Source organism: Suillus discolor, assembly GCF_016758755.1.
Source record: "Suillus discolor strain FC423 chromosome Unknown F5147scaffold_49, whole genome shotgun sequence".
NCBI classification, from domain to species: Eukaryota; Fungi; Basidiomycota; class Agaricomycetes; order Boletales; family Suillaceae; genus Suillus; species Suillus discolor.
The window spans coordinates 9,786-272,473 of record NW_024541296.1 but is presented as its reverse complement, the minus strand read 5'-3'; the positions used below and the strand labels follow the sequence as shown (position 1 = coordinate 272,473).

At 47.3% G+C, this 262,688-nt stretch overlaps 74 protein-coding genes across 74 annotated transcripts; 46 read left to right on the top strand and 28 right to left on the bottom strand.

Annotated features, from left to right (window-relative positions):
- Window positions 1–1,174: 1,174 nt before the first annotated feature.
- Window positions 1,175–2,861, top strand: F5147DRAFT_655190 (uncharacterized protein; the record flags this gene model as incomplete). Its single annotated transcript, XM_041433944.1, has 8 exons — window positions 1,175–1,271; window positions 1,385–1,456; window positions 1,518–1,532; window positions 1,587–1,717; window positions 2,011–2,169; window positions 2,391–2,513; window positions 2,586–2,712; window positions 2,800–2,861. 8 exons carry the CDS (start codon window positions 1,175–1,177, stop codon window positions 2,859–2,861), a joined length of 786 nt encoding a protein of 261 aa, XP_041290042.1.
- A 7,106-nt stretch (window positions 2,862–9,967) lies between these two features.
- Window positions 9,968–10,904, bottom strand: F5147DRAFT_776530 (uncharacterized protein; the record flags this gene model as incomplete). Its single annotated transcript, XM_041441865.1, has 2 exons — window positions 9,968–10,778; window positions 10,831–10,904. 2 exons carry the CDS (start codon window positions 10,902–10,904, stop codon window positions 9,968–9,970), a joined length of 885 nt encoding a protein of 294 aa, XP_041290041.1.
- A 1,498-nt stretch (window positions 10,905–12,402) lies between these two features.
- On the bottom strand, window positions 12,403–13,234 carry F5147DRAFT_708406 (uncharacterized protein). Its single transcript, XM_041438137.1, has 4 exons — window positions 13,031–13,234; window positions 12,849–12,976; window positions 12,622–12,800; window positions 12,403–12,565 (listed from the first exon to the last, which is right to left on the bottom strand). The coding sequence occupies exons 1-3, from the start codon at window positions 13,169–13,171 to the stop codon at window positions 12,674–12,676; spliced, it is 396 nt and encodes a 131-aa protein (XP_041290040.1). The 5' UTR covers window positions 13,172–13,234; the 3' UTR covers window positions 12,403–12,565; window positions 12,622–12,673.
- A 32-nt stretch (window positions 13,235–13,266) lies between these two features.
- On the top strand, window positions 13,267–14,964 carry F5147DRAFT_708401 (P-loop containing nucleoside triphosphate hydrolase protein). The gene is made up of 6 exons (XM_041438136.1): window positions 13,267–13,306; window positions 13,359–13,470; window positions 13,526–14,021; window positions 14,074–14,436; window positions 14,490–14,791; window positions 14,849–14,964. The coding sequence occupies exons 1-6, from the start codon at window positions 13,283–13,285 to the stop codon at window positions 14,863–14,865; spliced, it is 1,314 nt and encodes a 437-aa protein (XP_041290039.1). The 5' UTR covers window positions 13,267–13,282; the 3' UTR covers window positions 14,866–14,964.
- Window positions 14,893–17,117, bottom strand: F5147DRAFT_297378 (Pkinase-domain-containing protein). Its single transcript, XM_041429093.1, has 4 exons — window positions 16,236–17,117; window positions 15,826–16,158; window positions 15,661–15,778; window positions 14,893–15,583 (listed from the first exon to the last, which is right to left on the bottom strand). The coding sequence occupies exons 1-4, from the start codon at window positions 16,914–16,916 to the stop codon at window positions 15,207–15,209; spliced, it is 1,509 nt and encodes a 502-aa protein (XP_041290038.1). The 5' UTR covers window positions 16,917–17,117; the 3' UTR covers window positions 14,893–15,206.
- Window positions 17,118–18,633: 1,516 nt separating this feature from the next.
- Window positions 18,634–19,729, top strand: F5147DRAFT_708396 (60S ribosomal protein L19). Its single transcript, XM_041438135.1, has 4 exons — window positions 18,634–18,776; window positions 18,832–19,195; window positions 19,258–19,402; window positions 19,450–19,729. Exons 2-4 carry the CDS (start codon window positions 18,840–18,842, stop codon window positions 19,534–19,536), a joined length of 588 nt encoding a protein of 195 aa, XP_041290037.1. The 5' UTR covers window positions 18,634–18,776; window positions 18,832–18,839; the 3' UTR covers window positions 19,537–19,729.
- On the bottom strand, window positions 19,730–21,857 carry F5147DRAFT_708394 (acyl-CoA N-acyltransferase). The gene is made up of 10 exons (XM_041438134.1): window positions 21,707–21,857; window positions 21,361–21,646; window positions 21,063–21,309; window positions 20,921–21,010; window positions 20,797–20,872; window positions 20,681–20,745; window positions 20,532–20,625; window positions 20,362–20,476; window positions 20,128–20,312; window positions 19,730–20,073 (listed from the first exon to the last, which is right to left on the bottom strand). The coding sequence occupies exons 1-10, from the start codon at window positions 21,777–21,779 to the stop codon at window positions 19,802–19,804; spliced, it is 1,503 nt and encodes a 500-aa protein (XP_041290036.1). The 5' UTR covers window positions 21,780–21,857; the 3' UTR covers window positions 19,730–19,801.
- An 87-nt stretch (window positions 21,858–21,944) lies between these two features.
- Window positions 21,945–23,571, top strand: F5147DRAFT_708392 (uncharacterized protein). Its single transcript, XM_041438133.1, has 4 exons — window positions 21,945–22,067; window positions 22,118–22,434; window positions 22,488–22,552; window positions 22,600–23,571. The coding sequence occupies exons 2-4, from the start codon at window positions 22,334–22,336 to the stop codon at window positions 23,166–23,168; spliced, it is 735 nt and encodes a 244-aa protein (XP_041290035.1). The 5' UTR covers window positions 21,945–22,067; window positions 22,118–22,333; the 3' UTR covers window positions 23,169–23,571.
- Window positions 23,572–23,635: 64 nt separating this feature from the next.
- Window positions 23,636–26,641, top strand: F5147DRAFT_838915 (kinase-like domain-containing protein; the record flags this gene model as incomplete). The annotated part of the gene is made up of 11 exons (XM_041444185.1): window positions 23,636–23,767; window positions 23,825–23,938; window positions 23,991–24,041; window positions 24,101–24,463; window positions 24,514–24,603; window positions 24,655–24,760; window positions 24,843–24,913; window positions 24,958–25,083; window positions 25,141–25,211; window positions 25,261–25,295; window positions 25,348–26,641. 11 exons carry the CDS (start codon window positions 23,636–23,638, stop codon window positions 26,436–26,438), a joined length of 2,250 nt encoding a protein of 749 aa, XP_041290034.1. The 3' UTR covers window positions 26,439–26,641.
- Window positions 26,642–26,886: 245 nt separating this feature from the next.
- F5147DRAFT_297232 (uncharacterized protein) lies at window positions 26,887–27,822 on the top strand. Its single transcript, XM_041429092.1, has 4 exons — window positions 26,887–26,992; window positions 27,043–27,272; window positions 27,328–27,417; window positions 27,476–27,822. Exons 2-4 carry the CDS (start codon window positions 27,102–27,104, stop codon window positions 27,602–27,604), a joined length of 390 nt encoding a protein of 129 aa, XP_041290033.1. The 5' UTR covers window positions 26,887–26,992; window positions 27,043–27,101; the 3' UTR covers window positions 27,605–27,822.
- Window position 27,823: 1 nt separating this feature from the next.
- F5147DRAFT_297164 (armadillo-type protein) lies at window positions 27,824–32,648 on the top strand. The gene is made up of 16 exons (XM_041429091.1): window positions 27,824–27,924; window positions 27,988–28,013; window positions 28,067–28,216; window positions 28,284–28,396; window positions 28,449–28,546; window positions 28,598–29,008; window positions 29,067–29,162; window positions 29,213–29,298; window positions 29,350–30,396; window positions 30,443–30,869; window positions 30,922–30,998; window positions 31,047–31,141; window positions 31,190–31,293; window positions 31,343–31,657; window positions 31,708–31,923; window positions 31,972–32,648. Exons 1-16 carry the CDS (start codon window positions 27,886–27,888, stop codon window positions 32,362–32,364), a joined length of 3,693 nt encoding a protein of 1,230 aa, XP_041290032.1. The 5' UTR covers window positions 27,824–27,885; the 3' UTR covers window positions 32,365–32,648.
- On the bottom strand, window positions 32,466–34,932 carry F5147DRAFT_297090 (FAD-linked oxidoreductase-like protein). The gene is made up of 7 exons (XM_041429090.1): window positions 34,363–34,932; window positions 34,045–34,308; window positions 33,732–33,991; window positions 33,478–33,666; window positions 32,958–33,424; window positions 32,807–32,901; window positions 32,466–32,695 (listed from the first exon to the last, which is right to left on the bottom strand). The coding sequence occupies exons 1-7, from the start codon at window positions 34,708–34,710 to the stop codon at window positions 32,567–32,569; spliced, it is 1,752 nt and encodes a 583-aa protein (XP_041290031.1). The 5' UTR covers window positions 34,711–34,932; the 3' UTR covers window positions 32,466–32,566.
- A 93-nt stretch (window positions 34,933–35,025) lies between these two features.
- On the top strand, window positions 35,026–39,304 carry F5147DRAFT_708353 (muts domain V-domain-containing protein). The gene is made up of 28 exons (XM_041438132.1): window positions 35,026–35,127; window positions 35,181–35,384; window positions 35,435–35,660; window positions 35,711–35,783; window positions 35,836–36,030; window positions 36,078–36,148; window positions 36,205–36,243; window positions 36,296–36,384; window positions 36,434–36,589; window positions 36,648–36,725; window positions 36,775–36,816; window positions 36,864–37,100; window positions 37,149–37,207; window positions 37,259–37,325; window positions 37,373–37,418; window positions 37,471–37,482; window positions 37,533–37,674; window positions 37,732–37,739; window positions 37,793–37,880; window positions 37,934–38,034; window positions 38,082–38,194; window positions 38,242–38,261; window positions 38,310–38,360; window positions 38,410–38,428; window positions 38,479–38,525; window positions 38,579–38,616; window positions 38,671–38,819; window positions 38,877–39,304. The coding sequence occupies exons 1-28, from the start codon at window positions 35,119–35,121 to the stop codon at window positions 38,991–38,993; spliced, it is 2,496 nt and encodes an 831-aa protein (XP_041290030.1). The 5' UTR covers window positions 35,026–35,118; the 3' UTR covers window positions 38,994–39,304.
- A 768-nt stretch (window positions 39,305–40,072) lies between these two features.
- F5147DRAFT_639565 (FAD dependent oxidoreductase-domain-containing protein) lies at window positions 40,073–42,413 on the top strand. The gene is made up of 6 exons (XM_041433008.1): window positions 40,073–40,170; window positions 40,228–40,636; window positions 40,690–40,807; window positions 40,867–41,167; window positions 41,214–41,329; window positions 41,390–42,413. Exons 2-6 carry the CDS (start codon window positions 40,441–40,443, stop codon window positions 42,279–42,281), a joined length of 1,623 nt encoding a protein of 540 aa, XP_041290029.1. The 5' UTR covers window positions 40,073–40,170; window positions 40,228–40,440; the 3' UTR covers window positions 42,282–42,413.
- A 194-nt stretch (window positions 42,414–42,607) lies between these two features.
- On the bottom strand, window positions 42,608–45,238 carry F5147DRAFT_708336 (uncharacterized protein). The gene is made up of 6 exons (XM_041438131.1): window positions 45,128–45,238; window positions 44,910–45,076; window positions 44,638–44,857; window positions 44,317–44,587; window positions 43,669–44,264; window positions 42,608–43,618 (listed from the first exon to the last, which is right to left on the bottom strand). Exons 1-6 carry the CDS (start codon window positions 45,180–45,182, stop codon window positions 42,786–42,788), a joined length of 2,142 nt encoding a protein of 713 aa, XP_041290028.1. The 5' UTR covers window positions 45,183–45,238; the 3' UTR covers window positions 42,608–42,785.
- A 311-nt stretch (window positions 45,239–45,549) lies between these two features.
- On the top strand, window positions 45,550–52,560 carry F5147DRAFT_708329 (DNA-directed RNA polymerase II subunit RPB1). Its single transcript, XM_041438130.1, has 15 exons — window positions 45,550–45,998; window positions 46,057–46,255; window positions 46,309–46,379; window positions 46,870–47,115; window positions 47,164–47,487; window positions 47,540–47,786; window positions 47,835–48,012; window positions 48,068–48,147; window positions 48,196–48,265; window positions 48,313–48,373; window positions 48,424–51,853; window positions 52,040–52,114; window positions 52,162–52,191; window positions 52,251–52,262; window positions 52,314–52,560. Exons 1-15 carry the CDS (start codon window positions 45,912–45,914, stop codon window positions 52,418–52,420), a joined length of 5,217 nt encoding a protein of 1,738 aa, XP_041290027.1. The 5' UTR covers window positions 45,550–45,911; the 3' UTR covers window positions 52,421–52,560.
- A 648-nt stretch (window positions 52,561–53,208) lies between these two features.
- On the bottom strand, window positions 53,209–55,731 carry F5147DRAFT_776514 (uncharacterized protein; the record flags this gene model as incomplete). Its single annotated transcript, XM_041441864.1, has 4 exons — window positions 53,209–53,227; window positions 53,277–53,565; window positions 53,611–53,811; window positions 53,859–55,731. The coding sequence occupies 4 exons, from the start codon at window positions 55,729–55,731 to the stop codon at window positions 53,209–53,211; spliced, it is 2,382 nt and encodes a 793-aa protein (XP_041290026.1).
- A 1,459-nt stretch (window positions 55,732–57,190) lies between these two features.
- On the top strand, window positions 57,191–58,606 carry F5147DRAFT_581383 (uncharacterized protein; the record flags this gene model as incomplete). Its single annotated transcript, XM_041431596.1, has 2 exons — window positions 57,191–57,422; window positions 57,471–58,606. 2 exons carry the CDS (start codon window positions 57,191–57,193, stop codon window positions 58,604–58,606), a joined length of 1,368 nt encoding a protein of 455 aa, XP_041290025.1.
- Window positions 58,607–58,679: 73 nt separating this feature from the next.
- F5147DRAFT_708319 (vacuolar protein sorting-associated protein 35) lies at window positions 58,680–62,414 on the top strand. Its single transcript, XM_041438129.1, has 12 exons — window positions 58,680–58,870; window positions 58,949–59,045; window positions 59,096–59,402; window positions 59,453–59,744; window positions 59,807–60,298; window positions 60,348–60,493; window positions 60,543–60,954; window positions 61,004–61,123; window positions 61,170–61,658; window positions 61,712–61,861; window positions 61,914–62,198; window positions 62,249–62,414. Exons 1-11 carry the CDS (start codon window positions 58,766–58,768, stop codon window positions 62,166–62,168), a joined length of 2,865 nt encoding a protein of 954 aa, XP_041290024.1. The 5' UTR covers window positions 58,680–58,765; the 3' UTR covers window positions 62,169–62,198; window positions 62,249–62,414.
- An 86-nt stretch (window positions 62,415–62,500) lies between these two features.
- F5147DRAFT_708317 (p21-C-terminal region-binding protein-domain-containing protein) lies at window positions 62,501–63,874 on the top strand. The gene is made up of 6 exons (XM_041438128.1): window positions 62,501–62,589; window positions 62,643–62,879; window positions 62,935–63,144; window positions 63,207–63,413; window positions 63,465–63,784; window positions 63,833–63,874. Exons 1-5 carry the CDS (start codon window positions 62,533–62,535, stop codon window positions 63,627–63,629), a joined length of 876 nt encoding a protein of 291 aa, XP_041290023.1. The 5' UTR covers window positions 62,501–62,532; the 3' UTR covers window positions 63,630–63,784; window positions 63,833–63,874.
- F5147DRAFT_296720 (NUDIX hydrolase domain-like protein) lies at window positions 63,687–64,960 on the bottom strand. Its single transcript, XM_041429089.1, has one exon. It carries the CDS (start codon window positions 64,479–64,481, stop codon window positions 63,933–63,935), a length of 549 nt encoding a protein of 182 aa, XP_041290022.1. The 5' UTR covers window positions 64,482–64,960; the 3' UTR covers window positions 63,687–63,932.
- Window positions 64,961–65,208: 248 nt separating this feature from the next.
- F5147DRAFT_810826 (YL1 nuclear protein-domain-containing protein) lies at window positions 65,209–66,931 on the bottom strand (the record flags this gene model as incomplete). The annotated part of the gene is made up of 6 exons (XM_041443445.1): window positions 65,209–65,526; window positions 65,576–66,218; window positions 66,271–66,537; window positions 66,586–66,692; window positions 66,749–66,828; window positions 66,873–66,931. The coding sequence occupies 6 exons, from the start codon at window positions 66,929–66,931 to the stop codon at window positions 65,267–65,269; spliced, it is 1,416 nt and encodes a 471-aa protein (XP_041290021.1). The 3' UTR covers window positions 65,209–65,266.
- A 143-nt stretch (window positions 66,932–67,074) lies between these two features.
- On the top strand, window positions 67,075–67,850 carry F5147DRAFT_708307 (uncharacterized protein). Its single transcript, XM_041438127.1, has 3 exons — window positions 67,075–67,217; window positions 67,270–67,391; window positions 67,479–67,850. Exons 1-3 carry the CDS (start codon window positions 67,081–67,083, stop codon window positions 67,763–67,765), a joined length of 546 nt encoding a protein of 181 aa, XP_041290020.1. The 5' UTR covers window positions 67,075–67,080; the 3' UTR covers window positions 67,766–67,850.
- On the bottom strand, window positions 67,851–69,082 carry F5147DRAFT_708305 (uncharacterized protein). Its single transcript, XM_041438126.1, has 4 exons — window positions 68,818–69,082; window positions 68,211–68,764; window positions 68,096–68,161; window positions 67,851–68,044 (listed from the first exon to the last, which is right to left on the bottom strand). Exons 1-4 carry the CDS (start codon window positions 68,936–68,938, stop codon window positions 67,862–67,864), a joined length of 924 nt encoding a protein of 307 aa, XP_041290019.1. The 5' UTR covers window positions 68,939–69,082; the 3' UTR covers window positions 67,851–67,861.
- A 60-nt stretch (window positions 69,083–69,142) lies between these two features.
- F5147DRAFT_838900 (uncharacterized protein) lies at window positions 69,143–70,553 on the top strand (the record flags this gene model as incomplete). Its single annotated transcript, XM_041444184.1, has 5 exons — window positions 69,143–69,245; window positions 69,298–69,322; window positions 69,371–69,479; window positions 69,540–69,619; window positions 69,671–70,553. The coding sequence occupies 5 exons, from the start codon at window positions 69,143–69,145 to the stop codon at window positions 70,551–70,553; spliced, it is 1,200 nt and encodes a 399-aa protein (XP_041290018.1).
- A 114-nt stretch (window positions 70,554–70,667) lies between these two features.
- Window positions 70,668–73,304, bottom strand: F5147DRAFT_581294 (uncharacterized protein; the record flags this gene model as incomplete). The annotated part of the gene is made up of 13 exons (XM_041431593.1): window positions 70,668–71,023; window positions 71,074–71,233; window positions 71,283–71,458; window positions 71,519–71,784; window positions 71,839–71,917; window positions 71,964–71,994; window positions 72,041–72,137; window positions 72,190–72,347; window positions 72,403–72,545; window positions 72,678–72,751; window positions 72,817–72,965; window positions 73,028–73,091; window positions 73,144–73,304. 13 exons carry the CDS (start codon window positions 73,302–73,304, stop codon window positions 70,668–70,670), a joined length of 1,914 nt encoding a protein of 637 aa, XP_041290017.1.
- Window positions 73,305–73,737: 433 nt separating this feature from the next.
- F5147DRAFT_296616 (uncharacterized protein) lies at window positions 73,738–74,986 on the bottom strand. Its single transcript, XM_041429088.1, has 4 exons — window positions 74,277–74,986; window positions 74,190–74,224; window positions 74,025–74,138; window positions 73,738–73,974 (listed from the first exon to the last, which is right to left on the bottom strand). The coding sequence occupies exons 1-4, from the start codon at window positions 74,791–74,793 to the stop codon at window positions 73,885–73,887; spliced, it is 756 nt and encodes a 251-aa protein (XP_041290016.1). The 5' UTR covers window positions 74,794–74,986; the 3' UTR covers window positions 73,738–73,884.
- A 500-nt stretch (window positions 74,987–75,486) lies between these two features.
- On the top strand, window positions 75,487–76,123 carry F5147DRAFT_746917 (transcription factor S-II-domain-containing protein; the record flags this gene model as incomplete). The annotated part of the gene is made up of 6 exons (XM_041439894.1): window positions 75,487–75,511; window positions 75,566–75,670; window positions 75,717–75,829; window positions 75,883–75,939; window positions 75,996–76,034; window positions 76,085–76,123. The coding sequence occupies 6 exons, from the start codon at window positions 75,487–75,489 to the stop codon at window positions 76,121–76,123; spliced, it is 378 nt and encodes a 125-aa protein (XP_041290015.1).
- Window positions 76,124–76,141: 18 nt separating this feature from the next.
- F5147DRAFT_838898 (uncharacterized protein) lies at window positions 76,142–76,553 on the bottom strand (the record flags this gene model as incomplete). The annotated part of the gene is made up of 3 exons (XM_041444183.1): window positions 76,142–76,296; window positions 76,351–76,463; window positions 76,530–76,553. 3 exons carry the CDS (start codon window positions 76,551–76,553, stop codon window positions 76,185–76,187), a joined length of 249 nt encoding a protein of 82 aa, XP_041290014.1. The 3' UTR covers window positions 76,142–76,184.
- Window positions 76,554–76,791: 238 nt separating this feature from the next.
- On the top strand, window positions 76,792–77,693 carry F5147DRAFT_296598 (TB2/DP1, HVA22 family-domain-containing protein). The gene is made up of 3 exons (XM_041429087.1): window positions 76,792–76,976; window positions 77,031–77,375; window positions 77,432–77,693. The coding sequence occupies exons 1-3, from the start codon at window positions 76,887–76,889 to the stop codon at window positions 77,552–77,554; spliced, it is 558 nt and encodes a 185-aa protein (XP_041290013.1). The 5' UTR covers window positions 76,792–76,886; the 3' UTR covers window positions 77,555–77,693.
- A 756-nt stretch (window positions 77,694–78,449) lies between these two features.
- F5147DRAFT_708283 (uncharacterized protein) lies at window positions 78,450–80,025 on the top strand. The gene is made up of 3 exons (XM_041438125.1): window positions 78,450–78,638; window positions 78,697–79,016; window positions 79,075–80,025. The coding sequence occupies exons 2-3, from the start codon at window positions 78,788–78,790 to the stop codon at window positions 79,857–79,859; spliced, it is 1,014 nt and encodes a 337-aa protein (XP_041290012.1). The 5' UTR covers window positions 78,450–78,638; window positions 78,697–78,787; the 3' UTR covers window positions 79,860–80,025.
- A 792-nt stretch (window positions 80,026–80,817) lies between these two features.
- Window positions 80,818–81,997, top strand: F5147DRAFT_776502 (uncharacterized protein; the record flags this gene model as incomplete). The annotated part of the gene is made up of 5 exons (XM_041441863.1): window positions 80,818–80,878; window positions 80,933–81,084; window positions 81,137–81,314; window positions 81,376–81,722; window positions 81,779–81,997. The coding sequence occupies 5 exons, from the start codon at window positions 80,818–80,820 to the stop codon at window positions 81,995–81,997; spliced, it is 957 nt and encodes a 318-aa protein (XP_041290011.1).
- Window positions 81,998–82,269: 272 nt separating this feature from the next.
- F5147DRAFT_655169 (uncharacterized protein) lies at window positions 82,270–83,066 on the bottom strand (the record flags this gene model as incomplete). The annotated part of the gene is made up of 4 exons (XM_041433943.1): window positions 82,270–82,449; window positions 82,476–82,521; window positions 82,731–82,813; window positions 82,926–83,066. 4 exons carry the CDS (start codon window positions 83,064–83,066, stop codon window positions 82,270–82,272), a joined length of 450 nt encoding a protein of 149 aa, XP_041290010.1.
- A 647-nt stretch (window positions 83,067–83,713) lies between these two features.
- Window positions 83,714–84,895, top strand: F5147DRAFT_296479 (uncharacterized protein). The gene is made up of 5 exons (XM_041429086.1): window positions 83,714–83,860; window positions 83,918–84,069; window positions 84,118–84,295; window positions 84,357–84,703; window positions 84,759–84,895. Exons 1-5 carry the CDS (start codon window positions 83,800–83,802, stop codon window positions 84,861–84,863), a joined length of 843 nt encoding a protein of 280 aa, XP_041290009.1. The 5' UTR covers window positions 83,714–83,799; the 3' UTR covers window positions 84,864–84,895.
- A 2,237-nt stretch (window positions 84,896–87,132) lies between these two features.
- F5147DRAFT_296450 (uncharacterized protein) lies at window positions 87,133–90,086 on the top strand. Its single transcript, XM_041429085.1, has 2 exons — window positions 87,133–87,599; window positions 87,647–90,086. The coding sequence occupies exons 1-2, from the start codon at window positions 87,273–87,275 to the stop codon at window positions 89,732–89,734; spliced, it is 2,415 nt and encodes an 804-aa protein (XP_041290008.1). The 5' UTR covers window positions 87,133–87,272; the 3' UTR covers window positions 89,735–90,086.
- Window positions 90,087–91,450: 1,364 nt separating this feature from the next.
- F5147DRAFT_655166 (uncharacterized protein) lies at window positions 91,451–92,595 on the top strand (the record flags this gene model as incomplete). Its single annotated transcript, XM_041433942.1, has 6 exons — window positions 91,451–91,689; window positions 91,946–92,012; window positions 92,101–92,151; window positions 92,245–92,285; window positions 92,314–92,394; window positions 92,451–92,595. The coding sequence occupies 6 exons, from the start codon at window positions 91,451–91,453 to the stop codon at window positions 92,593–92,595; spliced, it is 624 nt and encodes a 207-aa protein (XP_041290007.1).
- Window positions 92,596–94,511: 1,916 nt separating this feature from the next.
- F5147DRAFT_708218 (cytochrome P450) lies at window positions 94,512–97,138 on the top strand. Its single transcript, XM_041438123.1, has 14 exons — window positions 94,512–94,774; window positions 94,830–95,042; window positions 95,092–95,188; window positions 95,240–95,376; window positions 95,434–95,559; window positions 95,612–95,861; window positions 95,918–96,040; window positions 96,097–96,199; window positions 96,251–96,337; window positions 96,393–96,427; window positions 96,477–96,523; window positions 96,570–96,692; window positions 96,742–96,771; window positions 96,829–97,138. The coding sequence occupies exons 2-14, from the start codon at window positions 94,900–94,902 to the stop codon at window positions 97,013–97,015; spliced, it is 1,488 nt and encodes a 495-aa protein (XP_041290006.1). The 5' UTR covers window positions 94,512–94,774; window positions 94,830–94,899; the 3' UTR covers window positions 97,016–97,138.
- Window positions 97,139–99,598: 2,460 nt separating this feature from the next.
- F5147DRAFT_776498 (uncharacterized protein) lies at window positions 99,599–100,327 on the top strand (the record flags this gene model as incomplete). The annotated part of the gene is made up of 1 exon (XM_041441862.1): window positions 99,599–100,327. The coding sequence occupies one exon, from the start codon at window positions 99,599–99,601 to the stop codon at window positions 100,325–100,327; it is 729 nt and encodes a 242-aa protein (XP_041290005.1).
- Window positions 100,328–112,566: 12,239 nt separating this feature from the next.
- Window positions 112,567–112,722, top strand: F5147DRAFT_558891 (uncharacterized protein; the record flags this gene model as incomplete). The annotated part of the gene is made up of 1 exon (XM_041430555.1): window positions 112,567–112,722. A coding segment is annotated over one exon (156 nt), but the record flags the coding sequence as incomplete, so codon positions are not given.
- A 7,642-nt stretch (window positions 112,723–120,364) lies between these two features.
- Window positions 120,365–121,260, bottom strand: F5147DRAFT_810807 (uncharacterized protein; the record flags this gene model as incomplete). Its single annotated transcript, XM_041443444.1, has 3 exons — window positions 120,365–120,488; window positions 120,548–121,092; window positions 121,153–121,260. The coding sequence occupies 3 exons, from the start codon at window positions 121,258–121,260 to the stop codon at window positions 120,365–120,367; spliced, it is 777 nt and encodes a 258-aa protein (XP_041290003.1).
- A 4,912-nt stretch (window positions 121,261–126,172) lies between these two features.
- On the top strand, window positions 126,173–126,675 carry F5147DRAFT_708214 (uncharacterized protein; the record flags this gene model as incomplete). Its single annotated transcript, XM_041438122.1, is given in 3 exon segments — window positions 126,173–126,364; window positions 126,420–126,627; window positions 126,647–126,675. Coding segments are annotated over 2 exon segments (333 nt in total), but the record flags the coding sequence as incomplete, so codon positions are not given.
- A 2,801-nt stretch (window positions 126,676–129,476) lies between these two features.
- Window positions 129,477–131,009, bottom strand: F5147DRAFT_762614 (uncharacterized protein; the record flags this gene model as incomplete). The annotated part of the gene is made up of 3 exons (XM_041440593.1): window positions 129,477–129,851; window positions 129,901–130,498; window positions 130,522–131,009. 3 exons carry the CDS (start codon window positions 131,007–131,009, stop codon window positions 129,813–129,815), a joined length of 1,125 nt encoding a protein of 374 aa, XP_041290001.1. The 3' UTR covers window positions 129,477–129,812.
- A 1,221-nt stretch (window positions 131,010–132,230) lies between these two features.
- On the bottom strand, window positions 132,231–132,793 carry F5147DRAFT_776491 (uncharacterized protein; the record flags this gene model as incomplete). Its single annotated transcript, XM_041441861.1, has 3 exons — window positions 132,231–132,353; window positions 132,406–132,494; window positions 132,559–132,793. The coding sequence occupies 3 exons, from the start codon at window positions 132,791–132,793 to the stop codon at window positions 132,231–132,233; spliced, it is 447 nt and encodes a 148-aa protein (XP_041290000.1).
- Window positions 132,794–133,467: 674 nt separating this feature from the next.
- F5147DRAFT_708195 (Alpha/Beta hydrolase protein) lies at window positions 133,468–135,350 on the top strand (the record flags this gene model as incomplete). Its single annotated transcript, XM_041438121.1, has 5 exons — window positions 133,468–133,498; window positions 133,562–133,748; window positions 133,830–134,063; window positions 134,116–134,289; window positions 134,339–135,350. Coding segments are annotated over exons 3-5 (1,371 nt in total), but the record flags the coding sequence as incomplete, so codon positions are not given.
- Window positions 135,351–136,346: 996 nt separating this feature from the next.
- F5147DRAFT_746913 (vacuolar DHA amino acid exporter) lies at window positions 136,347–138,385 on the top strand (the record flags this gene model as incomplete). Its single annotated transcript, XM_041439893.1, has 10 exons — window positions 136,347–136,475; window positions 136,531–136,597; window positions 136,649–136,782; window positions 136,833–136,939; window positions 136,986–137,500; window positions 137,565–137,678; window positions 137,731–137,822; window positions 137,872–138,005; window positions 138,053–138,185; window positions 138,239–138,385. 10 exons carry the CDS (start codon window positions 136,347–136,349, stop codon window positions 138,383–138,385), a joined length of 1,572 nt encoding a protein of 523 aa, XP_041289998.1.
- Window positions 138,386–140,349: 1,964 nt separating this feature from the next.
- On the top strand, window positions 140,350–142,679 carry F5147DRAFT_762610 (uncharacterized protein; the record flags this gene model as incomplete). Its single annotated transcript, XM_041440592.1, has 11 exons — window positions 140,350–140,459; window positions 140,502–140,561; window positions 140,856–140,941; window positions 141,083–141,186; window positions 141,276–141,390; window positions 141,725–141,870; window positions 142,077–142,084; window positions 142,114–142,181; window positions 142,233–142,323; window positions 142,372–142,494; window positions 142,567–142,679. The coding sequence occupies 11 exons, from the start codon at window positions 140,350–140,352 to the stop codon at window positions 142,649–142,651; spliced, it is 996 nt and encodes a 331-aa protein (XP_041289997.1). The 3' UTR covers window positions 142,652–142,679.
- A 4,461-nt stretch (window positions 142,680–147,140) lies between these two features.
- Window positions 147,141–150,209, bottom strand: F5147DRAFT_655156 (uncharacterized protein; the record flags this gene model as incomplete). Its single annotated transcript, XM_041433941.1, has 9 exons — window positions 147,141–147,179; window positions 147,262–148,472; window positions 148,936–149,103; window positions 149,143–149,224; window positions 149,403–149,563; window positions 149,613–149,677; window positions 149,705–149,763; window positions 149,981–150,089; window positions 150,157–150,209. 9 exons carry the CDS (start codon window positions 150,207–150,209, stop codon window positions 147,141–147,143), a joined length of 1,947 nt encoding a protein of 648 aa, XP_041289996.1.
- A 5,081-nt stretch (window positions 150,210–155,290) lies between these two features.
- Window positions 155,291–160,090, bottom strand: F5147DRAFT_655155 (uncharacterized protein; the record flags this gene model as incomplete). Its single annotated transcript, XM_041433940.1, has 18 exons — window positions 155,291–155,372; window positions 155,638–155,658; window positions 155,700–156,007; window positions 156,059–156,966; window positions 157,021–157,101; window positions 157,162–157,269; window positions 157,330–157,372; window positions 157,405–157,501; window positions 157,546–157,653; window positions 157,713–157,742; window positions 157,803–157,814; window positions 158,016–158,056; window positions 158,291–158,394; window positions 158,524–158,586; window positions 158,644–158,995; window positions 159,051–159,439; window positions 159,665–159,805; window positions 160,003–160,090. 18 exons carry the CDS (start codon window positions 160,088–160,090, stop codon window positions 155,291–155,293), a joined length of 2,976 nt encoding a protein of 991 aa, XP_041289995.1.
- Window positions 160,091–164,660: 4,570 nt separating this feature from the next.
- Window positions 164,661–165,278, top strand: F5147DRAFT_561148 (uncharacterized protein; the record flags this gene model as incomplete). The annotated part of the gene is made up of 1 exon (XM_041430588.1): window positions 164,661–165,278. A coding segment is annotated over one exon (618 nt), but the record flags the coding sequence as incomplete, so codon positions are not given.
- Window positions 165,279–172,530: 7,252 nt separating this feature from the next.
- On the bottom strand, window positions 172,531–173,695 carry F5147DRAFT_655153 (uncharacterized protein; the record flags this gene model as incomplete). The annotated part of the gene is made up of 5 exons (XM_041433939.1): window positions 172,531–172,877; window positions 172,933–172,946; window positions 173,034–173,092; window positions 173,150–173,554; window positions 173,657–173,695. 5 exons carry the CDS (start codon window positions 173,693–173,695, stop codon window positions 172,531–172,533), a joined length of 864 nt encoding a protein of 287 aa, XP_041289993.1.
- Window positions 173,696–173,918: 223 nt separating this feature from the next.
- On the top strand, window positions 173,919–176,731 carry F5147DRAFT_655152 (uncharacterized protein; the record flags this gene model as incomplete). Its single annotated transcript, XM_041433938.1, has 11 exons — window positions 173,919–173,923; window positions 173,972–174,111; window positions 174,186–174,367; window positions 174,418–174,818; window positions 174,868–174,996; window positions 175,128–175,158; window positions 175,221–175,646; window positions 175,725–175,797; window positions 175,852–175,986; window positions 176,040–176,192; window positions 176,250–176,731. The coding sequence occupies 11 exons, from the start codon at window positions 173,919–173,921 to the stop codon at window positions 176,729–176,731; spliced, it is 2,157 nt and encodes a 718-aa protein (XP_041289992.1).
- A 1,366-nt stretch (window positions 176,732–178,097) lies between these two features.
- On the bottom strand, window positions 178,098–178,646 carry F5147DRAFT_776475 (uncharacterized protein; the record flags this gene model as incomplete). The annotated part of the gene is made up of 3 exons (XM_041441860.1): window positions 178,098–178,347; window positions 178,400–178,510; window positions 178,567–178,646. The coding sequence occupies 3 exons, from the start codon at window positions 178,644–178,646 to the stop codon at window positions 178,098–178,100; spliced, it is 441 nt and encodes a 146-aa protein (XP_041289991.1).
- A 1,779-nt stretch (window positions 178,647–180,425) lies between these two features.
- F5147DRAFT_746912 (uncharacterized protein) lies at window positions 180,426–184,032 on the top strand (the record flags this gene model as incomplete). Its single annotated transcript, XM_041439892.1, has 13 exons — window positions 180,426–180,731; window positions 180,778–180,887; window positions 181,024–181,027; window positions 181,074–181,215; window positions 181,252–181,439; window positions 181,489–181,493; window positions 181,734–181,896; window positions 181,957–182,018; window positions 182,155–182,552; window positions 182,604–182,780; window positions 182,838–182,976; window positions 183,027–183,715; window positions 183,770–184,032. The coding sequence occupies 13 exons, from the start codon at window positions 180,426–180,428 to the stop codon at window positions 184,030–184,032; spliced, it is 2,646 nt and encodes an 881-aa protein (XP_041289990.1).
- A 3,255-nt stretch (window positions 184,033–187,287) lies between these two features.
- F5147DRAFT_526180 (uncharacterized protein) lies at window positions 187,288–187,604 on the top strand (the record flags this gene model as incomplete). Its single annotated transcript, XM_041429994.1, has 2 exons — window positions 187,288–187,497; window positions 187,545–187,604. Coding segments are annotated over 2 exons (270 nt in total), but the record flags the coding sequence as incomplete, so codon positions are not given.
- Window positions 187,605–188,549: 945 nt separating this feature from the next.
- On the top strand, window positions 188,550–190,099 carry F5147DRAFT_581406 (uncharacterized protein; the record flags this gene model as incomplete). Its single annotated transcript, XM_041431598.1, has 8 exons — window positions 188,550–188,711; window positions 188,742–188,899; window positions 188,953–189,061; window positions 189,111–189,301; window positions 189,348–189,486; window positions 189,532–189,660; window positions 189,774–189,928; window positions 189,979–190,099. 8 exons carry the CDS (start codon window positions 188,550–188,552, stop codon window positions 190,097–190,099), a joined length of 1,164 nt encoding a protein of 387 aa, XP_041289988.1.
- Window positions 190,100–192,501: 2,402 nt separating this feature from the next.
- On the top strand, window positions 192,502–194,086 carry F5147DRAFT_776470 (major facilitator superfamily domain-containing protein; the record flags this gene model as incomplete). The annotated part of the gene is made up of 6 exons (XM_041441859.1): window positions 192,502–192,655; window positions 192,972–193,147; window positions 193,202–193,268; window positions 193,320–193,453; window positions 193,504–193,610; window positions 193,657–194,086. 6 exons carry the CDS (start codon window positions 192,502–192,504, stop codon window positions 194,084–194,086), a joined length of 1,068 nt encoding a protein of 355 aa, XP_041289987.1.
- A 5,113-nt stretch (window positions 194,087–199,199) lies between these two features.
- F5147DRAFT_708164 (uncharacterized protein) lies at window positions 199,200–199,900 on the top strand (the record flags this gene model as incomplete). Its single annotated transcript, XM_041438120.1, has 3 exons — window positions 199,200–199,409; window positions 199,457–199,589; window positions 199,642–199,900. Coding segments are annotated over 3 exons (420 nt in total), but the record flags the coding sequence as incomplete, so codon positions are not given.
- A 2,101-nt stretch (window positions 199,901–202,001) lies between these two features.
- On the bottom strand, window positions 202,002–203,315 carry F5147DRAFT_639493 (uncharacterized protein; the record flags this gene model as incomplete). Its single annotated transcript, XM_041433007.1, has 2 exons — window positions 202,002–202,601; window positions 202,647–203,315. Coding segments are annotated over 2 exons (1,269 nt in total), but the record flags the coding sequence as incomplete, so codon positions are not given.
- Window positions 203,316–204,393: 1,078 nt separating this feature from the next.
- Window positions 204,394–204,926, bottom strand: F5147DRAFT_708153 (uncharacterized protein; the record flags this gene model as incomplete). The annotated part of the gene is made up of 4 exons (XM_041438119.1): window positions 204,892–204,926; window positions 204,843–204,869; window positions 204,508–204,807; window positions 204,394–204,457 (listed from the first exon to the last, which is right to left on the bottom strand). Coding segments are annotated over exons 3-4 (266 nt in total), but the record flags the coding sequence as incomplete, so codon positions are not given.
- Window positions 204,927–206,019: 1,093 nt separating this feature from the next.
- F5147DRAFT_708149 (Alpha/Beta hydrolase protein) lies at window positions 206,020–208,051 on the top strand. Its single transcript, XM_041438118.1, has 4 exons — window positions 206,020–206,179; window positions 206,284–206,521; window positions 206,570–206,743; window positions 206,793–208,051. Exons 2-4 carry the CDS (start codon window positions 206,337–206,339, stop codon window positions 207,805–207,807), a joined length of 1,374 nt encoding a protein of 457 aa, XP_041289983.1. The 5' UTR covers window positions 206,020–206,179; window positions 206,284–206,336; the 3' UTR covers window positions 207,808–208,051.
- Window positions 208,052–208,071: 20 nt separating this feature from the next.
- F5147DRAFT_708148 (uncharacterized protein) lies at window positions 208,072–210,286 on the top strand. The gene is made up of 12 exons (XM_041438117.1): window positions 208,072–208,300; window positions 208,350–208,422; window positions 208,476–208,513; window positions 208,563–208,610; window positions 208,667–208,837; window positions 208,886–209,065; window positions 209,117–209,266; window positions 209,319–209,474; window positions 209,533–209,693; window positions 209,744–209,792; window positions 209,842–209,959; window positions 210,014–210,286. Exons 1-12 carry the CDS (start codon window positions 208,166–208,168, stop codon window positions 210,271–210,273), a joined length of 1,539 nt encoding a protein of 512 aa, XP_041289982.1. The 5' UTR covers window positions 208,072–208,165; the 3' UTR covers window positions 210,274–210,286.
- On the bottom strand, window positions 210,185–216,149 carry F5147DRAFT_296103 (uncharacterized protein). The gene is made up of 6 exons (XM_041429084.1): window positions 215,727–216,149; window positions 214,689–215,677; window positions 213,775–214,638; window positions 210,746–213,725; window positions 210,565–210,693; window positions 210,185–210,511 (listed from the first exon to the last, which is right to left on the bottom strand). Exons 1-6 carry the CDS (start codon window positions 216,086–216,088, stop codon window positions 210,376–210,378), a joined length of 5,460 nt encoding a protein of 1,819 aa, XP_041289981.1. The 5' UTR covers window positions 216,089–216,149; the 3' UTR covers window positions 210,185–210,375.
- Window positions 216,150–218,131: 1,982 nt separating this feature from the next.
- F5147DRAFT_296026 (P-loop containing nucleoside triphosphate hydrolase protein) lies at window positions 218,132–220,721 on the top strand. Its single transcript, XM_041429083.1, has 14 exons — window positions 218,132–218,199; window positions 218,252–218,404; window positions 218,452–218,609; window positions 218,661–218,804; window positions 218,856–218,953; window positions 219,012–219,037; window positions 219,086–219,164; window positions 219,222–219,319; window positions 219,383–219,520; window positions 219,576–219,747; window positions 219,806–220,053; window positions 220,104–220,173; window positions 220,233–220,402; window positions 220,457–220,721. Exons 1-14 carry the CDS (start codon window positions 218,143–218,145, stop codon window positions 220,622–220,624), a joined length of 1,779 nt encoding a protein of 592 aa, XP_041289980.1. The 5' UTR covers window positions 218,132–218,142; the 3' UTR covers window positions 220,625–220,721.
- A 97-nt stretch (window positions 220,722–220,818) lies between these two features.
- On the bottom strand, window positions 220,819–222,467 carry F5147DRAFT_655141 (uncharacterized protein; the record flags this gene model as incomplete). The annotated part of the gene is made up of 7 exons (XM_041433937.1): window positions 220,819–221,732; window positions 221,781–221,840; window positions 221,893–221,966; window positions 222,022–222,069; window positions 222,119–222,187; window positions 222,251–222,323; window positions 222,371–222,467. The coding sequence occupies 7 exons, from the start codon at window positions 222,465–222,467 to the stop codon at window positions 220,819–220,821; spliced, it is 1,335 nt and encodes a 444-aa protein (XP_041289979.1).
- Window positions 222,468–223,156: 689 nt separating this feature from the next.
- F5147DRAFT_708106 (uncharacterized protein) lies at window positions 223,157–225,058 on the top strand. The gene is made up of 8 exons (XM_041438116.1): window positions 223,157–223,581; window positions 223,634–223,709; window positions 223,759–223,830; window positions 223,879–223,929; window positions 223,983–224,047; window positions 224,102–224,161; window positions 224,212–224,242; window positions 224,267–225,058. Exons 1-8 carry the CDS (start codon window positions 223,383–223,385, stop codon window positions 224,697–224,699), a joined length of 987 nt encoding a protein of 328 aa, XP_041289978.1. The 5' UTR covers window positions 223,157–223,382; the 3' UTR covers window positions 224,700–225,058.
- A 560-nt stretch (window positions 225,059–225,618) lies between these two features.
- On the top strand, window positions 225,619–227,359 carry F5147DRAFT_708105 (uncharacterized protein; the record flags this gene model as incomplete). The annotated part of the gene is made up of 2 exons (XM_041438115.1): window positions 225,619–226,926; window positions 226,992–227,359. A coding segment is annotated over exon 1 (1,146 nt), but the record flags the coding sequence as incomplete, so codon positions are not given.
- A 2,514-nt stretch (window positions 227,360–229,873) lies between these two features.
- F5147DRAFT_526232 (uncharacterized protein) lies at window positions 229,874–230,500 on the top strand (the record flags this gene model as incomplete). The annotated part of the gene is made up of 1 exon (XM_041429996.1): window positions 229,874–230,500. A coding segment is annotated over one exon (627 nt), but the record flags the coding sequence as incomplete, so codon positions are not given.
- Window positions 230,501–233,788: 3,288 nt separating this feature from the next.
- Window positions 233,789–235,637, top strand: F5147DRAFT_295966 (uncharacterized protein). Its single transcript, XM_041429082.1, has 8 exons — window positions 233,789–233,877; window positions 233,928–234,256; window positions 234,309–234,384; window positions 234,434–234,505; window positions 234,555–234,605; window positions 234,655–234,719; window positions 234,771–234,830; window positions 234,881–235,637. Exons 2-8 carry the CDS (start codon window positions 234,085–234,087, stop codon window positions 235,342–235,344), a joined length of 960 nt encoding a protein of 319 aa, XP_041289975.1. The 5' UTR covers window positions 233,789–233,877; window positions 233,928–234,084; the 3' UTR covers window positions 235,345–235,637.
- Window positions 235,638–236,098: 461 nt separating this feature from the next.
- F5147DRAFT_708097 (uncharacterized protein) lies at window positions 236,099–237,864 on the top strand. Its single transcript, XM_041438114.1, has 7 exons — window positions 236,099–236,439; window positions 236,491–236,566; window positions 236,616–236,687; window positions 236,736–236,786; window positions 236,841–236,905; window positions 236,959–237,018; window positions 237,077–237,864. Exons 1-7 carry the CDS (start codon window positions 236,298–236,300, stop codon window positions 237,535–237,537), a joined length of 927 nt encoding a protein of 308 aa, XP_041289974.1. The 5' UTR covers window positions 236,099–236,297; the 3' UTR covers window positions 237,538–237,864.
- A 1,645-nt stretch (window positions 237,865–239,509) lies between these two features.
- F5147DRAFT_295922 (uncharacterized protein) lies at window positions 239,510–240,090 on the bottom strand (the record flags this gene model as incomplete). Its single annotated transcript, XM_041429081.1, has 2 exons — window positions 239,510–239,897; window positions 239,946–240,090. The coding sequence occupies 2 exons, from the start codon at window positions 240,085–240,087 to the stop codon at window positions 239,620–239,622; spliced, it is 420 nt and encodes a 139-aa protein (XP_041289973.1). The 3' UTR covers window positions 239,510–239,619.
- On the bottom strand, window positions 240,091–240,950 carry F5147DRAFT_295921 (Bromodomain-containing protein; the record flags this gene model as incomplete). The annotated part of the gene is made up of 3 exons (XM_041429080.1): window positions 240,091–240,503; window positions 240,584–240,748; window positions 240,806–240,950. Coding segments are annotated over 3 exons (673 nt in total), but the record flags the coding sequence as incomplete, so codon positions are not given.
- Window positions 240,951–242,332: 1,382 nt separating this feature from the next.
- Window positions 242,333–243,309, top strand: F5147DRAFT_581395 (uncharacterized protein; the record flags this gene model as incomplete). Its single annotated transcript, XM_041431597.1, has 3 exons — window positions 242,333–242,572; window positions 242,632–242,659; window positions 242,717–243,309. The coding sequence occupies 3 exons, from the start codon at window positions 242,333–242,335 to the stop codon at window positions 243,307–243,309; spliced, it is 861 nt and encodes a 286-aa protein (XP_041289971.1).
- Window positions 243,310–245,847: 2,538 nt separating this feature from the next.
- On the bottom strand, window positions 245,848–246,926 carry F5147DRAFT_708082 (P-loop containing nucleoside triphosphate hydrolase protein). Its single transcript, XM_041438113.1, has 4 exons — window positions 246,837–246,926; window positions 246,673–246,786; window positions 246,049–246,617; window positions 245,848–245,991 (listed from the first exon to the last, which is right to left on the bottom strand). Exons 2-4 carry the CDS (start codon window positions 246,747–246,749, stop codon window positions 245,912–245,914), a joined length of 726 nt encoding a protein of 241 aa, XP_041289970.1. The 5' UTR covers window positions 246,750–246,786; window positions 246,837–246,926; the 3' UTR covers window positions 245,848–245,911.
- Window positions 246,927–247,036: 110 nt separating this feature from the next.
- F5147DRAFT_708076 (uncharacterized protein) lies at window positions 247,037–250,366 on the top strand. Its single transcript, XM_041438112.1, has 10 exons — window positions 247,037–247,136; window positions 247,218–247,268; window positions 247,418–247,804; window positions 247,853–247,992; window positions 248,046–248,386; window positions 248,447–248,900; window positions 248,935–249,575; window positions 249,613–249,934; window positions 249,993–250,163; window positions 250,221–250,366. Exons 1-10 carry the CDS (start codon window positions 247,090–247,092, stop codon window positions 250,250–250,252), a joined length of 2,586 nt encoding a protein of 861 aa, XP_041289969.1. The 5' UTR covers window positions 247,037–247,089; the 3' UTR covers window positions 250,253–250,366.
- Window positions 250,367–262,688: the final 12,322 nt, after the last annotated feature.

Below are 262,688 nucleotides of genomic sequence, written 5' to 3'. Positions count from 1 at the left end.
ACATGAGTGATTGTCCATGGCCATTCAGGAGTGGCAATTGGCAAATGGCAAATGGCAACTGGTGATTGGCAAATGGTGAATGACAAATGATAATTGATAATTGGCAATTGGCCAATGATGATTGGTGATTGGTGACTGGTGACTGGTCAATGAAAATGGCAAATCGATAATGGATTAATGGCAAATGGCCAATGATGATTAGCAAACACGTGGCAAGTGGCACATGTTGAGTGGTAAATAGCAATTAAATGGCAACTGGAAATTGCTGCAAAGCAATTTGTAACTGCTGAATTGTGATTGACTATTGGCAGTGGAGGACATAAGTTTGCCCATTTCAATGTTTCAACTTTTTTCAGATGTACAAATTTTGAATACATTGAAATATTCTATTCTATTCTATTCTATTCCACATTATTTAGGCCTACAGATAGTCACCCATTTTGGGTGTCACAAAACCATGAGAATGATATTTTTATATACTGAATATAAGTTCAATTTTTCAACACAAAAAATGGATGATTTCCTGCAGGCAAAAGTAATGCAGAATAGATTATCATTTCACATTTCAGGAAGGTTGCCACAATGCTGGGTGTCATTTCATCACCATTTGAAAGTCAGCCAGGGTTCGCCCTCCCCCCTACAGATTATTCTAAATCAAATAAACTCATACTTTGCCTTTTTAGGACCACATGCCAGATATCTGCTGATATAATCTTACTGTGCAGTATGTGCACGGGTTCTGTCGTCCAATGCTGTTTGATACTACTGTCCCTGCCCTTCATGGATCCCTCGCATACTTTTATATACTTACCTTGTTTTTATAGGTATTAGTTTGGATGCTTGGTGGTGAGCCAAATCTCTAATCTCTGAGCCTGACACTAGCGGTCACCAAGGGACAGTGGTGCCTCCTTCTAGTGCTGCCATGGTCTGGTTTGGAGGGTCCTAGACAAGAACCAAGAACCGGACCATCGGTTCAGTTCTACAAAATGTCTGAACCCAGAACCGGACCATAGAGAACCATTCTCTACGGTCCAGTTCGGTTTTTTTGGGGTCCAAACCTGAACTGAACCAAAAAAAAAACTGTAAGAGCATGCAAAAAAACATTGACAATATACTAAGTAGTCTACATGTTGAGTAACTAATCTATTAACATAGCTGCTCTCCCCCAATTACCATGTGCAAGAGGTATCAGAAGAGCGATTGTGATAACGAGGAGTTGACACAACCAGAAATAGGAAAGCAGCAGCCAAGGATGGCAATCATGAGCATGGGTCAATGATGGTGGTGAGCAGCAGCATGAGATGGTGGCAAGCGCGGGTACCATATACAGGTAATAAATTTATTAGACACTGAAACAATAAAACACCATGACGCACCTTTGCAGCTGAGAGAACTCCCCATCTAGAGTCGAGTCTACATGTGCTGCGTGTGGGCAAGAACAAGAGTGTGCCTCCAGGTCTGTCCTTTCCCGTCTGTTTTTTCCACTTGTCTCTAACTCTTCTTGTCCCCGATGTCAGAATTAGCAGTAAGTTGTGAGTCATCAGCCTGTATAAGGCCGATGCAGTACTGTGAGTTGTGCTGCCCAGATGGCTTGCTGGTGAGGTCAAGTGGGTGGATGGGTAGCTCAAGTTGGCTGTTGAGAGTAATGGTCATCTTGAGTGGTGTCGTACAAGGGACATCGTCTAACAGACAGTCAGCTTGGCAATTACAAACTGAGGTGAATAAAATACAAGAGATAAGCAATGGTAAAAATAGTGCCACTTGTCATTGAGGAGGTCAGATCGTAGAGGTGGCTATCTGTAGATGAACACAATGCAGTGGAGCAGTGGGAAACGACTTGGATCAGCATGGCCCAAGCTCGAACAAGGATTGACACTCACCAACTGTGAATGGTGGGCAATGATTTGGATCAGCATGGTTCGAAAATCCTGTGATAGTTAAAAAAAATGAGAGTTTGAATGATTGGTACTTACCTTTAAAAAGGCTAAAGGTAGCCTAATTAACCAATAGTGCAAATCCCAAAGACAACAGTTTGATGTGGAGACCGAAGTTGTCACAGTCGAAGTCGAAGTCGATAATGGTTCAGAATGGTTCGGCCTTGCCGAACCAGAACGGGACAATGGTGGAAGACCTAGAACCGAGAACCATTTTCCAGTCCGGTTCTGGCTGGTGTGAGAACCGTGGACCGAACTGCGGAGAACTGGACCAAAAGTCTGGTTCGAACCATGGTTCTGGACTGGACCGCAGCAGCACTACCTCCTTCAGTTTCAACATCAACATATGATGGACAACTGGTGTCCAATATGAAGGCCCCCTCAAGAAAATTGCATTCTCCAACCCTGCAATTCCAGAACAACAATAGCATCAATTCTACTGAAGGCCCCTTGAAGGTGTGCATGATGTGCCACCACAAGGGCACTGCATTCTTCAAACTCGTCTCCTTGCAACCAACAGATCTTGGCATCAGTAATTTTGCACTAAGTGAGGAGGAGTATGTGCAGGCCAAACAAAAGGTACTATGAAACTGCTGTTGGGACAAGTACAAAAATTTGTTGCAGACTAATTTGATACATTGTAGAGTTCAGGTAGTGCAATACAAGGCCAAGGGCACCTTCAGCATCAAGAGATCAATGGCCAACACAAGGATCAGCATACTGATTGATGTCATCGCAAGGAATGGGTGTATGATACCAATGTTTTGCAAAGCCAGAGGTGAGTATGAAGGTGAATGTTTCCACATCAAAGCCCATGGTTGTAATGAAGGCTCAATCATTCTGACTTGCAAATAATGCTTGTTAGGATCTAGAATAGAACACGCTCAGAGGTTGAAGACAACGACTATAATCATTCTTAGTACCTAGAATAGAACACGCTGCGTAGAGTACAAAGTAAGAGGAAGTTGGCGAGACAAATAACAGAGCACATACCTCAGAGGTTGAAGACAATGACTGAGGTATGAGCGAAGCGGGGAGAACATGTTTTAAGTGACGAAACAAATCACGTGCATATTAGGTAATGCGGGGAGAAGGTATTCTAGGTAAGAGGCAAAAGGAGAAAGATGACGAAGTTGAAATGCTAACACACCCCCTTCAACGAGACATCTTCAACGTAACGCAAGTGAGAGTCCAGCTTGATGACGTAGGAACAGAGGTCGAGGGAGACACTTTGTGAAGACGTCAGCCGTGTTTTGGTGCGTCGATAGCCATTCTGGTAGGAACGTTCCTTGTTCGATATGATGACGGATGAAATGATAACGTAGGTCGATGTGCTTCGTGCGAATATGATTGGCAGCCTCCTTTGAGAGCACAATTGCACCAGCATTGTCAGCGAAGAGACAAATGGGGAGGGGTAGAGGGACCTTTAGGCAGGCGAAAAACGACTGCAACCAAAGGCTGTCCTGGATTGCGGCCACCAATGCCATATACTCAGCCTCGCATGACGACAGTGCATGAGTAAGTTGTTTCTTTGACGAGTGAGACACCGGGCCGCCGTTATAGAACCAGACGTAGCCTGTTATTGATATGTGATCCTCCGGACTACTTGCCCAATCTGAGTCGCTATACCTGTGCAGATCCGCGTTGATGTTCGCACCCCCGTAATGGATGCGGAAGTTCAAGGTGCCAGCGAGAAAGCAAAGAATGTGTTTGGCTGCTGCATAGTGGCACGACGCGGGGGAGGCGTTATACTGCGCTAGGCGCATCACGGCCACTGCAATGTCCGGTCTAGTGTAGAGTGCCAAGTAGAGCAGCTCACTGATGAGCTTGCGATACTCTGCATGGAGGTCTTCAACGAAGGGATAGACATCAATCTCGCGGCCGAAAGGGAACTTAGGGTCCATGGGAAGGTTGATGGGATGGCAGTCGAGCATGCCGTGTTCTTCGAGGAGGTAAGAGATGTACTCGGACTGATGCATCCAGAGCTCCTGCGACGACCGAGAATGTTCGAATTGGACCCCAAGGTGCTTGGTCACAGGTCCCAGGTTGGCTAAACCGAAACGTTCCGCTATCTGCATCTTGACCCATGTCAAGAAGACCCTACCATTGGCAGCTGCAAGTCCATCATCGACATGCCAGGCGATAATGCACACGGTGCATACGCCATTGGCATCTGTGCGATCGTAGATGAAGACCGCATAATCCGCATCACAGCGTAGGAACCCGAGACAAGTCAGAACCTCACGCAGAAGCTCGTACCAATCATATGCAGCTTGCTTGAGGCTGTACAAGGAGGAGAGCAGGTGACACATGAGACGTGCTCTGTCGACGCCGACGCGCTCAAAACCAGGTGGTTGGCGCATATAGACATCTTCCTGCAGCTTACCCCAGAGAAAGGCACGCTTCGCATCAAAGGCGTCCAGTTCCCAGTCGAGTTGCGCTGCCATGGCTGAGGGAATGTGAATGGAGGCTGTTTTGGCAACGGGCGTGAATGTCTTCCCAAAATCTACCCCAGGCACCTGTGAGAACCCTTGCGTGACCAGGCGAGCTTTGAAAATGGGGCCACCCTTCAAGTCTGACTTGAATTTGAGGACCCAGCGACATCCGATCACTGTGTGCTTGTCAGGTAGGGGTACTAATTCGTACACATTCATCTCAGACATGAGATTCATCTCCTTCCTCATAGCTGCGACCCAGTGATCACTATCAGGCCGTCGTACAGCTTCGTCGTAGTTGTGCGGGGGGACTTTAAGGTCATAGCCTGGCGTGAGGGGATTACGTCTGGTGTCGCTGCGGATCGCAACGCATGCTTGCTCGACCACGATCAAGTTCGCTAACGCAATGGTGAAGCCCACCATAAGTGTCTCCAGCTTTATAGCATCCTCATCCTCAACAGCAAAGGCGGTGCTTGGGCCGGGCGCATCAGGCGCAGGTAGGTCAGCTGCCTCTGGGACAAGCATTGTCGGACTGGAGACAATCGGGGCTGGACTCACTACAGCGCCCTCCGGCGCATCAGGCAGCAGGATGCCTCTGATGCGGGCAGTCCGAAGTTCACACTGGCGAGCAAGCCATGCTCAATCAGCCGCGAGAGAGTCCTGATACACCATACCTTTGGCAGTGGCCATGCGCTCACGTCCCGACTTACGAGGTGGAGGAGCAGGAGCTGGGGGTGGAACTATAGCAGGGGCGGGAGGGGATGGTGGCGGAGCAGCAGAAGGACAAGGAGGAGCCGAGTCATCATCGTTGGAATCGTCCGAGTCAGAGAACACGTGGCCTTCGAAATTCTCATCGAAGATGACGTCCCTGCTGTTGAAGAAGGCACCTGTTGCGGAGTCTCGTAGTCGCCATGCCTTCACACCAGGTGGGTATCCCATAAAGGTGGCCACGTGAGAGTGTGGCCTGAGTTTCTCTTGGAGCTCGGCGGGGATGCGCGCGAAGTAGCGGGAGCCAAAGATGCGAAGGTGAGAGACGTCCGGCTTCTGATGGTGAAGCATCTCGTATGGTGTTACTCCGGGGGCAAGTGCCTGTGATTTGCTGCGATTAAAGAGATACGCAAGGCAGAGTGCTGCTTCGCCCCATAGCGACAGTGGCAAGCGGGCGTGATCAAGCATGGCATACATGCGTCCCTCGATCGTGCGGATGACTCGTTCTGCCTTGCCATTCTGCTGGTGTGAGTAGGGAGCTGACAACTGACGCTCTATGCCCGCAGACTCGAGAGACAACATAAACACCTCATTAAGGAACTCCCCCCCATTGTCAGACCGAAAAACCTTCACCTGCCGATTGGACATGTTCTCCCATTTGGCCCAAACAACTGTCCAAGCTTCCAGCGCTTGGTCCTTGGACGCTAGCAGCTGGAGATTGAGGACGTGCATATGGTCGTCGAGGAATACTATGAAGTACTTCTTGCCGTGGGGAGTCGTGGTAGGTATGGGCCCGCAGAGGTCTGAGTGGATGAGTTTGAGGAAGTGGGAGGCTGGTGGCGACTCGGACGAGGGATATGGTTGACATGGGTGCTTTCCCATGATGCACGACTCACACTTTGACAGCGGCGCTTTCGACTCGATGGAGGCACCAGTGGCGAATAGCGGGAGATGACGGACTGCATCTCCTCCAAGGTGACCCATGCGCGCATGCCATAGGTCGAGAGACAAGGGCACTTTCACGAATGCGGTGAATTCCGAGACTGAAGGCGAGTTCGGCTCTGATGTGACGGGTGGTGGTAGGAACTCAAGGTCCACGAAACACAGTTTATTCACCAGTGGCAGGGATCCCAAAGGTGTTCCCCGATAGCCGAGCTCACACCTTGGAGGCGCACCACAAAAGTTACACTCCCAACTGCGATCTACCATGTATCCGATGGACAAAAGGTTCATCATCGCATCTGGTGCGTGAAGACAGTTCGTCAGTCGCACACAATATTGCTTCCCGTCAATCTTCAGGGCCACAACACAGTCCCCTCGACCAGAAGTGGTCAGACTTCCGTGGTTGGCAGTGCGTACGACAACCGGGTCAGCAGTGGAATAAGTCCAGAAGGAGGAGTGATTGTGGACAAGTGTCGAGGTGGTCCCAGAGTCAAGGATGGTGGTGAATGCATTGGCAATGAAGGCTGCAAGGTGAGGTGCATCATCTAGTTCCACAATGGAGGCGCACGATAGGTCAGCCAGGAAGGTATCTGCTGCAGCAGATGATCCGGCGAATGCCATGATCGACGAGGAGGTGTTTGGCGCCATGACGAGTGCAGCAACAGCAGGAGGAGTTGGAGTAGACACAGGTGCGACAGCGCATGCTACAGTCTCCCTGGGTTTCTTACCCTTCTGCCAAGGCACCTGGCCTTCCATGCCCCCACCTTTCCCATAACAATGGGAATGATCGTGATCTCCCTTCACGCAACCGGGTGTCGTGCAGAACACACCCTCAGGATTGTGCTGGTGCTTGCATAAGCCCGTGATTGAGTTAGTGTTCCCTCCCCCAGATGTGGTCACAGTATTCGCATACTCACTCCCAGGCTTCCCCGACAGAGATCTATCGTCAACTTGACGAGATGCTTCTGCGGAGATGCGCGCGACACAGTTCTCGTACGTGAGAGGAGTGCCGGCAGTGAAAGTGTCCTGAAGGCGCTGCTCAAGCATAGCCCTGAATTGGAGCCAACTGCCTGAATGTGGCAGCCCGCGGAGGAGCTGAAAGATGCTGTCCTCGTCGGGATAGGAGGCACCCATGTTCAACAGGCAAGTGCCAAGTGCCAAGTGACGTCCGATAAAGTTGGCAGTGTCCGCTGAGTCCTTCATCTGTAGAGAAGAAAGAGTAGAACGGATGACATATTGGGAGCTAATGTCCGTGCGACCATAGTGATCAGCAAGTATCCTCCACACTGCGCGCGCAGAAACAGTATGGTCCTCACCCATGAACTGTGCGACTGAGGGAGAGAGGCAGTGGGTAATTAAACCTTTGGCCTTAAGATCCTCGACGAGCCAAGCACATATTGCTATGGTCTCGTTGATTGTGGGAGCGAGCGGGTCAGTGGGAACGGGTATGAAGGAGGGGATGCCTAAGATATCGCTGGGAACTACAGTTTCCACGATGTGACACCATAAGTCTTCAATGCCCAGAGAAGTGCGAACTTCGCATCTCCACGCAAAATAAGTATCAGAACCTGTGAGTTCCGGAATATGATTGAACTTCCCCATAATGGAGGAGAGCACGGATACAGAGATTGAGTCGCTGAGACCTGAGTGACTTCGCGTTCAAGTTGAGGTTCTGCTTCAGAAAGCAGGGCTCATAACCTGTTAGGATCTAGAATAGAACACGCTCAGAGGTTGAAGACAACGAATATAATCATTCTTAGTACCTAGAATAGAACATGCTGCGTAGAGTACAAAGTAAGAGGAAGTTGGCGAGACAAATAACAGAGCACATACCTCAGAGGTTGAAGACAATGACTGAGGTATGAGTGAAGCAGGGAGAACATGTTTTAAGTGACGAAACAAATCACGTGCGTATTAGGTAATGCGGGGAGAAGGTATTCTAGGTAAGAGGCAAAAGGAGAAAGATGACGAAGTTGAAATGCTAACAATGCTTGCCATGGGGTGCTCATCATGGATTTGGAATGAGCTGTGCATGACAAAGGTATAGTCATCTTGATTGGTGTCTGTCAATGCATTCTTGTTGAGTCAGCTCAGTTCCCACCAGTACAGCAGCTGTGACAATTAGTGCTGATTCTTCTTTGTCATTTACTTCCATCTCTGAGTCCATCTCATTTTGCAGTGCTTGATACTGATATAAGATATTATCCTTGATATTTCATTGACCTACAGCTTAGTTTTTCATACAGATTATCTTTTTGTGTGATTTGGAAATTGTTTTTCAAAGTCCAGTATATGATAGTCTGCATTATTTTGCCTGCAGAATAAGACAATGGTTATGCAAAAGAGAAATAAGGGGCAATTGCTGATACAGTAGATATGCTCATAATGCATACTGTCAAGACCGTCAATAGTTATGCATTATGAGAGATATGCAACACCACATACGTCACATTTCTGTGACACATGTGACCTCCGCCAAAAGTGTGACATCAAGTATCTGCTGATTATACCGAGAAAAATTGTCCTAGAGAGGTCTGTCTAGCATTAAGTAGTTCTCCTCGTTGTAGTTGAGCACTGTTAAGAACGTGCTCAAGGGTTGGATCCAAAGGGCTTGGCTTCAGCTCGTGCGCTGCACCCCTTACCCAAGTATGTGCCCCTAACTTCCGAGGGCTGTTGGACGATGTTACACACTCAAATAGATCTGTTATGCGGAGCCCTAAGAGGGGCGTTGTCCGCTAACGGTCGTTGACGTAACCGGAAGGATCCGGTATGGCGAGTGAGACTGGCGATGACGAGTTGGCAGCAATCACAGACGCGCGTGTCACATGACTTCTGAGACGGATGTCTGTGAAGTCACCAGGCTCAAAGTAAGGACAGTCTTGTCTGAACGATGAGTGTTGATCGAGGTAGACTTAGTTGCGAAGAGCGGCTAAGAAAAGATACTAGAGACTGAAGCCTAGAGGCGTTCAGAGGGAAGTATGTTCCAGGGAAGATTGAGTAGATTCAAGTTAGAGAATCTAGTACAGGATGACCGACTACTTATACTAAGTGGAAAGGGTTAAGGGCAAGGCTACCGCACTGTAGGTAAGGGTAAAGGGGAAACAAGAATGGTATAGGTGTGTTGGCAACAGAGCCGGATTAGTGGTGGATGGTCGAATGTGGAATGAGACCGAGAAACGTTGGAACGATCCAACAGTAGGAATACAATGTGCGGGAAGCCGCAGTCAGAATAGACCAAGAAAGGAAAGCCACATTGGTGGCATGAGTCAGACCGAGTCATAGGTGCGGGACCACATTGGTGGTCGAGTAATAGGAGGAACATGCGTGCACGTGCATAGAGACGGGCAATGTGAGGGATGGGAATGGTCCCGAGGATCCGGTCAATGGAAAGTCAGTAAAGGAGGACGAGCCGGAAGATGGTGAGGGCGAGGATGAAGGGAAAATGATAGGGGGGCCACGTGACCGATGTTACTTGTAACAGACGATGTCCGAAGGTTGTCGGACGAGTCCGGAGTCCGATGTCCGATGCGCAGGAATTCCGGCGGACATTTGGGAACGAGGGATAAGACTAATCCGGATGATGTCCGAACTAGAAAGGAAACAGTGGAGGACTACCAGAGGTAGAGGCAGAGGTGAGAAGTCTATAGGAATCGATCCTAAGACTAGCGGAGGACAACGAGAGGAGAAACTCAAGTTGGACGGAGAAGGGAATGAGCAGAGTCTAAGATAATATTCGAACTGAGGAAGTACAAAGATTCTACAGGGTTTATATACTACTGAGGACTTAACGGAGAGTCAGTCTGCGCAGTCCGAAGCTATGCAAGGCTGTGGATGGAGCGTATAGAAAAGTCAAACACTAGTCTATCAGAAAATAGTAAATGAAGACGGAGATGAAGACATAGGAAAATAAAGGCAGAAATGAAATGAGGTACGGAAAATGAGTATAGTCTAACTGGAGAAGGAACGTACAAAGGGATAAGGCATGGAAGATAGATGCAGGTCGGATCCAGACGATAGATAGAAGTCGGCCAGATCCGGAAGTCCGGAAATGATGTGTGTGATAGGTCCGGGTCCGGAATGCGGGATATGACAAGCACGAAATATGCGAAGTTGTGATGATAAGTTGAGTGAAAACGGTGGATTACCATATTGCATGCATCCAACTTTGAGTTGCTGGCACAAATCAAGAAGATCTGTCCATGTGATTGATGCAGCCACTGAATCGTCGTTGTCATTGTCGTCATCAGAATCAGTCTCAATGACTTCACCGCTTGCGATGGTAACTTCACGATGGACCTCATCTGCAATGGCTTTGTCACCACCTTCGAATGCGGGAAACTCTCCCATATCTCTCTCCTCGGCAGGGTCCAGGAGCTCATCAAGAGTTGGCAATTGACCGAAAATACAATTGCGCGCCTTGAGATTGTTGACAGATTGCATAAGGTCAGCTTCAGCAGAGGAAAGTTGGTCATCCGCTTGCTGTGGACACACAGGAATACAAATTTTGAGCCCAGTGTGATGAGACACAGCTTCTGCAAGTGCATTTACAGCATTCAAGGCAATATCTGTGTCTCCTTTGGCATCCATGATGGCTTTAAGAGCTGGTCGCCAATCTGAATCTACATAGTGTTCACAAAGATGAGCCTTTAGGTCATTCTCAACTGCTGGAAGGGACATTTCAGTGGTCATGAACTTGCGGATGATATTCCATGCGGCAGGATTGACATGAGGCCTCGAGTCTAGGCCTACTGTTGGATCACTGCCATGAAAAATTGAGCACTGAAAATGAGAACATCAAATAATTGACTCACAGTTGGATTTCAGTGTGATTCCAGCAATGTTTGATGGTCTCAGATGTAATGGTGTACCATGCCTGCTTCACCATTGTCATACCTTCGAGAATGTTGAGTTTGTAAATGTCTCATTCGCCAGCATCATCAAGAACAATCGCACGCGCACAAAAATTACAGCGATATATTGCCTTGAAGCATTGAATGATTCCAGCATCACGTGGTTGCACAAATGGTGTCATATTGGGCCCAAAATACTCGAGATCGATGTTTGATGGTTGATACGAGATGCTGTGACCAGAGAAGTTATCAATAAACATGCAAATGTGCCGGTTTTGTCGCTCCATTTGAAGATTGAACTTATTAACCCATCTAGACAGTGCATTAGGTATCATTGACAGTCACAAGATCATGTTAACATACTCTTCAAATAGAACTGCTGTCATCCAAGCCTTCTTATTGTTTCGATAATAGAACCTGCACTGTTCTGGTGACTGCTTCTTGAAGCATCGTGGTTTCTTTGCCTTGCTGATAAAAATAGGCTTGAGCCTCTCACTCCCATCTGCATTGCAAGCTAACCCAATGGATATGCAAAATTTCTCCTTCTTCTTGCCATTCCTTTGTCATGTTGCGAGACCACGATCTGGAGGTGCGCTAAAAATGAATAAATTAAGCACTGCAAATGACAAAATGAAATGAACACACACTATGGAAAGAAGGATGTCTCGTCGAAGTTCCACCGATCTTGAGGAGCAAACTTTGCTAAGATCCTGCGACAATGTTCTCGTTCTGCAGCAACAGCTTCAGTGTCCACAGATCCAGATTCCCCATGCTGTCGGTACTCGCGGATCTTGTAGGTTTTGCAAAATGACTGAATCCATGCTTCCCCTAACAGCCTTTCATTGTCTGGGACATCAAACTCGTCCTCAAACCTTTTCCGTTTCTCTCGTAACATAGGCCCAGTCACCATTTCATGTTTGTTTTCCATGTGCCTGATCCACAGAATCAAGGCACGCTCGACATCAGGTCTGGTGACAACCCTTGGCCATTTTGATGACAATGCATTAGGGTTATCATTGACATGGGCTTCCATTTTGGACCTTTCCCTTAATTTGTGAGACAAAGTTGACTGTGTGAAAACGAGAGCACCAGATTTGAGAGATTTAAAGTGTTCTACAATTTGGGCTTGTGTGACATTAGGATGAGAGTTGATGAATGAATAGACCATCATCCAGTCTGAGAGAGTGAGATTTTGACGAGAAGAGCATTCAGGTGAAAGAGCCAAAGTTTGAGGAGTGTCCTGACTCCTTTGTGATGACTTTTCACTGTTTCGCAGGTCAGTTGTATGCTGTGGGCTTATCACGGGGTTTCCACTTCAAGTTTAGGGTACATTTTTGTGTATGATACTGTTGTAATTACTTGCTAGCTTCTATACATAGTTCAAAGAAACAATGCCGCACAAGCGGAACAATACATTTATGCAGTACCTTATGTCCCACCCTATTAATTTCACACTTCATAATGCATACAAGCCATGCCAAGGCCATGCAATATGCAATATGTAAACAATTACATAGGAACATCATCAGGATCCTGAAAAGTTCATGCATTATGAGATTTATGCATTGTTACAATATGCATTATGAGCATATCTACTGTATATATATATATATAATGTGGCATGCAAAACAGTAAGGCAGGCCAGCAGCAGTGGTGTGATAGAAGGAAAAATCACCTAAACCTGGCCCTGTAAGGTCTAGGAATATGTCCTCAACATCAAAGAGACCTTCAAGAGCATAAAATCGTACCCACCAAAGACAAGCAAAGTTTGTGCCGACTTCGTCGGCGCTTCCCGAGTCCCGTATTATAATTGACCACCAGAAGCAAATGGGGTTGAAGCAGTAGAATCAACCTCCATCTTTGAACTGACATTGGAGATTGCGATAGTAGACAAAGATCCAACCTCCAGTGCAAATTGTATTAATTGCTGCCTGGCGGTGAATTAGCTCTCCGTAGTCAAGACAGGATTTGGAACTCACTGCTTGTGCTGCTTCAGCATCTCGAGCATTGCAACTACACTGTCCTGCTCCTGCACTAAGAGGTCACCTCCTGCAAGTGTGCTTGCATAATCTTTCGCCTGAGTAAGTGCATGTTTGAAATCATTCGTCTACTAGGACGCTGATCAAACTACTCCATGATCTTGCCGTAGGAAAGGACATACCGCATGCAGCAGTGCTTGTTTGGCTACAGGAGTTGCAGTCCCTTCTGCTTTTTGGGTGAGCTCAAGCACCATAGCAAGCTTGGGTAACAATCCGTCGAAGAGTGCAGTTGGTAATGAAGTCCATTCCGGTGTACTTGCCATGTTCCAACATTCGAAGGACAGAGTCTGAGCGACGTTAATTAACCCAAATTGCTTATGTCATCCATCAATAGTACTGCGGCAAAGCTTGCCTTTCAGTCATTTCGTCACTCCATGTCATCGCAAAGCAATCTAGATGTGAGTGGCATTCGAGATCTTCTGGATCTGTGTATTTCTAACAGATCTTAAGAAAGCCATAGAGCTTGTCAAGGGTGCTATCGAGGATGATGAAAAGCAGAACTACCCTGAAGCGTACAAGCAGTACATGAATTCACTCGACTACTTCATGCTGGCTCAGAAGTGTATGTCCACTTCCACAAAATCTGCAGTCTGCACTCAGTATACATCCAAATGTAGACGAGAAGAATGAAAAGGCCAAGCTACTCGTCAGGGCAAAGATCGAGGAGTATCTTGCACGTGCAGAGACCTTGAAGAAGCATTTACAGAGAGATGAGAAGAAGTCGCGTAAGGCCGTCAGCGTTGATGGTTCTGCTAATGGCACTGGGGGCAAGGGCTCCACTGACAGTCCCGATGACGACAAAGACCCTGAGCTCAAGAAGCTACGCGCAGGTCTTTCAAACGCCATTCTAGCAGAGAAACCGAATGTGAAGTGGGATGATGTTGCTGGTTTGGAAGGAGCGAAGGCATCCCTCAAAGAAGCTGTTATTCTTCCCATCAAATTTCCCCATCTCTTCACTGGAAAACGGACACCATGGCGAGGCATCCTACTATATGGCCCGCCGGGAACGGGCAAGTCCTACCTTGCGAAAGCTGTTGCTACAGAAGCCAAAAGCACATTCTTCAGCGTCAGCTCAAGTGACCTAGTCAGCAAGTGGCAGGGCGATTCAGAACGGTTGGTTCTTGGCGCTAGGTTATGTTCAGCTTGCCTCACAAATTCCCTTTAGGCTGGTAAAGAACTTGTTTGAAATGGCTCGCGAACTAAAACCTGCAATTATTTTTATCGACGAAGTCGACTCTCTAGCCGGAACACGAAACGAATCTGAGTCTGAAGGCTCACGGCGGATCAAGACTGAGTTCTTGGTGCAAATGAATGGCGTTGGCCATGATGACACTGGCGTTCTCGTTCTCGGAGCAACTAACATCCCTTGGCAACTTGATCCTGCAATCAAGCGTCGTTTCGAGAAACGAATATATATTCCACTTCCTGGCCCGGACGCACGGAAAAGAATGTTTGAAATCCATGTTGGCAGTACGCCATGCGAGCTAGAGCCAAAGGACTATCGTCTTTTGGCCGATCGAACAGAAGGGTATGATCTTTTAGCCTAATCTAAGTGAAGTAATCCACCCAACTACTACCTAGGTATTCTGGCTCGGATATATCCATCGTAGTTCGCGATGCCCTTATGCAACCAGTTCGCAAAGTCATATCGGCGACACATTTCAAACCTATACCACCTTCTTCGTCGTCAGGAAAGGCTAAGTGGACACCATGCTCGCCTGGGGATTCAAACGCCGTTGAAAAGACTTGGTCGGATATTGATTCCGATGAGCTTGTAGAGCCACCGCTAAGGCTAGCAGATTTCATTAAGAGCTTAGACAACGTACGACCAACGGTCACCGAGGTGGATATCAAGCGACATGATGATTGGACGAAGGAGAGCGGTATGTTGACGATAAATTAGATCCAATCCAATTCTTTATTGACTTTTGGCTTTCCAGGCAACGACGGGGCATAATTCTCGATCTTACCCTACCTCATTACTGCATACCACAATACCGTACTGTTCTATGACATATTCTATATTGCAAAGGAGTCCTTGTGCCGTTCGACAATAGTAGGTGACATAAGACATCGATTCCATGGCCAAGTAAGTACTACAAGAAGCTATGGTAAGCAGGTGCGCAGACAGTGACAGATGTAATAGCAGAAAAAGGAGAATTGGATACTACGACAGAAGGCGTATTGTTCTGTGTATTATGCTTCAAGAATACAGGCGGCGCTGTGTTCCAAGAGGGCTGATATTAGGTTACAACATACAAGGTGTTGGCACGCGCGACATGCCCCCGCAAGAACGCCTCATGATGATATGATCTGCGCTTGCTGCATCGCATGCACATGCACGTGCGTGGGTTTTGCTACAGCATGACAAACTTCTATACCCTGCACCCATGAATGCGCCACGACGTCCTCTATCGGAGAACGTAGTTTCGGGTCTGGCTCAAGCATCCTCCGGATTAAAGTGCGGCACGCCCGTGGGCTCAGGTTGTTGATAGTCGGTGGGAAAACGACATCCTTCTCTTTATCCTTGTCTTTGTGCGGAACTGCACAGGCTGCGACATACGCCGCGTAGAGCGTGTCGGACATTTGAGCAGCACGCCAGGGCATCTCTTGAAAGTGAAGGCAGTAATACACAATACCGCACGCCCATATGTCAACTAAACGGGCGTCGTATGCTATTTTAAGTCAAAGTAAAGAAATTATTGTCTACGCAGTTAGGCAACCGGATTAAAGAGGGTTGTATGTGGCTTACGTTTGCCTAAAAATTGCTCTGGGGCAATGTACGGCTCACTACCACAAAGCCCCGTCGACATGTGAATTGTCGCTTCCCATGGCAGGCGGTATACAGTCGATGCGCCATAGTCGCCGATCTATAAAAGCATGAGAAGACAAGGACACATGAGGCATGTTCACCCACCTTCAGATGGCCCTTAGTGTCAAAAAAAAGATTCTCCGGTTTGATATCACGATGTGCTACGCCCTGACTGTGGAGATACGAAACACCCGAAAGCATCTGCTTGAAGCAGCATTCGACTTCACTGGGCGACATACCACCCTTCTTGATTGCAGCGTAGAGATCCCCACCAGGGCAAAATTCCATAACCTCGCACCAATGTTGATTCTCGTCCTGAACGAGATCCACAGTCTCAACTATGTTGATATGGTGCAGCGTGGAGGAAATACAAAACTCTGCAGTGAGTTTCTTGACGTACTCCTTTTCTGATTCATTCTTTCGTCTTTTGCGGAACTCCTTGATATAAAAGACGTGATGAGCACCAGCCAAAGGCTGCGATGGGCAAAGACGGGAATAGCGGCGTGTCTGCTTACCTTGACAGCGTACAGCTTCTCTTCACTTCTATCCCATTTGTGGGCTAGGCGGACGACAGAAGTGGCCCCCTTGCCAATAGCAACCTTTTGACAAACACCGTACTTCTGCGTTAAACTGGCTGCACTCTCACCACCAACCGATTTTCGATCCACGTCGGAATCTGACTTCTTGCTACTAGTTGAGCGGGCAGAAGATTTGCGTGAGAGTTTAGGTGCAGAAGCAGTGATGAGATCTTTGAGAGTGAATTTCTGCCCACTGTCCGAGTGAGCGTTAGATGGTGCCCTCGAGCGGCTGGTAGGTTTCTCTGACGGCAGAGGTTTGCCCTTCTGAGGAGTCTTTGACGTATTCGGTACGGTTAGTCTGTTGCCTGACACACCGCCCGACATGCTGGGAGCCCGGCTTGCAGCCTGGCTTGGAGGACGGGTTGAAGGAGCACTCCAAATCTCGCTCTCCGATGGTGAGGGTGAATCTGTTATGGAGGGCGTTGCCGAGCGTGGGGTTCCACCCTTGACTACCTTGGGCGGTTGCATATGCGAAGTCGAGTGGTACGTGGTACCGTTGACGAAAGAATTGGGATGGGGGTAAGTGTGGAGAGTACTGCCATCAAGCGGGGGCTTGTCAGAGCCATCAGGGCCTTCGCCCTCGCTCTGAGCGGTATCTGCTGAGTCAAGAACCAGCATTGATGTGAAAGAAGACAAGTGGGGTAGAAACGGCGAGATAAACGTGGGGGTTACCAGAGGCTACTAGTCTCCGTTGCTGACCTAATAGCGAATCGTATTCGTTAGAGGACCAATCGCAGATGAAAGGAAGGAGAGGTGTGGTAAGGTCGTGCCCTACAGAGACAACATGCTAACTTGAAACAGTTGAAAAAAGTTTGATGGTGATGGTGATGATGATGATCAATTAAAAACGAAATCTGTCGTGGGATGAACGGGAAGAACCCAGCCGTTGACGGTGACCTGCCTATGGCAAGGCGAGAAATGGCAATTAAACCCTCTCGTAAAATACGTTGGTAAGCCCTGGACCAGGGCTTTTATCTGCCAAAGATCAAATCAAGTTATAGTTCCGTCAACGTTAACAATATTAGCGATGACCAGATATTGGAGGGACAAAAATGTGATGGAAAAGGGTGATACGCTTGGAAGATCCGTCTTGAACGTTTGACGGATGGCTGAGTAAGCAACAGGGTACCATCCGACCCGCAGTTTTACTAGTACACCCACGCTCAACAAGCCAATTGAGGTCAGAACAACGCTTCAACTCAATTGTCAACGTAAAAGTCAGCTTGTCATTCCTATTCCCATGCATTTCCACGAACCTGGCGCTAGTCTAGGTGTTAATGCTATTCGTCAATATATATTTGGTTTGCACGGGTTTTGCCAACATTGTTATACTTAGCTCCGGTGTCGGAGTGATCTGAACCCGGCCAGCTACAACTATCCGAGTCGTATTCCGGATCCTGGTCTGTCTTGGAGGGTATCAAAGTGCATATGGTTGAGATCCGATAAAAAGCTCAAGCTTACTATCAGAGCTTGTCAGAACTGATTGACTAGGAACCTGTTGAAGCGTACGTAGTATCTGAAGTGCACTGGATTCTATACTTGTCATCATGCGTGAACTAGCTTCCATATATTATTAAACGTTATATTGATATTATTCCGGCTTCCAACCGGCTTCCACTACTGACTTTTCGATCAGAAATGTTGCAGACCATATTATTTATTTGTTACACTACTTAGCAGCTACTCAAGGAACAGTCCTGGCGGGCTTTGTGAGGACCCTGATGATCCCTAAGGCCCTAAGGCCTAAGGGTCTGCCCAGATCTAAATTTAGGAGCGGACAGTTTTGGGGTGGGAGTACTCACCTGCAGTAGACATAAGGGAAACCAAAAGTTTTCGCTCCTTTTATAAATTATAATGTTGCCCCAGCCTCGCGATCATGCTGATGCATGTATACTACTAGCAGTTAATTAGCTTTCATCATGTCTGTTGCTCTACTAGTTATCGTGGATGGGCATTCAAATATTCATGGCTTGAATCGCGTCCAATATCTTCCGAGGGTAGTTCAGGAACAAGCTTCTAAGATGGAGTCCAACTTCGGGTTTTTCCATGACAAATCCACGAGATTGCAGGGTTGATGTCATTGCGCGCTCAAGAAGCTTGCAGTGATGAATTGAGGTTGGTTATAATTAATGGCAACGCGAGTCATATTTGTCTTTTGATACAAAGTTGAAAGATATTCTGGCCTAATTCTGATGCTATTTTGACGGATCTGTGATAATTGTTTCTATGAGCTAGTACTAGATTACACTCGATCCTGACATGAAGGAAGTACTTGTTGTACGTCGGAGGACTGGGAGAGGTCTCCTAATAAAGTCCCCGCCAGGCCAGGCCTAGCAACGTCAGTAGTAGCCACGGGAATGTCCGGTAGAGCTGTATAGTTAAACTTAATAAGGTTCAGTGGCTTCATTACGTAACATTCACGGCTGGGCTTGTGAATCTAAGTTACAGCTGTCCTCATCGACAATCCTCAAGATCAAGGTGAGAAACGCTGCCGGTCCAAGTTCTGCTCAAATTTATTTCTATTTGCACTCAGACGCCGCTATGGTCAACCTTCGTTCTCAAAAGCGACTCGCCGCAGCCGTCGCCGGTGTTGGCAAGCGCAAAATCTGGCTCGACCCCGCTGAACAAGCTGAGATCGGGAATGCCAACTCCCGCTCGCACGTTAAGAAACTCATCAAAGATGGCCGTGTCATCATAAAGCCCACTGTTATCCACTCCCGTGCCCGCACCCGTGACCTTCTTGCCGCCAAGCGCAAGGGTCGTCACACTGGTCCGGGTAAAAGAAAGGGTACTGCTGAGGCTCGTCTTCCCACCAAGGTGCAGTGGATGCGGAGACAGCGGGTTCTGAGACGGTTGTTGAGGAAGTACAGAGAAGCAGGCAAGATCGACAAGCATCTGTGAGTGTGTTGTGTTCCCTCCATATCCTGATCTCATGTTCTCACATGGACGGCGTTACAAGATATCACTCCTTGTACCAAAAATCGAAGGGTAACGTCTTCAAGAACAAGCGCGTACTCATGGAGTACATTCACAAAGCTAAAGCTGAGAAGAACCGTACCAAGGTCCTCAGCGACCAGATGGAGGCTCGCCGTGGGAAGAACAAGGTTAGTTTTCACGTCCTCAAAATTGCATTTGGCACCAACATTTTTAGGCCACTCGCGACCGTCGTGCCAAAAGACTGGCAGAGAAGCGGCAAGCAATTCTTGCGGTGGAGCACGAGGCAGCTGTTCAGGAGTAAAATGGTTCATGTATATTTACGATTTCATTCCGACTTGCTTGACGCTGCACTCTATAGCACTTATGCTATGTTCACATGCCTCTACGATCGCTCACATACTTCACCATGCATTCTATTTCTCCTCATTTTCCCCATCGTAAACATGATGAATACGTGCAATGTTCCCTGAGGTCATATATTGCACCTGATTGACAAGTTGGCATTGTAAATGAAGTGTTTGAGCGCACAACTGTAGCCAACCCGTCTGTATGATGGACAGAAGTGATCACGTCAACATGACATGGGCAGGATCCAAACACATCCTCTTTACATTCCTCTCTTTGGCCACGGCTTCCACCATCTCCCTTGTGATCCCCACCACACCGTCCAATGTGCTCCCTAAAAGCCCACATTCATTCAACGCAAATGCAGCATCCTCGATGCGTAGATTCGTAGCTGATGCAATCTCTGCAAGGGTGGACCGCACAACGACGTGCGAGGTCGCGCTGCCGTCAGGATTAGAAATTGTCAGCACCGTGCGCATTGCTGCAATTGTGTCTAGATTCACACGGATATGTTGAGTACTGGACGGAATCGCATCTAGACACTCACCATCCAGCCCGTTTGGCGATGAAAATGTAGAATTTGAATCAGGTGTTTCTCCATCCCATCCTTTCGCTCGCTTTTTTCGTGAATTAGCATCCTCCGAGGGAGGAGGCAGCACACCAGTTAGGTCAGGTAGTCGCCCTGAAGACGTAATCGTGGGTCGATCTGGTGGGAGAACTGACAAAAGTCGTCTACACAAAAATGATGAGGATAGTGCATAAGCGAAGAGTTGACAACTACCTGAAGAAGCGAATGAGCGTAGCCACCCAGTATGTGAGGTAGCTTCTCAAGCCCAGATCTGAAAGGGGTCGTTCAGGTGTACCGATTTTACCAGCGCGGCGGGATACTTCATAACCTGCATAATGTGAGCTGCAGAATTTTGACGGTTTGTGAAGTTTGCTCGCACGTACTGAATTCGATCATGAGCATTCCATAGCCCTTGCGCTGATATGGAGGGAGAACAATGATACACGCAAGATTATAGTCATCGTAAGATATTTTCTCCTGCAGGCGGAATAAGCATTCGGGACTCGATGTATACTCGTAGCAAACGAGATACCTTCGAAAAGAACCCAAGAACATGATCTCGTTGTGAATCCGCGTCTGTAAGGATATAGAACAAGACTGATTCGTATGTTAGTGGGAGTCATTAAGTTGTTCTCGGCTTAAACGCACAGTTGTCGCAATCAAAGAACAAAGTTTTAACGTCGATGAACAATTTTCCAAAGAGCGAGAGGTTTTGGCAGTAGAGCTGAGGGTCTTGGTAAGTATTCGAACGAAGGCAGCAATATGTAGAGACCTTGTCCTTGGCGCCGTCGACCTCCCAAATTATGTGCGCACCTCGCTGATAAACCTTTCGTCCTGGTGGATGCCTTCTGTCGCATTGTTTCTTCAAGACATACATATAAGTTAGCCATAAACACAACAAGATCAGGACATACTACATGCATTTCCCATGCTGCACCCTCAGCCATGTACTTGAAACAGCGATCACAGACCCATAATATGCTCTTTTCAGCAGATAGATGTGAGCGAGTAAGCCCGCCGGCCAAGAGGTCAGAGGTGCGCCCATGTGATCGAACGGTCGCTCTGTTGACACCAGGAATCTTGGACGTCGAAGCTGAACCTCCAGGTAGTCCAGTGCTATCCTCAAGCTCTGAATCTGTGAGTGGATAAGGTGAGAAATACCTACAACATGATGTGAGTGGGAAGAAGTTTATTATAATATGCGCTACGCACCAGGTCTTGATCCGCCACTGCCCAAAATTGACCTTGTCAAAATTTCTTTGCGCAGTGATCTGTTTGTGGTGTTTGATGTCAAACTCTTCCTCGGTCATGAGGGGATCGGGCCGCGTTTCTGGCTCTGTAGGCGTAGGCGAAGGGGTGTCCCTCCTCCTTTTGCGCACGGATTCGTTAGCAGGTTTGAGGCTAGCCCCTGGAATCCATTCGTCTAGGCGTTTGTCAAATCCATCATAGTGGACATACACCTGTCCGTCCGGGCGACGTTGAAGGATGTCCACAAGTTCTGAAACACGTTGTTCGCCTCAGTCATTACAAGTTGTTGACAGAAAGATGTAGAACGCACGATCTGCACCATTCTTGTTAACAATATAGCTTGTGTTCTGCGATCGTGCGGATGTACTAGTTGATTCTGTCATGAGGGTGTGCAAGGTTGAAGTAAAGTAGCATATGCTAGTAGCAGGCGCTCCGGCTCTCCGAGTCAACTTATTATGTCGTGATTCATTTTACCAACCTTGACCAATTTCAACCAGCTATTATACGTACATCTTGCCATTAGGAGCTAGCGACTTGTCTATATGCCCATTAGTTAGTTGCTCCGAGTCAACACTCAGGAGGCCCTAGCTTACGATTTCTACCAGTACTGTTTTCAAAGTTATCGCACGGGCTTCAGGCTGCAGATTTCGATCGGAAGATTCCAGACTCACGTACGCATTCGCCGCGTACGACCGGTATCAGCTGTCTCATGTCACTACAGCTTCTATAGGCACAAAGTCACGAGTACATCTGTGCGGTATCCACTGTCAACTTGGATGGGTTGATATCCTCTCTTCTTTACACACAAACTTCATCTTTCTCGCCTCCACGACGCTCTATCAAGAAATTGTTGTTATTCGGTTGACCAACGCAGAGTCGGTTTTGGAGCACACCTAGCTGCTACACAGCGGCGACCTGATACTACTGAATAGAATTAATGCCTCAAGTTCAACATTACGGAGCTAGTATCGTAAATATCATGTCACTCTTTGTCACTCTCCTCTGTGCTTCTCAAGTCTATGCATCCTGCACGTACTCGTGAGTTACTCTCCCAAAAATTCATTTTATTTCTTGTCTCAGATAAAATTCAGGGCGGATTCGAATGACTGTACTCCATTCCCCACGTCGACTATCGTCGGTCTTGCTATTGGCGGAAGTAAGTATGATTTTTTAGAATATTTGGCATTAGCTCAACTGCGGCAGTTATTCTCTTGGCCATTGTTATTTTCGGCAGGATTCTTCGCCGGCGAAGACTCCAACGTGTTGCACAGACAACCTTCCTGTATGGAACATCCAGTAACAGCTATGGCAGGCCACAATCAAATGTATATCATCCACACCCCACTCAAAGACCTATCCCCGGTCAAATGAATTCGTTGAACCGACATGGAATGCCTGTAGCACCCTCATTTCCACAACTATCCAAGCCATCTCCAACGGCACACTCTACACGCATGCGATCTCCAACCATGCCTTCTCCAACCCACTACTCATATTATTCAAACCAGACCCCACACATTTCACCTCCCTCTTCCCCAAATTCAGCCCGCTTACCACCCCCTGGGTTTCCCCCCTCTCCTTCCCCCCCTTCGACACATTCACGAGTCTCTGCTGATCCATCTACGGTTCAAGCACCGTCCATTAGGGTCACTTCAGCACACACTTCTCCCGTCAGGCACTCATCACCTCCAGAGAATGTGGAGATGCGTACGCTGACCGTGCAGACGGAAGTTGCGAATGATGAACCTCCACCAGCTTATACCCCGATTTAACAGTATGCATCATCTTAGGATTTCGTACGAGATACCCGATTTTATTCAGGAGCTTATCACAACTTCATGAAAAGGGTGCGATTGTCCAATTGATCTTTCTGTGTTCTCTCATTATTTCTCAACAACTTGATATCGCTTCACTGCGCTCACCCGTTAGAGCTTACTTGTCTTCGGAGTCTAGGTATATCTGTTACATACGATAGATCATGAAATTTTGAGACTTCAAAGCTTCAGGCTTAGGCTTAAGGAGCAAGGCAGTCAGTTGTCTATGTAACTGCTAGTTTCCTCGAGACGTCCATCATAAGCTTGAAGAAACGACCAAGAATCTTTCTTTCATTTTGCGTACCTTCGGAAAACTAGCTACGAGGCGTCCTGCACGTTGACATGTATTCATAAGAAACCGGCATTTCGAATTCCAATTCACACACTTAATGCTCATTGGAAGTTCGGTACTTGCACTCATCACCATGCCTGCTATCGACACACAGCCAGCTCCAATTTCTTCTCCCGCTCGCAGTATATCAAAGTCCATCATTTCTCAATACTCTCAACTAGCCCCAAGGCTCGCTGTCGAATCTTTCGACCTCTCACCCTTTTCAGTACTAAAATGATTGTTTTCCGCAGTCTGAGTTGCATGCTAACTACCTTTGACGTAGGAGTCATTCACTGGTCTTCTTGACGACGATATTGCAACATCCCTGTTGTTTCCGGACCCTCCGGACCCTCAGAAACAAGCAGGCATGGTCTCGGACCTGAGTTATGACGTCGAGGTTTATCATCTCTCCTTTGGGTATCAGAATCGCTCTGACACCTAAACTTTAGATTAAGGATATTGCTGATCTCGCTCCTCGTTTTAGGGATGGAGAAATTGAGGTGCAGTGTCTCTTATGCCGATGAGCGTCCGAGGTACTGATGATCGATGATCTTTGTAGGAAGTGATGGTCATTTCACCGAAACCAAGACTCATCCATTCCTCCAGGCAAGGCGTGAAGGCCGGTGATGTGGGTTTTGTGAATATTGATCCAAGTCTACGCTCAGACATAGCCGTGCAGTTCCGACCACTCTACACACTGTTCAAAGATTCCATCTCATCGACACATCTATGCCGAAAACGTGACGACCTCAAATTCTATGCTATGCGAATTTTGAACAAGGAGCGCCTTCAAATTCGCAGTCCTCATGATCACATCCAACTTCAAATGGAAATTTGCCAGGAAATTCGCGAACTGCGGTCTTCTTTCCTCTCACCATTCATCTGGATCCACGAGGATGGCCTTGAAATTCATTCCATCGCGGTATGCTTTACTTTTAGTCTTGCGCTCCAGGTGCCAACAGTTTGAACCAGGAGTTTTACCCTAATGGCAGTCTCCAGGATTTGCTCGACCGCGACACGAGCCTTAGCGAAAGCCACGCCCTGCACATAGCTTCCGAAATAGTAAGCCAAGCCAAGTGACGCAATTCAATATGATATGCTTACCTGCAATAGGTAGAGGCGCTGGACACACTTCATACTGCTGGCATAATTCATCGTGATCTAGCACCATGTAATATCATGTTCGACACGTCGGGACATGTAGTTATTGCGGGGTTTGGTCAAGCCATGCAAACCTGATTCAGCAGCCTCTTTCCCGTTGCCTGATACTGGTTTGTATTGTGCTCCTGAACTCATCCTAGGGTGGGCGCATGATTTTAGTGTTGACTGTTGGAGCTTTGGCCTGCTGATATACATGATGCTTTTCGGATCTGTGAGTTTACCGCATCAATTTCGCCATTTATTTACGCGTTTTAGCACCCATACGTTGCCGACAACGACAACGACAACGCTGCCATCCTGCAAACCAAGGTCCTTCACTGCCCGCTGATGGTTCCCCAGACAGTGTCAGTATCATGGGCAGCACAAGATCTTTTAGTCAAAGTGAGTTTTCGGAATGTATTGACGCGCGCGCTGGCTGATGCACGTAATTTGGATTAGTGTTTGGAGCGCAATGCAGCCCTTCGCTTGGACATCAAACAGATTAGGGCGCATACATACTTCTGCACTGTGTGAGTTTTACAACTCTGGACGCTACCGCATTGTCGAAACTTGACGTAGGCATTGGAACAACGTGACCAACAGGGTTGGCAAGGGTCTGGATACAAATTTGCGAGTGCTTGCCTGCTAAACTGACATTCACTGCAGCACCCCTCGGATACGATGATGAGAATCCTGATATCAACATACGACACTCTGAAGATAATATGACTGTTTCAGATGCAAAGAAAGTGGCGGTCCTTACAGAAGATGAACCTCTGACCTTGGCCGAAGAGAGAATCGTTGATTCATTCACCCCCATGCCACAACGAATAGTAAAACCTAAAACTGGATCTCTCCACGCGCAAAAAGATGCTATTCTCAAAACACAAAGACGTATCTCTTCACAAAGCACTCGCCTAGAAATTGTACCTGAAGCTTCTGACGAAGAGGAATCCCTGGACGTAGGTCAAGTGGAGTCGAGCGCGCAAGATTATGTACGACGTTTCAGGCAGCGCTCTGCAGTCATGGACCTAGGACACACTCCGGCAGGTCCATTATCATTGTGGGACGCTCTTGATTTGGAGATCAACTCCGTTTCCTCGCACTACTCTAACCCGAGCACAACCAGTCGTGAAGAGCCACCGGAGAACTTTGGCACACTGCGAAAAAGTCGGTCGGTAACCTTTCAAGATCGTGCCCGGTCCACCCTATCTATCGCAAGCACTGTCCCTTCCACCAAATTGCATGTCCGAAATAAGCTTCGCAAGAGGATGCGTTCTGCAAGCACCCCTACACTTAGGTCTCCTCACCTTGATCCGTTGCTCAAGGGACTTCCCCTTGGCGTCAAACAGATTGGCTACGGCATCGGTTTCAGCCCCCCTATGGAACCCCTTTCTTCTCGCTCGAAATCGGTTTATCGATCCGCTATCCGCGCATGTCAAAAGCTGGTGCCAGTCATACGTCGCAAAATCTCCAGAAAGACCTTATCTAAACGCAAGACATCCTCGCCGACAGACTCAAGTAGTGCCCGTGACGCGACTGCAGTAATGCGTGGGCTCTATGGGCCAACCTGGACACTTGGTATGGAGTCCCTGCCACCTTCTGCGGCTACAGACACACTCTCGGCCACAACCAACGACTCGGAAGGCCCAGTGACACCAGAGACTCCGTTCTTTGCTCAGACAGTGGGAATAGTGCACCATGAGTCATCCACCCTTCGCTTGGTACCGTCCTCGGGTCTTCAGTCTTTTTTGTGATTATTTTTTCAGCCTCGCAATCACGCCGCATTTTATTGATATCGATGTTCCCTTTCGAAGCTCAATTTTTTCCTTTGATCAGCTCCCTTATCCAATTGCAGGACTTTGTCATAAAATGGATGTCTTAACACTCGCCTGTGCATTATTGTTGTTGTAATATGCATGTAATTTTTTGGCCTTTTTGTACATGACAATGTTAGACCATGGCCAATAGGTGGCAGACAGCAAGAACTTTCCGCTCCTTTTCGGGAATTACCCGGCGGCAAGTTGAGTTCAAGAAATGTGCTCAACCAGACAACAGTATTGCAGGTCAATGACTACTTCTTTTAGCCTCAGCCACCAAAGGGGTGACAATAGGTGCTATCGTGACCAATGGAGAAAGCGACTCGCCATTGGTGGTGCTCGGTAGTGATCAGTCCTTTTAGAACAATGGTTCAATTGTAAGCTACGCCATCGCCAACTCCATTGTGTTTCGTCAAAGCTAAAAGCACTTAGCAGTGGACCATTTCTCTGGCATGGAAATGCGAAGTCGCCACACAATCCACACCGGCCGGGTATATATGAAGAGTCTGAGTTGGTTTTGCAGAAATAACTTGGTATACAGGCATTCACGATAACTTCAAGGCAGTCCTCCAATTTCTGATTCCCTGATTCACCTCAGATATGTATACAACCCCCAAGAAGGATCCTTGCAGTATCATGGGGACCGACCGGAGGCCAAACCCACTACGCTATGTAAATCTCAAGGAGTGGGACGATGGTGCCTACGGTGATATATCATTCCAAGAATCCCAACCGGATACCCTCGAGGAGCCATGGCCATATAGATTCCAGGTAACATTGTATTTCTAAATCGACTCCTTTGTTCCTTTGATGACCTGACTACCAGAGTGGCGACAGCGTGTGGATCCACTCCACAGGTTATGACTGGTATCAAGGGAGAATTTCTGGCCAGCCCAAGGCTGCCCGGACGAAGATGGTGAATCTCTTGATACAATTGTCGGACTGCCCCATTGATTTGGTTTTGTGACTGGTAGGGTGATGGACTTTTTTGGCCTGTCACCTATAATCGTAATAAGCGCAGATATGCAGCACCTCTCAATGGCGAATTGAAGCCTGATACTCCGCCTATAAGGAAGATGTTGGAGGAGGCAGGCATTTTGTAAGGGGCTGGTACCTACTCAAGGACTTAATGATTCTACACCGTATCAGTAGTATTTATGTTCTATGTACAAATATGACGACCGGCATTGCATTGTAACCTATTTGTCGACACTGTAGTATCTTGTTGTTCTTCCTTCAAAGAATCGTTCTCGGCTCTGTAGTCCATCGTCTCAGTTGGAGTTGTGACGTGCGTGACTGAAATCTAAAAGCGCATTGTGTGGCTCCTGTCTGCCAGCTTCCACTACATTAACATCTTGATCCACGACTTCAACACACGACCACCATGACGAAGACTTATCTTATGAACAGCCTGATTGAGAAAGTTAGTACCTTAAAGTTTACTCACTGGAATCAACTGAGCTCTTTGCAATCTCGTGTATTATAGATGCAATCTCCGGACCAGGACTTTCGGTGCGTGAGCTTTCCCAACCATACTTCTTCATGTTTTCTGAAGTACTCGATAGATTTATGGGTCTGAACGATCTGATGAGCGAAATCAAACAAGATCCAGCCAGCTTCATCGGAGACGAGCCTACCGAGACAAAGGTCCTCAAACAGGTTCTTTCCTTAGTAGAAGATAGGATTTCGGAAGTCAAGAATCAGGCTGTCAAGTGGTACGGCCCACATCTACCCTGTCTCATTCTTGGGACTTATAACTTTTATGCGGTACTGTGCATTTAGCCTAGGTCAATTGATCAAGATCATCCGCGAAACGCAGATGGAACTCGTGGTTGATAGCTTAATCAACTTCTCAGTAGGAAAGGACGATGAACTGCGTGATATCTCTGGCTTGGGTAGGTCATCGAGATCGTTGACACATCTCGTATCCTAATAACAAATATACAGCATTGAAAACGATTACTTCTGAGTTGCCATTGGAAGGCAAAATTACTCCCAGAGCATGCGCAAAGCTCGCACCAAAGCTTCTACAGCAAGTTTCGAATGTAAGTTGTTTCTTTCAATATTGGTCCTGCTCTTGACATGGCCACTTGTAGACGGAAACCCCACCGGAGACTTTGATCGAGACATTATCAACGCTATCTATACTTATCACTCGTTTCCCTGCTCACGTATCTGATCCAGCCCTGACGCCGCACCCTCTGCCTGCAATAGCTCCGCTTCTTTCACACTCTCGTCCTGCTGTACGCAAACGTGCTATTCTGACGCTCTCACAATATGTCCCTGTAGCTCCTCCTGCACTCGTCAACGATCTATTGCAGAACCACATTCTCCCATTCCTTGCACCTAACGCTAACCTCGAAAAACAGCGCACAACTGTGCATCTGGTTGCTGCTATCATACGGCAGGCACCGCAGCAGCTGACATCAGTGTACAATGACATCATACCTGGAGTCATCAAAGCCGTCCAGAGGGACGATGATGAACTTCGTGAAGGTTGTCTTCAGGTTCGCAAATATTTCTTCCACATCAACACTGTCATGCCAATCACTCATGTTCGATCAGGCTCTTGAGACGTTGCTCTTGAGGTCTCCGACAGAAGCGGCACCGTTCCTAAGCTCGATAGTACAGATAGGAAGCCAGTTCATCAAATATGACCCAGTGAGTTATGAATTCATAACTTTGTATGGTTAGATCCCATCTGTCCACAGAACTATGCTGGACCGGATGACGGCGAGGACGAAGAGATGGCAGATGCAGATGATGACGACGACGACGACGATGCCGATATTGATGAGTGAGACATGATTTGTTTTATTTTCTTATTTTGCTCACAATGCGCATTTAGGTACTCTGACGATGAAGACACATCGTACAAGATCCGGCGTGCTTCTACCAAACTTCTAGCTGCTGTGATCACTACTCGCCCCGAGCTTCTGACCTCACTGTACAAAGAGGTGTCGCCTGTGCTAATATCGAGGTTTGGCGACAGGGAGAAAACTGTTCGGCTCGAAGTATGGGCAACTTATGGTGTTCTACTGAACCAAACTAACATGTACGGTGGCCTGCCACAATCTCAAGAGAACGATCCCGCTATTAGGAAGAGGAAAAGAGACAGCGAAGAGAGAATGGATGTCGAGGAAACGCCGCATACCCTTCTGCGCTCACAGGTTTCTTCATTATCCAAGGCCTTACTCCAGCAACTCAAGTCCCCGAAGACTCCACCACCGACGCTTCAAGCAGGCTTCCAGCTCCTGTACGCTTTGCTTGGCGTTCTTCCTGGTTGTCTTTCCAACCAAATTACACCCATTGCCGCAATCTCTCAATCTGTGCTGATTCAGTCGCCAGCGACTTCAACTTCGGCCCTTCACCTTACATGTCTCTCCTTCATCGCATTGTATTTCGCGACGCATGCTCCTGGGACATTTTCTATGTCACTTCCTACTCTGACACCTGTTCTTTTGAAGTCAGCTGGAGAGAAACACCCTCGAGTTGCTTCAGAAGCCTTCCGTGTCTTTTCTGCTTTACTCAATGCCACGAGGCCCGTAAAGAATGGCGAATGGGCAGAGCGTTTGTATGACCAAGCTTTTCAGCGTCTCAGCATTCACGACACGGACGCCGAGGTCCGCGGATGCGCTGAGGACTGTATTGCAGACCTATGGATTTGCGCTCCTGATATCATCAAACCGAAAGGCGGCAAGGAATGGCAAGCCATATGTCGGACCACCGGTAATACAGGAGGAGCTGTTAGAGTGGTCACGAAAGTTGCGAGGGACGTGGAAATGAGTGATGACTGGGTGAACTGTTGCGTTGAATGGATCATGGGTTTACTAAAGAAAAGTGAGAGGGGAGGAAAACCAGAGATATTTATCGCCCTCGATACTCTTTTAAAAAGGTCAGTTCATCTCTTGGAGATCTGGAAGCAACCTCATTTTGTCCAGATATTCATCTGGCGTTCCCACCGATCTGCCACCCACTTTGGTCCCCCAGATCAAACCATACATATCGACAACAGACATTTCCTTACTGTCTCATGCATTGACCATCATTACAGTGTTACTCGAGCTATCTCCGATCGCGACTTTCCCTGAAGTTGAGCGTGAGCTCCTTGGTGATATCTATCAGATCGCACATTCGCCTCTTGTCTCAGGAGCTGCTCTCGATTCACTTCTGATGTTCTTCTCTTCGTTGGTGCAGGCTGATAGCCAAATTGCAACCCACGTCGTTCCTAGCTTGGCGACATCAGCGGAAAAGGCCAACAAGTCAGACGCCAACTTAGCCAATGTCGCTAAATGCATTGGCCAAGTTGTCCAGAGCGCTCAGGGGGTGGCAGCAGGAACAATCGCGGTCTATTCCAAGTATATGAAGGTCAGCCCATGTACAGTAAATTAGCGCATTTCTGACATTGCGCTGCTTCTAGAAATCTTCAAAGTCAAAGTCCGCCACTTCTGTTGTGGTGTTAAGTCTGTTAATTGTTGGAGAACTTGGCCGTTTCATGTATGTCAGATTCTCAGTATTACTATTCCATCGATAACCCTGTCGCAGTGATATGTCGAGGCAACAAGATACGTTTAGTAGTACTATCGAACATTTCGCCGCAGAAGAAGAGGAGATTCGTGCTGCTGCCGCATTCGCTGCTGGTAAGTAAATTATACACATTAACCAGGTATATGGATTGACGTACCTAGGAAATATTGCTATCGGAAATCTTCATCAATTCTTGCCTGAAATCCTCAGGATTGCGGAGAGTGATCCGCATAAAAAGCTGCTGTCGTTGCATGCATTGAAGGAGGTCTGAAATTTGGTCTTTGTGACAATTTGTTTTCTGAGAGTCAGTCTAGGTCGTCACGCATTGCTCGCATGGACAGCTCGAAGGTGTTGCAGAGCAGCTCTGGGCACCCCTTTTTCAATACTCGGAGGATGCGGAGGACAGTACACGCAATGTTGCCGCTGCCTGTCTGGGCAAACTTACTACAACACATCCCACACGATATCTCCCACAACTTCACTCTCGCATCCATGACGAGAACCCTGCAGCACGCGCCACTGTCGTATCTGCTATCCGTCATACGCTTGCGGAGTCGTCACCATCATATGACGAGCTTTTGGCATCGCTCATCATGGACTTCTTGGATTTAATACATGATAAAGATTTGGTGTGCCGGTTGCTCTAATAAATTTGAATTTCCTGATACAAATTCCTCAGAATGTCCGCCGTCTTGCGTTGTCCGCTCTCAACTCTGCGGCAAGAACGAAGCCCCACCTCATACGTGATCACCTTCCAACTCTACTGCCGAGCCTCTATGCGGAGATGAAAGTCAACCCCGATCTCATTCGTACGGTCCAAATGGGGCCCTGGACACACAAAGTCGATGACGGACTCGACGCACGCAAGACCGCATGGGAGACACTGTACACCCTTGTAAGTATTTGCCATACACGTGGCCTCCCCTCACTCATGCACTCCTAGCTCGATACCTGCCTCGCCAAACTCGACCTATCGATCTTCCTCTCGCACTTGCTTGCAGCCATCAGCGATCCGTCAGACGAGATTAAAGTGATTGGGCACATGCTCCTCGCGCGGCTGTCAGCATCTCCGACAACGTCCATTGCACTTGCGCAGCGCCTCGACGAACTCACGCCCTGTCTTGAATCGACGATGCGCGGCACAGCTGTCACTAAAGACACGGTGAAACAGGACCTCGAACGCGCGGCGGAGTTACGGAGAAGCACGATGCGTGCTGTCGCTGCCCTCAGCAAAATCGATAATGCGGGTAGCGCGCCCAAGTTCGATGCCTTTGTGGAGGAATCGCGAAAGAATGAGCAATGGGGCCTGGAATTCAGGGAGTTACTTGGACACTGAAAGATTTCACTATGCAGGCAGTGTAGGCTATATCTGTTTTTCAATGCTCTCGTAGGCAAAGCGCAAACCGTTCTTGTAATTAGGATATCTGTTACGTCTCCAAGTCCGTGATGTGGGTAGTTACTTCTACATACCAGTACTTACAATCTTACGTCTTTGTTGCATCAAAATCACCCAATAAAAATGCGACGGGCACAGATATCTATGACACAACCAATCCTTTCATCTTCTTCCAAATGAGAGCCGCAGCCCCCTTTCTCTCTCTTGTGGCACCTCCTGCTCCGAGAACGCTCTTGTTTTCAATCGCCCGACGTGAAAGGTAGGGCATGACCTAGACATGACAACGTGGTCAGAATAATCCTTGAAACCACAAACAAGGTAAAAAAGACTTCATGTATTGATGCAGAAAGGCCAATATCGGAGGGAATCAAGTGAAACTCACCTGCACCAGTGCGCCGAACGGGACATACTTGATCACACACGGCCTTTCACACCGCGTCCGCCCGACGAGGTAATTCGTCAGCGCATCTGACATCCCTGCATATCACACAATGAGTTCTTGCCACATTAGACGCAAAGAAAGGTAAACGTGCCATACAGCTGCCCAAATGCAATCCTCTCCCCAACTTCAAGCGGTATCCTCACTACGTCCTCTTGCACCTCATTGACGCCAACACGCTCGACGACTCCCAGGCCCTTCTTGACAAGTTCCTCGAGGATGGACTCGCACGAGGTCCAGTTATGCGTAGCAAAAAATACACCAATGCTTGGTGCACCGAATCGGCCAGAGCGGTGGACGTCCTGGGAAATTGCATCGATCAACACGGTTGCGCAATCATGATAGCACTGGTCCGTCGCATCCTTCGAGGGTTTAACAGAGGGTTCAGGGTCGGGGGAAATGGAGAGCGAGCGCGGGGACCCGATTGCAGAATCAGCTGAACGAGCCAGATGATGGGCAGCAATCTCATATGGGTGATAAGCTCCCCGGACAAGTTTCACCCCAAGTGCATATCCTCTGGCACGGGCCAGCGCTAGGGAGTGCGTGAGGTGCGCGGGCATGCTGTAATTTGAGCGTGAGCATACTTGAGCATTTGCGTAGATCTGAGTACTGACCGTCGTAGATATGTTTGATAGGTCACATATACGAGAGGCCGCACTCTGCCATCCACAGATTTTCTCACGGATGGAGAGGATGTCCAAGAGGAGATGTCCCACCATGTCCGCAGGAAGCCATTGGAGGGGAGCTTGTTGAATCGTTCCATCAATGCGTGTCCAAATGCATCGATGGCAGGTTGGTACCAACTATAATATGAAGAGATGAGTAAGTGTGTAAGATCTAACAAGCAGCTGATAAACTTCAGACACACCTATACTCTGCATCAATGAACACTCTTACTCCACGTTCTTCAGCACGTGTACAAATCTGCACAAGGTCGCTGTATAGCTCTTTCAGGTCATGGATGTCAGATTCCGTTAGTGTTCTTGTTGATGCAGGGGAATGCAAGATAGAAAGATCGGATGGTGAAGGAGTCCCTGGAAAAAGTACCGGCGGTTCAAGCTGTGCTCGAGTATTCGTGAGGTGTATTGACAGGTTGATTAAGGATTGGGCATTTGGAAGCATGGCAGTCTGGGCAACCATGAGTATCGTGCTCCTCCTAATGTACAATACTGACAACTCACAAGCTTCACAGAAACCCAAGTCCGCCTTCCTATGTGTCCATCCTGAAATACATCCCTTCCGTCCTCGAAATCGGCGGAGGCGTTGATACTCCTTATAATCTCCTCTATGATACGCTTGTGTACGGGCTGCCCTTCCACATTCGTCTGATCCATCATCTCCTTCTGGTCGACTTCAACGGCATAAGCAAAGAGAGCACCTTTGTTCTCTGCACGGAGAGACGTAAGCAGTGGTAGTGCACCATTGGCCGTGTCTGCACCGACAAACTGCCGACCTGGTTATGGCTTCGAATTAGACAACGAGAAATAGATTATATGCACCTGATGGAAGAAAGTAGCTCGCACGAAACTCTCGACTATCTTACTCACTCCAGGAATACTGGACAAGGTGTCCAATATTGTCGGCGCCGCATCAACGAGAGGAGCGATGCTGCATGTCCCGTACACGATATATGCACGTAACAGATCCGACAGTGTGCGTGTGTCAAAAGGCGCCGGTTCGATATTTGAAGCATCATTGTAGAATACGTAGCCCAGCACGGAGGTAGTCAATGCACTGGAAAGCACTAGCACGCGTCCCACTCTTCTGAGACGTGGAGGTGGAACAGTGGAGAAAGTTCGAGCGCGAACAAAGAGACGCAATGCACCACTGCGAGTGATCAAGCTCATGGTCGTAGACGAATAAGAGACGTGCTTGAGGTTGATCCGGAAATAAAGCTGAGGCTAGCTCCGTCCGATTAACATACACACACGTACGAACATTGCAGGAACCCGAGGAACGCTAATCGTACGAACGGAGTCATGCCAGATATCCGGAGCAAAATTATCGCGCGCCCCGGAACGTTCATTGATAGAGTCAACGAATATGGATTTGTGTCATGTTTACATATGACAACAAAGGGAAACTTTTCGTAGTGACTAGTCGGAAAACATACTCGGGAGGCGCCGACTTCCGAGTCTTTGTCAGCACAAACCTTGTTCTAGACCAGACTTAATTACCACTAGTACTACCGTCTACGGCGTGGTGCACGAATAGTATTTACCTCCACAAGCAAGCAAGCGACCATATCTACACTCATGAGCAATGTAAGTCCTTGGTCGGTCAATAAACTCCATCAACGCGCCCTCAATCTGGGCAGTCACGTCCTTATACACGGCAGACAAGCGCATCCCGGCGACCATGGACTGCCCAGTCACGCCCTGGGACGGCCCGTCCCCAAACCGCCGCTTCCACCATGCACGATGCCAGCTTTGTTATCGCCCTCATCGAAAGTCGAGGCATTGCGCACGAAGTGGGTATGGCCGCTCTCGACAAAGATACAGGTAGAGTCATGCTCATTCAAGTAAAGGCTCGTCTCCTACTATTTCACGGCAACTAACACATACCGATTAGCTCTCGGACTGCTCTACGTATGTTAAGACTCTACATCAGATGCATGTGCACATGCCATGCATGATCCTAGTTCCCGATACGTTCCTATCCTCTGCAAACACGAGCCTCACTCCTTCTGCGTCTGCCACGCGGGGAGCTTCATCGTTGTCGGTACAGTTCATCAGGGAGGAGTTTCCTCAAGTCCCCATCGAACCGGTAGCAAGAAAATACTGGAATGATAGCGCTGGTCAGCCGACAACATTTTCTCCCGCATATATGCGCTTAGCTATCGTCTAGGCTATCAGTTTATCGCTCAATTCTGTGTTGAAGACGATGAGCGTGCGGCCACACTGGTCTCCGTGACAGACAAGTCAGAATATGCGCGTATTTCCGCGTTTACTCTTCTAATTGCTAGCGTGCAGGTACTATACACTCTCAGCCGCATGTGCTCTTTTCAAATTTGTAGAAACTCGCCTCAACACCCGCTTTTCTGCATGTTCTCTTCGTATACGTTATATCCCTGTCGAGGGAACAATGATGATAGACCCCGAAACCGTTAGAAATCTGGAGCTAATCAACAACCAGACCCGCAAGAAATCCACGCATTCTCTCTTTGGGTATCTGGCATCATTTCTTCGATCGGTCGTGATTTGACATGCTTCAGGGTGCTTAACCATACCTACACTGCAATGGCCACACGGCTCTTGCGAGCGAATATATTGGCACCTCTAACAGGTAAGTGCTTGCGCTATAGAAGCCCAGTAAGTTGATTCCACATACCCCGCCTGTAGCCCAAAGTGCCTTGGATGCCCGCCTAGACGCTGTGGAAGGTCCGATATTGGCAAATCTCTGCTGCAAGTACTAACCTCTACATTACAACAGAGCTGATTCACAGCGAGGATAAATTTACTGAGATCAAAGATGCCTTGAAAGTCTTGAACAAGATGGACTTCGACAAGCTCATCTCATCGGTGAGCCTTACATAATGGTTTGGACTTGAACATAACTCCAAGCCTATAGCTTGGGTTTTCTGAAGTACGGCCAACAACAACATCAAAAGGAGCTTTTTCTCGCGTGTCACAAATACTTAGCTTGCGCACTGCTATTCGAAGCCTTCCATTTTTGCAGAGGGCTTTGAATGGATGCAAGTCCCAGCTACTACTGATAATATATGACGTGAGCCCTGCACTGCGGTTTCGAATCTGCAGCTTCTCATACTGCAACATGAATATAGATACTGTCTGACGAACGGTTGACCAAGATCGAGGAGCACATCGCGGAAAACCTCAATGATGACGCAGGGGCAGTCAAGGTAATTGAAGTATGCTTTTGTCGATGCTGTCTAAACAACCTCATGCTAGGGAGGGATCGGCGCAATTAACGCAAGAGTATACGCAGTTAAGGTACAGTAGCAACTACTCGCTTTCTACCAGTTGGTTCATTGTCGCAGGCGAACCGCAACCGTCTCTTGGATGTTGCTCGCGAAACTTTCAAAGAAAATGTTGCAGACATATACCAGCTCAACCACGCCCTAAGCGAACGGCATTCCCTACCCTTTACTCTCGTTTACCAAGAAAGTGGCTTTGTGTTTGCTCTCAAAAAGGATGAACTTGAGGATGAGCTGCCAAAGGGATTCATTAATGTGTCTGCGCAACGGGGTCGTTGGCTGTTCTCAAGCATTGATCTGGTGAGATTCAACAGAAAGGGAAATATATAGTCTAACATCAGATGATAGAAAAAAATGAACGCTCGGATGAAAGACTCATTAGAGGAGACGCTGGTCTTAAGCGACAAGTACGTTTTCATTGTGACTCCATCGTCATTCGAGATTAATAAGATGCAAAGGATTATCCGGGATGTCGTAGGGCAGATTATAGCGTTTTCAGGAGTCCTCTATTCTGCTTCAGAAGCGGTAGTGACATTTCCATTTAAAGCTTAGGTTTCTCAACGCCAGTTCAGGTTGCAACCATCGACTTGCTGTGGTCTTTTGCTCATGTCTCCATCAGTCAGTCATTCCAAGCATTGCGTTTACCTCACTCTAACGAAACCTTCATTAGTGCGAAGCTATGGTACAGGGTGCAAGCTCCTCTCAAAGAATGCCAACAGACTTTTTTCTTAGTGCGTCCCGAGTTTACTGATACATTGGCGATCAAGAGTGGTCGTCATCCCGTCCTTGAGACCGTTCAATCTGCTGGAATGGTTATTTCAAACGATATATATTGCAGCGACGCTGCCCACTTTCACATTGTTCATGGGCCAAAGTGAGTTTCATAAATGATTCATTATTTGGATGTACAGACGTCCATACTCTTCAACAGCATGTCAGGTACGATGTGCGTCTGCACCCGTTCCACTGACCATTCTCAGCGTTCCCACAAGGCAAAAGCACATATCTGCGTCAAACAGGCCTTCTTACTGTGATGGCAATGGTCGGTTGTTTTGTACCTGCTGAGTATGCAAGCTTTCGGTGAGTCATAGGTGTTGAATTTAATCGAATCTTGATGCACTCATTCTCTCTAGCCTGCACGACGCCTTACTTACTCGGCTCTCCAATGATGACGATATAGAGAAGAGCCTCAGCACGTTTGCAAATGAAATGACATCTTCTGCTATGATCCTAGGTCTTGGTGTGTAGATGAGTCTGTCATTCATACTGAACTCCTCCTAGGCATTGCGACCCCAAGAACACTGGTACTCGTTGACGAATTGGGTCGAGGAACATCTCCTATCGAGGGTCTTGGTATAGCACATGCTATTGCAGAGGAACTCATCAGAATCAAAGTAAGCACATCGCTTGTGTTTTGTTTTTACTCTTACGAGAACCTCAGTGTTTTGTTCTCTTCGCTACGTGAGCACGCGACTACTAGGTTGACTTGCGCGTTAACACGATAGCCAGCCATTTTCACGAGCTATCAACCACTCTTTCTCGACAGCCTGCTGTGGTGAAGTGAGTGGTGTTCCTGTTTTGACCAGTGACGCATGACGAACTTGTACAGTTTGCATCTATCTGTTCAGGTGCTTTCAAATTCCTCTCGATTATACCTTCTTTACAGATTGTCATCCAGCGTTCACGTCCATCGGCCTCTCACATCGGCCTGATATTTCAATACAAGTCAACTCCATATCATTATAATGCACGGTGCCCAGCTGATGACACCATTATAGGATCCTTGATGGAGTTCCAGAAAACACAGGTCATTATGGTGAGTCGCAGACAACAGCCAGATAGAGAAGACATCTGGACCAGCCCCGATCAGGACTAGAACTAGCCAAATTGGCTGACCTCCCCGACGACGTGCTCACTGAAGCGAAACGAGTGTCTGAAATCATTACTGAAAAAAACATACGGTGCGAGGAGGAAAGTCACATAAACGTCTTGACCATTCGCAGGCGTGCGCTTTTGAAGGTATCATCAATTAGCTTCCTGAACACTGCTAGTCCTGAATGTTTCATATTTTCTCAGCTTCATACGCAGTTGAACCAGGCGTTAGATCACTCTTCGCTTCCGGAGGAAGAACTGGTCGCATATCTGGCACGACTGCAGAGGGATTTCATGAAGACTCTAAAAGACACTCTTTGACGATCGCTGATCAAAAGAACAAGGAAGATTCTTGACTTAACGATACAAAGGAAACATCAACAAGCCCTTACCTGTTGAAGCTTGAAGAGACAAAACGAAGAGAACACCCCCAGACACTATCCAAAGGTCCATTTTCCTGCAGATGCTCTCGCTGTGTTAGACCACAGTCATGTTCTTACGAGCTTCTAAAATTGATAGATTTGAAGTTAACACTAGTATTGATCAAATGATCATGAAGTGCCGCAAATTTGAATTTGTCGACTTTCATGGTGAATACCAACTTTCAAAATTTCACATCTCGTCAATGTAAATCAGTAGTATCATTATGAAACATTGTCACATTGAGGACGCAAATTCACCCACCAGCAGGCGAGTAAGAGAAGGAGACGAAGTTCTGATCGACAGATGTAACCATGACATGAGTCTTTTCTCTAAATCTAAGATGGCACGCATGGTAGGTGTCCGGAATTCGCATACATGCAAATACTAAACGAAGACATGTTGGAGAGGTCTGACACCCACTACACCATACAGATAAGATGCGTGCGTTCATAATCCTATCCGAAGTACTCTTCGCATTACCGAATCGCCTCGTTCCTCCTGAATAATGGCAGAACGGGCACTGTCTAAAAAGCTGCGGTGAAGGTTACCAAGAAATTGTTTGAGGAATTTATACCATCTCTTGTTTGTGTTTGTGTACTCCAGGTACCTGTACCTGGGGAATTTTGACAGTATTCGCCATCAGTGTTAATTATGCCGGTCAAAATTCAGCCCAAAGTCCGATTAGTACTAGTGTACCTAGAATAGACAGCCGAGCAATATACTATCGGGTTGGGCAAGCGAGAAATGCGTGTCGTCACAACTAAAACCGGTACCGTGCTCATGAGTTTACCAGGACACTGTTTTTCATGGAGCACGCTGTAAAAAGGGCTCCTGTAAAATACGTACGACAAAGATGCTAAACTCTGGGTTCGGGGGACATCACAGCCATAATTTCCTTTTATGATTTTCGTTGCTACGACCTTTACTGACTAGGAAGTGTGGGAGTAATAGGTTGAACGAGACAATGCAGCACCCAGCTGAGATTGAGCTGAGAGCTCCCTCACTTCTGCTATACCTTGAAACATGGCGTATCTGGCTTTAGGACTCACGTTTCCCCTGGATATTCTCAAGATAGGTTTGCAAATTTGCGATGGCAGTTGTGCCGCACACGATGTGACAAAACTGCCTCTAGGCTCTAGTTGAGGTGCTTGTGCGCATGGGTGATAAGATAAGGGCCCTGATTTCCTCACGTTTCGTAACGTGTCCGAACAAGTCGTGTACATGGGCTGTGGCACTTTCTCATTTAGTTAGCCCCGCGTTATCGTGAGCATGTGCGCCTTTCTTCGCTCTTCCGTAGTTTCTCGCTTTCAATTCCCTCTATTACCTAGTGGCACATCAGTATTTCATGGGTAACTGTGTCTCCCGTTCTAAACAGCCTTTCCCAGTCTTCTCTAGCAGTTCGTCTGCTGAGAAGAATACGGGGAATTACGTTTCAGATGGTCTACCTGTAGCGGAGCCAACAACTTCTTTTTGGACGATTCCTGCAACCCCAATAGGAAAACCTCAGTCACAGAAGAATTTGCCATCCCATGCAGACGTGGGTGAGTACCCTATGTACCTATCTAGAGGTCGTCAGGTGAATAATTGACGATAGTTATCATTGGATCTGGTATATCTGGCGCCTCTTTTGCGCGAACTCTGCTTGAGTGCGGAGACTGTCTTCATGTCGTCATGCTTGAAGCCCAAGATGTGTGCTCAGGGGCCACCGGCAGGTGAGCAATGAGCGCCCATTTCGCTTAGAACATTGATGCGATATTTATGTCTTGCTTAGAAATGGTGGCCACATCTTTCCCGCTACATACCATGACTACGAAGACCTGAAGACAAGAGTGGGCGAGAATATGGCAAAGAAGATGGTGCGTTTCCGGAAAGCGCACTTGGACGAGATTTTGGCCATTACCGCAGAGGAGAGTATCACAGAGTATACACAATGTCGTGCCGTCGAGGGTGTCGATGTGTACTTCGATAAGCCTACGTTTAAAGAGGCGCAGCGGAAGCTGCAAGTGTATCAGCGTGATATGGGCGAATATGCAGGTTCGTATACCTGCTATGAGGGTTTAGACGCTCAAGAGGTGCGTTGGGGGATAGCATTGTGACCTCTGACTGATAGCATGGTAGAGATTTCACCTTTCGCCACTTGCGGTGGGATGTATTGCCACACGAGCTGGTGCTATACATCCATATCGCCTTGTGACATCGATTTTAAGCCGCCTTCTTACAGACTACCCCAAAGAGTAAGTCTTTAACATCATTGTGGCCCGCAATCATTCATGACGGTCTCAAATTCGACTTAGATTTGAGATTCACACCCACACACCTTGTACATCGATTGATGAGCCCACATCAAGTTGCCCATTCTATAGACTCACTACAGCGCGCGGGGTGATTACGACCCCACACATCGTGCATCTCACGAATGCGTACGCACCTGCGCTCCTACCCGCTCTCAAGGGTGTTATCCTTCCCATTCGAGAAACCATGACCGCACAGCGGCCTGGTCGTAACCTCCATGCAAGCACGCTGCATGGCGGGCGGAGCTTCGTGTTCTTTGACAGCCCACGTAAGGGCTTCGACTACTTGACGCAACTCCCAGAAGGCGAGCACGAACTCATGTTCGGTGCAGGTTTCGAGTCAAGCATGGATAGCGCAGCTAATGCAATGTATGGCGTGCATAGCGCAGCGCATGTAGGTGGTGCAATGCCAATCTATTTCGGAGCGGAGAGCTGGGGTGCTGAGGCCTTACCAACCACTCCCACAGATGAACAGGATGTGGGTGTAGGTTTGTGGGCAGAGGGAAGAGTAAAGGCAATCTGGAGCGGTCTCTTGAGCCAGTCGGCCGATGGGATGCCGTGGGTTGGAAATGTGCCCGTTAATGTGGCTGGCAGGAAGGCACCTACTGCTTCGTCTGCACCCTCTGCTCTAAATTCAAGCACGAGGAAGCTGAAGTCAGTTCTCACTGCTGCTCCTGGTGAGTGGATTGCGGCTGGCTACTCCGGTGAGGGCATGGTGCATGCGTGGCTAAGTTCCAAGGCCGTTGCGCTGATGCTTCTAGGGGAGGATCTCACTGAGGTCAAGACTTGGCTCCCTGAGTTGTTCAGTGTCACGGAAGACAGAGTCAAGATGGCCAAGCGGACTTTCAAGCCTGATGTTGTACTAAGTGGCAAGAAGCGTGTTTTCAGTCCTTAATACCTACATATGTTAAGAGTCTCCTCTATAGTGGGTACTATAATCATGTGCATGTTGCGTAGTTTTCTTGGCTGTATCTTAAGTATCACAGTACTGTGTAGTTTACTTGAATGCAAACTCATTTTTATTGTACATTGTTCCCTCTGGGCGTACTGGGGCACAGGTACCCAAAAGTTTGGTTCTGAGACCAATAGATCTTGATGTACATATTTTCCGATACTTATTCCATTTACTTATTACATGATATACTCAATGGTGCTTTCGTCAGAAATTACGTTCGGTTGGGATCCCGACGTACGCACGCCGTGCGAGTGGAACCTCTGATCAGAGGACAAAGATTAAGTTATTCGAAGTTTTGGTATGCAGATGATCACCACAACATGATTATTACATGCAAACATATTCAAGGATCACCCATCTACTACGTGCATTCACATTAATCTATCAGTCCGTTAGTGCGTGATCCTACTGTAACCCACTCGTACACCGCAACAATAAAAATCACTACAGATCAATCAACAGCTCCTCTCGTCGCTCCGGAATAGTCGTAGGCGCAGACGGCGCGTACAAGTCAAACGACTGTGGCACTGCCGTTGGTGCGGAGGGGAACTGCGGGAGCTGTGGTTGTAAGGGCTGCTGGTACTGAAGGCGGGACGCCCGCGATACGGTACTGGAGCGAGCGAGGGGGGCAGGCGGCGGGGACATTGTGGTGCGTGCTGAGACGCTGTGGTGCCGTGTGAGGGCCGGCGTTTGTGGAGCGAGAGGTGGAGTCATGGGTTGAAGTGCGGGCGCTGGTGGTGGTTGAGACGGTGCAGCAGTGTTGGCGAATTGGGGTATTGACACGGGTGGGTTGACCGGAATGGTGGGAGAAGTGGGGGATTGCTGGGGGAGGTAGGATATAGATAACGGCGGACTAGTGAATTGAGGCAGCTGCTGTTGAGGAGGTGGAGGTGGCGAGGCGAGTGGGGCCGTGAGGTGCTGCGATGACCCGGGAACTTCTGAAGTATATGGTTGTGATGGTCCTGCCGCATAATGAGCATACTGAGGCTCTGACTCGGGGACAGTAGATAATGGGGGTCGGGAAATAAGAAGCTGTGGGGCGTATTGGGCAGAGTCGGTCCGTGGTGGCGCAAAAACTGGGGAAGATACGGAGGATGCATGAAGGTGGGTTGGCGCCCATTGACTATGAGTTTGTGCGGATTGCCGCACTGGTACAGTCGTAGGGTGCACCTGTTGGGGAGAACGCCGCCACGTGGGATGTGAGACCTGATCCGTTAGTAGCTTATCGTAGAGTTTGACGGCTTGCGAAAGCTTTTCGTGCATCTCTGATAGCAGTTCTGCGTGCAAGTATCAGTAGAGTTAAATATTTCCAAGTAAACTAACCCACGTTCTTTGCGGTCGGTATCATCCAGGCTCATTGCTAGCTTGGGCCGGAGTCCGTTTGCCTTGTCGTATAGTTCGTTGACAGCAGGATACCGCGACATGTCGCGTCCCCCTTGGGCTTGCAGTTGCTCCACTGTCTGGCTGAATGTAAGAATGGCGTCGGTTTCCAAGGGCTCGAGATCATAACCCGCAAGCTTCGGCACTTGTGGGGCAGGCGTGACGGTGGGCGGATACGATTGAGACGTGACGTGCACGTTGCTGTATGGATCTGTGCTTGTCAGCTCCACAGGCGCACTTGGTTTTGGGGCGTTAGCCTCGCGAAGACTTGCTTCGATGGCTGCACGGAGATCAGGATCGTCCTCATCCGCACCAGTAACTTTACGATCAGGGTGCGTCATTCTGTCCACGAGAGGAGGTTCGGAAATGTGCCAATTGTGCGCGGAGGGTTGGGCGGGGACATAACCCGGTCTGCGTCCATGAACAGCACCGACTTCCTCGAGGGAGAGCTCAATGGCGCGTTGAAGCTCGGCGTCTGCGAGGTCGCGCGCACTGCTGTGACGCGGGCTATACATACTTGCAGAATGGCGGTGTCCTTTGTCACTGTCAGGAGACAGCATATCAGAAGGGCTTATGCATATGAGAACATATGTACCTTTTCTCAGCCTTTTTCTGCAGCTTATTGTAACACGCATCACAGACCCTAACAGCTTGAGTGATGCCGAAGTGAGGTAAAGGTATTGATTTAGATGAACATTGCTGGTCGAAAACTTGTCCACAATTCCGGCAGTGATGCTTCCGATTGGTAAATGTAAACGGAGTGCGACATCGCAGACACAACTCCGAATCTATCCATTCTGGAGCGGTTGACGTATCGACCATAGCAGAATTCGCCAGAGCAAAGTCCTTTGGAGGGAAATGATGTCCTGTACAGCAAGTGTGAAACATAGTGATGACAGATCGACTGAGTGAATACCTTCACTCTTGAGGGTCTTATAGACTTGATTGACATAACTAAGACTGGGCTTGCCTTCAAAAGCCAAGGACCAGTTCTGTATATACTTCAAGATATCATCTCTGACAGAATGATTTAGACCAGGCATTTTGAGGATGGAGACCAGATTATCCATGAACTCCCTTGAGGCCACCTCGGTCAAGAAATGATCACCGCCATTCTTAACACAGATGTCTGTCAACTGTCGGACCGGCATCAAAGGATATCGCTGAGACTGGAATGATATAGCTTACACCGAGTGCGAGGAGCTGGACATTGGGATTCTTATGATTAAGACGGCGCTTGAGCGCACGCATGGCGTCCTTTGCGGGCGCTGACTTGGAGCGTATCTGGTCACATATCTCGAGATTGAGAGCAACATCCTCTGAGCCATTCGGGATGAGCTCCGAGGTAGCCTTGTCTAAAAGATAATAATGAGTGAAAGTAGACTGATATTGGGGAGCATGCTCACCGACAGCGTCGTCAAGCTGTGAAGTTCCCCATAACCAGCTGCTGATCGATGCCATGTAGAATGAGCACCGTGTAAGTGACTATGATTATTAAGTGGTGTAGCGAACCCGCGTCAACTGCGCACAGCAAGCCTTGAGTGACACGATGACAAATCAACCGTGCTTTTCACACTCCGATCAGCAAATATTCGGATCATATTATTTCTCAGTGACGCTGTGAAGGGTAATATGCTGCAGAAAAATTACAGAAGGGTTACTAGAGAGGATCAATAAAGTTCTGCACAATTTTTCATGACTTCTACAGAATATTTTGGGTAGCACACTGGTGTAGTTTATATGGTGCGTGACCAAAAGAGTGACTGTGTGACTCGGGGCCGGACGCAGGTGAATTGGAGCGGAGTTGGAACGTGAGACCCATCCACAGGTTGTTCTCAACAGCCATCTTGCCGTCTTCGAAGGACCTGTTGTCGACTCTTTTCTGCTATCTTGCAGATTCAGACGAATTCATTAACGCTTCCGCCAGTTGCGCGGTTTGCTGAGTTCCGCTTGACCCGTTTTTGTGAACAATTTCCATCTTTTTTTTTGTTCCTTTTCACCAGGCACTCGTGGTTCCTTTGAACCCGCAAAAAGTGGTCAAAACTCCACCACTACCCCCACAATCGCATTGACGACATCGCATTCGCGTTAATTCACGTCTTGGACTTCTTTCGGCACCATTTTCCGACCTCGTCATTGCACTGCTGATTTTTACGCGTTTTTATTCTCCTTATTCCTTTTGTTGCAACCATGTTGGGCCATCAGTTCGCGTATTCGGCCGCTCCCATTCGCAAAGTGAAGGAGGTCCAGTTTGGTATCTTATCACCAGAGGAAATTGTGCGTCACAACCCATTCTCTACCTTACTGTGCTAATTAATGCATATTCATCATGCAGAAAGCATACTCGGTGGCGAAAGTGGAGCATCCAGAGGTTATGGACGAGACAACGCACAAACCTAAGATGGGTGGTCTAATGGATCCTCGCATGGGAACCATCGACCGCAATTTCAAGTGCCAGACATGTGGAGAGGGAATGTCAGAATGTCCTGGTCATTTTGGCCATATCGAGTTGGCGAGGCCGGTCTTTCACCCAGGTGTGTTGACGAAGCTTTCTTTGTCTTAGCGTGCGGCATTCATCGGTTTTCAGGTTTCATCATTAAAGTAAAGAAGATCCTGGAATGTATCTGCGTAAACTGTGGAAAGCTAAAAGCCGACATCGTGAGTTGAATTTCGTTCCTCTACTCGTTTCGCACCCCACCACCCAATTTTCTGGGGGCTCTCTCCATAATCCATTGGAGAACCCCAAACCCGCACCGCGGCAGTACCTCGAACAAACGAGGCGTTTGACCCACTGCGGCGTGGTCTGCGCGCGTTTTCGATCGCTTGATCGCCGCGTGGACCATTGCAAACGCCCAGTGATGGTTGGACACGAGGTGCGCGGTGAAATGGGGCGCTGAACGAGGAGTGCGAAAATCGTAGTCCAGCCAGTGCTTAAGGCACCTTACTGGACTCGGCTTTGGTAGCCCTCCCTGTGACGCGGGAAGAGGGTTCACCAATGGCCGACATATATGCCCAATCATGTCGGCTGCCTCCTTGTGATGCATTGCAATCCCTTAGATAATGTTTCTATTTCCGTCGAAGTTGATGCTGACGTTTACATTTCATGTGCTTCCTAATCTGTTCGTTCAATGCCATTGTCGTGCTTTAGTCCGATCCCAATTTCGCCGACAAGATCCGCCATATTCGCGATCCCAAGGCACGCATGGCCGTTGTATGGGCGCACTGCAAGACCAAGATGACCTGTGAGACTGACGAGCCAAAGGAAGATGGTGCTGAGGGAGATGCGGATGAGCCCAAGAAAGGTCATGGTGGATGTGGTCATATACAACCGGCCATTAGGAAAGAAGGCTTGAAGCTTTTCGTCCAATACAAAAGACCCAAAGATGAGGATGAGGTCGGTATATGGCAGCATCACTGAATGCTGTTACTGACTGGTTTTCAGGATGTGAAATCGATGCAGCCTGACAAGCGGCTGATCACTCCATCTGAGGTTTACACGACGTTCAAGAAGATGTCGGACTCCGACCTTCATCTCATAGGTCTTTCGGATGAGTACGCTCGTCCTGAGTGGATGATTCTCACGGTTATGCCTGTCCCGCCTCCTCCTGTCCGTCCAAGTATAGCAGTTGACGGCGGGGCTATGCGGAGCGAAGATGACTTGACCTACAAGCTTGGTGAGATCATCAAGGCGTCCGCACATGTACGGCGGTGTGAGCAGGAAGGCGCGCCCGCGCACGTCATTAGCGAGCATGAACATCTACTCCAGGCAAGTTTTGCGGAGACAAATCTAAGTGCGGGTATTGACTATCTAATTGTAGTTCCACGTTGCCACCTATATGGACAACGATATTGCCGGTATTCCTCAAGCGTTGCAGAAATCTGGACGTCCAGTGAAGGCTATCCGTGCACGGCTAAAGGGCAAAGAGGGGCGTTTGCGTGGTAACCTGATGGGCAAGCGTGTAGACTTCTCTGCACGTACGGTCATTACAGGCGATCCTAACCTGGAGCTGGACGAAGTAGGTGTTCCTCGGAGCATCGCCATGAATTTGACCTATCCCGAGCGAGGTGCGTTCGTCATAGCTTAGGGTGTTTCGACTTACAATGTCATTATAGTGACGCCATATAATATCGCATACCTTCAAGAACTGGTGCGCAACGGCCCGACAACATACCCCGGTGCACGCTATGTCGTGAGAGATACTGGCGAACGTATTGATCTGCGCTATAACAAGCGTGCAGACGCATTCCTGCAATATGGGTGGATCGTCGAGCGGCATCTAAAAGATGGAGAGTGAGTTCAAGGAGCAAAGGATGCGCGCTGATTTTTATGCTGATACACGTTTCAGCTTCGTGTTGTTCAACCGGCAACCAAGTTTGCACAAGATGAGTATGATGAGCCATCGAGTGAGGCTGATGCCATACTCTAGTGAGTACAGCATTCTTTGATGCTTTTGCAAGAAATTAATGGATACAGCCTTCCGACTGAATCTATCCGTGACGCCTCCATATAACGCCGATTTCGACGGCGATGAAATGAACATGCAGTGAGTCACCTTTGTCTCCTATACGATACAATGTTCACGTTTCCCAGCATTCCACAGAGCGAAGAAACACGTGCCGAACTGTCACAAATAGCGTGGGTTCCCCGTCAGGTAATGACATCTTCCCTCGTTCATGGCTGTTATATCTAACTGGTACATAGATCATCTCGCCACAAGCCAATAAACCCGTCATGGGCATTGTGCAAGACACGCTTTGTGGGATCCGCAAGTTTACGTTGCGAGATACGTTCCTGGACTGGAACCAGGTTCAGAACATCTTGTTGTGGGTCCCTGGCTGGGATGGCAATGTACCAATACCCGCTATCATCAAGCCTAAACCCATGTGGTCCGGGAAGCAGATTCTTAGCATGGTGATCCCTCGCGGTATCAATATTCATCGGGCCCCAGATCCCAAGTCTTCGAACCCCATCTTCGACGACGGTATGTTAATTGAGAATGGTGAAATCATTTTTGGTGTTGTCGAGAAGAAGACTGTGGGCGCTTCTCAAGGAGGTTTGGTGCACGTCGTCTTCCGCGAAAAGGGCCCGGAGGCTACTCGTGACCTCTTCACGGGCATCCAGATGGTCGTGAATTTCTGGCTATTCCACAATGGATTCAGTATCGGCATCGGTGACACTGTTGCTGGTCCCAAGGTCATGGGTTTCATAACGCAGCGTATTAGCGAGAAGAAGCAGTTGGTTGCAGAAATCATCGATGACGCATATCACGACCGGCTGAAGGCGCTACCCGGTATGACTATCCGGGAGTCGTTCGAGAGCAAGGTAGAGCGCGAACTCAATCGCGCTCGTGATGACTCCGGTCAGTACGCGCAGAAGAACCTGAAGGACGACAACAACGTGAAGCAGATGGTCACAGCTGGTTCCAAGGGTTCATACATTAACATCTCGCAAATGTCTGTTTGTGTCGGGCAGCAGAGTGTTGAAGGTCGTCGTATCCCATTCGGGTTCCGTCATCGTACTCTTCCTCATTTCACCAAGGACGACTTCAGCCCGGAGGCACGTGGCTTCGTCGAGAATTCTTATCTGCGAGGGTTGACGCCGCAGGAGTTTTTCTTCCATGCCATGGCTGGAAGAGAAGGTCTTATTGATACGGCTGTCAAGACGGCAGAGACCGGCTACATCCAGCGTCGTCTCGTCAAGGCATTGGAGGACGTCATGGTTCACTATGATGGCACAGTTCGCAACTCGCTTGGAGATCTCATTCAGTTCGTATATGGCGAAGACGGTATGGATGGCGCATTCATCGAACGCCAAAAGATCGAGACTTTTGGTCTTGACAATGAAGCCTTTGAGCACAACTATCGCGTTGATGTCACGGACGGCAAGAGTGGATTCCTGCCAAATACCCTGCAGATCGGTGTGGATGACAGCTCTCTGGAGCTACAGATGAAGTTGGATGAAGAATACAACGAGCTTCTAAACGACCGCCGTCTTCTACGAGAATTCATATTTCCTCAGGCTGACGGCCTGAATCCTCATTATCTGCCTGTCAACCTTCATCGCATTATTCAGAACGCCACGCAAATCTTCCACATTGACAAGCGGAAGCCGAGTGATCTGGAGCCGGCCTACATCGTTGAGGCTGTTCAGCAGCTGAACAATCGCTTGGCTGTCGTGGTTGGTGACGATCCGCTGACAAGAGAAGTCCAAGCCAACTCATCGCTCACATTCCGCATGCACGTCCGTGCCACCATGGCTACTCGCCGCGTACTCGAACAGTTCCATCTTACCAGGGAGGCATTTGACTGGGTCATTGGTGAAGTGGAAGCCAAGTTCAACCAGTCGTTAGTGAACCCAGGAGAGATGTGCGGCACACTTGCTGCTCAGTCGATCGGTGAACCAGCTACGCAGATGACGCTCAATACGTTCCATTATGCCGGTGTCTCCAGTAAGAATGTGACACTCGGTGTCCCGCGTCTGAAGGAGATTATCAACGTTGCTACCAAAATCAAAACACCTTCCCTCACTGTCTACCTCGAACCTGACGTTGCTGAAGAGAGTCTGCTTGCCAAGAACGTGGAGCAAGAGCTCGCATATACCTCATTGCGTACCGTGACGGCAGCCGTGGAGATCTGGTATGACCCAGACCCAAGCTCCACCATCATCGAGGAGGACTCCGTCTTCGTGGAGTCATTCTTTGCCATTCCCGACGAGGAGATTGAGTCCAAGCTGCATCTGCAGTCGCCATGGCTCCTTCGTCTCGAGCTCGATCGTGCTAAAATGATTGATCGCAAGCTCACCATGGCTTATGTTGCCGGTCGGATCGCGGAGAGTTTCAAAACTGATCTCTTCGTCATTTGGAGCGAAGATAACTCGGAGAAGCTCATTATCCGTTGCCGTGTGCTCGGCGGTGGTGACAAAGATGACGACGGTCTAGGAACTGTAGAAGAAGACATCTTCTTGCGCCAGCTTGAAAACACTATGTTGAATTCTGTGAGCTTGCGCGGGGTTCCTGGCATCCAAAAAGTCTTTTTGCAGCAGCACGACAAAGTATATACCGACAAGACAGGCGCCATCAAGACAAAGAAGGAGTGGGTGCTGGAGACGGACGGTATCAATCTCAAGACTGTCATGTGCATCGATAGCGTCGACTTTACACGTACGTATTCGAACAGCTGCGTTGAAGTTTTCAACGTGCTGGGCATTGAAGCAGCCCGCGCTGCTATTATGAAGGAGTTGCGCGGGGTCATCGAATTTGACGGCTCCTACGTCAACTACCGCCATCTTGCTCTCCTTTGCGATCTCATGACGCACCGAGGTTCTTTGATGGCAATCACCCGTCACGGGATCAATCGTGCTGACACCGGAGCACTCATGCGATGTTCATTCGAGGAGACGGTGGAGATTCTCATGGAAGCAGCTGCGGTCGGCGAGAAGGACGACTGTCATGGCATCGCCGAGAATGTCATGTTCGGCCAGCTAGCGCCAATGGGTACTGGTGCCTTTGATGTGGCTCTCGACATTGACATGTTGAAGGACGCTATTGTTGATCATCGTCTGCCAGTCCAAAATATGCTAGCAGCACAGGCAGATGGTGGTATGACACCAGGACAAGTGGCAATGACGCCATATGATACAAATTCCCCTGCATGGTCAGAAGGCAATTTCAAAGGAGAATCAGCCGCATTTTCTCCTCTCGCTGTCAACGGCGGCGAGGATCCCGCAAACTTCTCTTTCCTTGGATATGGGCAAAGTCCTCTTGGCGCCGGAGGCATGTCACCTGCAGGGCCTGGGTACAGCCCCAGTTCTCCCAATACATACTCGCCGACATCACCGTATGTCCCACAATCACCGTTTGGCGGCGCTACATCACCTTTTGGCACATCTCCGTATGCTACTTCTCCCTTCTACGACCGCGGCAGAGGACCAACATCACCGACGTATTCGCCGACATCTCCCGCACTCAATCTCACGTCTCCAGGATATTCACCGACGAGCCCACGCTATTCTCCTACTTCTCCGTCATTCTCTCCCACATCGCCGCGCTACAGTCCACAATCTCCATCATTCTCCCCCACGTCACCGCGTTACTCTCCCACCAGTCCCTCCTTCAGCCCTGCTTCTCCGCGTTGTAAGTTGATTTTTCTTGTATCTCAACTTTTGACTGATGTCTTATTTTCTCAGACTCACCAAGTAAGTACGGATGTTATTCATGTATGAAATGTACTCATGATCAATTGCACCCGCTCTATTCACACTCACAGCTTGTAAGTGTTCATTTTTTCATTGACTGACTACATACTAAATCCTACTCCAGCACCTGCCCAAATGTCCCCTTCCTCACCAAAGTATTCTCCCACTTCACCAGTATCCCCCTCGTCTCCAAAATACTGTAAGTCGCCCAATTCATGTGGAAGACAGCTAACTCACACTTTCTAGCTCCCACATCCCCTACATACTCGCCAGCTTGTGAGTACTCTCACCCTAACGTATTTCTGCACCCTCTAATCCCAAATTCTATCACGCAGCACCTGCATATTGTAAGATTCTTCATCCGGCTGCTAACCTAACCGTCGCTAACCTCTCTTTAGCCCCTGCTTCTCCCGCCTATAGCCCGACGTCACCCCAATGGTCGCCTTCAAGTCCAGCACAGAACGGCCGCAGTCACTCGTACAGCACGTCACCGTCCTGGGAGTAAGACCATTGTTCCATGTCTGGTGTCCGTCCCATGCGTTGGCGTTATTATCTAGCACGTTTCTTTTCTGTCAAGCACTCCATGTAGATTAAGCACATTTTACTATACAAAGCTAGATATGCCTATTATTGCGTCCCTCTCAAGCGAAACATATTCATTGAAAATCGAATGAGCCTGCAATGCGGTATGTATCTATGTATGTATGTTAAACATGAAAGTCAGCATATGTACTTAAACCTTCTTTACTTATCTTGCAATTGGGGCGATGGCATGGCGACATGTATATATATGAAAAAAAAGAAATGAAAGAAAGTCACATCGCTCTCAAATCAACTCCCGACTCAACGCAAAAAAGCGTCCAAAAAAGAGAAATATCAAATGTACGTACGTAGCAGAGCTAGAGCTATTTGCAAAAGAGTGGGTTTGGTTGTGGTGTGATGGTTGGCAACGCCCGCGCGCGCGTATAGTATTACACGTGAGGGTATATGAGAGAGAGACAAGTGAATTGAAGTGAAATGGGGACGTGGAGAAATGGGTTGTAACACGTGGGGGTGATGAGGGATGTCACGGTGTGATCCGACAGCTTTAATGAGGTACTGTACTGTGCAGCCCAGCCGCTTGTAAAAATGCGAATGCTCTTCATGCCGAGTTTTTAGATCAGGGGGATAGAAGTGGTTGTGCAAGGAAAAAAAACGTAGGCGAGGCATCGGACAGGAAGAAAAAGAGAAGATAAAAGATAAAAGCGAGCCAAAAATCGAACCGAGCAAGCACCGGTACCAGCAACAAACCGCTCAGATAAAAAATTGGGTACTGCAGTGATTGATCAGTACACAACCACTCAAAAAGATGAAGAACGTACTGCATCCGACTACAAGCATGCACTTCCATCTCCTCCATCTTGTACGAATTGAGCTCCTCTTTAATGCGCTGCGCCAACGCAGGCGTCAATCGACTCCACGTCGCAGGCTCGCTGCGACGATCATAAACAGCCGACGAAAACGTATCATAAACTGACAGATTATTTGCAAACACGAGCCTTTTGGCAGGCGTCGTCGCTGAGCGGTGGGTCAGCGTTGGTGGGGTCGTAGGGATCGTTGATAGGGCTGGGGCGGATGAGTTGGAGAGGGTAAATATGCTCCTTTCTTTCTCTACTGGATTGTTAGATAGGTATGATTTATTGGGGAGAGGCGTACCTCCTGCGGGTGCGTTGCTTGAATGCGAGGCGTGTCGGTGCAGGCCATCGATATGGTCTGGATCGGGAGAGGGTATGCGAGCGAGTGGACCCAGCTCGGATGATTGCGCCGGATGCGAATTATATGAATTCGAGCGTATGCGAATAGCAGGGTTCACCACGGTCTCACCATTATACACCTCTTGCGAGTAATTATCAGCACCTAGAACAAGATCAGGGTAAATAATGCCCGATCTGCCCGATACGCACCTTTAAGGATGCCCTTTGCAGGCGTTCTTTGACGCTCGACGCTACGCCTGATATTGGTCGCCCAAGCGACGACCTCCTCGTCTTCGCCCGCTACACGAATAGTAAGGTCCTCCTCCCCATCCTCATCCCAGACTTCATCGTCATCCCAGCCTTCCGATATAAAATTCTGTGCAGCAGGATAGGCATGTCCATCATCACTCTCATCCTCCTCCTCGACCAAGACCCTCGTCCCATCCTCATTGACCCTGGCACTCGATTCGCCGGTCCTTGTAGCAGTATTCTTCTCCCACGCAGCAGGAACATGGATCCCATTCGGCTGAGGCTGGACGGGCTCGACGCGTACCTTTGCTGCAGCAGCAGCCTCGGCATTACTCTTGAGTGTATGCTGGCGGGCAAGTTTAGCAGCAGGACTCAATCCACTCATCTCTGGACTGCTCCAATCGCCACGATCGAGCTCAGCAACAGCGTGGGAAAGAGCAGGAGCTACGAGATCGCCTTTTGCGTCCTTTTCTTTTTTCTTTTTCTTCTTGCCGTTATCATCAGTGCCTTCAGAAGACTTGTTCTTGTCTTTGAACAGGGAAGTTATTCCTGCCAGGCTGTTCCGCCTCGCGAGCTTTCCAATTGAGCCGATCTTACGGATGACGACGGAAGCAGAGGACATCGTAGATGAAAGAGAGATGTTGTCTGTGCTCGCGTTGAGGCGGGAGTTGAACAAGGATGCTGCACGACCTTTTTTCTTGGTCTGAACTGTGGCGGTGCTGGCGGCGTCAGGGTCAGGGAGGGTTGTTGGAGTGGTTTTTGTTGTGCTTGCACCGGCAGAGGGTTGTTCTTCCTCTTCTTGCAAGGCTTGAGCGGCATTGAGACTGAGTGCACGACGGAGTCTGCCTTTGATGCCACCTGTTTTTGCACCGATGGAAGTACCTTCGAGGATAGCTGCGAGATCGGAGTCATCACGTGACATGCGCTTTTCCGCAGCAGTGTATGTGCCTTGACTTAGCGGGGAGGGCCGGACTGGACGAGCATGGGAAGAAGAAGCGGATTGGGGAGTTGTAGCTGTTGACGTGGAAGACCTAGATGGAGGATTAGATAGGGAAGGGCGTGGAGTTGATGATGAGTTTGTAGAGGAGGTAGATGGGGTGCGGTTGTGTGGACGGTTGTTAGTGGATGATGAATTGCTTCCTGTACGTTGACGTGGATTTTCTGTTGCTGTTGTTGTTGTTGGGATCCTTGGACGAGATGGAACTTGACCCTGGCTTGTTGTCCGTTGGCGTGGTGCTCCGCCGTGAGAGGAAGAAGAATTAACAGAAGTTGTAGAAGCGGAAGCTTCACCGCGTGCATAAGGAGGTTGGGCACGCCATTCCTGATGTTCTTGAGGACGGGTATTATTTGGACGGCGATATGGATGAAAGCCATTATATTGAGCTGCATCTGATGATACTGAACGTTGTACTTGAGGAGGGGGGTAACTCTGATGATGAGCATGAGGAGGGGGAGTTCCACTTGGAAAAGGGGAGAATAATTGGGTTGGGTTAAAGTAATCAGGACGAGGATGTTGTTGTTGTTGAGAATACATCATCTGCTGATATGCCCACTGAGCAAGTTGAGCATTTGCCTGAGGATCGAAATAAGGATTTTGATGAGGTTGTTGTTGCTGTTGCTGTTGCTGTTGTTGTTGCTGTTGTTGTTGTTGGTAGTAAGAAGGGTAAAAGGGTTGAGCATTTGGACTTGGAGTCCAAGTGCCATGAGGCTGTTGAACTGGGTATGGATAAGGTTGGATGGGTATGTTAGACTGTTGCTCGTTTGGTTGAGGACGTGAATCCATTGTTGTATGATCGCGAGGTGGGTGCCAATCTTGTGGTGCGAGAACGGCCATGGGCAAACTGCAAGGACAGATTTCTTTTGATGATGATGGTTAAGTTGTAAAAGATTAAGATAAAAAACAAAACTCACAAAGATTAAGGAACAAAAAAAACAGTACTCCCCCCCCTTCCTTAAGGATGAGTTCGACACGACGGACAACGAATACCGCGACGACCAACAACTGGACAAAAACCAAATAAAACAAAACAATTCACTGAGGGAGTAGGTCTACCGGTGTAATTTCAGTTTACCCACGTGCTACCCATCGCCGCCTTCGCCATCTCCTTATAGACCCTGCCTATATGTTTATGCTCCTCACACGTTGACTCAGGGTAAACGGACGCTAATAGGTCAAATTCGTGCAGAAATTCAAAATTGGTTCTCTGTTGCTACCCCGCTCCCACCCATTGGCAGCGCTTACTCGAATCTGCCAGCGTGAGTGATCAATTCTACCCATGTAACCTTGTCGACGTATAATGCAAAGTACACTTGACACCTGCCATCATTTCAACTCGCAGCCGCAGTTTCGATAAAAAGAGCAGGTACTACTACGCAGCCGCAAGTTTCACAGCACCTTTCCCTTGACCCACACAGCTACGTTAGTCATCAAGGTCAAAAGAGCCCATCTAGAACATTCAAGGCCACTGAGAAATGCGCGACCTGGTTATACCGTTGATGAAGACGTAAGTCAGTTGCATTCGGTGGGACAATTTACTTTTTAACCTTTGGCATCCGCTCCCTGATGCTCGAATTTCGTCCACGAAGGAATACATCTTACGTTTGCACCAGATCACGCTGGAGCTGAAATCTGGCTTCTGTAGTGATTCATCCAAAGACAACGGTGGCAACGCAACGGGATGACCTGTGCGCGTGTGGCAAAGGAGGCGGCGCTGATGCGTTCTGGTCAACGTGAGTCCGGAATACGTCTTACGTCTGTACCACAGATTACGGGGGAGCTAAAATCTAGTTTCCGCAGTGATTCATTCCTCATCGCATTATTATCAGATACGCACATCTTTCCCTGAAGCCATCATGTTGATGCCCATCATGTCCTTTAACCATCCAAACTGGTAGCGTTCAACGCTTCGTCTGTCTGTCTAATACTTGGCATTCTACAAAGATAACAGTGACAACGTGATGACCAGGGCATATGTGTGGCAAAGGAGGCGGCGCTCTCGTTATTTACACCATCCCAAGCCTTTATATTCAATTCAACAATCTGGCCTGCACAGAGTGCTCGTATCCCTGACTCAAACTACACCAGACAACCATAAAACTCTCGCTCCAGACATCCTTCAACTCACCCGGCCCCCACAATGATAACCAGCCTCGCTCTTATCAATGTTGCAATTACGTACGCAGCTGCTTTACCACATCCACATGGTCAAATCCTGGCTTCCGAATCACCAACCTCCTCTTCTATCCCCACCCCCACTACCCACTCGTCCACCAACACCAGCGGTGCGTTCCTTATGAGCAAACTCACGGATGCACAACGCACACAGATCTTCTGGGCTGCAACTGTCATTGCTGTAGCTGTATCTCTACTTCAAGGCGCTATCACAACTCTCGTCGAAATTTGCGAGACAGAAGGTTTATGGACAATCAGATTCAGTTTGGGCAGGAGGGAACATCTCTGGTGGTCAGCCATAGCCATCGCTCTCGTCGCTTCCTTTGGCTGTATGGTCCTATCTTTCCTTGCCGGTAAGCGCCTGTCACAACTGTCATCTCGTATATTCAATGTTCCTGTAGGCAATAACAACGATTCACTCGGAATCATATTGCTAGCCAGCGCATCCTCTCTCGCCGTATTTCGCTATGCATGGCCTGCATGGCGTAATCGACACTATTGCTCTAATCGATGGGCAGCATGGACTGGCCCGAGCCGCACAGGAATTGATGCGACTCTAGTCCCCCTCATTGGAGGCCATGATCCATGGCCGATCCTTAGCAAAGAGGTCTCAGTAATGAAACCACACCCCGTCGACATCCATCTTCCGATCTTCCGATCAAATCTCATCGCCGATGACCCCACAGACATCCTCAAGGCCAGGAAGCGTCTCATGGATACCGTAATAGGACAATCCGAAAAGCAACCAGATGAGAAATCAGAGACATCCCTCATTCCAGACGACAAGACAGGTCTCTATGCCCCCATCCATTCCAATAAATCCGCTTCCCTCCTCTGGGGCACCCACATTGGGTTCTCTCCCCGCGTCAGCCGCGGCATCCTCGCAGTCCCCCAACGCCTCCTCCGATCTTCCCCCCTCACATCCTCAGGGCACGACGGGCAACCCGTCTGCCTCGCGCACGGTATTCTAGGGCGCAACAAAGGCCTCGAGCCGTACAGCTTCATTCTCGGTCTCAACCCCGGCAAATTCGAAGAAAAATGCGTCCAATGGCCACGTCCGAGCAAAGTCCTGCGCACGTACTACCGCGAGGAGATGAACGCGGCCTATGGAGGCCTAGGGTCTGTATTCGTAGATGCAGCGACAGAACTTGCGCTCCTGCTGGCCGATTCAAGCCATAGTCTCATCGAAGACTGGCTTAGCTTACGCATGGAACATCAGGATCACGCATTGAATAATCAACTCGCGCGTCTTGGTGCGAGCGATGAGGAGCTTAAGGTGTTGTATCGCCTTTCGTACGCCGCGATGTTGGTTAGTTTGAGCGCGCATAGGAAGGGGAGGAAGTGGAGGCCTGAAATGAAGCTTTTTACGGCGTATTGGAAAAAGTATAAAGAGGAGGAGATTCAGATGCCGGCGTGGATAGGTGGAGCTGAGATTGTGGAGAGAATTGGGAAGGAGGAGAGTGGGGCAGGTGATACGGATCTGGATGCGTTGATCGAGGCTGTTTTGTATAAGATTGATTCACCACGTTCTGTATGAATGAGCCACGAGGAGGAATATAAGTATATTAATATTGCTCGCGATCAAGGACTCGTCATGGCTTATGTCATCTTCAGAAGTGGACATCCACTCGTCGGGTACACAGGTCGGAACCGTTGTCGCTGGCAGTCAGTCTAACATATCTCGTCAAACGGTGCAATGGCGACGACGACAACAGTGATCCCAGTAATAGAGGAAGGCAAGCTCCTCAGTGAGTCCCTCAGCACCGTCAAAATACAAGTCGGTCAGATGAAGCGACATTTGGTGGGTTTCTGCGCAGCATATACATAATTTCACTTCAATGCTTGCACGTCATAATTCACTAACATCACATTGGTTCAGGATAACGACGACATAATGGACGCGCTGAAAAGCGCTAGCTTGATGCTAGCAGAACTCCGGACGTCATCCTTATCCCCAAAGCAATATTACGAACTCTGTGCGTCTTTCCTCCTCTTCTCCCTTCCCTAATCATGAATTTTCGTGCAGACATGGCAGTATTTGACGCCCTAAGACACCTCTCCAACTATCTCTACGATGCACACACCCAATCACGACACCACCTCGCAGACCTCTACGAACTCGTTCAATATGCTGGGAACATCGTACCGAGGTTATATCTCATGATCACAGTCGGCGCTGTGTATATGTCTATCCCAGATGCACCGGTAAAGGAGATCATGAAGGATATGATGGAAATGTCTCGTGGCGTGTTACACCCCATACGAGGCCTCTTCTTAAGGCACTACCTAAGCGGACAGACTCGGGACCATCTCCCTATCGGCGTCGATCCAGGGTACGTCCCCATACCACCCCAACAACAAAACCAACACTAACGTCCCCCAGACCTACAGGAAACCTCCAAGACTCCATCTCCTTCGTCCTAACCAACTTCATCGAGATGAACAAACTCTGGGTACGTCTCCAACACCAAGGCCACTCCCGCGACCGCGAAAAACGCGAGATGGAGCGCCGCGACCTCCGTATCCTGGTCGGTACCAACCTCGTCCGACTCTCCCAACTTGACGGCGTAGACCTCGAAATGTACCAGCACAGCATCCTCCCCGCTATCTTGGAACAAGTTGTTAATTGTAAAGATGTGATTGCGCAGGAGTATCTGATGGAGGTTGTGATTCAGGTACGAGTGATGGGGTTGATTGCGGGGCATTAAGGATGACCTCACTGACTTCCCATCAATAGGTATTCACGGACGAATTCCATTTACATACCCTTGGCCCATTCCTATCAGCAACAGCCCAACTTCATCCAAAGGTGAACATCAAGCTGATTGTGATTGCGCTTATCGACCGGCTGGCTGCATATGCTGCTCGCGAGGCTGAGAACGAAGACCCCGAGGAGACGAAACGTCAGGAAGAAGCTGCTGCTCGGAGACTTGCGGATAAGGTGAAAGTTCAGAAGGCTCGGGTAAGGGAGAATGGTGCTGCGGCTGGTGCACCGCCCTCGGCGGAGGATGCTTGGGATAGTGCTGTTGCTGATACGGAGAAAAGCATGGCTGAGTTGGAGGTTGGTGCAGGGGCGGCTGCGGCTGCGGCTACGACTACGACTACCAATGGCGTTTTGGTGGAGGAGAAGCAGGGACATGATGGATCGCCCGTTCGGAAATTCAGGGGTGTTCCAGAGAACGTCCGGTTGTTCGAGGTGTTTTGGAAGCAAGTAGTAGAGCTTATCAAAGTGAGTTTCAATCTATACCACCACACGCGATTCTCACTCGGTCCGTAAGGCACGGCCAGACTTGTCGATACAGGATATCACCGCACTGCTTGTGTCCCTCACCAACCTATCGCTAAGCTGTTATCCGGACAGGCTAGAATACGTGGACCAGATCCTTGGCTTTGCGCGTGACAAAATCAAGGAGTTCTCAGAAAGGCATGTTACGCGCGCCTTTATGACAACTCACACTAATCAAGCTCTCCAGCCCTGACCTCCACGCACCGCAGACAGCTGCAAACCTCGCTGCTCTCCTTGTAGCACCTATAAATTCCTACCAATCTGTCCTCACACTCCTCGCAATTCCCCAATATGTCCCCCTGCTCTCCCAGCAACTTTTCTCGACAAGACGGTCAATCGCTCACTCTGTAATTTCGAGCGTGCTCAAGAACGAAACGATCATCGAGGCGCCGGAAGATGTTGATGGGGTCTTGGAACTTTGTCATGTTCTTATCAAGGACCAGACCGATTCCGCTACACCGCAGAACATTGCTGGTGCCAAGGAAGTCAGAAGACAGGGACCTTATCACACGGAGAGGGAGGATCTAGCGGAGGAACAGGGTTGGGTTGCACGGATGGTGCATCTGTTCCGCGCGGATTCGTTGGATATCCAATTCGATGTGCGAATATTCTTTGCGGGGGTATCTCCTGAGCTGACGTGTTGTGCAGCTATTACAAGTGGCTCGAAAACATCTTGAAGCTGGTGGCGAACGGATGCGCTATACCTTCCCCGCACTCATCACTTCCAGCATCAAATTATGTAGGCGGTATAAGAACTGTGAACATCTGGTATGTCGTCTTGATGTTATTGTATTCTGCTGCTTACCATTCGCAGGAGGAGGGTTGGCAAGACAAGGTCAACACGATACTCAAATTCGTTCGACAGTGTACCTCCATTCTCGCCACCCAGGTCGATGCTCCAGCATTCGCACTGAGGTTATTCCTCCTCGCAGCACAGATCGCATCGGAATGCGGCTCTGGGTTCGAAGACCTTGCCTACGATTTCTACGTGCAAGCTTTCTCGGTATACGAAGACAGTATTTCGGAAAGCAGGGCGCAGCTCGCTGCTATCACCCTTATCATTGGCACCCTTCAAGGCGCAAGAGTGTTTAATATCGATGGGTACGATACGTTGATAACGAAGGCTGCGTTGCACGGTGCAAGGTTGTTGAAAAAACAGCATCAGGCGACGGCGGTACATGCCGCTAGCCATCTGTGGTGGCAAGAGCCTGTATTAGAAGAGGGCGAGGCTGATAGGCCTGTTGTGAAGGAGTCTGAGAAGGCTGCTTTCCCCCCTAGAGAGGATGGTGAAGGTGTTAAAGCGGTTCGTAGCCTTCGATCCTTACTGAGATGCGATGGCTGATAGACGGTGTCTAGTACCCACATCAGGACAGTAAGCGTGTACTGGAATGCCTTCAGAAATCACTACGCATAGCAAATTCTGCCACGGAAGAGATAGTTACCGTCCAGCTTTACTGCGACACGCTTGATCAATATTTATATTATTTCGACCGGGGCGCTCCTGCAGTGAGTACTCGCCGTTTCAACAGCAACAATAACATATTCACGCTTGGATTAGATCGCACCTAAATTTATAGTTTCACTTGTTGAACTCATCGCCTCCTCCATCGATACGATCACATCTCCATCGTCATCCTCCTCATATCTCCACCCCTCACAAAGAATAGAAGGCGTCGCGACGCCCGAAGTGATTACTCGACACTTCCGCAATACCCTTACATACATCCACGCGAAGAAAACGGCGGAGAACCCAGGACAATGGGATGAAGTCGAGGTAGTGGGGGCATTCTTAAAGATGGGCATCACGCGGTAGCGGCTGCGTGTTCACTGATCACTGATTGTGGTTCGTTTGTACATAGCGACAGACGCGGCACTTACTTATCTTAATGCCAGGCTGAACGTTGACTTTGGTTGGATCATTCGCGACTCGCGAGTATGCTTACAGTGTTCTTAACTTGCTGTTGTTGTCGTTTTTAGTTAGGGTGTACTTATGACGACCGCTTCTGGTACTGTTGACTTGAAGCACCGTGGTTTTGTATATAATATTTTTTTCACTATCGTGGGGACACTTGCTCGTATAGCGATTTGAACGATAAACGATTTTGCAATCGAAGTGACTTACGTAACACAACAAACTTTGTTTCGTGACTTGGCACACCTAAGTATTGGTCCACTCCATGTCAAAACGCAAAAATCAAGTTAACCACGAAGATTCCGACAGCGACTCGGAAGACGTATGATTCCATGAGGCTTCCCGTGATAATGTATAGTGACCAGCTCTTAGTAGACTCCGACGTTCATCGATGTAGATTTCGATTTTTTTGGCTTCAATGCAACGATCGACTACCATGCCATCAAGCGTCTTCTCGATCAGCTCTTTGGTGTAGACGCTGAGGGTCTCAGCACGCACGCTCTTGCGGACCTGGTGCTTTCACAGCCTGATATAGGGACCACGATCAAGACTGATGGAGAGGAAAGCAGCCCATATGCATTCTTGAGCGTTTTAAATATCGGTGTGCACAACGTGAGTATCGTTTGTTTTTTGTCTGGCATTTTTTTCAAGCAAGGATTGCTGTCAGGACAACGTGTCTATAAAGTCGCTCGTAGAGTACATTCTGGCAAAATCGAAGGGAGGCAATGCCTTCTACGAATCACTATCGACGGTACTGCGTGATCCTCAATGTCAAGTGGGTCTCGTTCTATGCGAAAGGTTGATCAACATGCCTGTGCCGGTGATACCTCCCATGTACCGTATGCTCGTGAATGAGCTCAAGGATGCAGTCGAAAAGGTGAGTCGTTCATTCTTATGAGCTTTTATATGAACCATAAGCCTTGTCGTCATTCCTCTCAGAACGAACCCTTCAATTTCACACACCTGATTTTCGTATCACGTGTATACAAGCTTACTCCGGAAGAGGAGGATGCAATGACTATCGCGCGACAACAACCAGGGAAAGCGTCAAAAAGACAGAAATCTCAAAACTCGAATGAGGAAACGAACGACAGAAGCCCGGATGGAGTATATCCATTCCACCCAGAGGACGAGGAAATTCGAAAGGTGCACCCCTCCATTGACGTGCTTTGAGATTGGTCTCACCTGGTGTCCTAGTTTGCCTCTCATCATCTGATTTTTCCGTATTCAAACGCCCAGCCACGCAATGCAGAGTCATTTGGATTAGACACAGCTGGACGGTTGATGCTTGTGCCAGCGGCACAGCTCACAGAGCTGGCAAGAGTACTCGGGGATGTATTTCAGCCACCTGAAAATGTGTAAACTGTCGGCATGCCACCATCCCTCCCCTCATTGGGCGAATGTTAATATGTGTTTCGATCGAGAGATACTCTAAGTATAAACAGAAACAAGCATTGGAAATAAAATAGATGACGCGTTGTTTGGAAAATCGGTCAATGGACCGGCTGCTTCGCTTTGTCAGTGCATTGTCGCTGCAGCACTCACTGCGGACTAACTGCCACTAGGTACCTTTGATGCTCTCGACTGCCTCCAGCGGGCATCATTCACATGCTCGCTCCTGGCACGGATCGCGCCGAAGGCGCGCCTTCCGTCAGAATTAGTAGATTATATAGATACTGCACAATGTATCTTAGATCCACTTCTCCCACTACGAGCTGCCTCGATGACCTTTGCAGTGATCGTTTTGTCATCATGGAATGTCAACAACCGAACTACTTCATCCATGGGACACCAGATGGCATCAAAATCCTCGTCGTCTTGTTCTGTCGTATTCATCTGGCGTATGGCACAAGAATCACCTCGTGCCGCATACCAAAAGATGATCTTCAGCAGACCCTGAGTCGTCCTTTGCGTCACAGCGACGGGTTCCGTTGTCCCTCCAGGTATCGCAGATCGGACATCATCATTCCCGTGGAGGGTAGCAAGGGTGGTCAACTGAAGGGGTAGTAGCTCAATGATGTATCCTGTTTCTTCGTACGTCTCGCGAACGGCTGTTGCTTCGAGCTGTTCCCCCACATCTTTTCTCCCCTTTGGAAGGCAATATTCGCCTGTTTTTCTCAAGTAGATGACGAGGACCTTAGATTGATCGATATCGAGGGTAACTGTGCCACAACTGATGACGAAGGATTCGGAGAGATGAAGAGATCTATTCATTTTCTTTCAGAATCTGGAGTGGGTCCTAATAGGAGCTTACTGCTCTTGTGACGGTAGGCTCCAACTCCGGAACGTGGTTCAACTCCGGAGTTATTGGACGTACTCCCGGGTTGCCTTCGACAGCTCTAGATTTGCAATTAGTATGGTGGAATGACGTCCCTGCATTCCATGTTGCGGGATAGAATGCTTGACATACCAGGAAGCGTTCAGGCGAAACTATCGACAATTTGCAGAATTAACGGGGGTCATATTCCCCATATAGTTATATGTCACGTGTTGGTAGTTTCCCTCATCCTCAAACGTACGGCCTACCTTGTTTTCACCTGCCTGAAAAAAGCACGACATGATATACATACATGCTACAGACCTCGAGAGTCATGTTATTTGTGCATAGGTGAGCTTGGGAGGTACGTTCAGACTCATTTTTTGTGCAGGTCAGACGGTAGCTTTATCATGCGCACGTCCACAGCCACCAAGGCTTCAAAATGGTCCTGGCGATGTATTTCTTATGAGGGGTAACAGGGTTACAGTGATATGTATATGCAGTACCCACTTGTACCAGAACACTACCTCAGAGCGGCAGGAACCATACTCAAAAGCAAGCGACCTTCCCAGCAATTCCTGTGAATCCTCATCGAGGAAGTACGGAATCCCATGTTGCTGCAGCTAACTGAGCGTGCCGCAGATAAACCCCTGGTACGCAGCCGTTGAGATCATAGACGAGTCGTCAACGATGAGTTCTCGTCGAAGGGCTTGAATCATGTCGAATGCAACGATATGGACAGTTAACCCTCATTGGTTTGCCCATCTTGATCGTCCACTCTTCTGCGTTTTGTCGTGGTGCCCTTCATAGGCTCATCAACATCATGGTTAGGCTGTTCGTGGCGAGTAACATAGCACCCTAATGCCTCGCTCCAGACATAGTCGTGAGACAAAATTCTAGTCAGAGTCTTGAATGCAGCAACGTTCGCAAAGGGCACATTTGTTCGTGGGTCTAAATATTTCGCAGGTGTCCCAGTGATCGGACAAGCTCGAACAGGCCGACCTACAATGAGAGGTAGGTAATACAGAACACCAAACGAAGAAAAACTCACTTAATGGGCGTTGTTTCCCTGTAAACATACGGACTTCGTCCCATTTGACCTCGTCGCCAAACATAGCTGACATGGTATCTTTCCATGGTGGTTTGGCCGCAGATGGATCTTGCGATAGCTCATGCACGATGTAGTTCTTGCAAACCTCGACAATTCTTTCTTGTGCTGGTGGGGGTTGCACGGGGTAATAATAATATGAAGGTTGAGATGGTGTGTTCACAGATGGTGTTGATGACTGCGGTTGCGATGTGGCAGCCAAGCTTTGTGATGCCGTAGGCGAACCTTCCAGCGCCTGGCTTGGCGGCGTTGGAACGTATGCACGAAAGGGAGACTGGTGAGTTTGTGTCCCAGAGAAGGAAGTCCCTTGATGTGGATTGTAGACAAAACCGTACTGCGATGGATATGGGGCAGGTGCTGGAGGTGTGACTTCAACTTTCATTTGTTCTTTCCGGCTGATCCATCGCAACACCGGACCTTCAAAGGCGGTTCGAACTACACGAGCACGGGCGCGTTTCTCTTCCTCAAGTTTGAGATAATCCCGGTGCTCAATAATATTCCCCTCCTCCGTGTCGAGGGCCCGCGCGATAAGTTCATCCTGTGTTGGTGCTTTCGTGACTACTCTTGCCTTCTTCGGAATAGTGGCCTGCAGGAGGGACAGTGAAGTGTGTCGAGTATGAAGTTGGATGAGGACTTACCCGCTTCTCTTCTGCATCCTTCATTCTGTTGACGGTTGCCGACGTATTCATGATTGTGTGTGATCTTTGACTCTGCCGTTGCCTTGTACCACCCTCAATAACTTCTCCTGTCTCTGCATTAACCGCGACACCAAGAGATACACGCCTTTTGAGCTTCTGAGCATCCTTGTTAGGTCTCTTCTCTGAAGTCTCCGTTTGGGGATTGAAGGTGACCCTGTGGCGAGCATGAGCAGCGGCGGTAGCTTTCTCCACCCTTGCGCGCGCGCTCTAGATAAATATGAGAATATTGATAGACAAACTGTAATCAATACACACCCTCCTCGCTCTCCTTTCCTCATCCTCGACAGTTTTTTCTCCGGTATCAATATCTTCAGCAGCTGCCTCGTCGTCCGTGCTTGCGAAATCTGATTCAAAACATCCTCCTCATCTAAAAACAGCATAAGACACATTCCATCAGTATTAAGCGCATCGTATTCACCTTTGTCATTGACGAAGTCAACGTCTTCTTCAGCTTCGTTGACTTCCTCGATGGCAAGCTCAGCGAGGGCCGCCTCCATCCTAATCATTTTCAGTCAGGGCAAGAACAAAATTATCGTACAAACCTATTCCCTGCAGTACTTCTCTTCGACCGACGCGATACCAAAGTCTCCTCTTCAGCCATATTGGATGATGTAGCACCGCGATTAGAGTGATGAACGACCAAGGGAAATGGGTCCACCCGAGAAAGGAAAGCTGAGGCATTAGAATTCAACAGGAGCAAACAACCTATAACCGGCTACAAATTAAAATTCACTCTCAACTTCATTCAGAATGCCTCGGTTCATTCCAGGGCCTTCTCGCCTGTCTGTCATACTGAAGGAACTGAATGAGGAACCAAGGTTATCCTTGACCGGTCTGCGGGGGATAAGCTTGAAGTTGGCTGCAAAAAACGATCATTTCGGAGCACGGTAAGCTATTTCATAGACAACTCTGATACACGCGTACCTAAGACAGACCTAGGCATTTTGTGAAGGAGGAGCTCGGACGCATACGCTATGCCAATCCACAACTTAACGTGGAGGTCAACAAAGTTCCAAAATCTCTACAAGACAATTGGACACCTGAGATGGTCGTCGAGTTCGGTACCTCGATTTCTTCTGTTAAACCTGCTTCACGTTCTGACATACTTCTTTGTTCCCCCTTTACCACTGTTCCTATCAAATGTACAGAGGACGGAGCCAAGACCACCATCGACATTTCAAATAAATGGTCCACATCCATTACCAAGGAACTAATGGATCTTGCTGGTGGTAATGTATGGAAAGAGCACAAGGCTGCTGCTCAAGCTGCTGGTCTGCCTATTCTTCCAGGCGAGGAGAAGGAACGCTTAGCTGCTGCCAAGAAACGGACACCGAAATTGAGCACGCGTAACCCAGAGAATCTGGAAGCCATGGTGGAAAATATGTTGTCATCACCTGAGCGTCCAAAGACTGGAGCTGCTGCCATATTACCCTAGCTTCATGGTACTTTCTCACTTCAGTTATTAGATGCATGCATGTGTTACCAAAAATAATCCTAAACTCATCGTACTGACGGAATTTACATGAACCAATCATCCAGAGAACCATCCAGCGATCAACACAACCATCCCGATTCCAAATACAACCGCCGACAGATCATCAAGGATGGCGCCTCCCATCCGGATATAGCGCAAGCCATTCGTGATGATAGATGGGAATGGAGGGGGCAAATGAGGCAGAGCTAGCGCCAACAAAACTGGGGGCTGCACTTGGTTCTATACAAATATAATCAGCACAACATTTATTCGCAACCTGAAGAAACTCACATTGCCCGTGGATATACGTATTGAGTGAAGCACAACTTGCACAGTCATAAAAGCCCACATGAACGGCTATACGTCGATCAGCGACGAGATGTCAAGTCAAGTGCGGAACACTGACCACAAACTGCACTCCCCAGCCTTCGATGCTAGAGCTTCTCCAGGCAAGCTCCGCCCAACGTTTCCATACACTTTCCGAAAAACCACCGCTGCGCTCGACTAATATTTGAGGTTCTTTGAAAAGAACAAAAAAGGCAAGAATAAGCCATGTGCACAGAATGTGCAGCAATGGCGTGAACTTCTGCACGGTCGAGAGAGGCTTTGCAGGTGCAGGAGGAACAGGTACTTTTCCGGTAGCACCACCACGAGAGGGGTCCATTTGTTGCAACGAATTCATGATATTAACGAAAGGGTCACCTGAAGGAGGTGTAGTTGTTCCATTGGAAGCCGCAGCTGAGATCTGAGGCTGAGGAAATTGCGGAGAATTGGCTGCGCCACTCATGAGAGCTTGAAGGAATTGCCTTTGATGCTCTTCTGACCAAACGGATGGGTCGGGTCCTGCTCCACTAACGCCTGCATCTCCAAAAGAGCGCAGCGGGGGTGTCATATATGGCGGGGAAGGCATGCTCGGCGTCTCACCCACAAAACTAGCAGCTGTAGCTCTGGGAGGAATACCTACGACACAAAATATTGATATTGTCTGCGGTACGCCAAGTCAAAACACCCACCAGCATTCAAATATGCGGGAGCATCTTCTCCACGAGCAGTCGTCGTCAATTTCGACAGACGGTCAGTTCCTCTGCCGAGGATAGCTTTGCGACGGGCCTCTGCGCGAGCTGTAGCTGACATCGTGATGGTCGTTAGTTTAGCCTTATTGAATGCAGACAATATGCTGTCTGCCTTTTGACGATGGATGTGGTAGGCAAAAACGTTGGTAGTGCGTAATAATAGGAAGCGGACCCTGACACGTTTTAGGAATGAGGCTGATTCTCCTCCGAAAGTCTATTCTGAATTCATCCTGTTTCTAACCACTTCGTCTTCTCGTCGACCATCATGTCCAGGCAAGATAAAGCCACGACTGAGCGAAACGCTAAAATTCTCAAAGATTTAGTCAAGCAGTCGGACAATAAGGTTTGTGCAGACTGCAAGCGGAACGGTTAGTCTTGTCCCCATTGTCCATCTCCAAGCTTAAATTGCTCTCGAACCAGACCCTCGTTGGGCATCATGGAATTTGTGCGTTTCGCATTACCGCTTCTGCTTTAGCCTGACCATACTTTCCAGAGGTGTCTTTCTGTGCATTCGCTGTTCAGGCATCCATCGTGGCATGGGAACGCATATTAGCCGCGTCAAGTCCGTCGATCTTGATATCTGGACACCGGAACAGATGGAGGTAATGCTATATCACTCATATGTTAGTCTTACGACCTGCTCAACGTCGTTTACTTTGCAGTCGATTCAGAAATGGGGGAATCGTCGTGCCAACTTGTACTGGGAATCCCATCTAAAGTCTGGTCATGTCCCCCCAGAGCAGTACGTGATTTTAGCCCTTCAGTCAAAATATAAGCTCACTATTTACCATAGTAAAATGGATTCATTCATTCGTTCAAAATACGAATCTCGAAGATGGGCACTTGATGGACCCCCGCCGTCCGATCCGTCGGTTCTTGAGACTGAAACCTCGAATGGATATACTTCACAAGCTGCTGAGCAGCCACCCCCCACGGCTACGCAATCCTCACGCCCAACTCATATACCAAATACCAGTATCTCTGGTGCAAGATCAGCATCTCCAACACTCCAAACCCACATCACAACACGTCAGCCTCAATCCCGTCAATTACTCTCCTCCGCAATCGCCGGTAGAGCGATCAACTCTGAAGTCACTATCATTACCTCCCCAACATCTGCTGCACCTCAGCCAACGTTCGCGCAGTCCACCCCTCCATCTCAAGATGACCTATTCTCACTAGACTTCCATGCACCCGCTCAAAAGGCGGCCCCACCGCCGTCATCTAAAGATATGAAATCAGACATCATGTCCCTCTTTTCCTCTGCTCCTGCTGCCGTCCCCAGTCATTCCAACCTGTCGACAGGTGCTAGTTCCGCTACTTTTGGCACTTTTGCGCCACCCTCTCAGTCACAATTAGCATGGGATGGAAGCGCTCCTCAGACACAACCTCAGCCTACAAGCATGATGGGGACCGGTGGCACTGGTTTGTGGGGCGCTTCTTCTGGCTGGAACGCTACTCCCGTTCCACCCTCCCAAAACACACTATGGGGGAGTTCTGTAACTCCTACGGCGCAACAGCCCCAGTCTCAAGTGAACTCATTCAATACAAATGACATCTGGGGATCGTCTGTCTCCGCACCCAGTAACTCCAACAACCTTCTCGGCACTTCTCAGGCGCACCCTGCGCCCAAGAAGGACGATGTATTCGGGGATCTATGGGGTGACTTCAAGTAACATTGATTTTGCATTGATACAGTTTGATAAATAAATTGTTTGTTATACACTAGTCCCGTGATCCTTTGGTTAACTCGATATCCTGTGGCGGTATTAGTTTCATTAGTGAAGAACCTATCTATCTCTCACCTGCTCAATAAGACCACGTGCGATGGGGTGGAATGAACTCTTGTGTTCTTCATACTTGTCCTGTGCCATCGCCTTGTTAACAGAAAACGCCGCCCTAAATATTGGCCGACAGAACTTCATTCGACCCTTGACCATCCCATCCTCTTCGCCAACAATCCAGCCCAAAGCCGCTGTAGCATATTGCTCCGACTTGGTAGATTGGGGATCAAGCAAAGCTACTTGGTAGAACCTCAAACGGAGTTCTGCATTGGGTGAACTAACCAGCCCGTAGAGGTCACCAAGGTCATCGATATGCGCTATTGGCAACGGGTCGAAGGATTGTAGTCGTTCAAGGAAAGCGCCTTATAAAACACAGTCAGCAGCAATAACTATGAGCAATATCCGTTCTCACCGATCTGGTTGGCGTCCATCCCACTGATATCGGTGGCACTGAACTCAGATGTATCTTTAGTTTTGCTCCACCTCTCAGCGAGCTTGTAGGATTGTTGCGCGAGGGTCATGTCATATTCCATGGGCACAGGAAGGGTCACGCCCGTTCCAAAAAGCCAAGCCTATGTTGACAATCGTCAGTCGAGTGATCCGAAGGAGAATAACTCAAACACTTGCATCCCAATCAATGCTTTTGAGCGCCTCAAGCTCGTCGTCCCCACCAAACCGTGTGTAGTAGTCAAAAAGATGCTCCTTCCACATCTCTGTGGTAATGCTTTTACCCATGAACGTCTTGACATAATCTTTCGCGTATGGAAGGAACACATCCAAACCACCCAACGTCCGTTCTGAAAGCGCCAAAACACTGTCAGCATCTTGTAGGTCATTTGGACAAGATCTGCACCGACCGATGTGGAGGAGGAAATTGGCGCCTTTGTCGTATGGCACCGAGCTATAGGCGTCGTCGGGGTTCTCGCCTTTCTCGAATTCAATTTGCAATTTCTGATATTTCTTATTGCGCTGCTCATAGAGTTTGAGGTCATCATAAAGCTGCTTCGAACCAGTTAGGAAAGAGAATCCGCGGTGAGCAGGGGAATGCAGTATCTGCTGGAGGAGGCGCTCGATGTACGTCGTCCAACCTTCGTTGAGCCAAAAGTGTGAAGCGTCTGCGTGTCTGTGCGAGAATGCCAGTCAAAAAGAAGTAGGAGAGGAAGGAGGATGTTCTGACGTTATACCATTCCCGAAGTAGGAGTGCGTGATCTCGTGTACGACGACATCCACTAATGTCCTGTCGCCCGTCAACAAAGCTAACCTCTGGTCAAAAACGCAACATGATAAGTCGTATGCACTAACTTGGCGTGACAAACGTCAAACACGCATTTTCCTGGATGTCTATCAGAATCTGACCCGAGGGATTTAAAAGAACGCACCATGCCACCATAAGGGAATGCCGGAGGCAACACCAGGAGGTCATACACGCCAAATTTATACGACATACCAACGAGTTCCTCCTCTGCAGCCAAAAACCTATGCAAAGAGTTGTCAAATATCTCATCAATTCTAATGCTCTAAAAAGAACCTTGTCGTGTCTTCCTTGAATTCCCACCAAGCGTCATTGATGATGTCCGGCTCGGCCCATACTCCGCTCGTCCAGTCCTTTCCTTCGAGCTTCTCGAATGCGCGGTAGCAGAGATTTCCTGACGCAATTGCAATCAAGTAAGATGGTATGGGCACCGGCTGGGTATCAAGGAAGTCAAGGTAAACCTGAATGATCCTGTTGAGCACCACACACCTGGTTGTAGACGTAGGTGACTTCATCCTGCCCAACAATCTTCCCATCGTGCACCGGTCCTTCCGCAGGCGGAGACACTCGAATAGCAGACATGAGTGCAGGAAGGACAGACGTGATCCTCGCTTCATATGTCTGTTGAAGATCTCAGTTGCAAATCACAACTGCACCAGACCAACAATGACTGACGGCTTTCACTGATGGAGTGTCTGAGTGTGTCGTACACTGTTTAAGCTGCTATGGCATATTATGCATCAAAATCTGAAACTTGCCTTGACATGGCAAAAGACCTCTTGCATAAATCGGTTGGCACTGACTGAACAAATAAGGATGGGTCTTGCCATGAGTTTGTCTTTTAAAATATCGCAGCAGTTTTAGTGGGAACACGAAACAAGAAGTCGTTCAATGGCTACTGACGCTTTGTCAAGCCACTGCAATGCCTTGCATCCTGGCTCCGTTGTATTGTACTCGATCGTCACTTTCACCGAAGATCCTGGCTGCAGACCTGCAGGAAGTGGAATATACAGCGCAGAGCCCATGACTTCATGTTTCTCTCCCAGGGAATACTGCAAGCCCACCCGTCATAGCACTTTGAGCCCGCACTGATCGAAGAGGTATATCTGCGCACCTGAGCATGGCAAGACTCGCCCTCGACGTACACGCGCTTGATCACGACATCCGATGTATCGAAACTATATACATAAGTACTCCCTGCCCAACATGGATAGGTAATTTGAAACACACATGACCTCCTTTAAATCGCTTGTGTGCACGGTAAGCTCGTGTGTGATAGAGCCTTTGATCACTTTCTCATGGAAATCAATCGACCAGTCGAGAGAAAAGTGTTTTGTGCTGATCTGACGATAGTTCGATTGAGAGGTTGGATCAGTAGTTTCGGAACTCATTAGACTTGTTGCCGCAGCCGCGTTGTGGTAGTAAGCGAGAAAGGTGGAAACAGCTTCCTATCCAAGCACCCTTGCGAGAATATCTTTAATGACCGTTGCCTCGAAGTTCACGTAGCGTTAACCGAATGGATTAATGTAAGACGAGAACAAAGGCTAGAAGGCAGTCCGGGCTGCATTAGGCAGGCAAACAGCGCTTCGTAGTAGTGGTACCACTTTACCGTCAACTTCGATAAAGTGTTCAAGTTTGCTGTTTCGATCGAAGTCCGTGGCACCGATGTGCTACTAATCTCCACAGTACTATCGTAACTAACTTTCCCTCACATTTCGATGCAGTCACAGGTTTGGGATACGTGAAACTAAAGAAGGTTTGTTCTGATAAGATGACACAAACAGTTGGGATACACCATTAGGCAGACATTAACTATAGAGTCCTTCACAAGGCCGCCACTGAAAATTACATGGAAGTCTCGTGTGACAACGTCCGCAACAAAGAGAAACATTAAATGTACTGACAAGCTGGGTATTGTATGTATTCGCAGAAACCGCATAAAACCGTGAGGTGAATATCGTCCTTGCAAGCTCAAAGCGAGGCAATTTGTGACCGAGGAGGAGACCAATATAGTCGGTCGTTAGTTGTCTGTGAACAGGCCCAGCGCTTCCTCATGTGCTTCTAGAAACAAGGCCTCAGCGTTTGCATCATCGAATCATGGAGGAGCAAACCTTGGGAAACTGAATGTCTGAACTATCTGGACAGGAATCTTCATCGTCAGTCTCTCCGAGTTTACGCTTCCTGACTGGAATTTTGATACGAAGACCAGAGTGAACAATGTCAATCTAGTGCAAGAAGTTAGTGTGCTAAAGGGACATATAGTTTAGAGGACTCACGGGTGTTAAGAGGGGGGTGGAAGAAGCGGAAGAAGCTGAAGATGATCATTTAGTCATGAAACATACAAGTATCTGTCGAGAGCCTACATGAACGTGAAGAGAACATTTCATCCATCTCACACTCCGGTAATTCCTTGGTCCGGAGGAGTGGCGCGCCCGGAGCAGATATGTCACAGTGCTCATGGTGGTGCATATTGTCATGAAGGCCAGCAAGCGGTGGAATCCGAATGACGAGACGCTTGCAGGGTTGGTCGTAGGCATCAGGGGGAGACACGACGATGTCTGGAATCTCCAAGCCAAGTTCGTTGCGGACATTGGCAACAAGTGCAAATGGTGAAAGCATCAGCGGCGATGGACTGGGAGTCGTATCAAGGACAGGCAGGGGCCTGACTGAAATCGCAGTCGAAGGACAACCTTTAGCCTTTGCTATATCAATGCGCAAGCCAGACCAGAAGGCACGTCGCTGTGCGTGATGCGTGCGCGTGATTGTTATGCGGCAACGCAGTTGACAAGCGATCTGGCCGTAACGCGCGTTGGCGTACCGTAGCCTGCAAGCGAGGTCGGAGAGAGCTGCGTCAGAGAGAGCGGTATGGGAAGACATCATATAAGATGGCGTTATTTCAATAGAAGATCAGAACACAATGAATGGCGCGTGATGGTAGAAGTGAAAATGATGAGCGTTTGACGTGTCGGTGAACGTGAAAAGAAGGTACAAAAATTGTAAAGCAGTCCAGTAGCACGCCTGCGTGCAGGATGAAAAACAGGGAAAGTGAGGATTACGAAGAGGGTCCGAGATTTCATGGATGAAAAAAGGCGTTCATATATATAGTCCAGGGGCTCATACGTCAGATTAGCTTGGACTCGGCGTAGAAGAACAAAGAAGTGCCACTCGTTTGATGTCCCTTTATTGTCATCTTCGGTGATATCTGAGATGGGAGACGGGTCAAAGCAAGCCACAAGTTGAAACGTGCCGTCAGATCATCGATGATCATTAACTAGCCGGCCTTTCTTCAGTGATAGTTACGTCGAACATCGACAGTAAAAACAAAGCAATCGTTAAGGTCCGGCAACTTGCATCGATACAGTGTGGGCGTAGAAATGAATATGAATGTTGGGACCGTCGTCGGTGTGGGCGCTAACAAAAAGGTCTTGTTCTAAAACTGGTTGGTGAAAGTCGTTATTGCACCCGACGCGATGCGATGCCGTGCCATGCTTTGTCCAAACCGATAGTAAGTTAGCCTTCCATATCATTTACAGCTTTTTAGTAAAAGTCCATCAAACTATGAATCGCGATCTTATGCCGACTCTTGCACATAAAATTGGTGAGATGATGGACTGAACTCAGATCCGAGACAGAAAAAGTGACCAACTTCTAGGCTCCCTCATCTTTTGCCCTCATTGTGGCACTCTCCTCAGTCCTCCAAGAGATGACGAGAAAACGGTCATCTGCGAACAATGCAGCTATGAGGAGCCAGCATCATGTGTGTACTTTTGAGCCACACAGATCATCATCTTGATCTACCGCAGCTTATGAGAATATTGAGATCACCACTCGGTCACATCCTGATGCATTCCCTTCCGCGCTGAGACAGAAGCGCAAAACCCAAACGAAGGTTCATCAGGGCAAAGTTCTACCAAAGGTGACCAGCATCAATGTATTGGAGACATTAACGTTTCCTTACCCCATCAACAGGTGTCAGAAAAATGCCCGGCTTGCGGACATCTGGAAGCTTATTACGAAGAGAAACAGGCAAGGAAGACTGTTAATACCGTCTGTGCTAAAAATTGAGCTGACCACGATTGCAGATGCGCAGTGCCGATGAAGGTTCAACAATTTTATACACAGTACGTCACCCTCCTCATTCATCATCCCCGTCTCATTCATTGTTGTTCAGTGTGTCTCTTGCAAACACGGCTGGCGTGTCAACAATTAGTGTAAATGTTTTGGGCGGGGGTATCCAACGGTCGATTGGAACTACTAGGACACGAACATGCCTACACGTTCACTCCAGCACTACAGAACAGGGCGACAACTCCGAAACCACCGAGGACACTTGCTAATGATGCCACCGCGGTCTCGCGTAGTGGAAACGTGTCTTTTGGAAGGCTGTGGACATGGGTATAGGAACACGTATTACAGAAGTTTAGAGCGGCGACTTACGTTGAAAAGTAGAATGCAAGAGTGAACGTTGATGCCAAGAGGATTAGAGCTATGGACGGCAGAAGTGACGCGGGCACATAAGGTGAGAATGGAGGCAGTGAATTATGTAGGGCCTGCTCAGCGTGGTTGAGACGTGTCCGAATCTGATTCAGACTATACGATGGATATCAAGGACATACCTGAATTGCCTCGTAATTGTCCATGACTGCAGCAGACGTTAAGCACGAGTTGTGAAAGAATCTGAAACGGAGAGCAAGCGCTGCTGCGGAGATTGCTGGTGGATGCACCAATATATGATTCTGGGCCACGGAAACTTGAGGCAAGCTGACGTATTGTGGCCGCCAAACACATGTCATCAAACCCATATCAACGACGTATCCGCCCCAACTCTCTTTCTTTCTTACCACCGTCTTGACTGCTACCTAATCAGTTTCCTCAGTACATATTCCACGCCCCCTTGAGGTCAGTCGTGTTAATTTAGATATCCTTATTTCTGTCTTTTGACAAGAAACCCGTTTATTGTCCCTACTCTGCAGATGTCCGCGACACAAAAGGTTCAGCAGCACCCTGCTTTCATCCAGGCGCAGAATAAGGCGAATTTTTACATCCAACAGCTCGACAAGGAAGTTAGTGACAGATTCTTGGCTAAATTCGTTCAACTAACATAAGCCCCTCAACAGCTCACGAAGTATCCAGTGTTGAACACATTTGAGCAGCGAACTCAGATTCCAAAGACATATTTTGTCAGCTGCACTGTTCTTCTCCTCACTCTTTTCCACTTTGTCAACCCTCTCGCCGCGCCTGTCTCTAACCTCGTTGGATGGGGCCTTCCGTCCTACCTCTCCTTCAAGGCGCTGGAGAGCCCCGGGCATCAGGATGACGTTCAGTGGCTCACGTATTGGGTTGTCTTTGGTTTCTTCAACTTCCTCGAGAGCATTGCACTCAGAATGGTTCTCTACTACTTTCCGTGGTACTTTGCATTCAAGACGGTGTTTATTCTCTGGCTGCAGCTCCCGACTTTCCGTGTAAGTCGCGAGATAGAATGCGTTTCAAGATGCAGACGATTGATGTCTTCTTTTAGGGCGCACAAACGATTTACGGCGTTGTGTTGAAGCCTGTCGTGTCAAACTTGGCCGGCTCGCGTGCTGTAGCACACACCGATACGGTGACAGCTGAGGGTGTCCGTGACCGTAATTCAGAGTGATTTCGAACACGCCCCCTCGCTATCCTCGGCTATCGTTTCGGTCTGTGTATGTAGTTCGGCTTGGATGGTCATAGACACTATCATACGCCCCCTTTCCATTATCCATGCTTTTGCTCAAGCCTGAGGAGTAATTCGTTTTACGTTTCGATATGTTCTAGTTCACGTATCTCTTCAAACCATTATTGAGCTTTTTTTAAGCCACATCATACAAACGTCGCGACGCGCGCGTGGAGGGTGGCTGTTGCGCTCTGATTGGATGTTACTTCTGTTATGGAAGGTCAGCAGGTTTCAGATCTCAGCGTACTCGGAACCGACCGAGCGCCTAGATCTGTCAACGCTAGTGAATTGTGAGAGAAGATGATCTCAATCGGTGACTTGACGACTGGCAGTTGTTTTCTATTCTTACTAGAGCTCATGTGATGTTTATAGGTGCCAGGCGTGGGTTCCACTCGCGAGTCGCCAACGATCTGATAGCTCAGTACTTTCGAGTTCTGATCATGACGCTCACATTGTGCGAAGTAGTAATACTGGAGTTCAGGCCTAGGTACAGCTGGTAGCAAGGTGGCACTGTTAGGCACGCTCTCCTGTATACTGGTCCAATATTTATTAACATTTATCTTGATGTTCTGAAACTAGTAATACTGTAAGGTTGAACGCTTCGAGTCGTTCTCTGATGTCGAGCCCCGCTCGGCGTATCAGTGAAGGGGTGACACCGGTAACATGTGGTACCTGCCGACTCTGCGACGGTGGGTTTCGATACCTGTCTATGTACACTCACTGGCACCTGCTCAGATGTGTTCGTTTCGGGTATATGACCTCTCAAGCATGTCGGCGTATTCCGATTTGGAATATTGAAATAGATTTATGGTAATTTTGGCGGTCTCCGTTTCCTTTATTACTCCTGAAATGCGCTTTTGCGTGCATATGTGGTGAGATGTCGTACCACAGCCTTGCTTCGCGCACTGCCCTTGTAGGCGCATGTGTACGTTTGTGTGCAGTCAAGCTATTGTGCCAGGCTGCCAGCAGGTTACGGGTTCGCGATTGCCCGGATTTGTGAACCTCGTCTTGTTCTGCTATCAACCGTGTAATATTTCTCTTAGCGACGTATTTGTGTCTGCTGAAGTAGCCTTGTATTTCTGCAGGAATTCGTATGCGATGCTTTTGTGTTGAGATAGGCACCCACTGAGGCATCGCATCGATTCTTGGGTCATATGGGACCTTCCTTGGCGCAGTATGGGGCTGACACCTGTGCCCGCCCTTAAGGTGCTCAACAGTACAAAAGCTTCTCCTGTAGACATTTCAGCCTTCAACAACTTGAATTCTTCCATCATGCATTGCGATAACACGTTCGACAACTGTTCCAGTCGCAGTGGCGGCTTGTGTGGTTGGTTACGCAATTCTTCCTTCTGCCGCACAAGGCAAAGAAGTCGAAGTGTGAGTCATGACATTCACACCACCCCTGGTAAGTTGTTATCTGATTTCTGTACATCATTGTAACGGGATGAATTTGCATGATCTAGGATCAGTCCCTCCATGGCGAAATGGCTTTCTGCCACGGTATCCGTATCGGGTGCCTGCCTGGGCCGACGCAAGCAGGGTTATCATGCCTGCGCTGCCAGCCAGACAACCTGATCACAATGTGTGGTCTTACCCAGCTGGCAATCTAACCTGGTCTCCACACATGAATGGACTGAGCTATTTACCCGCGACAGTTCAGTGGACTCCTGCCACACTGTTTGCTGTACCATGGCCCCAGATAGTCGATGAACGCCCGAAGATTGTACCCTGCCTCGCAACAAATCCTTTCCAGCCAGACATGCCTATGCTTCAGTGGGATATCCGCCAGAACCCAATTACAGCTAGGCTAACAACAGGCGCACATATTTCCATGGATCTGGCACAAGCTCTGAGCTCTGAAGTCACGGATATCCCGGTTGGCATTATCGACATTGCCATCCCAGCTTGTCCCACGGCGCACATGTGGGATCCCATCAGGGTGCAAAGGACGAGCGCTATCAAGGTCCAAGACGTTCTCGATGCCATCTACAACTGGCTACAGACACCTCTTACTCTAACTGAGATGGAGTACATCGGATGTGTATACCCAGACGGTGGCGATGCAATTGTGCGGGCTTTACAAGAGAGAGCTTCTGCGAGTCCGACGTTACATGGCTGGGAACAACGACAAGGACCACGACGTATAGACTGTTTAGGAGAAGTTCGTAGATGGATGGGATTGAGCTACGCTCCTACGGGGCAGGGCATGCAACTGTTTCTCAACCTTCAAACCGTACATCGATTCTAATTTTTTTTATCGAATCTTCGCTTGATACCCCGGTGATACCCATGTCAACTTTACGAGCCCAGTAATCTCGTCTTCACACACCTACGTTCTCGATATTTAGGGCTATTTGTTTATTTGTATTCTTACATAATCGTAACCGAACCGATATACTGCATTCAACAACATACGACATCGCATCGATATATTGGAAGACCCAATTCGCGATATTACGAGCTGGCAAACACAGGATCTGACACTGCTGTACTGCGTGTTTTCCAAGAATCCTGACGGCTCAAAGTTGGCTGAGAATCTGGGTCCCAACACATCGAATCCATCAAATATCAACCAACTATTACGATGTTGGGATTCTCAGTAGAATCACCGACGTATGGTGTCGACAATGGCTCAAACTCACAGGTACCCTCACCTAAGTTCTATCCACCTTCCAGCAGCTTTCACCTTCAACTCGACCTTTAAATTTAAAAGTGAAGGTACCGGTGTGCACATCACTGGCAGCTGGTACATACTCGCATAACACGACAGCGGCACCAATACAGGTCTTTCATCGTTTACTGATATTTTATGAGCCCCAAAGTCATATCCATAAACAATTACAAGTCTGAAACGACGTGGCAGGTATTGGTTATTCAACTAAATTGTCGGTAAGCACTATACATACTTAAGCTTGCTGCGATGTGCTCGTGTTACTCTGCGAACCCATTTAGACTACTCCACCAAAAAGGTCTAGAAAGGGCCAAAGTCCTGTGGCAAGAATCGGGAGGAACCAATTATCCAGGCCACGCATGGACCATCCCTAGCTCCTTCAAATTGTTACGGTGACTACCGAGCTGATGGGATCATGATTCATCAAAGCACGGGCTGCTTCCACCAGATTCGACAATTGAAACGCGTACTTTTGTAAGTCTGCAAGTGAAAGTAGAAAATTTCTTGTATCTTCCCCATTTGCTGCAGCTGTCTGATGGCTGTTTCAATAAACGTAGCTCAAGTTGTAGGTCTCGTATGCGAGGCGCTTTTGTATGGTGCGTGATGTTCTTTCTGAGTGATTCAGGTCCATCGCTGACATCATTGCGCAGGAGTCTACTGCGTGCTATTCATCATCTCTGTCGTAATCCTCATCAGACACCGTCGAGTGTCTAACCGAGTGATTTGGATTGCAAACTGCCTCCTATTTACAACATCGACGGCTCATTTTGCGTTGATGTTCAATCACTTGTATATCGCACTCGTGAGGAATACGCAGGAGATTTATGATGAGATGAAGACTCATATTGCTACAGGAAAACGCTCCGTTCTCAGTTTTCGGAAACGAAACTTATGCATTAATGGGAGCAAATTTGATGATTTCTGTGGTCGATGTCATTGGAGACTTGCTTCTACTCTATCGATGCTGGCTTGTCTGGGGGAAGAATTTCTATATGATTGTTCTCCCTCTGCTCACCGCTCTTGGGGGATTTGGTAAATCATCATCAATCTTCTCTTTGGTCAAAAACGCTCACCTTCACCCCCATTGTGCCAGGGTGTATCCTACCCATACCATCTCTTCTATTATCAATCGACCCGACATCACCAGTTCCTCCAACTGAGATCGTACCCTTCGCTATTGCCGCATATACTTTACCTCTTTGCACAAATGTCATGGTCACTGGGCTCATCGCTGGTCGCCTTTGGTACATATCTCGCATTCCCATCGTCGATGAGCATGGAAAGCCAGTGACCTTGAAAATCGCAGCTGGCGGGCGCTCGATGATGCTAATCATCGAAAGCGGTGCTCTGTATATGGTCACACAATTCATCTTTGTCGTTCTCGTGGCCACTCGAAATCCTGCCGAGGCGATATTAAGTCTGGCTGGGACACAGATATATGTAAGTCATTGTGCTTTCTAGTTTGTGGTCAAGCTCAATCGACACATGCGTATGAGGGTATCGCGTCCACCTTGATCATAATTCGTGTTGGGCTTGGCATTTCGTCTGAACAGATTACTATGCCGACGATAACTCAAGTAGAGTTTCGTTCCCAACGACAAGATACGGGGATGCGCTCAGTTGGCACGTGGGGAAATGATCACTCCTTTAGTTCTCCATTAGCTGCACAATTGGGCGTGGAACAGTGGTCATCGGGTCCGCTTTCGAATCCTTGATCACTATTTTCATATCGATAGACCAGAATCTCAAAAAATTCACTTAGCCGCTTTTGTTTATTGGGGCGACACCCGCTCCATAGTGCTAGTTGCTTTTTTAACTTGTACGTCAACCTGACTTGTGGAGCTTGTGCGGGGCGGACCCGGGCAGGTACTAATGTAGTGACGAGACCTTAGAATCCTACCACGCGGGCACTGATCTGCGACCGGCTGCACATATCATGGAAGTACTATACTACACTACTATTACCAATTGTAGGTGACCTTCAGAATCATTGCCAAGCAACGAAGCCCTCGTGCAAGATAAAAGTAAGTCGTTCTTGTGTGGCCTTCGACGTCATGTTGCGTGTGGACACGGCAACCCACTGCTGTTTCGCAGCATCTGGTATATGTATGTCGATGGTTTCCATGCATGGTGGTACGGTCGGCGGTCGGCGATCGTTGTACCAGTACTCGCCGAGTTATGATGATGACTAACAAAAGTTGCTAGTAGTAGCATGAGGGCCTCTAACTGTTTGGTGTTACTGCAACAATAAAAAAGCGGCTAAGTAATTTTTTGAGATTCTAGTCCATCGATATGAAATAACAAGAAGGGAAGACAGGAAGCCAGTTGTTGGTTTCGCTCTAAAGCTAAACAACGTTGGTGAGCGGGTAAAATGGAATCTGGCCTATTTAGCTAGAACATGTATAAACTTGAAACTGATTCGGAAGCTTCGAAGCCTTGGCTATGTACGTAATCAAGTCGCTTAGCATAGCACCCTCAAGACTAGTGTCGCGTAGGCCGGTTAGCACATTAATGGCAGAACTAGCAAACCTCTAGGCCATGATATACATCATCCCATCTGTCATCGACATCCTCACCATTGTAATCAACCACATCAACCTCATCTAGAATACCTTCTGGAATTTAACCCTATCGGCAACTCACCGCATTTCCCTCGAGCCCTTCAACTTCGTTGATGCTCTGAACTTCTTCGGTCCTCTTCAACTCTTCGAGAGCTGTAACTCCAGCAGCAGCATCAGGCGAGATACTGTCTGGACCAGCAAGAAGGTCATCGGGATTCTGCATCACGAGACTCGGTCAAGAGCGGAGATATTCATGCGAAAGAAGCTGTGTAATCATCTCGACAGCAATACCGACTTCTTCCTGAGTGCGCATGTGCGCATGTCGACGGCGGACTTTCCAGCCTCTGCGGCTTTTACGGTGTTGTCGAAGACTCGAAGGCCTGAGGTTCGCACGAATCTCGCTATGTTTCAAATGTTGTCGCACGGTTTGTGTGATGCCGAGATCGTGCTCCTGCATGCCATACGATCGTCAGGGCAAAGACGAGTGGATAAAGCTTTGGAATTGATTGGAACAGTGATGCGGGGAGGCGTCCTCCTTTTTACTTTAGGGACGTCGGTTTTTATATTTTGTCGAATTCAAAGTGTGTCATCAGACCTAAATTACATCTTCGTGAGTCTCATGATCAGCTACCCTGGAGTTCTGCCAGGTTCTTCCACCCACCCTTCGCGTGAGTTCTGCCGTGGACCAGGCACTGAGGCACAACCAGTTTTGCCAGACCGGTTGGCAACACTCCCGAGTTCTGCCAACAACACTATCCAGGACCAAGACCCGACCGAAGGCTAGTAACCTGCGTCAACAACGACTTCAAAAGTTACCATTTGACCGACTCACGGAGCCCTATTATGCCCATTAGCTAAATCACGTCAGTGCTTCAAAGGTTTTTGCTAGATATGGTTCTATTTCAATTGCAGCAGGATGTCTTGTGCTCCAACCCTCTTCTCCCCCCGAACTTGTTATGAGCATCTCAGTAAATGTCTCTGCAGCTGTAGGTACGGTATGCGAGGCGTTTTTGTACGGTACGCGATTCGCTGCTGTCAATTCTCGGATCAGTGATCACTTACATCACCATGCAGGAGTCTACTGCGCTTTATTTATTATCTCTATCGTAATTCTCATCACACGATATCGAGTATCCAATCGAGTAATATGGGTTGCGAACTGCCTCCTCTTTATGACATCGACGGCTCATTTTGCATTGGTATTCACCCATTTCTACATTGCACTCGTGAGGAATATACAGTTTATGATGTAATGAAGGCTCACACTGGCACAGGAACATGCACCGTTCTCAGATTTTGGAAACGAAACTCCTGCATTAATGGGAGCCAATTTACTGAGTTCTGTTGCTAATTTAATTGGAGACTTACTCCTACTCTATCGATGCTGGTTTGTCTGGGGAAAGAATTTCTATGTGATTATTCTCCCTCTGCTCACTGCTCTTGGGGGATTTGGTAAATCATCATCAGTCTTCTCTTTAGACGAAACCGCTTACCTGCACCTTCCATGTGCCAGGGTGCATTTTGCCCATCCCATCCCTTGTATTATCAATTGACCCGACATCACCAGTTCCTCCGACTGATATCGTACCCTTGACTATTGCCGGATATGTTTTGCCTCTTTGTACAAATATCATGGTCACCGGGCTCATCGCCGGTCGCCTCTGGAACATATCTCGCATTCCCACCATCGACGAGCATGGAAAGCCGGTGATATTAAGAATCACGACTGGCGGACGCCCGATGATGCTCATCATCGAAAGCGGTGCTCTGTATACGGTCACGCAACTCATCTATGTCGTTCTCGTGGCCATTCGAAATCCTGCCGAGGCGATATTAAGTTATGCTGGGACACAGATATATGTGAGTCCTCGTACATTCTGGTTCGTGGTTCAGCTAAATATACACGTGTCATCAGGGTATTGCGTCCACATTAATTATTATTCGTGTCGGGCTAGGCAGCTCGCTTGAGCAGACTGCACCGACGACTTCGAGTAACCTGATATTTTGGTCCCAGTCATAAGGTACCAGCTTAGTAGGCACATGGAGGAACAATCATTCATTCGATTCGCCATCGACTGCATATTTAGTGCAGAGTCGGGTTAAAGTTGAATCCTGGATCGTTGTAAGATAAATATAAGTATTCGAGACATGTACAAGGACCAAGGGCCACATAAATATATATGCTTGCCATTTGGAAATAACAATGATGTAAATTTGGTTTGACAAGTAGTAAGCGATCGGGACGGTCACATCCAAAAATGCTTGTAGCTTTGTTCGTTATGTAATGGCTAGGGCCTCCGAAGTTCGGACACATTGTTACGAAGGCTCCAAGGCTAATAATAGTTCTGCATCACTAAGCTCGGTGTAAAAATTACCGTTAAAAAAATACGCCTGCCGCGAGGGTGCGTGACGGGCGTCTATAGGAAGAGAAGATCATTCAGTAGTGTAATCAAGGCTTTGGCCGTCTGTACACTCACTAGTGAAGACTATGTTTAAGCCCGGGCATACGGTAGTCTAGAAGTGTCCAAACGCTCCTGACACGTGGCATTAAATTGAGAGGCTAGCAAGACACCATCAAAGCTGTGACCCAAATAAGCCGCATTGTACGACTTTTAAACAATCGTAACACTCAAGACACCATTGTCCTCGAATGGAATCAAGGCCAAGAGAGTCGACAAACAAATGCCCTAATACAATCTGTCAAAATACAAGTGAAATTAACTCGTCAGATCGGAAAATTGGAAGACGTATAACTCAAGTTAGCGTTAAAGTCTTTTGAAATGCCAGTTCGGGTCCTGCTAGATCGCAAATGACGTCTGACAGAAAATTCTTCAAGTTTGAAGATCATTCAATCATTCAATTTCCGCGACTATAACACATGAGTTCGACGTAAACTCCGAGTCACGAGCGTCGATGACGAGAAAAGTTTGGTACGCACGCTGTACCGTGAAAATTTCCAAAGGGTGCCTTTCCTTGCTTAGCGCTTAGTGCTAGAATCCATGTAATCAGTATTCTGGCAGCTGTGCTTAGCTTAAGACTGGTAAAGTGAAATTAGGCTGAAATATCAGATTCTGAGACTAGAAAACTGGGAGTCGTCTATAATGATCATAGCTACCCGGTACCGCCCGAGGGTCCAGAAGGTGGTTCCGAGTGTGAGGCTGGCCAATAGGCTGAGGTGCTGGGATCAATCAAATGGTAAATAAATGTTCTTCTGGAGTGCTTCGGCTCCTAAATATTAATGTTGACGGTGACAGAAACAAAGTAAGTACTAAGAACTCAATGTGAACTTTATGACAAGACCTCGAAAACCTCATCAGCTGAAATTTTCTTCTGACTTACCCAACAGCGGCGGCAACGTGACTAGACCACAAACAGGGCAGGTTGACCGTGGTGCTCGTTACCGCAAACATTGAGAACGGTAATGACATGTCGTCTACAAAATAGTCGCCACCTAAACCTTAACCTACGAATTCGGTTGTTCATTACATATCTTTTTACTCTTCAGAACATGCATATGCGCCCTCGCACCGCAACTCCACTCGTTCCATCACTTTCGCTGCCCCCATCCTTATCCGGTGAGTGAAGGCGCGCTTCTAGTGCCTATGTCCACCGTCGTTCTCCGCCAATGCCCTCCGACAAACTCATCCAGCCGACAACGCCGCCATCAAATATCATTTCGAACAGCGTCCACGTCATTAAAGTTGTACGAACTTTCGTAAAAAAACATATCTCCTTATCTTGCGTATTGTCTTCCTTAGTTGGAGTGACCAAATTTGAACCGGGTTACGGGTTAGATAAGTAGAATAAAGCTAAATAAGCACTCCCATGTTTTCCTGATGGGCGGGCGGGAGGTCTGGTGCGACAGCGCTGACGTTGGGCCTAGCGCGTGACGTGGGAGGGCGTAGATTGGAGGTTGTAGGTCTAAGTGTGCTTAACCTTATACTGAGCGGTGCTGGAGGTCTCGACCTCTGAGGTAATGCACGTGAAGCCGATTAGTACTTTGGAAGGTAATCTGCCTCGTGTTTTAGGTTGACGACTATTCGCGCCGATCAACTCAGCCAGCCCATCGACAATTTTCGTGGTTTGCTTCTTTGTATTACGCGTCGCTCACCCTGTATTCGACCATCTATTCAAAATACTCCAGTGCAGCTACTGCTGTAGTTCCCCGCTTAAGTATCATAGTAGACGCCCATCAAGTTAAGCGATATTTCCGACGAGAAGGTTCATCTCGAATTACGAAGTTACTACTAGTAGCAGTACGTATTGTATATTACATTATTTCTAGAACGGGTAAGGCTCCTACAACCCTGACTTCACGTTCTGCGAGGAATCAATGCTTTGACTCTGTCCGCCGTCGACTCGCGTCTTTATTATTTTAATTGTCTGTCCAACTCTTTCAAACACTCACTCAGTCACTCCTTCGATTAGAATGTTCTGTACCCGCAGGCCGCCAACTCTATCCATAAATGAGTTAAATCATATTCTCAGCGAGTCTCTTGACATAGAAAGACTTGAAAACGTTAACGTTTCCGACACTCTCCTTCACGATCCACTCCCTTCGACCCCGGAAAAACAAAAAACCTCAACGTTCCACCGCTTGTTCTCCCGTTCAGCATCACATCTACCTCTCGTTCCACGTTCGCCCATACTAAAACACCTAGACGAGCCTGTCACACCGAGCCCCCGCAAAATGGCATTTACCTGGCGTTTATCACGCTTATCGCCCCATAGGTCTCGCAGAGATGAGGATCATACAGTGCGTATATGACTCTGTACTCTAACACTCATATTCATGTTACGCAGGTGGAAGACATCCCAAGTGTCCCATTAAATCGTTCTCGCTCGTCATCTGGATGCAGTATCACTTCTGCCGTTTTATCTCCTTCGAGAGCACTGACTAGCATGTCTTCGACATCTAGTCTTGGTTCAGTGATACCTACGTCTGAGCGTTTCTCCAAGCGTCTCGCAGAATGCATGGAGACGGTCAGTACAAGGAGATCCCCCTCACCAACACATTCTCGGCTTTCTCCGATACACTTTCCACCCACACCGCGTTCACCCCTGCAGCTCCTGTTTGGTAATAAATCAACACCGAGTAATACATGCAAAGGAGCAACGATAAGTACGGATGCCACGGAAATGGGGTCGAGTACCCCAGTAACCGAATGCAATGTCATTGAATCTATCGATGATAATGTCACACCTCGAGCGACTGGATTCACCATTTCATCACATAGAAGTAGTGATAGTACTGTCCAGGCCAAAACAAGACGACGGCCCTCAGCATTGACACTGGTTCTTCCTCAAGAGATTGCACCCCTCTGCCTTCAACCAGCGGTCGGAGCATCACCCCATGTACCCTCTGATACTGAAGGTTCCATCTCTGCGTGCTCCCTCCCATCTCCTACTTCATCCATACCTACATCATCCCAGCTTTCATCCTACGTTCCTTCGGCCTCATCTAGCGCACCTAGATCGTCTACCTCAACGACTTCGTCTTTTCCCTGGTCTCGTGCACGGGCTGGCTCCCGTTCCATGCTGACACCGCCATTGCCGGGACCTCCACCTAGTAGCCCTCTTCCTCCACTACCCGCTTTAACGGCACGAAATTCGGATGTTATCACGCCCCCCAACGCCCCAGTTCCTCTTCCAACGACCAACTCGACTTCCTCAAAACGTGCTCGTACTCCTGTGCGTACTGACTCGCCTTCGGGCACAGTTGTGATCCCTCCTTCTCCTGGAAGCCTGCGACTTCCTTCTCGTTTAAGCTGGGGTGCTACAGGACGCATCGTGGTTCCTCTTCCCTCGAGTCTACCAAGTCCGCCTTCCTCCCCTTCGAAAGTAGGGGGAAAGAGAGAACTTTCTCCGTGTTCCCCCACCAATAATAGCATGTCCAATGCCACTTCCCCTATCCTGGACAAGCGTGCGAGTGTTGGGATATTAGAGGCTGCTGATGATTTGGAAGCTCAAGTACGACTCATGAAGAGCATACTGGTACCAAGCACTCGACGTTCAAAAGGGACACTCAGCTGTTCCAATTCACCTCAAAAACGCGTGCAGATTGCTGAGGCAAACTCTGAACCTGCAAGCCCATCAAAGAAAACAAGGAGGAAGTCGAGTGCTGTCTCCACAGTACCGTTTCTAACAGTTCCGCGGGAGCGGAGAAGATCTGCTCCCTTACTGCGAAGTGGAGCCATACCGAAGGCTACACTTATCCCTCCTGCATGCGCAGACTGGACATTGTCGCTGCCTTTCTGCATCGATGTACCAGGGAGTGGCATATGTGTGCCAACGCCTCCTTCAGAGGACGGTGCCCTTCATGAAGCCGATAAAGCTCTACAAGTAGCACAATGGGATGACTGGACCCTATCCCTCGGTGCAGATCGCCAGAAACTCGCAAAGGTTTTGGAATGTGTGGTGAACCAGAGTTTGGAGGTTAAGGACGGCGCAGAAAAACCATGTGCTGTTACTGCACAGCTTCCTACGCCGAGTACCACACCTGAGCCTGGGGATAACCTTCCAGCAGCATCTCTACCCTCCCTCTTTACGCCTTTTGCTCGGTCGGATTCTCCCGTGAGCCTCGGTCCTCACGGTGGTGGCCTTGATCTTGATGGAGGGTGTGGGAAGCGAGGTTCTGGTTGGGATGTTTGCGGGTGGTTTGGACTCAGCAGCAGCATGTACGAACCTCAAACTGAGACCACAAGACCTGTCTCTTCGCTTCACTCGGAAGCTTCGTGGATGCGCCAGAGCTGCGATACTGATGCTTCCCGGGGGGGTGATATTGATCACGATTTCACCCGAAGGAGCCACAAGGAGTCCCCGAGCGAGGATAGCACCACGACAACGGACACCCTGTTCTACAGTGCTCGCACCAGCATGCTTGTCAGATGATGGTTTTATGGGACGTTCCAATTGTTGTCTCGTTGACTTTGTGGATCTCTCCCAAAAGTACGTCTCCACCATTAATTTCTCCACCAAGTTCGCACACCATGAACGCCCCAATGGGATCCCGGCCTTAAGGTTCCCAACTACATCTTTGTATCTCATAAATATGCATATCCGGGTCTTGGTGATATATCTCAGGATGCTGTTGTATCTACTGTACAATACTTGCGAAAGCTGTGCTGTCGAATGATTTGGAAGACGTACTTAGCCTATCTTATATCTCATATCTTCTAGATACTTATTTAAATACGTAGTATGACCCTTAAATATGAAACCGCAGGGCGTTGTTTTCCACTCAGTTTCCGCGGTGGCCTGATGTATCCGCAAAAGTATCGACCTCGTGTAAATTCGGAGTCGGACGGGCGGATCAGAGCTAGTGCCAATGCAAAATTACATATCTGAGCGCTGAGCCACTGATACAATATTAGTGGCACGCCGACCATCGTCCTTCGGGTTCGTCTGCCCGATAATATTATCCCTGCTATTAGGGCTGACTCGAAAGAGGATTAGCACGCAACCATTTAGTTACACTTGACTTATGGGGTTACTGGGTTTAATCATAGGTGTCACTGGGGTCCAAATGAAATGAAATAGAAAGAAAAAGAGATTGAGAACGTTCATTGATTTAACCATGAACGGAACATTTGAAAACGGACCCGCTCGCGTCGCAACCGCCGGAGAGTCCTGTAATGCCCGCGCCGATGGATGAGCGCTAGCAGAGTCGTCGACTTCGAATGATACAACATCACTGTGGCAATCATGATAGCCTCCTCGGTGATGAAAACTCGGTCTGGGATGCCCTCCCAGTGGCGGTGGTCGGTCATATGGTCATCATGATCATATGGAACACGGCCCGCGCTGAACCGGGCACAATATTAAAACCGCAGCAGACACATTGATGTCACTGCTTGAACGAATATATGCGGCGGCGAAGTGTCAACCTCTGTGAGTGACAAAACTAGCGTCTTGTCCATCTTCTTTGTGCTCAGGTACTGATACAGAGCTTGGTTCCTCGTGCGCTTTGTTGCGATGCACCGCGTTAGCGACGTCCGTTTTTAGAGAATGATGGACATATTGGCAGTATCTGTCAGACTGTCTTATCGTGTGGCTTGCACAGCCGCTGGCGCTGGTGGTGGCAAATGCCGCAAATCGTGCCAGTGCTCGTTCGAGATGCAAATGAAAGTGAGTATTCGATAGATGCATTGATGGTCGACATGAGGTTGAATTGACGTGTGGTAATGCATACCCATCGATGCGGACTGATGGCAGTCGACAAAGTATCGTAAAGCTTGGTTGATAGTATTGTTCGTTCGTTCACGATATGCCGACCTTAACAGTTTCCACCTGCTAGCGTGCCACTCGCACCCTCTTCCTCCATTTTGTGACAAGTTGGCAACTAGATACCTCGTCCTCAATTATACTTTCAAACCTACCCAACGAATTGAAGACGTTGATGTTCCTCTTCGAAAGAAGTGCTAGGAGTGATTGAAGCAGAACCTGGCAGAGCAAAGGAGAGCAACTAGTCAATTCAAGTCAAGGTGATGTGGGATTACCGCCTTTACATCTACCGGCTATTTCTGACGATCACAGTCGTGCTCCCTTTCACCTTCGCACACTGAATCTCGCAGACGTGACACTCCAGTTATTGTCTTCACTAACATCATGTGCACTAACTTCCTCCCTCACCTCGTCCTTACAAACATCACTCGCACTCGCACTCGTTACGTCGTCTCGACTAGTGTCACTCAAACCGACACCTGTATCACCACAACTCTTTCCTCACGGCATATCGTGTTCTCTCCTCCTTGCGCCGAACTCAAGTTCAGCGTCTCTACAAAGCCTGATATTTTGCAGCTGCAAGTTTCGGTGTACATAATCTCCCATACACTGAGACAAGCCAGGTCTGTGCATCTCTCGCATGCTCTGTATGCGATAATGATACTAGCTTCGCAGGATCCTTTACCACTAGCGTCCAGTTTCATTTTCGAATTAGATCGATAGTTCTGGCGTTGAAAAACGCTCCTATCTCTCTTTCAGGTGTAATAGCGGCCTCAGACGTTTCAGAAGTGGTTCAAAATACTGCCTCAGCGACCAACAACCGAAAAGCCATCTTCAATATGATCGACATGTTCTCAGCTTGTCCATGGACCCTTGAAGGCGTTCGACTCCACTGATAGCTAAGGTTGGCCGACGTTCTGGGTACCACTTGCTCAGACTGGAGTTCGTCAGTTTCGATACCTCAATGTCTTTGCCTACCATCCACATGCTATTTTGTGCATAACTCACCCTCACACCAACACATCTATGCGTAGGGTGGTACTGTGGTGGCGTACAAGGAGGAAGCAGGCAGCTGGTGCAACAACGTATGCCACAATGACTTTTCTACAAGCATTACCAGCTTGTCTATTGACCTTGATTTCACAGTGCGAATCACGACTGTCAACTTACATGTGTAGTCCTGTGCGCCTTCCTTGCTCACCGCGGTTTGGACTTTTAAGTGTGTATATTTTTCTCAATAACTTCAGGTTTACTTTCCTCACTAAAGTTTGGCCCACACTATCGGTCGGAATTGTTTTAGAGCAATACACCATTGATAAAATAGAAACGTGATGCACGTCTACCTCTCCTCTAAATTTCGGTACATATGAATCTCATTCTTCAGAACAAATAACGCAAATTTCAGAGTGTTTCATGACGTTCAGGAGGTTACGGAACACGACTCCAGCCCTGGGAAGGTCGATGTTTGGAACTTGCCAACCGGGACCGCGGGACGTAACGCTCCGAATTTTTTGAATCGCGGAGGCTGAGCGCTGATCCTAACGACTACTTAGTTGTACTGCCTTCCTACACGTTTCGGGTTGGTCTACCTAATAATAGGGGGTATCATGATCGAGTGGGGATAATCTGGCTCCATCGCGCTTAAATTATCATGTTTGATAGATTCCTCGACCAGATTGCGCTGTTGCAGACGAGCTAAAGTTGAAAATTGTGGAGTTTGAGTGTCAGGATGTGATCGCCGTTCAAGTTGTACGTTTATCAGTTACAGATATCGTAAGAGCACTGGTACAAGATGCCCAATGAATGGATCGAATCACGGCAGGTTAGTAGTGTTGTGTGAGCAAAAATAATCGATTGAAAAGGCATACAAGCGGATGGTGGATGAGTGAAGTTGCCTCAGGCTTCTGGTCTCACGTTTCATCGTGGCGTTTATAAGTGGATATGATCAATGCATTTTGCTAGTGCATTAGTAGTGATCACCAACATTAATATTCGGATTGTCTGTTCGCCGTGGTTACACTAGTACTACCTGAAGCGGCCTGGACTATGTAAATACACCAATATCTAACGCGAACGAGGTATAATGCATGGAGTAGGCTACTCCATATCGTCTAGTACTTAGCGGTGGTGCTTGGGTGTTGCCCCTGGAGCTTGAAGGCCTTCAGGCCTATATGAGTCATGACTAATATGACTTTTATGGTTACTGCGAAAACTTGATTACATATGATAAACAATGTGCTTTGTACTTGCACCATTTCATTCGGACCAGACACACCGTGGCTCCAGGAGTTCCTGATCTATCAACGGCGCAAGACTGCATCTGGATTCACGCTGATTGGCAGGCGATGCTCAGCGCTCAGCACTTCCCTATTTTGAAAAGAAGTGTCCTGTGGTGATTCACTAGCACTGACTGTCAAGGGAAAACCGTGTGTTCCCAACTGTCTATGATACGAACAACATCAGGAAGCACGCCTTGTTTTTTTTTCCGCTTGTGGGTGCATGTCCTCGAAATCTCGAAGAGCGGACCAAATATTCCACAGGTCTCCCTATCACGGCGGCACTCAATGCATCAAATGATGAGGTCGATGCAACCAGGGGTGCGTCAAAGATACTGCAATACGGAACTACTAAGCATTTGTATTTGGCTGCTGCATACTACCAAGTCCGTTAATCGTATCTCCTAATCTTGACACAGGTGGCTAGGAGTCGCCGATATGCCTCTAGTCCGGAAAGACTCTGCTGACCGGCGACCGGCGATACTCTAGTAGTTCAAACATGCATTATAGTTCGGTGCCTCTTAGCGGCCCGAGTTACTCGAGTAAGCGTTTATGGGCTCGCCACTACGGGGATTTCCTGGATTGCAGAGATGCAAAGCGTGGCCCGGGCCATATGAAGTAAGACACTTTCCTTCAATCAGCTTAGTGCTCAAGTGGCAGCATGAAGGTCTGAGCCCTTGACGACGCCTACCAGAGCTTATGAGATCCTGAAGTGTCGATTTTCCTCACCATATCAGCGAACACGACGCTCATCCTAAGAAGCCGCATGATATCTCTGACAATATCGCGTTCTGTAGTCTGCTGACTTTAAAGATGAACACAGGAGCAGACAGCGCAGATGGAGCAGAGCCGCCGAAGTACAATGATTACAGGCAAACATACCGATATCGAGCAGAGGGGGTACTAGGACGAAGATGGACAGCAGAGGCACTCAGACAGACCGTGACCCCAGAGGTACCTGATCTAATAATGGCATATGACTGATGCTGATTGGCAGGCGATAGTCATCAGCATTTACTTATTTTTAAACGTGCCATGTACTGGGTGGCAGTCCCCCGGCAAGTGGATTGGCTGGTCGTGTCTTACTCAGAACAGCACACAAACCTTGACCAGTTTATTTTGTCCTGTGTTAGTGAATACAATCTGATTACTGCCACTGAGTATCCTTCAGCTATTCCATCCTCGTTACATCCTTTTTGGTGGTTATATCACGTACAGAATTCAATCGATGACCTAATATGTAAAGGTCCTGACAGAAAGTCCAATTTGCAAAAACTGATACTACACTACCCACTAGCACACTCCACGAGTGTTCAGTTACCGAATGTAGAGTGCATGACTTGGTTCACGACCATGTGGAACACCGTCTCGTGAGAGATAGGGTGATGAAATTCCCCGATGGGCCGTTGTCGAAACTCGGTTCATGTACATAGTACGTAACATACCTGATAAACTCATACTAATCCTATGTAAACTCTCCTGGCTAGGAATCCTACCCTACAAAAGCCAGGTGGAGAAGGTGACACTTTAGGTCTCAGCATTCTTGCCCATCTTGATATGTTCTCCCTGTGGAACTGGCAGATTGGGGCAGCCATCCTCGGTCTACTAGGCGTCATTGTCTACTCCTACCGCTCTCGCACATTTCGCTCCCGTGTGTTACCCTTACCCCCTGGTCCGTCAGAGTCTCCTACCGGGCACTAGTATGTCGTGGTCATGCGATGAACCATGTATATCGACTCACGGCAATAGTTCTCCCAGGAAGATTGCTCAGTGGATAGAAGAATATGGACCAGTCATATCTCTCAACGATGGAAAAAATGTACTAGTCATCATCGGACGTCACCAGGTATGATTGCGTTCTGTAGGACATCACTATTTGGGTATTTACATTTGACAGGAAGCAGTTGACCTCATGGAGAAGCAAGGCGCATTCCTCGCAGACCGGCCTCGTTCGGTCGCTGGCGGTGACATCCTTGGAAGAGGAATGCGATTCGTCCAAATTGGCTCTGGCGAGAGGCTCCGCAAATTTCGCAAGTAGGCAACACATTAACTGATTTCAAAAAAGACTGTCTCACCGGCTCGACCACGCAGATCTTCACATGCGCACCTCCAAGTGAGGTCTGCTCAGTCTTACGAGCCGGTACAGGTCGCGCATGCGCGTGAGATTATTCTGGACATACTGCACGAACCGAAATTGCACCAGCAGCATATCAAGCGGTACGTCCGTCCCCATAGTATACTCGCTTCAGCTGCTGACATTCGCGCATAGTTTTGCAGCATCTGTAATTTTGCGTGTCGTATATGGGAAAACAACCCCTACTTTGTTGAATGACCCGTATTTACTACAGCTGCAAAAGATGATCCCAAGAATCCAGAGCGCGATGGTTCCAGGCGCATACCTCGTTGACAAGTACCCCATCCTCAAATATGTCCCTGGTTATGGGCGAAATTTGAAAGAGTGGAGCCGGCAAGAATACAACATGTTATTCGGCCAGCTAAATGAGGTTAAAAGTCAAATGGTACGGACTCTTCTTCCATGGTGTAGTCGTTGCATCGACCTCATCATGAACGACAGGGCAGCTACATCGCCCCTCATTCAGTTGCAAAGGATCTCCTTCTACACGTGGAGGAGAACCAGCTCTCCGAGACGGAGATAGCATACCTCTCTGGGTCCCTCATCGGAGCAGGTTCGGATACGGTAAGCCAAGAAACTGATAGACTCAGATCAGGCGAAACTAACTTACGGAATCTTAGACTGCTGTTGCGATTACAACAGTTTTAATGGCTGCTGCGCGTTTCCCACACGCACAAGCTCGTGTGCATGAGGAGCTAGAAGCCATCATTGACCGAGAGACTAGTATGAAAGCTAAACCACCCTAGTTTGAAACCGACTGACCTTGTGCCGTAGTTCCTACGTTCGAAGACTGGTCGCAGCTTGTTCAGGTTCAAGCCTTCATTCTGGAAGCTCTTCGATGGAGGCCCGTCAATCCGATAGGTGAGCCAACCATGTGCATCCAAGGCCATTTGGTTGATCGGTGTTCCACTGGCAGGCTTACCCCACCGCGCAACGAAAGATATAATCTGGGTATGCTCCACACAATCACAGATTAAATATGAATTCATCATCATTACAGAACGGCATGTGCATTCCTGCTGGTGCTACTGTCTTCGGAAATCATTGGTTGGTGCACGTCTGATTCATCTTACAAATTCTTATTTCGGTTCAGGAGCATCGCACGTGACCCCTCTGTCTACCACGATCCCGAAGTATTCGATCCACAACGATGGATCGGTGCAGACGGAGAAATCAAAGAGAATATGAAGCTGTTCACTTTTGGTTTTGGAAGACGGTAAGTATCGGTTCTTTATATTACTGAGTTTCCGTTGAACATATTGTAGTGCATGCCCAGGGTTGCATGTTGCTAACCGGTGAGTTGACAACGAGGCTTGATAGGTACTTTGTCTCAATACACCTGCCACTTTCAGATCAGTGTACATTGCTGTCGCTCTTATCCTCTGGTCCTTCACACTCGCAGAAGACCCTGGCGATCCCATCGACGACACCGCCTTTACGCCTGGCATAGTATCACACCAGAAACCTTTCGACCTGATCTTCAAGCCTCGCATGGATGAAGCATCATTGAAAAACATCTTCTGTTCGATCGCCGCATAGGAGGTTTCCAGTGCGTGGCTGTCGGAGGCATAGCGATAGATTTCTAGGTCTGTATTGCATACATTGTACTTTCCTCGTATGCGTGTAATAATAGCGTGAACATGACGATGTGGTTCAACCTGCTGAGCATTATTTCGAGTGCAGGAGACTCATGGCGTGGGTGGCTGCAACCACTGATTTGAGTTGGCTAACACTTCCGACTCAAGGCTGACCGCCGTCATCTGATGTCACTCTAGAACTCCTGGAAAGATAAGGGACTCGGATACCGGTTTTTATAGAGACACAACCTAGCAAGACATTTGGTCCCAACACTGGCGGAGCGTGTTGGAAATCCGAAAAGGTCACTGGATTGATCTCTGAAATGGCCGGCCTAGGATAAAGTCTAAGCCAAAATCTAGGGACGACAGGCCCATCGAGACCTTCAAGTGAAGTAGTATGAAGGTTGTTGTGTGGCATCACTGTTTCTCGTGCTTGCTCACTGTCTGCAACAGTGCCAAGGACTTATTTCCATTCATCAGGGAAAACCTCCCGTGCAAACCTAGCTAAGTTTAGATCTAACTTCAATAGTTACCAAAAATTCTTCCTAAATATAGTGTTTAGCAGATTATTAAGACTCTTTTACCCCCCCCCCCCTCTTTAACTTTTTCAAAATTAAACAATATTTTTGCAGATTGTGTGCTAATGTTGTCGAGATTTTGTCGCTTTCAGATTCATTATTGCTTACTAGAACTGACTCATATACTACAAGAAGGAAATTGGTTTTCATTAGAAAGAATGTAAATAGTCAAGAGCAAGTATATAACAATTTCGAGAGAGCATCTTTCTCTTTGACCGCCATCTGGTTGTATTTTTCCCACACTTTTTCAAGCAGGTGAACCCCTTCCATTTGCATGATTAACAATCCTGCACTATCATCTGATGAAATACTGGGTCCTAATGAGACCACCACCACCCACTCCCTCAGGGAGATAATAGAGGCCAACCTCTTTGTAGATGTCGACTCCTTGGCGGTGAACACCGTTATTGTTATGCGGACCGTCGGTCGGCGTGTGCGAACTAGGATAGGTCTTCTCAGCGACGACTCGAGTGAGTCTACTGAAGCTGAGGGTGGTTCTAGCCTTGACGGAACGTCAAGGATTCCTCCGGCGATCTCGGTAAGACGGCGCTCGTCGAGATGCAGGGCTAGCGGATACGTGTGAAGTCGTATGGGGGCGACTTAGAAGTGCGGTCTCACACAAGGAAGCTGGTAAGCTTAGATGAGCAAGTTCTGGGGATGAACCTAGTAGATTAAAGTAAAGTCTAAGTACAATAAATCTGTGTCTACTTATAGGGAAGTACTACAAGTATTCTAGCTCAGTCTGTAATCAATAGTATATCGTAAATCTATGATAACAAGACATGAGGTTCAGATAAGATACATGAGGCTTAACCTCTGATCAAGCATGCTGCGCCAAGGGCAGCTGCGCATAGGTACAGGAAGCGCCAAGCGCGCTCCGGATCTTCATGAAGTGACATGTGGTATACATGCGCTGATCTAGGGTGTCCATGAGGCGTACAGCCTCCATGGAACAGGTACAAGGCCGTCTAGGCCAGGGGCGGGTCATAGTGCCAGGGGCGGGGTCATAGCGCCAGGCGGGGTCATAGCGGTCCAGACCACTGTCTTTCTAGGCGCAGGCGGCGCACCGCCGCGCGGGGAATCTAGCAGAGCGGGGGCAGGCGTAGGGAGAGCTGGGGCTCTAGTAGGTGTTACAGATCCCTGTAACATCCAGTAGGTGTTACAGATGCCTGTAACAGTTATAGCTACTGTTACACACTCAAATAGATCTGTTATGCGGAGCCCTAAGAGGGGCGTCGTCTGCTAACGTTCGTGACATAACCGGAAGGATCCGGTATAGCAAGTGAGACTGGCGACGACGAGTTGGCAGCGATCACAGTACGCGTGTGTCACGTGACTTCTAAGACAGATGTCTTTGAAGTCGCTCAAGGTAAGGACAGTCTTGTCTGAACGATGAGGTTGATCAAGGTAGACTTAGTCACAATGAGCAACTAAGAAAAGATACTAGAGACTGAAGCCAGAGGGGCGTTCAGAGAGAAGTATGTTCCAGGGAAGATTGAGTAGATTCAAGTTAGAGAATCTAGTACAGGGTTGACCGACTACTTATACTAAGTGGAGAGGGTTAAGGGCAAGGCTACCGCACAGTAGGTAAAGGTAAAGGGGAAACGAGAATGGTATAGGTGCGTTGGCAACAGAGCCGGATTAGTGATGGATGGTCGAATGTGGAATGAGACCGAGAAACATTGGAACGGACCAACGGTAAGAATACAATGTGGGGGAATCCGCAGTCAGAAGGAACAGAAAGGGAAAGCCACATTGGTGGCACGAGTCAGACCGAGTCATAGGTGCGGGACCACATTGGTGGTCAAATCAGGGGAGGAACGTGCGTGCATGTGCATAGAGGCGGACAATGCGAGGGACGGGAACGGTCCCGAGGATCCGGTCAACAGAAAGTCGGTAAAGGAGGATGAGCCGGTAGATGGTGAGGGTGAGGATGAGGGGAAAATGATAGGGGGGCCATGTGACCGATGTTACTTGTAACAGCTACGAAAAGTCCTGATGGACTAATTGATTGGATTGAACTCAAGCCCGAGTTTTACTGCTCCATAGTAAAATGCATCCTTCGACTTGCCTCAAAACACACAGCAAAATTCAAGTCTGCTTCTGCAAAAGAAGCCCTATTCCAATTCCTCATTAATCTCCTCAATGGCAGAGCCACTTGCACTGCCTTCTTCCATGAAATGAAGACTGCCACGGCCCCGAAAGGTGCTAACAGGGAGAGTAGATGCAAGGACACAGAGAAGTTGAAAGTTCAAGTTGAAAATAGAAAGAAGTCAGAAGTCAATGTCAATGATGCGGAGGTGAAGAAGATACCACTAGACCAAACCCCAGACTTGAACCCAGCCATTGCAACTGCCAACTCAGGGCCCAGCCCCACAGCCCCAGAAAAGAACCTCTCACCGACTCCCATTAATCGCCCTCCCAACCTGGAGGCGATCTCACAGGTGCAAAACCCTGCAGTTAACCAGGAACTCAAGATGAAGAAAAGCAGATGCTCAGGAATTCAGAATCATCCAGCATGTGAGGAATGCCACACAAGGCTGGCTGCTGGCACCAAGCTTAACCGCTATCCCAAATGCACAGTGCACCGCTTCCGCAGAAATGGTGAGACATACATTGATGGGTACACGGACTACTCTTGCTATTGTGCTGAAGAGTACAAACAGAGATGGAGACCCTTGACAGCATATGAATAAGCTACATACCAATTATACCAACACATCAACACCTTAAGACGGCACTACTGTCCTTGCAACTGCCTGGACCATTGCATAAGTCTGACCACAAACATGATAGATATACATAGCAAGTACTATAGCATATGTAATGTCCATCATAGTGCCCCGCCCCACAGGACAATAAACGAGAAATTTTTTTTTTTGAGAGGTAATACTAAGGAGATTTAGTCCTCATCCATCCTGTGATATGCTCAGAATGACACAAATGAGGACAAGTAGCAACACACTCACATGAAGGAGGTGCGGACTAGTGCAAGTAAGCACAAATGAGTGGCAGTGCGCCAGCATTGGACACAGAGTTTTGAGTGAGGTGCTGGTGAGTGCAGAGAGGGTGTGAAAGAGGTGTGAGAGGGCATAGCTCTATGATAGTTGTCAATAGAAAAAAATAAAAAACTTATGAGCCAGGAAGAGAGTATGTATGAGAGGTCTCACAACAAACACAATGAGTGCAATGAGCATGGACACAGTTGAATGAGAGCATTGACATGCTGCTATTGCTGTATTACATGAGTGGGATCCAGAGTGCATCAAGGAGCTTGAAAGGAAATATCACGCACTTCAAGAGAGCAGGACATGGCCGCAGTACTGTCAGTGTCCACTAAGAAGCCAGTCCAGTTCATGAAGATACCAGCATTAAGATATGATCTGAGTCTGCAGTGCATCTGGAACAAGGCTCAAGGTCAGTGTGTGATGTCTATCTGTAAACATCATCAAAACAAACTTGTAAAAATCAGTAACCATAGCTACACAGCCAATCATCAAATTCGCACATTGAATATTTGATGAAAAATAGTTCAAATGTGTACAATAAAGCCAGATCCTGATGTATAAGTGGTACATCTGGGATAAATAATAAATTTATTTGACAATCATCCCAAATCAAGTGAACATAAAATATCTAGTTCAGGACATTCACCCGACCTTGGAAATACAGTAAATCAGCATATGAAATTAGTATGTTTCTGGGTTGGGAGTAAAGTAATGGCAAGGCAACAACACCAATAAATGCATAGTGAATGAAACAAGATATAGGATTAATATACAAAAGGTGTACAATATATACAATGCAAGTATAGAATCCATAACAGCAGCCTTACTTGTACAGCATGGGATGCAAGATATATAATTTTCATATGACAAGTATAGGGTGTTATAGATGTGGTCTACCACTAGCAGTATCATGCCTCACATTGCAAATTATGAGGAAACATGATCATGAAGTCCAGCTTGTCTTTGAATATACACATCTATTTAAACACATTATGTAGCCATAATACAATATATGGTATCCTATATATCACACCAAGTGTTCTGAAATATTGAATGAGGAAAAATCACAAAGTAGCAACTAAAGGATAGGGATAGAAAAGCGCTATGTGTCTTGAAAATTTGGACCAAATGTAGTCCAGAGTATCATTGTGTGTGGAGACAATGGTAAGCTCTTCTTCAGCATCTCTGATGGTTGTACTGATACCACCCACTCCTCAATAAATTGGCCCTTGAGGGGAATGCTGGGATCCCAGAAAGACCACTTCCCACTTGGGAAGTCAGGATGGGTAGCAGTGAATGCATACCAGAATGCTTTTTTTTTGATTCCATTTCTGTCCTTTGCAGAGTATTACTCTATGTGGGACAATACAATCTAGTCTATTCTATAGGGACCCCCTGTTACGACACACGGTCGTGTGCGACTTGGATGATCTAAACAGCGACAACCACGACAGTGGTACCGAGTGCTGAGAGTCGTCGGCCTTTACAGACAAGCAAAGGTTGCATACTCGAACGTAGCTCATGGTGGTTAACGAGGGGTTACGCTGAGATTATAGCAGAGGTTACAGACAGTGAGAGGCGTCACTGAAGGTACGAGTCGATGTCGAGCCTTTAGCGGGACAAGGAGTTCAAGGGATAACCAAGTAAGATTAAAGTAAGGAATGTCTACTTTAATCTTCGACCTTATATAAGGCTACTCTTCGTATCTAAGCTCAGCCTAAAGCTGGGTTCTAATCTGCTTATCTACATGAGTCAAAGATAGCGTCCATGAGGCGGGCTTCTATCGTAGATAGGATCCATGAGGCATCCTTCTATCAGTACATGAGGCAACACGAGGCTTGCCTTCTATCTTGATAACATAAATAGGTCTTCTAGACCTATGTTGTCATGTGTTGTCATATGCGGTCCAGACCGCTTATCTTCTATCATCATCTATCATCATCTGTCATCATGGAGCTGGTGAGACTCCGGTATCGTCTATAGCCGTGCAGTGGCAGAGGGCTGTTCTGGTGGCAGGGGACTCATGCCATGTTACTGTAACACCCCCAGTGTCCCTTTTTTGTAGTATCGGTGTAAGACCTATGGTCTTTGCGGCCTCGTATAGGCCTTTTTGTGTTGTCCCTCTGGTTCTAATTGCAGTACACGCTACCCTTGGTATAGCGCGCATGTCTTCCATTGTCGGCTGACGGCCGCGGCTCTTGTGCATGCTTCGGCTAGTGTCAGCTTCTCTTCGGATCCGTTGCACGTCCTCCGTCCATCCTATCCATATCCTCTGCTGGTTCATTGGTGCGTATATTACTTGATTCACACTAGACTAACAACAATTCCCAAGCTATTCCATTTATATTTTCATTAAATGTGTCATGGATCCTATTTACATACATCTCGCTACCTACTCAGTTCCGAATATCGCTTATGCGCACATACATATATCGGATACTTAGAAATTTCATGTAACTTCTCTCTCCCATCAGAATTCATCACCCGTTTACACACAAAGCTATAAGCCTTGACTAAAAGTCTAAAATCTTCGGTACTCTCTCGTGCATGCACTTCTATCGGCAGCAATTGTCTTGTGTTCATGTATCTATAAAATCCAATGCTCTCGGTGCTTGTCATCGCTCAGCTCCATCCTCGCGCCTTCAGTACCTCTTCGCAACTCACCTTCGGCTAAACCGTGCGCTTTCGTGTTTTATCACATCGGGGCTACTCGCGCTTGCATTGCATTGCATCTTATTGGTGTTATGCTGACCGTTGGTCGGTGTGTGTGAACTTGGATAGGTCTTCTCAGTGTCGGCTCAAGTGAGCCCACCAACGTTGAGGGTGTTCGGCGACTTGACAGAACATCAAGGGTTCCTCCGGTTATCTCAGTAAGACGGCGCTCGTCGAGATACAGGGCTAGCGGATACGGCTAAGGCGCGGGGAGCGACTTAGAAGTGCAGGGTTTCAGGGAAAACCAAGTGGATTAGACAAGGCTAACTCTAGGAATGACCAAGTAGATTAAAGTAAAGATCTCAGTACAATAATCTGTCTACTTATATGTCTACATATAAGTGTTCAAGCTCAGTCTGTATCTATAGTATATCTGTGGATCTATGTCTATCAAAGATAAGAGTCCATGAGGGCGGTCATGAGCACAGATAAGATACATGAGGCTTAACCTCTGATCAAGCATGCAGTGCCAAGTGCGACTGCGCATATACATGAGGCGCCTGGAGGCGCTCCAGATCTTCATGAAGCGGCATGAGGGATACATGCACTGATCTAGGGTGACCATGAGGCGTACAGCCTCCATGGATCAGGTACAAGGCCGTCTAGGCCAGGGGCGGTGTCACAGTAGTCCAGACCGCTGTCTTTCTAAGTGCTGGCGGCGTGCCGCCGCATTGGGAGTCTAGTAGAGCGGGGGCTGGTGTAGGTGTTATGGATGCCTGTAACAATTGGCGCTTCGTCTACGTGTATATCGCATTGCATTTTCAGCGGCTCGCTCACGCTCGCATCGCGTCAGCTTCAGCTTTCATGTTTCCTTTTAGTCTCAGTCACCCTTATTAGTTTCTACGTTTCCCCTCACACTTTTACTTAGAGGAATCATTCTCAGTAGCAATCCCCTCGGGCCGAATCTATACTCGTGTCCAGAGGTCTATTTGAGTTTTTACCCCACTTCCCTCTTTCTCCCCATTTCACCCTTTCTCATCTAGCTATCATTCCTCGCACACACCAGGTGTGTGAATGCCCTGGTGTGAGGTGTGCCTCCACCAGTCTGCCATTCCCGCCAGCCATTTAGATAAGACTGTTGTACCAATGCGCGAGGATGGGATGCTAACATTTGTCATTTATATATGCATACTCAGTCACCAATGGTGAGCAGGTACAGGAATCAGGGGGTTTGTTTAAGTATAGTACAGATGGTCCTGTATGTGTGCAGTGCAGGCCATCTGACATTTATACTTGTATGCCGCTTGATGGGGATTCCATGTAGGCGAGTGGATGTTGATACATTGTGATACAGTGTGGTGATACAGAATGGTGATGTAGAGTGGATGGCATGATGAAGAAGGTGCATTGGGTGATATCTGTTGTGTCTGTCTGTGCTTGGGTGTTTTCTACAGAGGGGGGGAGGGGAGGGGAGGGGAGAGGCTATGTCAGTCTGGAGGCTTGCAAGGGAGCGGGAGTTCACCAAATGTTTTCTTCAGTCATCCTGTTGCATTCAGAAAGCAGGTAAAATGAGGGGTTGCCTCTGCATTTGACAGTAGGTATGGGAGTGAGGAGGATTTCTGGCCTAGGGCTGTGACAAGGATGTGTCGTTCTCTGTGATAATGTGTGCAGTCCAGAATATAGTGGGCAACTGTCTCATTTACTCCTGGGCAGTGTGGGCAGGATGGTGTGGGGTGTTTGCTGATCCGGTGAAGATGCTGATTGAGAGGGGCATGCTGGGAGTGAAGTGCAAAGTTAACACCTGTCAGGCACTTGGGAAATGCTGTCATCAGTTTGATGAATAAACAATTTAGGATTTCTGGGTCTATCCTGTGAATGTGATTGTGACAAGGTGACTTGTGCCATATCCTTCTCCAGTGTTCGTGCATTGTCCAACAGTGAGCTGCTATACCAGAATGCTTTTTGACCCCAAGTTCATTCAGGCATTGTCAGATCCATGGATTTCACAAGCCATAATTGAACGTTGCCCAAGAGTTCTGCCCAGTGGTCCAAATTGGCATGATCAAATGTTGGTGGCAGTGGGAGGAAGGAAAATGACATGTCATCATCAGTCACAGAGGGAGATTGATGGAAGTTTATGAACTTCAAATGCATTAAGGTCAGTGGCATTGCAAAAGTCTGCAGATACATATATTATTTGAGAGATGAGCTTTTTGAGATGCTATCTCAATTACCAGTACCATAAATGATTTAAATTCATCCTTCAAAGCCATGGTGATTTCAATGGGCTAACAAACCCCTCCCACATTGGCTGCTTTGCAGCCGCATCTTTCCCACTGTAGAGATACAACAATTGCTGGACACTACATGAAGTAAGTAGCTAGCAATATAAAAATGTGTTGTGGTCGTGCACAGCCTAGTCTGCTATACTTGCAAGACAAGTGCGTTTGACCCAAGGGGTTTGCTGTATGGTATTAGAATAATCAGTTATATGAAAATGAAGATAGTCTGAAGTGCAGGAGACAAAGTCCAAAGGTATAATTATGAGTCCGATGTCAAAATGTTGGGTCTGATGTTTTTCGGGTTTCAGGTTAGCAGGTTTCGTCGGGTTGTGTTGGGTTAGCATTGGGTTAGCATTGGGTTAGCGTTGGGTTAACGTCAGGAATGTAGTGAATGTCAGGGATAGTGAAAGTCAGACATTTCAGAGTATTTCAGATAAGGAAAGGATAATATTGTGGAATTCAACTAAATATTGGATGACCTCCTCCTACTCAGAGGTAGAAAGGTAAGTAAATAGGTAGGAGGTATGCAAAATATATAGTGTCGATGTAGAATTTCGGAGTGCTATAGGCGAAAGTAGTAGCACTGATTTTCAGGTCCAATGTCCTATGTAATAAGATACGATGTACTGCAGACATGTAATAATGCGTTCTATGATGTTAGTGATGTGAAAACAAGTGACTGTGCACCTAGTGGGGATAGATACAACAGGACAGGACATAGGGAGGACAAGTGTGTGGGAAAATATCGGATCCAATGTGCAGGAAACATCGGGTTCGTCAGACTAGCATCAGGTTTTGTTGGATTAGTGTTGGATTAGCAGATTAGCGTCGGGTTTAGTGGATAAACATTGGATTGAGCAGGTGAGTCTCAGATAACATTGCTACATGCATTGAATCAATGCCAGGAATTGGTTCAAACACTTGTAGCAATCCAATGGAAAATATATTTTATCTTAACGATGTTGGAAAAGCAATTGCCGAAAAAATCCTTGAGGATTCACTTCTGAATGAGTTCATTGGAAGCGAATCTCACTGGTCTTAGCCAAGCAGTTGATGCAACAGAATATAAATCTGTCTGCGTGGGTTCAAAACCTACTAAAGATCAAGTTGCCAAGTGATTATCAGAGTCAAAATCTGTTTGTCCTGGACCGTGTGGGTTTAAAACCTGCCAATGATAATTTTCATTTTCTATGAAAATGCACCTTGACACATGCTCATGGGCGGTTTGCTTAAAAGCTCGTCAAAGTTGTGTTTAGCCAAGTGGTTGTCATAACAGAATCAAAATCTGTTTCCATTGGAATGCAACAGGTTTGAAACCTGTTGAATGTGGCATGTTTTTTTCTATTAGAACATTCCTTGAATACTTGCTCGTAGACGGTATCTCAGACACTGATCTTCATTGGTTCTTGGTCAAGTTGTCATCAGAGTCAAAATCTGTTTCTCTTGGACTTTGTGAGTTTCAAACCCGCCAATGATGACATTTTTATTCTATGAAATCACGCCTTGACATTGACTCATGCGTACTTTCCTGAGAGCTCCATCTCACTGGTCTTAGCCAAGTAGACATTGAAACAGAGTCAAAATCTATTAGGAGGATAATGGTGTATAAACTGAGCCTGAAAGTGAGTTGTAAATATGGATCCTATGAGCCTACAAAGATATGAGTCTCTACAGCAGAATATTTTTTTTGCCAGCTGATAGCTGAGGCACGAGGCTAACCTAGAGTTTAGTCTATGATGAGCTACAACATGAAAGTACACATGAGTCAATGTCAAGGTCTGATTTCATAAAATAAAAATGTTATCATTGGGCAGGTTTCAAACCTGCACAGCCCAAGAGAAACAGATTTTGACTCTGATGATCACTTGCAATTTTATTTTTAGCAGGTTTTGAACCCACACAAACAGATTTAGATTCTGTCGTATTAACTGCTCAGCTAAGACCAGTTGGATGTGCTCCCAATGAATTCATTCAGAAGTGAATCCTCAAGATACATTTATCTGCATTTTGTCAGTTCTAATATTACATCATCAGCCCACCATGGTGATCTGCCATCAGCACATTTTTGGAGCAATTGCTGGATAAATAGGTTTATTCTTAAAGTAGAGGCCCAGAAGAAGTCTGATGTCTTTTGCAATAAGAGTAGAATAAAAAAATCAATCGTGGCGACCATATTATTAAAAGAACTGACAGAATGCAGATAAATATGCCTTGAGAATTCACTTGTGAATGGGTCCATTGGAGGTGCATCTAACTGGTCTTAGCCAAGCAGTTAATACAACAGAATCTAAATCTGTCTGCGTAGGTTTAAAACCTGCTAAAGATGTCATTGTCAAGTGATCACCAGAGTCAAAATCTGTTTCTCTTGGACCATGCAGGTTTGAAACCTGCCAGTTGTGACATTTGTTTTATATGAAATCACACCTTGAAATATGCTGATGGTCAGTTTTCTTGCAAGCCAATCAAAGTTGTGTTTGGCCAAGTGGTTGTCATAACAGAATCAAAATCTGTTTCTATTGGAATGCAACAGGTTTGAAATCCATTGAATGTCACATTTTTTCTATGAGAACATGTCTTGAATGTTTGCTCATAGACAGTATCTCAGACATTGATCTCCATTGATCTTAGTCAAGTTGTCACCAGAGTTAAAATCTGTGTCTCTTGGCACTTTGCAGATTTGAAACATGCCGATGATTATGTTTTTATTCTGTGCAATTACACTCTGATATTTTCTCATGGATAGTTTTCTCCAAAACTCATCATAAATACTCTTTTCCACATCATTGCCACGATGGATTCAAAATATGTTTCAATCAAAGCATACATTAGAGGAATCGTTCTAAGTAGCAATTCCCTTGGGCAAAATGTATACTCGCATCCAGAGGTCTATTTGAGTTTTTACCCCACTTCACTCTTTCTTCTCCTTTCACCCCTTCCATCTAGCTATCATTCCTCGCACACACCGTCTATGAGCAAATATTTGAGGCATGTTCTTATAGAAAAAAAATGTGATGTTTCACAGGTTTGAGACCTGTTGCGCTCCAATAGAAACAGATTTGGATTCTGTTACATACAACAACCACTTGGCTAAATACAGCTCTGATCAGCTTGCAAGCTGACCAACCATAAGCATATGTCAAGGTGTGCCTTCATAGAATCAGAATAAAAATGTTATCATTAGCAGGTTTCAAACCTGCACTGTGCAAGAGAAACAGATTTTGACTCTGGTGATCACTTGAGATTTTCATCTTTAGCAGGTTTTGAACCCACGCAGACAGATTTAGATTCTGTCGTACCAACTGCTTGGCTAAGACCAGTTAGATGCACTCCCAATGAGCCCATTCAGAAGTGAGTACTCAAGGTACATTTATCTGCATTTTTCAGCTCTTTCAATAGCATGGTCAGTGTTGATTTTTTATCCTACTCTTATTGAAAAAGACACAGACTTCCTGCCGGGGCTCTTGACTTCAAGACCTGTTTATCTAACAATTTCCCTGAAAAAGTGCTGATGGAAGACAATGAAAGGATCACACAGTGTATTTTTGACACAGAGTTCAATATATGACCAAAGTCTTGATGCAAACTCGGAAGGATAAGTACAATAACAATATGATTCTTCTGAAGGTCTTGACTTGGTTGAAGAAGAAAAAGAGCAGATTACACATCAAACTTTCAAGTTTGATCCTAATAACCTGGGAAATTGGTAAAAATACAAATCTATCAAGGCTGAGATTCTTTATTTTGCTTATTCAAGTGATTGCCAGAGTCAAAATATATTTCTCTTGAACTAAGCAGGTCTGTAATCTGTATAATGATGTGTATTTTGCATTAACTCGTGATTCATCACATTCCACCATTTTGGATTTCATAGAATAAAAATGTTGTTATTGGCGGGTTTTAAACCTACACAGTTGAAGAGAAACAGATTTTAAATCGACTGTGATCAGCTTGCAAGCAAATCGACCATGAGCAGATTTCAAGGTGTGTTTTCATAGAAAATCAATTTTATCGCTCAGTGGCAGGTTTCAAACCTGCACAGTCCAAGAGAAACAGATTTTGAACCCACACAGACAGATTAGATTCTGTCATATCAACTGCTTGGCTAAGACCAGTTAGATGCACTCCCAATGAGCCCATTCAGAAGCAAATCCTCAAGGTACATTAAACTCTAACATCCCCCTTGAGTCCAATCATATGTGATCCTTCCATTGTCAGTCCTCACTCATGACACAGCTGTTAATCCCAAGACATCACAAACATCATCGGCCCACCATGGTGGTCTGTCATCAGCACTTTTTCAGAGCAATTGCTAGATAAACAGGTCTTGAAGTCAAGAGCCCCAGAAGAATTCTGATGTCTTTTGTAATAAGAGTAGAATAAAAGAATCAATCATGGAGACCTTGCTATTGAAAGAACTGCCTTGAGGATTCACTATACCTGTTTTTGGCAACCCAAAACCCACTAATCCACTAACCCAAAACACATTGGACTTGTAATTATACCTTCAGACATTTTTTACTGTGCTCAGATCATTGACCGCATATTATATCACTAACATTAGAACTTCTTTTAAACAGCTAACTCCTCAAGTCAAACACACTTGTCTTGCAAGTATAGCAGACTAGGCTGTGCAAGACCACACCACATATATTTGGCTGAGTACTTACTTTGTGTAGTGCCCAGCCATTGTTGTATTGTTACAGTGCATAAGCTGAAGCCAAGCCCTTTGGATCCACCTCCTGTTACAGTAACATGGCATGAGTCCCCTGCCACCAGCCAGCCCTTTGCCACCACACGGCTATAGACGATACCAGGGTATCACCAGCCCTATGACGATAGATGATGATAGAAGATAAGCGGCAACTGCCGGCTTAGATAAGCGGTGTAGCACTCAGATCGGCGTTGGGCTCGTATCCTGCCAAACACATAGGTATTCCACATACACATTTACCTTCCGAGAGTTCCGTGCGTTCGTCCGAGTCGTCTGAAGGTCATCCGTCCATTTCCAAGGCCTGTATACAGTTCTGATCCTCCGTACCATGTCCCGTCCGTGTCCGTTTGACTTCGCTGGTGTGTTTTCCACTTGGTTATCTGTTATTGATTATGTCTAGGGGCACATATGTTGTCGGCCTGTCGGTTATACGCATAACAAACATGCCTTGCGCCTTATTACATGCATATCTCTGTAGCGGCTCGCCTTGAGTCTTATTACATTTTGGATGCCTTATCTCGCCACTGGTTTCGCCTATGCAGTTTCCAGACTTTCACGCTGTAGGATATAATCTGCCTCGCTAGCTACTCGCACTTCACTTCACTTTCCCTGCTACGAGTCATAGTTAGTAGAGTCACTTTCGGATAGTTGCACCTTGCGCAATCGATCTTTGTTCATTTGGAACGATTGTTTGGCCTGACTGCTGCCATTTCGCTACTCGCTGTCTCTAAGTTCTTTTTGATAGACTTTGCGTAGTTTTACTTCGCAAGTCTTATACTTCGATACACCCGCCGTACTTCTCTCGGAACACTCGCTGTTCATCGGAAGCTCTTCGGATGCTTCGTGCAACCTCGGACCTTCATTTCTTGATGTCGGACCACTTTGGACCACTTCGGATGCACCCTTGGAATATTGAGCGTGCTCTTGGTAACTTTCCCTTCTCTCATCCTCGATCTTAACAAGATATCCCTTGCATTATATCAAGGAGTATTTCTATAGGCAGTCTCCTTGGGACGAGCATAACACTCGCACATTGAGTTCTGAAGGTAACACTTTGTAGAGCCCACACAGAATCAACTCTTTACAGCGGTCTGGACCGCATATGACGACACATGACAACATAGGTCTAGAAGACCTATTTATGTTATCAAGATAGAAGGCAAGCCTCGTGGATGCTATCTCTGACTCATGTAGATAAGCAGATTAGAACCCGGCTTCAAGCTGAGCTTAGACACAATAGAGTAGCCTTATATAAAGTCGCAGATTAAAGTAGATGTTCCTTACTTTAATCCTACTTGGTTTTCCCTGAACTCCTTGTCCTGCTAAAGCTACCTGCTCGACATTGACTCGTACCTTTGGAGACGCCTCTCTCTGTCTGTAAACCTTGCTATTATCTCGGCGTAACCCCTTGTTCCTACACGAGCTACGTTCGAGTACGCAACCTTTGCTTGTCTGTAAAGGCCGACAACTCTCAGCACTCGGTACCACTGTCATGGTTGTCGCTGTTAGAACTATCCAAGTCGCACACGACCTTGTGTCGTAACACCTCCTTGAGCTTGTTCTTAATAGCAGACCTCTTAGAAAGCCTCAAATAATGCATATAGCAGCACACCTCGTGCATTATTACATGGATATCAGTGTAGTGACTCGCCTCGAGTCTTATTACATTTCAAATAGCTTATCTCACTACTGTTCTTGCCTACACAATTCCAGACTTTCATGCTGTAGTATATAATCTCACTCACCAGCTGATCTGTACTTCACTTCCTTTCCCTTGCTATGAGTCATAGTTAGTAGACCCACTTTCAGATAAGTTGTACTTCACGCAATTGATCCTTTTGTTTGGCTTGACCGCTGCCATTTTGCATCTCACTATCTCTGAGTCTTTCAATATGCTTTGCATAGTTGTACTTGTGTACTCTCACTAGTCTTATACTTTGACATACCCATTATACTGACTCTCAGAAATCTCACTGTTTAGTCGCAAGCTCTTCAGAGCCTCTGTGCATCATCAGACCTTCATTTCTTGACTTTGGACCACCTTCGCTTGCATTAGACAAGTACTTTGGTACTTTGGATGCACTTTTAGATGTGGTCAAAGTCGGGAAGGTAAAAACTTACCTGTCTAGTAGGTGTATATAAGCTAAGAGGTTCATAGTCCCACACTGGCGAAGAGCTTGCAGAGACATTTGCAAAGATGCTAGAAGAATTTGGCATATCAGAAAAGGTATGATTCACAAAAACAAAACACACTTATATGCAAATGAATCCATAGGACACAGATGCTGAGTATTACATGTGATAATGCGTCCAACAATGACATAATAATTTGCAAATTGAGTGATAAAGTGCTCAGGTTCAGTGGAGCAGTGATGCACACCAGGTGCTTCCTCCACATGGTAAACCTGGTGGTGAAATTGTTGATTAATGAGTTCAATGTGAAGAAACATGGAGCTGACCAAGTGGATAGTACTGAGATGGAGCTGGAAGAATTCAGTGTGGAGGTGGAAGAGGATCCAGAGATGATAGATGAGGCAGGAATGATAGACGGGGTATACAATGAAGACAGATTTGTTGAAAAGGCTGAGTTGTTGGATGAGGGTGAGCATGTTATATCACACTGAACAAATAGATTCAACCATTGAAGTTAGCACTTGTCAAGGTAAGTGCATGCAAGAAAATAAAACTCGCCATTGAATTCAACTTATTCCCAGGTGCAGAAGCTCGCATGAAAAAAAAAATGAATGTCTGAGATACTGTCTGTGACAACCACTTGGCCAAACACAACTTTGATTGGCTTGCAAGAAAACTGACCATCAGCATATTTCAAGGTGTGATTTCATATAAAACAAATGTCACAACTGGCAGGTTTCAAACCTGCATGGTCCAAGAGAAACAGATTTTGACTCTGGTGATCACTTGACAATGACATCTTTAGCAGGTTTTAAACCTACGCAGACAGATTTAGATTCTGTTGTATTAACTGCTCGGCTAAGACCAGTTAGATGCACCTCTAATGGACCCATTCACAAGTGAATCCTCAAGGCATATTTATCCGCATTCTGTCAGTTCTTTTAATAATATGGTCGCCACGATTGATTTTTTTATTCTACTCTTATTGCAAAAGACATCAGACTTCTTCTGGGCCTCTACTTTAAGAATAAACCTATTTATCCAGCAATTGCTCCAAAAATGTGCTGATGGCAGATCACCATGGTGGGCTGATGATGTAATATTAGAACTGACAAAATGCAGATAAATGTATCTTGAGGATTCACTTCTGAATGAATTCATTGGGAGCACATCCAACTGGTCTTAGCTGAGCAGTTAATACGACAGAATCTAAATCTGTTTGTGTGGATTCAAAACCTGCTAAAAATAAAATTGCAAGTGATCATCAGAGTCAAAATCTGTTTCTCTTGGGCTGTGCAGGTTTGAAACCTGCCCAATGATAACATTTTATTTTATGAAATCAGACCTTGACATTGACTCATGTGTACTTTCATGTTGTAGCTCATCATAGACTAAACTCTAGGTTAGCCTCGTGCCTCAGCTATCAGCTGGCAAAAAAAATATTCTGCTGTAGAGACTCATATCTTTGTAGGCTCATAGGATCCATATTTACAACTCACTTTCAGGCTCGGTTTATACACCATTATCCTCCTAATAGATTTTGACTCTGTTTCAATGTCTACTTGGCTAAGACCAGTGAGATGGAGCTCTCAGGAAAGTACGCATGAGTCAATGTCAAGGCGTGATTTCATAGAATAAAAATGTCATCATTGGCGGGTTTGAAACTCACAAAGTCCAAGAGAAACAGATTTTGACTCTGATGACAACTTGACCAAGAACCAATGAAGATCAGTGTCTGAGATACCGTCTACGAGCAAGTATTCAAGGAATGTTCTAATAGAAAAAAACATGCCACTTGTTTTGCGGAGTCACCTTAGACGTTCTTAGTACTTTTGATCAATTGACAAGCCTTGTTCATCCTCACTCTGAACCCGCGTGTTCTTGACCACTCTGAGAACACACCTCTAAGGAACTTGGCGGCTGCATCTACATCTGCAAAGGGGTAAGGGTCATGCAGGTGATGGTCAGAAAATTTGATCATTAGGCATGTGCATAGGAGTGCTTGGATATTGCTATGAAAACCTGCTACCCACATGTGGTTCCTTTTGGTCTTCCCTATGTGATCTTGTTCAATTAGGGAATTAGCGACCTCTTGGAAAGTGCAATAATAATTGCTGAGATCTGTGAGCAAGGGCATTGGCAGCTTTGTGTACTTGCCCTTTACCACCTGCAGGTCAAATGAACCTGTTGCATTATAATAGAAACAGATTTTGATTCAGTGGGCCCATGAGTGAAAACTGACAATGGAAGATTCACAGAGTTCAATATATGACCAAAGTCTTGATGCAAACTTGGAAGGATAAGTACAAGAACAATATAATTCTTTCTAAAGGTCTTGATTTGGTTGAAGAAGAAGGAGAAGAAGAGCAGATTACACATCAAACTTTCAATTTTGATCCTGATAATCTGGAGAATGAGGAAAAATACAAATCTGTCTATTAAGGCTGAGATTCTTTATTGTGCTCGTTCAAGTGGTTGCCAGAGTCAAAATATATTTCTCTTGAACTAAGCAGGTTTTCAATCTGTATAAAGATGTGTATTGAAAGAACTGACAAAATGCAAATAAATGTGCCATGAGAATTCACTTTTGAATGAGTTCATTGGAAGTATATTCAACTAGTCTTAGCCAAGCAGTTAATAGCACAGAATCTAAATCTGTCTGTGTGGGTTCAAAACCTGCTAAAGATGAAATTGCAAGTGATCACCAGACTCAAAATCATGTTTCTCTTGAATCATGACATGTTTGAAACCTGTCAATGATAATAAAAAATTTCTACAAAAATATGTCTTAATATTTCATGTTGATGTGTGGTGAGACATATAAGTTGCTTGGTGATAGTTGCTCTATGTGTGACATATGAATCATTATAAATGATCTCTATGGCCCAATTCAAGCTCTAATCTGGGGATCTAGCTATCTGTCTATTATAGGCTGAATCCAAAAGATACAGCATAATCATAATAATATCTGTATTTTCCATTCTGACTATCAATTTCAGACTAGAATCTTGAGATAAATCTTTCATTTGAACTTCCACCAATGATGCAACTGGATTAAAAACACACACTTGACTTTACCAAATAATAAACCCCTACATAAATTTCTAATTAACATATAATTCATCATTCTTGGACATCTAAAGCAGATACTGTCAAAATTCAGAGTAGTACATACTTTTATTTTCTCTTACTCAGTAAACACATTAGTGTTTTTCACAAGTATAATATATTTGCCAGTCATTGGATAAATATATAAGGTTGTGTTGGAACGATGATTAATGGCAGAATTGTGCTGATGGATGTGATTATGTACTATATATAATATTATATATATCCTTCCACTTTCTCCACCAGTTCACTAATGAAGATGCAACATTTTCTGGACTTAAACTCAGCTTGACTCTGTTGCTCTGATTCTGCTCTATACTGGAAAAATGGGACACTCTTGCTCTGTTCACCAGCTGGAGTGGGCTCTGCTAAATGTGTGCACTGGACTCTCACTGCAGGCATCTTCCTATTTTCCTCCACCAAACATTCAAAAAAAACATTAGTTGAGAAGATAGAAAATTTCCCTCATTTTTTCTGTCAAAACATTGAAAAAGTAATTCATATATCAATGATTTTCTGTGTGTGAGATATGATGTAAAAATTTGTCAGTTTCTTCAAGGATAATGCTGTATTTTCTGTATATTGTCTTTTAAATAGCAGCTTATAATAATGTTAATTTTCTTTTGTGTTTTTCAAATGTTTTGTGTATATTTGAAAAACACAGAGAAGAAAATTAACATTATTGTAAGCTGCTATTTAACAGATAATAGATGAAAAATATAGCACTATTCTTGAAGGAACATGCCAAATTTTTGCATCATGTCCCACACACAGAAAATCATTGATACACATTTTTTTCTTCTATGTTTTGACAGAAAAAATGAGGGAAATTTTCTATCTCCTCAATCAATGTTTTTTGGATGTTTGGTGGAGGAAAATGGGAAAATGCCTATAATATCTACAATCAAGTGATGGAGCTGCTACTGCTCCCAGAACTCTACCTAATGCCCTGTCTGCACTCCAAACACCACCAAACACCTCTACAACCTAACCTCCTCCCTAGGGTCCCCCACTCCAATATTAACTCAAGCTAACTTGTCAGTGTGGAATATCAGACTGCTGTACTTCAATGGTGTTAATAGCTGCTGCACATGTCCCACATGTACAAGCTTATATACACAAGGAGCTGAAAGCTGTGGTTGGAGTTAGATTGGGAGGTGTTTTACAAACACATAGGTGCAGATATTCTTGTTCTCGCTGTAGGACTTGGAGTCCTTATAGCCTTGTAGAGGCCATTTTTGCAGCATCCCTTAGGTCCTCACACCATGTGCATTATCACTAACACAGTGCACATTCTTTCTGCTATCAGCTAACAGCTGCAGCTCATGCACGTGCATCAGCTCGCATTAGCTTTTCTTTGGTTCCATTGTGTATCCTTCCTCCATCCTATCCATGTCCTCCACTTGTCCATTGGTGCGTATTTAATCTCATTTGTCTTAGACTGACCATATTTTCAAAGCTATCTCATTTATATTTTCATTACTTGCATTATGGACCCTTTTTTACATATTACTGCTACCTACTCGGCTCTGAACAGCACTTCAACATGCTATCATATATACTTAGTACTTGAGATTTTTCATGTATCTTATTTTTCCCCCATCGAAATTATCATCCGTTTCCACACAAACACTTAGACTGAAAATCTAAAACCTTCAGCATACTACTGCACACATGTCTCTAATGGCCATGCTAATTTTCGCACTTTGCCCATTGCACCTATCGTCAAGCACTCCTCATGCATCATCATCACATCACATCACTTCCGTGTTCTCAAACCTTCATATATATCCTTTGGCTCGACAGCATGTTTTTGCATCTCATTAAATCTTTGGCCACTCAGCCGTGCATCATATCGCTCTTTTGGTGGCTCACTTGCACTCGCATTGCATCGGCGCAAGTTCTCGCACTCCTTCCATTCTCAGTTACTCTTATTAGTTCTAAAGTTTCCCCTCATATTTTACTTATAGGAATTGTTCTCAGTAGCAATCCCCTTGGGCCGAATCTATACTCATGTCCAGAGGTCTATTTGAGTTTGACCCCACTTCACCCTTTCTCCCCCTTTCACCCCTTCTCATCTAGCCATCATTCCTCACACACATCATATCTCACATTGATGACTGTTGAGTCCATCCCTATGGACCCTAACTCCCTACTCATGCAATTGCAATCTCCCAAGACTCCTGCTAAGTCCACACTCATAAAACACATCCCTTATTGTGAGGCCATTAGCTCACTCATGCATCTTACCATTGACACTCATCTAGACATAGTGTTTGCCATCTCAACCATTGCTTAGTATGGCACCAACCCTGCATGGCATACTGGGAGGCTATCAAGAAGATCTTTTGGTACCTTGCAGGTATCAAGAAGATGGTGCTTACCTTTGGTCAAGGCAAACTCAGCCTTAAAGGGTACATGGATGCTAATGGTGCCTTGCAGGACCATAGACACACCATCTCTAGCTATGCATTTTTGTTGGATGATGGAGCCATGTCATGAAGCTTGAAAAAGCAGGAGCTAGTGACACTCTCTATGATAGAGGCTGAATATGTTACTGTCATGCATGCAGCAAAGAAAGCCATCTAGCTTTATCATCTCATCTCTGAAATCTTTTACCTGCTCACTCAACCAACCACTCTCTATTGCAACAATCAGTCTATCATTGCACTTACAAACTTCAGCGTGTTTCACATGCACACCAAGCATATAGACATTTGCTATCATTTTGTTCAGTTTTCTATTGACAAATGTTCAATTTTACTAGAGTACTGTCCTACAGATGATATGATTGCTGACACCTTCACCAAACTTCTTCTTAGCCTCAAGGCTAAGCACTTTGCTACTGTGCTTGGACTCTGCTTAGTTTGAGGAGGAGTATTGCATACTCTAATCTCAATATGCCCATTCTGTAGGTTACATAAGCTACTTACTATTTTCTTTCACACACAATAGAACTTCCTCAGTGACTTCTATTAGTTCACTGAGCTTATGTACTTTCTGCATTAGTGCATAGCCAGGAGTGCATATCACTAGACTGAGCCAACAGCATAGTTTCATGATAGGCCTACCTTATCTCATTGCATCCACTATGTTTCAGATCAGTGTATATCATTATTGCTCTTATGTTGTAGTCCTTTATAGTGGAAGAAGACCTCAATGATTCCATCAACAACATTGCTTTTACCCCTGGGTTAGTATCACATTTCAGCTTGATATTCAAGCCTCGCATAGATGAAGCATTATTGAGAAATATTCTCAGTTAGACAGTGTATAACAGGCCTTTTTGCTTTGGGTGGCTGTGGGCAGAGCGATCTTGATATATTTTGCATGACTTATTAGGTCTGTATTTTGCCTTTTTAGGACCACTCACACCAGATATCCACTGACATAATCTTACTATGCAGTATATGCTCATCCAATGCTGTTTGACATTACTGTTCCTGCACTTTACAGATCCCTTATATACTTTTATATACTTACTTTGTTTCTATAGTCACTAGTTTGGATGCTTGGTAGTGAGCCAAATCTCTAATCTCTGACACTAGTGCTCATCAAGGGATAGTGGTGCCTCCTTCAGTTTCAACATCAATATATGATGCACAACTGGTATCCAATATGAAAATTGCCTCAAGAAAATTTCACTAGCACTTACCAAGCCTTGGACTGCAGTGCCTCCTTGTATTTCAACATCAACATACAATGGGCAACTGGTGTGGGCCTTCCCACCACATGAGGCCCACATCTGCCCTGTCAGAGCCCTCGCAGCCTGGCTGTCTGAGTCGAGGATCAAGTCTGGGTATGTTTTTCGAAAAATAGCCTCAGGTGACTGCATAGCGGAGGCCAACACCCCAATGGTGAGTTTTGGTGATGCTCTGGTAGCCAGAAACATTGCTGATGAACTTACAGACCTCTGAACAATTCTTAGAGCTTTTCCACAACAACTTGCCCTCGCGAGCACACTCCACAAGTGCAAAGTTTGCTTCCTTGCGCTCTTTGCGAAGCCTGTGAACAATGGCAGTGAACTTCAGAGGCTCACCATTGGCAGCCCTGAACCTGGCCCAGAACTGTTCTGGGGTGCCTCGTCGGTACCGCTGAAGGTTCAACGATACAGCGAGGCACGAACAATGCTCCTGACTGTATCTATAAATGTTGTAAGGTCACGCGTTGCCTAGTCTGCTATACTTGAGACGACAAGTGCGTTTGACCCTAAAGGGGAAGTGAGTGCAGCAAGGATCTAGAGGTATGTGCTGAAAGCGCTACTGGTTGGCCAATGCGAAGCGCGAGAAAGCGCAGGTGCGCGCAAGGCGCGGGAATGCGCGCGTGTATGGCGCGAAGCGCGGGAAAGTGTGCGCGTGTATACAGATACGAGAGAGAGTAAGAGTGAGTTTGCTTAAGTGATGATATGATGTAAGACAAGAGAAGAGAGATGCGAGGTGTAAACAAATAGATTTCTACTATGTTCTGCTAGGTAAATAGTGGGTAGTAACCAGTAAGTCCTCTGTCGTTCTGGTGGGAGAGTAAGTGAGTAAGTCATAGTATGTACTGCTGGCGCTTAAGTATGGTGCCTAAGCGCTGTCATGCGGAGCTGAAGCGCTACCGAGTAAGGTATGTAAAGATATATGTAAGTAAGGGTCCATGATAAAATAAAGATGGAACGATAAGCAAATGTGAGAAATGGAAATATACGCACTAGGGAACTTGGTGGACAGTGGATGGATGCTTCTGGATGGCTGGCGCTATAGGGCGCTCAAGCGCGGGAAAGCGCGCGCGCATATACATCGTGAAGCGCGGGAAAGGTACGCGCGCATGGCGCGTGTTGCGCGGGAAAGCTGCGCCTCATATAGAGATAGCTGCAGGTAGCACACAGAGTGATGCTACAAGTTCGTGCCATGTACTCCCCAGTGAAAACTGCCATATTGCACAATGAGAGGCATGAGTCTCTACACCGCTCAACGATGTCCTGTGAAACAACAAATCAGATCAGTCAAGGCCAGCTAGGAGAAGCTTGCACATACACACCAGTCAGTCCACTTGTTTTTCGTACCTTTCCATTGCTGATCATGGCCATAGCAATAGAGCAAAGGCCAGTACTTGATTGCAATCGGGTGGCCTTGTATGTTGATGATGGACATGCCCTGCCAGTGCTCCGTGCGATCATCCCACATTCCATTGAGCCAAGGGATGTCGTTGACAAAACTGATGGCAGGTGGGTCTGGGATTTCGTCGTCAGCCACTTGCAGCAATGTGCCATTCCCAAGCTTGAGAACTCGCATCCTCTTGGTGCTCGTCTCCGTGGCTGGTGCAGGTTCTTCTGGTGTACACCCAGCAGAGGTGCCCGCATCCTGGGGCTCGGCCTCGGGTAGCCAAACCTGAACTGTACTCAGCTGGAGGAGGGCACCTTGGACAATGTTGACGAGCCTTGTGCCCACACTCTGGACAATTGCATCTTGCAAGCTCGCATCAGCACCAGCGCTCGCAGGAGTGGGGCAGGGCAGGGTGCTCACAGCTGGTGCAAGCTGACCATCTGTCAGCGCATATGGGAATGCACGATTGATAGCATCAGCCTGCCCATGCAGCGCATCAGTATTGTGAAAGGAGGGGGGCAGGAAGAAGCAGTTACTCACCCAAGGCAACAGTGCTGCGACTTCAGCCATCGTGCGAGTGTCTTTGGAGCGGTGTAGAGACTCATGCCTCTCATTGTGCAATATGGCAGTTTTCACTGGGGAGTACATGGCACGAACTTGTAGCATCACTCTGTGTGCTACCTGCAGCTATCTCTATATGAGGCGCAGCTTTCCCGCGCAACACGCGCCATGTGCGCGTACCTTTCCCACGCTTCACGATGTATATGCGCGCGCGCTTTCCCGCGCTGTAGCGCCCTATAGCGCCAGCCATCCAGAAGCATCCATCCACTGTCCACTAAGTTCCCTAGTGCATATATTTCCATTTCTCACATTTGCATATTGTTCCATCTTTATTTTTATCATGGACCCTTACTTACATATATCTTTACATACCTTACTCGGTAGCGCTTCGGCTCCGCATGACAGCGCTTAGGCACCATACTTAAGCGCCAGCAGTACATACACTCACTTACTCACCCACCGGGACTCACTTACTCTCCCACCAGAACGACAGAGGACTTACTGGTTACTACCCACTATTTACCTAGCAGAACATAGTAGAAATCTATTTGTTTACACCTCGCATCTCTCTTCTCTTGTCTTACATCATACCATCACTTAAGCAAACTCACTCTTACTCTCTCTCATATCTGTATACACGTGCACGCTTTCCCGCGCTTCGCGCCATACACGCGCGCATTCCCGCGCCTTGCGCGCACCTGCGCTTTCTCGCGCTTCGCATTGGCCAACCAGTAGCGCTTTCAGCACATACCTCTAGATCCTTGCTGCACTCGCTTCCCCTTTAGGGTCAAATGCACTTGTCGTCTCAAGTATAGCAGACTAGGCAACGCGCGACCTTACAACAATTATAGATACAGTCAGGAGCATTGTTCGTGCCTCGCTGTATTGTTGAACCTTCAGCGGGTGGTGGCAGTGGGGTCAGAGGCCATTTTGCAGTCACCAAGCAACTCGGCACAACTGCTGTGTTGACTGCTTCGTGCGGTGTGCCTTGGCCTTGCTTGCTGGACCTGTCTGTGGGCCTTTGTGAGCTTTGCGGGCCCCAGGCCTGAGGCTTGAAGATGAGATGACTTGTGAGCATGCTGAAATGGATGACAGTTTCACATACCTATCCCACAAGTTTCGGTCACGACTGAAGCCTTCGAGGCGCTTGCAAAGAATGGCCTTGGTGCCTGATGAAGGTAGGTTGAGCTGGAGGCATTGCTGCCTCATTGCTTTGACGGTCATCGTGTAGCTACCCGCACCCATTAAATTCAGCAAAGGGGGGAAAGAGGGAACTGAAACTCACACAGGAAGGTAGTGGATCTCCGGCTCACCGTCCGGTTTGAAATGAAGCGGGAAAGGGAGTGACTGGTTGGCATCTCCTGGACCAGCAGCCTGAGACGGCTGCAATGTCCCGGCATCAGACAAGACAGAGAGCTCAGCTCTCTGCTCGAACGCACGTGCATCAGCGCTGCAGAATGAGTCTGCTGCAGCAGTGGTGCATGTGCCCCTGGTGGCTGCATGGCTGATGATCGGGGTCATCGTGATGATGGTGGAGTGGCAGTTCACAAAGCGGGTGTTGCGATGGTCGGTGCAGATCGAGACAAAACAAGGGCACCAGCCAAAAAACGACTTGAGTGGGATGTGCGGCCTCCACCAATGATAGGTGATGAAGAGACCGAGGGACACGACAAACAATGTCAGGGCAATGGCACCCCCCACGGAGAAACCTCCTTGTGAGTCGGAGGTGGCGCTGGGTGTGTTCGCTGCGATCTAGAGCAAGGAAATGGGGTGTACTTATCTGAACCTCATGTCTTGTTATCATAGATCCTAGATATACTATAGATTACAGACTGAGCTTGAACACTTGTAGTTAGACCCTATAAGTAGACAGATTATTGTACTTAGACTTTACTTTAATCTACTAGGTTCATCCCAGAACTTGTTCAGCTAAGCCTCTCAGCTCAGCTGCCTAAGACCGCACTTCTAAGTCACTCCCCGCTTCTTAGCCGTATCCGCTAGCCCTGTATCTCGACGAGCGCTGTCTTACCAAGATCACCAGAGGAACCCTTGACATTCCGTCAAGCCGAGAACCACCCTCAGCTTCAGTAGACTCACTCGAGTCGTCACTGAGAAGACCTATCCTAGTTCACACACGCCGACCGACGTCAGTGTAACAACGGGTAGAATATTTGTGTGCTTGAAGTTAACACATATCCTGAGTTCACGCTTTAGCCTTTATGAAGTAACGCCCTGTGGTGTCAGTGACAGACTGGAACATCTAGACGGAAAGACAGAATCGACAAACCAAACAACATGTTGCTAAATCTGGAAGGTGGTCCCTTGTCTTTATAAACCCCCGCTCCATATTTTATTTCTTCATCTCTTGTGCTCGGGCGTGTACTATCGCCAGTGAGGTCTTTACCGAGGCACAGTCTTTTGCTGATCGCAAATTACACATCTAACAGTTAGCTTCGGCTTTCAGCAATTTTTGTAAACCCCTTCGCTGTGATACTTTTGTTTGCAAAAACGGAGTGGAGCGAATTCAAGAACTTGCGCATGGTAGATGTTAATGTACATAGTCTCTACCAATGTACTTGATGTTATTATTTTGTTAATGCACAGAATACCTTTTCATATGACAAGCTTGAACATAACTAGGTGTCGCGCGTCAGGTCTCCTCAACGGCCCTGATAGCATCTAAATTTAACGCATTACATAGGATGTACTGAACGCCTTGGAAGTCACATCCCGTCCCATTATGATTCTGTGTTCATGCTCTGCGGCCTTATGTGTCCTTCAGTAAGCTAGCGCAGCGCATGAAACTTGCAAGGTCGACAAATGAGATACGTTCGAATGTTAGACGAGTGAGGTGGCAGCATGGCCGATAGAAACTCCGACTGAAAGATACGTCCATGTCTTGTCCGTCCGAGCCAGCTAGGCAGAATCAGCGCCATTACAAATTCAATGATACGTAGTGTGCAGCTGCCACATTTACAGATCTGAATTTTGGTCGGTCCATCTGCAAGTGTTTCATTGCAAGTGTCCCGGCCAATATTCCTATCTACCCACTTTGATGATGATCGTTGACTCACAATTCTGACTAGGGCCGAAGTCGCTTCAACTCCCTAGCCAGATTCAGACGAAGGAATACAGTTCGTTCTGATAAATCTCCCTCTCGTAACGCGTTACAACAGAATACCAATCAGAGGACAGTCCTGGTGAGATAGTTATATCTTCTTATATACCACCACATGACAATATGTGCAGAGCATTCCCTTTATCTTCATTGCTACAAGCAATATATTGCGACGTAAACGCCCTGCAATCAACGTAACGCACCCTAAAAGACTCGTCGGTTCCCTGATAATCGACATGTGATACTTGAGGCTGGTGCACACTTAGTAAGTTGATAATCGAATGTACGTCCTGTATGGACAGATAACAGGGTCGACTCATGACGTGGATGGTTGGCTCTTACAGAAATCCTGGATGATTGCGATCCTAAACCCTCGATAACTCAAGCTGGTCGTTCGGGTATTCCTTGCAGTGGCTATCCGATAGCCAGAATGAAGACAAGGTTCTATAGGCTATAACCGCGCCACTCGATCGGCCACGTTGTTCGACACACTGACACTATAGTTGGGGTTATCTTTGATCAACGGCGCCGGCAAAACCATATGCGCTTTTGTCGCCCGCTTCATTGCTGAATCATCTATGTTATCATGCACTCTCAGACAATCTCAAGCTTCAGTTCCTGCATCGGATAACCTTTTACGCTATGGCAGAAAGCCAGAGTAAGACTCTGTCGCCTACGGAAATCGAGAGTATTAAAATATGACGCTCGACGTCACTCTCCGTACCTACTCACCCTTTTCTTTTACATATGCGATCACTCCTAGTTGCACGCCTCATACTCACCTTCGCTTTTTATTCTCCGTCTCAATCAGCGTATTAATTTCTCTCCCCTAAAATAGTCGCGCTCAATCTTTCGAGCCGAGACTGAGGTGAGCTCTCTTATTTACGGTTCTACCGACACCTTCCTGACTGTTTCTCGTCCCTAGTTCGAGCGTCTCTTTATTTGAGACGGCATGAAACCCCAGGATAAAAACACCCAAACGCATGTTTCGAATCAAAAATCGTCAAATGAACCTATCAAGCTCGATATAGAGCATGCGTTAGTTGAGGATGATCCTCGAATATGGTCAGACACGAAAAAGGTGCGTCCTTCCCTCTTGATTTTGTAATTACAGGCTGATAGATCACATCGTACAGAACGTTGTAGTGTTCATCATATCTGGAGCATCGATTATCACAGGTTTGTGCGCGAATATACAAAACCGTGAGTTGTTTCCTTAATACCATTGCAATATCGGCTGAACAGCCGGAGGATAGCCGCCAATGCTCAAATTGAACGACAGCTACACACCAGTAGTGGGGACATCAGCCTGAGTTTGTCTCTTTCCATTCTCATTCAAGGCAGTTTTCCTATGATTTGGAGCGCAATCAGCGAGATAAAGGACCGCAAGGTTTGGATTTCTGTGTCCTGACTGCCACTGCATCAACGAGGAAAAATGATGGGTATCTTCTATGCTGCACCTCTTCTCGGACCCTCGTTTGGGTCGATTATCGGTGGTGCACTGACACAAGGCCTCGGCTGGCGGGCGATCTTCTGGTTCCTAGTCATCTGGGGAGGTATGATATTTCGGCATTCCTTTTCTTGTTCAAGGACACCTTCCGGAAGGAAAGGAGTACGACGTACCAAGATGCATTGAAGAGGAGGCTCCGAGAACAACAGTCGTCGGAAGCAAAGGACGGCTCGAGAAACATCTCAGAGAAGGAATCACAAGTGAATGACGAAGACCATACGAGTTAGAATGACATCGAAGCACAGCCGACGGTCATACCAGCATCAGCCATCAGAGAAGTACAGCTGTCCATTGTTGATGTCAACCCTTTCCCTCCATACCTATCGGTCACAAGAACGGGTCAACGTCGCTGCGATGCTCTTCCTCGTAGGATTCCTATCCATGTATGTTTCTTTCCTTTCACACCGTCTTTTGCTCTCATCCACGAGAGATGGATCTACGCGAGCACGCTGGCATACACCGTCGATGAAAACACTGGTCGCTCATCGACGGCAGTAGCGACCAACGCTTCTTTCCGTGGTCTGTTTGCTTTTGTTGCTACTGAGATCGCTGTGCCTCTACAAGTGACTCGACTTCATGATTGCTTGTGGAACGGATCCGAGTTTGGTTTTAGGATAGTATTGGCGACGGTGGTTTGCATACCATCTGGGCGGGGTTGATGCCATTACTAATTGTATTATCTTACTGGTGTTGTACAAAGGCAGGACGTGGACAGAAGCTAGTGCTGAGCGGGAGAAGCGGAAGCTGGATGGCAAGTAGATGATCATCATGGCTTCCGAAGTTCAGACCATAGATGATACTAACTATAAATATAACTATAACATTATTGTGTCAGTACTGGCAGCATAGAATCAAGGCTCGTTTGCCGTCAATTCAAGTTGTACAATACATGATCGGTATCGCGGAGTCGACTGTCGTCGATATCAAATTCATTATTTAATACAGCAACTGCCAGCGACGTTATCAGCGTTCGAGTCGACGAGCCACTTTATGGTCGTCCATACAGCAGTATTGAAATCTGATCCTCGGGTCGGGCTTGGTCCAATGATGTCAACAATATTGACTCGTGAAGGTGAATGCTACGAAACTGAAGGCGAGGACCAAAAAGCTTTTGACAAGATGGCTCATTTGTACACTCCTTGTAGTATATTTTGAACGACTGATCGTTTTGTAAACCTCTTTGCATATATACTTCGCGATGGAAAATACACAAGCGACGTGAAAGAAAAATATCGATGCGAAATAACAGGATAGCAAGACATCCGGTGCATAAATTCGACAGTTTCAAACCCGGAATCCTGTACCTTCCAATTGTGCCTTTTGTGCGCAGGTCAGGTGATGAATACACGAAAACCATTGAGCACACACCTGCGCAAATTTCTGCCCTTCGGATAACACAGGGAGGCAGGATTGCAAGCCCTTCAAGCACCACTGCATTTCAAGCCAGGAGAGGAGGTGGCGATCCCAGAAGCGCTTGAATGTATAATTGAGCTTGTTGTCCATTGGACTCGGAGCTCGTGAGAGATGAAAGACCCAATTTTGGCATGCGTACTTCAGGGCGTCAGAAGATGACTCACTTCGCTCCCGTGCTTCGGTTGCGAAAATCATGAACGCGGTCATAGCACGGATGTCCTCGATGTCTGGACAATCTTGTAAGGATGCAGAGGTGGAATGATGGGGCCTTAACGCTAGGAACGCTGGAAACATCAAGAAGTCTGGTAAGCTCCTAAATTCCTGGATTGCTTGAAAAGCTGGAGGGAAAGGCAATCGTGGGGTGATTGTGCACTCGCTGATTGCTTCCAACGTGCTTGAGAAGTTTTCCATTGTTACCCAGACAGACGCCGCAGGGGTTAACTGCCATGCTTGACCATGGGGGGTCTGTAGCCACTCTCGCCCGCTCCGCTCAGCGTCAACAGCCACTCTTGTCCACTCATCGTCCGTAGCCATTCTTGGCCATGTTTAGTCTGCAGCCCACCTGGGGTCTGCAGCCACTGTTGTCCGACCGAGGTATGCAGCCATTTTTGCCCTCCTGGGGTCAGGAGCCACTCTTGCACGCTCTCGGTAAACCACTCTAGCCCATGGTGGGACATGAGCCACTCTTGCACGCTCTTTGGGAGCAACGGCTCTCGCCCCCTCCGGGGGAGGTCCCTCCTGGTCAATGTCTTTAGCCACTTCCTGGTTGTTGTCCTCCGCCACTCCCTTCCGGCCTCTATCTTCAGCCACTCCCTCCCGGTCGATGTCTCCAGCCAGTCCCAGTCCCTGCCACTTGGTGTCTTAGCCACTGGCTTCCGCTCGGTGTTGTCAGCCACTGGCTCCCGCTCGGTGTTGTCAGCCACTGGCTCCCGCTCGGTGTTCTCAGCCACTGGCTCGCACTCGGCGACTTTAGCCATGCCCTTCCGCTCGGTATTTTCAACCACTGGCTCCCACTCCATGTGTTCAGCCATTCCCTCCCACTCGGTGTCTTCAGCTCTTCCTCACTCGGTGTCTTCAGCCACTCCCTCCCGGTCGGTGTCTCCAGCCACTCACTCCCGGTCGACGTCTCCAGCCACCTCCTCCCAGTTGCTGTCTCCAACCACTCCCTCCTGGTCGATGTCTCCAGCCACTCCCTGCCACTGGGTGTCTTCAGCCACTGGCTCCCGCTCGGTGTTGCCAGCCACTGGCTCCCGCTTGGTGTTGTCGGCCACTGGCTCCCGCTCGGCGTTCTCAGCCACTGGCTCCCACTCGGTGTCTGTAGCCATGCCCTTCCGCTCGGTGTCTTCAACCACTGGCTCCCACTCCATGTGTTCAGCCATTCCCTCCCACTCGGTGTCTTCAGCTCCTCCTCACTTGGTGTCTTCAGCCACTCCCTCCCGGTCGGTGTCTCCAGCCACTCACTCCCAGTTGTCTCCAGCCATTCCTTCCCGGTCGATGTCTCCAGCCACTCCTTCCCGGCCGATGTCTCTAGCCACTCACTCCCGGTCGATGTCTCCAGCCACTCCCTCCCGTTCGATGTCTCCAGCCACTCACTCCCAGTTGATGTCTCCAGCCACTCCCTCCCGGTCGATGTCTCCAGCCACTTCCTCCCGGTCGATGTCTCCAGCCATTCCCTCCCGGTCGATGTCTTCAGCCACTCCCTCCCGGTCGATGTCTCCAGCCACTCTCTCCCGGTCGATGTCTCCAGCCACTCCCTCCCAGTCCATGTCTTCAACCATTCCCTCCCGGTCGCTGTCTCCAGCCACTCCCTCCCGCTCAATGTCTCCAGCCACTCCCTCTTCCTGCCACTTGGCGTCTTTAGCCACTCCCTCCCACTCGGTGTCTCCAGCCACCCCCTCCCGCTTGGTGTCTTTAGCCACTGGCTCCCGCTTGGTGTCTTCAGCCACTGGCTCCCGGTCGGCGTCTTTAGCCACGCCCTTGCGCTCGGTGTTTTCAACCATTGGCTCCCACTCCATGTCTTCAGCCATTCCCTCCCACTCGGTGTCTTCAGCTCTTCCTCACTCGGTGTCTTCAGCCACTCCCTCCCGCTCGATGTCTTCAGCCACTCCCTTCCGCTCGGTATTCTCAGCCACTCCCTCCCGCTCCATGTCTTCAGCCAGTCATTCCCTCTCGATGTCTTTAGCCACTGGCTCCCGCTCCATGTCTTCAGCCAGTCCCTCCCATTCGGTGTCTCCAGCCACCCCCTCCCGCTTGGTGTCTTCAGCCACTGGCTCCCGCTCGGTGTCGTCAGCCACTGGCTCCCGCTCGGTGTTTTTAGCCACTCCCTCCCGCTCGATGTCTCCAACCACTCTCCTCCAGTCTGAGTCTGAAGCCACGCACGTCCATCCAAAGTCCCTAGCCAGGACTCCAGACCAGACCCGCGAGCTCCCCGAAGCCATAACAGGCCCATGAAAGCCTGCAGCGGCTCTGGTGGCTCGACGATGAAGGCTAACGATTGTTGCAAGTTCCGGGGGTCGTGGAGTTGCAAAGCCTGATTCTGTGACTTCAATTCTAAGAGCGCATCCATAAGAGTAGTGCGTTCTGGGATGTCTTGGATCATCAAGCGGAAAGAGGAGTCAGCGAGTAGGGAATGTGGTGCTGTGATGGGTTGTAATCCAGGGAGGTTGCAGTTTGACAAGTCTGAAACATAGTCCCGAATGGACGAGTGGTAGATATTCACGGGATGGCTGCTATCAGCGGGAATATCCATGAAAGACCGTAGCTGCATCAGTGCGGTCGCGACATCTCTGCCTTGACCAGGGCCAAGGAGCTTCGAGATCTGTGAGATCGGCAGAGGGTCTGCAAGGGCAGCAACAATAGACAAGTGCTGGTATGCCCGGCTAGGGTCCGAACAGGTGGCAAGGATACGGTTGTATAACTCATACACTTCCGTCCCAGGTAGCAGTTCATTGGTAAGGTCGAGCATGAGCTCAAGGCGATCCCGGGGGTCATTGCATCCGTCGTCGACAAACTTCATCATTGTAGATGCCACGATGAAACGTCTCCCAGCTCGGTTCGCCAGCCGCCTAAGCTTATCCGCAGTGGGCTGAGGGAAATCAGGATGTCGATTTTGCAACTTCATGAAGGAATACTGTAAGAAGATATAAATGTCATTGTCAACATCTTCACCGTCTAACGAAATGATGCCAGCAACGCTCTCCCCAGAAGTATTCACTGGTATCTCGTGTACCAGTGCGCGCATATCTTCTGTTTGAATGGCTTGACGGATATGCTCCTCCAAGCGACTCGTGAGCAGAATGTGAATCACGGGAAGTTCAGGATCACGAAGAGCTTCCCCAAGGAGGGAGATGAGATCGGCGACAGTTTCAGGTTTGCATTCACTGCAGGATTCTCGCGGACGGCTCTATTCACGTCGTTCCTGACGCCGGGAAAATTGCTCGCAAGCTGGTAAGCAAGCGTCGCAAAGAAATGTCCGGTCGTGCTGCGTTCCTTGGAATTGCGCGAGAAAAAGAATGTCCCCGCGAGCCTTGTTTCAATTTTCGTATTCTGTGTTATTTTCAGACTTTTCATTCTTTCAGCTACAGTGAATGCCACGGCAGACTTTCCGACGCCTGCCGTGCCATGCAGCCAAATGATTTGACTCTTCTCTCGCTTGTCTAACAGTCTGTGGATGAGTTTGAGAAGGTCTACTCGGGTCCCTTCCAAACATTTCGGATGGGGCTGGCGTTCAGGGGAGTCATATTCAGCGCCCAGGACAGCGACCTGGGACAGCTTCTCCCAAGTTCCTTCGGCCATTGCTAGAAGCTCGCCAAGAACTGTCATTCATGTCAGAGAGCTAGAGAGGTAAAGAGGGAAGGATATATTTACATCAATGCTAGTCACTTATCAACGTATATTGATGATAGAATGTGACACAAACGGGAAGTTGGAAAGCTGGAACTGCGTTTGAAATCAAAAGGATTAAGTAGCGAAACGATCGAGCAATGGAGATGTCAACGTTTAGAAGAGATGTTGGGAGTCTCTGAGATAGGATGGACGATTGGTTGCAATTCTATTTAAAGCCTGATGGATGGTGGTTGCACGCAGTCAAGGCGGGCGGATGACGGTCTGGCTGCACTGGCTGTCAGCTGCACAGGAAGAAGGCACGAGGCTGTACAGGAAGTTACCAAAATCCGGAATTGATTATGAACCATACACGTACCGCATCCGACTCGAACACCATATGGAATCCATGTGCATGGTCATATCAACTTTTGCTGTTTTTATTTATAATTTATGTAACGTTGCATCAATGCATATAGTGAACAGAAATGGATCTCAGAGAAGAATACCGCCAGCACCGGGTGCAATTGTGTCCATTACGTCATGCTGTGTTGTTGCCACACGTTCTCGAAGACGTCTACAGCGTGCATCAGGAAAAACGGGAAGTACTTACAACATAGCACCACAGAGGCTACATAAATCGTTGTCAGCAGGTTTCGACCTTGAACACATGTGAAAATTTTCATCCAGGTTATCATGTGCGCAGGGTAGAACAGTCTCAAGTATATTTGCAGCTATCATATATCATACACGACCAAAATTACAATGATTTGAAAAATGCTTGGAGGTCAAATCGAACCTCTCTCCGCTGGAAGCTGTTCCAGACTCGTATGAATGGTATAAAAACAAGACAAACCAACTACAACGCAGCAAACAGCATAAAAATTGTATGTCTTGTTTGACGGCATGGCTAGTTGTGTGCCTGACGTGCATGTAGCTCCTCTGCTTCAAACGAGAAGTTAAAAAATTACTTCAAAAAACAAAGCAAGTACCTCTCACGAGAGGAGTACAACAGACCCAGCACCGGAACCAGCATCAACGCAGTCCATCTTCACATCCGGCAGCGGGTGATCGCTTGTCACTTTCCAAAAGTGTCAATGCAGCATCATCGTGAGTATGTAAGTAGCCTACCAGCACGACAGTACGGAATCCCATCCTCCTTGTGTCCCCGCCACATCACAGGCGACCGCTCGTCTATGAGGTTGGCGAGCGTTTGGAGGTGGCATATGCAGCTGGTTGGAGACCACACGGTCGGTGCACTGCGACGAAATTGGAGTCACAGGCAAATATAAAGAGCGCAACGCATAAGTTCCAGATCTGCAAGAATGTAGAATGTTGTAGCAATTTTGCATGGGCAGTAAGTGCGAACCTGAGCGGTGTACATGTATACCGGCAGATATCTTATGTTCTCGTCAGTGGCTGAGACAGAAATGGTGAATAAAAGCCCAAACATCCAGTCTGTGATCGTCAGGGATAGTGTTCAATAACACTGACAACAAAGTACTAGGCGTGAATGACTCACGCAGGAAAGGCTTCGCGAGGAAAAGCACGAGACAGAGTAGATGTGTGAAAATCGGCTTCAGCGGGTTCGTCGCCACTTTGCGTCCTTTCTTTCCGGTAGCGCATCTCCACTGTGTTTCGTCTCGAATGACATTCACGATGAGCTCCGAGCAACGCAGCCCAAGCGTCAATGGTCCCTGAACGACTGCAATGTTGACGAAGAGCAGAATCCACCCCTCAAGACCGACACTTGACATATAATACGTGATGTATTTGCACTGCCTGTTCTGAAAGAATGGCCACGTTTGTAGGGTCAGCGAATAAAATACAAGCTGTGGAAGTGGTCCCAGATATACATGACGAGTGCGGCCCATCCAGCGCATGCTGCAACGATCGCTCAAAGAGAAATGACAACTTTCTGAATGCTAGGGTGAGCATGCCACGCAAAGGGCTGTATTTTTGTTGGCTTTGTTGGATATCCATCCGTGTCTACGTCAGATACATGACGCATGCACCGGAAAGTATCAGGGTCAATTGCATGTGGTGGTCGAGTGCGGCGGTCAAGTCGAAAGGTGACTCGGAGGAGCTCCACATCAATATTTTGACAGCCCGCATCGCTGACAAAGCGATCATCACCTGGAGGAAGAGCGTGACGCCTAGAATAAGAAGAGGAATCCCTGCGATGGCAACATTCTCCTCCGCCAGTGCAGGTGCCAGGCAGCCATTGATAGTCCGCACATACGATGAGTGACGCCTCGATTGATCAGTCAAGCTTCAAGGCTAACCTCTTTGTAATGTACTGCACACATCTCCGTGCACGGACTGGCTGCTGTCCGTTAATCAAGAGAAATAATAGCAAGAATGAGCTCGAGCTCGGCGACGGGCGTCCTAAAATGATAGAATTCTGATTGCTGAGTTTTAATTGAGGCGTGATGTGCTGCTATGCATGTGAGGAGTACTAGGTGAGTGATGTGTAGGCTATTACACTAAGCTTGGGATTGACGTTATTACTGGACCGTCCTTAGCGTTGAAGCAACATATATGATATGGGAGACCTGACTTGCAGACCAGGAGTACTTCTGTAAATCTCGATGATGTGACCGCCTGGTCCGCGACTCTGGGAGCATGGATGTACATATAGTAAGGAATCAGAGCACGCTCGAATCCATGGCTCGTTCGGATGACAAGCACTGGAGGTTCCAGTGACTAGCAGTAAGTGTAGTTAATGCGCACTCCGAGTCACCGTTTGGGAACGCCGCAGCGTAGACGCCCGAATTTACCATTATTTGCCAGAAATCACAGAAAACATACATGGCGTATATTGACTTTGCGAAGCAAGGTTATGTCTCTTCCTGCAGCGTTGGTCGACCAGAACATCTGCATTGTTCCATCGTTCGCTCTTGAGAATGGGAGGGTATTGCGAGGGGTCCCAGTCGCCTACAAGACTTGGGGCAAATTGAATGACGCTAGGGACAACGTTATGGTCATTTGCCACGCATTCACTGGCAGCGCAGATGTAGAAGATTGGTGAGATTTTTTTTTTTGACAACTCATTTCGGAAATTTTTTATGTATTGCAGGTGGGGCCCTCTTATCGGACGCGGGAAGGCCTTCGACCCTAATCGATTTTTCATCTTCTGTGCTAATATTATGGGCTCACCATATGGATCGGCTTCTCCTGTAACAACTAATCCAGCCACGGGAAAACCTTATGGCCCAGAATTCCCTCAGACAACGATACGCGATGACGTGCGGTAGGTAGTCTTCCAATATCCTGAATGGTTTCTGACCTGATTCATGCAGACTGCATAAACTCGTCCTTGATAATTTGGGAGTTTCCAACGTCGCTGTAGTCATTGGAGGCTCCATGGGCGGAATGGCCGTTCTTGAATGGCCTCTGTGCACCCCCCTAGGTTATGTCCGTCATATAATTCCTCTGGCAACGTCTGCGCGGCACTCTGCTTGGTGTATCAGTTGGGGAGAGGTACAACGCCAAAGCATCTATAGCGATCCGCTTTACGACGACGGGTACTATGACACACAACCTTCAACCGGTTTAGCTGCTGCACGAATGGCCGCACTTCTCACTTATCGATCGCGTGACTCTTTCGAGAGTCGCTTTGGACGTCGTCCTCAAGTTACTCCTGTCCTGGAGTCTAGCATTTTCACACCTTCTTCTATTACACTTGCTGATAAGGATCTCGCTGCTCATAATGAGGGTCACAAAAATGCGATCCGCACACGCCCTCAAACTCAAACCTCCACCGCATCATCTTCACCTCATTCTCCAACAAAAGGGCCGAACGGCACGGAGCCTAACTCATCCCCTCCACTTTTTTCAGTGCAATCGTACTTGCGCTATCAGGGCGCCAAGTTCGTGGCGCGCTTTGACGCTAATTGCTACATCCATATTACCCGCAAGTTGGATACGCATGATATCGCTCGAGGACGAACCTTCATTCTCCAAGACCCCCCATCACCGACGGCACAATCAACTGCTCTTGCCGCTGTCATTGCAACTCTCCCTCCGCGTGCATTGGTGATCAGCGTTGAAACGGACGGCTTATTCACTCCTTCTGAACAAAAGGAGCTCGCAACACACATACCTGATGCAGAGCTCGTAGTCATCTCATCGCCTGATGGTCATGACGGCTTCCTCCTCGAATTCGAGCAGATCAACACGCATATCCTTAGATTCCTTAGGAGGGAGTTTCCAGATTTATATGAGAGAGACGAGGAGGATATTCCTAAGGGGGGCTTTACGATCAAGAAGACGAGCCTGTTTGGAGAGGCTGAGGCAGGTATTACAAGGTGGCCTTGCAAGTTGTAGATCCAAGTCACTATACAGTACATGTGAGCAGCTGCATAGTCTGTGCCCTGGTACCACGTCCGAAATATCTCATTCAGAATGACATGAGAAAATGATGAGTTCATTGCAATTGACATACTTCTGTGACTTCGAGAATATTGCAGGCGTGTTTTACCATACTTTCATCAGGAAAACGTCGAGTCCCCTTTTGGCACTGAACCTTCTCCATTTAGAAATCTCGACAAACTTGCGGCCATCGTCAACAAGTTCTTGGAAGGACTTCACAATGCAACTGGCCTATCATACACGCTCCTTGCTGGTGGTCCCTCCCCCGAATCTGCCATGGTGGTTTAATTGATTGCTATAGGTTAGTTCATCTGACTCGTCTGATATCTCAATACATGTTTACGGTAGTTGACGTTTTCATGTTGGCCTCACAAAGCTGGGGAACGATTTCAGTAACTTGCGTCTGCGCAGTCCTCATCGCATGTATCTGCCCTCGCTTCTCCCACTGATAATGCGACGGTGCTGCCGATTCTTCCCCCATCCACGCAATCAGATTCTACCACAACTCACATCGATACCACACGTACTTTGCTAGTATCGCATGCCTCCCACACGATAGCTCCCACTTCTCCCACTGCTAATGCGACAGTGCTGCCGACTCTTCCCCCATCCACGCAATACAACGAAGACTTGGGTGAGGCTAATACGCGAATCTAATCTCCTCCCACTTTGACTACTGAGGCAACGACGAAGACTTAGTATATATCGTTTGTGGTTACTAATACATGTTTTATAGTAGAGGTTTAATGCATACCCGCGGGTTTACTGCGATACCCGCGCAATCCGTCAATACCCGTTTGGAAGCTCGTACCCGTTGATACCCTTGGGTACACGGGTAGGGGTATATGACAGGGTAGAGCACCCGCGGGTTTACCCGTGCTATTCCCTATCCCTTTCCCGTTCCCAGTCCGAGCCTCTCTTCATTGGGGACAGAGTATGACATCCCAGGAGACAAGCACACAAACGCATATGTCGGGTTCAAAATCGTCAAATGAACCCACCAAGCTCGATATAGAGCATGCAGTGGTTGAAGACGATCCTCGAATATGGTCGAACGCGAAAAAGGCGTGTCCTTCCCTCTTGATTTTGTAACAGCAAGCTAATAGATCACATCGTGCAGAACGTTGTAGTGTTCATCGTATCTGGAGCATCGATGATCGCGGGTTTGTGCGCGAATATACAAAACCGTGAGTTGTTTCCTTAATACCATTGCAATATCGGCTGGACAGCCAGGACAGCCGCCAATGCTCAAATCGAGCAACAGCTACACACCAATAGCGGGGACATCAGCCTGAGTTTGTCTCTTTACATTCTCGCCCAAGGCAGTTTTCCTATGATTTGGAGCGCAATCAGCGAGATAAAGGGCCGCAAGGTTTGGATTTCTGTGTCCTGAGTGTCACTTGTTAATATCGCCGAGCTCAGACGGTGTACCTTTTCTCCTTAGTACTGTTTACACTCGGATCAGCGATCGTGGCCGTATCCAGTACCATCGGTTTTGTTATCAGTATGCGTATTCTGCAAGGCATAGGGTAGGGAAGTCCCTCAGTCCCTTAATTCCTTGCTCACATGGAGTAGGGCAAGCGCAGTTCTCACTATTGGAGCTGCCACTCTGGCTGATATATACGAGCCGCATCAACGAGGAAAAATGATGGGTATCTTCTATGCTGCACCTCTTCTCGGACCCTCATTTGGGTCGATTATCGGTGGTGCACTCACACAGGGCCTCGGTTGGCGGGCGATCTTCTGGTTCCTAGTCATCTGGGGAGGTATAATATTTTCGGCATTCCTTTTCTTGTTCAAGGATACCTTCCGGAAGGAAAGGAGCACAACGTACCAAGATGCATTGAAGAGGAGGCTCCGAGAACAACAGTCGTCGGAAGCAAAGGACGGCTCGAGAAATATCTCAGAGAAGGAATCACAAGTGAATGAAGAAGACCAGACGAGTTCAAATGACATTGAAGCACAGCCGACGGTCATATCAGCATCAGCCATCAGAGAAGTACAACTGTCCATTGTTGATGTCAACCCTTTCCCTCCATACCTATCGGTCATCAGCCGTAAGAACAACATTGCTATCTTGATAGCATCAGGTGAGTACCCCCAGTGGTCCTTGCTGAAGTTGTTTCGAAGAAATCTGATGCCCTCTTGCGCGAGGTTTAATTCATGCATTTTGCTTTAGCATTATGTATACATGCGCAAGAACATTGTCGATGTATTATAATTACGACGCTTTGAAGACCAGCCTCGTCTTACTTGCCTATGGTATTGGTAGGCGAATCACGAGCAAATCACGAGCACCTCCCTGACGCATCTATCCCAGGCTCTATATCCGGCAGCATGTTAGGTGGACGTTGGTCCGATCGGACACTTGTTCGGCTAAAGGCAGCGAACGGAGGGATCAGCTTTCCAGAGGTGAGGCATTATCTTCAGCTCGACCTGTCTCTAACGCGAATTCGTGCAGATGCGCCTCGAGAGTACCAAAGTCGCCATGGTGTGGTTACCTCTTTCTGTGATTGGATACGCTTGGGTGTGCCAAGAACGGGTCAACATCGCTGCGATGTGCGTGATGCTTTTCCTCGTAGGATTTCTATCCATGTATGTTTCTTTCCTTTCACACCGTCTTTTGCTCTCATCCGCGATAGATGGATCTACGCGAGCACGCTGGCATACATTGTCGACGCAAACACTGGTCGCTCATCGACGGCGGTAGCGACCAACAGTTCTTTCCGTGGTCTGTTTGCTTTTGTTGCTACTGAAATCGCTGTTCCTTTACAAGTGAGTCGACGTCATGATTGCTTGCGGAATATCAGATCTGAGGTTGGTTTTAGGATAGTATTGGTGACGGTGGTTTGTATACCCTCTGGGCGGGGCTGATGGTCATTACTAATTGTATTATCTTATTGGTATTGTACAAAGGCAGGAAGTGGAGAGAAGCTAGTGCTGAGCGGGAGAAGCGGAAGCTGGATAGCAAGTAAATGATCATCATGGCTTTTGAAGTCCCGATAGTAGACCATAGGTGAGTATAGATGATACTAACTATCACGTTACTGTTTTACTAGCTGTGTAGAATTAAGGCTTGTTTGCCGTCAATTCAAGTTGATGCATATGATCGGTGTCGCGGAGTCGACTGTCATCGATATTATGTAATACAACAACTGCCAGCGACGTTGTTAGCGTTAGAGTTGACGAACCACTTTCAATGGTCGTCCATACAGCAGTATTGAAATTGAACGTGCTGATCCTCGGGTCTGGCTTGGTTCAATATTATGCGTCTTTCGCACCAGATTCCCGAGGACACATCTGGCTAGACGACTCCTGGGGGCCGGGGCACAAGTAGAGGCCGCCGGTGGGTCGTAGGTGAAGAACGCTAACGGCACACTTTCAGCGTCTGAGATTGGGGGCACTGGTATTCGTACGCGTGCGGGGATGAAGCGCCGCCGCGGGTTGCCTGGTGTGTGGGTGCAGTGGGGCGGTTAAATTGATGCTGTGATGATAAAGTGACTCCCTCTTCCTTCTTCCTGGTTTTAATCGAAGTTTGCAGGGATAGACACGTGCGGAATGGGGTTGGTTTACTGGTACTTCGGATACTGGACCCTTCGTTTGTACGTGCATGCTCGACTATTCGCATTTTTTTTCTTTTTCATCTTCGCTTTCGTTTCATGCACATTGTTATGGTATGGCATACATATGCTTTATTGATGTCGTGTCCATGGGGTATCTCAGATCTCACTGGGACGAAGGATACGAGTAATTTACTTGTTCTAACTCGAACTTGAAGAATATATAAATGTAATTGTTGATGACGGTCATGAGTTTCGTCAGTGTTGAACGTTGAACGTTGGACGATCAACATGTGTGCGCGAGCCTGCGAGTAAACCATGTTGACTAGGATCAGGGGCTTTTTTGACACCGGCAGGTTAGTGCTGGGGGCAGAATTATTTGCGAGCAATTGTGCCGGCATAACCGGCAGAAGCGGCAGAACCACCACTTCTGCCACTTGGCAAAATTTTCAAAGCTTCACAAGGCTATGTGTATGATTATTAATGTATGAAACACCATTAGAAGACATCAGCACATCCACATCCCACTGTCCGTTGTCGTGTGAGGTGTGATCATAGTTTGACATTCTGCCGGATTCTGCCCGCAGAATTCTGCCATCTGCCGAGCAGAACTTCACCAGTTGGCAGAATGGCGGACTTCTGCCCACAACACTAGGTCACTCAGTGACCGTACTAAGTCCCCGGTTCGAATCCGATGTCCGCATACAACTTTGGAATCAACAGACATGATATGAAGCGGCACCTACCAACCAAACACGTTCAGCGATGGATTGCAAAAAGAACGAAAAGATGCGAGGGAGAGAGGAAATGATACGCCTCAATAACTACCAGTTAAGCCTCGCCCTTTCAGCCGTGCGATGAGTTTGAACTACTAGCAGTGTCTGAGTCTTGTTCTTTGTATGCCAACTTGAAATTGCGGGTCTTTAGTACTGAGTACTGAGTACTCATCAGCCTGTAAATTACAGTGCCAGACTCGACGTTGTTCTCAAGATGTTTGGATGAGTAGACTCGGCGACAAAGACAACGATTTGGAACCTATATTCAGCAGTGTTGTAAAGGTTATTGAAAGACTGAGAATTTCAGGGTACGTGACGCTATACGCAACAAACATTCCAAATTCTAAAAATACACAAGCGATGTGAAAGAAAAACTTCAACATCACCAAAATTATCGAATTCAGAGATCACATGATATATTGAATTTTCTGACGCCGCCAATTACACATACCTGTGATATCCGACATTTGAAATATCGTATCGATACAATGACATCAAACATACCATCTGTCAGACACAAGTCATCCAGTAGAGTAGCGGTCAGCCAGATATCAGACATATCCAGATACATCCAATGTATTATGTAGAGTAATACAACGAAAAATGGGTGAAACTGAAGTAAAGTACCTAAAGGGCGCCCGCCGCCAGAGCACTAGTGTCGGTGTGGAAAGCGTTCATGAATTGCAAGTTGTTGGTACATCAATGGAAGCGAGGTATGAGATAGGTGCTTGATAGTAACGACCATGATCGAACAGACTTTTACAAGGCAGCATTCCAAAGGATAACAATAAATGGGTAGCATTCAAGACTGTCAGGTATTATTGACCAAAAAAACCCTTCACTCTCCACATGGTGTCCAAGGAAGCAAGCTGGGGAATCTGATTAGCAGCGTCATCTGGGGTTATGGTTTATTGATTTGATGACTCTGAGAATGCTTACCAGTTGAGCAAAACCTTCCTCTCCGATGACTTGTGCTACGATGGATTCTAGTTCTGCATGGGATAACTTGTGAAGGGCTGGAGTGTCATGCAGTCACTGATGCAACAAGCTGGGCTCGAATTGAATTACAAACTTCTGATAGTTGACTTTCCAATTGAACTTCATTGAAGAGATCATGTGACGCTCGAGGGCAGTGGAGGCGGGGGCATCATGTTCAGACTACTGAGAGTAGACGAGGATGGTTGGGAAGAATCAAGTAAAGAGCCTTTGGTAGAGTAGATGGAGCTGGGCAGTGCTTGGCATTGGGTGGACTTTGGGAAGATTATCCGAGGTGTTTCTGTAGGTATAACAAAGGTGCTGTCGTGAGATGGTGTAGCCATGGATGTCGTTTTCATAGAACTGCTGCTCAGAGCCACAGGAGTAAAATTAACTGGCGTCGATAGTGCGAATGCTGGTAAATTAGATTCGGATGATGGATTTCCTGAAAGAAGTGTAGTCGGCGTGAGTCTGAACGGAGCCCCACTCATTGATGGCCGAGCTTGTGAAACAGCTGTGAGTATAGTACCTTGATGGGGAATGTTGTCAATAAGGCCTGTCGTAGCTACAGGAGGGATGCGAGTGACCAGAGGCTGCAGTTGCGGATTCAATCTACAAGGACAAACAGGTTGGACGGCATCGATAAACTGAGCTGTGCTTGCTGCAGTGGTAAATGTGATCTGAAAACACCGATATACCTGAAATGCTGCTATCAAAGTTCCATATAATTTGAAGGCGAACAGAGACAAACTTTCCCGCAGAAGAAGTCTTCGCATCCAAGTAGAGGTTAATAATGGGTTTGCCATTCTGCATATTTGAGAGCACAAGGTAAGTTTAATGGAAAGCGGCATGGATACGAAGAGGATGCGGCAAGTCACGTGGACAGCTTCGAGTGCCTAGTCAGACTCATAGTCTGTGTGATGTTCAATCCTTACACCGCTGAGGCTGTTCATCAGAGCCTAGTTGTGCGTGATAAACACGGACAATACACGCACCTCTACAGCTTGCAAGGAACTGGTGCAAGCTTTGTCAAACAAAGCACCTAGTGGCAAGCATGTAGCGATGAACATCATAACGAAGTCTGGAGGACAGGATCAGCACTTGAGCAACTTGCATAATGCGAAGCTGTGCATAGTGCTTGTATTGGTGGTATGAACGGACTGGTAGTGTACTAACTGAAACTTAGAACTTTCTGTAGATGACAGTCACATGACTGTGTTTATTAACACAAACAACATGTCAATAATGCCACACTCGATCTTTGCTTGTCTTTCCTTAATCTTTTGATTTTATCTTTCTTTCCCCCACCATCATCATGGCGTGTTGTAAACGCTCTAACTCAATTGCCTCATCAGGCTCATCAGTAAGTATCCTCGTGTAGTTCGAACTCAGTATCATCCGTGGCCCTTGTACCTCCAAAGAGGGCCTCAAATACCAAGCTCAATATTATCATCAAGAAGGTGAGTGTATGCGCATATATGTATATATTATGTACTTATCTCATCCATCAGATGGATCCAGCATCGTCTACTCGCATGGACTGAAATATCCTTCTAGCATGCTTTTTCTGTCCAATCAGAGATTTTCAGAGGACACCGACAAGTGAGTTTTTTTTTGAAATTCACCTCACGTTAATCTAACACTTCGCAGAGCATTCAGTGCGAAGGTTAACTTGACCGCATTCAGACTTCTCACATGTCTATGGGCCGGAGACCCACCAGGTCAAGACTACGACAATGACCAGACGTGTTTGGTGGCTACTTGTTGGAGTGGGTGAGTGTTTTTTTTTGGTATTGTTTTAGGTGTTATTGACCTACTCATAGATCACTCATATTCCTGTTCTAGTGTCCATTCTCGATTACCCACATTCGCATACATAAGCTCAGAACAATACACTCAATTGTACCTCACTGCTTTGTACTACCATTAATTTAATGCATCACATTGTTATATCTGAACACAATTGCGATATCTGATGATTCATGGATCTGAGCGACATTTAAATGCATTATGTACATAGCAATGTTTGATATATCGGTACACTAGCCTAATGCCAGACTATAGTCATATGGCAGTCGCAATGTCAGAATTGAGTTTCCTAACATTACCTTACATTGAGACCTTGCACCAGATACATATGGCAGGTATGGTGGCTCCGACATGGTAATATATGACCATCTCTGGATTTGGTAATTTTGGTGATGAACGCGCAAAAAAGGACAGCAAGACATCCAGTGCATAACTTCGACAGTTTCAAACCCAGGACTGAGATGACCCTGTCGTTTCAATGAGACATTCCTTTGTGTGCAGGTTAGGTGCTGAACACACGAATTCATTCAGAACATACCTGCGCAAGTTTCTGCCCTTCGGATAACGCAAGGAGGCAGGGCTGCAAGCCCTTCAAGCACCACTGCCTTTCGAGCCAGGAGAGGAGGCGGCGATCCCAAAAGTGTTTAAATACACAGTTGAGCCTGTCATCCGTTGGACTTGGAGCTCCGAGTCGTGAGAGATGGAAGACCCAGTGTTGGCATGCGTACTTCAAAGCATCAGAAGATGATTGACCCCGCTCCCGTGCTTCGGTTGTGTAAGGATTCCCATTCTCTACGCACCGACCATGCTTCTAAAAAGAAGACGCTCGAACCATGCGGTCGACGTCATCCACGTGACTCACTGATGCGAAAAGTGCAACTTTTCGCATCTGAGTTTACGTGGATACATTCCTTTCCTTTCATTTCTCTTACTCTTTCATTATCTTACCTTGTGCTCAGACTTCACGATTCCTGTTTCTTCACCGATATCTCTCAACTCGCCATATGCTCCCTATTCTTGTTCCGGCCTAGTCAAGTACTCGAAAACGTATATATACTACTCATGTACACTCATACCTACAGCGAAATCCTACAGAGAATTCCCCGCTGTAGAGACTCATGCCTCTCATTGTGCAATATGGCAGTTTTCACTGGGGAGTACATGGCACGAACTTGTAGCATCACTCTGTGTGCTACCTGCAGCTATCTCTATATGAGGCACAGCTTTCCCGCGCAACGCGCGCCATGCGCGCGTACCTTTCCCGCGCTTCACGATGTATATGCGCGCGCGCTTTCCCGCGCTTGAGCGCCCTATAGCGCCAGCCATCCGGAAGCATCCATCCACTGTCCACCAAGTTCCCTAGTGCGTATATTTCCATTTCTCACATTTGCATATCATTCCATCTTTATTTTTATCATGGACCCTTACTTACATATATCTTTACATACCTTACTCGGTAGCGCTTCGGCTCCACATGACAGCGCTTAGGCGCCATACTTAAGCACCAGCAGTACATACTATGACTTACTCACTTACTCTCCCACCAGAACGACAGAGGACTTACTGGTTACTACCCACTATTTACCTAGCAGAACATAGTAGAAATCTATTTGTTTACACCTCGCATCTCCCTTCTCTTGTCTTACATCATATCATCACCTAAGCAAACTCACTCTTACTCTCTCTTGATTCCGCATACACGCGCGCGCATTCCCGCGCTTCGCGCATTCTCGCGCCTCGCGCGCACCTGCGCTTTCCCGCGCTTCGCATTGGCCAACCAGTAGTGCTTTCAGCGCATACCTCTAGATCCTTGCTGCACTCGCTTCCCCTTTAGGGTCGAACACTCTTGTCGTCTCAAGTATAGCAGACTAGGCAACGCGCGACCTTACAACATTTATAGATACAGTCAGGAGCATTGTTCGTGCCTCGCTGTATCGTTGAACCTTCACCGCTCCAAGTACGTTCGAAAAACGCCTCCGAAAGAACTCTCCTCTAGCCTTGTTATCACTATCTTCGTGTTACTCGCTGACACGTCTAAATCTCTAACTCATTTTGTTCGCAGTTCCCTGCCGAACTCATACTCAGCCTTACAGTTGCGAATGTCGTGAACGCGGTCATGGCATGGATTATCTCGATATCTGGACAATCTTGTAAGGATGCAGAGGTAGAATGATCCTGGGGCCTTAATGCCAGGAATGCTGGAAACATCAAGAAGTCTGGTAAGCTCTTAAACTCCTGGATTGCTTGGAAAGTTGGAGGGAAAGGCAGTTGTGGGGTGATTGTGCACTCGCTGATTGCTTCCAACATGCTTGAGAAGCCTTCCATTGTTACCCAGACAGGCGCCGCAGGAGTCAACTGCCATGCTTGACCATTGGGGGTCTGTAGCCACTCTCGTCCTCTCTCAGTCTGCAGCCACTCTCGTCCACCCATGGTCTGCAGCCACTCTCGCCCGCTCAGCGTCAGCAGCCACTCTTGTCCACTATTCATCCATAGCCATTCTTGGCCATGTTCGGTCTGCAACCCACCTGGGGTCCGCAGCCACTCTTGTCCGGCTGGAGTATGCAGCCATTCTCGCCCACCTGGGGTGAGGAGCCACTCTTGTGTGCTCTGGCTCAATAACCACTCTTGCCCACTCTGGGTCAGGAGCCACTCTCTCCCATGGAAGGTGTGCAGCCATGCATGCCCGATTGGAGTCTGTAGTTCATTCAGGATCTGTAGGCGGTCACGCTCACTCTGGGTCTCCAGCCACTCCCTCCCGATCAATGTCTCCAGCCAGTTCAATCTGCTTGGTGTCTTGAGCCATTCCCTCCCACTGCTTGGTGTCACCAGCCATTCCTTCCCGCTCAGTGTCACTAGCCACTCCCTCCCATCATCTGTCTTCAGCCACTTCCTTCCGCTCGTTGTCTCCAGCCACTCCCTCATGCTCGTTATCTCTAGCCACTCCTTCCCATGTTGTGTAGTCAGCCACTCCCTTGCATTCGGTGTCTCCAACCACTCCCTTGCATTCGGTGTATTTAACCACTCCCTCGCGTTTGGTGTCACCAGCCATACCCTCTCATTCGGTGTATTCAGCCACACCCTCCTGCTTGGTGTCCCCAGCCACACCCTCCAGCTTGGCATCTCCAGCCATTCCCTCCCACTCTGTGTCTTCAGCCATCCCTTCCCACTTGGGGCCTCCAGCCATTCCTTCCCACTCGGAGTCTCCAGCCATTTTCTCCCACTCAGAGTCATCAGCCATTCCCTTCCATTCCATGTCACCAGCCACTCCCCCCCGCTCAATGTCACCAGCCACCCCCTCCCATCCTGTGTCTCCAGCCACTCCATCCCACTCAGTGTCCCCAGCCACTCCCTCCTGCTCGGTGTCACCAGCCACTCCCACCTGCTTGTTGCTTGATACGACCATTCCCTCCCACTTAGCATCTCTTCCAGCCATAACCCCCCACTCGGTGTCTCCAGCCACCCCTGGCCCAGTGTCTCCAACCACACACTCCCACCCGGTGTCCTTAGCCACATCCTCCTGCTTGGTGTATTCAGCCACTGCCTCCCATGCTGTGTCCCTAGCCACTGCTTCCCATGCTCTGTCTCCAGCCATTCCCTCCCACCCGGTGTCTCTAGCCACACCCTCCCACTCAGGGTTTCCAGCCACACCCTCCCACTCAGGGTCTCCAGCCATACCCTCCCGCTCGAAGCCTCCAGCCACACCCTCCCATTCGGTGTCACCAGCCACTCTCGCCCCCTATCTGCATCTAGCCATTGTTGCCTGCTCTCAGTGTCCAAAAACTCTCGCCCACTCTCAGTGCCCAGCCATTGTTGCGCATCCCCAGTGTCCAGCCACTCTCTTCCATTTCTCTTCAGCCACTCTCTTCCAGGCGCGGTTTGCAGCCACTCATCATGGGTCTGCAGCCATTGTCGGCCACTCAGGGTCTGAAGCCACTCTTCACCCCTCTGGGTCTGCAGCCATTCTTGGCCACTCAGGGTCTGTTGCAGCCACGCTTGTCCTGTCGAGGTTTGAAGCCATTCTTCCCCGTGTCGGCTCTGCAGCCACTCTCCTCCAGTCTGAGTCTGCAACCACTCTCCCCCAGTCTGCTGCAACCATTCTTGCCCAGTCTGGGTCCATAGCCAGCCTTGTCCGTTGATGGTCTCCAGTGAGTCTTTCCCGCTCCAAGTCTCCAATGGCATGTACTTGTCAGGTTCTTCAGCAACTTGTTGCCGTCTTTGAGTCCACAGCCACCCTGGCCCACTCTGCAGCCACCCTTGCCCTCTCTCGGTGTGCAACCAAGTTTTTCCCATGTGGGTCTGCAGCCAATCTCCCCCACTCCAGGTCTGCAGCCAGTCTTCCCCATTCTGTGTCCGCAAATAGTCTTCCCCACATTGTGTCTGCAACCACGCATGTCCATCCAAAGTCCCTAGCCAGGACCGCAAACCCAACCCGTGAGCTCCCCAAAGCCATAACAGGCCCATGAGAACCTGCAGCGGCTCAGGTGGTTCAATGATGAAGGCTAATGATTGTTGCAAATTTCGGGGGTCGTGGGGTAGCATAGCCTGATTCTGCGACTTCAATTCTAAGAGCGCATCCATGAGAGCAGTACGTTCTGGAATGTCTTGAATCATCAAGCGGAAAGACGAGTAAGCGAGTAGGGAATGTGGTGCTGTGATGGGTTGTAATCCAGGGAGGGTGCAGTTTGAGAACTGTGAAACATAGTCCCAAACGGATGAGTGGTAGATATTCACAGGATGGATGCCGTCGGCAGGAATATTCATGAATGATTGTAGCTGTACTAGTATGGTTGCGACATCACTGCCTTGACCAAGACCAAGGAGCTTCGAGATCTGTGAGATCGGCAGAGGGTCTGCAAGGGCAGCAACAATGGACAAGTGCTGGTATGCCCGGCTAGGGTTCGAACAGGTGGAGAGGATATGGTTGTATAGCTCATACACTTCGGTCCCAGGTAACAGTTCATTCGTTAGCTCGAGCATGAGCTCAAGGCGATCCAGGGGGTCATTGTATCCATCGTCGACAAACTTCATCATTGTAGATGCCACAATGAAATGTCTGCCAGCTCGGTTCGCCAGCCATGTAAGTTTATCTGCAGCGAGCTGAGGGAAATCAGGATGGCAACTTTGCAACTCCGTGAAGGAATGCTGTAAGAAGATATAGATGTCATTGTCGACATCTTCGCCGTCTAACAAAATGGTACAAGAAATGCCCTCCCCAGAAGTATTCACCGGTATCTCGTATACCAGTGCGTGCACTTTTTGAATGGCTTTACGGATATGCTCCTCCAAGCGACTTGTGAGTAAAATGTGGATCACAGGAAGATCGGGATCGTGAAGAGCTTCCCCAAGGAGGGAGATAAGATCGGCGACGGTTTTGGGTTTGCATTCATCGAGGGCATCGATGACAAAGACCAGAGGCGGACAGGCACGTAACCTGAATTGCAGGTGCCGGAGAGGCTGGCGAAATAATACCTTCATCTGATCACAAAGAGATTTGCTGGAGTCTAGAACGGCAGGATTCTCGTGAATAGCTTTGTTCACGTCGTTCTTGACGCTGGGGAAATTGCTCACAAGCTGGTAAGCAAGGGTCGCAAAGAAATGACCAGTCGTGCTGCGTTCCTTGGAATTGCGCGAGAAAAAGAATGTCCCCGCGAGCCTTGTTTCAATTTTCGTATTCTGTGTTATTTTCAGACTTTTCATTCTTTCAGCTACAGTGAATGCCACGGCAGACTTTCCGACGCCTGCCGTGCCATGCAGCCAAATGATTTGACTCTTCTCTCGCTTGTCTAACAGTCTGTGGATGAGTTTGAGAAGGTCTACTCGGGTCCCTTCCAAACATTTCGGATGGGGCTGGCGTTCAGGGGAGTCATATTCAGCGCCCAGGACAGCGACCTGGGACAGCTTCTCCCAAGTTCCTTTGGCCATTCCTAGAAGCTTGCCAAGAACTGTCAGTCATGTCAGAGCTGGAGAGGGAAGGATATATTTACAACAGATATTGACGATAGAATGTGACACAAAATGGGAAATTGGAATAGGATACGTCGAGGAAGCACTAGTTTGGTTTAATGGTGTAACTGGAAATTGTGATGGTGATAGCTATCTCGGAGAGGACAGCAAACGATGTTAATTGAGGAATCGATGTTAAGCTGTAGCTTCGTTTGAAGTCAAAAGGGTTCAAGTGGTGATGGTAAAACAATTGAGCAACAAAGATATCACAGGATGTGTGAGATGGAATGGACGGAACTTGGTAGTAAGTTGAAAAGATAAACGAGCGCTTGTCTGCTACAGGAGTCCGATCGGAGGACACGAGGCTGCGCAAGTTGCACAGGAAGTTTAGGTAAGTACTAACCAAAATTCGACTCGGAAAATGTCAAAGTTGAATTCCAGGCGGCCTACTAGTACGCGTACTGTCATCCATATTAAATAAACCATGTGCTGGTGGCACTTCACGATATGACGTGTTGGAGGGGAAAGCTGTATTGGAGTCCAAGTCGTCCAAGCATGAATGTTTGCCAAATTGCTGAACATTGAATATATATTGAACACCCGCGAAGCTGGAGTGAGCTTGAATGTGACCTATCATGATATCGCATTACAATGACATATCCTTGAAACATTCTGCATCTGGTGTATTGATTGAAGGGTTCAGATTCAAATCATCATCGACTGGATCCTTGATGTCAAGAGCAGGCTTCGTCTTTTGCACTTAGTAGTGGTGGTACCATTCTGATTCAAGTAGCCTCATACACACATAATATCGTGTATCAATACAAATACCCCACAAAAGGATGCTGTCATAAAAATGGAGGTAAGAACAAAATGCACAAAGGACAAAGATATCTACTCATCATCACTGAGTGTCAGCCTGTATTCACCTGTTTGCAACCAGCACTCTGAGCCCTGCCCAGCTGCAGCCACTCATCTTCATCCATAGATGTAGGCACAGAGTTGTCATATGCTGCAGAGCTCAAGGGTCCACCTAGAGCTGGTGAGGCGCCAGCTAGCCCTGTCTCTGCAGTGACAACTCTCCAAAGTGCTATGGAACACTTTTTCTATATCCTCAGTGTCTATGTATACCCACGAACCCTCCTGGTTATACGTCTGTGCGTTGTTGAACATGAGCTCCCAGTCCTCTTTGTAGTGCATAATACTTTCGTATTATCCAGTATTACCTCACTTTCGAGGTGTGGACAAGGCAATCGGATGTGTGATTGACTGATAATAGTTGGGATAATCCTGAAAGCCACTGCAGCATGGAACCAGACGCCTTCTACTCACTCTCTTGTCAGGATTTAGACACATGAATGTTTATGGAAACCACCTTCATCCGTCATATCAAACTCTTCTGAGAACGCGCAGGATCACATACAATATTGCAGACCAGCTATGATATCTCTTGAATAAGTTTTCCATCAGTTTTGCGGTCTACCTGAAATACATAAAGAGCACTTACCAGCTGGAATCGTCTAACGACAGTAAGAGCCCCACCTTGACGCTTCAGGTAGACTGTCAAGTTACCATTCTCTGCCCAAGGACTGACTATCGCTGGAAATGGGCCGAAGCTGTGCACATAACCATAAATGGGTAGAATATTTGTGTGCTTGAGGTTAACACATATCCTGAGTTCACGCTTTAGCCTTTATGAAGTGACACCCGGTGGTGTCAATGACAGACTCGAACATTTAGACGGAAAGACAGAATCGACAAACCAAATAACATGATGTTGCTAAATCTGGAAGGTGGTCCCTTGTTGGCCTTTATAAACCCCCGCGCCATATTTTATTTCTTCATCTCTTGTGCTTGGGCATGTGCAGTCACCAGTGGGGCAGGTGGACTCCCCCACGTAGGCGCTCCGAGAAGGCGACGGGTGAGATCTTCAACAGCAAGAGAGTTCTACTGGAATATTGCATTCGTGCTCTGCTTCGGATGGCCTCAAGTCTACCTTATGCGTCCTTTAGTAAGCTAGCACAGCGCATTGCAAGGTCGATAATGAGTGGAGGTGTTGATCAACAAGTTAGGTCAGGTAGCAGTATGGCTGTGCAGTGGTGGCTGACATAGTTTGCGTCGTTGTGGCTAACATGATTTCGACTATATTATGATCGCGATATATGACTTCTCTAATCGGACTGCATCGTGTACTTTTCACATACAAGTTGGACATGTACGTCTCGCACTCTCTCGCTGACTCATGACTAGGGCCAAAGTCGTCTAATCAGACGAAAGAATATAGTTCCAGCTTCCTCTCTTAACATATCACAACAGAATGCATGGCAATCAGAGGACTGGTAAGTTATGTTGTCTTAGAGTCTGTTCGGCCACCATTATTTGCGCAAGTTAGAATTTGGTTCTGGCTTTGCTAATCGTCGGAGCTTGAACAAGATGTCACGCTCCGATAACGCTTACTGTATGCCTTATCCTACTATCAATCCAATGCCTCTTGATCCTGATTATGACGAGGACGCTAACGAGGACAAATACGACCTTGTGGAGGCAGAGGATATGGACAACGATGCAGAGGAGAGTGATAAGAAGTATCTGGCATGCATCATGCAGATGGCCATGCATGCTATGCGCACAGTCATTACAGTCCTCAACACAACAACTACCGCGCTCGAAGCTTACTCAAACACCTACTACGACAAAGAGCCGTATCATACCTCCGCTTTGTCGGGGACTGCATGGGTCACCGAACTTCTCACTGGACACCCTGAATGCATCAGATGCGAGCTCGGGGTCCACAAGCACGTTTTCTATGTGCTCATCAATCTCCTTCGGCAAGCAGGATGCAGAGATTCCAGGCATGTACTGCTAGAAGAGCAGCTTGCTATATTTCTCTATGCGTCTGTCACGGGTCTCTCGATTCACCATCTTGGTGAACGCTTTCAGCGGTCCAATGAAACAATATCAAAGTACGTATATTGTTGCTGTCCTGGTATCAAGCTTATGTTCTTTCAGGTATTTTAAACAGGTTCTTTTCGCATTCTCCTCGCCACCGATATATATGACATACGTCCACCTGCCCGACGTAGATAGCCCTCCTCCCCCCGAAATCACGAAAAACCCGAAGTTCTTCCCGTTCTTTGTTGACGCTATCGGAGCCATTGACGGTACACACATCGCATGCCATCCTTTTGGTGAAGATCGGCATGCCGCTTGGGATCACAAGGGGAACTTCTCTCAAAACTGCCTCGCGGCATGTTCATTCAACCTTTCGTTTACCTACATGTTGAGCGGTTGGGAGGGGTCAGCTGCAGATGCTCGTGTCTATCACGATGCTCGTACTACCGATTTCAATATCCCTGAGGGAAAGTATTATCTTGCGGACGCTGGATTTGGCTCGTGCGATGAGCTTCTGGTCCTGTTTCGGGGCGTGCGTTATCATCTTGCAGAGTGGGGTCGTGCTAATACTTTGTATGATGTGTTCTGCTAGTACCATTCATACTTATGTTCACATCATTACATAGGCCTTGTAATCGCAAAGAACTTTTCAATTTGCGTCATGCAATGCTTCGAAATGCTGTTGAGCGCATTTTTGGTGTCATCAAGCGCCGATTTCGTATCCTTCTCCTCCCGCCAGAGTACAAAATGGACATTCAAGCGCGCATTCCTCCTGCCTTGTGTCTCGTGCACAACGTTATTCGAGTTCACGATCCAAACGACATGATGGACTATTGTAATGTGTTAGATGTGCACATTCTCACTGACACTGGAAACCTTGCTAACGGTCCTCCTACTGAGCACGCACGCACTCGTGCGAGCCTCCGTCGTGACCAGATTGCTAGTGAGATGTGGGAGGCCTACAACAGGGAAAGGATTCAGAGGGGGGAGCAGGCAATCATAGAACCACTAGTACTGTAGTCGCGTTAATACCATAGCCGTTCGGACCCTCATCGATGACTATGATCCAAAGTATCTCCGTCAAATGATGACATTGTTGTCAGATTAAGACCAGACCCTCATCGATGACTATGATCCAAAGTATCTCTGTCAAATGATGACATTGTTGTCAGATCAAGACCGGACCCTTATCGATGACTATGATCCATAGAAATAGTGATATTGCTTTGCTACTACAAGTACAATACAAGAGAACACGACACGACAAGAATACATGTAACACTACTTTGAATGCTGCTCTAAAAACAACCACCGAAGACTATCTACCTCAATAGCGAGATAAATATCAATGATAGCGATGTCGGCCTGAAATTTATTCAAGATATTGAGTAGTTGTACGTCCTCTAGACCCTCACTCTGCAACTTTTTCACCACCTTCTGCCTGCGCAAAGGGATGGGATCTACTGATCGCGCCAAGGTGTTGGAGGTGTTGGCCTCAAGAGCATTGGCCGCGCGCTCTAACGTCGTGTTAAGACCGCCAATATTAGTCCCCATATGCTGGATGGCCACAGGCATCGTCAGGCATGCAGACTTTGCCGAGTCTCCCGATTTCGTTGAATGTGGGGGGCGGGTAACGATATCAAGCGTACTTTCGTCATCATCAATCAGCTTCCATTTACCGGAAGCTGTTGATGATGGCGCACTAACACGGACCGACTCAAGGGAGGGTTGCTGTGCAGCGTCGAATGGAGGGAGGCTCTCTGGGGTGAGGGGGGTTGCGCGCTGGCCGCCTGAAATAGAGCCGGGGAACTCGATCCCATCGAGCGCATCTCCAAGGTCCATCATATGGACCTCGTCAAAGGAAAGGGGGGTGACTGCGCTGCTAGAAGAAGGTGAAGGAATGATGGGAGGTGGTGTCGCAATGGTGGCAAAGAACGAGTTGTTGTTACCTGGCTTGACAGGTATGAGACCTTTCAGCGCCTCATAGTGCTTCCAACCCTTGTCCCAGAGGCCTTTGGCCTTTGGATTTTTCTATTGATTCATAGTAATTAGCATTGTCGTAGTAGTTTGATGCGAATTAAAATCACTTTACCTTCACAAAGTCAGTCCACATGTTTTCGGACTCTGGAGTGATCGAAGCTCCGTGTTCCATGCTGTAAGATAGTCCGGAAGCGTTGGCCACTTTGTCGACGACATTGAATGTACCACGGAGCTGAAACTCGATCATTAGTGAGGGTACCAAGGCTGATATAGTAGTAGTACATACCCGCCCCCATTTTGATTGACATGCTACCGCTGTTTTGCTTGCACCCGAGCAGGGGTGTTTTTCCATTTCAGCGGCAGCAGCAACCCAAAATGTGTGATCAAAGTTCATACCATCACCACCTTGTGAGCGGTTGGTGGTGACATACTGGATGAGGATGGTTTCGTCTGCTTCCGTCCACACACACCGATCTCTCGCTTCCGTTAGCTCTGCACCACCACGGGCACTTTTTCTGCCCCGAGACATCCTGTAAGAGTTGCGATGATGGATAGATTGTAGACAGGTAACGGGCATGCCTACTACTTAGTATTGATTGATTAATAAGGTTGGTCACACTGTGACCAGCACGGTCCTATGATTATGAAAGCAAAATATAGATTCTAAACCTGCGTAAACTGGCGCAAATATTGGTGGCCGAACAGACTCTTATATACTAACCATTACATGACAACACATCAGGAAAACATCGAGTTCCTTATTTGTCCTTATATGCCTTAATTCACATAATAAGGAATATTAAGTCTGTTTTTTTCACACTTAGAATAAGGAGAATAAGTAGGTCGCTCGCCTTAAACTAAGGAAAGTTCCTTAGAATAAGGAAATTAAGGCAGTCAAAGTGATGTCAAAAAGTGCACTTCATTTTCTACCACAGAGCTGGTTTGAACTCTTGAGATCACATGATCAATTCCCAAACTGTCAAGCAGCTTTACCAGTAGACTATATTACCTTGTACATATGCAGGCAGCAATTGATATATATATACCATATCCACTGGACTTAGAATAAAATACAAGTCTACCATTAGGATTTTGATAAGTGACGATGGTAGACCATATGAACTTTTTCGAAGAAAATCAAAGTTGTAACCCTTGTCAAGGGTAGTCTATCCATAGTCTCATGACATTTTTTGGTTAAGATCCTAGTGAGTTATAAGCAAAATACTAGAAAGTGGTGTGTTCAAGAAAGTTCAGGCACACAAGTAATCTCCTTAATTCTCCTTAATTCTCCTTAGGCTGACTTGCAGCCACCATGTGCCTTAGAATAAGTATAATTAAGTATGAAATCACTCCTTAATAGTCCTTATTCTCCTTAGCCGCCTTAGTAAATTTGTTAAGGAAATTAAGGGACAAAAAGGAACTCGACGTTTTCCTGATGCATCAGTGAACCAGTGAGTCCTTGATATTGTAGGCATGGCTATTGTAATCAAATATAATCTGGATATCGCACTGTAATACTATGGATACCCAAATATATTTGTTTCGCGATGGAATGTATATGAATTATATCAAAATACAGGAATATGATCAAAGTTTGTGGCGAGACTGCAGGGGAGCGTGATCACAGGAACAAATGGATAGATATCCACTTTTCTCAACCTTGGTGTATGTTCTCGTTTGTCAAGTCCTTGAGATCGTAGATATGGCTATGTAATCCAACATCATATTGCTACCAAAATTGTATGACTTTTTAAGGCTTTCCGACGGAAAGCTGCTTTCGCATCCGATAAACAATTCTAGAGCACTGTGCCAGTTCTCCACAACACTATGACATATCACAATCACTCAAGACAATTAACACTACTCCAGACGTGCTAGTTTTATTGAAGGTACTCATATTCTCTCACCTATGCGTCACATTACATGACTTTTGAAACAAACAAATCTAGACCTGTTGTTGTTTGGCAAATCCTTTGGATCCAAACAACCGCTTTGCATGATGCACTTCATGTGACTTCTCCAGGATGCTTGACAAAAGTGAGTTGATTCTGTTTCCTCGCAACTGTCTGTTATTCTTGCTACTATGCTACGCTTAATATTTGTGTGGTTCTAAATGTACAAATGTTATCATGTCATCCAAGTCCTTTGGTTGAACTGAACATATCCAAAGTTTCAGAGCATAATGGTGCTACCTATACATTGCATAATAGCCTGTGAGCATTAGGGACGAGGATGCTAAGTTTAGCGTTGGTGTCGCCAATCGCCAGCGTCCGAGTCTAGTGAAGGACATACTGTTCAGGATCTAGAGTTACCCTACTAGTGCATGGCACATGTCAACCAACAATCCATCAAACCTCAACGTTTCATCATGAGACAACGCGGGCAGGCGAGACTTCATGGTTTCATAATGGGCCCTGTTTTCCTCGGACTCCAACACTATAGCCCCAGACCAAGGGCCCGCCAAACCTTTCTCCAGCGACCAACTGCGTGAAGTTGCTGCAAGGAAGATGGCATTGGTGAGGTAGTGTTTCCAGTCTTCTTGGTCGAAAGAAACGTAATGAGAGTACTGCATGTTGTTTATTATATGTTCTAGCAAGTCAAAGATGGCCAGGTGGCCAAACGGGATTCGGTACATTATAATTATCCCATTGTCCATAGTCATCTATAATGAATATGCATCATGACATGAAAATAAAATTTCATTATGACCTACCTGAATGACCTCATCGGCGAATAGAAAATTTGACAGCAGGGCAGTCAGTCTTGTGATCCGCGCTGTTTGCATGTCAAATTTAGTCATGGATATGTTGTGACTCAATGCATAGGCAGATATCCAAGAGAACGTGGCGACCTGCTTGAAGTCATTGTGTATTTCCTTCACAACCGCTTTCATCCTCGCAAGTAAATTTTTACCATCTTGCCCAGATTTCCAATGGACAAGATCAACCCCATTAACACCTTTGGTGGTAGAGAACCGAGTGATTGTATCGTCCAGTGCTTTCTTAGCGATAGCAGAGTTCTCTTTCGTGGATGGGAAAAGGTTTTCTTTGAATAAAAACTTAAACATGGTCGTTCGAGCATCCTCTTTTACATCTCGTATAAACTCCAGCGATGTGAAGACTAGTGACAACGACGAGGGCGCCTGTATCATGGACAAAGGTGATTCCTGGGGGATTTGTTTGGAGGTGAGAAACTTTGTCCGAGAGCATGTAGCTTTACGGCTGCTCAGTCGAACACTCTGGCCCAACTTTTGTGTCACGTGAGGCATGGGGTCAGAGGGGGGCTGAGGGTCGTTCGAGTCACTGTGAGATCTCGCGAAGTAGTACTCGTTGTGCGAGCTGCTGGATGCCATAGTATAGGCGTCAGGAGGGAGTTGAAGATTGTGTATGGTATGCAGAGCCATGGAGTCGTGGACGGGACCAGCATGAGGGACAGGACCAGTGTGAGGGACGAAATCAGTGTGAGGGATGGGACCAACGTGAGGGACGGGATCAGTGTGAGGGACGGGACCAGCGTGAGGGATGACGACCGCATTGTGCCCGTCTGGGAATGTATGCAGCGGTGGCTCCATACGCAACTGACTGCTGCTGCCCGCAGACAGGTAGTCACCGTGAGCACCAACTTGAAAATTATGGGCAACTTGAAACAGTGTAAATGAATGATAACGAAACTCACAATTGGTGCTAGTACTACCGTCGTTGTAGCCTTGCCAGGGAGTGTTTGAGTAGCCGTCGTATAGGTGAAGACTATGATACCCTGCGTGAAAATGACAAACGTAAATGTGGCGAAGAAAGATAATATTCAAACAACATTTACCATGACCGTAGTTAAATAACTCTGCATTATCTGAGCTCTCATGCACATTCAAGTTAGAGGAATTAGCGGCCTGAAGATCATCGCCATACCCCAGCTGGGGGCTGTGAGCTTGAAGCGGAAGAACATTAATAGATCTTGCTAAAAGGTTCGAGGAGAAGCAAGACAGACCTTGAGCATGGTAGCCACCTGCTGGTACTAAGTCAGGTTCAGGCTGCAGCAGACTCTCCTGCAGTGATCATTGACCTGAATCAGAACGATTGAGGTGTGGCAGGCCGGACCATCCTGATTCAGTGTGACTCGGTTGCCCAGGGCCATGTCAATGCTGAGAGTCCGAGTCAGGCTGCCAATCCGAGTCAAAATTCAACATATCTGAGTCTGGATGACGATGTCTTGCGAGTAGTAGGAGTGTGGTCACGATACAGGTAGCGTAAATTCGAGTTGAACACGGCCGCGGCGGGTACAAGAGGGCCCCACTGATCAAACCCATGCCGGCTGCGATAACAGATCTATTAGACAGTGTCACCGTTAATTGGATAATGAGTGCGACTTACTCTTCAATTTGTTGCAAGATTTTCTGGCCTCTGTAGGCAGACGCGTCCGATTGGAAGGAAAAACATGTATTCCTGCTTTCAGACACGTACAAGTTGGGCAATCTACGTTAATTCCCGTTGTCATGAGGTCAATTAAGGTTTGGGGTGGTACTCATGTCGTTGATATATGGAGTTCAATTGAATTGTACCTAGCCTCATGTTACACACATGAAATTCGAACCATTGTCCAGATTAGTCATGCCAGCCAACTTCGGAAATGTTGGCCGCTGCAACCCCGGGTCGATTTACACCATAATGACTCACTGAGTAGTACTAGCCCAGTCTAACGTCAGATGCTGGCAGTACTATAGTACTATGATCCCAGGCGTCGGTAATCTAACATAGTCAAAACCGCGTCCCATCAAAGTAAGGTGAAACTTAAATTACAAAATCTAGCATAAAAGAAAACCAGCATCAAGGCTGCCTTCTTGATATCTGATATTGAAAGGCATCTGGTAGCCAACAACTATCGATGAAGTACATGTGTAACCTATCGCAACAAAAGTTCGAAGTGAATGTTGTAGATCTGATAACGATACTGTCACAGGGACAAACAGAAGGAAACAGAGAATAACAATGGGGACCTCATGCCCCACATCACAATTGGTAAAGTTACAGGGGAAACTTTGTCCCAGAACTATTCCTATCGCATTGCATATGTTGAGACAATGAATCTAGCACATGGTCAGCGCAAAGCCAGGCAAAAGGCATTTATACTGAGTACTTTAGCTGTTACATGGTGATGAAATTGCTGCAGTTCTTAATGTCTCACCCCTGGATCGGTCTTCTTCCGAGTGCGTGAGAGCGATGCCAGAGTCATCAGATTCGTCTGAGTCTGTGGCTTTATGATCATCAGCAGCGACATTGCTTGTAGGTGAATGAGCACACTTACATGTATTCTCGAGGTAATCCAACTGTGTGTCTCCAACAGCGAATGACGTTACATCATGGCTGTATGCAGCGACACCAAAGTCTATCCGATCTTTAAGTTCCTCCTCACTACAGCTAACGAGCCCTTCAACTGACGTGCCAAAAGGCTCACTGCCAGCACTGGCATATCTTTCACCTTGATCTTCAAGAACCATGTGAAGGAACTTCAAGTGTTCTTCACTCGCATAGATTTCCCAAGCCGTTGCCAGACAACACACGCGCCTCCATTCAACGTCAGCGTGCATCGTAACGACAGCTTGAGCTGCAGCTTCTGAAGACAAGTTCTTCAAACGGCGCCGGAGCACATCTTTGGTCTGGTATGTTTTTCTCAATGAGCAATTTGTCCAATTTATATACAAAATAACATACCCGCTGAGCATCTGATACACTCAATGAGCCACGGTGAGATAACTGGTTATTAAAAAAGCGGCGATCCTGTGTGTTGGAGCTATCCTTTATGCGAAGCATTGGGCTTAACTTTGCACGCTTGACAAAACGAGCAAGATCGTTGATTATGGGTGGAGGAGTTATAGGTCTAAGAATGCTGTCGTCGGTTTTGTCAGATGATGGCAACCTGGCACGTTTGGCTTGTGAGATATGTTGACTGCGAGTCTTACCAATCGTCCGAACGAGAGTGGGAGAAGGCTCGAGTATGCCCAAAGGAGGATCAGTCTCGCATTGACTGGGCTCATCTTTGTACTCGCATTCCTGACTCGACCCTCTGGTCAAGCTTGGAGGAACATGAAAGGGCATTCTTACTGTGGGCTGGTGAGTAAGTGGGAGGGAACTGGGTTCCGAAGGGTTGAACATAGTTGCTTATGAGTACGTGTACGTATAACACTTGTTATTATTAGCATTTCCATATTGATTCTATGTCGTATAAGGAAAAATGATAAGGAATTTGAAATTGGAAACAAAACTCCGGAAACATGTGTACAATGCTGAGTGCTACAGCAACGATTCGAGTTCTCAGATGCACTTACCGAGCTGAAGCTTGTATTCGGCAACATACCCATTGTAATCCATGCGGCTTTTACAAGCTTTCTGGATCCTGCTGGTTTTTTTCGATGGTGTCTTGCGGAGCTCGAGGTTGTTCTTGGCAGAAGGCAACAGACAATCGAGGACTGAATAGACATTGAGCGACTTGCAGTTTTTTCAAAAGGTCTAGCATTCTTGCAAGACAGAAAAGACTAGAGCTCGCGAGGGGTTCGACTTTGTCTAATTTAGTTGCAAACATGTCAATGAAGGCCCTATCACAAGTGAGTTGGTTGGCTTCTTGGTCAGAGCAGGACTTAGTAAACTTGTCGCTAGGGAACCTTACCACTGAGGCCTTCCAGTGGGCATGTAAAGGCCCATCCAAGACTGATTGCCTCTTGTAAACCCTTCGAAGCCAGGCCGAGTTCTAGCATGACTCATACTATGTCATTCAATGTCATCCCCTCTGGCAGTCCCACAGCATCCGAGTCGCAGCACCGTTTCAATGACTCAAACTCAGAAAGGGGGCACACTGATGTTGACATGACAATGGACGATACCCTTGATTCTGGAAATTGATCTGACCATGGTGAGATCTTACGTCCATATATTTATGGAGCAGCCGGATCTGATGTCTGCTGATCCCTCTATGGTTTCAGAGGATTCTAATGTTCCTCAGAGACGTATTCCGAGGTTTTTCAATGATATTGAACATTCAGCTGAGGACCTCAATGACTGCGATAATACACCACCAGCCCCACCCCAGTCCAGGATCCGACGTGTCCTTCTAACGCTAAGAGATACTCTTCAAATCGCTTTCAACTCTGTTGGGATTTGTTGTCTATACCCGAGGCGTCCGTCCTTTGAACCAAATAGATTCATCCTGTCTTCATTGCTTGCCAAAACATGTCCAAGGGTCATTCAAGGAACTGATTGCCCGGCAAGGATATTTTCGCCACCCTACCCCTTTCCAAACATGACCGTTTATCGGCTCATGTCTTGGATGAATTCTGGTAGTCACCAGAAATCGGAAACCGAGATCCAGCGACTCGTCTGAGATGTTCTACAAGCGGATGATTTTGACCTTAAGCATCTTGAGGGCTTTTTGGTGAAGAAGAGCCTGCAAGATTTAGATAAAGATGAGGGCGAGGAGAAAGTCAGCTTCCCAGATGACTGGATCGAGACCGACGTGACTATTGGCATACCTACAAAATCAAGAGAGGAAGGACCAAAGGCGTATAGTATTTCCGGATTTCATTATCGCCCTCTTGTTGAAGTGATCCACGCGGCATTTTCAGATATGCAAGCTGGTGCATTCCATCTGTTGCCTTTTAAATGGCTATGGAAGGATCCATTGGATGCCCATCAGGAGTGAATATTCGATGAGCTCTATACTTCTGATGCCTGGCTGGAAGCTCAGGACAATCTCCAGAAGCTGCCAAAGGAGCCTGGCTGTACATTGGAATGCATAATCGCGGGTCTCATGTTTTTTTCTAATGCCACTCACCTAGCCAACTTTGGGACTGCTAAGGCATGGCCACTTTACCTGTATTTCGGAAATCTGACAAAGTACGCACGAACATCGCCTCAATCGGGAGCATGCCATTTGGTAGGATTTTTACCTTCAGTGAGTCATCCTGTTTGGGTTCTTGTCTATTACCATTGACACGAAATGTCCTTGTCAGATTCCCGACAGCATTAAAGATATATTGAGCAAGCTACCTGGTATATCGAAGACTGGGATAGCCTCACTTCAAGCACACTGCCGTAGGGAGCTATTTCATGGGTGCTGGGAAATTTTGCTCGATGAAGAATTTCTTCAAGCGTATCGCCACAGTATCATTCTGACTTGCCCGGATGGAGTACTGCGAAGAATATTTCCGAGAATCTTTACATATTCAGCTGATTATCCAGAGAAGTACACCATCCTTTACCTGAATTAAAACTTTCAGATTATTCATGACTGATTTTCAGGGTTTTAATCGCAACCATCAAGGATATGGGCTTGTGTGCATGTCCTTGCTGTTTCACGCCTAAAAGTATGTTTGGTTCGCTTGGTTTACTAAAGGACATGAAAAGTCGTATAGCCATGCTCTGAGTGTATGCTATGGCAAAAGTCGAAAAGGTGCGCGAGTTCATCTACAAGTGGGGAAACACTGTAGATGGTCCAAAGGTCGAAAACACTCTTGGAGACGGCTCGTGGGTACCTACTATTGTAAGCGCGAACAGTTCCTTGCAAATTGCGATTAGCTGAGGTAGACTACTCCTAGAATCAATTTGTAAAGAAGCTTGGACCGCTTGGTCTTGACACATTCCGGATGCTTGTTGTTGACTTGATGCACAAGTGCGAATTAGGCACTTGGAAAGCTCTGTTTACGCACCTCATCAGACTTCTTTATGCTCTTCCTGGGGGCAGCCAGCTAATTGCTACTCTTGACAACAGGTATGCGAAGTTCACATATAGAGTGCTGTCATCTACTAACGAGTTGTTGGCTCTCAATCTTACCATAGATTTCGCCAGGTCCCAACATTTGGTAATGGTGTAATTCGAAGATTTGCAAATAACACCTCCGAGATGAAAAGATTAGCAGCACGTGACTTCGAAGATATCCTACAGGTTTTTTTTTCTGTTATTCTTTGTCTTATGCTCGCTGACATCTTTGCTCGGCAGTGTTCTATCCCGGTTTTCGAAGGGCTGTTCCCAAAAGACCACAATACAATCATACAGTCTCTGTTGTATCGATTTGCACAGTGGCATGCGCTCGCTAAGCTCAGAATTCACTCAGAATCTATGCTTACTCTTCTCAAAGATACATTGAAGAAGCTTTGTCAGAGGTTACGGAAGTTTCAACGGGACACCTGCGCTGTCTTTAACACTGTCGAGTTACTGAAAGAGAAATCAGCTCGCCAATGAAGACTCGCTCAGTGCTCGGAATCCAATACCACCTCCTCTGAATCGAGTGGACCGCGGGTAAAGAAACTCAATCTCGGTACTTACAAGTTTCATGCGATGGGCGATTATGTGAGAACGATCAAGCTCTTCGGAACAACAGATTCTTTCACCACTCAAATGGTATGCACCTGTTTTATTTCTACGATGCAACTGACATTATATCTGGCCAGGGAGAGCTCGTGCACAGAGCCCTAAAGGCATTTTATCTGCTAACCAGTAAATTAGATACACCAGCACAGTTAGCTAAGCACGAGCATAGGCGCTGTGTACTTCGACGCGTGGCAGAATCCGGAGGCATATCATCTTCTGATAGTCAATCGCCCGCTGATGTCCCCCCTTTTGCCCCCTTGCAAAAGCATCACCATATTGCTACAAATCAAAACAATCCAGTCAATATATTCCCGTTCCTTCGAGAACACAGCGGCGATCCGGCAGTCAAGGTATGCATGATATTGCAGTTGGAATTCTTCGTTCACAATGGATGTCAGAATTTTGTACCAAGACTGAAGGACCATATTCTCTACAGGCTGCGCAAGCTTGACGTCAGTTATTGCGACCACAGCTTCACGGACAAGGAACATAACTCAGTCATCATTCCAAACAATACCCTCTACTCAACCCAGACCATGCAGGTATGTATATATGTGCGCGTTGTAGCACTCGGATCGGCGTTGGGCTCGTATCCTGCCAAACTCATAGGTATTCCACATACACATTCCTTGACACTCCATTTTACCTTCCGAGAGTTCCATGTGTTCGTCCGAGTCGTCTGAAGGTCGTCCATCCATTTCCGAGGCTTGTATACAGTTCCGATCCTCCGTACCATGTCCCATCCGTGTCCGTTTGACTTCGCTGGTGCGTTCTTCACTTGGTTATCTGTTATTGATTATGTCTAGGGGCACATATGTCGTCGGCCCGTCGGTTATACACGCCTTGCATCTTATCTACGCAGTTTCCGAACTTTCATGCTGTAGGATATAATCTGCCTCGCTAGCTACTCGCACTTCACTTCACTTTCCCTGCTACGAGTCATAGTTAGTAGAGTCACTTTCGGATAGTCGTACTTCGCACAATCGACCTTTTGTTCATTCAGAATGATTGTTTGGCCTGACCGCTGCCATTTCGCATCTCGCTGTCTCTAAGTACTTTCGATAGGCTTTGCTTAGTTATACTTCGCGAGTCTTATACTTCGACACACCGTCGTACTTCTCTTGGAACCTTCACTGTTCATCAGAAGCTCTTCAGACGCTTCGCGCAACCTCGGACCTTCGTTTCTTGACGTCGGACCATCTTCGGACCTCTTTCGGACCTCTTCAGACGCATCCTCGGAACATTGAGCATGCTCTTGGTAACATTCCTTTCTCTCATCCTCGATCTTAACAAGATATCCCTTGCTTTATATCAAGGAGCATTTCTATAGGCAGTCTCTTTGGGACGAACATCTCACTCGCACTCTGAGTCTTAAGGTAACACTTTTGAAGCGCCCACATAGAATCTACTCTTTACAACTGGAGCCCACCGCGAGGGACTCCATTAAGATCGGAGAACGAGAGCTTCGGAAGAATCCTTGCCGCATTCTCCAATCCGTCGATTTCCCGCAAGAAGATTTCATCACCGAAGTAAACATCCCCGGACCATCGCAACTCCCGTCGCAAGTATCTTCTGAATCGTCTGTCCTCCAACAGCTTTCCCCGAATTCCCCCGACTCTACGCTACTTCTCAAAACTCGGGAAGAAGAAGACACCCATGCTACACAAGCACTTCGTTCTTTATTTTCAGACAGTCCGTTATCGGAAACCCGCGAAATCCTTCCTTCGGAATTCCCCCGTGCTCCTTCACCAGACAACCCCTTCCTAGGCGTAACTCTGTTACTTCTCGCACCCTCACCCAGACAACGCGTCGCCGCACTCCCTTCATTTTCCGGACCTAGATTATCCGCCCTTCAGATCCTGTCGCTCTCTGCAACACCGTCGCTAGTTCTGCCAACCGCACCCATCTCGCTACCACTTCTGCAACCCGCACCAGCTCAAATGTCCACTTCAACGTTTAGAATGCCTCTCTGTGGCACAGACACCGCACCCAAGTTTGACGGCACCGCAACTCGTCTTCTCACGTACCTAGAAGATGCTGACCTACTCGGCGACCACGCCAGTTTAGACGCAGAATCACGCATTAAAGCCACAATCCGATATGCCCCCGTCGAAGAATCCGAGACATGGGAAATGCTCGACAAGGCTAAGGGAAAAGATTGGAAAAAGTTCTACAATGCACTCAAACTCCTGTACCCGGGATGTGAAGGTGATCGCCACTACACTCAGAACAACCTGGAAAATCTCTGCAAGGAACAGTCACGCATCCCCATTCGCACGCACGACGAGTTCGGAACGTATTATCGGAGCTTCTTGAAGTTATCTAAGTTCTTAATGATGAACAAGAGGCTTGCCGAGCTCGAGCGCGACAGATTGTTTTTGGACGGTATTCACGAGACCGCTAACACTACCATTTGCAGGCGTCTAGAAATCAAGATGATAGATCACCACCCGGATGAACCATACCCGATGGATCAGGTATACACCGCAGCAGTATTCCTGCTACCTGGAACTGCGGCAGTTATCAATACCAGCATCGCATCTCCTTCGCCAGGTCAGCCATCTCGGACGACAACAACAACAATGGTAACGACGTCGGCACCAGCAGCGCAACCCTCCGTAACGGTATCGCAGCCTTCCGGCGGTGTTGTCGTGAAAAAGGAATACAGCTTGCAGGGTACGCCATACGAATGTTATTTCTGCGGAGGCAAGAACCATATCGCGAGATGGTGTAACGCGCATAAAGAATACATCTCCAGCGGGAAGATCATTGAGAACGAGGGTAAGGTATACATGCCCGATGGTAGCGGAATCCCCGGATCTCGGGAGGATGGATATTTCAAACAGCGGATAGACAAATACGTTGGTCAGACACCGGCAACCGGAGCTAATGCTATTCAGGTACAAGCCAGACTATATTACCGCTCCGCACTGGATATCGAGATTATCGCGGAAATCAACTCGTCAGCATTCCTGCACACCTGCAGCGAGACCATTGAAGATGAGGAAGAGAAATGTTATGCACTCAAATAGATCTGTTAGGCGGAGCCCTAAGAGGGGCGTCGTCCGCTAATGTTCGTGACGTAACCGGAAGGGTCCGGTATAGCAAGTGAGACTGGCGACGACGAGTCGGCAGCGATCACAGTACGCGCGTGTCACGTGACTTCGTAGACGGATGTCTGCGAGGTCGCTCAAGGTAAGGACTATCTTGTCCTGTACGATGAGGTCGATCGATGTAGACTTAGTCGCGATGAGCGACTAAGAAAAGATACTAGAGACTGAAGCTGAGGGGGCTTCAGAGGGAAGTATGTTCCAGGGAAGATTGAGTAGATTCAAGTTAGAGAATCTGGTACAGGGTGACCGACTACTTATACTAAGTGGAGAGGGTTAAGGGCAGGGCTGCCGTACGGTAGGTAAGGGTAAAGGGGAGGCGAGAATGGTATAGGTGCGTTGGCAACACAGCTGGATTAGTGATGGATGGTCGAAAGTGGAATGAGACCGAGAAACGTTGGAACGAGCCAACGGTAAGAATACAACGTGCGGGAATCCGCAGTCAGAGGGAACAGAAAGGGAAAAGCCACATTGGTGGCACGAGTCAGACTGAGTCATAGGTGCAGGACCACATTGGTGGTCGAATCAAAGGAGGAACGTGCGTGCACGTGCATAGAGGCGGGCGATGCGAGGGACGGGAACGGTCCCGAGGATCCGGTCAACGGAAAGGCGGTAAAGGAGGACGAGCCGGTAGATGGTGAGGGCGAGGATGAAGGGAAAATGATAGGGGGGCCACGTGACCGATGTTACTTGTAACAAGCAAGACCATTTGGAGAGGATCCGTCAAGCCAATGCGGAATATGTTGCATTCACCGCCGAGTGCGCAAGAAGGTCGAACAAAGGTAAAACTGTGAGATTTGAGGGCGTTGAAGTACCACCGCGCCCGAAACCAGGTCTGTCATCGAAAGTCATGGAACAAGCAGAAGAGATCATGTCTCCGGAGGTAAGAGAAGCCAAGGCAAAGAAGGTACCCAACCCCGGAATGGTAGTCGTTAAACCAGCGACGAAGGCAACAACCGCAACCCCAGTTGCACCGGTCACATCAACATCTACGGCAACTCCAGCAACCCAGACTTCGCAATATCGCTACGCGTTCCCATTGGAAGACAAGGACGCCGAGAAACGAGTTATGGACAGGATCTTGAGTACGGACGTCAATGTCCTCATCCGAGACCTTATCGCATCATCATCGGACATCTGGAAAGCATTGAAAGACCTTACAACGTCAAAACGTGTCATGGTAGGTACTGTCTCGGTAAACGAACTCAGCGGCCAGCTCCAGACGGAACAATTCCTGAAGGGGTGGGACGAACATATGAAATGTGCTAACGACGGACGCATCGTTGTGGACCACTTTAAAGCGTTGCAAACGATCTGAGGCACTACGACTGGGGGCCGGGTACTCACCTGTGTCCTTGATCAAGGTGCCGAAGTCATTGTAATGCCGCAGTTGGTCTGGCGCAGTCTCGGAGGCATTCTGCTCCATTCAGATTACCAGATGACCATGGAATCAGTCAACACGTCGTCGGACCAGATGCTCAGAGTAACGGAAAACTTCCTGATAGATTTCGGAGCCGGAGAGATGCTCTTCCAGATTCAGATTGTTCTGGTTTCTGCTTTTGACGTTCTTTTAGGCAGACCTTTCTTCACGCTAACCAGTTGCAAAATGGTCGACCTTCCGAACGGCGACCAAGATATCATGCTGACAGACACGAACACCGGAAAGGTTATCCGGATTCCTACGGAACCATGGACGAAGAAATGCCTGAAGTGCAAGCATGGTATGATGTGCACAGATCATCCGATGCCAAAGGGTTTTTGAGGTCCGATGATCTGCATTCATGGGGAGACCTATCGACCGACATTCCTTTTGATTCTCCCTTTTGTAAATATCCCAAAGCTAACTGTCTCGCGCTATCCGCGCAATCCTCGCTCTCACGGAGCACTAATACCCCGCCCGCTCCTTTTGTCGTGCAACCCTTGTCGCATTATGATTATCTCGCGTCTACCCATTCCTGCATTAATCGCGCATCCATTGATGCTTTTCACAGTGTATATTCTTTCGACCAAGCCAAGCACGCGCTGGTGTATAAACCAGTTGCGAAGAAAGTCCACACAGTACCGACAACTATGCTGCCTGAGTTCCGCATCACGAGAAGACTACCTGACGACCCTTTGGCTGGCATGCCCCACTGCCAACATTTCCGCCCGATTTTATTCCGGGCGTCCGCTTCACGCAAGAGAGATTGGATAAATGGGATTTAGATCCCGCAAAATGGTTATGGCCGGAGGAGCTGAAGCTCGTACGCTGGCTCGTCTCGGTGCATGAGAAAGCATTCGCTTGGAACGTGAGCGAACGTGGACGTCTCAACGAGATATACTTTCCACTGGTAAAGATTCCGACAGTACACCACATCCCCTGGTCTCAGCGAAACATTCCCATTCCGCCCGCAATCACAAAAGAAGTCATCCGCATCGTCCGAGAAAAGATTGACACCAGAGTATATGAGCCCTCCACCACCGCGTATCGCTCACGATGGTTCTGCGTCATCAAGAAAGATAAAACATCCCTCCGTCTAGTTCACGACTTGCAGCTACTAAATCAGGTAACCATACGAGACGCTTCCGTTCCGCCGTTCGTGGATCACCTCGCCGCAGCTTTTGCGTGCTATGTGTGCTACGTGAATTTGGACTTACTTTCAGGATATGACCAGCGGTCGCTACATGTAGATTCGCGATGTAGAGACTCGCGCCTCTCAATGCGGAATATACGGCCCTATTACCCACATAACTCCCTACATGTTCCAGCTCTTATCCGAAGGATCAGTCATACGCGCTCTCATGCACGTGCCCTACGTACGCGCCTCGTTCGCGCGCCTTACACGCACTCGCGCCTTTTGCATGCGCTCGTGCGCCTCCCCTTAGGCCTTTGTACCCTTGTCCGTCCGTCCGTCCTATGTCCTCACTGATTTACTGGTGCATTATTCTTATCCCTTTCACTAAATTGACGTACCTTCAGTCCGATCTCCGCGCTTACATACAGAAAGTCTATCATAGGCTTTAGAATATATTTAGAGTTGATATGGTTACTTGGTTCGGTACCACGCTCGGAAGCGCGCCGCATAGTGTAATCTCCCTTCTTAAATAGAGGGAAAGTTCCTTTTAACTTACTTTCTTCCCTTCTCCCTTATCTGAGTATACTGCAAATTGTATAGTGCACCTTAGTACTTGAAATCCGATTATACTTCACTATTCTACCATCGCTCAAAAGCACGCTTCCGCATACGCGCGCGCCCCTCGCATCTTTCGCTTGCACGCGCCCTTCGCGCGCCCTCGCATCGCTTACTCGCGCCTACGTGCGCGTTATCTTCTCGCGCCTGTTACCACCCGTCTAGTTGGTGAAGACTCCCTCCATTACATTAAAGAGGAACTTCTCTCAGTAGCTGTCCTTTGGGTCGAGTCGTATTCTCGTATCCTGGTCTTACTGTAGATCCCCCGTTAGCTTTAGCATTTCACCTATAGTCAAGATTCCTCACCTTCAGCGAGACATGACAATGTTTGGTACCCTGCTCGGACCGCATCGCTTAACCACACTCCCTCAAGGGCATGCTAACGCGGTGCAAGTATACCAAGCTGACATGGCTTTCATTCTGCAGGACGAAATTCCAGATTTCACATATCCCTTCATTGACAATGTTCCAATTAAATCGGTGAAAATGCGGTATCAGAGAGCTGACGGCTCGTATGAAACCATTCCGGAGAATCTGGGCATTCGCCAGTTCATTTGGGAGCATTGCACAGTAGTCAACCGCATACTCCAGAGACTCGAGAACGTTGGTGTAACCATATCTACTACTAAGTTCGTTTTAGCCGCGCCGACTGCTATTATCGTCGGACACAAGTGTATGCTTGAAGGTCGCATCCCCGAAGAATCCAAAGTGCAAAAGATCCGAGACTGGCCTGAGTGTCGCAACATCACACATGTGCGGGGCTTCCTTGGAACCTGCAGAGTCTTGCGCATCTTTATCAAGAATTTCTCAAAGATCGCCCGTCCACTCGTCAACCTCACATGGAAAGATGCACCCTTCGTATGGGGACCGGAACAGCAAGAAGCAATGCAGACCCTGAAGGACTCCATATTAGAGTCCCCCGCACTCCGTCCGATTGATTACAAATGCGGTCGCGAAGTCATTCTCGCAGTTGATACGTCTAACATTGCTATCGGATTTATCCTTCTACAGATCAGTGAAGACGGAAAATGCTACCCGGATCGTTTCGGATCCATCGCACTCACGGAAGTCGAGACTAGGTACTCTCAGGCAAAGCTGGAGTTATACGGTTTGTTCTGCGCTCTCCACGCAGTCCGAGTTTTTATTTTCGGCATCACCAACCTTATGGTTGAGGTCGACGCCAAGTATATTAAGGGGATGATCAATAACCCCGATCTCCAACCGAACGTGACGATCAACCGATGGATCGCTGGTATACTTCTGTTTCAATTTACGCTAGTTAATGTTCCCGCAGCGAAGCATGCAGGCGTTGACGGACTCTCAAAGAGACCGCGCGCTGACGAAGATCCAGACGAAGACGATGATCATGAGGACTGGCTTGACTGCCAGTACTCGTTTTCTATGGAAATTCTGAATGATCGGACTCACACTATCGCAAGAGTAGATGCTGATAACCCGCACCGTCCGCACGACTCACCCGTCCCGAACCCGCTAACCCGTCCCCCCATGCTTGTTGTTTTGTTAGGTACCGCCAAAGTCACTTCCGACGAAACCCGCATTCCACGTTCCGATGTTGCGAAAGCACAGGACGCACAAATTCTCAAGATTCAGAAGTTCCTTGAGAACTGAAAACGACCTTCAGAACTCTCGGACGAAGAATACGAGACATTCGTGAACGCCTCGCACCAATTCTTCATCCTCGACGAAAGAATGTGGAGGAAGCACATGCAAGGAAAACATCAGCTCATCATTCCGGAAGCAAAGCATTACAAGTTGCTCAAGGAGGCGCATGATGACCTCGGGCATAAGGGAGTATTTACGATCCGAATCCGTCTCCTCCTCCGATTTTGGTGGCCACTGATGATTGACGATATCAAATGGTATAACAGGACTTGTCACGAGTGCCAGATCAGGCAAACTCGGAAGTTACACATCCCGCTGATTATCGCGGTACCCAGAGGAATATTCCGAAGGGTACATATCGACGTTATGATGATGCCGACAGCCGGAGGGTTTGACCGAATCATTCACGCTCGCAGTGCGCTAACGTCTTACCCGGAATGGAGACTTCTCCGGAAAGAATCTACGAAGATTATAGCATCATTTATCTTTGAGGAACTCTTTTGCAGATGGGGTCTGATCGTCGAAATCGTTACCGACAACGCGCCGGTTATCAAAGCCGTAGTTGACGACCTTGCAGAATGATACAATGTTCACCATGTCCGGATATCACCGTATAATTCGCAAGCTAACGGAATCATAGAACGGCGGCACCAAGATGTCCGGGAGGCCATCATGAAAAGTTCTGGGGGAGAGGAATCCCGATGGTATTTGTATGCACACGCAGCCTTTTGGGCCGAGAGGGTAACTATCCAGCAGTCCACTGGACTTTCGCCTTATTTCATGGTACACAGAGTAGAACCGATATTCCCATTTGACCTCGCCGAAGCGACCTTCCTTGTAGATCTCCCGAAACAAGAGACATTCACGTCCGAAGATCTTATAGCATGGCGCACCCACCAACTCATGAAGCGCCAAGAAGATCTCAACGGTATCAAGGACAAAGTCATGAAAGCGCGATTCCGGTCAGTCCGTGAATTCGAAGAGAAGTTCCAAAACACCATCAAAGATCATGACTGCGCTCCGGGCACTCTCATGCTCGTGCGGAACTCGAAGATCGAGTACAAGCTTAACCGGAAGACGAAACTGAGGTACCTCAGACTGATGATTGTTCTTTGCAGGACTATCGGAGGTTCGTACGTATTAGGCGAGTTGGATGGTTCGATATCCAAGCTCAGATATGCGGCGTTCTGATTGCTTCTGTATTTCCTGCGAAGCGAAAGCAAGGTATCTGTAACAAGTGTCACCGGTCTCGACGAAGAAGCATTGGACAAGATTGCAGAAGAAGTGGTAGAAGAGCCAGCCGACGAAGAACTCGACATAGGACCCGATGAATAGATGCAACAACCCCATTCCTTCCAAAAACAAAAACAGAAAAATACAAAAACAGTACGATAGTCTCCATTTTACTCCGGGTTTCATCCGGTGATCTCATTCTTAATTCCGATCTTCCGAACAATCCATACATATGATCCGTGCGAAAGCATATAGACACTTATTCAAGTGATGTGGACTCACAAGAACAAACTCTAGGACTTCCGAAGTATATCCTGCGCAGCGATGAGTACAGTACATATTCTTCTTCGCACGCGGAGGTAGTGCGCCACGCACTTTGACAGACTTTTCAGAAACAAGGGACTACGAACCGAGCATCCGAAGGCATAGACGATGACAGCGCATCAATGAAGACAAGACGGATGGTACTCCGCGCACTTAGTACACCGTTTATTTCTTATTCCAATGATTCTGATAGCACGTGCTCAAATATTCTTATATTCCTCTTAGGCACAGCGAAGATCAAACAGGAATTCCGGACTTGGACATGGTATTGGAACGGACGCACACCGGAATAACCAGGACCGAGGCATCTATATTTGCCATTATGATATAGTACATGGGAGACAAGCTAAGTACCGAAAGAAAGGGACTATCTACTTGCGGATCCGGCGCCTCTTAGCGATGAGGGAACCGACCCGGTCCATCTCTAACTTCAACTCCCGCATGATTCCTTCCGCCTGGTAATACTTCGCACCCCAGATAGCGAACTCCCGCTCTAACGCGTCGTCAATCTCATCAAGATCCTCCTCTTCTTCTTCTTCGATATCCGCCGCCTTCCTCTTTCCTTTTCTGGGACCCGGACAAGTGCGAGGGGGGGCGTCTTCATCTTCCGAAACAACTGTCGCACGGTCCGACGTAGCCTTCCTTCCGGAAGTCTGTGAAGTACCTGTGGCAGGAGCTGGCGCTGCAGCAGTGGCAGCGGCCTTGGCCTTCTTGCCTTCTGAAAAGCACAAGTCAGTATTTGGAAAGACGAAGAAACAAAAGGAAAGACTCACTAGGCAGAGCAGTGCTAAAGTTGCATCAAACGTGTCCCTCCCTACATCCATCGCAGCTTTTCCCAGCGAGACCGACACATCGGAGAGAGTTCCAAACGCACCGCGTGCACGGTACGCTGTGGCGCATAACCGGCGCGGGGCCAGCAGTCATGCGACCGGTCTGAAAAACACAAAGTCAGTATCAATGAGAAATCAGACAAAAAGGAAAAGAACGCACCTTCCGCTGGACAATGATAGTGTCATTGGTCTTCTCCGGGGCTTCCGAAGACTCACCATCGCCTTCCCCATCTCCACCGTCCTGCTCACCATCTCCATCGGTGTCACCAGTCTTCTTCCCGGCTTCAGCAATCTTGCGGGCCAGCGCAGTGGCCTCCGCAGTTTTCCTCGCCAGTTCCTCCTTCTCCGCAGCCTTCCGAGCGTTCTCTTCCTCCTCCTTGACTCTCCACTGTTCCTCCTCCAACTTACGAGTATCCTCCGCACACTTCTCCTCGGCTACACGTATCGCTTCCGTCACAAGGGGGCGAGCAGCGATGCATTCGTCACCTTTCTTGCCGATGGTGGCAGTCAAGGGAAGCGCGACGCACTTTTCGGCGGCCTCAGTTTGGCACGCACCAAAGTTTTGCTAAACACAAACAAATCGGTACAGCCGTAGTTGTAGTATTAGACCTAATATAGATGGTAGTTGCCACTTTTGGAATAGACACTTTCGATGGCAACTACCAACTGCACATTTTGACCAACGATGCTGGCAAGTACCGCTCATGGCTAAGGCCCTCCTTCTAGGCATCCCATCATCCACTGAAATGTCTGCCCCCAATATTCCTGGTATATACATATATAATACATATAGATATATTGATATATATATATTATACATACACGCACACATTCCATATATATCATATCTGGTGGGACTGATCACAATCAGTCAATACTTACCTTCGTTCTCCACTACCTATACTCGACTCTCTCTCAATATTTCACGGATGGAGTAAGTTGATTTAATTCTGGTGGTTTTTACTGATAACTTTATCTATAGAACAAGCAATCCGGCACCAGACGACACGGCCCCACCTGTAGTGGCGTTGTCCAGCCCATTTCCCGACCCAGATGCGACACCCACACCAGCTCCTGAACCAAACACTGACAATCCCAACACCCACATAGAAAAGTTGTTTCGTAACTGGGCGAAAAACTCGCGCCTGGCGTTTCTCAACAGCCACTTGTCACTTACTGCGAGCGCGTCAATCAAGGAAGGTTACGAGCCAAGGACTATGCACACGAGGTCGTGCAAGAATACTTCAAGCAGTATCATTGGAAGTTGAAGGTATCAGATGAGCCCTTGGAACACAGTCCATTGCAAATGGAGCTGGAGGAGTCACTTTCCCCGGTCGAACTCGCACAAAAATTGCAAAAGGTTCTTGTGATGCAAAAGGTAAGCATTAATACATGTATTTATCTATAGACTTCTTAACCCTCAAGTAGGCGATCACGAGCTGGCTGGATTATTGTGCCAAGTCCTCGAAGAAGTTGTTCGTCCGCCGCGGCAAGCCAGAGAACAATGAGTGGACCCGGCTCCTCAGCCAACTTTCTGGTGTCCGACGACACAAACCGAAGGCCTTGCAAGCACACCAGCGGTGGTCCAAAGACCATTTCGAGACCGAGGTCAAGTCTTGTTTTCTCAAGAAGTGGCGCAAGGCCAGGCTGCCTAAGGAGAAGATGGCAGCCTTTCACGACCAGATCACACGCAAACGCTTCAAAAAGCTGTCCAAAGAAGAGCAGAGGGATTGGAGGGATAAAGCGCAAGCAGAGGGTAAAGCAGCAGTCAAAGAGTGGAACGACCGGCTCGAAGCACCTCCATCCACATCTCCTCTCAATAGACAAGTGTAAGTGTTCGAATCTATTCATTTGTATCTGTATTGAAGACTAAACTAGGGCCCTGGATAACTTGGCGACTTTTGCTGGACCGATTCTTTCTGGTATGTCTGAAACTCTCGGCATGCATGTATCCCTTTTTGTTGGTGGTCCCGAACCTCGGAAGCAGGGGAAGATCACTGTCGTCAGGTATGTTTGTCGATATCGTTCCGACACAGAACTAACGTCACACTGGAAGCATGCACGAGGGTGTTGATCTGAATTCGAAACCATGCAATTGGCAGACCTGAGATAAAGCAAAATTGAAGATGGTCACAAAGCATTTTCAAGACTACCTATCGCACGCATATAGTGTGTTTTTTTAAAAAAAATTCTATCATCTAACTATATGCTAAACATCGTCAGGTAAACAGGATTGTGATTCTTGTCGCCTCCCGGACGATTTAAACAACCTGTTCACCATTACGGATGAAGGCAATCAATCTGATGCTCAGGAGGATCGGGAAGATCGTCAAGTGAATAAACCGACAAAGGCCAAATATAGATCGCACCGAACGAAATCAAAGCAGAAAGGTACCAAAAGGGCTCGTACTTCTCGATGCAAGCCTTCCGAACCTTCTGAGATGGACAAATCATCATCAGAATCATCTTCCACATCCTCTGGCTCATCTTCGTCTTCCTCATCTTCAGGTTCCGCTTCATCAAGCTCTACAGACATGGACAGTGAAGAAGAACATCATCGTTCTAACAAGGTACTACCATTTTCACCGCCAAAAGGACATTATGGTGTTACCTACTTCAATCCACGCCACAAAGCGGCAGCTCTCACACGACTCAACGTAAGGTGAAGCGATCGCACGTCCGAAGTGTCGGCTCATGCATCCGAGATGCTGGATGACACAGAAGAAATTGACCAGCTTGACGAGAGCACTGCTGACACCCCCATTGACGATGCCGAGATAAGCACTGATCATCCTCCTGTTCCACCTGGTAAATGTGTTATTTAATATGTTATACAAGCGTACTAAATCGATATCTCCTTAGCAATCACATCCACCGCCATCGTTGAGCCACCTCTTGACAATATCATCGCCCGCCCAACTTTCAATGACAATACAATTGATCTGCATCTCAGAGAAGACTCTGGGATGGCTGTTGATCAACCACCTGCTCCACCTGGTAAGTATTGGTGCTCAGTATGCTGACATATTAACATTATTTTAACACAACAGCCGAGATTCTTGGACAGGGTCTTCGTGAGCCTGTTGATGATCACAATATAGATGAGACGCCCTCTGCCGAACGGGACATAGAAGGGGCTGTGGACGATCGTGACACCACAACTTGGGACAAGCACACGGTCAACTCAAATAAGACTGCAAATGGTACGTAATTGATGCTTCTGTTATGCGCCGCGATCAGTCATTCAGGTTTATGTACAGCCTCTCATGATGGCAACATATCCCTTAGCCTGCCTGCACTCCCACCCAGCCCACTGTGGTTCAACAATCCGTTCCAACAGTTGATGAATCCTGCCCCGGCCTCTCCTCGTGTGATCCAGTTGTTTGAAAAGCTGGTATGCCTTGAGGATGCGTTGGGCTTTGCGAACGAGAAGGCTGCCTTGGGATGCGAACATCATCCAGTCGAAGTCCACTGGTGGATTTCCCGCGGACGTAAAGGGAAACCAACCATACCCGATCTCAATGCATTCATGTTGCGATGGTGGTCCTGGTGGATCACGCTTCAACCGGAGTGGAGAAAATGTCAGGCCCCGACACTTACGACAAGTGCAATTCTCCCTCACACAGATGACAGCAACTGGGACACCCTCAACAAACCAGGTGCAAATGGCATGCTCTCGGTTGTAGCTACCTTGAAATGGTGGGCAGATGGTGCAGATGGTAAAGGGTATGAAGATTCGTGATGGGAAGATGCTGCTGACAATGTCGTGTGGGTTTTGGATCGGCTCATAGCAACTCGTTCTATGTCGAAGTCTGTGGCTTCCAGTGGTAGCAAGAAATGGGGTTGCTCTGATACTCTGGCAAATGCATCATCATCGAAGAGGACGCGTAACTAACCATAATAGACTTATCGATTGATGGCTCGCTAGGCTAGACATCAAGTTCATGCTCGCTTAGATACATGTTACGTTGAATTACTTTTGTATCTCACATCAAGTCAATGCAACACGCAATTGTTAGATCTAATTTTCTTCGGTGCTCGCTGTTTAGATCATGGCAATAAGTGTATTGTATATTCTAAAAAAACAAACAAGTGGCTAGACTCCAGGAGCCTCCAGTCCCAAGGTCTTCTGATTCATCGTTTCCCCAAGTAAATAAGCCTCATCGAGGTCACCCCAAATGGCTAGTCTGTGAAGATCCTCCAGCATAGCTACCAGATGTCCAATGAATCTGGAAACCTCGTCAGCAGCATGCCATTCATCACATACACCACACATGTCAAAAATTTTATCCTGCCCCTGCTGTGCCCACAACAAATATGGCTCAACGAGCTTGAGCCCGTCCCAGAATATCCCAATGTCCCCGGTGAAGGTTCAACGATACAGCGAGGCACGAACAATGCTCCTGACTGTATCTATAATTGTTGTAAGGTCGTGCGTTGCCTAGTCTGCTATACTTGAGACGACAAGTGTGTTCGACCCTAAAGGGGAAGCGAGTGCAGCAAGGATCTAGAGGTATGCGCTGAAAGCGCTACTGGTTGGCCAATGCAAAGCGCGAGAAAGCGCAGGTGCGCGCAAGGCGCAGGAATGCGCGCGTGTATGGCGCGAAGCGTGGGAAAGCATGCGCGTGTATACAGATACGAGAGAGAGTAAGAGTGAGTTTGCTTAAGTGATGATATGATGTAAGACAAGAGAAGAGAGATGCGAGGTGTAAACAAATAGATTTCTACTATGTTCTGCTAGGTGAATAGTGGGTAGTAACCAGTAAGTCCTCTGTCGTTCTGGTGGGAGAGTAAGTGAGTAAGTAAGTATGTACTGCTGGCACTTAAGTATGGCGCCTAAGCGCTGTCATGCGGAGCCGAAGCGCTACCGAGTAAGGTATGTAAAGATATATGTAAGTAAGGGTCCATGATAAAAATAAAGATGGAACAATATGCAAATGTGAGAAATGGAAATATACGCACTAGGGAACTTGGTGGACAGTGGATGGATGCTTCCGGATGGCTGGCGCTATAGGGCGCTACAGCACGGGAAAGCGCGCGCGCATATACATCGTGAAGCGTGGGAAAGGTACGCGCGCATGGCGCGCATTGCGCGGGAAAGCTGCGCCTCATATAGAGATAGCTGCAGGTAGCACACAGAGTGATGCTACAAGTTCATGCCATGTACTCCCCAGTGAAAACTGCCATATTGCACAATGAGAGGCATGAGTCTCTACACCGGCAACACTGGTGCGTAATGACATAGCGTATTTGCGGAGGATGCCCTCGACATATGTTGTAGGTATCCCGGAAGGAACAAGTGCCAGGACTTTGTTCTTTGCATCATGTACAAGCCCCAGACAATCAGACAAAGTGATACTACAGTAGATCGTCAAGGACACAATTTAATTATCATTGAAAAAAAAAGTACATTGCCTCGAAGTCAACCTCATCATCCGATAGGTTGTTCGTGTTAGACTCGGCTGTGACGGAAGGAGTGTTGTTCGTGCGACAGAGACGACGTCTCAATAAAATGGCATCTCTGTGCCTAAATACTTCAGTTGCAGGGAGAGAGCCAATAATGACAACTAAACTTACCTTTCATAGTATCTTTTGTGTTTCTCGCGTGCAGCCTGCTGTTTGGCTTCAACAGTATGGTGAATAGTGGGGTGAACCATGAGAAATGATCATAGTGTGAGGAACCGAAAGCAGCACCTTTATATAGTGAATTTGATTACCTTAAATCGATGATCTGCGATGAGGAGTAATGTACGTAGTATGTGTGAACTGAATGCAAACACAAAGTCAATCAATCATTAATGGAAACAATGAATCATATCTCACTGAAGATGTCCGCTTCAAAGCCTCAAGTCCATGTCGTTTGATAATGGGACAGAGGGTAATAGCATTGAGCTACACAGGCCTGTGTGTCAGCGATCTTGATTTGATGGTAGTAGGACCATAACTCAGCGAGTCTAAGGCTCAGGATGCGAATTCGATTGTGCGATCGCACTGACGATTGCTCAAATCAACAAACTACTATAAATTAATGACTCGGAGCTACATACCAGTCCAATCTTGATGATTTGATGGTGGGACTGCTAACTTGACCCATGTTTTAGCGATCCTGATTGGACGGTAGGACCATAACCCGGTGAAGCATCCGGCAAGTTGACTGTCCAGAGGCAAAAGTTAGTGTGCAAGTCTGATCGTGCGTTCACAACACACAGTTGCTCATAGGCACATCAACGAACTAACCAGTGTCAGTTAATGAAGGTACACGGCAAGGAACATTGATATATTGTTCATTTTTATGAGGACTGAGTTAACACAAGCCATGCATATGTCTTCAATGCAACTTCATTGATTACGTAAACAACTACTTAGTAAGTACATTCACAACGCACAGTATTGGACTCAGAGCGAGCTCATCAAATCAATAACATACTCAGACCAATGTCAAGCACTGTCTGCAGATAACGAAGGTTTCAAGTTATTGTTTATTTTCTGGTGAACGAGCACTAACACACAACATCATAGACACAACGCAGAAGTTTCATTATGTAAGCGAGAAATACAAAGTGTAACTAACTGAGTCTCGATGCTAGTGACAAACACTGAATTTGAAGGAACAGGACATTCAACAAATGTTTCGATATATTTGGTAAGATTTGACATACATGATCACTCATCCATGGCGGAGTCTTCTGTCAAATCAACATTTGTCATGGTGTTAGTGCTTTCAGTGGCTGCGGCTACAGCTGCCTCATATGCTTGAAGTCATGCATTGTAATCCTGTTCTGCTTCCTCCATAATAACTTGACGAATCATGGTGCGGAAAGATTCATTTCTCGCTGGATGATTGAGCAATAACTCTACAGCGGCTGCTGCTACAAGCTTAACTAATAGACGGGTGAGTGCTGGATTCTGTCAGTGCTGAATTGATCTCACCACAGCAGTCTGGCATGCAAACTCGAGCCACTCGATGACCACATGGACCACAGACACTTTGAAGTTCAATATCTGTGTGTCCACACCGGAAGACATCCCCAGCGTTGTGCGGAGTATTGCTGTCAGGCAAGGGCAGAGGTATAGGACTGCTGGATGCCTCAGGTGAGGGTGGAGGCGTATGAGCAATGGACATCTCAGGCAAGGGTGGGGGCGTAGTAGTGGTAGACATGTCTGAAGGTTTGGGTTCAAGTTCAAATTTTCAACTATAGACTTTAAAATATTTCAACAGGTCTCAGTGCATATACGCAAGGAACCGAACGAGTGATGAATCGACCAGGTATTTCCTGTTATATTCATGTATCTACTAACATGATCATCAAACAGCTTCTTTTGTGCATGCTTCTTTCTTGAAGCACTATGACTCGAGGGAGGGAGGAATTCATTCATGGGAGCAGGCATATACTGGTAAGTTCTAGTATCATTTTCCCCTCAAACGAGCCTTACTGATGTCAAAGAAAAGAAAATATGTGGCCTACCGCAATGAGTCTGATTCAGACGAAGATACGACAACAGCCTATGCCAGGATGGTAGCAGTATCAAACGGTGGTCGCAGGCAAGTTATCGTACCTTGTTCCCCAATGAAAGTGAGGGCGAAAAATCTGCTGGAAGACCAAGCTGGGGCCCTGCAAACAGACAATTGGGAGCCAACACTTGACAATGATTTGGTGTTCGACGATGAGGTCGAATCCCCACCGGTTGAGTCCCGACCCATCACAGTAGCCAATACACTAGCGAAATGTTATACGAACTCGGTGCGATTCCAATAGATTTTCTTTTCTAACACTCAACTCTTTATAGGATGCACCTTTACATAAATGGATGGGCATCAGCGGGCGTACTGGATTCCGTGAAGAATATCTTCTTGAAGAGCTACGTCTGGAGGGCCATTGTAGCTTGGCAACTACGCTGTGCTCATGCAGTGACATTAATAGTCACATCGTGCAAGAACAACTGTATCGCTGTGAAGATTGCTATGGGCCAGAAATTTTATGCAAGTCTTGTTGTTTATTAAAGCATGCATGTCACCCTTTGCATATCATCAAGGCGAGTATTTCAAAGTTCTGGCTCTATTTCCATTTTTTGACGATGCACAGAAATGGAACGGGACTTATTTTGAGCGCATTGCCCTGGCGGACATGGGCTTGAGAGTCCAACTAGGACACCAAGGAATGTCATGCTTATGTCCACAAAGAGGGCACGTCTCTTTCGTCGTTATTCACACTAATGCAATCCACTGTGTAAACATCAATTTCTGCAGCTGCCATCAGTGAGTGTCTCATTGCCAGCAACTGTTACGTTGCGAGTGGTATCCGGCTACCTTACACTTTCCTCAAAGTGCCTGTACAAAACAGGTTCTAGAGTTCTTCCTCGTTTTGATGTGGTCAAGCAAAGTATCTGGCTACGAGTTCTATACAAGTCTCGAGCGACTCACTGACAACACGCGTTTAAACATACCTAAGGTGCATTATCACACTTGCCTACATATTGCAAATATTGACCCAGACATAGTCTCGGTATAAAGAATTCATGCGGATGGTTCGTCAATTTCGACATATTAAATTGATGAAGCAAGCTGGTTGTGGCAATGTAACCGGTGGCATCTACAAGACTGAGCCTGGTGCATTAGCCATTGAGTGTCCTGCTTGTCCACAACCTGGCATAAATTTGCCAGAGGACTGGGACAAGGTGGAGGGATCAATGAAGTAGGTTTTTTTTCTTCTAATCCACTGCATTCATTAAATCCCCCCTCATAGATTTCTCTACTATTTAATTATCGCTATGGATGCTAACTTCCGTCTCAAGAACAGGGCTCGGTCTTCTAGTACGGCCGATCCTGGGCTGCACACAGGTCTGGCATACTTCATTCCTGACAAACCCTATGTGGAGCACATACTGAAGAACGCAAGTCAAACCGATGTAAGTTTCTTTTCAATTCTCACTCTTGATGTACCTGCTTAGAGGACGCCAACCCATTAGATTAGCACTTGTTCAGGCTTTAGGACATTGGCACATGCTGAATCCAAGCACTCGAGTGGGTTGTGAGCGACTGGCGTTGGCTTATGTCTTTGTGTGCGCCATGAATTTGTTCAACCTCAAGGAGTTGGAGACCTTCAAAAAGGTGAAAGGTATGTTCGTTTAAAGTGTATATATCCAACTGTCTAATGAAGAATTTAGATACGCTAATATGGATTTTATTTTTTTCTCGTCCATCATGCCTCTCCTCCTCTCCGTCGTCATATCTTATGACATTGCTTGCCAATGGAAAATCAACCTCACAAAAAGAATCAACAAGCTTCCAGAACACCTTCAGATTCCGGCGGCTGTCGCTCTTGCAACATTTATATTTGGAATCCCTAAGTTTCACTGCCCTGCGCATGAGGAGAAATGTGCGATACCACATTCCCTGAACCTTATACCAGGCATAGGACGGACTGATGGCGAAGGAATTGAGCGCAATTGGGCAGAAATGAATCGTGTTGCAAACAGCACGAAGGAAATGGGCCCCAGTTCTCGACACGATGTCCTCGATGACCATTTCGGTCATCACAACTGGCGTAAATATACTGGACTAGGTAAGATTTTTGTTTTGATTCAACCTATACAACGACTCAATCGATCTACAGGACTTTCACTATGGAGAAAACTTTTAAATGCTGTCAAGGAACGCACTCATCACCAGTCCTTTTTGCACAACTTTGATTCATCGATCGATGAAGCCCATCGAGGAGAATGGAGTGCGATGATCGAGGCTTGGGAGCGCGACAAATCAAGTCTGAACCCGTACGTGCTCAGCAGAATTAGTAAAATCTATCTATATTTTTAAATTCTTTTTGTTGAAGCTGACTCTGGTACCATAGGTCTTTCAGAAGCACAAGTACGTGTTAATTTTGTGGACAAGGAGAAGATCGCTATCCGTAATGGACGTAAACTTCCGCATGAAACAACTCCTAGTTCTTTCATCAATATCAATATGGCCCTGGTTCTTGAAGATGCCCAGTAAGTTCTACTCCTTCAATAGTTTGAGACTGCCTTCTGATCATTATCAGACGACGAATCAAGATTGACCTCCCATCATCACTCAGTGCAAATCAATACACCGAACTTCACCAACACCGGGTCACGCTACAACGACAGCTAGACCGCTTCCGCATCATACAGCAGGTATATATGGTAGGGATTGGAAGCTGGATCACACAGCAAGACAGGGATTCATCTGATGACATCGAGGACGAATCTCTCTGGCTACCATCGACACTCCCTGCAAGCGATCGAGAAGCAATATGTACGAATGACATTGCTCACATCGAGGCTGAGCTTCGCAAGGGACAGTGTTGTGATGCACTCGATAGGCTCCGCAGGCATCTACATACTAAGTCTCATTTCATCAAACATCGCAATCTCGATTTATGTGGACAACGAGCCAACACTCATGCGACTTCCTTTCTCGCCCGCTTCGATAGCAAAATCAATGCTGCTACTGTAAAGTACCGTGTTGCTTGGTCAGCGTTGTTAGAACTGGTTGGGATCAACGAGCTGGAGAGGGAATTTCAATGTTTACAGGCTAAGGATATTGTGGCACCTGTTGACACAGTGTCAGGTGCCAGGAGTACTACTGGAATGCGCGGAAAAAAGAGGTCCGAGCGAGATGCATCTCGTGGATTAGGACAAGGTTATCAGATGACATCGTGGATTTGGCTTACTTTGGGAGTTCAGGATGACATGGGTCTAAATGATGGTGAGTGCGTTCGCTATTGCATTGATCAACTCCCTTTTTGACATGAAACGGCAGTGTTGCGTGTAGAATGGGCCAAGTCTCGCGCGCGCGCACAATGGTGGAACGAAGAAGTGTTACTTCTCAAGGAAGAAATGCGGCGAACACGTCAATTTCTCGCATGGCATGCACAACAGTGGCGATCTGTTACTGAACTATCACACCAGGATGCGCAGATCGTGGCTGGCGCCGCTGCATATGCCCAAAGGCAGGCAACAATTCAGCATGCATTACTGGCTCGTTTCACTAGTCTCTGGGGCACTGGAGTTAGCGCGGTGTAGAGACTCATGCCTCTCATTGTGCAATATGGCAGTTTTCACTGGGGAGTACATGGCACGAACTTGTAGCATCACTCTGTGTGCTACCTGCAGCTATCTCTATATGAGGCGCAGCTTTCCCGCGCAATGCGCGCCATGCGCGCGTACCTTTCCCACGCTTCACGATGTATATGCGCGCGCGCTTTCCCGTGCTGTAGCGCCCTATAGCGCCAGCCATCCGGAAGCATCCATCCACTGTCCACCAAGTTCCCTAGTGCGTATATTTCCATTTCTCACATTTGCATATTGTTCCATCTTTATTTTTATCATGGACCCTTACTTACATATATCTTTACATACCTTACTTGGCAGCGCTTCGGCTCCGCATGACAGCGCTTAGGCGCCATACTTAAGTGCCAGCAGTACATACTTACTTACAAACTTACTCTCCCACCAGCACGACAGAGGACTTACTGGTTACTACCCACTATTTACCTAGCAGAACATAGTAGAAATCTATTTGTTTACACCTTGCATCTCCCTTCTCTTGTCTTACATCATATCATCACCTAAGCAAACTCACTCTTACTCTCTCTTGTTTCTGCATACATGCGCGCGCATTCCCGCGCTTTGCATTGGCCAACCAGTAGCGCTTTCAGCGCATACCTCTAGATCCTTGCTGCACTCGCTTCCCCTTTAGGGTCGAACGCACTTGTCGTCTCAAGTATAGCAGACTAGGCAATGCACGACCTTACAACAATTATAGATACAGTCAGGAGCATTGTTCGTGCCTTGCTGAATCGTTGAACCTTCAGCGGATGATACAGCCGCTGAGGATGAAGCCACTAGATATATAGCTGAGGACGAAGATTTTGACGATGATGACGAGGGGTAGGCATATAGGGGCTTTTGGGTGTTATTTTTATCGTGTCGTGTATTTGTGTTTAATTAGTCATCGTCAATCAAACATTTATTTGAAACCTACATTTAAATGATTATTAGTCTGGATACCCATAATAATATTATTGACTGGTGTGAACCAGGTGTGGATGGCAGAGTGGCAAGAGCCATGGATTAGGTCAAAATGCGCAGGTGGTAGTTGCCGTGAAAAGTGTCTATGGGAAAACTGGTAGTTGCCATTATACTAGGTCTAATACTACAGCCAAGGGTGGCTTTGCGTCATTTCCAAAAAGTCAGGGATGCTGCCGACTTGAATTTGGACTCGGACGGGCCTGTCAGTGCAGCTGGCTCTGCGGAGATCTGAAGGAGATACTGTTAGTTTGGCTCTCCCTATAATATATATATATTTTAATTCACTCGACTATGCGAGTCTTGCTTCATACTACTAGTACATAACAATTTCCGGGTCGTTATTGTACCTACTACTATGCATCCAGTGTTTTGGTCCAAAAATAGCATACACAGAATCTGTGTGGCGCTCCATTTCAATTAACAAGGCCAACATCTGTGCAACTTCACTGGTTCATGACTTTCTGGCTGCGGACATTTTTGAAAGATCTGTGCACAACTTGAACGTCTAGTTCTTTCCAATCTTATATATGCTGAAGCATACATCTATAAGGACTCATTCAAGTTTACTTGGTGTGTGCATTTCCTTGCTTAGATGCCACTTTGTTGACCATCCTTCATACTAGTACTAGACGTGCTTCAAACACTCAATAACCTCTTTTTCCAGGTATGCTGAAAGAGGTGCGTGAGATGGCATAACATTGAAATCAGATCTGACGACACGCAGGTATACCGTTCTGCCGTGGATATCTGTTGCACGGTGAAGGTTCAATGATTCAGCGAGGCACGAACAATGCTCCTGACTGTATCTATAATTGTTGTAAGGTCGTGCATTGCCTAGTCTGCTATACTTGAGACGACAAGTGCGTTCGACCCTAAAGGGGAAGCGAGTGCAGCAAGGATCTAGAGGTATGCGCTGAAAGCGCTACTGGTTGGCCAATGCGAAGCGCGGGAAAGCGCAGGTGCGCGCGAGGCGCGAGAATGCGCGAAGCGCGGGAATGCGCGCGCATGTATGCAGAAACAAGAGAGAGTAAGAGTGAGTTTGCTTAGGTGATGATATGATGTAAGACAAGAGAAGGGAGATGCAAGGTGTAAACAAATAGATTTCTACTATGTTCTGCTAGGTAAATAGTGGGTAGTAACCAGTAAGTCCTCTGTCGTTCTGGTGGGAGAGTAAGTTTGTAAGTAAGTATGTACTGCTGGCACTTAAGTATGGCGCCTAAGCGCTGTCATGCGGAGCCGAAGCGCTGCCAAGTAAGGTATGTAAAGATATATGTAAGTAAGGGTCCATGATAAAAATAAAGATGGAACAATATGCAAATGTGAGAAATGGAAATATACGCACTAGGGAACTTGGTGGACAGTGGATGGATGCTTCCGGATGGCTGGCGCTATAGGGCGCTACAGCACGGGAAAGCGCGCGCGCATATACATCGTGAAGCGTGGGAAAGGTACGCGCGCATGGCGCGCATTGCGCGGGAAAGCTGCGCCTCATATAGAGATAGCTGCAGGTAGCACACAGAGTGATGCTACAAGTTCGTGCCATGTACTCCCCAGTGAAAACTGCCATATTGCACAATGAGAGGCATGAGTCTCTACAATGGTGTTCCTGGAAGGTTCGTATGATTCATGTGCTCTAGTTACCACCAGTACTCACGCTCCATTGGTCATAGCAGCAAGACTTCATTGATACATTCATTGGCAAGTGAATTAGGTCTGGATATCTACATTGTCAGCTTGTCATCAAAGGGGTAAGAGTGGCTCGAGCCTGAGTAACCGACTATTAATGTTTGCCAAATTCAGGATGAGTGATAATACACTGACAACATTGATGGGTCATGTACCATCCAGGTACGGTTCTCCGTCATCCACGGTCATTTCTTGGTATTCATGTATCATCATAACAGATATATTTTGCTTCTTGAAGATCTGGATGCCGCGTTCACGCGCTCTGTCAGTCGTGATGCATCATCAACTGGTGCTCCCACAGCATCTAACACCAATAGCACAACCACTGAGACTAGCGATGGATCAACATTGAGCTTGAGTGGACTTTTGAACAGCCTCGATGGAGTTGCTGCTGCAGAAGGCCGGTGGGTTACTATGGTTCCCCTCTGAAACTGCGCCACTAACATGTCTCACCAGACTGCTTTTTGCTATGACTAACCATATTGAGCGCCTTGATCCAGCTCTTAGTTGCCCAGGACACATGATGTCTGGGTGAATTTCACACATGCGACAAAATGGCAAGCTGAGGGCATTTTCAAGTGTTTCTTCCCCTCGAAGCCTGCTGGTGTCACTACCACATCTCCACCTGAAGAGGACGTTGACACTTCGCAGAAAAACCTTCCCCTGTCAAAGCGCAAGGTGCCCAGTCACACTATTCCTGTGCTTGATGAGACTGAAATTTCTGAGCTTGCTAAGCGTTTCGCAGATGCTATCCCAGAGAACGAGCTAAGCGTAAGTTTCCGGAAGTGATAATATATTTGCCGTTGACGTCATTTCAGGTTGCCGCACTTCAAGGTTACTTGTTAAAGAATAAGGTTTACCTGCGCGAATGTGTCGACTCTAACAGTCTGATTGTACGAGTACGATCGTCCTGTGTGAGCCCTTATTTCCACCTTTCTTTCCACTGCCCACTGCTCTAGCCGCTCGCAATTGCCTTGTATTTCAATTTATATCATGGCCAACAACACTCACATATGTAGTCTATTCTTTCAGTTTTTTTTTTCAACTTTGATGGCTGATCGCGAAGATCCATCACACAGCTTCAGAATCATCACATCAGCATCACATGCGAGAATGCAAATGAAATGCCACCAGCAAGTACACTTGTCAGACATCTGCTCAGGGAGTCATAAGGCAAGGACACTGTAAAAGACGATGCTGGTCTCAAGCGTACATGGTCGTTGTTGCTCGCATTCGCCACCAGATCTCAACGCATTTCTCTCGGGCCAAGTTGCATGGAAAGTGCTAGGAGAATGTTGGGGGGTGATGAGGTAAGTACTGCCTCCTCAGGCTCTGCTGGTTTTGTTGTATGGGCACGACTGACTTGGGAGTTTAAATGTTCTGTGTCGTAGAGCGGAGCTCCACAATGTTGTTCTTTTGCTTCGCATTGCGCAGCAACCTTCTTCAATTCTCACATTCATTGGAATGTCCGAGTCCAAGCCATACTAGCCACTGGACATGGGACTACATTGACACTGACCCAAGTACGTGCGTCACCCTGAACCCAAACAAGTTTTACGTTGACCGCGAGCTAGAAATAGCATCATGCAACCTTGAAAGCTGCACATCGCTGAAAAAGGCGAGTATTGACATTATTAATGCCGTTGCCTGTGTGAAACTTTCCATTATAGGCGTACAATCATATTTAGGGTAGCTGCCCTTGCCGGGGATAGTACTACCAGTGCAAGGCCGTTAAATTGAGTGGAAGTTGTTTGAAGTCAAATACATCCCTAGTCTCCTCCCTTTCCCTCAATCTCTTTTCCCTTTACTCGTCGTTGAAGCTAATGTCACAGGTGGACGATATCCCGCAGCCCAAGGCATCCTCCCAGACCTCCGTGGCATCATCCATGGCGGTGCCGACGTCTGATAGTGCTCAACAAAGGCGCAAAATTGCTGAATTGGAGGAGAAACTGCAAGTGCTTGAGTCAGGGCATGGTGAAACAAAGGTATGAATGTCGACATTTATAATCATGTAGTTCTGCACGCTAACTGTTATCAGGGAAACAAACTACTTCATGTCTCAAGGACAAGCTATCAGGCGCATTGTTGCTCTATTTGATAGCATTGAAGACATGATAGCCGAGAACGATAGGCGGTGCAATCTCGAGAGTGATGACGACAATCTAACTCTTGTGTCAGTGTTTTACCTCTCCATCTCCTGAGCGTTACTCACTAGTTTGGTATCAGTCAGGATCGTCTGCAATTCGGTTATATAATCCTCAACAATACCCTTCCGTGGTTTCACAGAAAGGTTTCTGACATGGAATACAATGACTATATGCACATGTTAAAAAAGGTGTGTTTCGCCATTGTCGATGAGTACCTTGTAATGGATCTTCATTCAGCTTAGACACGGGGCCGACAGTGCTCGAGGGGATGATACCTCAAAGCTTAAGACTCTTATCCCAGATTGGGTCAATCGTGAGTGGAGGCCCGATCCCCCTGTCGACCTCGAAGACAAACACTGCTGTGGATTTGCCCACGACATGTGCGGTAGATTGCTCTGTCCAACTGAGCTAGACTGGAATGATCCAACGTTAGTATCACACTTATGACATCTCACGACACTAATCATTCACCAGTATCAGAGCAGGAATCTGGGACTGCACGGACGGCTATGTCGTGACAGAAATGTCTTGGCCAGTGTTCCTTTATGCAGGATATACTGCCGATCAGAACAATCTCAAGGAAGGTCTGTTCAAAAGCAAGCTTTTAGTTCAGGTTTGTCGTACATAGATAGCTTCACAAAGACCTCACTTGTTGCAGGCATTCAAGGATATCTTTACATCCCCCTCCTCAGCAAAGGACATTTCCGGCGATGGTGATGGTGCTAACATCATCGAAAATAACAGACGTGCGAAAAAGGATCCCTTGGGCAAGAAAGTCAAAACACATGTGGCGCAAATCATCAAGATGAATAAAGTGTCAGCCCGCTCGATTGTGTATGTATCGTGTCAAGTAAGTGGTCAATTTTTTGTGTCCTTACGAGGTACTAACAAATTATGTAGTTGCGATTCGCACTTTCATCAGTGACTTCGTGGCAATCAATAGATGGTGATTTTGATTACACACAGTTCTGGTTCAACATTGTAGACTTTTTTGAATGCCCTCCTGGCCGAGTAGCGCAGCGCAACATTGACCGGTTGCTTACATGGTGGACAAGGTATATTATTTTCAATACTTTCAATTTGACAACCGTTGACTGTTTATTAGGAAAGTCTTTGGTACCAGTCATCGTACAGAACTTAGTGATGCGGCAAAAGGCAAGATGTCCGTCAATGCTCTCGCGATGCAGAGGGCGCGACTGGATGATGCACAGTTCAATTCCAAGTAGTTTACCCCTTCGGCCAGTTATTCTTACAATAGATAGCAACCTGCCCAATATAATGTCGATTTGCATTTACCACTTGCTTGTTTGATGTGTGAAGACCTACGATATTGGTGTTCGTACCATGAGAAAACAACACATAGGGTCCTATGTACCTCTCTTGACATGTTGTTAATGTATCTGCATAATACACGTATGTGTTTAGTAGGCTGCATGAGGAAATCTAGCGTGATAATTGGAAAAGCCAGGATATTATCTCCTTCTATGTACACGTTAACAATCACAAGGAGGCTGACAGGTGACGGCGATCTTAGAACATATCAAATTAGTAGCCCAATTCACGAGACATGGACAAATCATCATATTCTCTCAGTCTGGTACAGGTCAGTGATTGCTCAGGCAGAGCAAAATGACATCGGTAGAAACCTGATATTACCCAACAGCAGCTTTGTCATTAGATGAGGAAGCTAAGCCACTCGTCTCGTGAGGTGCAAAAAGTGCAATGGTTTTGATGGGTGGTGTGATATATGATATACTCGACGAGTGATCAATAAGGGCTTGAAGTAATATATGCCCCACTACTATATTGTTTTAGTCTATGCAGGCGTCAACAATTGCTGAAGCAAAATGTAACTATACCAATTATTGTAGACAATAGCACAACTTCAGTCATAAATACTTGATTTCACCCATTAACACCTTGATGATTGGATGGGGGGCGGCTGTCACCAGGGTCCCAAATTCACTTACATGGCACTACACAGCATTTTCGCAAAACCTTGGACTGCTGTGAGACGCGTGGCAAATGAATACAACTGCTAGTCGTTGGGTATTCATACGATTCGCGTGACAATTTGAAGTGAGCTGTACGTTGTATATGTTTGCTTGATGGACACATTCCAGCTGCGATACGAAAGTGGCACTTCTTTGCACAAATTCGCAATTGATATATAGTAGACAAACATGAACAATTTAAAGAAGGTGGCATTAAAATTCGCACAAGGGCATCAGTTTGCACTTCGTAAACACTTCATGGTACTCTGCAAAACACGAGTTTTTGGTCTGGCTTGGGACGTTGCACGATACTCGAAGAAAATCAACTTTTTGGAGAAGAGGGCGTCAAAATTAGCGCGAGAATATTAATTTAAACTTGTGCACTTGGTAAACACCTTGTAGTTATCTGGAAGATTAAGGCCTTCATGCCTGACTTTGACACGATGAAATTCACTTCTGAGGTGCCGATAGTGTCTCATGCAGTTCGACCCTTTGATTTTACTTCATATCACTTTCAAGTTAGAATTCCAGCGATATGTAGGTGTTCTCCCGATCAAACACTGGTGTAGGAAATTTATGCATTGTCCTTTCCTGTATAAAGTCAAACATCACTATGTGATGATGGATAGCAGAATTATACAGATGTTTGTGATTGTGTACTATGTATCGTCATATATACTCTTATCATCTTTCCTCCAGTTCACTGATGAATATGTGCAGGGCTGAGAGCACGTCCTTTATTTTCATCGCTACAAGCAATAGTATAAGTATTACAACGTAAAGGTTCTGCAATCGGCGTGGTGACGCACCCTAAAACACTTTTCGGTTCTCTGTGATATTATTCCTAAGGCTGGTGCACATGCAGTTGAAGTTGATGGCAGAATGTACGAATAACAGGGTTGATTAATGACCTGCATGGTTTGCTCTTCCTGTAGAAATTCCGCATGACTGCAATCCTAACATGTCACGGTAACCCTCGATAACTTCAAGTTAAGCTGGTCGTGGACGGTGAAGGTTCAATGATACAGCGAGGCACGAACAATGCTCCTGACTGTATCTATAAATGTTGTAAGGTCACATGTTGCCTAGTCTGCTATACTTGAGACGACAAGTGCGTTCGACCCTAAAGGGGAAGCGAGTGCAGCAAGGATCTAGTAGTAGGCGCCAAAGGCGCTACTGGTTGGCAAATGCGAAGCGTGGGAAAGCGCAGGTGCGCACAAGGTGCGAGAATGCGCGAAGTGCGGGAATGCGTGCGCGTGTATGCGGAAACAAGAGAGAGTAAGAGTGAGTTTGCTGAGGTGATGATTAGACACTAGACAAGAGGTGAGAGATGCAAGCTGAGAGATGTTATATGCGAGGTGCCAAGGAATAGATTTCAACTATGCTCTGTTGGGTAGTAAATGGGTATTGTTGTGGTTCGGTGGGTGAGTAAGTCAGTGATAGTATGTACTGCTGGTGCTTAAGTATGGCGCCTAAGCGCTGTCATGCGGAGCTGAAGCGCTGCCAAGTAAGGTATGTAAAGATATATGTAAGTAAGGGTCCATGATAAAAATAAAGATGGAACAATATGCAAATGTGAGAAATGGAAATATACGCACTAGGGAACTTGGTGGACAGTGGATGGATGCTTCCGGATGGCTGGCGCTATAGGGCGCTACAGCACGGGAAAGCGCGCGCGCATATACATCGTGAAGCGTGGGAAAGGTACGCGCGCATGGCGCGCATTGCGCGGGAAAGCTGCGCCTCATATAGAGATAGCTGCAGGTAGCACACAGAGTGATGCTACAAGTTCGTGCCATGTACTCCCCAGTGAAAACTGCCATATTGCACAATGAGAGGCATGAGTCTCTACACCGAGTATGCCTGTCGCCTACGGAGGTCCAAAGTATTAATGTATGACTCTCGACATCACTCGTACATATTCATCCTTTTCTTTTACATACGCAAATCCTTGGTACACGCTTCATACTCATGTTCACCTTTTATTTGGCGTCTCAATCAGCGTATAAATTCCTGTTCACAAAAATGATCACCCATCGAAGACTGAGGTGAGCTCTCTTGTTCACGGTTCTACGGACACTTTGCTGACTATTACCCTACCTAGTCCCATTCCTGTTCCCAGTCCGAGCCTCTCTTCATTGGGGACAGAGTATGACATCCCAGGAGACAAACACACAAACGCATATGTCGGGTTCAAAATCGTCAAATGAACCTGTCAAGCTCGATATAGAGCATGCAGTGGTTGAAGACGATCCTCGAATATGGTCAAACACGAAAAAGGTGTGTCCTTCCCTCTTGATTCGTAACTACAGGCTAATAGATCACATCATACAGAACGTTGTATTGTTCATCATATCTGGAGCATCGATCATCGCGGGTTTGTGCGCGAATATTCAAAACCGTGAGTTGTTTCTTTAATACCATGGCAATATCAGCTGAACAGCCAGGACAGCCACCAATGCACAAATCGAGCAACAGCTACACACCAGTAGTGGGGACATCAGCCTGAGTTTGTCTCTTTACATTCTCGCTCAAGGCATTCTTCCTATGATTTGGAGCGCAATCAGCGAGATAAAGGGCTGCAAGGTTTGGATTTCTGTGTCTTGAGTGTCACTTGTTAATATCACCGAGCTCAGACAGTGTACCTTTTCTCCTTAGTACTGTTTACACTCGGATCGGCGATCGTGGCCATATTCAGAACCATTGGTTTTGTGATTGGTATGTGTATTATACAAGGAACAGGGTAGGGTAGCCCCTCAGTCCCTCAAATTCTTGCTCACATGGACTAGGGCAAGCGCGGTTCTCGCTATTGGAGCTGCCACTCTGGCCGGCATATATGAGCCGCATCAACGAGGAGAAATGATGGGTGTCTTCTATGCTGCACCTCTTCTTGGACCCTTGTTTGGGTCAATTATCGGTGGTGCACTCACACAGGGCCTCATCTGGCGGGCGGTTTTCTGGTTCCTAACCATCTGGGGAGGTATAATATTTTCGGCATTCCTTTTCTTGTTCAAGGATACCTTCCAGAAGGAAAGGAGTATGGCATACCAGAATGTATTGAAAAGGAGGCTCCGAGAGCAACAGTTGTCAGAGGCAATGGACGACTCGCAAAATATCTCAAAGAAGGAATCACAAGTGAATGACAAAGATCAGACAAGTTCGAACGACATTGAAGCACAGCCGATGGTCATACCAGCATCAACTATTGGAGAAGTATAGCTGTTCATTGCTGATGTCAACCCTTTCCCTCCATACCTATCGGTCATTAGCCGTAAGAACAACATTGCTATCTTGATAGCATCAGGTGAGTCTCAGTGGTTATTGCTGGAGCTGTTTCAATGAAATTCAATGCCATCTTGCGCCAGGTTTCATTTTTGCATTTGGCTTTAGCATTACGTATACATGTGCAAGAACATTGTCAATGCTAGTGATGTGCGGGCCCGGCTCAGCCTGAAAGCCCCAGCTTGGGCTCGGCTTTTGGGGGCTTGGGCTTTGCAAAACCTCAGGCCAAGCTGTGGGCCAAAGCCAGGCCAAAGCCACGGCTCGGCTTGGGCTCAATGACGGCTTTCAAAAACAAAATGACTCGAAATTCAATATAAGTAGCGCTCGAGTCCTACAGTACTTCATCGTCGTCTGCTGAATCAACATCAGACTCTTCCTCCTCCAAAATCAGTGTATCCCACCCCTCATCATCTGCTGGCTCGACTTCTAACCCGCCAGTCCCATGTTTGGAATCTTCACTTTCTTCTGTAAGGGATGAGGGACCAGGCTCCCGGAATATAAGTTCGTTACGAAGAGAACACTTTATGCATTGTAGAGCCTCAACGATGTCTCCTTTCAGCCGATTACGCCGCTTGGTGATCGTGATGCCTCCTTGCGAGAAAGCTCGCTCACTCGAGACAGATGCTGCCATAATGGATAAGTAATCCCTTGCCAGCGAAGCCCACACTGGATACCTTAGGGCATTGATCTTAAAACAATAGTCAGCATCGAGTGAGTAGCGAGTGAAAGTGACTTACACCCCACCACTGAATAGTGGTCATACCTGCCGGGGGAGCGGCCTCAATGGTTTCGATATAGCTTGTGAACTCAGCCCTCCATGGTTTTGATGGATCCCCGATGGACGCGGCACCTGGTTCTGCCTCGGAGTCGTCTTTGGAGTCACTCTGAACTTCCCGAATGAGTTTCTTGAGGCCGCCAACCTTACTTTTTGTAGTTGCAGGCTGTGACAATGCAAGTGACTGATTGAGCTCGTTGTAGCATTGTTCGAAGACGTTCTCAGCACAAGCAAGCACATCATCGAGCAAATTCGATGGCCAGTGCTTTTTGAAGTATGCGAGTTTGGCTGTCGGATCAAGTACTAGTATGGTAGAGTATGTTAGAGTCAGAATGATTGGAATAGAAAATGACGAACACATGGCAATAACATAGGCAGCAGTGTCTGTAGTTTTCTCATAATATACATCTAGCTTCTCTGCTGCTGCCTTGAGTGCGCCGGCAAACCAAATATACTTGGGCCTTTCTGCTCGTGAAGACCATGATTTGTGAAGCGTCTCCAGTGCAGGAATTGCAAGATGGAGAGTTGATCCTTGATCAGACAAGAAAGCTTGCTGTGCCACATCGGCATATGAAAGAAGGTCTGTGAACTGGCCAACCCGTGTCCACTCCGCAGATGTCAATTGCAAAAAGTTGATTTTGGCATGCTTCAATAAATTTTGCTCTTGGTGTCCCATTTCATACACGAACGTATCGACATGCTGTAATGGCAAGTCAGAGTGAGAACAAAAAGGTGTGGTGGTGTATCATACCTGCTTGTTGCAATCGGCACGATTAAGCATAATGTAAGTTGAAGACCAGCGGACCTTCATATCAATTAGTAGTTGTGTTGGCAAAGAGACACCTGCTTTCGTCTGAACAGTGTTTCGCCGAGGAACGTTCTTTGACACAGATACTGCGGACCAGACCAATCTCGTCACGATTGACCCTCTGAGCTAGATCCGGTTCGTGAGCATGCGGGTTATGGGGGTCGTAGTGGGGTGCCTTGCTATAGGTACTGATGAGTCGTTGCGTGCCGAGATTAATAACATGCACTAAACAACTGTCAGGGTTGTTAGCAGTTCCATCAACCAAATTGAAAAGACTTACTTTATCTTGCGTTGACGCCATGGGAAATCTTTGTGGTACTTCGCCTCATACAACTTCGAGAATTCCTGCAGCATGGTACTATTGTTTGCTGCATTGTCGCATGTGACGTGGCCGATCTAGGTCAAGATATAAGCACAGTCATTGAGGAGGTGGAATTTTTACTGACTTTGTGTGCGACACCGACATGATCAAGCACCTTGAATAATGCACCCCCTAGGCGCTGGCCATTATGGGCATTATTGAGCCAAGTAAAGCCAAGTAATGCATTCCCAGGTACCCATTGCATCGGATCGTTTTCTTCAATCCAGTGTCCAGTGACAGCAAAATAACCATCCAAGTTATCGGCCTGCCACACGTCACACGTGATATTGATTGCACCGCTGACGGATTGGCTTTAAAATCGTGTCAGATAAGAGCAGATACTGTGAAGAATGGTACATACATTCAATTTCTTCTTGAGTTTGGTCAAATGGTTCTTGAAAACACGTATGATTTCAGCACGCGTGGCCTTTTGGCCTGGAATCTTGACACCCTGTGTAGCACACGAGGCAACATCTATCATTTCTTTGAACTTAGGGTGCTCAAGAGCCTGTATGGGCTAAATTCTGTTAGTTTACAGCCGACAATATCAATATGAATGAGTCTTACCTGATCTGTGGCGACAAGCCACTCAATTGCAGCTTTTCTAAAATTCTGGTGGGTGTAAGGGATGGCGCGCTCCGACAATTTGCACTCAGTCAAGTGCACATCAATCATTTGCTGTGCTTGTGCGGCTTTCTTTTTCTTGGCTGTGATGTCACCCGGCAATTTAGATGTGAAGGTGTTGGCCTTGGCCCATGTACGGTATGTTCCCTATGGACATTTAGATCTAGTACATCAACAAATAAATAAATGAGAACATACAGCGAATTTGGCTTCTGCATGACGGCGGAGGGTTGACATCTCGTTTAAAATGGTACATTGAGCCCTAAGATATGTAGTGTTAGTGATGTAAAGACATATGCAAATGATGTGACAACGTATGGACAAACTTTGCACTTTCGATGTCTTTTGACCTTGCCGTTAGTGTGAGTGCACTCCAATGGTTGACTGAAGAATTGGTCGATGTCGTGAGTTTTATCCTCGCATGTGGGAGATTCATCGATGATGGGCTGGACATCAATATCTGCAAGAATACCGTTGTAGAGACTCATGCCTCTCATTGTGCAATATGGCAGTTTTCACTGGGGAGTACATGGCACGAACTTGTAGCATCACTCTGTGTGCTACCTGCAGCTATCTCTATATGAGGCGCAGCTTTCCCGCGCAATGCGCGCCATGCGCGCGTACCTTTCCCACGCTTCACGATGTATATGCGCGCGCGCTTTCCTGCGCTTGAGTGCCCTATAGCGCCAGCCATCCGGAAGCATCCATCCACTGTCCACCAAGTTCCCTAGTGCGTATATTTCCATTTCTCACATTTGCTTATCGTTCCATCTTTATTTTTATCATGGACCCTTACTTACATATATCTTTACATACCTTACTCGGTAGCGCTTCGGCTCCACATGACAGCGCTTAGGCGCCATACTTAAGCACCAGCAGTACATACTATGACTGACTCACTTACTCTCCCACCAGAACGACAGAGGACTTACTGGTTACTACCCACTATTCACCTAGCAGAACATAGTAGAAATCTATTTGTTTACACCTCGCATCTCTCTTCTCTTGTCTTACATCATATCATCACTTAAGCAAACTCACTCTTACTCTCTCTCATATCTGTATACACGTGCACGCTTTCCCACGCTTCGCGCCATACACGCGCGCATTCCCGCGCCTTGCGCGCACCTGCGCTTTCTCGCGCTTCACATTGGCCAACCAGTAGCGCTTTCAGCGCATACCTCTAGATCCTTGCTGCATTCGCTCCCCCTTTAGGGTCGAACGCACTTGTCGTCTCAAGTATAGCAGACTAGGCAATGCGCGACCTTACAACATTTATAGATACAGTCAGGAGCATTGTTCGTGCCTCGCTGTATCGTTGAACCTTCACCGTCTTCGTCAACAACTTCTTGAGCTTTAGCAGCTTTCTTGCGACGGACTCATTTGCCTGACGACGCTAGGTCAGGAAGGTACATTATCTTGCAGATAGACTTACACTTTGGATTCGTCCGTGCATCTTCGTGTTCGTCATCACCGGATATCTCATCTTCATTGATTTCTTCGACATGTGCCCTTTTGCTGGTGGTTTCAGGTGCGATGGTGTCGACATTCGGTGCAGGAGCAGACGGGATGGGTGCTTGTGGTGGTTCGGTGGCTGGAGGATGGGTGTCATCGGTGGTGCGCTTCAATGCCTCTGCAGCACGAAAGGTGTTGATGGCTCTTGTTTGAGAAGGGAGAGCTGCCTTCTCGGAGTGCTCCAGGAGTGCAGCAGTCGGTTTGACTTTGCGCACTGGATGCACTACACGTGGCTCATCATCACTGTCTGTATGGACCATTCCGACCATTAGATTTTTTCAAGTTAGAGCAAGGGTAGCGACGTACCAGTACCATAGCCATGAATACCTTTTATCCCACTACAAAGGATCAAGATCGTGATGAAAAAGTATACTTCGAACACAAAGCAACATGAAACAGAGTAACATCGACGGTGCAAAGCACAAAGATGGGCAACTCACCTGGGTTTCTGACATATGAAGTGTTTGTTGGATTTGCAGAAGAGACTAGAGTAGTAATGGTTAGACAGATTTAGATATAGTAAATAAACTCGTACCTGATGTCCGGATGTCCATGGAAGTCTGTAACAGACGATTCGACTCCCTAAAGTAAGGACACATGGATGTCGATGATGGATGCGCAGGGACTAAAGCCGCGGCCTGAGCCGCCGGCTCAGGCTTCTCAACACGTCAAGCCGGGCCCTGGGCCGTGGTCAGGCCCTGACTTGGGCCCGGCTCGGCTCGGCCTAATCAGGCTCGGCTTGGGCCGGCCCACGGCCTGAAGCCGGGCCGTGCACATCACTAGTCAATGCATTATAATTACGATGCTTTGAAGATCGGCCTCGTCTTAATTGCCTATGGTATTGGTATGCAAATTACGAGCAAACCGCGAGTACCTCCTTGACGCATCTATCCCAGGCTCTATATCCGGCAGCATGTTAGGTGGACGTTGGTCCGATCGGACACTTGCTCGACTAAAGGCAACGAACGGAGGGATCAGCTTTCCAGAGGTGACCCATTATCTTCAGCTCAACCTGTCACCACTTTTGACGCAAATCCGTACAGATACGCCTCGAGAGTGCAAAAGTCGCCATGGTGTGGTTACCTCTTTCCGTGATTGGATACGCTTGGGTGTGCCAAGAACGGGTCAACATCGCTGCGATGTGCGTGATGCTCTTCCTCGCAGGATTTTTATCCATGTATGTATCTTTCGTGTCACACCGTCTTTTGCTCCCATCCGTGATAGATGGATCTACGCGAGCACGCTGGCATATATTGTCGACGCAAACACTGGTCGCTCATCGACGGCAGTAGCGGCCAACACTTCTTTCCGTGGTCTGTCTGCTTTTGTTGCTACTGAAATTGCTGTGCCTCTACAAGTGAGTCGATGACACGATTGCTTGCGGAATATCGGATCTGAGGTTGGTTTAGGATAGTATTGGTGACGGTGGTTTGTATACCCTCTGGGCGGGGCTGATGGTCATTACTAATTGTATCATCTTATTGGTATTGTATAAAGGCAGGAAGTGGAGAGAAGCTAGTGCTGAGCGGGAGAAGCGGAAGCTGGATGGCAAGTAAATGATCATCATGGCTTTTGAAGTCTCGATAGTAAACCATAGGTGAGTATAGATGATACTAACTATAACGTTACTGTTTCACTGGCAGTGTAGAATTAAGGCTCGTTTGCCGTCAATTCAAGTTGCACAACATATGATCGGTGTGAGTCGACTGTTATCGATATCGGATTCATTAATACAGCAACTGCCAGCGACGTTGTTAGCGTTCGAGTTGACGAGCCATTTTATGGTCGTCCACACAGCAGTATTGAAATCTAGATCTGATCCTCGGGTCGGGCTTGGTCCAATGATGTCAAACTTCCTAGAAACCACCACGAGGCTATTCCCAAAGCTCACAAATATAATATTGACTCGTAAAGGTGAATGCTACGAACCCGAAGGCCCAAAAGCTTCAAGATGGCTCATTTGTACACTCCTTGTAGTATATTTTGAACGAGCAATTCAATGATACCATTGGACAACTGATCGATTTGTAAACCTCTCTTCATATATACTTCGCGATGGAAAATACACAAACGACGTGAAAGAAAAATATCAATGCGAAATAACAGGACAGCAAGACATCCGGTGCATAAATTCGACAGTCTCAAACCCGGGACCCGAATTGTGCCTTTGTGCGCAGGTCAGGTGATGAATACACGAAAATCATTGAGCACACACCTGCGCAAGTTTCTGCCCTTCGGATAACACAAGGAGGCAGGACCGCAATCCCTTCAAGCACCACTGAATTTCAAGCCAGGAGAGGAGGTGGCGATCCCAGAAGTGCTTGAATGTATGGTTGAGCTTGTCGTCCATTGAACTCAGAGATCATGAGAAATGAAAGACCCAGTTTTGGCATGCGTACTTCAGGGCGTCTGAAGATGATTCACTTCGCTCCCGTGCTGAGGTTGCGAAAATTGTGAACGCGGTCATAGCACGGATGACCTCGAAGTCTGGACAATCTTGTAGGGATGCAGAGGTGGAATTATCTTTGGGCCTTAAGGCCAGGAATGCCGGAAACATCAAGAAATCTGGTAAGCTCTTGAACTCCTGGATTGCTTGAAAAGCTGGTGGTAAATTCAATTGTCGGATAATTGCGCACTCGTTGATTGTTTCCATCGTCTTCGAGAAGTCTTCCATCGTCACCCAGACAGACGCCGCAGAGGTCAGCTGCCATGCTTGCCCATGGTATGTCTTGAGCCACCCTCGTCCGCTCTGGGTCTGCAGCCACTCTCGTCCGCCCATGGTCTGCAGCCACATTCGCCCACTTCGGGTCAGCAGCCACGTTGTCCCTCTTTTTGTCTGTAACCATTCTTGACCATGTTCAGTCTGCAGTCCAACTGGGGTCTGCAGCCACTTTTGTCCGACCGGTGTATGCAGCCATTTTTGCCCTCCTGGGGTCAGGAGCCATTCTTGCACGCCCTTGGCGGGAAACCACTCTCGCCTCTGGAACAGGAACCGCGCTTGCACGCTCTTGGGGAGTAACCACTCTCGCCCACTCTGGGTCGGGGACCACTTTTGCGTGCTCTGGGCGAGCAACCACTCTCCCCCGGGAGAGGTGTCCAGCCATGCATGACCGATTGGAGTCTGCAATTTATTTAGGTGTATGAGGCGCTCACTCTGAGTCTCCGGCAACACCCTCCCGGTCGACATCTTCAGCCACTTCTCCCCACTCGGTGTCTTCAGCCGGCACCTTCCGTTCGGTATCTTCAGCCAGTCCCTCCCGCTCGGTGTCATCAACCAGTCCCTACCGCTCGGTGTCTCCAGCCAGTCCCTCCCGCTTAGTATCTCCAGCCACTCTCTCCCGCTCGGTGTCTCCAGCCAGTCCCTCCCGCTCGGTGTCTCCAGCCAGTCCCTCCCGCTCGGTGTCTTCAGCCAGCCCCTCCTGCTCGGTGCCTTCAGCCACTCCCTCCCGCTCGGTATCTTCAGCCACTCCCTCCCGCTCGGTGTTTTTAGCCACTTCCTCCCGCTCGATGTCTCCAACCACTCTCCTCCAGTCTGAGTCCGCAGCCACGCACGTCCATCCAAAGTCCCTAGCCAGGACTCCAGACCAGACCCACGAGCTCCCCGAAGCCATAACAGGCCCATGAGAACCTGCAGCGGCTCAGGTGGCTTGACGATGAAGGCTAACGATTGTTGCAAGTTCCTGGGGTCTTGGGGTTGCATAGCCTGATTCTGCGACTTCAATTCTAAGAGCGCATCCATGAAAGTAGTGCGTTCTGGGATGTCTTGGATCATCAAGCGGAAAGAGGAATAAGCGAGTAGGGAATGCGGTGCTGTGATGGGTTGTAATCCAGGCAGGCTGCAGTGTGAGAAGTCTGAAACATAGTCCCGAATGGACGAATGGTAGATATTCACAGGATGGCTGCTGTCAGTGGGAATATCCATGAAAGACCGTAGTTGTACAAGTGCGGTCGTGACATCACTGCCCTGACCTGGGCCAAGGAGCTTCGAGATCTGTGAGATCGGCAGAGGGTCTGCAAGGGCAGCAACAATAGACAAGTACTGGTATGCCCTGCTGGGGTCCGAACAGGTGGCAAGGATACGGTTGTATAACTCATACACTTCTGTCCCAGGCAGCAGTTCATTGGTTAGCTCGAGCATGAGCTCAAGGCGATCCCGGGGGTCATTGTATCCGTCGTCGACAAACTTCATCATTGTAGATGCCACAATGAAACGTCTGCCAGCTCGGTTCGCCAGCCGTGTAAGTTTATCCGCAGCGAGCTGAGGGAAATCAGGATGGCGACTTTGCAACTCCGTGAAGGAATGCTGTAAGAAGATATAGATGTCATTGTCAACATCTTCGCCGTCTAACGAAATGGTACGGGAAATGCCCTCCCCAGAAGTATTCACCGGTATCTCGTATACCAGTGCGCGCACTTTTTGAATGGCTTTACGGATATGCTCCTCCAAGCGACTCGTGAGCAGAATGTGGATCACGGGAAGTTCAGGATCACGAAGAGCTTCCCCGAGGAGGGAAATGAGGTCGGCGACGGTTTCAGGTTTGCATTCATCGAGGGCATCGATGACAAAGACTGGAGGTGGACAGCCGCGTAACCTGAGTTGCAGGTGCAAGAGAGGTTGGCGAAATAACGCCTTCATCTGGTCGCGAAGAGACTTGCTGGAGTCTAGAACTGCAGGATTCTCGCGGACAGCTCTGTTCACGTCGTTCCTGACGCTGGGAAAATTGCTCGCAAGCTGGTAAGCAAGTGTTGCAAAGAATTGACCGGTCGTGCTGCGTTTCGTGTGCTTGCGCGAGAAAAAGAATGTCCCCGCGAGCCTTGTTTCGATTTTCGTATTCGGTGTTATTTTCAGACTTTTCATTCTTTCAGCTACAGTGAATGCCACGGCAGACTTTCCGACGCCTGCCGTGCCATGCAGCCAAATGATTTGACTCTTCTCTCGCTTGTCCAACAATCCATGGATGAGTTTGAGAAGGTCCACTCGGGTCCCTTCCAAACATTTCGGATGGGGCTGGCGTTCAGGGGAGTCATATTCAGCGCCCAGGACAGCGACCTGGGACAGCTTCTCCCAAGTTCCTTCGGCCATTGCTAGAAGTTCGTCAAGGACTGTCAGTCATGTCAGAGAGCTAGAGAGGTAAAGAGGGAAGAATATATTTACATCAATTCCAGTCACTTATCAACGGATAATGATGATAGAATGTGACACAAAACGGGGAGTTCGAAAGCTGGAACTGCGTTTGAAATCGAAAGGGTTAATTAGCGAAACGATCGAGTAATGGATATGTCAACGTTTAGAAAAGATGTTTGGAGTAGTAGGATGGACGATGACTCTGGTTGCAATTCTATTCAAAGCTTGAAAGCTTGATGGGTGGTGGTTGCATGCAGTCAGGTTAAAAGTACAAGCGCGCGGATGTCTGGCTGCAGGTCCCAGCTGCCAGAAAGGCACGAGGCTGCACAGGAAGTTACCAAAATCCGACTCGGAAAGTTGGATGTTGAATTATGAACCATACACGTACCGCATCCGACTCGAACACCATATGGAGTCCATGTGCATGATCATATCGACTTTCGCTGTTTTATAATTTAACCATCAGTGAACAGAGTTCAACAGACAGAACATGCACGAAATACCGCCAGTACCGGGTGCAATTGCATCCATTACGTCATGCTGTGTTCGTGTCGATGTCTTTCCATTTGGTCCGCTTCCGCTGAAGACGGAATCTATCTATTGGTGCGCAACATCACACGTTCTCGAAGACGCTGAGACCTGTCTACAACGTGCATCAACAAAAACGGGAAGTGCAACTTAGCACCACGTAGGCTATATTAATCGTTATCAGCAGGTTTCGACCTTGAACGTTAACACCTGTTGAAAAATTTCATCCAGGTTATGGTGCGCAGGGTAGAACAAGTCTATCTTTGCAGCTCAGCGATCATACACAACCTTTCCTCTACCAAAATTACAATGATGTGAAAATTGCTCGGAGGTCGTCTTTCCGCTGGAAGTTGCCCCAGACTCGTATGAATGGTAAATGAACAAGACGAACTACGTTCGACAGCATGGCTGGTTGTGTGCCTGATGTGGATGTAGCTCCTCTGTTTGAAAAGAAAATTCCTTCAAAAAGCAAAGCAAGTACCTCTCACGAGAGAGGTACACAAGAGACCCAGCACCGGAACCAGCATAAACGCAGTCCATCTCCACATCCGGCAGCGGGTGATTGCTTGTCCCTTTTCAAAAGGGTCAATGCAGCAGCATCGTGAGTATGCATGTACCCTACCAGCATGACAGTAGGGAATTCCATCCTCCTTGTGTCCCCACCACATCACAGGCGACCACTCGTCTATGAGGTTGGCGAGCGTTTGGAGGTGGCCATATGCGGCTGTTGGAGACCACACGGTCGGTGCACTGCGACGAAATTGAAGACACAGGCAAATATAAGGAGCGCAATGCATAAGTTCCAGATCTGCAAGAATGTGTGAGAATGTGGTAGCGATTTGCATGGGCAGTAAGTGCGAACCTGGGTGGTGTACATGTATATCGGTATATATCTTATGTTCTCGTCAGTGGCTGAGACAGATGAAAGCCCAAACATCTAGTCTGTGATCGTCTGGGATAGTGTTCAATAACACTGACAGCAAAATACTAGGCGTGGATAACTCACGCAGGAAAGGCTTCGCGAGGAAAGGCACGAGACAGCGGATGAGTGAAAATCAGCTTCAGCAGGTCCGTTGCCACTCTAAGTCCTTTCTTTCCGGTAGCGCATCTCCACTGTGTTTCGTCTCGAATGTCATTCACGACGAGCTCCGATCAATGCAGCCCAAGCGTCAATGGTCCCTGAACGACTGCAATGTTGACAAAGAGCAGAATCCACCCCTCAAGACCAACACTTGGCATATGATACGTGATGTAATTCCACTGGCCGTTCTGAAGGAGTGGCCACGTTTGTAGGGTCAGCGGATTAGAGGAAACATACGAGTTGTGGAAGTAGTCCCAATATACATGACGAGTGCGGCCCATCCATCACGTAATGCAACGATCACCCAAAGAGAAATGACAACTTTCCGAATGCTAGGCTGAGCATGTCACACAGAGGGCTGTGTCTCCGTTGGCTTCATGAGACATCCATCTGTGTCTAGGTTAGACACGACTTGAACATGCCACTCCGACAAGGGCATATCTGCGACTCGTCAGACTGAGGTCGTAGAATCGGTTCTAGCATCGGCAGTGGACTTCGCATCAGATATTGTCGAGTCAAAGTTCTGGTGACCCAGAAGTGCGCTATATACAAGAAGGCTGGATGGATGTCAATTTTCTTCTGGCGGTTTGGAAGAAACTGCCATCATTATGGGAGGTAGAGACAAGAAAGCCAGCGCACTATAGACGCGCAGATTGAATATATTTCACTTATGACCACGGCGTTTCGTGATGGAAGAGTAGTTGTACGGCACGGTCACATTAATATGTATCCTGTGCACCGTTGATTTACATCGCATCGCAGTACTGAAAGTGCACGCAATGTCAGGATGGTGATCGATTGATCAGTCAAGGCTAACCTCTTTGTAATGTACTGCACACATATCCGTGCACGGGCTGGCTGCTGTCCGTTGATCAAGAGAAATAATAGTAAGAATGAGCTCGAGGTTGGCGTCCTGAAATGATAGAATTCTGATTGCTGAGTTTCAATCGAGGCGCGTTGTGCATGTGATGAGTGTGAGTGATGTGTGGCCTATTACACTAAGTGGGATTGACGTTAGTACGGACCGTCCTTAACGTTGAAACAACATATGCCGGGAGACCTGACTTGCAGACCAGGAGTACTTCTGTGAATCTCGATGATGTGACCGCCTGGCTGCGACTCTGGGAGCGTGGATATACATATAATGAATCAGAGCACGCTCGAATCCATGGCACGTTCGGATGACAAGCACTGGGAGATTCCAGTGACTAGCTATAGCAGTAAGTGTAATTGCATAATGCGCACTCACCGTTTGGGAACACTCCAGCAGTTGCCGCAGCGTCGGTGGCGCAGACGCCCGAATTTACCATTATTTGGAAATGAGTCACAGAAAACGTCCATGGCGTATACTGACCTTGCTTCGCAAGGTTATGTCTCTTCCTGCAGCTTTGGTTGACCAGAACATCTGTATTGTTTCATCGTTCACTCTTGAGAATGGGAGGATATTGCGGGAGGTCCCGGTCGGCTACAAGACTTGGGGCAAATTGAATGACGTTAGGGACAACGTTATGATCATTTGCCATGCATTCACTGGCAGCGCAGATGTAGAAGATTGGTGAGATCTTTTGACATTTCATTTCGGAAAAATTCTTATGTATTGCAGGTGGGGCCCTCTTATCGGACGCGGGAAGGCCTTCGACCCTAATCGATTTTTCATCTTCTGTGCTAATGTTATGGGCTCACCATATGGATCGGCTTCTCCTGTAACAACTAATCCAGCGACGGGAAAACCTTATGGCCCAGAATTCCCTCAGACAACGATACGCGATGACGTGCGGTGGGTAGTCTTCCAATATCCTGAATGGTTTCTGACCTGATTCATGCAGACTGCATAAATTTGTCCTTGATAATTTGGGAGTTTCCAACGTCGCTGTAGTCATTGGAGGCTCCATGGGTGGAATGGCCGTTCTTGAATGGCCTCTGTGCACCCCCCCAGGTTATGTCCGTCATATAATTCCTCTGGCCACGTCTGCGCGGCACTCTGCTTGGTGTATCAGTTGGGGAGAGGCACAACGCCAAAGCATCTATAGCGATCCGCTTTACGACGACGGGTACTACGACACACAACCTTCAACTGGTTTAGCTGCTGCACGAATGGCCGCACTTCTAACTTATCGATCGCGTGACTCTTTCGAGAGTCGCTTTGGACGTCGCCCTCAAGTAACTCCTGTCCCAAAGTCTAGCGCTGTCACACCTTCTTCTATTACACTTGCTGATAAGGATCTCGCTGCTCATAATGAGGGTCACAGAAATGCGATCCGCACACGCCCTCAAACTCAAACCTCAACCGCATCATCTCCACCTCATTCTCCAACAGAAGGGCCGAACGGCATGGAGCCTAACTCACCCCCTCCACTTTTTTCAGCGCAATCGTACTTGCGCTATCAGGGCGCCAAGTTCGTGGCGCGCTTTGACGCTAATTGTTACATCCATATCACCCGCAAGATGGATACGCATGATATCGCTCGAGGACGAACCTCCATTCTCCAAGACCCTCCATCACCGACGGCACAATCAACTGCTCTTGCCGCTGTCATTGCAACTCTCCCTCCGCGTGCATTGGTGATCAGCGTCGAAACAGACGGCTTGTTCACTCCTTCTGAACAAAAGGAGCTCGCAACACACATACCTGATGCTGAGCTTGTGGTCATCCCATCGCCTGATGGCCATGACGGCTTCCTCCTTGAATTCGAGCAAATCAACACGCATATACTTGGATTCCTCAGGAGGGAGTTTCCAGATTTATATGAGAGAGACGAGGAGGATATTCCTAAGGGGGACTTTACGATCAAGAAGACGAGCCTGTTTGGAGAGGCTGAGGCAGATATTACAAGGTGGTAGAGGTCGCGCAGCCGATTTATATGACATTCCGCCATATCTCTGGGTCTAGTGAGGAAGAAGATGAGGGCATGTCCACTCGCCCTAGATACCATCAATACAAGTCGAATACACGCATTAGATATCATGATTCATAGAAACCTTTGTGATCATACATGAATACGGCCATGATGCATGTGGGTGGGTCGTTTGAGATATGTATTTGTTTGTAACTTTAGTAGCCAATTTTATAATGCATTGGTTGGCAGTTCTTCAAGCTCAAGCGCTCAAGCTTTGACTAAACCTCGGCTTGAGTTCTCACATACATATTAATTATACACTCAGAAGTGGCTGTTTCTGTCCTGTCAATAACACCTCAAACATGGTTCTCTTGAGATTTGCACCGTCTCCTACTGGTGCTCTTCACCTCGGTGGACTCAGGACCGCTCTTTACAACCACCTGTTCGCCAAAAAACACGGAGGTAAATGGATTCTCAGAATAGAAGACACAGATGCGGTCAGTTTCATGCTTTCCTCCTCTCTGCAAAATCTCATCTGTGACCCAGGCGAGATATGTACCGACTGCGGTGGACGACATTAGGAATGCATTGGCATGGGCTGGTCTTCCGCATGACTTCGGTAAGCTGTATGTCACATTCTGGCTCAAAGCAATTCAAATAATCTTCCTCTAGGTCCTGGAATGGATGGTCCGCATGGGCCGTATTTCCAAGTCGGTGTCTCACAACCTGTTGCACGCCCCATATACTGAGCTCCACCAGTCAGAGCGGCTCGACCTTTATCATTCATATACACGCAGGCTCCTAGACGTCCGTCGTGTGCTCATTACTTCTCTCTTCTTTCTTTAACCATTGCCAATTCATAGTCTGGTCATGCATACCGGTGCTTTTGCTCTCCCGATAAACTTGCTGCTACTCGCGAGAAGCTTGCGCGCACAGGGTCAAATGCTACGTATGACAAGTCCTGCCTCCATCTCACGGAGGAAGAAGTTGCACGCAGAGTACGCGCTGGGGAGAAGTCCATCGTCAGACTGAATGTGAGTACATCTACTGTGCTGTTAATCCTCATGCTTAACAAGCGACAGGATGACAACCTCCCAGACCGTGCTTCACCCACCGATATCGTCTTCGGTCTCCTGAGGGATGCACATGCCTCACTTCCAACAGACCCTGTTCTTTTGAAATCTGATCTGTTCCCCACGTACCATTTGGCGTCTGTTGTTGATGACCATGAGATGGATATCACGCATGTTCTCCGTGGAGAGGTAGGTGTCCATACCTCCGTGATACGACGTCTTTAATTCCATGTATCCCAGGAATGGCTGCCTTCACTACCGCTGCACCTCGATCTGTATTCGTGTTTGGGTCTCGAACCCCCTCAGTTTGCGCATCTACCCATCCTCTTGAACCCGAATGGAACAAAGATGTCAAAGCGCAATGGAGATGTGTCTGTCTTAGATTTCATGGTACGTCACTTTCATTATCCACGAACTTTGATTTGAACGCCATTTTCTATAGCGCCGTGGTTGGGAACCGGAAGGTGTTCTAAATTGGCTTGCACTAGCTGGATGGGGAGTTCACCATGAAAATGGGCGCCCTTCCCCACCCGGAACGCCCTCGACTCAACCTCCCGACAGTACAACCCTCATGACGCTCCCAGAACTCATCGACCAAGTGCGTTGTCACTATTTCATGAGTTCTTGGCGTGTTCTACAACAGGTCTATTCTACAGTTTGATTTATCTTCCGTCACACATCGCAGGAATGTTCTTGATCCTGCAAAGCTTGCATATCTTAACAAACATCACCTCATGCGAAGCTGGCAGACCGAACAAGGTATTGCCTTCCAGGCAACACGAGTACATGATGTTGTCAAGGCTACTTTCCCTCACAGGTAGTCTGTTCATCTATTCATTTATGCCCTTGTTGACCCGGTATTTCTAGTCTATACACAAATGTGGAGTACATCACGCGTGTGATCAGCGTCTTGCAGGTGAGCATGCTTTACCTACTGGATGAGCGTACAGCTACAGTGCTTCCAGGGTCGCATAACAAATCTCCATGATGTTCCAACACTCGCTCCGTTCTTTTTCGTGGAACCGGATTATGAATTGCCCGAAGCGCGATCCGTGAAGCGAGGACTATCAGCTGATGACTACGGCAAGTCACACACTATCAGTAATCAGCATTACTGATTGCTTTGCGTCATTATAGACCATGTGGTGCGACGAGTTATCCTGCAACTCGAGTCTTCATCACCATCGACTCAATCTGATATTGCAGTTTTCTTGCACGATGCGTGCGAGAAAACAGGCCTCAAGTCCAAGGTCTTCATGACTGCTTTGAGGCACGCGCTATCTGGGATGAAAGCGGGACCTAGCCTTCCTGAGATTATCGATGTTCTTGGTACCGAACGGACAGCGGAAAGGCTGAAATTGGCGCTCTCAGCGCACAAAACTAGCAATTCGGAATAAATATAATCGAATATCTGATTGTCCATTTGCGCTACTTGTATACAGATGATATGTGAGTAGTATGCACAGGCTTGCTAAAATTACGGGACAAAGAGCTAAGAATCAAAGCGTTTCCCATCCTCCACTGTCGACCGTGCTCTCAAGTTTACGAGCAACAGCAGTTGGAATACCGTGGTTGAGCCACGTTTTGCGGACTTCTTCCCATCTAGCTGGGTGTATATATTGACGGCGACCACGTCTGTACGCCATAGTTTAGCATTCAATTGAAATTAACCGGCAGAACAGACTGACCTCATTGAGACATCGACCTCACCATGAACATCGAGGTAAGGGGACTGTGCAAATGTCCCGTTGTTGACGTATAAATAAAGTAGAGAGCATCGTTTCACGACGAAGTAAACACCGATAGCACCACCGCAACTGCAACCACAAGGAATCAGCGTCATGTCGTGGTATAACTTGGAGGACTCACTCTCGTGTATGCATATTACACTCCCCTCTAAGTCCTAACTCGTCTTGACAGCAGTGACTCGCCATACAGCATGTTACTCCGCAGATCAAACAGATTGCAGCATCCGTCGGAACGGTGTTGCATCGGTGACATTTCATCACCTTGTCTCGCTCACCAAAAAGGTTATCGAGGATAAGCGGCAGACGGGCGATGCCGTATACAGCTGCGTAGTCCAGTACGACGCCACAGTTGAGTTGCGAGGCAGCATGCGAGTGGCCATAGTGGGCGCACCATCCGGAGAGTGCGTTTTGAAGCGTATCTTGGTTTGGGAGGTCTGCCAAGGGAGGAATGCCAAGGGTAGCGAGTAGACGCTTGTACTCATTGACGTTAGAGGCACCTAGTAATGGAGTCGGGAATGTAAGCGGGACAACGGAGCGACACAGAATTGCTGCCCGTCTGAGGAATGGAAGAGTAAACGCGTAAAGCATCTTCTCGATGCGAGCTTCACCAAACGCATCAAAGACTAGCGTAGCAGTGTGCTCGAAGACGGGTGAATGTCGCACGACCGACATGAAGAACATACGGACATCACCGAAGATATCAGCATGGGCACGAGCAGCGGGCTGCTGGAAAGCGCTGTACGTCCTAGCCTTGTTGAGGACATATACCATACCAATGACTGTGCGAGCCAAACAGGCATAGTAACACAAGATCAAGACATGCTGCAACATCTCGGGAGCCACTGCGGCGGTTTCGATGAGTACGGTGAATGGGTCGCGTAAGAGTAAGGGATACGAGAAGGAGGTCAGTGATGTTCGGCTCCACTCTGGGAGTAACCGTTTGATTATGGCTTGTTTGACTGACTCCCGGCCACCATCTGGCCGACCGTCCAGTTCAAGAGCGGATAGTCTTGTCAAGCTGGCAAGTAACCCGCGGATCATTCTACTTTGTGTATCCGATAATGACAGCGAATCCGCCACAATGCCTCCGGAGGAGTCAGTCCCACGAGCAGCAACCTCGATAGCGGAAATTGTGTATCCGACAAGGTCTTCCGGAAGATACATCCCTGCACCTCTTTCTCCTACTTCTGGTTCAGGTCGCTCGCGAAGATGACGTGTTTGTTGCGAGACCATTCTTGATGATAACATGAGGGTGTCGAGCATCTTCGTCGAGGCCACTGCTTCTGGTTTACGCACGGCTGCGCCATAACCAGGATCTTGCGCGCTCCAGAACACAAACTCGCCCGTCCCACTCCTGAACTGCAGACCATCCATGACGCTGTCTGGTTTTGACTTCAAGACGCTTATCCCCGCAGCTCGAATCCAGTCTGGGAAGGGGATGCGGCTCGCAGGAGAATTGTTGGGATGAAGAACGGGGAGAAGAACATTACCCAAGCTCTTACAAAGTGGGCAGATGTACTCCTTGCGCTGAATGTTTTCAGGATGGTTTCTCGTCGCGTGTGAGCGGTGCCGCTGGCGAACAGAGGAATTATAGACTTGGAAACAGTCGAGGTGCATCATGTGGCCACACACAGATGCGTGGAGCCCGAAACGAGTGTACTGTGCAGGGAAGCCATCGAAGTTGGGCGAGCTTGCGGTGTCGAGCTCCTCGGCATTGGTTGGGGGGAAAGTGGTGTCGCGCGGACTCGCTCGATCGAGCGACTGAGGCATTGTCATAAGCTCGTTGAGATATTGACTATGGCTGTCCGGGTGTTTCCTGAGCAACCGGCTGGGTTGTACGAGCCCTAGAGAGCCGAACGCTTTGGCCTCATTGAGATCTTCCTGGCAGACGATGCAAGTGCCATACGAGGAAAGTTCGTCAGATGTCTCATCCATATCCTGATCATTTTCCTCTTCCTCTTCCTCGAAATTGAGCGAGAAACTTGCTTGTTGAGCTTTCATCTCTGCCATAATGGCTTCTTGGCGTGCCTTAGCCGCACGCTTCTTGACACCCTCAACATCAGGTGCTGGGGCAGCGAGGCTCAGGACTTTGCGAGGAGGTTGCACCCCTTCCGGAACATGCTTGGAAATCTCTGTCAGAACCCAATCGATGCGGCTCTTGTAGGGTTTGTATTTTTCATCATGTTCCATGGCGCATATGATGTCGGCGAGTTTCTTTTCTTCTGCAAAGGGTTTGATAACAGAGACATGACTGAAAACAGAAGGTCGTTCTACGAGCGCTAGCATGATGAGCTGGAATGTTTGGTCGAGTATAGCTTCGGCGGAGGGTGGGGCCGTCCCCGCACTATTAGTGAGCGAAATCACGTTATATATGGCATAGAACATGACTTGAAGAAGCGCTTCAGACTCCAGGACGGACGGGAGTATCGAAAATGGGCCGGATGTGATGGTCAACGGCTTTGGGACGATGACTGGGTCTTTCACACCTGTCTTCTTCCGAAGTCTGTTCTTGAGGATGACCTCCACTTCCTCACGCTTATTCCGTGTGTAATGGAAGGTGAATGGATCCACCTCATCATAAGCCTCATCCTTGAGCTCATACACGCCAGTGTCAGATGTCGACTCAGGTGCGCGGAAGTGAGATACGTCCTTGAGGACGCGCTCGAAAGATACATCATCCACCATCCTCTCGGAGACGCGCTTGGCAAGATCGGTGAATGAACTTGGCCCCGCTGCGAGTGCGTGCACGATCTCGCGACGGATGGCACACTGAAATGGGAGCTTCGTGGCGCTGGCTCTCTCGCCAAGAATAGTTATAAGGACGTAGAGAAGCTCCTCGACCATGCTCAGTAAATGGGCGCCTTCATAAGGGGACTTCTCAACTTCACCACGGAAGAACGAGAGGAGGCCGAAACGGTCGAGGATGGAGACAATGATAATATTTGGATCGAGGATGATGAGAGATGACTGGAGGATGAACAGGTCTTGGTCGTAGCAGAGCTCGCGAAGCATGAAATCGCGGTAGTGCAGAAGCTGGCCACGGATAGGGAAGCCGTTGCGGACCCATAATCCTGCCCTGATCTGGGCAATCATAGCGAGCACTGTGAAACCACAGTTAGACAAGCTGCAATATTGATGAACACATTTTACCTCGCAAAGGGAAATCAATTAATGTGAGAATGGCACCCTCATTGAAGGGGCGCAAAAACAAGTCCCGGACGCCAGACACCCCAATCTCCTTCAATGACTCCTCTGACAAAATATCAACGTGCTTTAACAGATCTGCAAGGAGCCAGTGAAGGGAGTGATGAAAGCTGACCCATCCTTCCAGCACGTTGAAATCGACGATCTGATACTGTGCGTCACCAAATTCGACCTCGTGCAACATCGGCTTTGAAAACTTTTCCTTGTCAAGCCTATCTGTCGAGAGAGTGCACACAGCGAGAATCTCCCGCACGACAGTTGTGATCGCTCCTACAAGCTGCGTTGGGTTCGCAAATGCGAAGGCTTCACCGTAGACCTTGATGACACGGGAAAGGGAAAGTGTTACGTTGAACACACTGATCCACACATCCGTTTCATACTCGACATGACTCGAGGCAACGCGCTTGTTTGGGTTGATACACATGAAGACCTGGCATACCTTGACAAACTTGCGTATGAAGGCTGGGTTACGAGCGATGAGCTGTTGGACAGGCCGGTTGTGACAGAGATACCGGAGATCACTGAAGACGGGCATGAAGCGTTTGCTTCTGAATGGGGGGCTTTCAACGTCTATGTCTTGTTGGGCGGGAGCCGTGGTGAGGATGTGCTTGTCCGCAATGTGATTGGTGAAGAAGTTGACAATGATGTCGAGCAGACGTGTCATGAGATCGTGTTGAGAAACGATGTGCAGGGCAACGGATGGTGCAGTGAAAAGTTGGAGGGCGAAATACTTTATGGAAGTTTCTGCTTCACGGTCAACCAGAAGATAAGCGTCAGCGACACGGTGGTAGGTGCTGGCAAAGTGGGACGCTGCAATACGTCAAAATGTGCTTATGACAATGAGCAACGTTGTAGCATACCAATGGCAATTTTATGGGGATGCGAAAGTATCAAGATCGACGCATAAATTGCTTTCAAGTGTATCCGGGGCTTCTTCCACAGTCGAGTGTGATAGACGAATAACCAATCAATACGGCACGGACGTGCCAGATCTGCAGCAAGGTTTGGGACTTGGGGACCAGGAGTGAAGAACGTGTTCTCTCGCCGTCTCGGCGACAAAAGCTCGGCAGCGATGATTTCTTTGATTATCAGGGTATCCGCCCCCAGCCGGCTTCGAGTGAGATCAAGCAGCCACTCAATGATGACACAAGCAACCTGCTCGCGAAAGGTATCATATGCACGACGGATCGTGACACCGAGTTCAATTTTTGTCATCAAATGTGCTGCTTCAAGGAGCCGGGGGACGTCACCGTTGATGTCGATTATTTCCCGGCCCACATCGTCAATAGAGTATGCCATGATGCTTGCCGTCTTCCTATCATGGCCAGTGGTCTCGGATATAAGCTTGATGACCTCATCAAATGAGTGCTTGTCGTCGTTCCAAATGATGATGGCGTATTGGTCCTTTTGCATAGGATCTGCTGAGGGTTGCAATCGTAGGTCAGCCTCATTCGAAGGCACTGTCGCTTCATCTGGGGAGTAGTCCAGGGTGTCAAGGATGAAGTCGAGTGCATATGCAATAGTGCGACTCATGAGATCACGTAGGTCGGGCGGGATAGCGACTCTATATGGATAATCCTCAACGAATGGAATCTCCTCAGAGATAGAACGCTGTGAGACTCTAGGAGTGGCATCGACTGCACTCAAGGACTGTTCAATCTGCGCTTGGACATGGGGAGCAGGTGGGTGAAAAGGACATGAGATAGGTTTACGCCAGGCTTCGATGTCTCCGCAATCGCAACAGCCCCCGGCTTGTTGAGCAACGAAGAAGCTGACATTATGATCTGAATGATCACTGGAATGAAAACAGCGACTACAGAGAACGCAACTATCATCGAGGGCGCAGTCTCTGAAGGGGTATTGTGAATGATTGACAGGATAGCAAGCGGGTTACTGACTTGCAACGAAAACAACTCTCTCCCTTGCTGAAGATATGGCCACACGGCCTTCCAGGAACGATCGGATCCTCTGAACCAGCACCAGCAAAACCCAGATCTGCTTGAACGCTACTGAGAGTAGCGTGCATGGGGAGGCTGGAATTGGATAACGGGAGGAAGAGATGTGAATACGGTCCCCAAAATGCATCGTAAAGCTCTGATAGAACCTCTGCACGGGTTGCAGGAGAGAATATATACTTTCGTGAACTTGGCATTGTTTCGAGGGCGTAGCGGAGTTGTGAAAGAGGATCTGATGGTCTGTCGCGAGGATTCATAGTCACTGGATGCCTGGAAGTGTTGAACAACGATATAAAACTCGACATTTCAGTTTAACATGGACTTTCAATTGATCCAAAATCAGACAGACATAGGCAGAAGATTACAGTGATAGAGGGTCTGAGATTCGTGCCAGAGGCTGGCGGCAGTAGTTCATGTCCACATTATAAGTTATATTTTAATATTTTAATATTATTAATCGTTATCTTGATTATGGGACCGTGGAAAGGGGCTCTATACTTTGTAGGCAGTGAGACAATAAAAAATGTGGTTATGTTTGATCGTAAGCTTGTTTGAGCGCAAGCCCCGAAGGGCCCCGATAGTGACCCCCAACCTGCGTAAAAATGAGCCAAGGTGTGCTGCGATTCCCACATCATTAGTGAATGCGATGAAGTAAAGTGACCCTTGAAGCCGCAAAGTGACGCATCAAGATGAGGATATACGGTGAGTAACAAAAATAGTGAGCTATTCGCAGGAGCGTAAGTGCAGACATCTCCAGTGTCAATACAGACATCCGCCTCAACGCAGGCATCCAGCTACGTGATGGCATCTGCGTTTATGAGGGTGCGGGAACCGAGTCCACATGCGCATGGCAGCAGGTGTTGACAAGGACGATACTCTTGCCCGCCATTGGCAGGTGTCATGGTGACTGGGTGGATGATTCCTTCCCTGATCAGGTTCTCTGGTAAGAAACTTGATGAGAATTCACAACGACAAACTTCCTACACGAGTAAGCTTGACAAAGCAATGCTATGATAGCTGCACCTTCGGGTGCTCTATACCATGACCAGCTTCCCCCATCGGACTTGCCTTCATTGCATGCAGATGTACAAGGATCTGAGCTATCAAATCTTCAATGCTCACTGGAGTGTGTGGCAGAGAATAAATCCAAAAGACAACAGACTAGGTCGGACAGGGTGCCGGAGCTTGCTGGAGTGTAGCCTAAGCGGAAGAGGACCCACGTGTTGTACAGCTGCTGCACGATTCCTTGTACTCCCGTTACTAGTACCGCCGACTCTGTCTCACCTGTCAAACATTCTACCTTCGAGTTGGAACTTGGCAGTCAAGATACATGTAGAAGACCGGCCCCTCAGAAAGAGGTTGAGATTTACCTCAGTGGTTTTTATTTATGCACAACGGAACAGGAGAATAATCCTTTATTCTGGTGGAAGTTTTATTTATTTTAGCCATTAATTCTTCATGCAAGTGGTTGTATTCTACTTACTAGTAACACGAGGTAAATGTTTCATCGCCTCGTGATCCTCGTCGTTAAATGAAGCAAACATAGTCTCGGCAATAGCCGCTCGTCTCTTGGCAGTTATTAGCCAATTAGGTTATGTAAGCAGCGCTGCTAGTGCTTCACAAATTCTTGGAACATCAACTTGATCATACCGCTTTTGCTTGCTACCGCTACTAGTAGATGAGGATCGCCATGTCACGATGCTCCCATACTAGTATGTTGAACGTTGATGCGGTATGTCAGTGTTCTAAATATTGGTAAGTTGCCAGAATTTTCTGCTTGCTCGAACCATGATTTGGAAGGTGGCGGGGGCGGCGCCCGCAGTGCTCCCGGAAAACGTTGATAGCAGATTTATTCCTCTGCAAGGATTCATGTAATTGTTTCGGCTAGTATGCAGGCCACCGAAACATTACCATTGACGTCATGACAACTCTCTTTATGCTGCGATGCTTATTCATGTAAGTAAGTTCGATTCATTGGTGACTTACCCTTTTCAGTTCCTTCAGCTGTAAGTAGTACTATACCGTAAGTGCGGTGATTATAATGAACGTTGTGGTTGCTATGGTCTTCATGACGAGATTAAAGAGTCTTTGTTCTCATTATTCTGATTTTTAAGGGTGTGTACTAATGCACCCATCGATCATCGCTGCTGACTTGTCCATGCGTCTTTCTCCCAGGCGGAAACAATGGACAGTGGTTATCACGAAAACTTAATATGAGATGTTAGCTTCAAACAATAAATGAAGGAGTATCACACGACCTGAAGACTTATCTGGGTTTGCCTAGGCCTATCACTCAAAAGGGTTACGAAGAGGTGCGAGAGATTGTGTACTCCTAATCTCTGTTTCAAATTCAAAATACATGTCCGCCTTTCAGTTGTTTCTTGCATCATTGGAAAATGATGGTGGTCAAAAAGAGGCAAGCATTACTTTACATCGCCTTAAGGCATTCTCATTAGTGTCAATTTCAGTCCCAACGCTACACCACTAATGTGACGCCATCTTCAGCCTCCAAGGCATCAAAATCTGTTCGACTTTCCAACGCCCCACAAAATCTGAAACACGAAGTAGTAACCCCACCTATTGGTGCAAACATTTCCCGTGAATTTGTACTTGCGACGCCTGTGAGTGGCACCAAAGCTTGAACTTTTGTCAGTTTAACAAGCTTCAGAAAAAACCAAAGTCTAGCAATGCAGCAAACAAGAAGATTGGTGGTTCCGTTCTGGGCTCATCGTTCACCCTTTTCAAGCATCAAGCGATGGACCTCGAGTGGCTACTCGCCCGTGAGAAAGCAGGACAAAGAGGCTCGATCCTCGCACACGAGATGGGGTGCGTGCAACATGCATGAATGAGCCTCTAATCACTCATTAAAACTCAAAGTCTCGGGAAGACCGTAACTTCCATCGCGTTGATAAAGACGACGCTTCAAGAGACGAAAGCAGCAGATCTCAAGAAATCGCCTGAGGTTCGTTTTAAGACTAGTGGACCCGTGAAAGCTCCCCCTAGACGACCGAAGACGACACTGTAAACCTGATTTTCTCTTGTTACTATTGCCTCCTTGACACTGCGATAAAGGGTTGTTGTCCCTAGTGTATCTCTCCGCGAACAGTGGATGCGCGAAATTGGGAAATTTGGTGATGGGCTAACAGCGAAAGTTCATGATGGGCACATGAGTAGGTAGATTGCCATACCTGCCCGCATATTCTAAAATCCACGTTAATATAGGTGTAGACGCTCTCATGGACACAGATGTTATCGCAAGTACTTCCAAGAAATTACTCGGTGCCACCTAATACCCTGCGTAGATCACCACGCATCAGCGAATAGAACGCCGAATGAGCAAGGATCCAGTTTTTCTGGCACGCTGGTCCCGTGTCATTTTAGGTACCATGTTCAAGGCCTGAAGTGCTGACCGCATTAACTGAGTACAGAATATTGCAGATGAATCGCATAGGATTGTGGGTTTAGGTGCTTGGTACAAGGCATGCATGGCTTTACAAAAGCTTCAAGGGCTTTGTCTAACTGGCACCCCGTTCGTAGTGAGTTTGTAACGATTTGAATACGACCATCGAGTAACCAAGTCTCAACAACGGCTTGTATAGAACAAGCTATCCGATATCCAACCCCAGCTCAGATTTCTTGACATCACCAATGAACGGGGACCGGCTGCCGAAAGCACCGCTTTCGCTGTGCGCGGTAAATGTGGATACTTCTCCAAGGTTTCCGCACATGCAGTTGCGGTACGTTCTTATTGTTGTTCCGCTATGCGCAGTTATTGAAATGAACCTCTTATAGGATCTTCTTGGGGATTGTGCGCGATACAGGAGAAAGGAGGATGTAATTCAACTTCCGAATCTAGAAATCAAGACTGTTCATGTGCGCCAAACACAAGGGGAGAAAATGATACACGATTGGGCTCGTTCCAGCATCAGAGATTTCGATTTCGGGTGGCTGAGAGCCAGGCAAGGTAATAGATCTGTTTACGTATACGGTGTGCAGATTATTCTGATAGTCCTTTCTCCTAGCATGCGATCATCCATTGCTACTCATGGGCGTCTTGGGTCAGATAATCGAGGAGCAAGGCCTGGATGCTGATGTGACTTCAGGTGCAGTGGACATGTACGGACGTGGACTCGGTCCGGATCCGGAAGTTCTCCCATTAAACCTTCAGCCATTCGCTCGGCTGTTTGGACATGCGTATGTCTCAAGTAAAATCCGCGCGGTGATAGATATCATCACAGGGGTACCAGAAGGCCAGAAGGTGTTGGTTTTTGTATGTCGTTCTGCCATTTTCTTAGACTTGCCTCATGTCTGCCTGCCCAGTGCTGCTTTAGGGACACGATGGATCTGCTGGAGGTTCAGATGAAGAAACTGAAGATAGACGTGGGCCAATGTTCGTATGATATGTCCATTTTATGCGAGTTGGCGTTTGAAAGTTATGTCTATTGTTAGTTCACGGCGAACTCTCGACCAAACAACGCATGGAAGTCCTCGATTCTTTCGCGGACAATGTCCGCATGAAAGTGCTCCTGATGTCCATTAACGCTGGTGGTGTCGGACTCAACATTACTGTCGCAAATCATGTCATTCTCGTTAACCCGTGGTGGAACAGTTGCAAAGAGGTGAGTGGTTAGAGCGAAACGCATTGCCATTGATGTGGAAACCCAGCAAATTAGGTACAGGCCATTTCGCGGTGCCACCGCTTTGGCCAAGACAAGACAGTTTTTGTGTATAACGTTATCACACAGGACTCTGTGGAGACTGATGTTATAAAGTGTCAAGAGGAGAAGAAAGATATTATTGAATATGTGCTAGACCTGATTGCGCTTCCCCCTATCCTCTGAGCTTGAGAAAATGTTTTATAACTACCGCATATATGCAAACTATTGTACCACCATTCCTCACAACTCGAATACCCACTACACCATCCGTTGCACAGAAAATCCATTACTGCATAGACGAAACATATACGATCACAGTTCAATACCGCACGTATTGTCTATACCCGATGGAACAAGAAGAGACACAAATATATTCTCTACACAACAGGCCGACGTGAACTTGAAGCAGCTGTCGTTGTAGTGCGTTCAAGTGTACTCCTTACGTTCCGCCCGTTGTCACTCGCACTTGCGGCGGTTGAGTCACTTCTGGCGCTCTCAGCACTCGTTGAAGAGTGCATTCTCGGGGCGTGCGTCCTCCTCTGGCCCATGGCTGACTGGATGCTCGTGTCCCCTGGGCCGCCTTCCCGCCTGAAGTGCCTCATGACAGAGAGCCTCCTGGAAGAGTTGGACCCAGTGCGGGAATGTCTTGAGGACGTGGGGGATGATGGGGTATAAGGGGGTGGGTTCATGCGTGATCTTTGAGATTGCGGTGACATGGCACGCTCTTGTGCAGGTTCACCGTAACTTTCGGCGTTCTTTCTGTCTGGGGTGCTTGGTCGTGATGGTTGGGTGGCAAGGAATGGTGTGATTACATCAGCTGCATCGCCAACGGGTGACAACACAGGGGTGATAGGGGGCGCCAAAGGCGAGACAGGCATGGGACGAACAGTAGAGGTGGGTGAAGCGATGTGGAGCGAATGGAGACTTGTTACTGAAGGACCGTTGGGAATATTATTGGATTGAATAGCATAAGAAGAGGTAGACATCGCAGCTGACGTTTGAGGGTATCCTGATGGTGCAAGGGGAGTGTGAATCGTCGAGTCTTTGGTCGCCACAGCGAAGTGCGAACCATTCATTGTGGGCAGTGTCATTTTGTGCGGAAATTGCGCTGCTCTTCTGCGCTTCCGACAAATAATGAAGAAGAAAAAGCCGCATAACAGAAGCAGCAGAACCGTTCCCCCGACAACACCTCCAACAATCGAACCAATAGGAGTTGCTGAAGACGAAGAACTGGATGGTGAGCTCGAAGAGGAAGGACTGCTAATGGGTGATCCATTCAAGTTGCCTATTCCTAATGAAAGTTAGTGCGCATGTGACTGACATGGTCGATTGAGCTTACCCGTAGCGCTATTATCTGAGGCAGTGGTCACGACAAATGTCCCGTTGGAGTAGTAACTAGCTGTAAGATCGTTCGTGATAAAAGAGCTAGCGGTCCTGCTATCAGAACTTACGATTGTAGCTCGCATAATAAGGTATTATTGACGCGTTAGAAGGGAGTCTTATTCCCTCATCCCAAGGAAAGTATCTTTGAGAGACATGAAAAAACTAGACCAGTAGAGACCAAACGTATATAAACTCACGTTGTTGTTGACGTGTTGCCATTACAATTCGTTATCCATGTATCCCAGCTACGCCAAGTTTGCTAAAGCGAACAGCGAGTGGATTTAAGAAACTTACCTCACTAAGGAGGGCGATCCCGTGGCACAAAACGTACAGGCACTTATCAAGTTGTAGCTTGCCCAGGAACTGTTTATAGTGCCCATTCTCGTTTTTAAAAAATCACACCGAATTTACACGAATGTGACTCACCAAGTGCATAAAGTCGCATTTGAGCTAACAGGAACGAAGGAATAATCGGAAGAGGAAGGGGGGATGGTATTATCTGAAGCAACTCAGGCGTATCACAAAGAGTAATAGGAGGGGGCTTACTCGTCGTAGCATTCGAACACGAACTGTACACCACTGCCACTATTTCACATGGCGATTGCTCCTTGGTGTTCGTGGACCAAGTTGGACATAATGACATTTTGGCGATTTGCTATTGTCAAGGTCGAGAGAGCTTTAAGTGATGAAGAAGCTGTGTGAAGGATGTTACAGGACTAGAAACGCAATTGAGATAGCAATGAAGTAACGACCTGCAAGTCGACCGCTGACGACAGTAAATATGACCAAGAGAGGAAGCAGTGACAGCGGACGGAGGGTGACAACTTGGCTGCGGGGTGACAGGTGAAGCGGCTGGGAGATGTTGTACGGCTAAACGCGGGCCATAGGTCTCGAATAGTAGGTGCGCCCACTATCACTTCTCGGCATGAAGCTCCGTGCGGCGTGGACCAAGTTGGTAATAATGCGAATGACCATGATAGGAATGGGTAAACCAGGAATATCTCAGTTTTTACGAACTGGGGAAGTTTGAAGACTGCTACCGAACTTCGAAGATGGACCTGACTCCTTGGCGTCAAAAGGGTCAGGTAAGTTGACAGATGGAGGGTGGTCGGCTAGTAATGACATAGCCGCATGTACATTACAGTACTAGCAACTGAGGGCTGTGACACACAGCCTGAAACTGATTTGGATGAGGCTTCCAGATGCCCATCTCCGAAGTCATTTCCCGTAATTAGAGGGTATTAAGTACTTCGTTGTCGAGTTGCTGGCCAGTGTGGGCTTAAGGCTTGAAGCATACAACGAGTCAACTAGTAGTTGTTTCAAAATTCCCACGTGTAGTACACTGGAAAGACCTTCAAGTTGGTCCATTCAGCGCTCATTTGATTCACACATCATGTCCGGTCCGCGCACAGACATTTCTGTTCTCAGCTCAGGTCACCAGACGAGATCTCTAATAAGTAACGTTACGATAAGCCTGACATTCTTGTTCCTCGCTCCGCATGATTGGTATTGGTTGCCTACATCCCCCTAGTGCATCCCAGCGTGTGGCTCCTCCAACATGGTGTCCTTGTGTTTCTATCGTTTTCTGCCCATAATTCCATATATTTCGACTATCCTTGCCGTACAAGTGCAACCAGTCAAGCGCAATATCGGTTCATCTGCCACCTGCATGAGTGAATACTCGTGGATGGACGACAGTCAGGGCAACTCGCCTTGTCTTACAGTCGCTTATGTAGAAGCTCCATGTTATGAGAACAGTATGTGAACTTTCCATATTTCTTGGCTTTAAACTCACGTGCACTCTCTAAGACTATGTCCAGCCAGTACTGCAAAGCGGCTACTCGTACACCTTGCCAAATTCTTCGAACGCGAATGCATGCTACTGGTAAGTGGGAGTGACAACTGCGTCTTCGATTGTTCTGATATTAGAGTAGTTCTTGGTCGTCCTATAATCTTATGATGGCCTGCACTTTATGCCAAGGAGCTAATGATTCTTCTGTCTGGGAGCAAGTGATCTGTCTCGTATTCCTCGGAAAATATTAACGATCAAATAGATGGCCTGCATGGGCAGACGGATGCGCTGCAAACCAATCGTGGACACAAGAGTTTGTTCGCGTTTCATGTTTGTTGAGCTCGCTCACAATATTTTATAATTTAGATATTTCCCTTCTGGATATGTGCTTGCTGGAGATGCGTCCATACCTTATTGGGCTACTACTAATCGTGAGTTAATTCCCTCTCTGCGAACGCATGGTACCAACTGATGATTTTTTTTAGCGTCAACATGGACATACGCGACGTTCAATATCCCAGATGCGAACGCTACCTATCAAAAGAGTATGCTAGGTTCATTCTATCTCTTCATCACTGTTGTTGACCTGGTTCAGATTCTTCTAGTGTCACCCCGGGCGCCTCATCGTCATCTAGCGGTTCAGGTTCAAGCCCATCTTCCAGCAGTTCAAGTTCAAGCTCGAAGTCAACTGACGTGGGTGCGATAGTTGGTGGCACCGTCGGAGGCGCAGCCGCACTCCTTTTTCTCGTCATTGCCACCTATATACTGTACAGACGCCACGTATACAGGAATGCCTCCGTTATCAACCAACAAGGGACGACCTTTATACCACAGTCGGGCACACACAACCGTATCCCCTCCGATACATCCAACTTTTCTGCATCAATGTCAGGTTCTCTTGCGCTGTATGGGCAGCCCACCGTATCTTCCTCGCAGCAGTATGAGACTTCATATTCTCCACAACCTCAGACAGCATACCCATCTCTACAAGGTTCATACTCGCCTATTCCACGGACAGATATGACAGTCTACACCACACATTCTAGCAACGGCCGACCTGGTGATGCCATACCAATGGTTTAACAGTAAGGTGCATCTTACAAGTTTTTATACTTGACGCGCCCGCATTCGGTACCTCATACCTATTATCAATCTCCTTCGAAAATTTACCATGACAAGCCACCGACGGGGATCAGAGAATTTCTTACTCTGCATTCTATCAGCACTTTACGCCGTCGTTCCCGCCGTCTTATGATGATGTCACGATGATAATGCCGTTGTTACATAAAATAACAATGTTCTTATTGAAATTACTTAGCATGCTTCTGTTGCTCCTTCGTTCTTTTCCAGAGCCCAGTTGGCGACTCGCACGATCTTCATGGAAAGCGACATCAGCGGCACCCTTCCGAGCTTTACAGGACGAAGACTAATACTATACTTGCTAAATTTCAAGTGGAGATCTTCGAAAATTCGAGTGAATTGGTGGATGGCGGCGATGGGGACACCCGCATTGTAGCCGCATGTACAGGGTTGAATTAATATTCGCAATCTGAAACGGTTCGGATCGAGAGAAGACAAGTCGAAGCAACTTCAACATCCAGTCATGAGACCTGATTATATAAGGGTTTCGTCGTACGATTACTCGAGCCCAAGCCCAATTAAAGCGTTATCGGAAATGAATCAACCTTCTGCGTCGTTACAGCCCCCTATTCCTCCCGGTTTACATCACACCAGCTACCAGCTCCCCCCTGCTCCTCAGTACCCTCCTTTACCCTCATTCACAAACCGACCCTCATCACCGTCCAATGAAGACGTTAACGTCGAAGGATCGTCAGCAATAGGCATGGAGCTGACTGTCATCGGCCTCGATCATACATCTCCGACGTCTGCCAGGACTCATCTCGAACGTCTTCTCCGTCAACTACAACAACAAAAAGCTACACCAGACATCATTATCCGAAAAGGAGATGTATCTGGCAACCTGGATTATGTCCATGTCTCGCTACATCCTGCACTATCCTCTGTACCTCGGCCCGACATTCTGCAACAGTTGTTGACTGACATCAATGACCTTCATCAAGGAAACGTGCATGCTAAATGGCGTGCTGGAAGGGGCGCTGATAAAAGCCGTCGACTTATTTTTCAGGTTAACTCGGAAGAGGAGATGAGGACAGTTCACCCGCTACTACGTGAATGGTTCCGTTCTCGTAATTTCGCCTTCCAACAGGACCGAACTAGCAACCTTGGTGGACGACTTCGCATTTCCTTTGATCTCTTGCGTTCAGAGGACATTGACACTGTATTAACCGCGCCACCCTATGTCAACCACCACACTTACCATCCTACTCGCCCTCGATTTGTTGAACCTACGTATGGTGGAGAGATTGCTATCGGCGGATGCGAGGTTCTCCAGAACCCTCAAGCTCAATTTAATGCGGAACTAAGAAAGAAATATGGGCAAGATGTGGTTCGGTTCTCCCGTGTCGCTCTTGAAGGGAGCACTTACACCGTCGTTCTCCGTAACTGGCAAACAACTAACCAGTTCCTCGAGGATTTTGGTGAGGGCCTCCCGTCCTCATGGACTCGATTCCGTAACATCACCGTTGGTGTCCCTGACCTTCTGTATCTTTTCAACTCCGTTGGAGCCCCAGCAAACCCTTCCCGTGCTGCAGGCTCTTCGTCACCTCAAGTGTCACACCTCCAAGTTCAGGTCGATGAACTACGCAGACAAGGAGCAGAGACAGTAGGCACAGTTAATCAGGTTCTTGCACAGACCTGGCGTGCTCTCGAGAAGCAAAACGAGGTTGCACAGCAAATGATGGCCTCTATTTGCGCTGTTTCGACTTCTGCTGCGCTGTCCGCAAGATATGCATCCCTTGAATCTACCTGCGGCCGCCTTGAGGAGCGCATGGTCCGTTACCGAGAGACCCTCGACGGAAAGCCTTCGTCTGCCCAGCGCGCTAGGATGGACACTCTCTTAGCCGAGACGGAGCATGACCATGACCGGGTCGAGAAGGAAAAAGACACCATTGCTCAGCAGCTGTCTGCCCTACAATTTGCACAGGGAACGCAGTTCCTTGGTCAATCCATGCCTCATCCCGCTCCTACTGACTCCTCTCAACCTGTGGGGCATGGTGGTAATGTCCCCATGTCTCATGAGAGGCCACCTCCTGAGGAGGAAGACAACCATCGTTATGAACCTCATCAGCGCATGTCTGATGACGCTGCTTCTGTTCCTTCTCTGCCATCTGGGCAGCAACCTTTTTCACCAGCCGGTCCGTCTCGTGATCTGGACCGTATGGAACAGGAGGTATGCTGGCTGTATGCAGTTTTCTTCGCGTCACTTCTGACCATCAATTGCCCTCTGTTCCATAGTAAATGGGTGGACAGTGGGAGAGGTCAGAGTATGGTGCATGAGCGAGCAAAGCGGCGCTTGCTGTTATGCCAATGCCTTGTGTCCGTCGTCCGTGTTTTCGTACCAGCTTCACTTTCAGTACTTGTGTCTCGCTTCGCCTGCGTCTGCTATTCTCTTCTACATCTTCTGTTTGCTTTCGTTCAATCTTTATTTGTGATCGCTTCGCCAGTGTCCTCCCGTGCTTGGATTGTTCTTTTCGGTCTGCTCCTTCTTCCGATGATAGTTCATGCGTCTCATCCGCTTCACATTGTATCCCTTAATGCTAATGGCGTAGGAGACCTCATGAAATGTAATGCAATCTCCTCCATGCTACAACAGCATCGGCCACACATCTGGGTGATCAATGAGACCAAATTGCCGACACCTGCGGCCTCCCATGTCCGTGCACCTGGATATAACACATGAAAACCCTGGTGTGCGCACCACGGGCTCCCCTGCTCAAGGCAAATGGGGCGTTATTCTCGGAGTTTCGAACACAATTCATGCTCAATATGTTGACAGTTCCTTTGCTTCATCACTGCAGGGTAGAGTGGTTGCTGTTGACCTTGTCATACCTACGCCGAATGGGGGTTTTCCTCACCGTCTCATTGGTGTTTACGCCCCCTGGGACCCTGGAACTTGTGCAGGTATTGATCCCGACTGTTCACCTGCATTTTGGCCGTCAGTCACACAACTTTGCCAGCAATCTCCCTACTCCTGGTCTCTAATTGGCGATTGCAATGTTACACTCAACACCAGTGAAAGCTCTTCTCGGTCCACTTCGCTTTCTCAGACCCAGCTTCAATATCGAACATTCCTGCGTGACTGTCACGCCATTGACATTTGGGACGCTCAACGAGATGTGGATGTGGCACTCACTTACACCTTTCGCAATCACCTTGGCCAATCAGTCATCAACCATGCTGTGCATTCCACAGACGGTGTCCAATCCTCTGAGATTGAGGTTATCGACTACTTCATAGGAAGCACCGACCACCGACCTATTCGTGCTATATTGTCTCTGTCAGCCCCCGATGGTCAGAACCCTGTTTTCCCTTCAAATCGGACAAACTCTATTAATCAACGTGTTCGGCCCTTGTACCCAAAATGCCACGAACGTGCACACTTCATTGCTTTCTCAAATGAAGTTGATCACCAACTACTTCTGCGTGGTCTCTCTGATGCATCTGTTGCTGATGACTCTTCCTTTGATGCATTATATCATGCCTTAACTGACATTATTTGCAATGCGGCTAGCCTTCACTTTGAACAGCCACGGTGGATGACCCGGGCGCAGGGTGGTGCACGCAAAATCATTAATCCCACCATCCGCATCCTTGTCCGTGAGACACATCGATTAGGGCGACTGATCGCTGCGACACGTACTCACCGCATCCCCGAGCTAGCCTCTAAGGCTCCTTGGGTTGTCAATTATCTTCATACTCATGGATGCATTCTTATTGCTCAAGGGGACCAGGCACCCCAATTTCTGCAATATCTCCTGTCCCTATGTCGCACACTCGCTCGCATTCGTTACGTTGAGGAACGTAAAGAATTGCGAAGTCGGGCCCAACAGTCAGCACAAGGTCATATTCGAGCTGTGCTCATGGGATCCTCTGCAAAAAAACTCTATCCCCGAATATATCATGGTGGTCCGCCTCTCGCCCTTGCTCATCCGGGAGATAGGATGAAATTCTTCACGTCCGCCGAGGATATCCAACGGGAGACTCAGACATATTTCACTGACCTTTTTACTCGGTGGGATCATCCCACAGTGCAGAAGCCATGGCTGGAAACACCGTCCGCACTATCCATCAAATCACGAACATCACGAGACCCCTTTACTTGGCCAGTGGCAATGACAGTCGAGTCCCTGCGAGCAACTTTGCACAAAGGCAATCCTTGCCCGAGCCCTGGACCTGACAACTGGGAAAAGTGGTGTGTGAAGTCACTCAGTGACACTGCACTCCGTCTCGTGCTTCAGCTCATCAACTACGAAATTTGCAACTCACATTTTCCAGCATCGGTGAAACCAACCAACATGACGACTATTTACAAATGAGGCCCACGGACATCACTCGCCAACTACCGTGGAATCTGTTGCAGTAACTTCTTGCTCAACATCCCTTTCGCATGGCTCAATTCACTTCTTATCCCTTACCTCGCTAGACTTCATGTCCTTCCCGAAGGGCAGGTTGCAACACAACCGGTTGTTCAAGGAAGGGACCTGACATCCTTTCTTTCGCAGTTGGAATGTTGGTCAAATCGTCATCACACACCATTATTCCTCCTTCGCAGAGACCAACAGAAAGGCTTCGACAAACTCGAACCTCAAGGATTTTATGATGCCATCGCTGCTTACGGTCTTCCACAAACCATCATCGATTTCGACTCGTCAGCACAGTCGGAGGTTCCGTACTGCGTGCATACCGCATATGGACTAACCAAACCCTTGACTATCACTGGTGTAACAAAGCAAGGTGGCCCGATTTCTCCCCTCAAGTCAACACTCACAACCAGTCTCGGTAACCACTGGCTTCATGATCTCTTCCTTGCGCATCACGATGGAGTCACTATCTCCTCCATCCAGCATATGGATCATAGGGAGCATGTCCCAGCAGACCGCCTATCACTTGCACTTGCAATGTGTGAGGCAACAGATGACTCCTTGCTTTTTGCAGGGAGTCTACCATCACTCGAACGGTCTTGTTTGGCAATGGAGCGTTTTCAGGCTGCCTATGGATGGCTCACCAATTGGGACAAATCAGCGGTGTTTGTTCTCAATGTCCCTGATCCTCCGATGTCTCTTTCACTGCCCTCAGTGTGGCCCGCTGACCCGACTTCACCAACAGTGTGTATGTGCTCTGTTCGCGTGATTACATCTCACATCGAATTTTTGTGTGTGTCTGTCAATGATCCACTCACACAGTTTGCAAAAATACGTGACATCATTGTTTCATTCAGTTTCCCTCGTATGCACTGCCAATTACCACTCACTGCTCTACGTCGCATTATATCACAGTGTCTCGTGTCTCGTATTCGCCCCCTTCTTGCCTTCCAGCCAGTAACAAGAATGCAAGCACAACAACTGGATCATATGATTGCACGACATGTGCACGACTACTACCACTTCCCATTCCATTTCAATTCCACACTTCTCTCCTTGCCCACTGACCTCTTTGGCATGGGCTTTGCCTCCATCTCCTGTCTCAATGACACACTCGCACTCCAGGGTATGTTACGTGACCTTAATCACCACATCCCGGCCTTTCATACCATGGCAGCGATTACGTTGTCCGACTGGATGTGCAGCCTGAACCACTGCATGTACCCTTTGGATGGGCCTTCTTTGCAGCAGAGTTTTATACGGCTGAAGCGTGCTTTACCTATGACTTGGATTATCGCACATGAGACTCTGCGGCACTCTGAGCTCAGTGTACCAACTACCGATCAGTCATTCCTGCTTGGCGACATCGCTCTTCGCCATCTTTTGCGTGCATGTCCATCTTCTTCCTTTCCACTCTCCCCATATCTCATTTCAGTTCTTGAGACTGAAGGGTACTCGCGGCTTGGTGACCTCCTCACTGCCCAACCCGCGGACCTTCCTCGTCTTAGCCTGCGACTTTCTCCCGCGACAATTTGCATGCTTGGTGGTTGGCTACAATCTCTCAATCCAGGTGCCCTGTCCAATATCTATCTTGGGATCCAACCCAGTGCCATACCTTTGCCTGACCAAGCCTCACTACTTATTCCACGGGCTGTTAGGCAACATTATGCTGAATTAGCCCTACTTGGTGCTGTACATGTTTCCCCCCAACTCCCACATCAGCTTCTGCCAGATTCCCTGATCGCTTGTGATGGTTCAATGGTACCACCCCAGGCGAACTTCAATTGTGTACGTTCCGTAACTTTCGCAGTAACCGCTGTAGGGATTCATTTCTGGCTAGGCTTGTAGAGACTGTCTTTACCTTACCTTATGTTGGCACTTTGTAGCTTACATAATCAAGTTACCTTTTCACCAGTTCTACTATGAGTCTGAGTATTCAGCAAGTTTCTATCATATTTCCTCTTCTCTGAGCCTTGAGCCTGGTCCAGAAACCCTTTAGGGTCGAATAGCAGCTAGGTTCTGCAAGACCCAACATTGTTCAGACTCACCATCTGAATTGTTGTACCTTCACCGCTGTGACAGGCTCACTTGTGGGGTCTTTGGATAACTACGCTAACGGAGCAACCATCCTCCACGGGAAGTGTATGGTCTTATTGTATCCGCTTTGTTGGCTCGTTCAGGCGGTGTGCCAAACACCACAATTCACAGCGATCATCTAAATGCTGTATGCATTATTGAATCAAGCATCGTCTCGCCCCTTCTACCCCACTCCTGGTCTACATTACCCGCGCATTCACTCTATCGTTGGCTATCATCCATTCTATCATCCTCTTCTAATCCTCCCACTCTCTCACACATCAAGGCTCACACCACTTCATCCTCCCTTCCTGCCCAAGCTAATGCGATTGTCGATACATTTGCTCGTGATTCTCATACTCAATTAATTTGCCCTTATCCTGTTCCATCCGCGACATTTACACTCAATACTTTCTCGCTATATTCTTCGACTTCAAAATTCGTTGAGTCTCCTATATCTTCTTTACTTACTTACATACTCTCGTGCAGCGCTGCAGCTGATCCGACCTTTAAGCCTCGCAGTACCCTCGCGCTGCCTCTTTATGACTCGCATGCTCCACCAGAACACCCATATGTGCGCACACCATATGCATTTGCGGCATTGGTACAACTCTATGCACGGTCATGACAATTGGCCACTGCGAGTGTGTTTTTCACTCGTCTGCAAAATACCTCTCCATGGTGCCGCTTTGGATGCAAGTGCTTGGAGACTCCACACCATCTATTTTAGTGCTGCTGCAGTCCAGTCCAAAACCATGGTTCAAACCGGACTTTTGGTCCGGTTCTCTGTGGTTCGGTCCATGGTTCTCGCGCCAGCCAGAACCGGACCGGAAAACAGTTCTCGGTTCTAGATCTTCCCAAATGGTCCAGTTCTGGTTCGACCTTCCCGAACCATTCCGAACCCCGAACCCATTGTCGACTTCGACTTCGACTTCGACTTCAACTACGATGACGTCAAAGTGTCGTCTTCAGGAGTTGCACTATTGGTTAATTAGGCTACTTTTAGCCTTTTTGAAGATTAGTACTAATCAATCAACTCTCAAGACTCTGTCCTCAAGGTAGTTATTTGTATATCTGTTTTCATTTTATTTACTGATTGAGTCAACCGTGCCGCCACCACCACCACCACTTGCTGCAATCACTACCCCACTCCAGCAACAACCAGTGTCTAGCGCATGCGCCCAGCACACGCCAGCAAATGCTGGCATGGCTAAGGCGAATGCGGATGACACTTTGGTGAAGGAGAAAGGAAGACACCGGGGGAAAGAGAAAGGAGAAGAGGAATGGGAGAAAGAAAGTTGTCGAGGAGACAAACAAGGTGCGCTGCCCACTCCCAACATACCTCAATGACCTCTCACGTCTGGCTCGTGATATTCTCGCTATTCCGGGCTCAGCTGTTGCTGTTGAACGCATTTTTTCCGGTGGCCGTGATACTATCTCTCTTCGGCGTGCTAGCTGTATCTCACCCACTGTCTCTCACCCCGCTGTCTCTCACCCGCCACCTCTCACTCGAGACGTGCAGGTGTTTTCTCCCTGTTCTGTGTATACAAAAAGGTGACGGCAACATCTGAGAATGGAGGCGCAACTCAAACCGCACGTACCTCTCTCATTGTCCTGAATGTCTTCCTTCGCTAACGACAGAGGTAAAATGATTTCAATTCTGGCAAACACTCTCACTGATGCGTGCCTTACAAGGCAGCTTACTTCAAATTGCTTGTCTGGATCAGACGCCGCAGGTTCACATTACCCACTAACATCGACGGTAAGCATTGGTTGTTATTGTGTTTTATTTCATTCTCACCATTTGTATAGATCAAATCAGTCAGCTCTTGGATCAGCGGCTACAGTCATATGTAGCCATGTCATTGGAGTAGCTACTTGATGTGTAAACTAGTCTTTCAATGATTTTTTTTTCACGCTCACCACTGAAAATTTTCAGGTTCGGTTCGAGTTCGGACCAGAAAAAAACCGAACCGGACCACAGAGAACCGGACCACAGCAGCACTAATCTATTTGTCGAGTGTCGTCGTTTCGCGGAAACGCGCAATAGGTCGTCGCAGGAAGTGTTTGATTCAACTTCCGTGCTTCTTCACGAAGCAAAAACATCTATTCCAACAACAGAATTGTATCTGCGCTCCGCACGATGCCTGTTCGTCGATGATGCTTCTGTTTGGCCAATGCACGCATCCCGATATTACCTGGGCACTGTACCGTCGATCAACCCGCCGTACCAATTTTCAACAGTGGTGGCAACCAAAATTGCGCACACGTGGCATATTGCGAGCATTCGATTGGCAGCGCAAATATGGGGAGCTTATAGGCGTATAGTCAATCCATCGGTCGGACATGCTCAGCGCTCATTTGATTTACCTGCACACTTACAATATCTCCATCCACGCTCATAATTTCTCGTGTAATTTTCTCTTCAATGAGCTGACGAGGTACTTACTATATGTGGTGCCTGAGTTACATCAGTAGCGTAGTTAGCCAATGAAACATCGTTTATCGTTTACTCGTTATCTTGTCGATGACGTCACGCATTGTACGTAGTGGTGGCGTTGTACAAATTTGAACTTGTTTGAACACCACAAGGCTCATATCCCAACTCACATGACACAGACTCAATATTCAATATTCAGCGCTCAGCTAGCGGGTGATTCATCAGGCAAGATCTTTATAACCCGGTTAGATCTTACGATATATGCCATGATTCTATCAAGCTCATCAGAAGAAGATATGCGGTATATGCCTCTTCCGAGCGCTGGAACCTGGAGATAAGAGCATGCTTGCACTCATTAGGATAGCCCGTATCCCACTTGTTCACATCTCTAGCCCTCTTCCAGTCCATCTAAGCCCACACCATAGTCGCGTCCTCAGGTTTCTATCTTGTTATGTCTGTGATTTCAGGTGTCTTGATTGTCTCGGCCGTACAAGTTCATCCAGTCAAGCGCAATATCGGCTCATCTGCCACCTGCATGAGTGAATACTCATGGATGGACAACAGTCAGGGCTACTCGCCTTGTACTACTGTCGCTTATGTAGAAGCTCCATGTTATGAGAACAGTATGTGGATTTTCCTTCTTTCTTGGCCGTAAACTCATGCGCGCTCTCTGAGATTATGATCAGCCAATTCTGCTCAACGACACTTTTTACAACTTGCCAAATTCTTCGAACGCGAATGCATGCTACTGGTAAGTGGCGGTGACAACTGCGTCTTCGATCGTTCTGATATTAGAGCAGTTCTTGGTCGTCCTATAATCTTATGATGGCCTGCACTTTATGTCAAGGAGTTAGTACTTCTTCTGTCTCGGAGCAAGTCATCTGTCTCGTATTTTTCGGGGAAATATCAACGATTATATAGATGGCCTGCATGGGCAGCTGGATGTCCCACGAACCAAAATTGGACACAGGAGTTTGTTCAAGATTCATAGTTGTTGAGCTGCGCTCACAATATCTTATAGATATTACCCTTCTGGATATGTGCTTACTGGAGATGTGTCCATACCTTATTGGGCTACTACTAATCGTGAGTTGGTTCTGTTTTCAGAATGCAAGATACCAACTGATGAGTTTTTAGCGTCAACATGGACATACGAGACATTCAATATCCTAGATGCGAACGCTACCTATCAAAAGAGTATGTTAGGTTGTTTAGATCTCTTCATCACTGTTGTTGATCTGGTCTAGATTCCTCTAGCATCACCCCGGGCGCCTCATCATTATCTAGTGGTTCAGGTTCAAGCCCATCATCTAGCAGTTCAAACTCAAGCTCAAAATCAACGGACGTGGGCGCGATAGTTGGCGGTACCATCGGAGGCGCAGCCGCACACTCTTTTCTTGTCATTGCCGCCTATCTATTGTACAGACGCCACGTATACAGGAAAGGAGGTTATGCTTCGGCTATCAACCAACAAGGGACGACCTTTATACCATCGTCACATAACCGCATCCCCTCCGATTCATCCGATCTTGCTACATCAATGTCGGGCCCTCTTGCCATGTATGGGCAGTCCGTATCTCCGTCCCAGCAGTATCAGACTGCATACCTATCTCCACATGGCTCATCCTTGCCCGTTCCACGGATGGATGTGTCCGTCTACACTACACATACTGGTAACAGCCAACGTTCTGATGCCATACCAATGGTCTAACACTAAGGTGATCTTTCAAGTTTCTTATACTTGAAATATCAGAGGCACCCGCATTCGGTACCTCATGTTGAACGTTCAACGTAACATTGACAGTATTCCTTTTCTTTCGTTTGTCATCACGGACTCTTTAACATAGATTATAATCTCATATTACTTTGTTTACACCTCTGATCAGCGGTTCTGTCAATAACGCTGAGGTATAGTTCACGTCTCCTTGCACACTGTCTCTTACTCATACTACTTCATTTCTAGCTTTGTCTTTTAGGTACTAAAATGTCATAGCGGTTTCTGCCAACAATGCTGAGCTTTCTTTTTTAATCCCGCTTTCATCAAGTCGTGAGCCCCGACCCTTACAAGAGCTACAAGGACGAACTTCACTCACGTTAGCTCGCCGCTCGCATCTCTTACTCTATTTCGTTCTTCTCTTACAGCGGTATCGCTATGGGTAAATAAGAAAGCTACTTACAGCCGCATTGTAGCCGCACAAGCGCTCGGTGAACCGATCTTGTGACGCAATCTGAAATGGTTCTGGTTTAGATGCCAATTCTGAAGACAAGGCGAATGTGTTGGGTTGATGACATGAACCTATTTAGTCATAGACTTGTTTGAAAGTTTACGTTAACAAATTTGAACTTGTTTACACTATTCCGTATTAGTATTACTTTTTGACTAAATTTCATACCCCAGACCAGACTCAACTCAGCGCTTGCCAATCGGTGATTCAAATATTCATCAGGCTTCGTAACATACATTACTTATGCCATGATTCCATCAAGGACATCAGATATGCCGCGTCGGAACGTGGTGATAAGAACATGCTTGTACTCATTAGGACAACCCGCATGCTTGCCCACATCCCTGACCCTTTGGCAGTGCATCTCTGAGCCCACACTACGGTCACATCCTTAAATTTCTATCTCTCTGTGTCTGTGATTTCAAGTGTTTCAACTACTATGGCTGTACAAGTGCAGCCAGCCAGGCGCAACATCGTCTCACCTGCCGCCTGCATTGATGGATACTCATGGATGGACGACAGTCAGGGCTACTCGCCTTGTCTTACGGTCGCTTATGTAGAGGGTGCGTGCACTGGGAACAGTATGTGGATTTCCCTTGTTTCTTGGTTGTAAACTCATGTGCACGCTCAAGACTACAACCAGCCAGTCCTGGACAGCGGCTATTCGTACTCGTTACCAAATTCTTCGACTGCGAATCCTTGCTATTGGTAGGTGGAGGTGACAGCTGTGTTTTCGATCGTTCTAATATTAGAGAAGTTCTTGGTCGTCCTATAATCTTATGATGGCCTGCACTTTATGCCAAGGAGCTAATGATTCTTCTGTCTGGGAGCAAGTCATCCCTCTTGTATTCCTCGGAAAATATTAACGATCACATAGATGGCCTGCATGGGCAGATGGATGCGCCACAAACCAATCATGGACACAAGAGTTTGTTCGCGTTTCATGTTTGTTGAGCTCGCTCACAATATCTTATAATTATAGATATTTCCCTTCTGGATATGTGCTTGCTGGAGATGCGTCCATACCTTATTGGGCTACTACTAATCGTGAGTTTGTTCTGTCTTCCGAAGACATGGTACCAATTGATGAGTTTTTTTAGCGTCAACATGGACATACGAGATGTTCAATACCCCAGATGCGAACGCCACTTATCAAAAGAGTATGTCAGGTTGATTCTATGGCTGCATCTCTTCATCACTGCTGTTTATTTGGTCCAGACTCTTCTAGCATCACCCCAGGCAATTCGAGCTCAAGCTCGTCATCTAGCAGTTCAGACGTGGGTGCGATAGTTGGTGGCACCCTCGGAACCTTGGCTGCCCTCTCGCTTTTTGCTGTCGGCGCCTATCTACTGTACAAACGCCACGTGTACAAGAAAGGAGTTTACGCCTCTGTCATCAACCAGCAGCCATTCGTAAACAGAGGCGCCGGCGCGGCAACTCGCATGACACCCAATCGTTTTCCGCCCGATCCATCCAACTTTTCTCAGTCGTCGTTCGGCTCTCCTGTGTTGTATGGGCAGTCCACGTCTTCGTTGCAATATGGGACTGTGTACTCTCCCCAGCCCCAGACGGCTTACCCCTCTCTGCAAGGTTCATTCACACCTCCGCCGCGGACGGTTACTACGTCTCTCCACACTACACACAGCAGGCAACACCCCGATTCCATGCCAATGGTTTAAGTAAGGTGTTTCCGGCCTTGAACTGTTGGACGCACTGTGATGTGGACTTCTTATAGGCTAGTGCCGTCTTTCGCAATCTTGCACATCTTGGTATGACGCACAAAATATAGGCAAAGCGAGGTCACGGAGTTTCTCTGTATTTCAATTTCGTACACCCCGTCGTTCCCATCATATTGCGAGATATAAACTTCCGTCGTTATTTAAATAAAATATTTTGATTGATCATGAGATGTAGACATGCTTCTGGCATTCTTTCATTCTCTTCTAGACCTACAATTCAAATTTCATACTCCACTCTACTCCACTGTTTCCAGTCTTTAATTCCCCGGATGTGAAGGCGCCAACTTGAAGATCAGAAGTGTATCATAGAGCCAGTGCACCCTTGCAAACGTTTACAAGATGAATCGACCGAAGGCGATGATGCTCTTTCGGTGGGTTTGTCATATCTCAAGATCTCAAGCTTGCAAGTGGCACGAGGACTTGATCAGCGAGCTCCCATATTAGGATCATGTCTTGTAAAGATTGTCACACCGATTGATATTTATGTACCTGGTTAGCTAGCGGTAAAAAAACCAGGGATCCTCTTCGAGAAATAGAAAAGCCGCAAAGTTCTAGAGCCCGCATAATTATGAACAGTAGAATTAGTCCGCTAGCTTCTCCTGCAAGTTTCGAATATTCACATACAAGGAGCCACGCCTCCGTAATGAGCTTAGACCTAGGTCTCGGGCATGCCGCAGGAGAAGCCGCGATCAGGAAATTACCTCTAGATTCAGATACCAATTACAAGAGGAAACGAGTTCTTCTCGCGAGTACTTCAGTGCGCAATTGGACGTGCCACTCGTAATAATGTATTCAGTAGGAAATTCAAAATTCAAAAACAGCACATATATGCGCGGCACGAGGCCTGGCCAGTCGCTGGGAATTATTCCCATAATAAAGAAGAAATAAATGACTGCCGTTTCCTTCTATTTGGTCTGCTTTATGTAGGGGGGGGAATACCACTAGATCCATTACATACTACGTACATATTGTCCAAAAGTCCGTCGAGTGAGTTCTTAATACATATGTACACGTAACGGTACGACCGGGCAGTATGGCGACAAAGAAAACTTCGCGGTGGGAAGAACTTCGTCTTGTTGGAGACTGGGGAGGCCGCCATTATATCGTAGTTTGCGAAGGGGAATCTCTTGACTGCCTTCCAACCTCGAAGCTACAGGAAGGAAGATGGAAAGGCATTGTGAGGGAGGTCGAAGGCAACAATGATCGCTCTGAAGATCCAAGTGCTTGAGGCCCCCCAAGGTTGAATGGGGAGTACTATCCCTGGGAAGAATATTCGAACCTTTTACTGTAGGATCACAATTTGGGACGCACCGTAAATAAAATTTTGATCTGTGGCCGATTCCGCCCCCAGATCGGTCTTGCCGCTTCGTCGTCATGCTGAACGTAATGGCTGGAACCTATCTTCGATGAACGTGTCTGGAACCAAAGAACAATGTTAAACTGCTGCTAATCACTGTTTGTCGAGCACCATCTCCTTGATTTTTGCTCGCGAAGCACACTCGATTACTTAGCATAGGAGATGTTCTGCGTCACTTGTCGACACTGACAATATTACGCTCTCCGCGGATTTGAACGGCACGAGGATGTACTTATTCAAGACTGCATTAATGACCTATCGCGATGTAGTCGTAAAGGTAGTGGTAGAATCGGGTAACCTAACAGTATCAACGTCTCACACTAAGGACATCTAGTAATAATCAAGATATTTCGGTGCGTGGATATATGACTTACGTCCAACTTGACTCCAGTATACGTTGCAGTATATTTCACCTAGACATTACACAGATGGCTTGAGTTCTTCCCGACTCAAGTTTGTGCTTAAATAGTGCGGGATAAATGCAGAATAAATTAGACGAATAAGTTGGACAATGTTGAAAAATAGCATTGGAGGAGCTATCAAAAGGATGAAATTCTTCTGAGTAGCAATTAAGTCTGTATGGCATGACGACCAATGAGCACGAGGCAGGCAGACAAAAAAAAACTCAACTTAGGTTATCATACCGATGGGAACAGATGAATTGTCTAAAGGTACTCGGTAGATGCTGAATTCATGGCTGCTTGCAGAAATTCGGTAACTGTTGGAGGCGCAACTGTGCGCTGTCGATTTGAAAGACCTGTTGCAGCTTCACCGTCGACATCCATGACGTCCGAGTCCTCGCCGAGTTCTTTCTTGCGTTTCGTCGCCAAGAAATGCAAGTACGCCAGACTATGCTGTGGGGCTGGTGTTCGCGCGGTATTCATTGGAGGAGCGGAAAACCAGAACAGCTCGTTTGTGTCTGGAGAGCGATCGAAATGTTTTGCTAACACAACGTGTAAGCGGGTTTGAAGAAAAATAACAAGAAACCTACTCGTTTCGGGGGGAAGCTTGTCGACAATTGGGGGAACAGTCAAATTCCCTGCCGCGGTCAGCATGGTCCGGTCACGATTGTCCTCGTGCGTGTGAGTCTTAGGAGGACTGTGCACAATTTCGACCAGTCGGTCCTGTGGCATAGCGAGTATGTAAGTATAAAAACGGGGATTAAACATCACCACGGTTGAGCAGTCTATTCATGAATACTCGCCTTGCTGACCTCGGACATCCCTAGTTCACCAACGCCTTGCCATCTTGGGAGAGTTTTCTCAAGCTGACGGCCGATCGCCTCACTATCCCCAACCCTTTCTTCTGTAGCCACTGGTCCCTTTAGAGGAGTGGATTTGGCGGTCTGTGATTCGGAAGCTGGAGGTACAGCGGATGTTGGGGCTGTTGTCCTTAGTTTGGTTGTTGTAGAAGTAGAAGGCTGCATAACAAAGGGCTGCGGCGGTGCAGCGGGACCCGTTCCGTGGACCTTTTGAGCAGATGAGGGAGGTGGCGAGTGTCGGGGCACGGGAAGAATGCTTCTCTTCTGCCATTCAGTTTCGAGTACAGTCTAAACGCGAATAGATAAGGTCGGAACGCCCAAATGGTGTTGAGGGTAATTACGCCGCGGACAAGAAGTGGAAAACGTACCTTGAGAGTCTGCGCATCAGTAGCAATTTGACTATCTGGTTCATTGTAGAACAACGCGTTCCAAAAGACGAGGGACAGATCGGTATAAGCGTTGAGCGCGTCCTTGTATCTGTTCCGTTCAACGCTTGACTTGATGGCGTTGATACATCGGGGTTCGGGTATGACCTATGTGATTCGGATATATACGTGTAGGGTTTGGTTTCCGCGGAATATTAGAAATACCTCATAATATTCAGGCCACTCTGATCTATCGACCAGATCCATAAACAATTCAGATAATTGACGTTTTCCTCGAGCTGGAGTTGTTGCAACCATAATTTCAATGACTTCCTCTATAGCTGTCTTTTGGGCAGCTGTTATTGTCATGGTCAGAAAGAAGCGTTGTTTGTAATTGTTTATCAAAAGCCTTGAAAATTAACAAGTCTCTACAAACGTAATTGATTTCGCCTAAGCCTCGGGCCCTGAAGAAGTTCAACTATGAAGGAACTTGATCTTGTTGCTATCTGCAATCAGAAATGAATTTCCTGTGCCCCCGCCTCCTACCGGCGGCTGCGTCATTTTTACTGACTAATAATTATTAAACTAAGTATAGGAGAATAAGACTCAAGCATGCATATCCAGCGAGCTCTTCTTCTATTTCCATCATACACGAGGAATGCTTCATTTCCTCAATTGCATCTCAATCCACCGGGATCGTCGTTCCTCATATCTCCCACCTGCGTGCCCAGCTTCGAAGTGACACAGAAAAGGAAGCCTGTGCGACATCATTGTACTACTCAGACAACGAGGCCTCACCGAGCGTGGTATTTCCGCTCCGCCGAGAATCATGTGGAAGTTCAGATGTTGTTGCTTCAGTCAACGCGTGCAAGTGGGGGAAGTAGTCCTTTGTTATCACGGACCGACAACCCATTAGAGTATGACATTGATCCTTCCCGCAGCGCTTGCCTGTCATCTTCCTCAACAACACGCGGGCCTCCGAGGCTTCCTGCGAAAACGGTGAGTTCAAGATGAGTTATCGGAGTTCTCAGATGAGCTACGCCAGCCAGCTGCTTGGTCCACGCCTAATTACGATTGTAGAAAACGGTGTGAGCCGCTGGGGTTGAATGCTAAATTCTGCCGTAAAACAGCTGCTTGTTGCCTGGGCCTTCATAGATTTGGACCTCGTTTTCTTTATGTCTTCGCACCTTTAGGGTTGCAACGGATGTACCCAACAAATTATATATATAAGCTTTCCTGCTCACAGAATTGGCGTGAACTTCATCAGACTTCGTCCTCCTCGTCCATACCCAGTCGCCCCCTGACCTCTACGCCATGTTACACTCTCCAAGCCCTCTACTCCGGCAGCCAAATTTTCGGCAGCACCATATACAGAGCGCTCAACTCGGTCCATCTCTTTCCCAGTCAAACACGTCGGATTGGGTCTCAGGCTTCTTAGAAAGATCATCCACCTACGACGCATACGATATACAGAGCGGTAGATGTTCTCTCCAAGATAGCGGCCCATCGACAACGTCGGCCCTACGTGCCATGGTCACCGGACCACCTATATCTTTAGATATACCCCCATCTTTAGCTAACTTTCGTACCATCGCCGGCGGCCATACCTCATGTGAGTGGTCCGACGCACTGCCTTTATTCTACCAGCAACAACTACACTACCCATACCCTGCATGCGATAAAAGCCCGTCGTCATCACATTTTTCTTCTTCATCGCACTCTTACTGTATTGATCTTCCAACTTCGTCCAACATGGTTCTTCCGTCTCATTCAACATCGCCGCCGCCGCTCCCACCTGCCCTGGCATTACCAGGGCCTTCCACCACCCCTGCAGAGATAACACAATCCATTCGCACTGCATGTGCAAGCTCCTCTAGGTCAGCGTCATCACGCAACACCAAGAGTGAAGGCTCAGGCCCAAGACCACGGGAGAAGAAGCATGCCTGCTGGATGTGCGAGAAGTCCTTTGATAGGCCCTCCACGTTGAGAAAGGTCAATATTACTTTGCCGCTATAAATAGCTAGCTCATGTCAAGGGTCTTTACCTTGCAGCATTTGCTCGTGCACACGGGAGAAAAAGGTATGTGACAAAATTACTGCGGCTGTGCGACGCTAAAACTTGAAATTATAATTGTAGCATTCGTGTGTGACACTTGTGGCCGTCGTTTTGGCGTTGCGTCTAATCTTAACCGTCACGTTAAGCGGTGCATTCTTAAGCCCGTAAACACTGCGAATCGCACGAGCCAGATGACATCTAGTGACTCTGCTGGGACGTCACAGGAAGTCGCATCCGTCCTGCCGCCGTCCGCTGCCTCGAGTGCTGCCGCATCATCAGATTCTGATCCACGACCAAACAAGCGTACTCGTGATGAACCGGCTACGTCACCATCAGAACAGCCAAAGGCGTCTGCGAAGAGGCGACGTCGTGCTCCGTCCCCGTCGCAATGGATACCGACTTCCCTTCTTCCATTCAACCTTTTCCCCGTAGAGTCTACAAAGGCGACTGCCGTCCCCCTCCCACCCGTTACGGCAGTCAAAGACGAGGTATCCAACGAGTGGGTCGAGGAGCGCAACTCATGGGATGAGACTGTTGGCCTCACACCATACCACCCATGTGGGTGGAAAGGTACCCTCCCTGGCCCAGCCGTAGGGTTCGGCGGCAAAGATGTAGGGAACGTCGGCCTCGTGAATGGAGGAACGTACGTTATGGGAAGACTCGTCATGGTCTAATCATGTTGCCATCTGCCGTGTTCTTTCCTGGATTCTTGACTATCTCGCTCATGCTGAGAGGTTTCTTGACATTCTTGCAGGCTTATTTGGACTTCCTTGGTTTTGGTTCCGCCCCAGCATTTATTCCCGATACATCACCTAGTACCCGCCAGCTTTACATCTGGCCTCATCACTATTTGCTTGTTTTTTTTTGGCCCGTTAGGGGGTTTTGAAATGCTGGTCATCTGCATCTAAATTACGATTGTTCCGAGTACGTACTGTAACGTTAGCTTGTTATGAGATTTGTGCCTGTATCAAGTATTATCCTGACGATAATCTATCCTGTTGTTGCTCTTCGCCAGTTCGAGCTCCAGCGGTCACCATGAATATTCACATAGGTGCATAGCCTACCAGCGCTCGGAGGTTTTAGCGCCGGTTTCACTGATCATGCCAGTACCTCGGAAGTAGGAGACATTATAGTATCTCGAGTCTTGTGACATGTTCAGCATGAGGCAGCATACCGCCTAGATGCCTATAATATTTATTGGTCATGCGTTCAACTTGAATAATTTTTTTAGTTATCCTCAGAGGAAATAATGAAACCGGTGAGTGTGGCGTCTCTGTTTCCTCCAATCATAAGGTACATCTTGGAACATGCCAACTGGCTGGCCGCGTGATGTTTTCATGTGATTTACAGGAATGGAATACCGATTTACGGTTTGCGGCATTATCGCCACCAAAGCAGACAACCCAATATTGCTATCGCAGTTCGCTCTTTTCCAGAAGCTCCCGATCATGATGCGTGATGTGGTGAGTTGGTGGCAGACCTATCAAGTACAGCAAGCACATAGCCGTATGCACATATGCCAAATGGTGGATTATTGGTACGCATCGTCAAACCCAAAACTATCCGGTGATAGATTTACCTGGGAAGACGTCCGCCTCGTCCCATCTTCCCAAGCCCCCTTTCAAGGTTCCTCGGGTACGCTTTGTGGCGACTGCGCTGGTGATTAGGCAAAGCGAAAAGAAATTTCTGCTCAAGGAGAGGAGAACAATTAGACATTTTCAATCGTGACCCACACTATAATCAAAATTCTCGGATTGCAACCCGCGCCAAATCGGGGTCGTACGCTCCAGTTGCAGCGCTTCGTAGAAGCCTGCTGCAGGGTCATCTGCACATCGCAGCATCCCCTTCCCCTATGGCTCCCACACATCCAACTCTGCGCCCACTTGGTGTCGATGAAGGGCCATATGGCATCTTCGAGTTCTTGCTTCCTCGCAATGTATGCATGATTTACAGGAGACGTGACGTTATCAGCAAATCGTTCGTCTTAGGTTATCCTCATTTTTTCATATCACTGAAGACATTGTGTAGCACACCGTAAGACTTTGTTCGTGATATAAAGACTGTCGAGCTGCTCACCTCTACGGTAATATTGAAGTATGGCGAGCACCGCGTGGGCGATGCTGTCGTCTATTGTAGTCTAGCAGGCGCATGTTTGACACAGTTTGTGAAAATGTTTTTCGGGCAACAAGTCAGAGATGCAATTGTCGCGGTGCTTAAAGGTCTCATATGGCGACTGGCGTGTCGTAATTCTTCCTCGCTCTGTATATCGCAAATACATGTCATGCAAGTGAAGCTCACTGTCACCTGAATAACAATTCGACCAAGACCCTGATCAGCGGTATTAGCATGGTCTCCTACACTCACCCTGATCGAGCCGGTCGACTCGTAGTTGCTGATCTGAGGCTTCCCTACGTGGACGATCATTTTATATGACGTTGGCGACGGACTGGTGGGGCTGGCAACGTGCCTGCCTCTGGCAGACAGAAGCAAGTGTGACCTAGTATTGACTCATGATGAACACTACTTACGACAACGTCCGAAGGCTCTACCCGTACTGACTAAGCTATGTAAATGGTGGCAAACACCCACGGGTGCCCTCTGAACGATAAATGTATCGTTCCAATCGTCAGTATATCCGTGATCAAAGATAATGAAAATGCTGTATGATAACCATTTTGAAGCTCATCGATAAGTGCCGCGATATATTACTATCTGTCTTATTTGCCGGAAGAGGCATTTACGTCGCGCAAAACAATTAGGGCTCACTGCATCGTGCTCGAAGTTCTACCCACTGTGAGCAACGGTATATACGTAACCCGCACATGTCTTGCAAACGTGAGCACCTATCTAACTCCGCTACTGAGTTCGAGCTCATTATGGTGTGGATCAGCTTGGGTATAGCAGGTTCCCTGCAACTCAGGAACGGAAACCCGATTTCAAACCACCAAAACCCTATGAATATTATTCTTTCGCAGCCCCTGAATATGGCCATCGTCATGGATGCTTACAGCCACGGAGACACGGGATTCAGGCAGCGATGTCGGCGTTCCTCGTAGTAGACCGATCGACTGTGGAGATTCAGAAATACTGTAATTAGAGTGAAAGGGAGCTATGCATCGGTAGACGTTCTGCAAAATCACTGTGATGCACAGTCTACAACTCGATTGTGATTTATCTGTCCTTATTCGGGGGTTTATCGGCGAGTGAACCAAGTCCCAGTAGAAGCCTAAAATTTTATTGCATTCGGAGAAGTGAGATTTAATTTTTTGCAGTAGGTCAAAGGGTATATTTGGGGTCGTCCAAGCTCTTGATGATCCTTGTGGGTTCATATAGGTTTTCCGCAATAAACTTCCCATCTAGGAGGCCAAGATTTAGCATCCCTCATATCATTTTATGAAGATTACGGCGTTTACTTGGTTCATCATTCTGCTCGGCTCTCCATATTGCCTCTTCCATATCTTTAGCCACGCCCGTGAGGACGTGCCTCTTGACCAATCGTCGCTTCGCTTCCTCCAGATCTACCTGTATCCACCACCGTTCGTCCATTAGCTGTGCGCCCTTCTCCCATATTTCGTGCTTTAACATGGAGTATAAACCCTCGATCACAACCAGGCGGTGGGAAGGGTATATCGACACAGCGTGAGGGGTGGGATCTTTCAGGGCATGATCAAAAGAAGGGGCAGTTATCACAGCAGTTGCCGGTTGACGCAAAAGCTTGGCAAACTCGACGTAAGATGGTCCGTCGAAAGTCCAGTGTGCACCGCGACGATCATGCGCAAGTTTAGGATCCAACATGGCATCTAGTTGTGCGCGTGTCAGATGCCACCCATCCAAGGCAACCAGAATGGCAGAAGTGTGATGCGTGACGTTATCAGCAGCCAAAAGTGCGTTAACTTTGGCGACCACCAGCTCAGCCAGGGTCGATTTGCCTGACGCAGGGACGCCTGCGATAGCAACTAAGAGCCGCTCTCCAGCTACTTTACTGGCTTGCCAGTGACCATCAAATCAAGTGGTATTAGTCTAGAAAATAAACGTACACTTTGAGTTGCTGTACGAGATAGCTGGCGAGCTCTTCTGCAGTACTATCCATGGTGTTTGGCACTGGTAAAGTCATCCATCGATTCGATGACAATATAAGAGGACAACATTAGCTGGGTATTATGTCATGAGTCTCATGACTCAAAATAATAATAGCTTTTACCCTCTGACTACTCATATTGAGCATATCAAGGCAGCGTTGCGTGCTCCGGGACTGCAGCTGGAAGCTTAAAAAAGCACTGATAGAAGTTGGTGCACAGCAACAAACGTGAGATTTCAATAATTATTTTACGGAATGATTATGTCACAACTTAAAATACTTACAGGAACTGCGATATTTATGTGTGTTTCTGATGGCCCTGGGCCTAGGAGCTGCGTAGCACTTGACGTAGCATCATCTTACTTTGTTTCACACCATGTCGGGACAGTCGGGGAAAGTGTTAGAAGGACGAGTTCTCAAAAGGTATGCTCACCTTTACCCTCACTACTAACTAACGTGCAATGGCATCGTCACGGTTACTTATTACCTTGAACCTTACCGCAGAGCAAACCCAAAGACAATACAGGATAAATTTCTAGTTGGATATCAAGGATGGTGCGTTCGCGTATTTCTTAGATGCAAGCTCGTGAGCCGTCCAGGTTTCATAATTACCTTTGAGCGTCTCTCGAGTGGTCCAAAGTCGCAGACGGATGATGGGACGCATTATGATATAGTGAGCCTCGTACTCAACATTCCTTTTACAGGTTCACCTGTCCTGGAGATGGCGAACCCTTGGATCCCAACCATCATGGGTGGCTACACTGGTTTGATAAGCCGCTCCCAGACGGTGGACGCCCCAATACAGATATATGGCCAGATGTATCTGAATACTCCCCATCTGAACTGTACCCTGCCACAGGTCTCAAAAATGCAGACGGAGAACAAATGTTTCTATTTTCTTCGCGCCACTCGAAGACGGTGAGGCGCCATTTTCACTGGATGGCGTTGCACGGTGTCGACGGCGCGTTCTTGCAACGATTTGCAGGCCAGTGCGACATAGAGGCGGGCACCGCGATGAGGAAAATCAGAGACGAAGTGGGTGATCGTGTTCGAGAGGCTGCTGAAGCAGAGGGGAGGGTATTTGCCATCATGTGCGCATACTTGTCAACCCATTTGATCGATATTCATTACGTATCTAGGTATGATGTTTCGGGTGTTCACCCAGACAAGATTCAGCGAGTGCTCGAGCAAGATTGGATGCATCTCGTGCGTGATAAATGCATTCTAGACAGCCCCAATTATCTTCGCGAGAAAGGCAGCCCGGTCATCGCTCTGTGGGGTATGCATTTGATCCATATCACTATGGTTGTTTAGTTCATCTTACCCCCCAAGGTTTTGGATTCAACGAAAGAAATCACTCTCCCGAAGTCGTGCGATCTATCACTAATTTCTTTCGTTCCTCTACACCAGGCGGTGCTTATCTTATGGCAGGTGTACCTGGACACTGGCGCACATCGACATCTGATAGTGACCCAAACCCCGAGTTCTTGCGAGTCTGGACAGAAGAATTTGATGCATTGAGCCCTTGGACTATCGGACGTTACGGAAATGAAGATGATGCGGAACGCTGGGGGAATGAAAAAGTCAAACAGGACTTTGATTTTTTGAAGAAAAGAGGAGATGAAGGCAAAAAAAGGGTAGATTACATACCTGTGGTACTTCCTGGAGGCAGCGTAAGTCCAGTAACGCCCGTCTATGATCATTGTCCTACTGATTATGATTATGTTCTACAGGGTTATAATCTCTCTGGCGGCCAATGGGGACTCAACGACATAAAGCGCAACGGGGGCCGCTTTCTCTGGAAGCAAATATATGCTGCTCGACACGCAGGGGTGCGCATCATCTATGGGGCCATGTGGGATGAATATGACGAAGGAACAGCATTCATGCCCGTTGTCTCTTCTTCAAAGCAACTTCCTGTTCACCCACAGTTTAACTTTCTAGCGCTCGATGCCGATGGCTATTCGCTCCCGTCAGACTGGTATATGCGTATAACTGGTTTTGCCGCTGAATCATTGCGCGGTGATCGTATGATACATGAGACATTTCCTGTCAAGGAGTTACAGGATTATTGGGCAACACGCCCCAGGTATGAAGATAAAACAGCTCACGAGGAAGAAGCGGAGCGATGGAAGGAAGCTCAACGAGCGTATCATGATTGGGCTACAAAGGAAGGAAGTGCAGCAGGTGGATGAGGCTCCACCTCCATATAGGCTGGAAGATGAACAACCGACGCAAAGTCCTCGAACAAGCAGTACACCCAACGTCAGACTAGTCCCACCTGAAGCCACCAAGCCCACTCTCGGCCATTCATCCAGTGTCTCAGCCTCTTTTGTGTCCCCGCCGCCTGTTCCAGCCAGGAGTCCATCGCTGACCACGAGCTCGCCATCAGCGGGCAGCCGACCTCCTGCTATTAACATGAGTTCTCGCCCTCCACCGGCTCCAATGTCAGCAAGACCGGTATATTCCTCCGATAAGGTGGATATGGACATGCGTCCCCATCAGCTCTATCAGCGACCAGGCTTTTCGCATTCCATTGTCAGGCCATCCTCCCAAATTTCTTTCCCTCTTCCTCCACCTGCATCTTCCAATGTGGCATATTTGGCCGATGATCTCGCCCGACAGACATTATCACACCATCCGTCAGAAGTTGTCTCAGCACCACAGGAATCCCATGCATCAGGGATTTCTTCTTCAATCATGCAAATGCCTTCTGTGGAGGCGAGTCTAAGGCGTCCTAGTATCTCGCCCGCAATCCCGTCAATTTCTCCGCGCCCGCCGACTTCACAAGTACCTGTTGCATCATGTTCACAATATCCTGGTCAACAACAGCTTCACTATGGTCCGTACAATCATCCCGCTGTCCCCCCTCGATTCCCACCCTTCACCCTCACCCCAGGGTAGGCCTTCCGCTATAGGCGGACCAGGATACGATCGACATGATGCTAAGACGCATTCACACAATTCCTCTTACCCCCGCGTAGAACAATTCTATCCGAACACAATTCCAAATTCTGGTGTACCTCAAGAACCTTACATGGCAACGGACAAGCCACCGCATCCCTACCAAACCTACCCCGCATCAAATCCACTTGCCCAAGACTACTTCCAACACCAAGTTCCTCCCGCACAACCTCCTGGTGGTTCGCATTCTCCTCGACCATACCCTCCACCTGAATGGGGAATCCCGAGCTCGCCTTCGTCCAAAGTGCACCATAATAGTGCGTATATTCTATTCACAGCTGCCCTCGCGTTGCTAATTCTGGTCGTTCTCACAAGGTCCTCCTACGCACCCGCAGTCTCAGAGCTATTACGCCCCGAACCAGCCGGCACCGATGTGGACAGGCAATGGTGGAGGGGGCAGGTCCAATCTCGCGGGGCGCGCACTAGACACAGTGGAAGGCATCGCGGGGAGGGATGCGAGGAGACACCTGGAGAGTCTTGCGCAGAGTGAGTTTACTCTTGAACAACGTTCTGTCATCCATTGCTGATGTGGTTTCTTTGCAGGCGGGTCGAAGCTGCTGGACAAGTTCAAATGATATTAGCTTCTTAGGAACTCACAGGAACTTTTCACCTCTGTACTATGATTACGGATGTTTCTAGTTGAACCAAAGTTGGACTTTGATCATTGAATGACCATTGTACTCTTGAGCAGACGTCATAAGCTATATATGCACTCTGTCGAGTGCAGCAACGTTCCTTTGCTGGAGCAAGGTCCTTGCCATTGTGATGAATGTAACTTATGTGAGTGATCAGTTGGCAGCTTGTTTAGTACAAAGTAGTATCAAAATTGTGAATTTTGACAAGGTTTACTTGGTCAATAGGTTTTGCACTTATAATCCTGATAATGAATTTCAATAAGTTTTGCTTTATATTAAAGCTTAGTGTTGATGTTTCACTAGAGAAAAGACTTGGTGAAAATTTTTGTGATTTATTCTGTGAGTCCTGTGGATCTGTAGCACACTGTGAGAATCTGTGACTCTGTGGCTCTAGGATTGTGGAATTATGTGAGGTCTGTCACACTGTGGGAATCTGAAGTCTGTGAGAAATTTGTGATTTACTGATGCAGCAACAAATCCTGTCTCCTGTACTCGAGAAAGTAATAGGTGACTTCCCATAGGCAAAATAATGTGGACTATCATATACCAGACTTTGAAAAACAATTTCCAAATTACACAATAAGATATTCTGTATGAAAAACTAAACCATAGGTCAATGGAATACCATGGATAATATCTTATATCAGTATCAAGCACTGCAAAACAAGATAGACTTGGAGATAGAAGTAACTGATGAAGAAGAATCAGCACTTATTGTTGTAGCTGCTGTACTGGTGGTAACTGAGCTGACTTGACAAGAATGCACAACAGATGCCAACCAAGACAACTATATCTTTGCTGTGCACATATTGGACACCAGTTGCCCATTGTGTTACGCTGACCGTCGGTCGGCGTGTGCGAACTAGGGTAGGTCTTCTCAGCGATGACTCGAGTGAGTCTACTGAAGCTGAGCGTGGTCTAGCCTTGATGGAACGTCAAGGATTCCTCCGGCGATCTCGGTAAGACAGCGCTCGTCGAGATGCAGGGCTAGCGGATACGTGCTAAGTCGTATGGGGGCGACTTAGAAGTGCGGTCTCACACAAGGAAGCTGGTAAGCTTAGATGAGCAAGTTCTGGGGATGAACCTAGTAGATTAAAGTAAAGTCTAAGTACAATAATCTGTGTCTACTTATAGGGAAGTACTACAAGTATTCTAGCTCAGTCTGTAATCAATAGTATATCGTAAATCTATGATAACAAGACATGAGGTTCAGATAGCATACATGAGGCTTAACCTCTGATCAAGCATGCTGCGCCAAGGGCAGCTGCGCATAGGTACAGGAAGCGCCATGCGCGCTCCGGATCTTCATGAAGCGACATGCGTTATGCATGCGCTGATCTAGGGTGTCCATGAGGCGTACAGCCTCCATGGATCAGGTACAAGGCCATCTAGGCCAGGGGCGGGGTCATAGCGGTCCAGACTGCTGTCTTTCTAGGCGCAGGCGGCGCACCGCTGCGCGGGGAGTCTAGCAGAGCGGGGGCAGGTGTAGGCAGAGCTGGGGCTCTAGTAGGTGTTACAGATGCCTGTAACACATTGTATGTTGATGTTGAAATACAAGGAGGCACTGCAGTCCAAGGCTTGGTAAGTGCTAGTGAAATTTTCTTGAGGCAATTTTCACATTGGATACCAGTTGTGCATCATATATTGATGTTGAAACTGAAGGAGGCACCACTATCCCTTGATGAGCACTAGTGTCAGAGATTAGAGATTTGGCTCACTACCAAGCATCCAAACTAGTGACTATAGAAACAAAGTAAGTATATAAAAGTATATAAGGGATCTGTAAAGTGCAGGAACAGTAATGTCAAACAGCATTGGATGAGCATATACTGCATAGTAAGATTATGTCAGTGGATATCTGGTGTGAGTGGTCCTAAAAAGGCAAAATACAGACCTAATAAGTCATGCAAAATATATCAAGATCGCTCTGCCCACAGCCACCCAAAGCAAAAAGGCCTGTTATACACTGTCTAACTGAGAATATTTCTCAATAATGCTTCATCTATGCGAGGCTTGAATATCAAGCTGAAATGTGATACTAACCCAGGGGTAAAAGCAATGTTGTTGATGGAATCATTGAGGTCTTCTTCCACTATAAAGGACTACAACATAAGAGCAATGATGATATACACTGATCTGAAACATAGTGGATGCAATGAGATAAGGTAGGCCTATCATGAAACTATGCTGTTGGCTCAGTCTAGTGATATGCACTCCTGGCTATGCACTAATGCAGAAAGTACATAAGCTCAGTGAACTAATAGAAGTCACTGAGGAAGTTCTATTGTGTGTGAAAGAAAATAGTAAGTAGCTTATGTAACCTACAGAATGGGCATATTGAGATTAGAGTATGCAATACTCCTCCTCAAACTAAGCAGAGTCCAAGCACAGTAGCAAAGTGCTTAGCCTTGAGGCTAAGAAGAAGTTTGGTGAAGGTGTCAGCAATCATATCATCTGTAGGACAGTACTCTAGTAAAATTGAACATTTGTCAATAGAAAACTGAACAAAATGATAGCAAATGTCTATATGCTTGGTGTGCATGTGAAACACGCTGAAGTTTGTAAGTGCAATGATAGACTGATTGTTGCAATAGAGAGTGGTTGGTTGAGTGAGCAGGTGAAAGATTTCAGAGATGAGATGATAAAGCTAGATGGCTTTCTTTGCTGCATGCATGACAGTAACATATTCAGCCTCTATCATAGAGAGTGTCACTAGCTCCTGCTTTTTCAAGCTTCATGACATGGCTCCATCATCCAACAAAAATGCATAGCTAGAGATGGTGTGTCTATGGTCCTGCAAGGCACCATTAGCATCCATGTACCCTTTAAGGCTGAGTTTGCCTTGACCAAAGGTAAGCACCATCTTCTTGATACCTGCAAGGTACCAAAAGATCTTCTTGATAGCCTCCCAGTATGCCATGCAGGGTTGGTGCCATACTAAGCAATGGTTGAGATGGCAAACACTATGTCTAGATGAGTGTCAATGGTAAGATGCATGAGTGAGCTAATGGCCTCACAATAAGGGATGTGTTTTATGAGTGTGGACTTAGCAGGAGTCTTGGGAGATTGCAATTGCATGAGTAGGGAGTTAGGGTCCATAGGGATGGACTCAACAGTCATCAATGTGAGATATGATGTGTGTGAGGAATGATGGCTAGATGAGAAGGGGTGAAAGGGGGAGAAAGGGTGAAGTGGGGTCAAACTCAAATAGACCTCTGGACATGAGTATAGATTCGGCCCAAGGGGATTGCTACTGAGAACAATTCCTATAAGTAAAATATGAGGGGAAACTTTAGAACTAATAAGAGTAACTGAGAATGGAAGGAGTGCGAGAACTTGCGCCGATGCAATGCGAGTGCAAGTGAGCCACCAAAAGAGCGATATGATGCGCGGCTGAGTGGCCAAAGATTTAATGAGATGCAAAAACATGCTGTCGAGCCAAAGGATATATATGAAGGTTTGAGAACACGGAAGTGATGTGATGTGATGATGATGCGTGAGGAGTGCTTGACGATAGGTGCAATGGGCAAAGTGCGAAAATTAGCATGGCCATTAGAGACATGTGTGCAGTAGTATGCTGAAGGTTTTAGATTTTCAGTCTAAGTGTTTGTGTGGAAACGGATGATAATTTCGATGGGGGAAAAATAAGATACATGAAAAATCTCAAGTACTAAGTATATATGATAGCATGTTGAAGTGCTGTTCAGAGCCGAGTAGGTAGCAGTAATATGTAAAAAAGGGTCCATAATGCAAGTAATGAAAATATAAATGAGATAGCTTTGAAAATATGGTCAGTCTAAGACAAATGAGATTAAATACGCACCAATGGACAAGTGGAGGACATGGATAGGATGGAGGAAGGATACACAATGGAACCAAAGAAAAGCTAATGCGAGCTGATGCACGTGCATGAGCTGCAGCTGTTAGCTGATAGCAGAAAGAATGTGCACTGTGTTAGTGATAATGCACATGGTGTGAGGACCTAAGGGATGCTGCAAAAATGGCCTCTACAAGGCTATAAGGACTCCAAGTCCTACAGCGAGAACAAGAATATCTGCACCTATGTGTTTGTAAAACACCTCCCAATCTAACTCCAACCACAGCTTTCAGCTCCTTGTGTATATAAGCTTGTACATGTGGGACATGTGCAGCAGCTATTAACACCATTGAAGTACAGCAGTCTGATATTCCACACTGACAAGTTAGCTTGAGTTAATATTGGAGTGGGGGACCCTAGGGAGGAGGTTAGGTTGTAGAGGTGTTTGGTGGTGTTTGGAGTGCAGACAGGGCATTAGGTAGAGTTCTGGGAGCAGTAGCAGCTCCATCACTTGATTGTAGATATTATAGGCATTTTCCCATTTTCCTCCACCAAACATCCAAAAAACATTGATTGAGGAGATAGAAAATTTCCCTCATTTTTTCTGTCAAAACATAGAAGAAAAAAATGTGTATCAATGATTTTCTGTGCGTGGGACATGATGCAAAAATTTGGCATGTTCCTTCAAGAATAGTGCTATATTTTTCATCTATTATCTGTTAAATAGCAGCTTACAATAATGTTAATTTTCTTCTCTGTGTTTTTCAAATATACACAAAACATTTGAAAAACACAAAAGAAAATTAACATTATTATAAGCTGCTATTTAAAAGACAATATACAGAAAATACAGCATTATCCTTGAAGAAACTGACAAATTTTTACATCATATCTCACACACAGAAAATCATTGATATATGAATTACTTTTTCAATGTTTTGACAGAAAAAATGAGGGAAATTTTCTATCTTCTCAACTAATGTTTTTTTTGAATGTTTGGTGGAGGAAAATAGGAAGATGCCTGCAGTGAGAGTCCAGTGCACACATTTAGCAGAGCCCACTCCAGCTGGTGAACAGAGCAAGAGTGTCCCATTTTTCCAGTATAGAGCAGAATCAGAGCAACAGAGTCAAGCTGAGTTTAAGTCCAGAAAATGTTGCATCTTCATTAGTGAACTGGTGGAGAAAGTGGAAGGATATATATAATATTATATATAGTACATAATCACATCCATCAGCACAATTCTGCCATTAATCATCGTTCCAACACAACCTTATATATTTATCCAATGACTGGCAAATATATTATACTTGTGAAAAACACTAATGTGTTTACTGAGTAAGAGAAAATAAAAGTATGTACTACTCTGAATTTTGACAGTATCTGCTTTAGATGTCCAAGAATGATGAATTATATGTTAATTAGAAATTTATGTAGGGGTTTATTATTTGGTAAAGTCAAGTGTGTGTTTTTAATCCAGTTGCATCATTGGTGGAAGTTCAAATGAAAGATTTATCTCAAGATTCTAGTCTGAAATTGATAGTCAGAATGGAAAATACAGATATTATTATGATTATGCTGTATCTTTTGGATTCAGCCTATAATAGACAGATAGCTAGATCCCCAGATTAGAGCTTGAATTGGGCCATAGAGATCATTTATAATGATTCATATGTCACACATAGAGCAACTATCACCAAGCAACTTATATGTCTCACCACACATCAACATGAAATATTAAGACATATTTTTGTAGAAAATTTTTATTATCATTGACAGGTTTCAAACATGTCATGATTCAAGAGAAACATGATTTTGAGTCTGGTGATCACTTGCAATTTCATCTTTAGCAGGTTTTGAACCCACACAGACAGATTTAGATTCTGTGCTATTAACTGCTTGGCTAAGACTAGTTGAATATACTTCCAATGAACTCATTCAAAAGTGAATTCTCATGGCACATTTATTTGCATTTTGTCAGTTCTTTCAATACACATCTTTATACAGATTGAAAACCTGCTTAGTTCAAGAGAAATATATTTTGACTCTGGCAACCACTTGAACGAGCACAATAAAGAATCTCAGCCTTAATAGACAGATTTGTATTTTTTCTCATTCTCCAGATTATCAGGATCAAAATTGAAAGTTTGATGTGTAATCTGCTCTTCTTCTCCTTCTTCTTCAACCAAATCAAGACCTTTAGAAAGAATTATATTGTTCTTGTACTTATCCTTCCGAGTTTGCATCAAGACTTTGGTCATATATTGAACTCTGTGAATCTTCCATTGTCAGTTTTCACTCATGGGCCCACTGAATCAAAATATGTTTGTATTATAATGCAACAGGTTCATTTGACCTGCAGGTGGTAAAGGGCAAGTACACAAAGCTGCCAATGCCCTTGCTCACAGATCTCAGCAATTATTATTGCACTTTCCAAGAGGTCGCTAATTCCCTAATTGAACAAGATCACATAGGGAAGACCAAAAGGAACCACATGTGGGTAGCAGGTTTTCATAGCAATATCCAAGCACTCCTATGCACATGCCTAATGATCAAATTTTCTGACCATCACCTGCATGACCCTTACCCCTTTGCAGATGTAGATGCAGCCGCCAAGTTCCTTAGAGGTGTGTTCTCAGAGTGGTCAAGAACATGCGGGTTCAGAGTGAGGATGAACAAGGCTTGTCAATTGATCAAAAGTACTAAGAACGTCTAAGGTGACTCCGCAAAACAAGTGGCATGTTTTTTTCTATTAGAACATTCCTTGAATACTTGCTCGTAGACGGTATCTCAGACACTGATCTTCATTGGTTCTTGGTCAAGTTGTCATCAGAGTCAAAATCTGTTTCTCTTGGACTTTGTGAGTTTCAAACCCGCCAATGATGACATTTTTATTCTATGAAATCACGCCTTGACATTGACTCATGCGTACTTTCCTGAGAGCTCCATCTCACTGGTCTTAGCCAAGTAGACATTGAAACAGAGTCAAAATCTATTAGGAGGATAATGGTGTATAAACTGAGCCTGAAAGTGAGTTGTAAATATGGATCCTATGAGCCTACAAAGATATGAGTCTCTACAGCGGAATATTTTTTTTGCCAGCTGATAGCTGAGGCACGAGGCTAACCTAGAGTTTAGTCTATGATGAGCTACAACATGAAAGTACACATGAGTCAATGTCAAGGTCTGATTTCATAAAATAAAAATGTTATCATTGGGCAGGTTTCAAACCTGCACAGCCCAAGAGAAACAGATTTTGACTCTGATGATCACTTGCAATTTTATTTTTAGCAGGTTTTGAACCCACACAAACAGATTTAGATTCTGTCGTATTAACTGCTCAGCTAAGACCAGTTGGATGTGCTCCCAATGAATTCATTCAGAAGTGAATCCTCAAGATACATTTATCTGCATTTTGTCAGTTCTAATATTACATCATCAGCCCACCATGGTGATCTGCCATCAGCACATTTTTGGAGCAATTGCTGGATAAATAGGTTTATTCTTAAAGTAGAGGCCCAGAAGAAGTCTGATGTCTTTTGCAATAAGAGTAGAATAAAAAAATCAATCGTGGCGACCATATTATTAAAAGAACTGACAGAATGCAGATAAATATGCCTTGAGGATTCACTTGTGAATGGGTCCATTGGAGGTGCATCTAACTGGTCTTAGCCGAGCAGTTAATACAACAGAATCTAAATCTGTCTGCGTAGGTTTAAAACCTGCTAAAGATGTCATTGTCAAGTGATCACCAGAGTCAAAATCTGTTTCTCTTGGACCATGCAGGTTTGAAACCTGCCAGTTGTGACATTTGTTTTATATGAAATCACACCTTGAAATATGCTGATGGTCAGTTTTCTTGCAAGCCAATCAAAGTTGTGTTTGGCCAAGTGGTTGTCATAACAGAATCAAAATCTGTTTCTATTGGAATGCAACAGGTTTGAAATCCATTGAATGTCACATTTTTTCTATGAGAACATGTCTTGAATGTTTGCTCATAGACAGTATCTCAGACATTGATCTCCATTGATCTTAGTCAAGTTGTCACCAGAGTTAAAATCTGTGTCTCTTGCACTTTGCAGATTTGAAACATGCCGATGATTATGTTTTTATTCTGTGCAATTACACTCTGATATTTTCTCATGGATAGTTTTCTCCAAAACTCATCATAAATACTCTTTTCCACATCATTGCCACGATGGATTCAAAATATGTTTCAATCAAAGCATACATTAGAGGAATCGTTCTAAGTAGCAATTCCCTTGGGCAAAATGTATACTCGCATCCAGAGGTCTATTTGAGTTTTTACCCCACTTCACTCTTTCTTCTCCTTTCACCCCTTTCCATCTAGCTATCATTCCTCGCACACACCGTCTATGAGCAAATATTTGAGGCATGTTCTTATAGAAAAAAAATGTGATGTTTCACAGGTTTGAGACCTGTTGCGCTCCAATAGAAACAGATTTGGATTCTGTTACATACAACAACCACTTGGCTAAATACAGCTCTGATCAGCTTGCAAGCTGACCAACCATAAGCATATGTCAAGGTGTGCCTTCATAGAATCAGAATAAAAATGTTATCATTAGCAGGTTTCAGACCTGCACTGTGCAAGAGAAACAGATTTTGACTCTGGTGATCACTTGAGATTTTCATCTTTAGCAGGTTTTGAACCCACGCAGACAGATTTAGATTCTGTCGTATCAACTGCTTGGCTAAGACCAGTTAGATGTGCTCCCAATGAACCCACTCAGAAGCAACTCATATACTTTTGCCTATTGGCTGCACTTCTGACTTGCTTCCGCTTGCTGAGAACACAATTAGAATTACTTACATAGCACCATGTATCTTTTGATTTTGATCAACTCTCCACCACCATCTTACATATTGTGGGACTCAAAGTCTAAAATATGCTATAACTGCTATTTGACACTGAGTGCTCGAAAGCACCTAAGCGCAGAATGTCGCACTGTTGTCTAAATACTTCTGCTTTATCTCAGAACTTCCTTGGGTCATTAGAATCAAACTGGAAAGTTTGATGTGTAATCTGCTCTTTTTCTTCAATCAAGTCGAGATCTTTGGAGAGAATTAAATTGTTCTTGTACTTATCATTCCGAGTTTGCATCAAGACTTTGGTCATACATGGAACTTTTGTGCCTTGAGGGTTCACTTTTGAATGAGTTCATTGGAAGTGCATCTCACTGGTCTTAGCCAAGCAGTCGATACAACAGAATCTAAATCTGTCTGTGTGGGTTCAAAACCTACCAAATATTTAATAGCCAAGTGATTGTCATAGTCAAAATCTGTTTCTCTTGGACTGTGCAGGTTTAAAACCTGCCAAGGATAATTTTCATTTTCTATAAAAATGTGCCTTGATATATTCTCATGGTTGGTTTGCTTAAAAGCCCATCAGAGTTGTGTTTGGCCAAGTGGTTGTCATAACAGAGTCAAAATCTGTTTCCACTGGAACGTAACAGGTTTGAAACCTATTGAATGTTGCATTTTTTTCTATTAGAACATGTCTTGAATATTTGCTCATAGACAGCATCCCAGACGCTGATCTTCATTGGTCTTAGTCAAAATCTGTTTCTCTTGGACTTTGTGGGTTTGAAACCTGCCAATGATGACATTTTTATTCCATGAAATCACACCTTGACATTTTCTCATGAATGATATAAGTTTCTTTTTTTCCTGTCAGAACACGCCTCGACATGGACTCATGTGTACTTTCCTGAGAGCACTATCTCACTGGTGGTGTGATTTCATAAAATAAAAATGTTATCATTGGCAGGTTTCAAACCTGCGCTGTCCAAGAGAAACAGATTTTGACTCTGATGTTCACTTGCAATTTTATCTTTAGTAGGTTTTGAACCCACGCAGACAGATTTAGATTCTGTCGTATCAACTGCTTGGCTAAGACCAGTTAGATGCACTCCCAATGAGCCCATTCAGAAGCAAATCCTCAAGGTACATTAAACTCTAACATCCCCCTTGAGTCCAATCATATGTCATCCTTCCATTGTCAGTCCTCACTCATGACACAGCTGTTAATCCCAAGACATCACAAACATCATCGGCCCACCATGGTGGTCTGTCATCAGCACTTTTTCAGAGCAATTGCTAGATAAACAGGTCTTGAAGTCAAGAGCCCCAGAAGAATTCTGATGTCTTTTGCAATAAGAGTAGAATAAAAGAATCAATCATGGAGACCTTGCTATTGAAAGAACTGCCTTGAGGATTCACTATACCTGTTTTTGGCAACCCAAAACCCACTAATCCACTAACCCAAAACACATTGGACTTGTAATTATACCTTCAGACATTTTTTACTGTGCTCAGATCATTGACCGCATATTATATCACTAACATTAGAACTTCTTTTAAACAGCTAACTCCTCAAGTCAAACACACTTGTCTTGCAAGTATAGCAGACTAGGCTGTGCAAGACCACACCACATATATTTGGCTGAGTACTTACTTTGTGTAGTGCCCAGCCATTGTTGTATTGTTACAGTGCATAAGCTGAAGCCAAGCCCTTTGGATCCACCTCCTGTTACAGTAACATGGCATGAGTCCCCTGCCACCAGCCAGCCCTCTGCCACCGCACGGCTATAGACGATACCAGGGTATCACCAGCCCTATGACGATAGATGATGATAGAAGATAAGCGGCAACTGCCGGCTTAGATAAGCGGTGTAGCACTCAGATCGGTGTTGGGCTCGTATCCTGCCAAACACATAGGTATTCCACATACACATTTACCTTCCGAGAGTTCCGTGTGTTCGTCCGAGTCGTCTGAAGGTCGTCCGTCCATTTCTGAGGCCTGTATACAGTTCTGATCCTCCGTACCATGTCCCTGTCCGTGTCCGTTTGACTTCGCTGGTGTGTTTTCCACTTGGTTATCTGTTATTGATTATGTCTAGGGGCACATATGTTGTCGGCCTGTCGGTTATACGCATAACAAACATGCCTTGCGCCTTATTACATGCATATCTCTGTAGCGGCTCGCCTTGAGTCTTATTACATTTTGGATGCCTTATCTCGCCACTGGTTTCGCCTACGCAGTTTCCGGACTTTCACGCTGTAGGATATAATCTGCCTCGCTAGCTACTCGCACTTCACTTCACTTTCCCTGCTACGAGTCATAGTTAGTAGAGTCACATTCGGATAGTTGCACCTTGCGCAATCGATCTTTGTTCATTTGGAACGATTGTTTGGCCTGACTGCTGCCATTTCGCTACTCGCTGTCTCTAAGTTCTTTTTGATAGACTTTGCTTAGTTTTACTTCACAAGTCTTATACTTCGATACACCCGCCATACTTCTCTCGGAACACTCGCTGTTCATCGGAAGCTCTTCGGATGCTTCATGCAACCTCGGACCTTCATTTCTTGATGTCGGACCACTTTTGGACCACTTCGGATGCACCCTTGGAATATTGAGCGTGCTCTTGGTAACTTTCCCTTCTCTCATCCTCGATCTTAACAAGATATCCCTTGCATTATATCAAGGAGTATTTCTATAGGCAGTCTCCTTGGGACGAGCATAACACTCGCACATTGAGTTCTGAAGGTAACACTTTGTAGAGCCCACACAGAATCAACTCTTTACAGCGGTCTGGACCGCATATGACGACACATGACAACATAGGTCTAGAAGACCTATTTATGTTATCAAGATAGAAGGCAAGCCTCGTGGATGCTATCTCTGACTCATGCAGATAAGCAGATTAGAACCCGGCTTCAAGCTGAGCTTAGACACAATAGAGTAGCCTTATATAAAGTCGCAGATTAAAGTAGATGTTCCTTACTTTAATCCTACTTGGTTTTCCCTGAACTCCTTGTCCTGCTAAAGCTACCTGCTCGACATTGACTCGTACCTTTGGAGACGCCTCTCTCTGTCTGTAAACCTTGCTATTATCTCGGCATAACCCCTTGTTCCTACACGAGCTACGTTCGAGTACGCAACCTTTGCTTGTCTGTAAAGGCCGACAACTCTCAGCACTCGGTACCACTGTCATGGTTGTCGCTGTTAGAACTATCCAAGTCGCACACGACCTTGTGTCGTAACACCTCCTTGAGCTTATTCTTAATAGCAGACCTCTTAGAAAGCCTCAAATAATGCATATAGCAGCACACCTCGTGCATTATTACATGGATATCAGTGTAGTGACTCGCCTCGAGTCTTATTACATTTCAAATAGCTTATCTCACTACTGTTCTTGCCTACACAATTCCAGACTTTCATGCTGTAGTATATAATCTCACTCACCAGCTGATCTGTACTTCACTTCCTTTCCCTTGCTATGAGTCATAGTTAGTAGACCCACTTTCAGATAAGTTGTACTTCACGCAATTGATCCTTTTGTTTGGCTTGACCGCTGCCATTTTGCATCTCACTATCTCTGAGTCTTTCAATATGCTTTGCATAGTTGTACTTTTGTACTCTCACTAGTCTTATACTTTGACATACCCATTATACTGACTCTCAGAAATCTCACTGTTTAGTCGCAAGCTCTTCAGAGCCTCTGTGCATCATCAGACCTTCATTTCTTGACTTTGGA

What these genes read in the sequence shown, in the direction of transcription:
- F5147DRAFT_708317 (XM_041438128.1), top strand. Translation starts at nt 62,533, where the DNA reads ATGTCAAAACGCAAAAATCAAGTTAACCACGAAGATTCCGACAGCGAC. An exon ending in CCGACAGCGACTCGGAAGAC is followed by an intron (nt 62,590 to 62,642) that starts GTATGATTCCAT and finishes AGCTCTTAGTAG; the next exon opens with ACTCCGACGTTCATCGATGT. An exon ending in TAAATATCGGTGTGCACAAC is followed by an intron (nt 62,880 to 62,934) that starts GTGAGTATCGTT and finishes GATTGCTGTCAG; the next exon opens with GACAACGTGTCTATAAAGTC.
- F5147DRAFT_297090 (XM_041429090.1), bottom strand. Translation starts at nt 34,710, where the DNA reads ATGAGCTTGATCACTCGCAGTGGTGCATTGCGTCTCTTTGTTCGCGCT. An exon ending in CTTGGGTTTCTGTGAAGCTT is followed by an intron (nt 33,992 to 34,044) that starts GTGAGTTGTCAG and finishes ATGGTTGCCCAG; the next exon opens with ACTGCCATGCTTCCAAATGC. An exon ending in CGTTCGGCGCACTGGTGCAG is followed by an intron (nt 32,696 to 32,806) that starts GTGAGTTTCACT and finishes TGTCATGTCTAG; the next exon opens with GTCATGCCCTACCTTTCACG.
- F5147DRAFT_297232 (XM_041429092.1), top strand. Translation starts at nt 27,102, where the DNA reads ATGTATACAACCCCCAAGAAGGATCCTTGCAGTATCATGGGGACCGAC. An exon ending in CATGGCCATATAGATTCCAG is followed by an intron (nt 27,273 to 27,327) that starts GTAACATTGTAT and finishes CCTGACTACCAG; the next exon opens with AGTGGCGACAGCGTGTGGAT. An exon ending in AGGCTGCCCGGACGAAGATG is followed by an intron (nt 27,418 to 27,475) that starts GTGAATCTCTTG and finishes TGTGACTGGTAG; the next exon opens with GGTGATGGACTTTTTTGGCC.
- F5147DRAFT_639565 (XM_041433008.1), top strand. Translation starts at nt 40,441, where the DNA reads ATGGGTAACTGTGTCTCCCGTTCTAAACAGCCTTTCCCAGTCTTCTCT. An exon ending in GCCATCCCATGCAGACGTGG is followed by an intron (nt 40,637 to 40,689) that starts GTGAGTACCCTA and finishes AATTGACGATAG; the next exon opens with TTATCATTGGATCTGGTATA. An exon ending in AGGGTTTAGACGCTCAAGAG is followed by an intron (nt 41,168 to 41,213) that starts GTGCGTTGGGGG and finishes ATAGCATGGTAG; the next exon opens with AGATTTCACCTTTCGCCACT.
- F5147DRAFT_708329 (XM_041438130.1), top strand. Translation starts at nt 45,912, where the DNA reads ATGTTGGGCCATCAGTTCGCGTATTCGGCCGCTCCCATTCGCAAAGTG. An exon ending in TTTGACCTATCCCGAGCGAG is followed by an intron (nt 47,787 to 47,834) that starts GTGCGTTCGTCA and finishes ATGTCATTATAG; the next exon opens with TGACGCCATATAATATCGCA. An exon ending in GAGGCTGATGCCATACTCTA is followed by an intron (nt 48,148 to 48,195) that starts GTGAGTACAGCA and finishes TAATGGATACAG; the next exon opens with CCTTCCGACTGAATCTATCC.
- F5147DRAFT_708097 (XM_041438114.1), top strand. Translation starts at nt 236,298, where the DNA reads ATGGCTGTACAAGTGCAGCCAGCCAGGCGCAACATCGTCTCACCTGCC. An exon ending in ACTGCGAATCCTTGCTATTG is followed by an intron (nt 236,567 to 236,615) that starts GTAGGTGGAGGT and finishes ATATTAGAGAAG; the next exon opens with TTCTTGGTCGTCCTATAATC. An exon ending in GAACGCCACTTATCAAAAGA is followed by an intron (nt 237,019 to 237,076) that starts GTATGTCAGGTT and finishes TATTTGGTCCAG; the next exon opens with ACTCTTCTAGCATCACCCCA.
- F5147DRAFT_297378 (XM_041429093.1), bottom strand. Translation starts at nt 16,916, where the DNA reads ATGCTGGTTCTTGACTCAGCAGATACCGCTCAGAGCGAGGGCGAAGGC. An exon ending in AGAAGCTGTACGCTGTCAAG is followed by an intron (nt 16,159 to 16,235) that starts GTAAGCAGACAC and finishes TTTTATATCAAG; the next exon opens with GAGTTCCGCAAAAGACGAAA. An exon ending in ACACTAAGGGCCATCTGAAG is followed by an intron (nt 15,779 to 15,825) that starts GTGGGTGAACAT and finishes ATGCTTTTATAG; the next exon opens with ATCGGCGACTATGGCGCATC.
- F5147DRAFT_708401 (XM_041438136.1), top strand. Translation starts at nt 13,283, where the DNA reads ATGTCATCGCAAAGCAATCTAGAT. An exon ending in CATCGCAAAGCAATCTAGAT is followed by an intron (nt 13,307 to 13,358) that starts GTGAGTGGCATT and finishes ACAGATCTTAAG; the next exon opens with AAAGCCATAGAGCTTGTCAA. An exon ending in CTTCATGCTGGCTCAGAAGT is followed by an intron (nt 13,471 to 13,525) that starts GTATGTCCACTT and finishes ATCCAAATGTAG; the next exon opens with ACGAGAAGAATGAAAAGGCC.
- F5147DRAFT_708353 (XM_041438132.1), top strand. An exon ending in TCGACAAGCTCATCTCATCG is followed by an intron (nt 36,385 to 36,433) that starts GTGAGCCTTACA and finishes CCAAGCCTATAG; the next exon opens with CTTGGGTTTTCTGAAGTACG. An exon ending in TGTTCTCAAGCATTGATCTG is followed by an intron (nt 37,101 to 37,148) that starts GTGAGATTCAAC and finishes ATCAGATGATAG; the next exon opens with AAAAAAATGAACGCTCGGAT.
- F5147DRAFT_295966 (XM_041429082.1), top strand. Translation starts at nt 234,085, where the DNA reads ATGTCTGTGATTTCAGGTGTCTTGATTGTCTCGGCCGTACAAGTTCAT. An exon ending in AGTACTTCTTCTGTCTCGGA is followed by an intron (nt 234,506 to 234,554) that starts GCAAGTCATCTG and finishes ACGATTATATAG; the next exon opens with ATGGCCTGCATGGGCAGCTG. An exon ending in TTATTGGGCTACTACTAATC is followed by an intron (nt 234,720 to 234,770) that starts GTGAGTTGGTTC and finishes ATGAGTTTTTAG; the next exon opens with CGTCAACATGGACATACGAG.
- F5147DRAFT_708392 (XM_041438133.1), top strand. Translation starts at nt 22,334, where the DNA reads ATGCCTCAAGTTCAACATTACGGAGCTAGTATCGTAAATATCATGTCA. An exon ending in TATGCATCCTGCACGTACTC is followed by an intron (nt 22,435 to 22,487) that starts GTGAGTTACTCT and finishes GATAAAATTCAG; the next exon opens with GGCGGATTCGAATGACTGTA. An exon ending in CGGTCTTGCTATTGGCGGAA is followed by an intron (nt 22,553 to 22,599) that starts GTAAGTATGATT and finishes CAACTGCGGCAG; the next exon opens with TTATTCTCTTGGCCATTGTT.
- F5147DRAFT_296616 (XM_041429088.1), bottom strand. Translation starts at nt 74,793, where the DNA reads ATGATGTCTTCCCATACCGCTCTCTCTGACGCAGCTCTCTCCGACCTC. An exon ending in AATGTTCTCTTCACGTTCAT is followed by an intron (nt 74,225 to 74,276) that starts GTAGGCTCTCGA and finishes GATCATCTTCAG; the next exon opens with CTTCTTCCGCTTCTTCCACC. An exon ending in CAGACATTCAGTTTCCCAAG is followed by an intron (nt 73,975 to 74,024) that starts GTTTGCTCCTCC and finishes CCTTGTTTCTAG; the next exon opens with AAGCACATGAGGAAGCGCTG.
- F5147DRAFT_708148 (XM_041438117.1), top strand. Translation starts at nt 208,166, where the DNA reads ATGGTTCTCTTGAGATTTGCACCGTCTCCTACTGGTGCTCTTCACCTC. An exon ending in ATACACGCAGGCTCCTAGAC is followed by an intron (nt 208,611 to 208,666) that starts GTCCGTCGTGTG and finishes GCCAATTCATAG; the next exon opens with TCTGGTCATGCATACCGGTG. An exon ending in AAGGCTACTTTCCCTCACAG is followed by an intron (nt 209,694 to 209,743) that starts GTAGTCTGTTCA and finishes CGGTATTTCTAG; the next exon opens with TCTATACACAAATGTGGAGT.
- F5147DRAFT_296720 (XM_041429089.1), bottom strand. Translation starts at nt 64,481, where the DNA reads ATGAATAGATCTCTTCATCTCTCCGAATCCTTCGTCATCAGTTGTGGC.
- F5147DRAFT_708106 (XM_041438116.1), top strand. Translation starts at nt 223,383, where the DNA reads ATGGTGTCCTTGTGTTTCTATCGTTTTCTGCCCATAATTCCATATATT. An exon ending in AGCTCCATGTTATGAGAACA is followed by an intron (nt 223,582 to 223,633) that starts GTATGTGAACTT and finishes GCACTCTCTAAG; the next exon opens with ACTATGTCCAGCCAGTACTG. An exon ending in GAACGCTACCTATCAAAAGA is followed by an intron (nt 224,162 to 224,211) that starts GTATGCTAGGTT and finishes GACCTGGTTCAG; the next exon opens with ATTCTTCTAGTGTCACCCCG.
- F5147DRAFT_296479 (XM_041429086.1), top strand. Translation starts at nt 83,800, where the DNA reads ATGAGCATCTCAGTAAATGTCTCTGCAGCTGTAGGTACGGTATGCGAG. An exon ending in ATGCGAGGCGTTTTTGTACG is followed by an intron (nt 83,861 to 83,917) that starts GTACGCGATTCG and finishes ATCACCATGCAG; the next exon opens with GAGTCTACTGCGCTTTATTT. An exon ending in CACTGCTCTTGGGGGATTTG is followed by an intron (nt 84,296 to 84,356) that starts GTAAATCATCAT and finishes TCCATGTGCCAG; the next exon opens with GGTGCATTTTGCCCATCCCA.
- F5147DRAFT_708149 (XM_041438118.1), top strand. Translation starts at nt 206,337, where the DNA reads ATGTCTCTTCCTGCAGCTTTGGTTGACCAGAACATCTGTATTGTTTCA. An exon ending in AGCGCAGATGTAGAAGATTG is followed by an intron (nt 206,522 to 206,569) that starts GTGAGATCTTTT and finishes TATGTATTGCAG; the next exon opens with GTGGGGCCCTCTTATCGGAC. An exon ending in ACGATACGCGATGACGTGCG is followed by an intron (nt 206,744 to 206,792) that starts GTGGGTAGTCTT and finishes TGATTCATGCAG; the next exon opens with ACTGCATAAATTTGTCCTTG.
- F5147DRAFT_708307 (XM_041438127.1), top strand. Translation starts at nt 67,081, where the DNA reads ATGCCTCGGTTCATTCCAGGGCCTTCTCGCCTGTCTGTCATACTGAAG. An exon ending in AACGATCATTTCGGAGCACG is followed by an intron (nt 67,218 to 67,269) that starts GTAAGCTATTTC and finishes AGACAGACCTAG; the next exon opens with GCATTTTGTGAAGGAGGAGC. An exon ending in TGAGATGGTCGTCGAGTTCG is followed by an intron (nt 67,392 to 67,478) that starts GTACCTCGATTT and finishes TCAAATGTACAG; the next exon opens with AGGACGGAGCCAAGACCACC.
- F5147DRAFT_296026 (XM_041429083.1), top strand. Translation starts at nt 218,143, where the DNA reads ATGTCCGCCTTTCAGTTGTTTCTTGCATCATTGGAAAATGATGGTGGT. An exon ending in CTGGTCCCGTGTCATTTTAG is followed by an intron (nt 219,165 to 219,221) that starts GTACCATGTTCA and finishes AGAATATTGCAG; the next exon opens with ATGAATCGCATAGGATTGTG. An exon ending in TAACTGGCACCCCGTTCGTA is followed by an intron (nt 219,320 to 219,382) that starts GTGAGTTTGTAA and finishes CGGCTTGTATAG; the next exon opens with AACAAGCTATCCGATATCCA.
- F5147DRAFT_296103 (XM_041429084.1), bottom strand. Translation starts at nt 216,088, where the DNA reads ATGTCGAGTTTTATATCGTTGTTCAACACTTCCAGGCATCCAGTGACT. An exon ending in TGTAATATGCATACACGAGA is followed by an intron (nt 210,694 to 210,745) that starts GTGAGTCCTCCA and finishes TTGTGGTTGCAG; the next exon opens with TTGCGGTGGTGCTATCGGTG. An exon ending in GAGGTCGATGTCTCAATGAG is followed by an intron (nt 210,512 to 210,564) that starts GTCAGTCTGTTC and finishes TATGGCGTACAG; the next exon opens with ACGTGGTCGCCGTCAATATA.
- F5147DRAFT_296598 (XM_041429087.1), top strand. Translation starts at nt 76,887, where the DNA reads ATGTCCGCGACACAAAAGGTTCAGCAGCACCCTGCTTTCATCCAGGCG. An exon ending in TCCAACAGCTCGACAAGGAA is followed by an intron (nt 76,977 to 77,030) that starts GTTAGTGACAGA and finishes GCCCCTCAACAG; the next exon opens with CTCACGAAGTATCCAGTGTT. An exon ending in TGCAGCTCCCGACTTTCCGT is followed by an intron (nt 77,376 to 77,431) that starts GTAAGTCGCGAG and finishes GTCTTCTTTTAG; the next exon opens with GGCGCACAAACGATTTACGG.
- F5147DRAFT_708218 (XM_041438123.1), top strand. Translation starts at nt 94,900, where the DNA reads ATGTTCTCCCTGTGGAACTGGCAGATTGGGGCAGCCATCCTCGGTCTA. An exon ending in ATGAGGTTAAAAGTCAAATG is followed by an intron (nt 95,862 to 95,917) that starts GTACGGACTCTT and finishes CATGAACGACAG; the next exon opens with GGCAGCTACATCGCCCCTCA. An exon ending in GGGTTGCATGTTGCTAACCG is followed by an intron (nt 96,772 to 96,828) that starts GTGAGTTGACAA and finishes TGCCACTTTCAG; the next exon opens with ATCAGTGTACATTGCTGTCG.
- F5147DRAFT_708319 (XM_041438129.1), top strand. Translation starts at nt 58,766, where the DNA reads ATGGCGACGACGACAACAGTGATCCCAGTAATAGAGGAAGGCAAGCTC. An exon ending in GTCAGATGAAGCGACATTTG is followed by an intron (nt 58,871 to 58,948) that starts GTGGGTTTCTGC and finishes ACATTGGTTCAG; the next exon opens with GATAACGACGACATAATGGA. An exon ending in TGATGGAGGTTGTGATTCAG is followed by an intron (nt 59,745 to 59,806) that starts GTACGAGTGATG and finishes TCCCATCAATAG; the next exon opens with GTATTCACGGACGAATTCCA.
- F5147DRAFT_708082 (XM_041438113.1), bottom strand. Translation starts at nt 246,749, where the DNA reads ATGACTTTACCAGTGCCAAACACCATGGATAGTACTGCAGAAGAGCTC. An exon ending in CTCGTACAGCAACTCAAAGT is followed by an intron (nt 246,618 to 246,672) that starts GTACGTTTATTT and finishes CTGGCAAGCCAG; the next exon opens with TAAAGTAGCTGGAGAGCGGC. An exon ending in CGAGCAGAATGATGAACCAA is followed by an intron (nt 245,992 to 246,048) that starts GTAAACGCCGTA and finishes TTGGCCTCCTAG; the next exon opens with ATGGGAAGTTTATTGCGGAA.
- F5147DRAFT_296450 (XM_041429085.1), top strand. Translation starts at nt 87,273, where the DNA reads ATGTTCTGTACCCGCAGGCCGCCAACTCTATCCATAAATGAGTTAAAT. An exon ending in GCAGAGATGAGGATCATACA is followed by an intron (nt 87,600 to 87,646) that starts GTGCGTATATGA and finishes CATGTTACGCAG; the next exon opens with GTGGAAGACATCCCAAGTGT.
- F5147DRAFT_297164 (XM_041429091.1), top strand. Translation starts at nt 27,886, where the DNA reads ATGACGAAGACTTATCTTATGAACAGCCTGATTGAGAAA. An exon ending in CTCGATACTCTTTTAAAAAG is followed by an intron (nt 30,397 to 30,442) that starts GTCAGTTCATCT and finishes CATTTTGTCCAG; the next exon opens with ATATTCATCTGGCGTTCCCA. An exon ending in TCTATTCCAAGTATATGAAG is followed by an intron (nt 30,870 to 30,921) that starts GTCAGCCCATGT and finishes CGCTGCTTCTAG; the next exon opens with AAATCTTCAAAGTCAAAGTC.
- F5147DRAFT_708394 (XM_041438134.1), bottom strand. Translation starts at nt 21,779, where the DNA reads ATGACAGAATCAACTAGTACATCCGCACGATCGCAGAACACAAGCTAT. An exon ending in TCGACGGCGCCAAGGACAAG is followed by an intron (nt 20,873 to 20,920) that starts GTCTCTACATAT and finishes CAAGACCCTCAG; the next exon opens with CTCTACTGCCAAAACCTCTC. An exon ending in GTTCTTTGATTGCGACAACT is followed by an intron (nt 20,746 to 20,796) that starts GTGCGTTTAAGC and finishes CATACGAATCAG; the next exon opens with TCTTGTTCTATATCCTTACA.
- F5147DRAFT_708283 (XM_041438125.1), top strand. Translation starts at nt 78,788, where the DNA reads ATGGGGCTGACACCTGTGCCCGCCCTTAAGGTGCTCAACAGTACAAAA. An exon ending in TGACATTCACACCACCCCTG is followed by an intron (nt 79,017 to 79,074) that starts GTAAGTTGTTAT and finishes TGCATGATCTAG; the next exon opens with GATCAGTCCCTCCATGGCGA.
- F5147DRAFT_708396 (XM_041438135.1), top strand. Translation starts at nt 18,840, where the DNA reads ATGGTCAACCTTCGTTCTCAAAAGCGACTCGCCGCAGCCGTCGCCGGT. An exon ending in GGCAAGATCGACAAGCATCT is followed by an intron (nt 19,196 to 19,257) that starts GTGAGTGTGTTG and finishes CGGCGTTACAAG; the next exon opens with ATATCACTCCTTGTACCAAA. An exon ending in CTCGCCGTGGGAAGAACAAG is followed by an intron (nt 19,403 to 19,449) that starts GTTAGTTTTCAC and finishes CAACATTTTTAG; the next exon opens with GCCACTCGCGACCGTCGTGC.
- F5147DRAFT_708076 (XM_041438112.1), top strand. Translation starts at nt 247,090, where the DNA reads ATGTCGGGACAGTCGGGGAAAGTGTTAGAAGGACGAGTTCTCAAAAG. An exon ending in CCCGGTCATCGCTCTGTGGG is followed by an intron (nt 247,993 to 248,045) that starts GTATGCATTTGA and finishes TTACCCCCCAAG; the next exon opens with GTTTTGGATTCAACGAAAGA. An exon ending in TGGTACTTCCTGGAGGCAGC is followed by an intron (nt 248,387 to 248,446) that starts GTAAGTCCAGTA and finishes TATGTTCTACAG; the next exon opens with GGTTATAATCTCTCTGGCGG.
- F5147DRAFT_708305 (XM_041438126.1), bottom strand. Translation starts at nt 68,938, where the DNA reads ATGTCAGCTACAGCTCGCGCAGAGGCCCGTCGCAAAGCTATCCTCGGC. An exon ending in TCCCGCATATTTGAATGCTG is followed by an intron (nt 68,765 to 68,817) that starts GTGGGTGTTTTG and finishes TTTGTGTCGTAG; the next exon opens with GTATTCCTCCCAGAGCTACA. An exon ending in TACGTATATCCACGGGCAAT is followed by an intron (nt 68,045 to 68,095) that starts GTGAGTTTCTTC and finishes ATATTTGTATAG; the next exon opens with AACCAAGTGCAGCCCCCAGT.
- F5147DRAFT_708336 (XM_041438131.1), bottom strand. Translation starts at nt 45,182, where the DNA reads ATGGCATCGATCAGCAGCTGGTTATGGGGAACTTCACAGCTTGACGAC. An exon ending in TCCAGCTCCTCGCACTCGGT is followed by an intron (nt 44,858 to 44,909) that starts GTAAGCTATATC and finishes CCGGTCCGACAG; the next exon opens with TTGACAGACATCTGTGTTAA. An exon ending in TAAGACCCTCAAGAGTGAAG is followed by an intron (nt 44,588 to 44,637) that starts GTATTCACTCAG and finishes CTTGCTGTACAG; the next exon opens with GACATCATTTCCCTCCAAAG.
- F5147DRAFT_708406 (XM_041438137.1), bottom strand. Translation starts at nt 13,171, where the DNA reads ATGGCAAGTACACCGGAATGGACTTCATTACCAACTGCACTCTTCGAC. An exon ending in AACAAGCACTGCTGCATGCG is followed by an intron (nt 12,977 to 13,030) that starts GTATGTCCTTTC and finishes GCGTCCTAGTAG; the next exon opens with ACGAATGATTTCAAACATGC. An exon ending in ATGCTGAAGCAGCACAAGCA is followed by an intron (nt 12,801 to 12,848) that starts GTGAGTTCCAAA and finishes ATTCACCGCCAG; the next exon opens with GCAGCAATTAATACAATTTG.